Source organism: Perissodus microlepis, chromosome 17 (genome assembly GCF_051167445.1).
Source record: "Perissodus microlepis isolate ML-2025 ecotype Zambia chromosome 17, ASM5116744v1, whole genome shotgun sequence".
Classification (NCBI taxonomy): domain Eukaryota; kingdom Metazoa; phylum Chordata; class Actinopteri; order Cichliformes; family Cichlidae; genus Perissodus; species Perissodus microlepis.
Window position 1 is genome coordinate 32,208,037 of NC_140477.1, and position 243,793 is coordinate 32,451,829.

The 243,793-nt window shown below is 40.8% G+C and overlaps 5 protein-coding genes across 5 annotated transcripts; all 5 read left to right on the top strand.

Moving 5' to 3' along the window:
- Window positions 1-40,911: 40,911 nt before the first annotated feature.
- Window positions 40,912-42,930, top strand: foxd3 (forkhead box D3). The gene has a single exon (XM_084911161.1). It carries the CDS (start codon window positions 41,302-41,304, stop codon window positions 42,493-42,495), a length of 1,194 nt encoding a protein of 397 aa, XP_084767287.1. The 5' UTR covers window positions 40,912-41,301; the 3' UTR covers window positions 42,496-42,930.
- Window positions 42,931-48,730: 5,800 nt separating this feature from the next.
- On the top strand, window positions 48,731-66,551 carry alg6 (ALG6 alpha-1,3-glucosyltransferase). The gene is made up of 14 exons (XM_084910548.1): window positions 48,731-48,920; window positions 49,158-49,242; window positions 49,534-49,623; window positions 49,848-49,936; window positions 50,151-50,233; window positions 50,621-50,685; window positions 52,331-52,516; window positions 54,660-54,795; window positions 57,948-58,033; window positions 59,425-59,509; window positions 59,701-59,771; window positions 60,863-60,931; window positions 62,752-62,944; window positions 65,582-66,551. Exons 1-14 carry the CDS (start codon window positions 48,839-48,841, stop codon window positions 65,777-65,779), a joined length of 1,518 nt encoding a protein of 505 aa, XP_084766674.1. The 5' UTR covers window positions 48,731-48,838; the 3' UTR covers window positions 65,780-66,551.
- Window positions 66,552-79,092: 12,541 nt separating this feature from the next.
- efcab7 (EF-hand calcium binding domain 7) lies at window positions 79,093-90,536 on the top strand. Its single transcript, XM_084910183.1, has 13 exons — window positions 79,093-79,459; window positions 80,771-80,982; window positions 81,364-81,450; window positions 81,902-82,085; window positions 83,647-83,768; window positions 85,968-86,109; window positions 87,721-87,830; window positions 88,032-88,195; window positions 88,422-88,555; window positions 88,667-88,815; window positions 88,942-89,151; window positions 89,527-89,634; window positions 89,785-90,536. Exons 1-13 carry the CDS (start codon window positions 79,330-79,332, stop codon window positions 89,863-89,865), a joined length of 1,833 nt encoding a protein of 610 aa, XP_084766309.1. The 5' UTR covers window positions 79,093-79,329; the 3' UTR covers window positions 89,866-90,536.
- Window positions 90,537-93,427: 2,891 nt separating this feature from the next.
- pgm1 (phosphoglucomutase 1) lies at window positions 93,428-102,628 on the top strand. Its single transcript, XM_084910184.1, has 11 exons — window positions 93,428-93,797; window positions 96,442-96,604; window positions 96,724-96,867; window positions 97,081-97,206; window positions 97,395-97,585; window positions 98,411-98,565; window positions 98,665-98,780; window positions 98,874-99,009; window positions 99,329-99,512; window positions 99,865-99,999; window positions 101,874-102,628. Exons 1-11 carry the CDS (start codon window positions 93,552-93,554, stop codon window positions 101,961-101,963), a joined length of 1,686 nt encoding a protein of 561 aa, XP_084766310.1. The 5' UTR covers window positions 93,428-93,551; the 3' UTR covers window positions 101,964-102,628.
- Window positions 102,629-111,889: 9,261 nt separating this feature from the next.
- On the top strand, window positions 111,890-243,280 carry ror1 (receptor tyrosine kinase-like orphan receptor 1). The gene is made up of 12 exons (XM_084909877.1): window positions 111,890-112,318; window positions 202,311-202,373; window positions 208,681-208,971; window positions 209,224-209,263; window positions 232,623-232,750; window positions 233,892-234,209; window positions 234,291-234,536; window positions 234,641-234,843; window positions 238,072-238,251; window positions 238,921-239,148; window positions 239,352-239,716; window positions 239,915-243,280. The coding sequence occupies exons 1-12, from the start codon at window positions 112,213-112,215 to the stop codon at window positions 240,615-240,617; spliced, it is 2,871 nt and encodes a 956-aa protein (XP_084766003.1). The 5' UTR covers window positions 111,890-112,212; the 3' UTR covers window positions 240,618-243,280.
- Window positions 243,281-243,793: the final 513 nt, after the last annotated feature.

The window sequence follows — 243,793 nt, forward strand, 5'->3', positions numbered from 1 at the left end:
GAACTCCCCCGCTTTGCTTTCAAATATTCTGCGATAGGTTCCCGCGGTCATGTTTAGATCACTTCCGGGCGATGCTGTGCCATAAGAGAAGGATGAATGGTGATCATTCAGTCCCGAATAATTATACTTGGACCTGCAAGTTGGGGAACACATAACCCTCAGAGGGCAACATGACAAACATGTTTTTCGGGGTCTGGTGACAAAGAGCGTGTTTTGATGTGACTGAGCATATTCCCTGAATTGAGTCATGCGACAGGGTTATCGCCATGGTGCGTGGGCATTCAGTCGCACTGTTTGTCCATCTCTGCGCTTTCCTTTTAACTGTCTGACTAATGGATTTATATGTGTGTGCCTGTGCGTGAGCGTGTATATGTATGTGTGGGTGTTAATACTGGCATGCATATGCTCATTTGTGACAATATAGAGTCTGTGTGTGTTTGTGTGTTTGTGTGTGTGTCACCGCAGCCTGGGGAGAGGAATGGACCAGCAGACGAACACTCACACAGTGGCAGACCACTCTGAAGTCATCTTTTCCAACAACAAGCAGACCACTGGTCATTAGCACACACACGCAGCATCTGTGCAAATGTGAGTTCTCATGAAGGTCCATTGAGTAGCCCTGCTAAACACAATTAATTCATCCAGAACAGCCAGCAGGACCAAACAATCTGTTCTTTTGGCCAATATAACCCAGAATCCCTGTAAGTCATATACAAAATAAATCTGCATCGTTCAAATCATGTTGATGCACGCTTTTCAAAAGAAAATTCTTGTATTTGCCAACCTGGGCATAATGGTTTAATCAAAGGAATTTACTGTGGAGGATGTATTCTGTGTAGGGATGCTGTCAATGTAAAGACTGATAGAAGATTTCCCTGTGAAATCCATGTAAGTGCATCATAGTCATCACAATCAAAACTGGACTTTTGTATCATTACCAGACAGATTTACAGTATGATGGAGTTACTGTAATTTTTGCCATAACCACAGTCTTTAAAGGTTTAGCTAACATGCTTGTTTGTAGAAGCAGCTGTCCAAAAATTGTGTTCGTGATGCCACATCGTCTTCAAAAAGCACAAATTCCTTCTTCAGATCAGTTTTGCAGGTCTTGAACATTTAGGAGGAAAGACATCAACAATGATCTTAAAGAAGAAATTGTTTCTGGTAAGGGCATTTCCACACACTGTGCTTCATTCTACAGTGAGAACAATTATTCACAAATGGAAAACATTCAACACAGATGCCAATCTTCCCAGAAGTGGATGCCCCAGGAAATTTACCCCAATGTCAGCACAAACAATGCTCAGAGAAACTTAAAAAAAAATTAAATCTCTCTAAAAAAACATGGGAGCATGGCTTAGATTTGCAGTGCTGCATCTGAACAAACTTAGGGAAAACCAAACAAAGCATATCGGCACCTCACGCCACCCTGAGAGTTGATGCTGTGGGCTTGTTTGGGCTGTTGGACCTGGGCACCTTGCAGATATTGAGTTGACCATGAGCTCCTCTGTATACCAAAGTTTTTTTTAGATCCAAATGTGTCTGTCTGACAGCTAAAGCTCGGTCAAAATTGAACCACGCAAAAGGACAAAGATTCCAAGCAACAGCAGCAAATCTACAACAGAATGTCTTAAAAAGGCAAGAATCAAAGTGTTGCAGTGGCTCAGTCGTTGTCTTGACCTCAAACTGATTGAAATGCTGTGGTGGGAGCTTAAGAGAGCAGTAAACGAATGCCTGCAAACCTCAATGAAGTGAAGCAACATTGTAAAGAAAAGTGGGCCAAAATTCCTCCACAACAATGCAAGAGACTTATAAAGCCATACAGAAAATGATTACCTCGAGTTAGTGCTGCTGAAAATGGTTTACGACTATTGAATTGTGGGGTGCACATTTCATACAGTGCTACTCCATTTTTTTTATCTTACTTTTTGTTAAATAAATAAAAAGTGACATGGTGTAATATAGAATTTGCAGTTTATGTGAAGTTGTAGTTACCTGATTTTAAGACCTGTTGAGCATCAGATTATGTACGTAAAACCTTAGAACTGAAAATTGTGTACTAGACTGAATGCCCTCTTACAGTAAATGAGCACAGGTTGAAAGGAAATTTGCAGCTCTAAACTAACACATAAATTTAAAAACCACCTCCAGCAGCCCTCGCACACATTTTCATCCTGCTGTGTTTATGCACACACACACACACACACACACACACACACACATGCAGCCACACTCTGTGCATGTACGTTGCACATGCACAGCTTGGCCCATTAGCTGTGACGTGTGACGTTTCGACAGGGCAAATGAAGCTCAACAATTGATGTCAGAGCCTTACAAATTAAACAAATGGAGGACCGCCATGGTGTATTAGGCACCCCAAACCCCCTGATGAACACAGCCCAGGCACACGCCAGCAGGACAACATTGTGTCCCTCTCCTCCTCTCCCCTAAACAAGGCTCTGAAAATGAGGGGGACAATGCCATGTGTGATGCACACACACACACACACACACAAATACATGCTGTGGTCAGTCAATGAAGAAAATGAAACTAACCATGCAATGATTGCCAATTAAGTCTTTGACAAGCAAATAAACAGCACCGATTCTCTGGATCAATGTGATTGATATGTCATTCAGTTGTTGATGCGGCATCTCGCTGTACTGTATGTATACAGACTGTGAAAGCACAGCAGGTCAAAGGATGGATGTCAGTGAGTGAGCACTGCTGCCAGTAGAAGGGCTCAGCAGCATTGCTCATATCGATGAAAAACTTGAGTTTTTATTATTTTTAAACTAATCCTAACTATTGCAAAGATATTTAGAGGCAAACAAAGTACGATTGAAATATGATTCATCAATGTAGGGATATTCATGAGTGCCAATTTTTGCTTGGGAAAATAATGTTATCTTCACGCTGCCAGCAGTTGGCGTTTGGGTGTGGATGAAATGAGATTGGACAATTTGCCTAACTAGCCAGAATGAATGTTTTGGCCGGTGCACCGAAACCACAGAAAAGTTATTTTGGGTCAAATGTTCAGGCATCGCCAAGCTGGAAGAAAACATATACAGCCCTGAATGCAATGTAGTGTGTTTAATGATAAAAATAGATGTAATAAAAGTTATAATACCTGCTCAATACATCTAAACTGAGTATTATTATATAAGTCATATTTACTGTTATATACAGTAATTATGGATGAGGACTCGGCGTTATGTTTTGAGTGCATTTACCCATTGATCCACACATTCACACAGGACTTTCTAATGCTATTTTTTCTTATCACACAAGCACACACACACACACACACACTTATGCACCAATGGACACAGTTAATGGGGTTCATTAAGTTGCCCAAAGACAACTAGAAATGCAAACTAAAGGACCTCGGGACTGAACCACCAATGTAGAGGACCAGGACCATTGTGAAAAAAAACCCCAAAAACAAATCAGGGCAGATTCTACATGTTAACTGCTGCTTCCAAGGTTATCAATGAGTTTTAAAGCAGACACACATAAGAAGACCTTAAAGTGCTCAGAAAAATTTGATTTGAACATCTACAAACCCATGACAGCTTAGAAACCCCTGTCTGCTCAACGGGAGTACATAAGCATGTAATGTGATTGAAGCATCTAATAAGATGGGTGGTGGAGGTGGGCGGGTGGAGGGGTGTATGCATTTTGTGTACCAACTTTTAGAAAAACACTATTCTTTAATTCAGTGATGTTTTTAGTTCTCTAAGAAGAAATCCAAAAAGGTCCAGATGTATGTCTGTATGAGCACATCTTACACTCACACGAGTGTATACGCCACATCATATAGATACACATCGCGCTTCGACTTGTTTGTATCTCACACAAGTGTGTGCGCATGTGTTTGTATCTGAGTCCGAGCATTTGTTAATCCATATGCAAACACCTTGTCCATCGACAGACCTTCTGAGGGGTGAAACATCCCGGGAATGGGGGAAAAGAGCAGGGATGAGTCACGATTAGGAACTCTACGATTCACAGCACCTGCACACACTACATGCCACACCCAATCACATCAAATCAAACTCAATTGGACGCACACACACGCACACAAAAGAATAAGGGTGTACAAAAAAGTGCAATAAGGACCTCTAGACACACCGCTAAAAAAAAGAAATCCTTACAACACACACACCTAAAAAGAATACAGAGTGGATACTGAAACACACATGCGCACGCCGCACGAACACCCTCGCTTGCAAACACAATAACACATGTACACAGGTGTGGCAGGTCCATTTTGTTTTCACTAACCCCCATACCCTTTGCACAATCCCCGGCAAATAGGACTGATGTTACGGGGCAGATATAGGTGTACAGTTTCTTGTTTGGCTTTGTAAAAACATGGTGTAATGGCAGTGAGAAATTGTGTTGGGAATAAATGCATCACTTCTGTTTGGGAGGGATGCCTCATCATAAGCCATAAGCCTGTATATGTGTTTGTGTGTGTGTCTGTGCATGTGTGTGTGTCTGTGTGTGTGTGCAGAGGAAGAGAGGAGAGAGATGGAATATCTAAAAGGGGTTAAGTGCCAGGGTTACCCATCCAAGGAGCATTAAATGAAGGCTCTCACTTTGATGGACACCGGCACCGGGATCCCTGATGTCCCAAAATATTAGGTTTCTCTTCTAATAATGTTGGAAATATTGCCTACTGTCATGATTAATCTAGCTGGCTGCTGGGCCTGATTGCAGGTGACGCGGTCACAGCACAGTGCCTGTGTTAGTTTCCACACACCGTCAGCTTCGCTCCACACAGAGCTGCAGCCAGAAGCGGGGCTGATAGCAGCCATCGCAGCTGCCGCTAATGTAATGTGACAGCGGAGAAGGAAACCTTTATTTTAATTCAAACAACAAAAGCCAAACAGCCAAACTTATCTGCGTTCCTAACATTTTGCCTTCAACACAATGAGTCCTTTTTCCACCAAAGTCTTTTTTTTTTGCTCTTTTGATTTTCTGCCCCTTCATTGGGTGAGGTAAATCTTGTGTAAGCCAGTTGTTGCTGAGAAAGAGACGAGAGAGAGAAAGAGACGGGGGGGAAGGAGCATTTAGAGAAAAGTGGAGGTATTTGCAGATGTGGAGGAAGGCACAACAACATTTGTCAAATCAAAGGCTTGAATTATTGCACATAGTCGGGTCAGTTTCACATGCCACTTAGAGGTTCCATTGTCCTGATGCTGAACAAGACCCCCTTTATGTGACAGGCTTGAAAAACAACGTTAGCCCTCCTTCTAATCAAATCTGCAGGGCCCAACAGGCCAGCAGGCCCTGCCACTTGGAATTCTTTGCATTGGCCATGGTCAGGATGTGCCGTTTGGCCCCAACAATGGCAACATTGATTTTAGCGCCATGAGAATTTTGGTTGAGCTGTAAAAACTGGGACCGGGGGGGAAACACCGATCTCTGCCATTCCCAGGAGGGTGTGTGTGTGTGCGGAGCTGCGGGGGGAAGGTGAGTCACTCGTAGGCTCCAGGGCTCTGACCCACTGGACCTCTGGCCTAATTCAATCAGCCCAGCATCATTAGACCACCATTATCAGACATTATCTCTGAGGCTAAGCAGGATAGCCGACTTGGGGGGAAAAAAACGAGCAATACACACACTTCTTTTACTCACTTTGCTTCCTTTTGCACGCCCACGTGCTACAATCAGAGGCTCATCGTTTTGTCGCAGCCAGGCAACATTTTGAGAAAGTGCAAAATGATGTTTGGGAGGAAACTGATGTTACAGTGATGTCTTGTTGCTATGGGGCTGGAGCTGAGGTCACAGCATAAAGGCATGACCTTCCTGTTTGGCTGCGTAGTAACTTACTGTGATGATACAAATTATCTCCAAATTTTGATCCACTCAATTTAGCTGCCACTTGGTGGGCAGGGGGTCAAACTGAGCTCTTTCTTTGCAGGGCATCTTTTGAAGTGTCCACAGACTATTGTGAGACTTAGGCATCAAGGGGAGGGAATGGGTAGGGAGGAAAGCCTTTGAACAATGGGCCTCCCTTAGTAAAGCTTCCAGATCTTGGTGGCTCACTTCAAAAGAGCCCCTGGTGTCAATGCCTGTGTTGTGACTGAAGCTGAACATGCTGTTTCCCCTGGATATAAATGTTTTATTAGAGGATACACCTCCTCAGGCTCAACACATCACTGTCGGAGGTAGGAGGAACAAGGGGACACTGTGTGCCCCAGAGAGCAGCATTAAACATAATGGTCTTTGCATCCCTGCACACAGCCAAGAAAATGTTATTTATTAAATACTATAATATGTTTTGGTTTTTTTACACCTGTTCATCTGGACTGTGATTCTACCACATGAGCAGGGAACTTGTTTTTCTAACAAATATCTTGCAGGGTTAATTGAAGGGAGATGCAAAATGCAGGCTTAATGTCAAAATAACTCTATTAATACAAAATGCTAAAAGTCAAATCTGCTAGTAATAAGAGCGTGCCTAAAATTGATCACTTGCTTCATGCTGACGCTGATGATTACGCTGCATTGCAATGCCAGACAAACAACAAAATTTGCTAAACATATACATAATTCATCAACAATCAGTCTTGTCTCCCCCATGCCGACTCCTGCTATATCCCAGAGAAGATAGATGTGGGAGCGAAGCCCTTTGAGCTCCAGATGGTACATTCCCAACAATAAGGTTTGGGCTTCCACTGGAAAATGATCCTTTTCCTGCGTGTGCGAAACGCTAATGTGTCATCGTCAGACGGTAATGAGGTGACGGCCGCGGATGAAAGTCTCAATGAAATGCATTTCTGAGAGTCTGCCGCCGGTGTTTCTTTATCTTGGTTTGGATTAAAAGCAATATTTTGCCTTTGCTGTCGTGTGAATTGTGTGACAAACCGCGTGATTGTTAAAGATTTTTCTCAAGACTTTGACAAAGTGGGATGAAGAAATAAGGAGTGGAACAGAAGCAAAATGGGCACATACTCAATTACATAAATGTAATAAATGTAGTATACGTGATCACTGAATACAGGGTGATATTGGCTCAAATATAATGTTTTTTTCTGTACCAATTGTTGGGGGAAATGAGAAGGGAGAAGAATGCAAAGCATTTGATCCCATTACAAAAGTTGTCCTGTCTGTGTACTGCGTTATTGTTCGTTGACCTCAGTGTCCTTCTTGCCCAAGCTTTGATAATCTCAATCATAACGTTGCTTGGCTCCGTTACGCATCTGTTTTTCCATTTATCAAATTATATCACATGATGATAGAGCCACTCCAAAAAAATCTCACAAAACAGTGCATCTATAGCCAGTAACAGTGACTTACAGCAGCTTTTACCCTTCTTCACCAAGAACTGTTTGGAAATTTCAAATTTTGCTCTATGTTCAGAGGGCCGTTTTTGACCCCTATTATGCATTCCAGACTGAACGTCAAAGAGCGAAGACGAGATTTAATTTGTTGACTATTGCCACCAATCTCCTTTAAACGGCTTTTAATTGATAACGGCAAGGGAGAGTGGTGAACTTTAAATAGACATTCTAATTATCGGCTTTAAGAAGCAGGGGCTTTTTGGGAAATGTTATGGCATTTGGAATGGGATTAATGGGCGAGCAAGGCGCTGGCCACCCCGCAGCTAAATGACATTAAAGAGAGAGATGAGTGGTGCCGCTGAAGGGAGCAAACCCACTAGTCACAGGAGCCAGGGCGCCCACTGCCTTGGGCACACACACCGTGGGGTAACGTGGAGGGGAGAAGGAGGAGGAGGAGGAGGAAGAGGGAGGGGAGTAGGGGGGTATCACATTATCTAGTTCTCAAGATTTCACCCCACACGGATACAGACACCGAGACAGTTAGGACCATCCTTCACTAATGCAATATTCCTATGCAGATGAAGAGAGATCATTTGTGAAAGGTGCATGACAGTAAATTAGCATGAATACAAAAGGTAGCTTATTTCTCTCTCTCTCTCTCTCTATATATATATATATATATAGAGAGAGAGAGAGAGAGAGAGAGAGAATTACAACTGATGGTTTTACCAGAAAGTGTGAATTTATTATGATTTTTGCCTGAGAGTCTGTGTACTGCAGAGCTGTTGCTAACTAAAGACCAGAGCTGGTTCCAGGTGATTCATGTTTGCCAGTTTGGTCAGAAGAGCTGATGGTGCGAATCTGAAAATGCAACAGGCTACACGGCTGCTTTAGGCAGGGGAATTGTGGAGCTGGGTGAGGTAGCAAGTAAAAGAGGTGGTAGTGATGAGTGGCACAGGGAAACAAGGAGTTAAATCAGAAGTAGAGAAGCCACAGCTAGTCCAAAGTCCATCATTTCATGAATTCTTCCATCCACGCTGACAGTCTCATGTTACGTATACTTAATACAGTGTTGTGCTACAGCAGTCGCTGCGCTTAATGATAAAACTGAAAAATCTTTAAACTATAGAATTTCATAAAGCTGTAATTCAGAGCTGCTGGCACTGTTTTTACATTTTGACTTCATGTTATCTGAGCTCTTAAAATGTTTTGCGGATGAAATGGCACAATGCTCTTTTGAATCACCTGTTTTAAAATTGTATTTTGACATATTGTTAAACGGCAAAACAAATAAAAGCAAAGGCTTCCAGACAAAGGGGTTATTATGAGCAATCTAAGTAAATCAGTGCAGCTGAAATAAAGTGGTACCTAACCAGTCAGACTCAATAATGTCTTAATACTTGCCTTAAAGAATGTAATAGGCCTAACTAATTCAGCCTTAGTAGAGCTTAGTGGTCTTGCTGGGTATTCCAGACAAAGATCTCAGTCCCCTGTGGTTTCAAACTGAACGCCCAGGGTTTGCAAAGGCCAGGAGCTGACCAGCAGCCCTGATGGATCAGCTGACACTGAGATGGGGCCTCAGGGTTGAAAATGCATCATGTTGGTGGGATTGACACTAAGCTCAGATAAGACTCAGTTAAGATGGACTCATACTCACTGTGTTTTATTCAGCGCACAGTACTATGAAGGGCAACATGCAGACACATATTATAAATGCGTAAAGAACAAGGCCTGGTGGTCCAGACTGTTCACCTGGTTGTCTCAAACATGCATATGTAGGAAGCCAACTGGAGTGGGTATGTGGGCATATGATGCCCAACAAGACTAATTCACGCCTGTATTAATATGTATTTCCTTTCAGTTCCCCTTGTGTCTTGAACTGTTACTTTACTTAAAAAAATAACATTTAAATTAGCCAGAAATAGATTTCTTTAAATTAAAAATGCCATTACATTTTAACAAGGTATCGAAAAAAAAAGAAAGGGTATCGACTAAATATATGTTTCTGTATATACTGTTTAGTGTTTCAGGCTTACTTTGCCATGTGCGCTAATGCCCTTCAAGGCCATCATGGATGCTGGCTTTTGATTGGTAAACTGATAAAAAGCCAAATGGTCTTTCTCCTCTTTACCCCCAAAAGACAGTTTTCCTTCCCACCTCACAAACAACTTTGCGCCCAGAGCAGTCGGTGGTGTGTCTAGATGTTGTTTATATGTCTTTTTCTTTGCATGGAGCTTTAACTTGTATTCGTGAATCCATCGATTATACTTATTCACCCACTTCCTGGGTGTGTGTCTGAGTTCATGCAAGGATTTTCATGCAGAATCACATCTGTTTTTAATACAGTGTTGCCTGAGGGCCTGAAGATCATGGCTATTTAATATTATTTTTTAGCCTCATCCTTTTGCAAAGAGACTTCTGTAGATTCACTAATCCTTTAATGATATTATGGGCTGCAGCTGAAATCCCCAGATTCTTTGCAATTTTGCACTGAGAAACGTTACATTCTTAAATTGTTTGTCTGCGCACACGGTCTTTCATAAAGAGGTAAGCCCCTCCACATCTTTACTCTGTGAAAGTCTCAGCCTCTCTCAGCTTATATTTTTACATGTTATCATTTTACTAAGATAATTATGTGTGATGCGTACCACCAGGTAATGTAAGCATTAAACAAACTTTACATTTTTTGTTAAACATCTCGATTTATTTAATATAACATTTTGTTGATGTCAAATTTAAAAGCGCTCATGATGAAAAACAATAACATTTATTAGTTTCAACAGTTAATATGTTCCCTATCCCTAATGATTTGCAAATAACTGCAATCGTTTTAGTTAAAATTTGACACAAAGTTTTTAGGCGTTTTTTGAGTTTTAAAAAATTATATATATTAGGAACCAGTACCAGATGTCATAGCATTTTTTACCTAAGGTTAAACCTTCAAAACAGAGGGTATAATGCTCCAAACACTGTGGTGCAATAAAAGTAACAAACTTAATCCATAATGCCATCTTTAAAGTTTTAAATTGGAATTAATTCCATGCTTGATGACAGCATGTGAGTTCCAACTCTGGATCTGAAAATCATTTCTATACAAAAGCACATTAAAAGGAGTGAACCACAGACTAATCTTTTCTGAAACATAGCCAGCAGGGGTAATTTCTTGAAGGCCTGATCTGTGTGAAGGTCCAGACTTGGCCTGTGGATCTCACTTTGGCTGGCCCCGGGCTAGAGGATGAGAACCTGGGGAGAGTTGAGATGAGGCTGTCACACTTCCTATAGATCAGTCATTATCACTAATCCAGTCACAGCGCTGGGATCAGCACCAGGCCCATTCATCTAGAACCGTCATTAAAGAGCTAAATGAGAGCTGCCTTTGCTAATGAGGTAATGAGAATTTCTATGTGTGTGTGTGTGTGTGTGTGTGTGAGAGAGAGAGAGAGAGACGGTGAAAGAGCGAAAAAGGCACTAAGACCAAAGGTCTTAACAGATTAAAAATCTGTACAAAATAATAATAATAGTAATAATGAGCTGATTTAGAAGAAAAGACTTTACTGAGTCATCCTGGCGTGTGTGCGAATCAATTTGCAGCTCTCCCATCAGAGGGCTCTTATCCTTCACCCACCTCACCCACAGTTCTGTTTACTCTCTCTCGCCACAAGTAAACAAAAGCCAGAGTTGTACTTGTTCGCAATAGCTCTTTAATTTGACACAGCCTCGGATGCATGTATGCAGCTGTTTTCTTCTGTTAATTGCAATACCACCAGGGTAAACATTATTGTCCTATGAGTTATATTCCAGCCCAAAACAAAGCCTTGCATAAGCTGTGTGAAGTGGGGATGCCGTGCTTTGCTGTGTGACACAAATCAATTATTTATGCCTATGAAGCTCCAAAATATTTATCTTGCCTCACGGTATACAAGGCTGAGGCCTCTGAAAACAAATAGACGTTTATATCAAAGGCACACGGGTGTAAACAGCCGAGTGGAAAGACAATGTACGACCACCCGAGGGAGGCGGTGACGCTCGGCGAGAGAAGTTCGGGAAAAGCCTGTCGCTAACTGACAAATGCACATCAAACAAACGGCACATTAACAAAGTTCCTATAGGCTCGTAAAAAAAATGTTTTTAGCACTGACATTAAACATAGATGATGGTTAAATGTTGATATTACATGGGAGATCCTACTATTGTGGTCAGGTTATAATTACGCAAGACAAAAACACATAAAGTGGAAGCGTAAACAAGCTATGATCACCCAGTACAGGACTGGGGTGGTCTGAAACACACATGGTTACATTAATACAAATGATAGATGAGAAATGTCTCAAGCCCATATGGATCAACTATGTAAACAGTAATAATTCTTTGTAAATATTCAGTTATGGAAAACACACACAAATCAAACTGTTTGCAAGCTGCAAAATAGATTCGAAATACATCTGGGGAAAAAATTTGAGAGTGGAAATATTTTTTTCTCTTTGCCTGATTGCGTGATTCAGGTGAAGCAGACAAACCGTGTGGCTAAAAAGGGGTGAAAAGACCATTTGCTGCATGGGAGATACATTTAAAGCTCCCCAGTCATGCCATATCGCTGCCTTCACACGCAGTCTTTTGAGCTGTAAATGAACACTATCTTAAGAAGATGGAATTGCAAAGTTTCAGTTGTGAATTAACCTGTTAGCACCAGGGGTTAAAGTGGTAAGAAAGGATCTGGAACTGCCTTCGGCACCTTTAGTTAATCATTGAATCTGATATGCATAATGCTGTCGAGGGAGTTAATTTTTCTGTGTGCAGTGGTTCGGTGTTGCTTCCAGCTGGCAACATCAAGATACTTGCTTAGGAAGTACTGGCATCCCAGAGCACACTTACATCCTCAGCAAATCCGTTTTCCACCCTGAGCAAATCCTTTTTCCTTCTCATCACTGTGATGTGTTCATCGTGCAGATGTCAATAAAGTTGTGGTCTCTGTACTTAAGCATCTAGGTACTCCTACTAAAGAGGACCAAGCATAAATAGAGCAATTTTTAATACAGCTTTTCAAACATCTCAACAAATATTAGAAGAACAGAAAGGAAGAGATGAGATGAGATGAGATGAGATGAGGTGAGATGAGAGATTATTTCAAAAGTGAGGACTAGTCAGAAAGTCACATGTGGTAAACAGTAAGTTATAATCTTATATAAAAATGTCCCAGTTTCTAACTGATATAGATTCTATACAGTTTCTGAAGTTATATGTCTTTTTTCATGATGTGAAATGTCTTGCAAATTAAATTTAATTATACTAATCTTTTATTATTGAAAGGCTGTATGAAAATACTACATAGTTTAGTGCCGTTTAGCAGAGGTTAGTTTGCAGCTTTTGGGTGAAGTTTACGATAATGTACTGTGCTGTGCTGGAAAAAGCTGTGGTGTTCATTGTCAATGTAAGGTTACAACAAGTGTAGCAGACATCAATTTAAGATGCTGATTAGATTCACTTGACAAATCTTTTATACTAGACTTACAGCATTTTAGCATCTGCTTATATCTTGCTAAATTCAGTTAGCTAAATCAGAAAGCAGTGACTCTCAGAGTAGCAGCACATTCCAGCTGATTACAGTCTGTACACAAAGAAAAAAAACTCCTGCCATGCACAATGAAAATTATTGTGACTTATTTCTAAGTGATTATTTTCCCAACGCAGCATCACTATACCCCATCTTGGGCTTTCCCCACCTGGTAAATCCCACCAGTTACCACCAAGTGCTCCTTCCACAACTTTAACTGAAAGTAACTGGCGTAAAGTCACAAGTTCAATAAAAGTTATGGACAAACAATAGAAATATAGCCAAAGGGAATAGAAAATGGTAAAACAGAGAAGTAACAATCATTTATCATAATAATAAATTGAAGTGGCTGAACTATCTATTTAAAGCGGTGAATAAAGGGTTGAAATAGCAATAAAATAGTATAAATGGTTCAGATTAATATTATAATTACAGGTAAATGCCAATCTGAGAAGTTCAGGTCTGGCTTAAAACAAATACAAGTGAACACAGGTGAACACGACAGGTGGGGTTGATGAAGGGAGTTCATAAATCCCCCTGACGTCCTTGTATGAGAAAGACTGGAAACCACTGCTGCTTGCTGCCAGTATTTAAAAGTATAAAATATAAAATACAGCTTTTTAATGATTATCATAGATATCATTAGACATTTTCACGGTACATAAAATCATTTCACTGCTTTTACTGCAGCATTGCTACACCTCCTCATCTAGCGCAACAGTACATGAAAACAAACTATATATAGTTTGCAACTATATGCATATATATATATATATATATATAGAGAGAGAGAGAGAGAGAGAGAGAGAGAGTCATGCTAAAAAGCCAGTCACAGTAAAAATACGTCATCTGACGCACACTTTCATATTAAACATGTGTATCCTTTGATTTTTTCAACACAACATCAGCTGTGTTCTTAACACCCTCTGCTTCACGTCCTCCATGCTAATGTGCAAACTTTACACACACACACAAGGTACTCTCCAAGTCTCTGAAGGACTTAATATGTCACACAGGACTCTCCTGGGAACACAAACATGGACTTAAGCTGTTGAAGTAAGTGGTTTAGGACAAAAGGAGAGTAAACAGAAAGCAGAAGAAGCATACTGAAGGTCTACTGATAGCGACTTTCTCTAGTTTGTCCCATACTGGGATCAAGAAATTGTGCAGTCACCTTGTTAAAGTCCTTGCAATAAAAAATCCTTACAAAATTATTTACAGGTCCAAAATAATTTGGAGTCTGGGGTAAAAAACAAACAAACAAAAGAACAGTATGTATCCTTTAACTGTTTAGGTTTTTACTACAAGAGCATTTAATCACGATGACCAACGTGCACCAAAGCTCCTTCACCTGCCTTCTGTCGTCTCATATGAGGCTAAATAGGAAGGGAACGTGACCTAGTGGCTCATCACCATGCTAAGTGTTTACAAATTGTTCTGGGTCTACTTGTGGGGGGCTGCAGGGAGGTAGCAAGCGCTCAGAATGGGCTGCCATGCAAAGGCTGTTGATCTCTGCATGACACGCCAACCTTATGGTGTTGCACATGGCCGTCCATTAATAAACAAATGAGGGGCTCACTCTGGAGGTCAGAGGAGCTCAGCTGGCCCATTTGCCACAGATCTCTCTCGGCTCACTGGGATCCAGAATGGCCACCCGCCGTGTCTGCCTGTCAGACGGCTGCTAACCTTGTCTTTGGTGACGGGCAGGAGGGCAGGAGAGGGGAAGGAGGGGGCGCGTTAGGGTGGAGACACACAAAAAGGTGGTGGTTGGGGGGGGATGAGTTGCCACTGCCCCTCCCTTCAGCTGATTAGTGTGAGTGACAAAGTGGTGCAGAGAGTCCACTTGGGCCTTCATAATAAATCTATCAGGGAGTAATAGAATTCCATCAATCCTTGCTCCTCAGTCTTTCTGCCCTCCCTCCTGCTCCCCAACCCTTAGAGGGGGGTCACCATGTCTGTGTGGCTGCGGTGAGAGTGTGAGGAGGGAGGGAAGGGGGCTACAATCCTCTGGGATTGTACAACTGTTATTATTCAATTACGCTCCCTTTTCTTCTCAGTTAAAAGACCATGATATCATTATCACTTAATGAATATATATAATTGGATCTTGGCCGCCGCTTCCCTCTGGTCTGATGAATACTACTCACTATTCATTCAGCCCCTGCGTATCCTCCTCAACTCTGCCTCCATTACAGCAGTCTGTGGAGCTGTAGCTGATGATGGTGATCATCATCATCATCATGCTGTCAACAGTGGGAAATTGAAATTATCTGTGTGTTCTTTGAATGTTTGAATGATTAAATGAAAAGTATATTTAAAAAATAATAATAATAATTTGGGGGTTTCTGGACAAGTTGTGTTTTTTTCATTGTTTCGGTCAATGTGGAAATATAGGTCAGATGTGAAAATGACATCGCAAGTGATCTGGTAAAACTGAGAAACGGAGTAGATAGACTTTTTTTCCCACTCTGAGTATTCCCAAATGAATTTTAACTTAATGAACAAGGATTTCATTGCTGAAGCGATACCTGTGCTCAACATGCAATTATTGCAATTTCCATGTTTTGTTTAATAACCCTGTGACAATTTCCTATGCAATCGTTTGCAGAAACTCATTAAGTCCACAGAAAGTATCTGGATTTCATCTTCACGATGGCTGCACATGAGGAAAATGTTTGGGAAAAATTCCTGCAACATTAACACAGTATAGATGGAGGGTGGGGGCATTTCTGCAAACACTACACCTTCAAGGATCCCTTCTATTTAAATGTGAGTCCTTGTTGGCGTGAGTGTGGAAAACTCCCAGGGGACATTAAGGGAAGAGGCGAAAAACCTTGATAGCCACAGTCATGACAGTCATGGTCATCAATACCCTCTCAATCTGCCGGGAAACAGTGAAAGAAAGGGGGGTAAAGATGGTGATGAGAAACACTAAAAACATTGATTTAGCATTTGTCCACTTCATTTAAAGTGAGACAAGGGGGCGACAAGGACCAGAGGGGTCTTTGAAGAGGCGAGATCAGGGAGTGTTTAGCCTCCTCCCATTCAGATGTCACCCTCTTGTTGGAAACCAAAAGCAACCGTCCCTCCCCTCCACATTGTTGAGGGTAAATGTGGCATAGCAGGGGCTGAGCATGTCTGTATAAATCAGACATGGAGATTGTGTGAGGCGATGGGAGCGTGTGCATGTGTGTGTGCACTATGAGGAGGCCGGCACATTCATGGATGCGTACACCGTCATTAATCCTGCTTAAAGAAGACAGTGTTGGCAGAGTGGCAGCACCCCAATCCAGCTGCTCCCCCCGCAGAGACACATCAGACACCCTATATGACCCCCACCCGAGCACGCTCCCTCCCTTCCTGCTAGTCACCCGCTCATTCAACCCACCTCCTCACCCCTCCGTAACCATCAGTTCAGCCTTCTCCACCTTTGCTCGCAGGCTTAATTTTCCATCACTCCCCTCCGCCACCGCCCGCCACCCCCTCGCACCACCCAAAACCCAAAACCCCACTCTCACTCACTCACCCATCCTTGCCATACATCACTCCAAATTAAATTTACATTAGGCCCTCCTCTATCAAAGAAGCCAAAAGAGAAGCAGAGAGGGAATGAGATCGAGGGGCTGACATCATTACCCGGCAGCAGAGCACATGACCGTCATCTATTAAACCCTTTTATACACATGTCTCAGGATTTTACCAAAGTTCATGCATACCTAAGTGCAAGTTTACGTTAAAAATTAAACGCTCTTTTAGGAGGACAAAGGAGTTTCTGAACTGTTGACTTTGAGAGGGGCTTTATAACCTCTAACCATGGATGTCTAGCATTGCTATAGACAGCCCCTTCCCTTCTTCTCTTCGCTCACTTTTTTCTTCTTCCTATGGCTGCTGCTGCTTTTTCCTCCAGCGGTTAGGCGGCAGTGAGTTGACTGTCCGTATATTAGCAAGATTTTTTATCCTGACGTAAAATAACAGCTCATGGCTACCATGATGCAGTCTTCAGTCACCCTCTGGTGTGTCCTGTTTCTCTTTCATATGATAGGTTTTTGTTCCATTCTTTGAGGATGTTTTCTCATCCAGTGTGTTTAAAAACCCTCTGAATTGTTATGAGAATGCACAGACATTTGGTCATACAAGTAAACTATCAAAAGACAGTGTCTATTGCAGAAACCTTGCCTGGACTTTAACAGCCTTTTTAGTTGTGCGGAATTTCTCAGCATATAACTGAAGGTCCATGGAGATTGTTTTATTGTAAAAAAGAAAAAAGAAAGAAAGAAAAAGAAAAGAAAAAGTCCATACCTGGAAGGTCTTTTTTCTGAACTTTTGAGGCAGGGTATATTTATAGGTATGTCAGGTATGCTAGCTAGCTAGCTAGCTGTGCCTCCTTGTTTTGCTATTAAATTTCAATTATTCAATTAAACTTTATTTATATAGCAACAATTCACAACAACAGTTACAATTTATACTGTAAGGCAAAGACACTACAGTATTACAGAAAATCCTAACAATCAAGTGACTGCATATAGTAATAATTTAGCTGTTGCTTTTTAAAACAAGTGAATGCCCCCTTTTGCCAAACATTTGTCTGCCTTTAGTCTTGGAAATGTAGGGCTAAAGTAACCTTCAGTTCTCTGGAAAGCTTTAAGACATTTGTTTTGTTGTGTATGAATATGGCTAATGTGCTGCAACATAGCAACAACGGTTTCTATCATCATGTCAAAAATTGACTACACAAAACTGCAAAATGACATATCTTTGCAATTTTAGAGCTAAAACCAAAGTTCTCACACAATAAATACAAGAAGCCACCCTACAAGAAGATCTTTGGGTGCATGGTCGTATTAAACATGTGTAATTCATTACGATGCTGCATAACAACATGAGTAGTTTTTCATTACCTCGCGATGTGGCCCTGTCACATGTTCGTGTGCTGCTTTGTATGAGGTGTATAATGTAATTTCCCGTTGTCTATCATGTCATGTCCTATTGTGTCAGACTGGGTTGCACTTTGTCGCGCAGCATTATACTACAGCATGTCGTGTTGTGCTCTCTCGTCTCAGTCTATATCGGTGATGTATTAGGACAGAGTGTTACCTCCCCTCACCGTTGGGGATATATTTGCATTGGAGCGTCTGAAAGCAGCTGGAGTGAACCAGCTCAGTAAAGGCACCTGAGTGCTGAGCGCTTACTCTTTAATTGCTTCATTATCGTCTGTGCTAATCCCTCTCCAATTTCGACACTCTCATTTTCCACACTAATTTGTCCCGGTCCCTCTCCAGCTCTCTGCTCTCACAGTCCGCAGCGCTATGGCACCTATTTGCTTTCCAAGGCAATGATAACAATTAATGCAGCAGTTGGCGGCGCTTGTTTCATATAAACCTGTTTTAGCCGACTGAACAAGAGGTTGCTGATAAACAGACTCTGGAGCCAAGGCGCAGAGCTTCACAGCACCATTTGTTTCTCTAATTATGCTTTAATTACAACTGTGTATGCTAATACACTAAACATTTGCATAGAACATTCACACAACTTTCTGCTTTCTGTTCGGGAGCGAGCGAGCGCTGCAGAAGCAAGGAGAGAGCAAAAGTAGCGGCGCTTATTGAAAGAGGCCCGCACTGTGTTAAATTACGTATGGGAATTGTTTGGAATAAAAAACAGTGCCACAGTTCTCCCTGACAAACTGTTTATCTTATATTGTTAGGTAACAGCAAACAAAGTCGGACTGATTACAAAATTAGGTGTCAATTTATTCCTTAAGCGGAAAACACTGTATTGCATTTTGCAGTAATAAAAACAATTTTAAAACGCTCTTGACAAATGTGTGTGATGATGTTTTCACAAATTATTCTCCCTGCATTAAAACATTTCTGCAGCGGGATGACACTAGTCTGCCTCGTGAAAAACAAACAAACACATAATTGCAATTTCCTGGATGGTGTCACGTTTTAAAGCCGTAATTAACCCTTTAGTGTCGCTCTGCAACATCCAGTTAAAGTCTGCTTGGCAGAAATAGCTGCTATTAGTCAGATGTTCTCTGCTGCCTTTATTTGTTCACAATTAATATGCAGAGGAAAAAACAGGAAACATACAAATATGACAGTTTAAGTCATATAGTGCAGAGAGCCTATATTTATGCCCTAAAACTTTAATTGCAAAATAGTATCATAATAGTAAAGTAACAGCTACAGACCAACGTCTTACTTTGTTGATCTGTAGGAACTTTCCAGGTGACCATTTCCAGTTATTGTTTCCAAAAGTATTGTTCTACAAGCAGACACAGAATGGAGAGGTGATAGAGTTTCTGAGAATGATGTTTCTGGTCATTCTGTTAGATGCTTTTTGTCAGACTCAGTATAAAAGGTGTTTGAATCGAACAATGGTGTGCAGTCTGGGAGCAGATATAAACTCTGAATTTGACAGTAGCAACTCATCTGAATTAAGGAGTTGGCTAACAAGGTATATTTCTTTATTGAGACAGTTTTGGACAAAAAAGTGACTTATTTTTATATTTGTTATCATTGCTATATAAAATTTATAGGGTGATAGATTGTGTTTGTAGAAATGTTACTTAGCTTAATAATATCTGTTTGTGAAAAAGAGAATGGAAAAGATAGATAAACTTGTAAAGTTAGATAAACTGAAGTTACATCGTATTAAAGCGAAAAGGTAAAGAAATGAAGAGGTATAGCATCCCAAACAGAACCTGTTTTTTAGGAGATTTTGAACATATTTAATTTTAAAGGGGATATTAAGTTTTTCTTGCTAGTATTGGGCGACAATGGGGGAAAAAGTTTAGTGTAGACTTGGTATTTTTAACATGGTGTTAATGTCATGAGAGGCTCCAGGGAGTAGTTGTTAACCCATTCAACTTACATTTTAAAGATTCCCAGTTCACAAGAACTGGGAGTCGCAAGCCCGGATAACGGAAGGGTCACCTCAGGAGGAGCATCCGGCTTAAAACCTTTTAAAACCTTAAAATCAAAATGTGGATCTATCCGCTGAGGCGACCCTTTAGGAAAAAAGGGAGCAGCTGAAAGTTAATGTCCTAAAAGGAAATAATTCAATCCAAACCGTGATACTTTCCTGAACCCATAACAGAGAAACTTGAAGAATATACCACAAAGAAGGTGCCTAAAACTAACGAGAGACTAAAAACAAAAGGACAAAAACAATCTGGGTAGCCACCATCCTACATCTGTAATGCTTTGGTAATGAATGTAGTCAAACTTTAATCATTTCGGTTCACTGAAAATAATGTTAAAAGTGTCCGTTGGCTCCAGTTTTCATGAGACATAAATCTCTTCAGATGTCCGAATTTTCAGATGGCCATTCTTTCTAAACTATTGATCCAGTTTTGATGAAATCAGGTTTGTACTGGAATTGAATCAAATATGAAATACAGTTGTCAAAATTCAGATCTTACTATCCCTATTTGACCTTCTGACCTCCACCACGACCTTTGTGGTTAGTAGTAGGAAATCTATACTGCTGCTAAAATGACATGTTTATTAAAGAATATTAAAATATCCCACAATTAATATTTCTCCTTTTCTTTCAAAATATGCAATTGAAAGTACCATGGATTTATACTTGCGAAATGCATGACCTTTGCGTGTCCTCTAATGTTGCCCTACATTGTTAAATAATTAAATAGCTTTGGTTGTGGAGAAATCCAAAGACAAACATGTTGCCCAGCCATGAAACAACATATCAACAAGCAATTCTTTAATGTCTCAGATTAAGTTTTCTCTATGTAGAATGTTTTTTAGGAGCTCTGGCGATGTCACACAATTCTCAGCGGGTAGAATTTGTTTCATCAGTGTTGAATTAGCACCAAATGTTAAATCCATCAGCTGATGATGTCCGCAGGATATGGCTGAAAGATCCAGAAGACTCGCTAAATGAACCTTAAAGAGAGATTATTTTATCAACCAGTATTCTATTCTATTCTATTGCTCTGACTGTATCACTGCTACTCTCTGCTCGAGCCAGGCATTCAGCTAAACACGGAACTTAACTACATCATCATTAACATACAAATGACCTGCAGTTATCCTGTTATTAGGCCCCCCAAATGCCACCAAATGCTAAGAAACCCCCATTTACAGATAAGTAACCCAGCCAGCCCTGTTAAGTAATTCCTTGCCATGCCATTTTGGCTAAAATCGAGGCATTTAATTGGTCGTTAAGAGGTATGCTTCCCACTGTTAAGGTTAGTGGTAGAGGGGAGGATAATGATAGTAGTAGATGATTGAAAAAGTAGACTACACACTGAGAAGAAACACACAAATTCAGTGGCTGTATAGCAGTAAATACAACACATATCCCATTCACGGTACAGTCGTCGTTCACTATAGGATGATCTCATAGTCAGCAACTGACTCAGTCCACCATCAACAACACAGTCAAGTGACTGTTTCTGTCACTATTTCTCAGAAGAACATACCAGGCTTTATATACAGCTCACACCTTCTGGGAAATTTGAGATGATTTCATTCCCATTCATCTTCAATATTTTCCGTTGTTAACAAGAACGGTAAATATTATATACCACATTTTCATTATTTTAGCTATAACTATAAAATGTTTTGATTCATGACAGACGTTATCAGTCATTTGGATTGACTGACCAAATAATCACATCCAGGTCCATTTATTAGCTGTTCTGCAGTTTTCATTCATGCATTTCACACAATTCTCCCAAACTGATTGTGGTTTTTCCAACATTCATGTTCATATTTCGGGTGCCCAAAGACTTTTTCTGTATTTGCTTAAATTTTGGATTCATTTTTACTTTCTTTACTTTTGAAAGAGCTGTTCAGAAAAACCATATTATTGAATTTGCAGGGTTACTTTTTATGCCATGCTTAGTGTAAGAATTAAGAATGTTTTGTATTTGTTTGTTTGTAATTTCCTGTTTTAATTTGATAGTGTTTACCTCCTGTCTGTGTACCTGTGTCTCCTCCCCCTCCTGTTTCTGATCCCCAACTAAAGTAAATCCGGTCCTGTCCTCCTCTTCTTCTTTGTCAGTTTGTCTGTGATAGCTCCCTGCTTTGCTGCCTCATTTTGGGTTCATGTTGGCATTTGGGGACACACTTCTTGAACTTCCCATGACAGAAAGATCATGTATTGTGGTTAATACCTGCAGATCATCTACTTGCTTGTGGGGTGAGTAGTTTCCATTACATATTTACAATTAACAACAGCATTTTAATTGGTGCAGAACATTTTAAGGATTTAATAATGTAAAACTGTTACCTGCAATACCACAGCAGTTATCGTCAAGGTGTTTTGTTTCTCAGGTTTAAAGTCTGTGTACTTTCAATAAATGTGAAATTATGAGTCTTATATCAGGACAGCACTCAAAATAGGCTAAAACACAAAAAAATCTTCACATGGACCCTAAAAAGTATGTCTGAATTTTTTTTCTTTTCTTCGTAGCACACAACAGTCAGATCGATATATGTTTGCTGACCTAACCTCTCTGCCTGTCCAAGCAGGAAATCTAAAAGCTATGAAGCAGCTCATCTGGACCGAAGTGTAACCTCTGACCTTGAGTGCGGCAAAGGCATCTTCACTCCACAGTGCCCAGAGCTCCAGAGCAGTAAACACTAACTGGAAGTTGTTGCACTTGTCACAAGGTTGCTGGGAGCTGACGCCTACTGCTTTTCTCTGTTGTTCTTTGCCTTTTGCAGTGGTAGAGTGCAAACACAGTGTGTATGCTGCCGGAGGCTGGAACTTGCAGGTAATTTAGGAATTTCAGGAGATTTTTTTCTTTCCTTTTTTTTTTTTTGACAAATTATAAAGAAGCAGACTTTCAGCTTAATTGCTGAAGTGTTAGCTTTGTAGCTTGAAGTATATCAGACTTGTTGTGGATGTGCAACAGCAGTCAAACACTGGATATTCAACAAATCAAATAAGGATAAATTAGGCAGATCATTCATGCATAGGTCACTCACTTGGAATCAGAATACTTTATTAATCCCTAAGGAAACTATGTAATTCATGCACTCATGAATAAAGCAAGTAGTATAGAAATAGACTTGGTCAGACATACATTAAGGGAATCTGAACCTAATCAAGGGGAATAATGTCATCAGCCTAAAATGAAACTGTAAATATTTCCTCTGGAGTGTAACGCCGTAGGAGTACAGCAAGCGTTTAAGCAGGTCTTTTATTTTGGCTTCATCTCTCAGTTCTGTCATCAAAATTGAGATAGCGATACTGAGGAGGACAAGAGAATCAACAGTGAAAACAGAACAAATAATATTTCCCTCTCACATCATCTATCTGACAGAAGGCAGCAAAAGAAAAAGAAGAAAAGGGAGAGAAAATAGAAGAAATCTCAGTCTGCCCGCCAATCTTTCATTCGCTCTGCTCTCATCCATCCTGGATGCACCTCTTAATTTGGTCCTGCCACAGACTGGGCAACAGAGACCTTCAGCCATTGGAAACAAATGGTCTGGCTGGGGAGGGGCAACAACTCACAGCCAGCACTGCAAAACTACTCAGCTGCTGGGGTTTACTTTGCATTATAGGAGTGGATTTGAAACCTGTTAGTATCCCAGTTTTTAGAAGTCCATCTGCTAATCCATGACTAGGACTACACTAGAAGACTTGCAGGTCAAAAAAAAGATTAGCTCAACACCCAAGTGCGCTTTACGGTCATATTATTGTCAAAGGTTGGCCCAGCCTTACACTGAAATGCTTTAAATCACAGAAATCACTATTATGACTGAGATAAACGTGTAGCTGGTAACTGCCAGTTTCGAAAGATAAATTAAAAGTTGTGACTAGCATATACGCTAAGCTAGCTAGCATTCAAAGACAGGCTACTGAATCAACTTTCCAGTTGACCTGCTGAGTCTTATGTAGGTACCTGATGCCAATAAACTATCTAGTAGAAATAAATGTGCAGGACTGGACTTACCTGCCCAGGGATTGTGGATGAAAATTAGCTAGTAGCAAAATCTGATGCAATGCATTAAGATTAAGAAAGCAATTAATTCAAAATCTCATCAGAAGATGATAAAGATTTCCAACACCTGCAGATGTATAACTGCGTCATGGCCACACAAACATACAGGCAAGGCCATCAAATACATTCTTTAAGTTAGGAGTAAAAGTCTTCTCATGTTAAATTTTGTAGGATATATGTGTATGCACCCTATCTCCCCCCTTAACATTTGCCCAATCTGAATGAAACTCTTGATTTTTATATTAATCTTCCCTCTGCGAATGAGACATTACATTCTCCATTACCATTTGTTTCATGTGTCATATTCAACGTAACTTAACAGTATATGAGGCAGAAGTCAGTGCTAAATACCCCGGTCACCAGTACCAGACACCTCAAATTAGTGGAATTATGAAAATGAAATTATTTAACAGATAAAGTAGGATAGACACTATAAACTGACCACTGAGAGAAACTGTGAAACATTCATGCGTTCACATGACCCAGACAAATTTATAAACATAACTTTACATGTCTTAAAGCAAGCCCTAAGAAAACATCTAAAAGATGTTCATGTGTAGAACATCTTTTAGACTTCTGTGACCAAATACTGAGTTTTCCCTTAGTGACATATGACCTCGGGTTGGAGCAGCAACAGAAATCTTTGAATGGCAGCTTTAACTGTCAAATAAAGTTCAAGTAAATCATTCAAATTTATGATTAATATGAAATGAGGTTTTAATGTGGCAAACCTCACATATTTTGGCAGATGACACAGGCTGACAGACAAAAAGAAGAGAGGAGAAAGGCTTCAGTCAAGTCTTTTTACAGTAACTTCAGTGTATTGTAGTGAAGAGCAGAGTAGCCACATGGTGACATTTGTGACTCTCTCGATGTCAACCTAATTTTACTGTGAAACCAGAAGCCCCGTGTCATCCTCATGTGAGAGTTGAGTAAGAGGCCTAGAATACACTGGGGAGATGATACCGCACACACACAACGCACGCATGCACATATGCACACATGCAAAAAGGAAAATGAAAAAAAAAACACTGAAATTTGTGCGTGTAAATGGAACGATAACTACATGATGTGTACAAACACACACAGTGACAGGTATTCATAAATGTATAATAGTGGTGTGGATGATGGCATACACCTGACAGACACAAGCAGAGGCTGAACTTAGTGGCTCTGAGGGATCATGGGGCAGATGCCAACTGAATGGACCGTGTTGGTGTGACTAGTGGGAGGACATATGAGTCCCCAGTGGATACTACAAGAGAACAGGGCATTGACACAAGGTGGCAGATAGCTACTGGTCACTAGCGCCAGCTCTGTTCTTTAGAAGTGTTGCTCAAATAAGATATCACTCTCAGTATTTTTTAAGGGACTATAGAAGCCAGATCTGTCTAAATAAGTAAATAAATCTGGGTTAATTCCTAGATGGTTAAACATGCAACTATTTTGTTGGTAATACCTGAAATGAGTAAAGAAAATCAACAGCCTATTTATGCAAGATAATTCATAATTTTATCGGGGGGGGTGGGGGTATACTGGCTGGGTCTGATTATTGGGGGGGTCATAACCACCCTAACCCCCCTGGAAATTATGCCCTAGATAGAAGCCGACAGAAATGTACAACATGTGCTTCATTGGTCCTCTGTTTAAAAATCTATACAACTAGTTGCCTGTAAAATGTGGCACACACTACAAAAAAACCCACTCGCTGGCCACTTTATTTGGTACACTATGCTAATACTGGCTCGGTCCGTTTGCCTTGAGAACTGGTTTAATTCTTCGTGGCTCAAATTCAACAAAGTGCTGGAAACATTCCTCAGAGATTTTAGTTCATATTGACTTGATGGCATATGACAGACATGCCGGCTACACACCGACAATAAGAATCTACCGTTCCACCACATCCCAAAGCTGCTCTATTGGATTGAACTCTGGTGACTATTGAGATCAGGTCATTTGAGTACAGCGAACTCATTGACATGTTCAAACAATTATTGTGAGATGATTTGAGTTTTGAGGCACAGTGTACCGATAAAAATATAGCCATGATTAACAGCAATATTCAGGTAGCTGTGGTTTTTAAATGATACTCAGTTGGCACTAAGGGACCCACGCTGTGCCAATAAAATATCTTCCCCACCATTACACCACCAGCAGCAGTAGCCTAAACCAGGTACAATGAACCTATGCTTGCCTGTTATTTACACCACACTCCAAATGTCGCAGCAGAAGTTGAGACTCATCGGGAACAGGCAATGATTTCCCGATCTTCCGCTATCCGGTTTTGGTGAGCCACAGGTATGAACTGTAGCCTCTGTTTCCTGTTCTCTGCTGCTAATGAACATCTTCTTTAAGGTTAAACACGTGCATTCAGAGATGTTTCGTTGCATATCTTGGTGGTTGGTTTGATCTACTGTTACCTTCCTGTTAGCATGAAGCATAATTTTCATTCTCCTTTGATATCAGGCATCAACAAAGAACTTTCGTTCAGAAAGTCTAAAGTTTTTACCTGAACACTCAAATGAAAGCTACAGATGTGGTTGCCATATTGGCGTGTAAGATTGTGAGTGCATGTAGACCGTGTATGCTCCTTGGTTCCTGTCAGACGTCCACACAGCCGGTTTATCAACACTTGCTAGTTTAACCAGGAATTAGACATACACTCTGCTAATTTCACAATGTGTGTAACACACACTATTAATTAGCAGTTTGTGTTAGGGTAGGTTTCTTATCTCTTTACTGGTAAATTTAGCAGCTGGTCTGTAAATTTTGGTCTGGAAAAGACTTCTTTAGATTTAATTTAACTTAAAATGCTTTGGTCAAAAAATAGTCTGTCAACACAGCACAGAGAAATAAAGCTGGCCTCTGAAACTGTAGGGTTTTTGTAGCCTGTAACAGCTCTTATTTGATTTCTCTAAGTTTAGCCTCAGCCAGTGTAATTGCATTTCCTTTACTTCTTGGACAGTTATAAATAAATTGGGTCTTAAATTTATTAATGCATTATTGTAACATGCTACTGATCTACAAACACAACAGGTTGCCCATCATTTGAGATGATAATGATCCGCCACAGCAGCTCACCTCTCAGATGTTATGCTGCTAAGATAATTAGATTGTACCGGAGTTGTGCTTTGACTGCAGCAGTAGCATATAGAGGAATTCCTGTCAGATGACTTGAGTTTCCGACAAACACAATTTAAGGTAACTGGAAGCGTCTTTGAAATAAATTCAGATGTTTACAGAGCAATTCATCTGCTAAATTGAGGGAATCTTGGGACAATAACAAAGGGTCATGTAAGTGTAAGCACACTGGGTTCGCTGTGAGCAGCACAGCGAAGGTTTTTGATTTAGCCTGGTGATGTTTTATACCACTATTTTCATTTGGACAGATAAATTAACAACATTGAAGTCTTGCACTTTTACTGGTTGTCTGAGGAATTTGAGGTGTTATCTGTGCACCATCTACATCAATTTATTTTAGAAACTTAGCGATTAGGCAAGATTTACGCCAACACTTGATGAGTACATGCAAATGTGTGTCTATACACTGTAAGAACTGGATATTTGACCTCTAAATTGCCAACTGAACTAACAAAGTGCACCCTGTAGTACAATAATGGTACTCCAAGTTCTGCAAAGCTCTGATTTGTCAGACACACATACATGTTGTCAAAAATGTGTGGAACAACTTGCAATGTTGACTATTGTTGTTCATATTTGCACAATTCTCCATTGGCCTACGCATAGCACCATTGCTGTTGAGGGATGACTTCTTAGTTGAATTCCCATAAACCTTCTCCTTGTGTAGCCAAAGGGTTACTCCAACAGACACAAATTTAGGATCGTGAATCTGGCTTTAGCCAAACACATGTTTGTGTTCCACTCCACATATACAATAGTGTTTTTCCTGCTGGCAACAACCGCCCCTTACCTGACAGCCTGTAGGTTGTACAGTATGATAGCGATGACATGCAAATAAAAGTCAGTATGGAAAAGTAAATAATCAAAAATGATGTTACACTTAAGAGATCCTGTCATATTTTATATCATATTTTTATATTACCAGTGTGAAGAAAAATTGGTTTTAGAGTTTTAGAGATCTTGATTTTTTGTTTTTTGTTTTTTGGTATATTGGTTTGTTTATTTTTGCAGTACCGTGTGGATCCAATGGAGCATATAGGCAGCAAAGCTCAGTGCCAATGCTATATCTACCTGTGGTAATACTTATACACAGACACAAGTTGCTAGGACAGTTGTGTGTGTAATTTTTCATGACTCACACCAACACGGTCCATGCATTATATGCTTTGTGGATTACTATTTTAGTGATCCAGTATCGAAGTTAAAACTTCCTTTATTATTTAGATCTAAGGAAAGTCTGTATGTTCCATCTATCATGAGTGAGTTTCTACATGGAGGATCTAAGAGGAGGGGACAAAGACAATAATATGGAGAACAGTAAGAGGTTTAAATGAGCCTGCTACGATTTTTCAGAAAGTGAAAATAAAAGTACTACACAAAGTGATATGGGAAGGAATTACACTGATGAGTGTTGGGTGATGTTTCCAGCAGATCTCGCCTTTCCTGTGCGCCATGTCACATTCTACTCTGAAGATTGCCAGTTAATTACCATCCAAGAAAACCTCAATGAGAAAACAACAAAAACAGCCAGCCAGCATAACCGGTGATCCCAACTACTAATCAGTCTACTTAGGCAGAGAATAAAGGTCTGTCCCAGAAAGACGCTTTAACAAAGTTTGAGTCTGTTCCTGATTAACCGTGAGATGGGAAGCTGGTTTGCTCCACCCCCACCCCCAGTTGAGTTAAGCATGTGCAATGGGCTCCAGCTCCAAAATTCACCAGTGTAACCAAAAAGTAAAGATCAGAACCTCAGTTTTAAGTCTGTCTGACGATTTGCAGCCTTTGTTTTGTTTTTTAATAGTTTTAAACTATATTTTGTCTGATTTAACATTCTTAAAGTTGTTTCAGCTGCACCACAATCACTCTTACTTGGTTACAACATTGATGAGAATCTTCTAAATCTTCACTCTTGTGTGTTTTATTTAAACAGTGATCACTACAGTAATACACAGTTGTGTTCAGAAGTTTACCTAACCTCAATATGGGCAAGAATATCATGGTAATTTGGTGAGTTTAATTATTTCTTTGAACTCTTCTTTTCTCAGGGTGGAATGATTGTACAGAATACATCTTTAATGACAGAAATAGAATATATGGTATTTAGAGTATATAATATATACATTTTCAATCCTTAGAACACTGTATCAGCATCAGCTGCCAAGCATGGAGGTGGTAGCATTATGCTCTGCAGCAGTTTTGCTACCAGTGGTACTGGTACTTTACGAAGTAGATCTAATAATAAAGAAGGAGGACTACCTCCAAATTCTTTGAGTTAACAGGTTGTGGAAGAGATAAAGCAGGCTGACATCAAGTTTCTGCAGTGATCTTTCCTGACCGCAACCCCATTGAAAACTTGTGGAGCCGATCCCTGCCAGGAAACCAACCAATTTTGATGAATTCTACAAGTTCTGTAAAGAAGCGTGGACAAATAGCCAGCCAGAATTATGCCAGGAGATTTTTTGTTTATGGCTAACAAAAACATCTGGTTGATTTTTTTAATTTGCTAAGGAACATTCACAGAAAAGAACCCAAAAATGAGATTACCAGTCATCTGAATTGGCCCCAATATAATAACGCAGTCACTCAGATCACCTGCAGAACACCCACTGAGTTTATACTACATCAGATTAATGTCTCTCAAGATAGGCATTAAAAGCTGCACATACACAGAGATTAATGGTTGATCCAGAATTGAACCATTGTTGGTTTCTGTGCACGGAAAATTCTGCTTTTTTTCTCTTTTAAACAGAGTAATACAGAGTAATGTCCCATAAGACCACAAAATCATAAAACTGAAATTCATACATATCAGGCTCTTAGACCCATATCTTATCACCATCACAAGTTTGTTTGCTTTCTGTGTTTTTACCGAGACAGGCTTTCCATTTTGTGCTTGATAACATTGCGTTTTTCATGACTAATAAATCTATACTCGTGATTATGTTAACGATAAGCAGTCCAAAATAAATCATTAATGTGGTCATAAAGTATTAAGCCAATACTTGCTGTGCTGCTCTGGAGATGACGCTACAAATATGGAATCTGCAACTTCTCAACACAAATGAGAAAGAAAAGGCGGGATACGTTCATGTATGGTTCCAAAACAGAGTGGATAATTTATCCACAGTGCAACTGGTCGCGTTGAATCAGATTTCCTTCTCTTTATTATTCATTGTGAATTGTTAGCTGTGCATAGAGAGCTCTCTTAGCGTCTTTCTTTTTCTATTCAGTTGACATTCCTGATGGGGGGAAAATCCAGAATTCATAATGAAGTTCAAAACATTACATATGCAAGGAGAAATTTTGGATCGCTTGCAGCTACAGCTTTGCAGTGTTCCCGTTGCATGGATCTGCACCAACCGCTCTAATGCCAAAAGAGCATGAAACAGAAATGACATATGCTGCAAAACTTGAAATGTATGTAGCTTCCTCAATATTATCCTTGACTGGCTCGCTTTGTTTCAAATGTGTGTCCAAACCATGTACACAGATAGATGACCCAGCAAAGGAATTCCTGCAGCAGCTCAATGAAATGGCTTATGCAGGGCAAATTTAATATGTGGTTTTGCCCAGACAATACAGGGGTTTGAGCAGCTCTGCCATGCCCTGGAGCTGGGTGATGAAGAAGAGCAACACAGAGGAGAATGGGGCCTTTGTGAGAAAGTTTGAAAGCCCCTCGCAGGATGCAGCAAAACCTGACCCAAGACGACAAGTCCCTGTAGGGGAAATAAAATGGGTAATCATTACATAAGTGCCACAAACTGTTAATATCTAGGGAACAAAAGAAGCGCAAACTAAAGTGCGACTGGTAGAATGTACATACGCTCGAGCTCTGAGTGACTCGGGTCACTTTCTTAGCAAAGGGATTCTTATATGAGGGTGCGGAACACATATATGTGTTTGGGATTTTACATATATATCATCATCATTATTTAATGTCCATGATATTATCTTTTACAGCTGAATAGAGAAATGAAGGTCATTTGTCATTTCTGCTGTAGCAGCACAATGAAGTCTGCTGCAGAGATTCCATCTGGGTGAAATAAAACAAAGAGATGTTTCATGATCTTCCATCTAATCAAACATCTGGGATGGAGAAGCAATTTTTTTTAAGCACAAAGCATCCTCTTTGGAGCCCATAATTTCAAGTAACTTTGCAAAACACTGTTTTAGCAATGTTTCAGTATGCACGCTGCAGAATCATTTAGTCCTGGTGGTTAAGTTTCAAGTCCAGCTGGGGACCGCTCATTCCTCTCGGTCCCCAGTCCTAACTGACATGCTTGCTCTCCAATAAACATAAAAGGACACTGCTGGATCCCTAAAAATCTGTTTAATATTTCATTTATATTTCTCGTGTTTCTGTGGGGCTTCAACTCAATGTTTGTTACCCATAATGCATCACTAAACCATCTTAGGAAGTGACTGCTCAAACTGAATGCCTACACTGAATAACCAGACCATTTTCTGATCGCATTTTAGCACATTATACTCATTTGTAAACATTTAATAACATTCAAAGAAGGCGTAAGGCGCTTTCAAATGACATTAGCCACACTAACAGGAGTCATCTGACTGGAATGCCTCTAATTTCTAGTATAGACTGTTTTCATGCAGAATTCTAACATGATAATTGGATTTTCTGTTCTGAGTTGCTTTCTCAAGTCCAGTCACATGGCCCCATTAGCCATTTAGCTTCTCCTTTGGTTCTTGAGTTGTAACATTGCAGGCCAAGAAGAAGCCAGCCAAATCACTATTAACTGCAGATCTTTGATGATTCTGTAACATGTTTAAATGACCTGGTTGATCTGATTTTCCAAAAGTTCCTGAACCAGAAACGGCTTGAGGGGGAATAAAGAATAGTGAGATGCCTAGATTATTAACAAGCAGATTAAGAGGTACAAAAGCTTCACTCGGCTGTTTTTTTCTCTTTTTGAAGCAACTTAAGGGTGAGCTCTATGGACTTGTTACACAGCTTATCACATCCATTAAGTTAGTGGGTAGAGTACAGTTTACACCAAGGCACACATCCTGTGCATAAACTCACAACTGCTCTTATTACCTGTTCTAGCCAACAGATGGCATGAAACTGTGCCCTCAACAGGACGATGGTATGTGCACAGAGTAACAAGCATAAAGTTGTTTTCTTCAGAGGCTGCCATTGCATATGGTCCCAACTGAATAAAATGACTATGTAAAGTCATATTTAGAGCAAAAGCTGCCTCTCAAAGAGAATAATATAATGTGCTGAATCTTAGGTCCTTCTTCACTGTTTTTTAAATCATCCTTTCAATTTCAAAAGCGTACAGATTTTGGTTTCACATGACACAAAAACATCAAATCTCAGCATTATGCACAAATTGCACAAACACTCAAACACATGATTTTGAAGCTACGTACATCATTTATCATTATGGTAATACTACCAATACTACACAAGTACTGATCAAAAGCTTTAAAATCTTGAATCTGGACTCTCAATGTGTCAATAAGAAATGACCCACATTTCCTGAACGTTGTCGGAATTTTTCACATTTTCTGTTACATTCTGTCACTTTTTATATTGGCTCAAGAACAAAACTGTGTCCATTGATCTTTTTAAGTAAACAACTGTAGCTGCCCAGCAACACTCAATCATCCCCAATGCTTCCAGATATTAACATTGCAACTTTATCATCATGCCCTAGCTCATTCGTTGAGATTTGCAACACTGGTATTCTATTTGTTCAGTGCATTAGAAAACTCCACCAAAACACCAAAAATGCATTTTTCAGAACCATCAGGAGGATGAATCACGAGTCCTGCACGTACACTTGATCTCGACTACATAAAAGAACTATGCAAGGTTATCACTTAATACATGTTAACACCTTTTTACAAGGAAAATCTACTCTAACTGCTGCCTGCAGCTGTGTTCTACTCTCAAAGTGTGTGCAGTTCGCCAACATTGAGTTGACCAAGTGACCAGAAAAATGATATTCAGTGTGAGCCTGCTGCCAGGTGTCATTACATTTCCCCCCTATCCAGCAGAGAAAAGCACCCACACACGCAGACATCTGTTTCTAAGATACCCTCCCAAGCTCATAGCAGTGTCCTTTTTGCCTTATTTTGTGATCATATTGAGAAGCTGTGGTGTGTGCGTGTAAAAATTGAACCGCTATCAATCTTTGAGTGTACTCATGCAACAAAGCCTGACTGGACCTAGACATTTCCTCAGAAACTTGTTATTTTCCAAAAGCCAACCAACAAACACAAGTCTCACATTTGGCCTAATGCATTCAGAAGTATAAAAAAGGCTGTATTTGACTACATCAGGACACAACAACTCACAATTGTGCATGCAGAGGCCTGATGGTACATGTTGACACGAATTCATATGCAAAGGGCGCATGGATTTTATTTTAAAATCCCATAACACTGAGCATTGTGAAACATATTCCAAACAGCCGCCTCCATCACTTTTCATGCCAGCTTGGAGTCACTCTGACATCCAAGCAACAACCCCCCCCCCCCCCCACCCCTCCTGCTGCTTCCTGTGACAACAGTATCTGCTTATGATCTCGCTGGTGGACAAGCACACAGTCCTCAAGGCTGCCTCAGTGTGTGGCGGTGGGTGAAATCTCCCCTTTTGTGCAGCAGAGTGTTGGACCAGGCCGGTTGTCCTCTTAGTCAAATCAAAGGCGCTTCCTCCGGCACTGTGGCAGAGCCCACTGCCTCTGGAGCTACTCATTATTACATGCGAGGGGGGACTTGTGATCTTTTTAATTATTCTGCACTTCATTTCTATCCCACCATTCAAAACGCAACATGAGAATTGATTGCCTCAAAGATCCATCTTTATAATCTCCCTCAGGCCCATAAATTATCCAACTTTTGGGCAGGGTGGACGAGCCATGCAGGCACAAGCAGATCCCTTTCAGAGCTAGGCGGAGGCACATCGCTGCAGTGTGTTGGGGGGAGCCAAACTGAATGGGGCTGCTCTTTTGCTCGCTGAAAAACGACAGGGAGAAAAAAAAGTACACTTGTTATCTTGTGAACCCTCAAACATGTAAGATAGGAATCTCTTGAATGTCAGCGACAGAAATGGAATTAACAAGAGATCTTTTTATTGTCACAGAAGGTCATTAGGCTGCCAATCGGGGTAATTATGGAAATGATCTCCCCAGCTCTTTGGAATGTTTTCCTGCTTCCATAAGGACTTGAAAGTGTTCAATCAGCCTCTCTCGTGGGAAAGTTCAGCCATAACTGCAAGTGTACCAGCAAAATCAAATTAAGCAAAGAGATTTCATTAGTATTTATAGCCCCGAGGCATTTGTAAAAGTATGGAGCTGCAGAGTAATGTGGGACTGTGGCGAAGAGAATTATTGCTTAATGACAAAGGCCATACCTAGAAGACATACACATGGATAATGAATAGGAGGCATTGATTACATCTTTGAAGAGGATTCTGGAGGGATTGTAAAATATTGATGCTTACTTTGGACTCCCTGCATGGATGCAAGGGAGATAACTTTGTCGTTAACCCCGCTATGCTGTTTGCTTTATTATCTGCAGACGTTTAATCTTCTACCTAAAAGCAAATATTGTAATGCAACACTGTTGCAATAATTTTAGATGGTTTTATCTTGTGTTTTATATAAAGGTTTTGTGTATTTTTACTGCTATAGTTCTGTTGCTGCATTTAGTGTGAAAGAGAACTGAAGCATAGCTTAAAGGCTGCAACATCTACTCAGGCACTCTTTAGGTGTTCATGACCAGTTTAAATGTATTTAAATGGATACTGGGAGGGGGGTAAAAATAGGTTTGCTTAAACTAAGTAAGTTTATGTTTTCTTTGTGTGTGAAATGCACTTCGCCATCTGGGGTAAAAATGAAATGAAGTCAGATAGCAATGTGCGATCAGGTGGAACACCTGATTTGAATCACTGGGTCTATTCAGTCCACTTAACCTCAGAGTAATTGACAATTTAAAGGTGCAGTCCTTAATTTCAACGGACAGAACCAGGACTTTGATTAGGATGTGTGATATGCACTTCCCCGCAGGAATAACAGGCAAGGACATTTTTTTAAATAAAGCAAATAGGGGAAACCATACATTAAATGTAAAATATTATGTTTGGAGATTAAAGGAATAATATTAGGCCTGCAAGAGAGCAAGCACGTTATAGACAAGTGATACTAATGTGATCTTAGACCTTTTATAGATCATTTTTAAACATCTTTGTAAGTCACACCACACATACGTTTTAAACACAAACACACATTTCGGTCAATCATACAATGAAAACACCATTCCTCTCCAACCGAAAGCTTTTGTCTCATTATCTCATTTTTTTCTCCCACAATAATTGGGTTCGTGAAGAGGTAAAGTGTCTCTGTGAAGAACTTGACAGATTATGTGAAGGTGTATTATTATGTGTAGGGCAGGCGGGATGTAGGAGGTAATTTACTGTGATGTTACATTTATTTATATATATGCATCAATAGGCAGGAGGATATTGAGTTCAGGGGTCGAGCTGAATGAGAGTTCTCTTTCATGCTTATGGGGAAAAGGTGCTTTGCATGCAAACATTAATACTGGCGCGTGAAGATTTTCATTGTGAAATCAAAGAAATGAGAGATAAGGGTTTTTTTTATTGTTCTGCATTTCAAGAATTTATGCAATGACAAATGACCTCAAATCAAGTGTACTCCTGAAAACAAAGGGCCAATACAATCAATATCCAGTGAAACGTTTATTAAATGCACTGATTTCCTCACTTTTTATTCTGAAACTTACACACTGGTTAAAAACGTGGAGATGAGTCTGTGAGCGCTATATTTATAGGTATTTGTGAGATGCTTTCTTTATCATTTGACATCTTTGGCTGTGACTATTAGCACATCGTTTACTGTTCTTTCAGTGATTCAGTTCAAAGACGAGGTGCGCGTGTTTTGGCACCGCGCTAAATGCCCGCAATTGGGCCAATTTGCACTGTTTACGGCTTGAATCGCTGCGCTCTCGCAACACACTGATATTCCGATTCAGTCCTTAATCTGAATGACAATGAACCTACAAATAGGGTGACACCGCGCGTATTTAACAAGCACACAATGGCATGGTAATCCGGCTGCATTTAACTGAAGGTGTCACTTTCCCACCAGCACCTGCGAGTTTCCACGCAACCAGCCTACTCCTGGGGGCTTCTCACTCACGGGCAGCCGTAGGGGTGGGACAGGGGCGAAGGCCGGCGTGTTTACGAATTAAAATATTTGATATTAGATTGTAATACAAATGTATGTAAAAACAAATGAAAAAATGTGGCTTGTGTACATTAAAGGACGTGAAAATGATCAGTCAATATTAATCCAAAGCGACAATAAAGTAACGTGTGCTTCTTTGTAACCAGACACATCTCTTACGGGAATAAAATCTTCTGATTTTTTTTCCACGTTTCCGATTTTTCATATATTACGTTCTCTTATTTTATTGTTGTTTCTCATGTTTGCTTGATTTATTTCAAATTATCTTTTACGTCACAACACGAAAATCATCAGGCTAGAAAAAAAGGTATTCGACTTATTCTAGTGACAGACCGCTGTTTAAGCTGTGCATGAGTTTATTTCTGCTCTCCGCTTGACCCAGATATCGCCCCAGTGTCCACTAAGAGTGCAATCCCCCCAATTTTTTTTTTTCAAAGAATGAAAGAAATTAGTTGAATTTTTTTTTCTTTTCCTACCTGAAACACAAGCAGCTGATCTGGGGGGAAACTATTAAAGGGAAGATGGAAAACAGTGGCTGTAAGAAGAAGACCTAAACTTGAGACTGGGAAATCAATAGAAAGGCGTGGGGTGTGTCCCCTTAAACGTGATATTATCGCTCAATCGATCCCCATTAAAAATATAAAACCGCATTAGCATCCAAAAACGGCCCGTGAATGAACTGTAAATGGTAAAGTGAGTAAAGGCACGACGTTTCATGGATCACCTGCTGCAACTGCGCAGCCTGACCTGTTGAAATGTGTCTTTATACAGACGCGTCAAACAGATGGGACGTCCAACAAAACACAAACACACACACAGTGAGAGAGAGACAGCATACACGCTCGGATCTTTGGCTTCCATTCTAGGTCCTTTTTTCTTGCTTTTGACGTGACATGTGAGAGATTTGGCTGCGGCCGATCCAGCAGGAGGGAGGGTTAAAAAATGAGCTCCATCATATTGTTTGACAGAAACTCGCAGGTTGATAGAGTGGATTCTGAGAAGGGCTGAAAATGGTGATTTCCAAAAGAGAAGAGGAAGAAACGAACACAAAAAAGAGGAGGGGAGGTGAAAAGCTGTCATACCTGCCTTCTGGATTTTACGAGTAAAATGTGAAAAAAAAAATCCAGTTCTGGGGAAGAAGAATGTGTAAAGTTTTGTTGTGATATTCTAATATTGAGCTATTTCGTTTTTTATTTAATGTGACAATCCAAAGATCTGACTGACTGCTGTGAAATAATTAACATAATGGTCGCAATAAGAATGTATCAGTTTATCGTCACATTGGGGGTCGCATGCTGCCCCTAGAGATGCACTCTGTCACCTGATCAGTGAGCTGCCTTTAAAGATCTGGTTTTGCGGTAAATCCGTGCAAGAACGTGAATTATTTAGCCCGCTTCAATGTAAAGTTGCATTTTTGAGCATTAATATTGTCATGTTTGCATCATGCACAACTTTTCTTTTCTCTTCCATTCTTCCAAAGACTCCCTCAAGACATGCAAATGAATAATTATATAAAATAATATTTTACAAATGTATAGATGTCTTGAGCATATTTTGCAGGGAAATAAAGATCCTGGTTTCACCAGTGCGCACGCGAGGTTTTACGCCAAAGTTACTTTTGAGAGTTTTACAGGAAAAGCTGTTACAAAGCTGTTTGTACTCCGAATGTTTTTGTGTGCCAACTGGGATGTTATTAGGACAGCACTTCCAAAAAACCTCCAGTAGTTTTCTACTCTAAAAAGCCCTGACGCCTGTGTCAGGAAATGATCGAAAATTAAAAATATAATACGGCCATACTTTTAAATATTTATATTAATACATTTATATAAACATATAATTTGTATATATTTATACAACTTACAAATACTTTGTATACCAGAAAATTACAACTATTTTAAAATAATTCACCCCTTCATTATTATTATTAGTAGTAGTAGTAGTATTAGTATTATCACAAAATAAGCATGCTGTCCAATCTGGTAGACTAAATAAAAATAAATTATAAGTCACATATCTTCACCTTTTTTTTCCCCTCGCCAACAAATTTTGATAATAAGCGTCTCCTGTCACCTTTATTCATTCAGACAAAATCAGCTCTGTAGCAGTCTGAGGCGTTAGCCTCGCCAGAGTGTCTCTGAGCAACGCACTCCTCCAACCTCCCAGCTTCTGCAGGTGACCTCTGAACCCAGGGACAGACGCACGAGGACGGGGCAGAAAGCAGGAATCGCGGGAGCATAATGCCTTATTATGATGACAATTATTTGTTCGGTGACCTTGCTGGTACAGCGTGCACTCATCACATGTGCTGGCTCTTTCCTCTCCATCACCTGTGCTGCCTCAACCGCCGCCGCTTCTGCCTCTGCTGCTCCACCGCCATCTCCTCTTCCCACCTCCACCCAGCCACCCCCACACTCCTGCTTGCACTCGTTGGTTTCATGCAGGAACGAGATGGCTTATTACACTAAAAGGTTTTGTCGCGCTAAGCCGTGCATGCGTGCTTAAAACGTACTTTTCATTAACAAACTGCGGAGGTATAAAAGCGGATTTATGAGGCTTCAAAAGATCACAGGAAGGACGGGTTTGAAACCCCCTCTCGGTGCTTTTGCAGTCAGGTTATATCAGCAGTTACGCCGCCTTTCACACAACACTGCAACTCCGGGATTTTCTTTTATTATTTTTAATGAAGGCTTGCTGCACCTGCCTTTCCTAAACGAGGGGGGTTAGGACAGCTGTTCTGCGATCATCTGATTCTTTAAAGTAAAACAAAAATATAAGAAAACTGTAAAAATAAATAAATAAATAAACTCAAACATCTGCTATACCCACGTGTCTCTTATTTTGCTCCTGTAAAAGATTTCTTCCGTAAGAAGACAAAGAAAAGGAGGATTCTTGATTGGGCCCAACATGAGTTATTCTGCTGTTAAACGCCCGAATGTAAAGAAAGAAAGAAAAGAACGAACTTTGATGGAGAAAGTTTTCCTTTTAAAAAGAAAAAAAATATATTGAAAAAAATCTGTCAATTAAAACGCAACTATATATATTTTAAAAAAATGTTTTATATCTGACAAATCCACAAAGCAAATAAGCGATTCCTTAAATACACTCTCGCCGCGCGGATGAACAGGATGAAAGTTGACGCGAGCCTCTGGATTCACCTCCTAAGTAGCCCCGGTATTGACGGACCTCCAGATCGCGCGGGTCATCGAGAGATTAACGCGGAGCCAGTCCGATCGGAATCCACGATTCCGTCCTTTTGACCCGAACACACACGCATTATTAATGATGGTGTTTTGATTTAATCCCACTTTTAGTTTCGCCAGCTCAGGTGCCGGTGAAGAGGCGCTGTGAACTGCAGAAGGCACTTAAGGGATCAAATTTACTCCCCAAATTATACAAATTAAGTACAATAATAATAATAATAATAATAATAACAATAATTCAGTGTTGTATCGTTAATTTTATTTGAATAAAGCCCCGACATTAAGTACCTGGCTCGTGCTGATTTTTAGGTATTTCCTCCTGAGAGGTTCCAGAAACCGGGTGACGTTCAAGGCGCCTATGTCAAGCTCGAAAATGTCTAAATTGCTGTTTTTATTTTAACACACATACGTTAAGATAAGCCGCTTTGACAAACGGCCTAAATACAGCAGCTCGTGCTTTCCTATCAGTCCTCCCAGATTTTCGCACGCGACGCAGGAAGCCTTGTGTAAAGGACCTGACGTGCCCCCTCTGTCAGAGCTCAGCCTGCACCGCTCACCTTCACGCTTTTGTGAATAAACGTTCTCTTTGCACTCACCCGCTGTCCGCATTTCCTACTTTTTTTTTTCAAATGCAAAAACTCGGGGTGACTCGGACACTGGTGTGTGTGTGTGTGTGGGGGGGGGGGGGGGGGGGGGCGTTAGCACCTCTTCCAAACTCTGAAGGAAATTCTGCATTCGTCCCATTCATCGTCGCTGCTGCCGCTTCTTCAATATTCTTCCCACCTCGGCTAAATCCTGCGGGAATAAATAGACTGGAATTCATGCTTTGCATTCGCTGCTTGGATTTACGCGACCGGGCTTTAAAGCTGGGAGCACCGAGGCATGCAATTCCAGCACCGAATGAACAGAGCAAGCAAAAATATCAATAATAAAAAACATGTCTAACGCATCCTTTCGAGGAGAGTTACATGCACGGACTCTACGCTAAAATAAAGTGTGGGGATTAAAAATAAACTACGCATGCACAATTAAACAGTTTCTATAAATATATAGAAGTCAAGACATTCATGAACTTGAAGGAAGATTCCGTTAACTTAGCTGTTGTCGTTTTCATTCTGCAGTTGTCAGCAGAGTTCGCGTTAGCAAAGTTAAAGCTTTGGTTTGTTTTTTAACGCGGTCACATTATTGCGCGTCAGATCTTTCAATCACGCGAGCCAATTTTCTCCCCCTCCTCCTCTTCCTCCTCCCTCTGCCACCGTTAAATGGTCTATGACGGACGAACACAAAAATAAGCGGAAAGCAGCACTGCTGATGTCCCATTGTTGACAAATCCATGAAACAACTCCAGTTTGCATGGTTTAACAGAGAGGAGAGGAGAGGTGGGTGGAGGGAGGAGAGGAGAGTGGAGAGAGGACAGGGGGGCGTCTGTCGTCACCAAACCACGTGTCCAGCGCTGATAGTATATCTTATAGTGGGGAAGGAAAGTAATCTATCAGACAGTCTTGTTAAAAGCCCCGGCCTTTTTAAGAGCAGCATGTGTCATCTCGGCTCGGTTCTCCAAATATCGCTCGTCCAGGAAATCTAAGCACCGAGAAGGGACGTCGGAGCGCAAAAGTCGCGCTGTCTGCAAAACAACTTCGAGGCGAGACGCGCTGCTCCGCGGGCCTGCTCACTGACCGAGTGGAGAAATATTTGTAGAAGTTTGAAGTTCCTTGTCGGCTGGACTGGCAGGCGTCCGGTTCGATCACATTTAGATTTTTGGGGAGGGGAAAGCATCCGATCTGTTGACAACCAGCAGCGCGAGCGCACTGATCGCGCGGCTGCTCTGTCTTTTTCGGCTGCAGTGAGACTTTTTTAATAAAAAAAATAAAATAAAACGGTGTCAGTAAGACGTGAGATGACCCTGTCTGGAGGCAGCGAACGAGCCAGCGACATGTCCGGCCAAACTGTGCTCACAGCCGAGGACGTGGATATTGACGTAGTGGGCGAGGGAGATGAGGAGGGCATGGAGAGGGTGGACAGCGACTGCGACAGCCCAGGAGACGGCATCTTGCACGACCTCCGGGGAGAAACGGGAGACGAGGAGGTGGAAGACGAGATCGAGGTGGAGAAAGAGGAGATGAGGTCCGGGGTAGGGAGTCCGTGCTGCGAGAGCGCCGGGGAGGCAGAATCGGGCACCGGAAAAGGAGAGGGTCAAGACCAGAGCGCAGCGCCAGGTGCGATCCAGAAGCCCAAGAGTAGCCTGGTAAAGCCGCCTTACTCCTACATCGCACTTATCACCATGGCTATCCTGCAAAGCCCGCAGAAAAAGCTCACCCTCAGCGGGATCTGCGAGTTCATCAGCAACCGCTTCCCTTATTACCGTGAGAAGTTCCCGGCGTGGCAAAACTCCATCCGTCACAACTTGTCTCTCAACGACTGCTTCATAAAAATCCCCCGGGAACCTGGTAACCCCGGCAAGGGCAACTACTGGACCATGGACCCCGCTTCAGAGGACATGTTCGACAACGGCAGCTTCCTCAGGAGGAGGAAAAGGTTCAAGAGAGTTCAGCCAGATGTGCTCAGGGACCAGACTGCTCTCATGATGCAAAGTTTCGGGGCGTACAGTCTTGGAGGGCCCTACGGGAGACACTACGGTATCCACCCGGCGGCGTATTCCCATCCGGCTGCTTTGCAGTACCCGTACATCCCCCCTGTAGGTCCCATGCTGCCCCCGGGCGTCCCTCTCCTGCCCTCGGCGGAGCTAAACAGAAAAGCGTTCAACTCTCAGCTCAGCCCGAGCCTTCAGCTTCAACTCAGTAGTCTCAGCACGGCGTCTATGATCAAATCAGAGCCTTCAAACAGACCTTCATTCAGTATAGAAAATATAATCGGTGTGTCCAGTGCCTCCTCTTCCTCGCCGGGCGCAGCTCAGGCTTTCCTGCGGCCTCCTGTGACCGTTCAGTCGGCCCTGCTGAGCGCGCAGTCCCTCTCTCTGACCCGGACCTCAGCCGCTATCGCGCCCATCCTCAGTGTACCTTCAAATATTATTTCTGGACACGTTTTACCCTCAGCGACGGCGGCGGCAGTGTCCAAATGGCCTTCACAATGACTTCAAACCGAAGAGAAAGCAAACTCTTATTTTTATATAGAGACATTATTACTGGGAAGTGTGAAAAGCACAAATTTATAGGCAGCACTGGACTGTAAAGCCATGTAAAGACTGTTGAAAAACAGAGAACAAAAAACGAAAAAGAAGATTTTTTCTGTACAGGTAATATTTGTAAATATTTGTATAAAAAAAGACAAATGATTTTGCCAGTTTGACTTTTACCTGTTCCTTTCTCCCCTTTGTTCCTGTTTGAGATCTGTGGTAATTATTTTACGTTTTTTTTCTCCTTTCTTTTTGTAACAGAAGCTCAACTGGACAGTTACTTTGGCTTCTTTTTCATACAAGACACAAAACCTCTGGAAAAAAAGAGACTGTTTATAATAATAATTTAAAAAAAATACAAATATATGTAATTCTATGTAGCTATATTGTGTTGTAAACTGAATTTATTTGTAAATAAATCTAAGAAAGAATTAAAAATCAATTTTCATTATTAACATTCTTAACATTTTTGACACGTGATTTGAGAAAAAAATCGCATTATTTTCAGGGAACATTTTTCACGGTAAAAAAAAATAGTAAATTTAATTTGAATAACTTTACAGTTTGTGTAAAGCATACATTATTAATATTCCTACATAAAAAAATCGAAGCTATCTTATTTTGTTGTCTGTTTTCAGGCTTAAAAATATCGAATATATAAAATATTATTAATAATAATAATAATATATAACATATATGTTTTTAACATTACTTTCAATTTTTCATTTTATCAGCATAATTCAAAGTATTTCATTATTTAGAAATTGAAATAGAAAAAAAATGAGTTATACTTTACACTTTACTTTACACTTCCTAAGGATTAGAATTTAGATTAGGATTAGATTTTTTTTTTTTTACTGCTGTTGCGATTGACGTGGTAGCGTTTAAAAACATATTTAAAGTTACAATTTAACAATAGTATGCTAATAAGAATAACTAAAAATACTGACAAAGGTGTATGAATAATATGTAATCGTAAATTTTAAAATAAAAATAAAAAAACGTGTAAAAGCTTTGAGATTAGCTTGCTATAGAGTAAATTCAATCCTGAAAATTTGCGCGTATAGCCTACCTTATATTTATGCTTTTTGCAGGAAGGCATAAATCTAATTTGTATCATATTTCAGATGATGGGATGTGGCATAAAGAGGTGAATATTGAGCATAAATCAGTGTAGCCCTTTATTAAAGTATTTACCCTGGAATTTCCTGACAATGCTCCCTGACAGGAGGTTACAGTTTAGACCACAGGTTCACCATCACATCACACGCTGTATGCTTTTGCGCGATATTCTGCGGCTTGGCTCCTATAAAGGTAACAATTTCGCAGTTGTGTCTGGCTAATCACTTTTACACAAACAGCAAGTGGTGTGCGTGTGTGCATATGAAAGCGAGAGTGTGAATGTGTAAATGTGTGTGTGTGTGTGAGAGAGAGAGAGAGAGAGAGAGAGAGAGAGAGAAAGAGGGTGAGCGCGAGGGGTTTTAGGGGCTATATTTATCTGATCCCCATGGGAAAGAGAAAGAGGCCTCTCTCTCCGCTCCAATTCACTTTCAGACACCGAAGAAGGTGCTGATGATGCAAAAGTCTTCTCCAATGTCACCGTGACATTTCTACTTACTAAATTCATTATTATTCAGACTATTGATATTCTTCAAATTACCTACAGCAGTGACTGTGATGTTATTATTTTAAAGACCAGTCTTTGATTATTTGTCTACTGAAACATAAAAATAATATATAAATTAAAATGTGAGACATTGTCTGCATTGCACTGCCCGTAATAGATTTCTGATCATTTCTACCATTTTTTTCCCTTGCCATTCGATCATACGATTATAAAATGACAAGGCATTAAATATAGCAGGCTCTAAAATGAAGTGATGGCTAAAGAGTATAGTTAGACAAAGGTGAGTGAAATTCTGGGGGATGCACAAATACTCAGAGAAAGCATCAAATTCTAAATACCAAAAAGACTCAAACTTGCACTTGTTGAACCTCTTTATTTAAACCTCTAATTTATTTCTTGTGTGAGGTGTGTACATGGCTACGAGCGGGGATTCAGACTCCACAAAGCAACATTAAACCAGCCTCGCGTGTCTGTCTTATAGGATGCGAGCATCTATAATTACACTTGCAGTGTTGCAGTGTGAAGCCCCGGTGTGAGATCTTGCAACAGGAGCGATGTTGCAGGCTGACAACACCTTGAGGCCGTGACATCCATGCCGCTAGGGGGCGTCAACATACACCTGCGGCTCTTAATTAGGGTGATCATAAATAAAATAAATATTTGTGAAAACCTGAAATAATACATTTCCCACCTAATTTTCTTTCTTCTTTGCACACACACTTCCTGCTGAACAAATTTATCCGAGTAATCTAACTGCAAATGTGATTTTAGATCATAAGTGATGTTTTACCATTATATTGTTTTAAGTTTGTAGTAACATTGTAGCAGAGTATCTGCAAGTGTTTTTTTTTTTCCTTTAAGCTAAAATTGGTAACATTAATTGTGTTCATATTTAAGATACAACACAGAAAGGAAACACCGAAAGCAAAGCTTTTGTTAAGGACAGAGCACTAAATTCCTGAACCGAAGCTGCAGTGCTGAAAATACAGGCATGAACAAGATTTTAACATGGGCTAAAACAGCTGCTTTAGCAGCACGGGCCTACTTAAAGGGTAAGCTAGTGCAATAATAACAATAACAGAGTTAATGAATATTATTACTACTATTATTACTATTATTAAAATTATGCTACGTTAGCTTAAAGTTATTTCTTACTTGTTGTTTCATCAAAACCAAGCGCAGTTTCGTGTAATTATGGCGCAAATTATGGCGCACAATTTGCTGAACGAACGAAGACGCTCATTTATAGACGCTCGCGCGCCCGCCCGCACGGGCGCACACGATAATGAGCCATGCAGCTGCACGTGCTTGTGCACAGGTGGAGAAAAGCCTGGGTTGTAGTTCCCACAGCTCCACCAGACAGGCTATATTAGTCTCCAAGCACAATCTGTAAATACAGTTCGCTCTCTCTCTTTCTCTCCCCCCCCCCTCTCTCTTTGTGATTTCTGACTTGTTTTACCTCCATATAACCTCCTGAGCGGAAAGAGTTTATGTAACGGGGTTTTTTTTTGTATTTTTGTTTTGTTTTTTAGTGCTGATTGTGCTTGTGGCTATGATAGGTAACAAATCTTTTTTAGTATATTATCAATGCATAAATGTGTCCAGTCAGCATTCGTGATATAAAAAGAGGTCACAGCTCTTTTTGAACCTAAAATTAGATTATTGGGAAAAACAAAAACAAAACATAACACACAAAACCTGCAAGTTTCCAACTTTAAAGTGGAAATATTCCAGGGATTCAGTGTCAAACATAGTCATTCCCTACTTTATTCTAACTGTGTGTATTTTTATTTTTACTTGGATCTCTTTTGTGTTAGACATACGTTTGTGCTGTCCTGTGTGAAGAAAAAAAATGTAAAAGGTGGTGGTGGGGGGAATCTGAAGAGCTATACACAGAAAACTGAAAGGGAGAAATTATCACTGCCCGTTGAAGTTGCTACAACTCTTAAGTTCAAAGTGCGTGAGGTAGATTAAGAAGGAATATTTTATAGAGAAATCGAATTAATATCCAACATAATGCACTTTATTTTTCACAGTACAACCTTTAAAACCAAAAACTTACAATGACTGATGTTACACTATGCTGCTTAGTATGCGTGATCAATATTAGCTGCTAGAGCAGTGTATAGTAATCTGTAACTCTGTATGAGTTTTAGCTTTCAGGTTTGGGACTCAAGCCCATGCACAAACTGTGGCCTGCTAATGTAAAACAAAAACATCCTGTAGCAGGTTGGGAAATGACATCACTGCAAACAATGATGCATGAAAAATATCTCAATTTGTCCATTCACTGAAACCCAAATAAACAGTTGCACAGGAATATATAATAGTGATTTGTCCACTTGCAGTGAGGCTTAGTAGAGCTCATGAGCACATTTAAATCCTCCTTTCTGTCCCATCGAAAGGCAAAAATGGCTGTTGAACTTCATTTGCATTTAGCTTTTATCTGTCTTGTCCAAGTACACAAATTTAGTGTTTACGAGTGTAATGATGCTGCAATCTCAGAAGCCAAAATTCCACATTTTGCAGGTCCGTATGAGGGTGGATAGTGTGTCTTTAACAAACCAGAGAAGTCTCTGATCCATGCAGAACATTAAACATCTGGGTGATGATATTGTTCAAAGTAAGCTGTTAAAGTGCAAACCATGACCTTTGTTTCAGAGAGTGAATGCCAAGTATAACTGAAAGACTGAACCAGAGTGACACAACACCCCTCTGGACGTAGGCTTTCAAAGCCTAGCACAGAAATGAAATGCTATTAAGTGCACACAAATAGTGCAGGATTTTTCCAAATGACAATTAATTATGCACTCAAGAATGAATCTGAAAAGGTGCAGGACTTCTTTATCATCACAATTCCCAAATAAGACATAATAGGAGAAATCTCTATGAAGTTCTGGATTTATTGATCCGGCTTGACTTGCTGTAGCAAACATGACTGTTGACATGATAGACTTTAGTGACATTGGGAAGCAAGGCCTAGGCCTTTAATAATAACTAGGTCATCCTGCACCACAAGCTATAGCCTTCTCCTGGGCGGAGATTACAGACAGTAAATGTAGGTACAGCAGTTGCTGAATATTTAAAAAGGCATAGAGATGAAGCAATAAATGACAAAGTAAAGCTGGCGTGGCTGGGCATTAATAACTAATGGGTACCAGTGAGTTATAGGCTGCTGCTGTTGTAATGAAAGTGTCATTGCAAATCAGCAGTTGTCCGAGGTTATTATTATTTATGCATAATTGATGCCAGAACCACAAGGAACATGTCTCATCCAACAAACCCTAACACCTTGAGAACAAAGATGATGGTGTCAACAAAAGAAAAGGTCACAAAGAGAAAAACGCCCTCTGGCTTGGATTTAGCCTACAGTGTACAGGGAAGACAAGGAAAGGATGTGATACCCATATCTACATCTGTGTACAGAAGATTAACACAAACTAATACACTAGTTAGACTGCCGCCCCTCTGCTGCTGATTATATAGTGGATTTTTCTCTGTCACTTTGATATAAATTTTGTGAAATCAGCTGTTCCTGAGCTATTTGCAAAGACTTAGAATTAAGCATTTGTTATGACAGCAACAATTTCCAGTTTGGCATGGATGCTTGCTTCTTTAATGTCCAGACTTATTGATTCCATGTGCATCCATTTTATCTGCCAATTTGTTTGTTCTGCTTCCACGTACCTCCAAATTTGCAGAAAACAACTAAAATATATTATAAACTGTATAGTATTATAATGTTTTTACTTCCTTGGATATAATTTGAGATTTCAAAAATGTTTCATAGTCATATTTATATTGATAAGAAATTTTAAAATGTTTTTCATTATAAATGTAATCATGTTATGTGGATATTGTAGACTATTGGAATTGACAAATTCATATTCCTCATTATCATTGTTATTCCTGAAATGAAAAGAAACGGGAAAACACATAGAAAAGAGATGATTACCAGATCATTACCAGGCCTCTGGAGAACTTCAAGACATGTTTAGCAATTTGAATCAGCTGTATTGGATAATGGACACATCTAAAACCCGCAGGACACCAGCACTGGAAGCCTGGAGTTGCCTACCCCTGGTCTGGACTATGCAGTCAGCCCCCTCCCACCCCCCCAAACCCATGTTATTAAGCAATCTTAGGAATGTTAATTTATTACCAGGTGGCCTCTAACCTCGAAATTCAGCATCAGCTGCAAAAAAAATGCGAAAATACGGAAGAAATAAACCTTTAATAATGCATAATACCCATCATAAATCTTATTTCAACCAGAGATGCCTTCACGGTGCCTGGGAAATTTAGATTACATTATTCGACTTGTAATTTCTAACAAGTGAGCACAAACTGTGAGAGTAATATACCAAAAAACTTCGTGTCACATGTTAAAAAAGGTCTTGGATGATCTGCAACTGGATTATTAAAACGCGTTTGATTACTGCAACAACTGAACGAATGATCGACAAAAGTGAAGATGTCAATTATTTCCATAGTATTCATGAACGCATCATAACTGTCGGTCGCAACGTCAGAAATCCAGCGACCAATGAGTAGTTGAAACGAAGACTTGGTGAGTGACGTATACAGGAAGCGAAACAGATTTCAAAAGTGTTTCAATGTACCGATTTTTATTGTTTATTTCTTCCACAAATCCTCATTTTACCGAGTAAAGCTATGCAGACGTGGAGTCTCGTATCAATTTGCGTGTTGCTTGCCATTATTGCGAGATGGGGAGTTTCGCTAAATTCATATTCAGGTAGGAAAATTGTGGAGGTCGGCGTTTAAACACTACTTTTCCTTGGTACAGTGCTGTTTATTCTAGTCAAAACAATGCTTTCAAATTGTTTTAACCGTATCAGAGTGACTCTTTCGGTAGTTAGCGTCCACTCAGTGATTTAAAAACGTGTTAGCGCGGGTGTGTTGTGTGGTGGCCATTCGTTCATGATGCAAGCTTCATAGTATTCACACTGACGGCTCAATGATTTTCCACCAGGGGCGGGGAAACCTCCCATGTTCGGCGATTATGAAGCTCAGAGGCACTGGCAAGAAGTGACCTACAACCTCCCCATTCAGGAATGGTCAGTCTAGCACCTCCCGGTGTTTATTCACAGGACCTGTTTCTAGTAACTGGGTCTTATTACAGGTCATGGATTTGAGAAATGTACTGTGACACTCAAGACGCACATTACTGACATGTGCTGTTCCTGCTCTTGTGTCCAGCTTACTACAAGTTTGAGATGGATTGATGTGCGAAATATTAAATACGGATAACATCAACAACAGTTTTTCCTATATACAGTACACGCTACATTGCTTATGTAGTATGAAACAGTTTTGTTGATGAAACTATGTGACCTCTGTTCCCCCAGGTACTTCAATACTACAAACAATGACTTGAACTACTGGGGTCTTGACTATCCTCCCCTCACTGCTTACCACAGCTGGATCTGTGCTTATATGTAAGCCATTTGGATTATTTAAAAAGGATCTTTCACATAATATTTGAATGTTAATTTAGGAGAGAGACAGAACAAGAGTGAGCATACCATGGGAGAAATGTTAAGGTATAGTGATGTAATAACACAGCTGCCCACTTTTAGGAACTAATAAAGTTAAGTATTTGTACATTTTCTGTGAGGAAAAAGAAAAAAAAATCTAAATATATGCTTTGTTGTTTCTGCAGAGCCAAAACAATAAACCCTGAATGGGTGGAACTCCACAAGTCCAGAGGTTATGAAAGTACACAGCACAAGCTATTCATGAGAACTACAGGTACTGTAACTATGAGAGGCGGAAGAAAAAGAAAAGCATTCATAATCCATGTCTACTTCATATTTACAGCAATGTTTGTGGTTATACCTGCTTAGATATTATGCCCAAATCACTGTAATCATTCACATCATTGTATACTCATGGACCTTTTCTGTTACTTTGTATAACGTAAATTTGAGATCATGCGGTCTGTATTTTTTTCTTTTTGTTTCAGTGTTAGTTGCAGATTTGTTGATATACATCCCTGCAGTGGTTTTATACTGTTTATACCTGACTGATGGATCCTCTAAGAAAAAGGTCAGAGACGAGCTGAGCATGAAATGATTAGTTTTCAGTTAAAGACCCAGACCAGCCCATTTTCTCTCAGTCTGGGAACCCACCCTTATTAAAACAGATTACAGCACTAGACCTCCAAATTGGGAAATTATGGCGTCATTATTGTAAGTTAATCTGGTTATATGATGTTATTACATTTCCAAGAAGTTATTACAGTTCAGCTGGTCTTCATACATTTACAGTGCAGTCAATTTGAAGGGATCATTTCTAATGTTTTGACGGTGTCTTATATTATCAAACAGTGAAAGAGGAATAGTAGTTAAACAAGCTTCTCACAGGATTTGATTTTAAAAGGTTGTGTTTTTACTGCTGCGTTGAATTAAAATGTCTGCCCTTTTCCCTTTTTAGGTTTCCGTTATGTTCTGCTTTCTACTGTACCCAGGATTAATTCTCATTGACTACGGACATTTCCAGTATCCTTTATGCACACGTGCATTCCTATTATAAATTGTATTCTTGTATATTATATGTATCATTAAGGTTGTTCTGAATGTAATCAAATTGAATGTAATATGAAATAATGACCTACAAAGGTATCACACTTGAAAACTCCAATCATAATAAAGTGTAGTGAGTTATATTTAAATGCACTGCTCAAAACAATTAAAGGAACACTAAAACAGATCAAATCTCAAATGGGAAAAAATCATGCTGGATATCTATAACTGATATGGACTGGGTCATGTGTTAGGAGTGAAATTTGTGCTCCTTGCACAAAGGAGCAGACACTGGCCCTGCTGGTCGGTTAAGGACCTACGGTGCTGTCCAGCTCTCCTAGAGTAACTGCCTGTCTCCTGGAATCTCCTCCATGCTCTTGAGACTGTGCTGGGAGACAACAAACCTTATGGCATATTGATGTGCTGTCCTGCAGGACTTGGACTACTTGTGCAACCTCTGTAGGGTCCAGGTATCACCTCAGGCTGTGAGTAGTGATACTGTCCCTAGGCACATACAAAACTAGGGGGGAAAAATAATCTCAGTGACCTGTAAAACCTTTCCTGTTTTGGGGGTTGTCTCATTGTTGCCCCTCTAGTGCAGCGGTCCCCAACCTTTTTTGCGCCACGGACCGGTTTATGCCCGACATTATTTTCACGGACCGGCCTTTAAGGTGTCGCGGATAAATACAACAAAATAAAACTAGTACTGGTACCGAAAAAAAGAAGATTTATTCATAACACACGTGAAAAGACCCAGGAAAACCGAGTAAACGATAAAAACGATGACAAAATAACGCTGAAAACCGATAAAAACCCTGAAAACTATACATTTCACACCTGAGCCTCAACTCTTGCGGCCCGGTACCAAGCGACTCACGGACCGGTACCGGTCCGAGGCCCGGGGGTTGGGGACCGCTGCTCTAGTGCACCTGTTGTTAATTTCATTAACACTAAAGCAGCTGAATTAACAACCCCTCTTCTACTTAACTGACCAGATCAATATCCCAGAAGTTTAACTGATTTGATGCTGTACTCTGATTAAAAAGTGTTTCTTTCATTTTTTAGCACTGTATATATTTGCAGCATCTTTTGAGTTTAGTTCACTGAGAAACAGAGATGTAAGAATTTAAAATATTTTAACAACATAAAAATATACATCTATTTTACTGACTTACGTAACACAACTTAAAAAAAAAAAAAAAGACAAAAAAAACACAGCTTGTCCCATGGGGCAGATTTAGCACCACAGCATATCTATGGAAACGCTTAACAGCTGATCCTAGGATGGATGTGGAATTTCTGCATTCTTTACTATTCCGATTTCCTACATACAGTAGGTTCAACAGGATTAAAAACATTTGTTGTTCTGTCTTATAACAATAGATTTACAAAAACAGTTTGAAGAGATGAAGAGCGCACCAGCTAACCAGGCTGTTATTATTGTTATTCAGCCACCGCTAAATACAACAATGAAAAGCTGACGATGTGCACACTATGCAGCAGAACTGACCTTAGGATCAGCAGCTATTTTCTGGATCGCTTGTTATACATCTGCAACATTAAGTTGTTTAGCTCCAGAAAACTTGCCCTTCCAGACCAAAATTAACCTTAACAGTATCAGGTACAACGGAGTGAGCCTGGGTTTTGCCCTGTGGGGGATTCTGGCTTTGGGTCTGGGCTGGGATGTGTTGGGCTCCATGGCTTTCTCTCTGGCTCTCAACTACAAACAGATGGAGCTGTACCATGCTTTGCCTTTCTTCTGTTACCTTCTGGGAAAGTGCATCAAAACGGGCCTGATGGGCCGAGGGTGAGTCTTATTATTTCCTTCCATAATGAAGATGATTGTTTTTTGCATTGACGCATATTGCAGATGTTCATCTCCAACCTCACCCACAGTTTTAGCACTGATTAGATAATAGTATGATTCTTAGTATGATTCAAGGGTCCACTTGGGGTCCATTTTTCTTGGCCTTCAGACAATAATTCTGATTGCTACAGTGCCAGACAGGACAGGCAAAAAAAAAAAAAAAAAGATAATAGTATGATTCAAATACTGTAAGCTAAAATGATGAGAATGGTTACTTAACAAATCCCAGTGTTGTGCATTAAAGCAATTTCCAATATTTTTTAGGTGTTTTCTATGTGTAATACATTTCCTTATGTTGGTAAACAGCCTGTTATCAACAGGATTTTCTGAAAGGGTTACATATAAAATAAAGAAATGTCCTGTTTTGTACGGGTATACTTGACTTTTAATTTTTGTACCTGCATTATAATCAGTCCAGTCTTTTTGGGCCACTTAAAATGTCTCGGTAGAGCTGTGATGTTATTTTTGTTGCAGTATCTGCTGCCCTCTTGGCCAGATCTCTCTTAAAAAATATTTAAGGGTGAAACTGATTTTAGCTTCTATCTTGTAACGAGACTGTTCTTTCTGGCTCAAAATGGCTTGATATCATTAATAAGTGATATGTTTGACAGATCACAGCCCAACAAGTTATTTACAGCAGTTATGGGGAATTGTTTTATGTCAAATATCGTAAATTACTTTTTGGAAGACAATCAATGTTAAGCACAACACTGGTAAGCATTTTAGCATGCTGGTGGTAACATAAAGTTCACATAAAGTGCTACTATGTGGAAGAAAAGCAACAGCATTTAAAAACAAACAAACAAAAAAAACCAATATTGTTTACTGGGATTGTATTTACGGTGCTTAACAATCTTTTTAGATGTAAGGTTTATGTCATAGCTGCCCAAAATTAACAGTATTGGTAATTACCAAAACATTTTTTTTCTGTAGAACATGTGCAAGCCCTTTAAACGAAATTATATTTTAAATGCTATATTATGCTATAATTAGTGTTTTTATCCATGATTTTTTTTAATTTACTGTTTAACAAAAAAGCAGAAAAAGCACATTATTGTTTTTTTGATTAATATGCCAAATTACACTTACTCATTGACATTACTCACGAGAAAGATAAGTTTAAATTTTTGAATGTTACACTTGATTAATTTCTAAATTCTTAGAGAAGTTCAATGTGCCGGCTCAAATTTGGGTATAAAAACCTGTATGTAGTTTGTTGTTTTCCTAATAAGTAACAATATATTTCTTTTAGTTTTAAACAGGTGATTTAATAAATTTGTTGAGCACTGTACTTTTGTTCATTAAACTTAAAAAGCAATCAAATAAGGTAACACGGAAGACTCTTTGGCTTTCCATTTTACAGATGGATCACGTTTATATATATGTGTGCATACTTGCCTTTCCCCCACACGCTGCGATCAGTGATGCCCTTCACTAGAGCCAAACGCAAAATGTCTCAGGAGGACTTATAGTGATGACTGTGAAATCCTGAATTTTCAAGTCTACATTTGTTGCTTGTACTCTGTGATCACTGTGCACATATGTTTCAACAGAATGCCCACACTAGATATGTAATGTCAGTGTATAAGATAGCAGTGTCCTCAGGAGTGTCACAGAATGACTGAGGTAATCAGATTGGATGCTGTTACTAGTGTGTCCAGTGTCTGTTTATCTAGTAACAATGTACCAAGGGCATTTAGTAGCAAATGGAGAGCTGGATTAGAAGGCCCGGGGGGAAGATATGTCCAGATGACACTCTGGCCATGCCCAAACTCCTCAGCTATGCCTGTGTGTGCAACTTAACCAGCAGCTTCACAGTTACAGCTGACAAGATATCCTGACCTACACTGAACACTTTCAGCTGATGCATGGCTTTCACTGCATTCCTCAACACAAGGGTCAAAGCCCAAATTTAGGACTTGCACACAGTATGTGTGAACTGTTTTCACAGACAATTTTAAAGTAAATACTAAAGCATCTGGGGGAAAGTGATTATAGGAAGTGTATTAGTAATTGCTTGTTTTCATTAGTTCATTATTTATGACATATGTTTATTTACTCTCCTGGTTATCTTTTCATGTAGGCTTTTCTTGCTGGTGAGGGTTGGTGTAACAGTGTTGGCGACTTTTGCCCTCTGCTGGTTGCCCTTCCTGGCTGAACCCAGCCAGGCCATGCAGGTGGTCAGGAGGATTTTTCCCGTGGCTCGGGGTCTGTTTGAGGTAACGTGTAGTTCCTTAAATCAAAGATTTTCCAAAAAACCACATCTGACAAGCATAATATTAAAAAGAAAACATGTATGCTTTTGTCATAACAACATCTGCATTCTATTTACACTATACCTGCTTCTCTTAAGCAGTGTTATTAGAAATCATAGCATACATTTTCATTGCTATGCAGATGATACCTGACTTTATCTATCCAAGCCAGAACTCACACATTAATTCGTTAAACTGCAGGAACATCTTAAATCCATAAAGATTTCTGTTTATAAATTCAGATAAAACTGAGGTTATTTTACTAAAAATCTTAGAGACTTGGTTTCTAACTAGTGTGGACGGTATTACCTTGGTCTGAAATAACACTATGAGGAGCTGTTGGAGCTGTTTTTCACCAGGATATGTCCTTCAATGTGCATACTAAAAAATATTTAGGACTGCTTTCTTGCATTTTTGCAAAAATATCTCTAAAATTCGAAACATCCTGTCACAGAGTGATGCTGAAAACCTAGTTTATGCATTTATTATTGGTTGGTTCTAAAAAAAAAATCCCTTTAACATTTATCTAAAATAGTATTATTGTAGGGAGGTTACTGTTGTTGTGATTTTGCACTATATAAATAATATAGAGCTGAAACTAATACTAGCCGTGTTAATCTTGAATTGAGTTTTTTAACTGAAAATGGGAAGACAGCAATTATTTTAATCAAGTATAATACAATTCCAAGTACAACCAGTGACATGTAATAAAAAGGGATGTATTTTGACTTTAAAAATTTCCATTGTGGGTTAAGCCAGCGTGGATGCAGATATGTTTCTGTTTTATCAAAGCAAATTACTGTGATCAATATCAGCAACTTCACATCTTATGATCACTGGTAAACGACTTCTCTTTGTTTCCTATTAAAGGATTTACTGGTCAGATGTTTTGTTTATCCCTGCTTGAGTGCGAAGAAGTGACATTTTTTCTAAGAAACCTAATTTCATGGTGTTCTACTGTTTCGAGCATTAAGCTGTTGCCAATGTTAGAAACAACACACACGGCACTACTCCGCTATTGCACTGGTTCCATACTCACAGCATGGCGAAATACCCTTCCATCCACTAGCGCTTAGCCGCTTGGAAACAGATACCCTGCAGGATCAAAGAAAACAGTGGAATAAAACTGTGAAAGGTCAGGAGATCAGTTTCACTCTATCTCCGGGAGGTGTTGGGGTTTGGGGTGTACAGTAGGAGGATAGAGATAAATCTCACTAATTTATGACCAGGTTGTTTTCGCCACCTCGTAGCACAGCCATGTTCCAGCCATACGAACCAAGGAGTCTGGTGGACGCAACACTTGAAGGCATATCAGAGCACGTCGGACAGCTGCTTTCACCTACTGACTACATCTTCGGAAAACAGACACATAAGCGTATGTTTGACTGTTTTGCAAGAACAAATGTACATGTTTGATATACCGTGGTCACCCACTTATAGCCTGGTCACTGGAATATGATATTAATTAAAAAAGTAAAGTGATGATGGCGAACAGGAATACTTGAAACACCTCCGCAGTCACAGTGATGAAAGCGGCTGAGTTGAAGTAACTGCGTGCGTGTGACTGACAGCTCGGAGGCCAAGCTTTGCGGCTCTCGTTTCTGAAACCCTGTAACCCCCTCTTGTCCCGGTTCCCGAGGTGGAACCCACCATAAGGTGTCACGGATGTGAGAAGTAATTGAAAATTCTGCCGGGGGAGCGGCTGGCATCGAGCACCGCGGCAGTATTTGTTCAACGAAATGGTTCAAACATAATACACAGGGTGTGAGAGACACTATGCTCGCCTGTGACGACAGCACGAAGGGGGCTGCTGGGGGCAAGTTGTCCTGAACTAATTGGGAAATTGTGCACGTAAGCAGACGCCTCGGACAAGGGGACGGGGCGAGAAGGGGCGGTGGGGAAGAAGAGGGCTGGTGACTGGTGGTCCCGGTGGCTTCTGTGAGGGAGCAGTTGTAAGTTTACCCACTGAGCTGCATTCTGGCGTCTCACATTGCTGCCTGCACACAAAAATGGCACCAAATGCTTCTCCCTGTGAAATTCCATGCTAGTTTATAGGTGAAGGGGGCTGCACCGCTCTCGCTCAGCCCACCCTGACATTCATGTGTTGCCTGCTGCACTGCTGTAACAGTTATTTGGAGCAATGAGCCAGAAAGGAAGGACAGAGGGATTGGGCTGAGAAAACACAGCACTGGACGGCCCTGTGCTGCTGACTACGTTGCCATTAAGATCGGCACAGCTGTGCAGCCAGCAGCTGTAGAACAGAAGAGAGGGAAGAGGCCAGAAATAGATTTTCTAGATAGAATCACACAGTGAAAACATCCACAGCCTCTGTGATGTGTGATATCATGGCGCACACTGGTGGCTTTGGCCTCGATATCCCTGCACAACTGCTTAAGCACTTAAATCAGCTGAAGCACACACAATGAGCTCCTCATCTGATATCAGCTTTAAACCACAAGTACTTTTCAGCTGGTATTAAAGAGGAAGCTTCACACATACCGTGTACTGTATCGTATATATAATTTCAGTCATCTTAGAAATGAGGCACATTATTAACAATACAAAAGTGACACTAATATGAGAAATTGTACGACTTTTGATTGATAATGATAATAGTAAATAATATAAATGTTTATATGCTTATTTTTTCCATAACTTCCTCTGGATTCAGCCTTCCAACAATGAGAATTTGCTACTTCTTTTTTGTTTCATATATATATATATATATTACATTTGATAGCCGTATTTTGGATTATAGTTTAAAAACATCCATTCATGCTCGAAATTATGTCTTCACTTTACCAATGCCTGACATTTATCAGCAAAGCAACAAATCAAAAAGATAACAGCTATTGTCAGAAAATAGAATTCAAAGAAAGTTATTGGCTTAATATATCGACTTCATCAAACTTGATCCCAAAACCCCAAGGTTACAAATAAGCCCCATGCTTTTCCTGACAGGAGAGAAAATGTATGATGGAGGGTTATGAATAAATGTCATCCCACAGAGGAATTTTGTTACAGTTTCTGAGAAGGATTAATTTCTTAGAACAATTAATTCTTTGTGTTTCCTGCCATTTTTTATTTGACCAAGGTGTGTGTGTGTGTGTGTACAGGACAAAGTGGCCAACACATGGTGCAGCCTGAACACCCTGATAAAGATCAGATCCATTTTGTCAGGTGACTCTCAGCTCTACCTCAGGTGATCCCTCTATCTGTTTAACAAGTTTCACTTTATGTTTTCTTTTCTCTGTTGTACTGTGCTATACACCCCCCCCCCCCCCCCCACACACACACACACACACAGTTCCTCTCTCTCTCTCTCCCTTTGTTTTATTTTTTTCCTCACTCCTTTCATTTCCTGAAAAAAACAAGCTTAAAGACAGTGATCCAGTGGTTGGAAATAAGGTCATCACTTACATCTCATGAGGAACTTTTGAACATAAAGTCATTGATCTCTTTGAAAATGTGGTGACAACATTTTAAAACACCCGAGAAATATTGAAAAGAAAAATGTCCGACTCAATCGATGTGACGGCGAGGTTTTATTTTTTGTTTGTTTTAGCATAATTATGGATCTTGTGTGCAAATGTAATTCTAATGTAGGTATGAAAGAGAAGCTGATTCTCCGCATACATTAGAAGTTATCTTGACCAAAAGTTGGGGTCCTGTGCAGCCACGCTTAGAAAAACCTTTTGCAACAGTTGCGTCGTGGTGGAGCCTGCTTAAATAACCCAGCACGCTAAATTTAGGAGTCCTGCGTTCGCAGCATGGACACGTTTCTGCCAGACTGCTAAGTCTGGGGATCAAGTTAGACTTCTTTTACTGTCGTGCATTTGAAACAAATGAAAAACAGTGCTGTCTTTATGGCGCACAGGGTGGATTGCTAAATGCTCTGCTGTGGGTGTACAGCGTACATAAAATGAATCAGCTGTGTAAAGTCCTACAGCTCCATCCAGACAGCAAATGCCCTACACATAACACACGAGTAGCACACTTGCTTTCATACACAATAAATATCCACTTACAGGTCTGCCATTACTCTTGTGTATATTGTACATGTACACTTCTTTCTGTCTTCTATGATTTGTAGTTTAGTTAGTTGACACCTCAAACTAACTCGCAGCCTGACCTTTCAGCACATTTATACACACTGACTCCAACACGTTTTTTTCTCACGCTTCTACCCCCAGAAGGTGACAATTGAGGGTTACTGCCTGGTAACCCTCAGCAGGGGCCATTATTTTGGTCCATTACGGCACTGCACACAACTTGGTTACAGATCAGAGGGCTGTCTAAAAAGAACTGTGGCATGAACTGAGAGTTAAATGCTGATATTCATACAGTGCCAATTAATGAAAACAAATCGTGCTGTTTTTATGTATTTTGTTGCCTTGGTAAAATAATGTATTAGGAAAGTTTTCATGAAAAACTTTTCCATGCATCCACGTCCACTCAGTTCATAAGACTTGCATACAAACCTTGAAATGTCATGCAAATGCAATTGAGAATAACATTGCCTACATAGCACAGGTGATACTGTTTTGTTTTTTCCTTCAGTAACTTCATCTTCCATCTTCATTTGTTTTTCAGTCTTGCCTGCACTCTCCTGGCGGTTCTACCTTCCTGTATCAGGCTATTAACAAAACCAACCTTCTGGCACTTTAAACTGGCTTTGGTGAGTGTTTTTGGCATTCAGCATTTTTAAGCCAGTGAGATTTATCATACACAAGTATCATATTTAATTTAACAAACCCAGTTTCTTTTTTGAGAAGACGATCTCGAATATGTTCCTCTTCCTTCCCTTTGTAATAAAAAGTGTAATATTAAATATAGCAGTTTTACTGATAGCCCCAATGTCACTTTAAGGTCAATTCATCCCTGGCGTTCTTCCTCTTCTCCTTTCAAGTCCATGAGAAGTCCATCCTTTTGGCTGCCTTGTAAGTACAAAGAAGATAATTGTAACTTCTTGAGGTTTGTCTCATTGGGTGACAAATGTAAATGGTACTTTCTCTGTCTTGTAGCGATATCTGAAATATTCATGAGTATAGATTTAATTTCTACTCACAAAGGAGCCATTCGCCTTGTCAAATCTCAGATTATGTCGTACAGAATTCTAATGGTTTCAAATCATGTTCGCTTTGTAAAAATGACGTCATCCTCCTGCTGTACCCCCAGATTTCTTTTTAAGTACCGAGAAGTTATTCACCTCTGTCATCACAGATAGGAACCCTGCTTCCACTGCCATGATTTGTGCTGTGTCAGAGCTGGGTCATATTTAACAGGGTGAAAGCAGCACTAAAAGAAGTGAGATGTGTGTGTGTGTGTGTGTGTGTGTGTGTGCTTCATTATCATTTACCTCCATATGTAGAAAGCTGTAGGTGGGGTGAAAAGCCTGGGATAGATTTGACAGCGAGGGATTTGGTTCCTAGATCTGGGCTCATCTATTAATCTAGATTAGGGTAGATTGTTGCTTTATTAACTATTGAGTTATATCTCCCACCTGTCCTCCTGAATCAATCAGTAATACATGTCCAGGGATTAGGAAAGAATGGTAGGCGGCAGCTCGGGGTGTTGTTTGCGCAGGATCAATTATTGGGCTGTAACAGGATCACCGAAGAGCACTGACTGTAATTATGGGATCGGGGACTGATGGAAAGTGCCCCCCTTTGAGCAGAGTGTACAACTTGCACTGAAGCGAGCTAGCAAGTTCAATTAGCAACAGGCTTAAACGCATATGAACACAGATGCACGCGCATGTGACGCATGCGGTCATAAATGTATCATTGCAACTTCTTGGCAAAACATTGGCAGTTCTTCAAATGAAAATAGATAACTTAGCTAAAGTGTAAAAGATGTATTCTCGAATGAAATAATGTGGTACAGCAAAGACTGACTGACTTGTAAATACTTGTAAGTGGATGTTTGATCAGCTCAGTAGCTTTAATATTCTTTTCACTCTAGTCTTGTCTAATCGCAAAAGTCACGGCAGTCTATTTAATATTGAGTACATCTGAATTTCTTTTTCTAGGCCTGCCTGTCTCCTGCTGAATGACCTCCCCTTGATGGCCCTTTGGTTCCTACAGGCCTCAACATTCAGGTAAGAAGGAAAGTCTTTTGAAATCACTGACAACACACAAAGGTTGGAAGATTAACAAATAAAAACAGGCTATCTGTTGTTAGATTTGTTTCTAAATCTTATTTACTGCAACTTGGATAATAGAATAATAGAGTTATGCAATTATGTTATAATTGCTTTAAAATGTCCCGTTTGATTTGCTTGCGTATAAATCTGGTGTCCCGCTGTTGGGTGCTGTGTCTCGTCATTTCTTTTACTTTGTTTTCTATCTCTTATTTAATGACAAACATAAAAAAAATCAACCTGAAAAGTTAAATGGTGTGCTGTGTGGGTTGGAGCTAAGCACCATGAATGGAAAACACAAGTAGTGCTGCAAATGCTCCATCTAACTTTCACCAGCTGTTGTTAAATTCTTCCGGCAGCACTAATTGTTGTGCGTGTGGTTTAGTATAAGGATATCTGGGGATTACACTGCATAGTCTGCATGTCTGCTGTCTAAGTGTGTGTTGTGTAGGGACAGGAGGTCATTCTGTAGCTGCTCCCCTGTACAGTCTGCCTTGGACTTTCACATTATCTGCATCCTCTCCAGACTAATTTAAAAAAGAAAAAAAATACATCTTTTGTTAGCAGAATTGGCTGAATGGATGGTCAAGCATGACCACTTTACGGCCACTGAATGCAGCCAGTCAGTGTAAATGGAGGAAGTGTTAAACATTTATCTACTGAATAGAAGTTTTTTTGTTTGAGTCCAAATCTGAATAAGTAGTTTTTTGTCTGGGGAAAGGTTTTTTATAAGCTGGGGCGTTGTGTGATTCACTGTGAGTCAACTGTTGTTCTTGCCCATGCTCCTCTACTAAACTAAGATAAGCTCCTCGTGAATTACAGAGCCATCTCTCCCTGGGAGATACATGCACATACAGGCCTGCAGGATAAAAACTGTTTGGCTTACTGCTGCACTTAACAAACTTTGCACTCAACTTAATGATGTTGATGGGTATGAAACTCTATCGTGCTCTCCATCAGCTGTAGGATCAAACTTGATTTATTTCCAACAATCATTTAAAAATCTGATGTTGTCCCTTTTCATTTCAGTTCAGTTTAATTTAATTTAATTTAAATGCATTTTATTTCTATAGCACCAACTTTACGAGAACAGTTGCTTTGTATTGTAAGGTCACCATAATACAGAGAAAACCCCAAGACTCAGATGAACGCTACGAGCAAGCGCTTGGTGACTGTGGGAAGGAAAAGCTCCCTTTTAACAGGAAGAAACCTCCAGCAGAACCAGGCTCAGGGAGGGCCAAGCATCTGCCACGACTGGTTCGGGGTGAGAGGAGGAAGACGGGACAAAAGACACACTGTACCAATGTGTATAAATGTCCAGCTGTACCTTGCATGTAAAGGCGATAGCTTTAATATCTTCATGATACAAGAATCATATGTGATTCTTGCTTTTGGGGCTATATTACATTGATCTAAGCAAAGACATCAGTGTGAGTTCATGCCCATCCTCAGAACTTTTCTGTCTTTATACAGGTGCAAATATTTTTGTTTGTAGAGATACAAAGATGCCAAGAATGAAAAAGAATGTGAGACTGGGGGGTGCTTTTGGTGCTCTTCACTTTGTATTCGTGTATTGGAGCAGGACCATCGAGAGACATGATGCTCATTTTGGTCTGAACTACACACCTGTGAATTTTCATAACTATATTTTGCTATTGCTATGTGTGCAGTAGTTCCTGCTGCAGTAGTTGAAACTGATTCTGCTATGACAACACACAGACAGGCTTAAAATGTAATAAAATCTGCTATGCTTGTCCTTTTCCTGTCTCTGTGTGCAGCATGCTTCCTTTGTTCCTGAAGGACGGCCTGCTGGTGCCCTACATTGTGACCTCTTTGGGCTTCCTCTTCTTCAGCATTTATTTACTGTCTGCACTGGATCACTGTTCAGAGGATAAACTGAGACTGGGAGCTTACAACAAGCTGTTTTATTGGGTACCGAAGATGGACCTGGCCTTTATAGTGAGATGGAAGGTCAGTATTGAAGTGCTGTTATAATAATTTACATTATAGTTCCAAATATTCACTGATTTGTTTGTTTGCACATCAAAAGAAACCATGCATATATGAAATCTTGTAACTGTTTCACATTTACTCAAGAACTGTACTTGAGTACACTTAGGGGTTCTTCCAGTGTAAGGCCTTATTTAGATGGCCCCTGTAGGGAATCTTTGTAAAGCCTGCGAAGCAGTCTACAATGTAACTGACATCGTTGCCAGCATTTATGTTTGTGCAATGTGACGTGTTAATTAGCATGTGAGCGTGTCCAGTCCATTTGTTTCTACCAGCCAATAGAAAGAAATGAACTGCTGGAGCTTTTTCCCCTCCTGGGTCTCGACTTTTTGTTATGGCCATTTTTTTTGATAGGTAGACATATTTTTCTTTCAGGTTTTTCCATTTCTTTCTACATTCCCTCACATCTATGGCGACAGTCCTTATTCCTTATATTGAGACAATGATTGTTATGCTTTCGCTAATTTTTTTTAAAAACTGCGTATGCGAAAAACAGGTCAATCAAAATAGTTGCCTGTTCCATCGACGTGACGTGTAGTTACATTTCCATATCAGGTGCATGTCAGGTTACACTGAGGGTTTCAGAGCGGTTTGCAGTAATGTAGCTACAGTGCAGGTTTCTCACTGAAGCATAAATCCCAATAAGATTCTTCAACCTTCTAGTTCACTACATATTTCACACTCACACATTTCAGTTATAGTTACAAATTGCTTGAATGCACTTATTTCATTAAAATATGATTCACTGTTACCAGTTGCACTAAATAGTAGTGTGAAGAATTAAAATCCAGACATTAAATCAAAGTTAGTAAATGACAGTTTGTTAAGTCAAACAGCATTGATTTTGGCTGTGTGTGGTGCTGTCCCACAGATGGGGTTAACGTTTATAATTATGGCTGCTGTTTTAGTTTGTTGTTAATAAAGGTTATTAAAGGTCATTCAGATTAAATTAGACTTTGACCCAAATACAGACTTCGCACAAGTAGAAAAAGCAGGTAAAACTCCAGCACGACCCTAATATGAACTATTTTTCATTAGCTGGATTTAACGCTTTATCTTTTAAGTGTGGTCTCGTTCATGTTGTGTGCTTGCTTATAATAAGGGCTCGGCTTTGCAGTTGGCAAACAAAGACAAAGACATGTTTTCTCTGTTACATAGTGGGTGGAGGATGTACAGATGATACATTTGTAGTAAGAAGAGTGCTGATATCAGGGTCCCAGTGGCACTAGACCTAAATTGCAACTGTGTGAGAAGACATGCCCGACTGTATAAATAAATATCATGTGCTGGTGTAAGCTGTGTAAGCTGTCCAGGGATGAACGCTGCTGCCAACCAAAGAATTATTTATCGCTTATTTAAGTTTCCATAGCGTCTGAAGTGGCTTCTCTGCCGACCCCTTAGCGACAGGGGCACTGGTGGGGTGTCAGAGATTAGGAGAAGGTGTCTTTTTATAGCACGTGTCATTAACACAGGTTTGCCTAGATATATTTATTTACACAAGCAGCATAAATAGCGAGCCCCAATGATGGGGATAAGGTTTCATGGGTTTTGGGCGGCTGGGCGGTTGGCAGGCCCGAGGTGCTTCCTGCACCTCACAGACTGATCTTTGGGTCATAAACCGCAAGCAGATAGATGAATGATGTGACGCTCACTATCACATCTGTTTGCAAATCTGTAACGAGATAAAAAGCAGTGACCGTACCTTGAAGAAAAAAAATCGAATTTGCTGTAATATGATATTGCAGGCCTCGTTTCTTTATAGCACCTCTCAAGTGACTAATTTGATGTCTGTCACTTAGTTATAAATATTCAATGTCATATGAGCTCTATTTTAAATTAAATTACTAGTTTGATGTTATGTGCATAGTTAGTGTTAAGGGTCAACAGTTTGTTTATAGCCCGGGGTAATCAGTTTTTACAAGTTTCTAAATGAAAAAATTAATTTAACAACTATTAAATTTATTTTAAGAGTTCTTGGCATAAAAGATTTTGACTAAAGGCTGTTATTTTGATGAATACAGTTGTAAAAGATATTTGTGTCACAGCGATATATTTTTAAGCCAAGCTCCACAAATGTTTTCCAAACATTTTGATCAGTTCTTAAATTTTTGCTTATCTGCCACGGAGATCCCATCTTTGACCAAAGGCACAAAGTTACGCTTGTTTCCTCACATAAGTGTGTTTTGTCCTGTTTCCCTTCCCCGGCCCCCCAACTGGTCCCAACACATGGCTGCCCCTGCTTGGTTCTGCTGGAGGTTTCTTCCTGTTAAAAGGGAGTTTTTCCTTCCCACTGTCTCCAAATGCTTGCTCACAGAGACTCATCTTTTACTCTAATATTGTAGGGTCTTACAATATAAAGGACCTTGAAAGAGGTTTTCAGTGTAAATGAAGGCACTGGCTAAGTAACTAACTTAGTAGGTGAACTTGTTTTGTTAGACTAGCATGAGATGCTTCCTTTTATGTTGTAAAGCAGTACGTAATCCACAGTTTTTTCTGAGCCTCTGTGCTGTTTATTATGATATCAGCATTTTGCATGGTCTTGTAACTCCCAGTCTCATTTCAATGAGCCAACAATCACACTGCCTTTATCTCTTACAGTTCTACATCAGCATTGCAGCCATGGTTGGCCTGAGCATTGCGGCCGCAGTTCTGATCGCTCCGCCCCATCTGCCCGACTTGTTCCCAGTCTTAGTATCTACTACAGCTTTCCTGCATTTTTTGGGAACTTTTATACATTTCAACGTGGTTCAGTTCAGTGAGCCTCCCAGCAGAAAGAGCCAGAAGAAGAGCAACTAAGTCACACCACAGGTGAAGGTGTTGATCTGATTTTACACCAGTGAAGTCAACCTTACCCACTGAGGTATATCTGCTTTTAAAGTGCATGAGGCCTTTTACCCATGCCTTTGTGTACAAAATACAAAATAACACAAGTGCTTATTAAAGAGTTGGATAAATGGCATTTCAGAAGAATTGAGACATGAAATGAAAGGAAATTGTGGTATTTTTCAATGTGGACCAATGAATTTAGTGCAATTCAAAGACAAATCTTCCTTGTTGTCAAGGTCACGAAATGTAATTTGGCTAAAAATGATGTAGGTTCATGTGAAACTAACCTACCTTGTTGAATTATTTGCTCAGACTACTCATAAATTACAAAAAAATACACAATTCTTGGCTAACCTGGCATTGTATGGCCTAACTGACTTATAGGCCTGTATGCCTTGGCCACAGGAGGTAGGCACAATAAACACATGTTGTAATGTTTCCTTTTCATGGGGACCAGAAGTGTTGGTCTAATTTTATGGCAACTATTGACACCAAAGTTTGTGGTCATGTGTAATCATATTATGAACAGTTTCTGTTATTTTATCCACATTATGTCCTTGAGGTGGTGGTAAAGATGCACCTGATGTGCTGCACTCAGGCCTGCCAATGCTGATATCCACCCATTCATGTGAACTTTTTATTGAAGTTCATCGAACTGTTTTTTCACTGTACATTTTTGCCTAACATTAAAGCTGTTTTGTACAAATGTAGTTTTTGCGAAAATAAATCAAATTTACCAGCATCCTAAAAATGAACATCCGCTTTATTGCCACATTGTTCAATGACTTGATTCAAAGCAGCTTCGTATAAACTGTCTACATTAAGCATGTTGCGTGCTAAATCACCCCTAAAGGTCTGGCAGAGAGAGAACCAATTATTGGACAGAAATTATATCTTTCTGAGCCTTTACTCAACATCATTAAATATTCATTACGAGCCCTTGATACTACAAGTGTCCTGCACAAAAGACCCGTACATTTAAAACAAAACCAGTGACGGGAGAGGCCTTAAAATAAGGATGATGGAAGGTGACATATCTGAACATAATGCTATAAAGTTGAAATACCACAGAAAAAGGTACAAGCAATTTCTACATCCAATCTCTCTGCCAGTTAATGACGGGCATAAAAAAATCCATTACAACTATAAATGTTATCAGGTCAGCCAGGGTTGCCTGTGCATCTGAGGCTCCGGGCTGGCGGCCAATAAAGGGCTGCAGGGACAAATAGGAGCCCAAGATCTGAGTTAATAGTTACTACAATGGGGCGTGAACACAAGGGGCCAATTAGTGGTGGTGTGAAAGGTGTTGGCTTGCTCTTTTTTATAACATTTGCTTATTTTTTTTAATTATTTAAAAAAAAAAATCATTCTTCTTTCCCCCAAAGCCCAAAAAATAAGAAACAAAGAAACAAATATTCAAACAATCACAATAACAGCAAGACAAAGAAAACCAAATAAAAGCTTGGCACAAAAAAATTATTCTGGTATTGATGGAGTCTGGCATAGTAGATATGAAGAATATTGGATAAGTAAGTTAATATTATTGTAACAGATCAACAGAATTGTAAGTAAGATAAAACTGTAAAATACATTTCAAGAAAACGGCTCATTCAGAACCGTTTCAGTTTCATTTATTAAGATGAATTGAGTTTAATCAAATACAGCGACTGGATCTGCAGATCAACTTCATTTTGTTGTGATAACTCTGATACTTCATTTAAATGATTAGCTCATTCACCAAGAAAAAAGCTAAACCTAAAATTCTTGCTTCTCTGTGGAAAAAAAGACAACACTAAAACCACCTGCTGAATATTGTCCACCTCATGCTTAAAGAGCTCTAGCCCGGAAAGTCTCCACAAATTGTCTTTGGGTGTCCTGTGGTTACCCAGATATTTTAATTAAAGTTGTGAAGCGTTGCCTTCTTGGGTTGCACTTTCTTTTACAGATCATCCCGTAGATGCTTACTTGGACTGTGATAAAGGGGAAGCGGAGGCCAAAGCAACACTCTGAGCTTCTTTGATATGTTCCTCAGACGATTCCTTTACAGATTTTGCAGTGTAACGAGCTGAGAGGGCCCACTGTCATACATGCCAGGACCTAAAATGTCCCAGCTCGATATTGCAGTCTTACCCAGGTAGATGACACATACAGAGCTGTCCACATGCTGTAAAATGAAATACATCTTCTCACATTGTTTCATGGCCCAGTTCAGCAGTACTGACCGCTGCATGCCGAGAACACCACACAGTACTTTCTGTTTTGGAGATCCAGCCATCTATCATTCGCAGATTTGCTCTTGTAAACACACTGCACTATGGGTAATCGTATTCCCAGTAACAAGCGGTAATAATGAAATATAACTCTCACTGCATCAACCGGCTGTCTTGTGCGACTCTTGCAACTCCTTTGAGACAGATTTAGTTTGCGCTTGTAAAGTCACGCACAAATATCGCATTCGACAATTTCAGACTGTGATACGGGATTTAAGTTCAGGTTCTCCCAGCGTTTCAAAAAGTTCAAATACACAGTAGCAAGTATTTTCAAGCCACAGTAAAAAATAAGGTCTCTATCATCATCATGTTATTGAATACGCATCCAGAATACTCTTTACCCTTTTACTGTGGCTTTGACTTTTAGTGTGGCATGCAATAGATGTCAAGCTTTGTGTTGTGAAATTTAAAAAAAATATCTCCCTTTAGATCTAACATCAATTTTTTAACCTTGTCAAAAGAGGAGCTCACAGTTTCAAGTGCCCCACCTTCAGTGAGAAATAGTACAGGTATGAGATTGTTTGTAATGTGTCAGGACTGGTGGGGGGGGGGTATTCAAAGCACCACAGATCCTTCTACCAATCTCCAAAGGGGCCTGTATGAAAACATTAGTTTTGTTTATGGGCGTGCTGGCTTTGTCCTTCACGTGGCCTCTATGGGTGATAAAGTGAGAGTTACACGATCCACCTTAGGCAGAAATAGGAAATGTTGCTGCGAGCACCAGCTGTTGCTTAGGTCGGCTCGGGCAGCGAGAGGCCTCGGCCTTCCCAGGCACTGCCAAATAAAGAGACTACTGTGCTGTGTAAGACAGTTTGCCCTCCTCCACCCTCTACCCCCCCTCACCACATTTACTTTTCAAAGGTGTTAAACTGCGCAGGTGTGGAGGATTGCATACATAGTTTTACCCATAAAGGGGATGAGGGTTGCCATCTGAAGAACATTATTTGCACAGCGTTGCAGCATTGTGGTTTATGGAGGATCAACATTTGTCAGCTGCCAGACAGAGGCTCCGGAGGAGAGACGGGGTGGGGGTTTGGGGGGGTGGTGGTGGTCTAACATGTCAAAGGATTCGCTCCTACCGTTCCAGACACTCTCCCACAAATGAATGACGGCTTCCAAGACATCTCAGCCACACAACTGACAGCGCAGATTCCACATTCATCTCCTGCCTTATCTCCGTGGGATCATACGCACAAGAGGTGAAGAGCAATTCCATTAGCTGTCAACAGCCGAGATGCCTCGCTAACAAAAACCTGGGGAGTATGGGAGAGGAAAACATGATTGTAACCCCTCTGGCACTCAGTGATATTGCACACAATGTAACAGTTGCTGTCAAAACTGAATGTTCACAAAGAAGAGAGTTTACCAGGTGGTGTGTTTTGCATTCCCAATGCTATCGGTTAACAAACCAAGATGTACACATGGCCGTGGTTCTGTCAGTTTTTACATTACATCCAAAATTAGAGTTGAAGGGGGATTAGTGTATGCTGGGACATAGCTGATTTCCTAAAAATGTAGGAGCAATCTCTCATCTTGTCATAAAACTGAAAGGAGAAGTGATTAAATCTGAAATCAAACATTTACAGACGGGTAAAAGTTTACAATTAGATACCAATTTTTCAGTAATCTGAGCTGTAACTGAGGCTATAGCACTGGTGTGAAGATCTGAAAGAGCAAACACAAAAATAACCTCAAGGAAACCATAACTGGAAGTCGCTAATTGATGGTAACTCACCATCCCCTGAGCATTATACTCATCTATGATGATGAAAAGGACCGCTTCCTCGGCCTTTATATATTTCACAGAAGCATGGAAGTGTATTTTTGCTTCTTGCTTCCTGAGATAAAATGGCAATGGCACTTACTAAATCAGGAATCGCATCGGATAAAATTGCATACTCTGCAATCCAAGGTGTCGATCGAAGACCACCGGCTTCGGTTGGGCCAAAACAGTCTAATATACAACTCTCCCTCTTTGATTGCAAGCATGTGTTCAATCAGAAAGCATAAAACTCCTGGTGGGTAGGTGGCATCTGTCCATGAGCTGACTGATGTGCCACAGCTTGGGAGCCGCTGGGCCAGCGGCCCACGACCTGCGACACAGCCCCCATCGCTTTTATGACATCTTAAGGAATCTTCTTTTTAATACAGCCCATTACTGCCGACATACAAATCTTCCCCCACCCCCCACCCGGTGTGGCCCCATCTACGGTCTGATCAATTTTTACACTGCTGAGCTGCACCCTTTCCCCCTCATTTTGTCATCTCAAAATTCATATTATATAGGACTTCCTTATAGGAAAAAGAGCAATAAAAATACGTCACCACACCGAAGATGTGCACAAGTCAGTACCTGACTGTTACTGAAAATCTTGGGAGAAAATAAAATTTGTTTCTGCAGTAAGCAGAACTGTTTAAATGTTATTTATTTTTATGTGGCTAAGAAAATATATTGTGAAGTGCAGCATTGATTTAGAACATAACCGTGTCTCGATACGGGTTGGAGGGGCTGAATTTATGAATCCTTTGCACAACTCCTTTAATTGAATTTTCCAAATCTCTCACCACACACAAATAATCAATACCTACTGCAGAGGGAAACTTGCCTCAGAATTATTAGGGCCTTTCTTTTTCAATTTTGTAGTCATCAGCACATACAGGCGCTGCGGGTATTTGTAATGCCGCGACTGGGCCCAGAGGATTTATGCCCGCCTCAAGCCTGATTGCTTACCGAATGTGACTTCTTTAGAATGCTTACTGAAACTTTTGTTAACCTTAAAGGACAGTCGTAAGCGCTTCTTAGTGCTGTACTTTTTGTGTGAGGAACAAAGTAGTTTATCACTGCAGTCAGGCAGGAAATGACAAAAGGGCCAAAAGAAAGAAACAAGTAGCCAAAGGAAGGGAAGAAACAAAGGTTTAAATATAGGTGGTGGAGGTGCTACGGGCTTGAGCTGGGAACAAGGTAAGTGTGCATGGGTGCAGAGTCTAACCATGAAAAAAGGGCTGGTTTTAATGTGTTTGCTATGCCATGCAATACTCTGACATGCAGACATTATACAAAGCTACTAACAGGCAGTTGTAAAAGTAGGAATATGTAACTTTTAAGAAATAGATAAGAAAAGTCCATGCATATCTTTACTACTTTTACTAAGTCAGACCTCACTGTGTTCCTGACCTTACCAAGATAGCTGCAGGCTTTCTGACTCTCCTTTGCTTGTGTTTTGTGTACCATTATCCCATAACTCTTATAGCTACAGTGCCTATACTTTAGCAAAATTAGCAAAGTTTAGCTTAAAACAGTCAATTTTTTCCAACAACAAGTGTTGCAACAAATGCACCAAGACGACATCTTTTCTTTCTAATAATATAGTAGCTTTCTCCAGTTTTCTGAAATTGTGAAACACTGAAACAACAAACTGTTAACTGGCAAAGGAAAAAAAGTGAGCTTTCAAAAAGGCAAAGACAAGAACCAAAGTAAAACCTCCACCAAGGCAGCTCACTCTCTGGACTGTATTAACTGGATAGTATATAGTCATTTTGTGTCCTTTGTCCCTGTGTACTTTTATTACACAAACATTCTGTAAAAGCAGATAATGAATAATAAGTAATGATTTGTAAATAACTCACCATGAGTATCTTAAGCTTATTATATAACATTATACTGACTAGGCAGCTCATTCTCTTTCTCTTGACGGCACTTTCTTTAAAGATAAAACGCAGTTTTGGGTCGACTTGAAAGAAAATCAGATATGAAATGTAAATGTCAGAGGTCAAATGTGATCACGTGTGGCGAAAGTTTTAAAGACAAAGAAGATTTTATTAAAGTTTGACCTGATTTCACCTCAAAGAAGAGGTCAGAGGTCCAAAGTAAAGTGATATTTAGACTCCCCATGTATCATTCCCTATATGCCTATATGTTTTCAATACAAACAACAGCAGTTAAAACAGAGTTTTGAATTGCTCTTATAATTCAATAGATTTTTGCCCATTTTTGAATAATAAATCATTGAGCTGACCTTGAAGACTTTAATGAATTTAAGCCAAAATTAATGGATTGCTAACATGACCCCACTCTACACCCCTGCAAAGTTTAATCAGATTTCATTCAAAACTTTTTGAGCTTTCATCTTTACAGACTTGAATAAAGCACGTACAATGAATGAACTAATGATCGTTCACTTAAGTCAAATTATTTTCCAGTGATGATAGTGCAGTCCAATTTAAAATCTGTATCTGGATACAATAGGTACTGAGTCTGTTAGTGGAAAACAGTCTATTACAACTGTCCCTGAACCAGTATTTACTCCACATGCCGACTACGTGCTAATAAATACTTACATAATAATGCACAACAGGGCAAATAAAAATGTATAGGCTAGATAATCCTACATAATAATCCTACATCTGCTAAGCACTCAGCCTTTTACAGTGTGTGTGGGACGCTTTGCACCTTTGTATTCAGCACAGGAGCCAATAGGATGTAAATGTCATATCAGTGTATCTGAACAAACATTTTACACCAGAGCTGAATCATGCTCGAGATACCGTCAGCATCATCTGTCTGGATTTCATGCTCCCAGCAGATGTAGACGAAGCTTTTTAGTATCTTTGAATAACAGTTTGTTTGCTTAAAAATGTGTGTCTCAGTGCACATAGAGGGCCAATTCTCTCCCACAGCTATCTGCCTTGACATTGTGAAGTCTGTTGTTGTAAGGAGGTTTATGCAAAGCTGATAAATTTCACGGCACCACCATGTGACAAAAAATGTGACATTCCTGAGGTGTGGATCCACAATGTATCATGTATGTTCAGCTCGCTCACTGGAACTAATTAAAATAATTTCTAACAACCTTATCGGAAAACAAGCTCGCTTCCTGACAATGCCTGCTATTCATTTTCCACAAATGCTCATTGTGCGATTGAATCACAAGAATTGCTCTGCTGCAGGCACAATATGTGCCTAAAATAATCTAATTAATTCTTTCCCTCGGAAAGCTGCTTATTGACTCGTTTGTGTAACCATAACAAAATGTTGTTTTTCTCCAAAGGTCACAGAGCACACAATTGTCTGAGCATCTCAAACAAGGATCAATTGATGCTGTTAATGTTGAACAGCAAAGAAGATCCAGGGGGAGCAAATAAAATAGTGAAGTACCCAGTATGGGCATGACCTTGGGAATCAAACAGCCTTGTGACTATGTTTGTTTTCCTTATCATTGCAAAGTCAACCAAACAATTGGAGCAAAAATGTTTTCTTTGAGTCATTTAAAGACCAAAAGATACAATCAAAACAATCTGAATGGAGTCATTTGGCCAAAGCAGTCACTAGAAAATATAACAGTAAAGTACTTCAGTTATACTTTGATCAGTTGTTCTGACAAAGTATGTAACCTGCACAGAGCTTTTTGGGTCAGGAAGAACCAAGAAAGTATTAAATATACAAGTTGTCAAACAGTTCAAACTAAATGTTGCCTCTAAGAAAATAAGTGTTGCTTTCTATATTTATCTTTGAACATGTGGCAGATTTAATCTCCAGTAAATCTTGTGATATTATTTAACCTTTAGCCTTGATTGCCACGTGGCCATAAAGCCTTTTTGATAATTAGCGTTACAAAACTCCAGTGATATACAGTAATTGATGGCATAAAAGCCTAATTGCACACGAATGCTAAGCAGTAAAAAGCTTTTTGATCTAATACAGAGTGTTCCATTTAATTATTGTTGCACTACGTAAATGGGAATAAAATGTCATGAGTATGACTCCAAACACAGGACGTAAAATCTTTACTCTTATTTTATGCAGCTTCTGGCTCAAATATATTATAGATATAAACCAAGTATTTCAAGCTATTTCACATTAAGTTGGGTCAGTGACTTTCTGAAAACAAAACTCTTTGTGTCCTTACTCGACTTTCTATATTTCTCTTGAGTAAAGCCTTCAAGTGAGCATTGTTCATTGCTGCCCTCTGCTGACTAATTAAAACACAGAAAACAAACAAACAACACAAACACAGATAGCAGATAAAGGAGGAAAAGCCCCCACTGGAAGTGAATGAGCAAAGAAATACCGCGCGGCCCACGCAAGCGGCGATTCTGAAAGGAAAAGCCATGTCAGGAGTGAAATTCAGTATGTAATAAAAAGCATCATCTCTCAATCTGAAGATGTGATGGAAGCTGAGCCATTTCCGCCTGTTCTAAAGATTTAGGACCAAAGAAAAAGTCTCTCTCACGAATATTTCCTCCAGCTCTTTGCTGGTTCTGATGAATGCGTCCACTGATTTTTCTGGTTTAGACTGCATGGAGTCCTGCAAAAGAGAGAGAGACAACAAAGTCTTTATATCAATCCTTCTACTGTGTATACATCTATCATACAGTATACTGACTAGGCTAGGATTATTCAGCACTATGGTACACTGCAACAGAACAATAGATAGCACTTATAGAAAACTTGCGAAAATTATATCTTTCAATTTGTTGATTGTCTATGAGCTAAAAAATTGTCTGTAACTGTAAACAGTTGATCATCTTAAAATCCTGCTGTAAATCAGCCGTTGATTTAATCTTTATTTGGCTATTTAAATTCACTTTATTGTGATTTACTGTACTGTTTTATTGGCTTAGAAGTGTAACTGGCTTTATCTGGCAATGTGGGTTTGATTTCCCCAAATGATATTAAATTTGCTTGGAAATTTATAATAAGTTAAGTAACCGGTGACCCCCCCAACCCCATGTGACATAATCAAGTGAGTGTTATGAATGTACTGTAAACTGAGCTCGTGTAACACATTAGTGACAGCAATATAAAATTAAAAACTAATGCTTGTCTTGATGGATGGGCCCAATACCAAATGTCTGCCTTGGCAAAGGAAATGGCCCTTGTGTTAAGTGACTCTTATACAACTATTTTTAGTGCTATGTAAATCACCGATAATTTGGCCAGTGATGGATCTCCGTCATTCTGTGCCTCCTGTCATTAAATTCTGATATGTCATTATGACCATCAGGCAACTGTGACAACTGAAATATAGCAACTCATAAAACCGAGTTCTCTGTAGCTTTGTACAGACTTTAGTACTTAATGTGAAAGCAGTGAAAAAAATCATAATTTGCAGCCTACAATTTTTATTGACTGATTAATAAAAAAAAAATCTTAAAAAATATGGCAAAAGCTGTGAATTAGGTAGTCACTTTTCCAACTTTTTCCAAGATAAACTAACTCTACACTTGCCGTATAAGTAAGCCCCACAAACTTAATAACACAATCTTGATTGCACTGACATGCGCAATATAGTCCAATAAATGCTGCCCACATAGAGATTACTAAATGATTGTTTATGCAGAACAAAGTCACAAATATACAGATATATCTTGTACGTGCAGGCAGTGATTCCAATCATTCTACACCCAGATTATACACTTCAGTCCAAAACAGACCTTCTAAGAGCGCTCTGTCTTTGTGTTAAAAAAGGAGACATATATTGGTGCTATCTTTGATACAATCGGAGGAACCCCTACATTTGTCTGGACAGAATTAACAAAATGTGGGCTAATGGGCTGATAAGAATTTTGCACGCATACTTCATGCTTAAAGTGTCTCTGCAGAGACACCTGTGAGTACTGTTGGTGTCTCTGCAGAGCAATGCGTGGACCATTGTCAACACATCGGCTTAAGAACTTGCAGTCCCAGTCAAGGATGGCAGGTTTTGTACAATGAAAGAAGCTGGAATCTATTTCTCTCTTTCTCAGGAAAGAATTGTTCATTATAATTTGGTCCATAAGTTTAAAAAAACCCCTGTATTAATCAATATGTGATTGAAGTGCAGACTTTCAGCTTTAATTTACGGGTTTAACAAAACTTTTGCAGAAACTGTTTACAGACATTTTTATACATAGTTCACAATTGTTAGAAGCTCAATCATGACTGGACAAAGTAACATAATTTAAAAAATAAAGATTGTTTTGACTGCCTGACATCTGGAACCCATGAACTTCACCAAATGCTGTTTCCTGCTTTGATATTCTCTCCTTGCCTTTACTGGAGCCAACGTCAGTTACTTCTTGTTTGTGGGTCTCTCTGAATTCAGTCTTGTATTTAATAACTGAAAAGCACACTCTGTTGGGTTGAGATCAGGTGACAGTCTTGGCCGCTTTTGGAATACCCCATTTCTTTGCCTTGAGAGCTCTTGGGTTGCTCATGCTTTGGGTCATTATCCATTTTCACTGTGAAGCGCTGTCTGATCAGTTTCACAGCATTTAGCAGAATCTGAACAGAGCATACAGTCCTGTATACTTCATCCTGGTATCAGCAGTCACACCAGAGGTAAACATACTGATGATGTTCTGTCATTCAATGATGTGGTATGCATCAGATCATGAACTCTCTTTTCTACCCTCCGTGTCTCCATTCACAAAGGTGTCTTTTGCCTCCTTGATAGTATTTATGAGTTGGTTAAATGTTGTGAAGTTGATTTTCTTAACCATGGAAATAATTCTGTCATCCACTTTAGTTGTCTACTGTGCTCTTTCAGGCTTTTTGGTGTTGTGTCACAGTTTGTCATAACATTCATTCCTTTCAAGAATGCACCAGATTGTGGATTTGGCCACTCCTGAAGTTTTTCCTTTTTCTCTAATAGGTTTATTTTGTTTTTGCAGTTTAATGATGAGCTTCCTCATTGGCATCTCTTTGAACATCATATTTAAATTGAATGTGAAAAGCTATCTGTATTTGAAATCAGCTACAGATATTATACATGCCCGATTTGTCATAAAATAACAAGAAAACGGATCTCACTTGGCCATGAATCTGCTTGTCTGCTTGAAACTCCAAAACTGATCACACAGTGCTTCACAGTGCAAATGGGTAATGACAAAAATCATACTGCGAAAGCATCCCAAGAATTTCTCAAGGCAATTAAATAAGATATTGAATATATATTGATTATTTTTAAATTCTCATCTCGCCCCTGTGGGAGGTCTATCCTTCGAGCTCGTTTCCTCTACCGGAGGCCTGTGTTATGAAACGGCTGTGTGCAGACACTCGGAGACAAAAGGTGAACTTAAATACAGCTTTAATGCTGAACTCAAAAAAGTACCAAAACTGAGACTCCACGGTAAACTTACGCAGACAAAACACACAGCAAGATAAGGGTAGATCACAACACTGACAAACTGAAACACAGGGCTTAAATACATAGAGGGGGCAATCAGGGAATGGGCAACAAGAAGGAAACACAGCTGGGGCAAATCAGGCCTAACGAAACAGGGGAAGCAAAACCAGATACATTAACATAAGACATGCACCTCCAAAGTAAAACAGGAAACATAACACAGACAGAACTCTAACAAAGAAACCAAAGACTAGAAATGATAAATAATATAATAAACTCAAAACTCTGGGTCAACGACCCAGGCATCCTAACAGCCTGGGAGCTTGAGGGTCCTGCGCAGTATCTTAGCTGTTCCTAGGACTACGGTCTTCTGGACAGAGATCTCAGATGTTTTTCCTGGGATCCGCTGGAGCTACTTGCCTAGCTTGGGAGTCACTGCACCTAGCGCCCAGATTACCACTGGGACCACCCACTGTTACCATCATTCTCCACATCTTCTCAAGCTTGTCTCTTAGCCCCTGGTACTTCTCCAACTTTTCTTGTTCCTCCTTCCTGATGTTGCTGTCATTCGGTAAAGCCATGTCTATCACTACAGCCATTTTCCTCTGCTTGTCCACCACCACTATGTCCGGTCCATCACCATTTTGTCCTCCTGTATCTGGAAGTCCCACAGGATCTTAGCTCGGTGATTCTCGACCACCCTAGAGCGCATCTCCCATTATGACCTCGGGACTTCTGGTCCATATTCGGCACAGATGTGTCTGTATACGGTGCCAGCCACTTGATTATAGCGTTCCATGTTTTCCCCTGCCTCCTAGCATCTTGCACCCTGCTGTTATGTGCTGGATTGTCTCAGGGGCATCTTTACACAGTCTGCACCTGGGGTCTTTCCTGGAGTGGTAGACCCCTGTCTCTATGGATCTTGCATTTAAAGCTTGTTTCTATCCTGTCTTTCAGTCCAGCCACTAGTAGGATGGCAGGATTTGTGCATGTCAACAACCTCTATCTGCCAGAGGTACATACTGTGCAGGGGCCTGTCCTTCCATTTTGGCTCCTCTTTCTTGGGTTTTTGCTGCCTGAAGTATTCACCGAGCCAATAGAGCAACTTTTCAATTGTACATTCTAAATTGTCAGTTTATGAAAATGAATGCAGAGACACCCACCGAAAAGCAGCAAATGAAGAACGCTCTCTGGTGATGTCTAAACTTCAGGCACTCACTGAGAGGAAAGGATTTTCATTTAAGTATTAAAAGAATACTTATATTTAAAATTATGATTGTTTGTCAACTTATTTGACCTCTGAGAATGGGGGACTGTAGCTGTGAATACATTATCAGCAGACCTTTAAGAACTTCTATATATGTGAAAAGGTCTTGTGAAAAATGTGAATATAAATTACAAGTATATTTAAAACCTCTAAACTATCTTTGTTTTTTTAAAACTTGTTGCAACTTAAGTTAACTATAATGCAGCAAAAAACTATTGGTGTAGTTCATGTAGGGCTGCATTGCCCACAGTTACTTAAACAGGTGATACTAATGACTTTAATGAGTGTTCACAGCCTGAATTGTTGTTATGTACATATTCTTTGATGGAAAAAATCATAAATGAACGACCTAAAGTAATAAAGAGCTACCAAATTTTCACGGATCTTTTTTTTTGTCTTTTTAAGTTTAAAGCCTTCAGGAACAGCTTACTATGCGATCGCATTTGTAGTTTTTATGTTTTGCTATATACGAACTTCCTAAAATACATTTTCTTAAAAACAAAGACTCAAACAACGTTTTAAATGCGATGTTTTTTATTATACATATTGTTTTTAATCACCTCGGCAGGTCAAGCACCGCTTCACGTCCGTTTTAAAAGCAACCGGAACGTTTAACTTGTGTTTCTTCCGTGTCCGTTTTCATGCGTACCGTTGGATTTTTTTGTTTACATAGCAACAGCCTAGATGTACCAGTATGATGTGTGACGATAAGTGTCATTGTTTCATTGTAATCTTATTCAATACACTGCATTTAGCTGGTTAAACATGACGGTCACAGCTTGATAATGAGGTAAAAGCTGCCATATCCGGCTACCGTTTTTTTCTAAGCTGGCGAGACTTAGCTAAGGGTAAGCAGGTCGATCTGTTCTTCGAAAGATGTCTTTTCCGGAGTCACCCCGTCCTTCTGAAGAGGATGAGACTTTCTACATGCAGTGCAGAGCCGCGTACCTGGCTGTGTTCAGATCTAGTTTGACAAATATCACTTCGAAACAGCACTTATGCCGTGGTAAGCGAAGACAACTCACTGATTGTTAGCTAGCAACAAATAAACCTTTGTAAGCAGTTCATTGTGATTGTGATGTGTAGTAAGTAACAAGTATTTATCGCTGAGTTTCACTATAATGGGCCACTTTTCTCTGTGTTCTATACTTATACTATGAACAGAAATGATTGAAAGTAGAAAATGGGAATTTCCCCCAAACTCTGAGACCAGGGTGACCAGATCCCAACAACCTAAATGTGGGACAAACATTAACAATGACGGGAGGTTTTTCATCTCTAATTTAAAGATAAAAATACAGGATTGGAGTTTGCCATGTAAAGGCCAATTGTGTTTGAAGTTCTCTTAAGTAAAAGTTAAAATTTGCTCTTATAGCCTCATTCGACAGTCTTTGTATACACTCTAATATTTTATTAGGGAAGCATCTATAAACTGGCACACTTATTTCTTTAGACAAATTTTAGCAATTATATCCATTCTCTTCTGTCGCGGGGGGTGGGGGGGCTGAAGCCTATCCCAGCTGTCTTAGGGCAAGAGGCAGGGTACTGCATGTCTTTGGACTGTGGGAGGAAGTTGGAGTAACCGGAGAGATCCCATGCAAACAACAGGAGATCATGCAAATGCCACACAGAAAGACCCTGGCCTAATGGTGGAATTGAATTCAGGTGCTATCCACTGTGCCACTGTGCTGCCCAGTTTTTAGCAATAATTACCAATTATGACACACATATTCTCTGTGACTTCACACCATATTTCTCCCTCTGTTCAAACTGAAAATTCAACCAAAGCTGTGATTTTTTTTTTTGATTTTTTTTTTTTATGTTTTTATTTTTGGTGAATTGAAACTTGTAACTCTTTGATGAGTATGGCATTATACTGGCTAACCTTCTGACTATAAAAAAAACAACCCTTCCATTCATGTGCATTTGGTAAAATCCAGTATGGAGAAAAGTGCATGTCCTGTAGAACCAGTTAAAATATGAGACAGGGGGTCAGGGAACAGAAATGCTGTGGCATTTCCACTTAAAGAAGGACATCTGCTCATCCTATTTGGAGGGATGGCCAAATTTGAAAAGAAACTTCACCTTAAGTGTTGAATTTAATTATAATTTCTATTGAAGTTGAGTCGGCATCAAATTTTTTGAGGTAAAAGGTTGCATATCTCACTGTAAAATACTGTCGGTTCTATTCATCTGAACGATTTCCTTGGATGGGGGGGCTTTTTTTTTTTCATAAATAAATAAATGAAAAAAATAAATGAGTTTTTCATTTATTTATTTATTTATGTAAACATTTGTTTCCTATTCCTCCATTCAGTTCTTCAACAGGCTGGTAGAAATCCATCCAGTGCCACTCTTAATAAATACTGGACTGCTACAACATCTAAGCTGAACTTTGATGACTTTTATGAGATTCTCAAGCACGAGGAGAAAACTGAGGAGAGTGAGCTGATGAGAGTTTTTAAAAAGATGGATGTGAACGGTGACGGCTACATCACACACAGTGAACTGGAGAAGGCCTTAATCACTGTGAGTAGCCTAACACTTTGGATTAGATTTTCATCAAGTGGTTATACTTTAGTTATATAAAGTGAATATGGTATGGTATATGGTTATATAAGTTTGTTATAGATGTCATTTTTGAGCTAACTGGCCACTTCATTAGGTACAACTCCCAAAAGGTTGATTCTGTTCATCTGGAAGTAGCGTTTTCAGTGGGAGAAATGTTTCGTCACTCATCCAAGTGACTTCTAGAGACTGAACAGAATCAACCTTTTGGGATTTACTTACCTGGGTGGTTGAGGATGCATCAAGACATTAGGTACAACTGTTCAGCTACTCGTTACCTCAAATATCTTACTAGCAAATCACATGGCAAACGAACTGAAGCATATTTGCTTGCTCTTCTAGAGAGGAGAGAAAATGACAAAAGAGGAGGTGAATGCTATCTTCTCACTGGCTGACATCAACAAGGATGGCAAACTGCACTACGCAGAAGTAAGTGTAGACATATGAAATTACTTTTGCTGATTTTTATGTAATTATACTTTATAAACAGCTTATCTTAAAAGCCCTTGTCCCTGTTTCCTGTATCACATATTGTGCACACATACTGTACAGTGCAGTCGTGCAGCCTTAACGAAACATTGAAGTTATCAGGTCTATACTGAATTTTCAGTCTTCCATCATTATTCTTATTGCTTGCTTATACTGGACTTTTGTTATGGATACGCTATATCTTAATATGCCATTTACTCAGAACATTAATGAGTAACACAAAATTCAAATTCTTCCTCATATTTGTTCCACATTCGTGTTTATTTAATACGTCTTCTACTCATTCTTAACATTGCCTAACACCAGACTGTAAACATTCATGCCGCTGCTTGTTGCTTCAAAGTATCGCTCATGCATCATCCTCTTACTCTTGCTTTCCTGCTGCTGTCAGTTCTGCAGATTGTTTGCGTCTACAGTAGAGCAGTGTCAAACAGCTGCTTTGGAGAGACTTGAGGCTGATGCCAAGCTGAAGAGACTGAACTTTGGCAGTCAATCATACAGCCCGCCAAAGAGCTCCGTGTCATCAGCATCATCAGCAACTCAGCGGGTGGACTCGGACACGACACCAAAGAAAGGTGCAGGATTCGACCTTCTAGCGAGAGCTAAAAGAAAAAAGGGATATCAAAATTTTGGTTAAAAAAACAACATCAACTATACAACAGTTTTGTGCAAAATCTTCATATATTTGGATGCACACCCATACACACAGATTTCCCATTTGCTCTGTTACTGATCGATTTTTCACTCACTTCATGACAAATCACCTCATTAAGACAGTCCATACATCATAATAGCCACACAATTAGGGTGGCCTGTTTGGAGGGAGGAGACTGTAAAGTGTTTTGATTTGAGTAATCATTTCTGCCATTAAGAGATTGACATTGGCTCTGTCAACTCTGAGGAAAACTCCAGGCGTTCAATCACTTTTGAAATCCTACGTGATTTTTTTTTTTCTTTTCTTTTTTTCGAAGTTGGTAATTTCCAACTTGCTAAACTACTATTTCTTACAAACATGAGAAATGTGTGCTTCTCCAGCCACTTTTTTTTTTTATTAAGTGGATGTTAAATGCTCACTTTTTCACTTTAGAAGCACTGTGTCGAAAAGAACCGGGGTCCAGGATGAGCGAGCCAAGGACAGGCTCACAGTGGGAAGATAGATGGGGTTGATTTAAGTGGTCAGTCCATGTTCATGTTATTGATTTGGAGGATTCCACCACTTCTCACTGGGGAGATGATGAGGGATTAGAGAGGAGGCCCGGTCCACCACTGCTGCAAAAACAAATGAGCTTCCAGATAGTAGTCGGGATTATCACATTATTGCGCCTCTCCCATGTATTGATTTATACGCGTTACATTTTAACAAGGCTCTGACACAAGATGCTACGTGATCGCACATGTTGAATGGGTTATTCTTCCAGCTCGAAAACAATTTGGACTGCTCATTTGGTCTTAGATTTGTCAGTAGAAACCAGAACTGCCCCAAGATATACATTTTAATCATATCAGACATGGGTCATTTTGACATATTTTTTTTCTCTTTACCAAGAACTGCTGAGAGATGATTATCTGTTCACTCTGCTGAAGAAAAAACTACCCCAACATTCAATGTGCGCTCACATGGAAGCTTTTGTTGGGGGGTTACGTTTTAGTGCATCTGTAGACCGCCTAGAATAGTCCCAGCAAAATAGATCTGTGACAAACTCCATGACAGTGGGTCTGTTTATTTCTTTGCTACGGTAATTTGCTCATAAGTCCGTCTCATTCCTTCGCATCTCGATTTCCCAGACTTCGAAACAATCAGACCACTCATTAGCAAATTGACATTTTCGAGCTTCAATTAGTCTTCGAGGAAAAAAAAAAGTTGCGAGAGAAATAGATTTGAAAAGGAGCCGTTACACCACTTGTGCTTTCAAATGGGTCTGTAATTAATTCAACTGAGCTTGAACTCAAGACCACACTTTGCCAGAAGCCAAATGCAAGGTAGCCGTGTTCGCATGAACTTGGAAATAGATTTTGGATAAGAATTAGGGAAGGCACAGGCTGGCTTAATTTATTTGTCAGTAAAAGATGCTGTTTGTGTGTGTGTGTGTTTGTCCATGAGAATTTTCACGTGTCTGGCCTGTGTGTGTGTTGCAGACAACCGCTCATCCTCCCGGCCTTCTTCAGCTCGCAGCAGACGTTCGTCTCTGTCAAGCTCAATCACGATGACATCCAGCAGCACTAAAGCCAACAAATTCCCAGAGCCTTCAGGTTTACAGGTAACCCCCTTCAGTCGTTTTGACTTCATAGCTACATCTAATGAATAACTTCATTATTGGTTAACCTGTCAGTTTTTCCCAGAGCCTCTCAGTCTATTACACTGGCTTGTACACTTGGAACCAGAGAAGAGCGTACATTTGTGTTTAATTTAACCAAATGAAATAATTAAGTGATAATGAAAGTCATCATCAATCCGTTTGTGCTTTAAATAAGAGTCCATCCATTGATATCACTGTTTTAAAACCACATTCATATCTTAAATGAAATCATCACTGTTCAAGGATCACTCCTGAGATTTTTTTGGTAACATTTTTACCAGCATTTGATTAGAGAAAACTTAATTTAATGAGAAAATGAACAATATCTAGAGATTATTTAGAGTTTTTGCATTGCTGTTAAGTTTGAATCACAGACCAAACTGGAAATCTTAAGTACGTGGGGCCCTTGTGCGAGGGCCCCCATTATAAGAAGCTCTACAGCGTTGCCTGGTGTCATGCAGTATTTTTGATGGGCAAATTTAGCCCAGGGCAGACAGATATACACTGTATTGATCTCACACTCTTTGTTTTCACTCTTTCTGGCTTAACCTCAGCTGGTTTGCTTTACAGCAAAAGGGGCGGTGGGGGTGGGGAGTAAATATATAAATAAAACTAACAACCCCCTGCTCCATCTCTCAGGTGCGAGCACGGTGTTGAGATTGGAAAGGGCCAGACAACCTCGAGGTAAAAGAATGGTTGTCCAGAGATTACCTCTGAGGGGAAGTTCTGCTCGCCATATTGGCTTTTATATTGCCACAGGCTGATGACTGGGAGGTGGTGGGTGGAGGGTAGGATGTGTTTTTGTAACTGTGTGAATGTGTGTGTGGATGTGTGTGAGGGGGATGCAAATATGTCTTCATGAATAGAAACCCAGCCAGTAAGGATTATTCTTACTTATTCTGAGTGTTTGTGTTTATGTACAGGTTACAAGTGTAACAAAATGAGAAGGCTGCAGTTTAAATGCTCGTGTGTGTATGTGTGTGTGGTTGTGTTTGTGGCTGGTTCGGTGTCCTGTGACCCTGTGTGAAACAGTAAATCAGACCTGTGGCCGGAGCAGGTGACAGCGCCTGTATTAGTCTGCAGGCTGACCCTCTCTCTATGGGGGCATTAATTCTGATGTCTTTAAGCAGTGGATGGGAGCCTGTGGCATTTCCCCTCATTTAATATTGTCTGGACAAACCTCTGAAGTGTTATGGTTTGATCTTTTATGCCTCTCAGGCCAAGATAAATACTTTGAGAAAATGGCTTTTCTCTAAAGGAGTGACATGCTCCGTCTTTATGGTACTTTCTTTGTTTAACTTGGTGATTTATTTGTCCACTAAAAGGATATATAGCCTATTCCAGATGCGGTTGGCCCTCAATGCCCTCTTACCGTGTGTCCACACCAACTGTGTTTTCATTTAATGTGCCTCCAGTGAGTGGAATGAAAACTTCCTCGCGCTGATGTTCCTATTCAATTTCAAATTATGACCTCATTTCGGTTGTGCTGCCAGAAATAAGAACAACAGGATTTCAAAAGGAGAGAAATATTAGGATTCATAAATTTTGCCAAAGTAGCCTCTTGATAGTTTTGAATGACCGCTGGCCCAAGATTGAAAAGTCTGTATTTATCAAAGTTAAATGGACTCCAATTTGCCATATCAAGTCCTAGAGGAAGATTTAGTTGAGGCTGCGGCAGAAAGGCAGTGGGACTCTGCTGCCCTCCTCTGGATCAGCGCGTGTATAACGTGTGTTTTCATGCTGCCGAGCTGACATTAGCTGGGTAATAATGGATATGCCCCCATGAAGATTGGAGTGGTAATTATCTCAATGGCACTTTCTGTTAATCAAGCGAGCTGCTTAACTGTTATGACTGACTGCTTTATTCACTTTGTCCCTATCACAAGATCAGTCCTCCTGTTAAACAGGAGCTGCACATTAGTTTTGGTTTCTGCTGAATGAATGTGTTTTGTTGTCAAACAGGAAAACTGTGTACAGATTGTGTTGAGATCTAAGATGGGGTCACACATAGTAAAACTTAATAGCATACAAGTAACTAAGGAAAACTGTACACATAGTATTTATGCAACTGTAACAACTGTTATTCCTCACTGTTTCCTCAATATTATATTAATGTGTATGGATGCTGAGTCAGAACAGGAATATTTTCCATTTTTCTAGGGTTGGAATCACAGTTTTATGAAAGGCTGCTTCTTTTTGGAAGACGACGGGAGTATCGGCGCTTTGCAGTACCAGCTCCACATCCCCCACACGACAACCGTCTACCTAACCAGCCAACCACTCGGCCTCAGCCACAGACCTGGTTGGTACTTAAACTGCAGATACAGAGGAAATGTATCTTTTTAGAGAAAATATTGGCTCATTTTGAATTAGATCTCAAAAAGCTGGAGCAGGGATCTGTTTACCGCTGTGTAGCATCACCTCTTCTTTTAACAACAGTCTGTAAACATGCGGGAACTGAGCAGAGCAGCTGCTGGACTTTTAGGAGAGGATGTCGTCCCATCTTCTCTGATTTAGGATTCTAGCTGTGCAACAGTCCTGAGTCTTTTTGTAGAAATATTTTTTTCTTTCATGATGCCCCAAATGTTTTCACTTGGTGAAAAGTCTGGACTGCAGACAGGCCAGTTCCGCACCCGGGTTCTTCTACTGTGAAGCCGTGCTGTTGTAATAGAAGCAGTTTGTGGACATTGAATGCTGATCTTAATCTCTAATCTTAATCTCTAATTCTCTTAATCTTTTGATGATATTATGAAAGACAGATTATGAGATATTCAAAACCATTTCAATTTTATGTTGAGGAACATTATCCTGAAATTCATCCACTATTTGTAGACGTGAACTTCTGCCCATCTTTTCTTCTGAGAAACTCTTAAGATGCTCTTTTTATACCCAGTCATATTACTGGCCTGTTGTCAGTTAACATAATTAGTTGTTCCTCCAACTTAGGACCGGTTACTTCTCTAGCCTTTTGTTCCCCTGTCACAACGTTTTTGAGACATGCAGCTGCCGTCAAATTCAAAATGAGCTGATATTTTTCTTAAAATGGTCCATTTTGTCACTTTAAACATTTCTACAGTGAATAAAATATAGGTTTATGGGATTTACTAATCATTGCATTCTGTTTTCATTTAGAATTTGCATAGTGTCCCGTCTCTTTTCTTTTGAGTTGGGGTTGTGTATATTACTATAAGAAAGGGACAGGGCCATATTTAATCTCTCACTGGAATACCCCGATGGTACTTTGGAGTAATGCAGGGGATAACGACATAATGTCATGTTTTGTAGTTCATCTGAGGTTGTATTTACCTCATTTTTTAGACCTGCTGGTGAGGTTATTTTTATTATCCCGATATATAAAAACTTAGGACTGAAAGAGGTTGTACTTTATTTTTCAGACGACTTTAACTGGGTGAAGAAACATTTCAAAGGGGGTGTACATTATTGAACAGTGTTTGAGAACCACTGTTTGAGCTGAGTGGTTTTAGATGTTCCCTGTGATGCTGTAACATAAAGTATTTTAGAATAGAAATCACAAAGAAGATTTACTTTCCTTTTGCTGTTTAACAATCTGTTACATCGTGGAGCATCAGGTCAGACTGAATTTCAGCTCAGTGGAAGATCATTTATTAGGAAGGCGCACATCAGTTTATTTGTTTTGGCTCAATCAGTAGACTGACTGGATTAATGTGGGCTGCAAAAAGTCTTCGAGGAATGTAAAATCTCATCGGTCCTTTTTCATTTTGTACAATCAGAAAAAAACGTTGAAAATCTTGGGTAAGTTGATCTTCTTTGAACCCTCCCTTATTGCTTGTAGGGTAAAAATCTGTGCTGAATTAAATAGTCTGTAGAGCTAAAATGTTAAAGTCCTGTGTAAAATCTTTATGCATTCATGTGGTTTTGCTCTAATTTTCAGACAAGTCCTCAGCATGGATGACAGTGGACACAGCACTTTTTGTCATGTCAGCTGGTGAAACTAAAGAAGACACAAATTTAGTGTGTTTCACTGAGTCAAAAGACAAAGAAGTAAGTTTGGCTGTCTTAACAGGTCAGTATTATTAAATCAGTCCCATTGGGACTTGATTGATATAAAAGCCAGACCCAGATCCACTGTGGTCATAAAAGCTGGAATCATTTTGGAAGCTGAAATGTGATAATATTGTATGCCAGGATATTTTCGGTGTTGTTTGTTTACTGTGCAACCTCTTTTTTTTTCAATCTCTGTAGAAGTATATTTGGAAAGGGGAACTGAATGCTGGGACATACCACCTGCTTCCCTTCACCAGTGGCTGCAGGTTAAAGAAAAGGAGCAGAAAGAGCCCTTCTAGTAAACCCGTGGAGTTGGTCTACAGGACTGACACAGAAGAACTAGACCTGACCAGGGAGTTCAGGTGAGGCTGCCTCAGTTTTACAGTGTTTGACTGGTGAGAATTTCAGTGTTTACTAATCTATAAAATGTTTATAAAGCTCAGTGGATCCACACCGGGATAAAAGTGTGCCGTGCTTTGCTACCTCTGTTCTTCTCACAGGACCTGATGAGTGAGGACATCTGAAAAAGTTGAAGTTGGCTGCCTGCAGTCCTGCTGATATTTCTGTGTTGCTCTGTTTCTGCCACAGGGAGGTGCTGTCTGACATTTTTGAGATTATAGACCTTGACGGCAATGGTTTGCTAAGCCTGGAGGAGTACAATTTATTTGAGCTCAGGACCAGCGGAGAGAAGTGTGACAAGGATGCCTGGGCCGTCTGCAAAGGTAAAAATTATGAAATTAATCTGAAATTAATTGGAGGAGAAGGCGCTATTACAGTATTATATTGATATTACGGTGATATTAAAGCTGTCTTCTACCTCCTTGTGGGAACAGAAAACTTTGATATGAGAAAGAACCAGCTGACACGACAGGGATTCATGGAGCTGAACCTGATGGAGGCCACTGAGAAAGATGGGGACCCTGCAGACATGTGGGTCACACTGGAAGCTATGGGTTACAACCGTATGCTGGAGCTAGTAGAGGTGGGTTTGCATATATGGTTTTAGTTAGAATACATAAACATACATCCTTGGCATACATGCAATAGCCTGATATCAGGCACACATCATGACTACTTACTACATAACCCCTCCCTCCCGCTCCACCAGGCCTGTCCATTCCAGATAGACGTATACTGTGAAAGCACTCAGCCATCCATCCAGCCCCTCAGCATGGATTCAGGGCCCAAGCTTCTGAACCAGGCGCTCCAGAAGTCCATCACAGCTAGAACAGGGGCCAAAGCACTGAGGGGACACGACAATGTGTTCATCTACACCTACAAAGGGGAGCACAGGATTTCCTCCCTCATTACCAACAAGGTAGAGTACAAAATTTGTGTAGGAGGAATCATAAGAAAGTCACAGATAATCCCTTAAATAAAAATGGTGTTCGTTTAGAGCATCGACGTGATTGATACTTGTATTTGCCAAACATCTGCAGTGGATAGCACTACCCAAACCTTACTGTCTTAATACAGTCAACTGCTATAGAGACGCACTATTCATTTGTAATTGTTATGCAGCAGCAGTGTCCATTCTCATAGCAACGAGAGCGACTCTAAAAGAATGATCCAGTGAAGCAAAGCAGCTACTTTATAAGAGTGCACCTGGTTATCATGAGAATGTTTAGCTTTTTTTTTTTTTTAGTTCTATTCTGTGTAATAATCAGTTGCACACTGACTGCTTTGATTGCAGACAAACCAGAGAGTGACTGTGCATGTGAACAACGAGCAGAGCAGGAACTGCTGCAGTAGCAGAGGCATGACAGTGTTTGCTGTAGAAGTGCCAGCCAGGACTAAAATGGTAAGTAGGCATGGTAACAATGCTGCTTTGCTAATATTATAATGAATTTATAATCATTATTATTTTCTTAGAAGAAAAAATACACTTTAATATTTAAGTTATTCACTCCATGTAAAAAGCATGATGCAGGATATTGATGATTTCCTTTAGGTGTGCCAACATGTTCTACCCATCAATGAAAAACAGGACTGGATCTACAGCTGTGTGGAGACCATACTACCCGGAATGTAAAGTCCAGCCTGAATGGACAGCTCTTTATATTCTGGCTAAAATGTATTCGTCAAGGTTTTAAATGTGGGCACTAAAGAGCGATTTGTTCTATATCCACTGGCATTATATCATGAATGTGAATTATCATAAGTTGTTCTAGCTCTGCTTTAATGATTATGTGTATTTTTTTTACTGTGAGAAATGGATGAGCGCCTAATCATTTCAGCTGCCTGACTTGTTGCCTGGCCTGTAATATTGAATTTGTAGGTAGTCGATGAGTTTTGTGTAACATCTGGTTATAATGGAGACGGTTAACAATTTTCCTGCTGTTTTTAAGTTGTTTTCTTTTTCCTTCTGTTGTTTTATTATTATTGTTATTATCATTATTATTATCTCTCTCTGTTGAATTTGTCTTTGTTACTTTGTTATTACTGTGATACATGGAATCAAGGATTGAAGATTAAGGGTTTAATTTCTAACATTTAGAAAATCATGTCATTATTATCATGTCACAATAGAGTGTTATGTCATTATTAAGGGTAAGACAACACTTATGTTCGTTTTTTGTTTTTTTATCACTCTTGTCATGTAACGGTGGATTTTACTTATGTTAATATTGCTGAATGTCATTACCATCTTGTTTCGACAGAACAGATAAGAAAATTAAAGGAAAAGAACAAAAGTCCTTCTGATCACATAAATGTGTTTGAAAATTAGTAATACTAATTATTTGAAAAAAATTTCTTACAGCAATATTGAAAATTCCTGTCAAGGATTCATTAAATGTGACATTAGAGAATTATCAGCAAGTTTTCCATAAACACAGGAATGTCATTCTGGCTCCAACATTGTCTCCTGGAATTAGAGACACTTGTAAGTACATGTTTAGCTGATTGTGGCCATCACTGAAGTCATTAATTTTGTTACATATTCTTGCAGTTCAAGAATATTTATAAAGAATCAGAATGATTTTAGGCACAGATAACAGTTCAGATAACAGTTGTGAAAAGCAGATTTTCAATTCCAATTGTGAAGAAGACAAAAACTGATCCTAGCATGCACTTAGAAGTTGTTCACACTGAACTGCAGCAGTTTAAATGCTGTGGATGTTTGTTGAATGTAACCAAGAATTGTGCCTAAACTTTCATTCAAGCTTTGCAGACTATACAACCGTGCAGCTATTCATCCATACTCTTTACAGGGTATGGAGGGGTTGGGGATTTGGGGGTTGGCAGTGAAATCCATTCCTTTGCATTGCACTCGGGTCTAAGCTTTATTTGCCCTTGGCCTTTCTAGTCGAGTAGAGTGTTGACCTTCTATTTATATCTCTCAGGCCATTATTTGACCTTTGACTTTCTCTACTGAAACAGTAGAGCCAGCTCACTAAATGTCACATGACATGTGAGATGTATTTAATGTTTCAGGCCCCTGTCTGCTCTTCTTTTCCCAACATAGGGGTTTGGTGTCATTCAGCTGCTTGTAGTTGGACAGTGGCTTTGCCAAACGACTTCTCCGTTATGTGTGTTTTACAAGAGATTTAGTTTCTTTTTTGTATGTGTTGCTAGTTACAATTATGGAAATCCTTCACTTGCATGCAATCTGTGTGATTCGTGGGTTGCAAACTCTTTAGCAATTGTTTTTGTAACAGTCTGATTAACATCATTAATTCTTTTTCCTCACATACTTTTGTTCATCCCTTGATACACTTCCAGAAAGATTTCTTGTGAAGAACAGATCCCTGTTCTTTAAAACCAGGAACCCACTCACACATTGATATTTACTGCTAATCCCAGGAGTTCATATTTCTTGTAATACTGGTTTGTTTTTCTCAATGAAATTAATTGGGTTCAGATTTGTGTTCTAATGTTATAGTCTGAAACTTTTTTTCCTGCAACTGTTAATATGCATATTATAAATGTATATAGTAGTGTACAAAAGTGTTACCGCTCTTTTTTTATATATAGCTTTAGTCAATGCTGTTCATGTCAGTTAACACTGACGTGAACAGTTTAAGTATAAGAAGGTACCTAACTCAAGAGCCCAGTGTTGACCCAGTGTTGTGTTTGCACATAACAGACAACACAGCAAAAAACTAGCAGCTTGTTGGAAAAACCCAATTTGTTCCATTTTTGTTTTGTTGTTTGTTTTGTTGAAGAAATGTCAGTCCTGAAAAAACAGACTACAGCAGATGAACAGTATCTGAAAGTCATATTTTTAAGAAATGGGGAAAAAAAATCCAGACACGGCACCAGAGAAATGATCAACCTTCAGTTGATCCATCTACTGTTCACTGAAGCCTCATCAGATATGGTCTCAGTAATCAATGGAAATGGGGAGAAAAGGCTGAGGTATGCCAAATTACACAAGAAAAGGACTGAAAATCAGTGGCAACAGGTCTGACTGAGCAATTAATCCAAATCTGAGAATTGTAGTTCAAATCATCATCAGTATTTACAGAAAAGATCAGGAGAGAGGTGCAACAGTGAGCCCACAGCCATATGCAAAACATATGGAGCCTCTGTTTTTGTAGTCTGATCCCAAACACAATTCAGTGAAAGCATACCTAGATAGAAGAAGGCACAATGGAATACTATCAGTCATGGATTGGCCTCCACATAGACTGGACCTTAACATTATTGTAGCAGTGCTGTATTTATGTTTAAGTTTGCACATGTTTCTATAAATTGTTGCACCTATTTTCCATTTCTCAGCACAATATGAAGAAATAAGGGGCAGTTTAAAGATTTTGCACAGTACTTCTGTACTTACATAAGGACAACCTTCTGTTTTGACAGATCTGATGGTAAACTTTGTTCTACTTATGTTGATCAAACACTGTGAAGCAAAAGGCAAACAGCAATGGGTCGAAACTGGCTATGTCGCAAGCGTTACCCTGCAAATAAACCGATACATCTTTTTCTATGAGTATTGCAGGTGTAACTTCGTTCTCACACAATAGAAACTGCTTGTTTCATACAGTGGATGAACTGTAGGGGAGATTTGTATTCTCACTCAGTGTTTAAATTTGACCACTTTAAACCACCAAAAATGATCACTTTATGAATAAAGAGTCTACCATAATTCTGTATTCAATAATGTTATGAAAATGTATGTATAACACTATTTAGATCTTTTAAAAAATGCAAATATTATTGTTTTTGGTGTTAGTGGCTAATAGATCTCAGACACTTAGGGGATGGATGAGATTTCAGTAAATCAGACCATTGATCAAAAAGCTGGGTGTGCGACTTTTAAAAATATAGTGCAAATAAAACAACACAAATAACATATTTTTGTATTATTTAATATCCAACATGAGCTCCTGAGTTGTGATTAGAGCGTTTCATCAGTAACTTTATCTTAATGTTGGTGGGGGGCGTATCCCTACGGTTTCTAGAATTTTGCCTACAGCCCTGTGGACATTTTCCCACATATTGCAGTTATATAAATCCATTTTTAAGCAATATCCAAGAATGGCTGAAAAGCTGTATGAATTTTGACTTTTCTACCTTTCTGTTTGCGCTGGTGTTGAGAGTGAAGAACGCTTCCTTGATCCCTCCTTTCTCTTTAAACCGGGAGGGCGGGTGTTTGAAGGGGGGAGTTGCCCGGTGTGTAAGTGTGGCTGCTCCGGCACTGCAGTCGCCTGCTTGTCGGACCGGACTGCGGATTACACGGGGGTGACCATTGGTGCTCGCTGGGGGTCAAAAATGGTGAAAATTACGACAGTGAAGACCAAGCCGTACACGGACCAGAAGCCCGGGACTAGCGGTCTGAGGAAGAGGGTGACAGTGTTTCAGCAGAACCAGCACTATGCGGAAAACTTCATCCAGAGCATTATCTCTGTCATCGAGCCTGCCGAGCGCCAGACGGCCACTCTGGTGGTGGGAGGGGATGGCAGGTTTTTCATGAAAGACGCTATTCAGCTGATCGTCCAGATTTCAGCTGCCAACGGGGTCAGTAGCAGAACGACATGTTGTTCACCTTTGCTGTCCTTGCTGTATGTGTGTGTGTAGCTCACTGAGTCGGTTCCTATAGAATAGCTTGTAAGCTAGCAGGCTCACATCAAGCTAGCTGTCAAGTATATCAGATGTATTCCTAAATAACTAGTCTGTTGACTAGTTTGACATTATTTGGTTAGTTTAAAAAAATAAAAGTTTGCTACCTAGAAAGCTAGAGTAACTTAAGTAGCTTAATGCTAACCGAGAGAACGACCAAATGCTCAAAATATTTACTGTCAGGTCATGTATTATTAACTTGCTAGCATAAATATACGTATTTAAACATGGGTTACGTTCTGCATATTAAAATGTTGCGAGAGGTGCTGTTCAGTTCTATATTAAATGGGTTCGTGTAAAGTTATGCAATGCTTTAAAGTCAATGACTACAGTTGGGGTGGCTAATCAGCCATACGTGCTCTTCCAAGCTCTCCTAACCAGCGCTGAATCCTTGAATGACATTCCTGCCTGTATCTGCGCCTTGATATTGGCCCCAGTTCATTCAAACTGTGTTTATGGAAAACTACTTGACTGTTCCATAAGGTGCAAAGCAGTCAGTGAACCTTTGGCACGTATTTCCATCCCCCCTCTGGATTTCCATGCGCTGTCTCCGGTAGCCTGCTTGACCGTGGTGATCTTTTGGATAAAGTGCACGAAGGAGGTCGCTTGCATGTCAGACCCTTACCTCTGACATTTACACTCTGACTCGGCGTTTTTCAATCATTGGATATTTTTTTAGGCTCTTGGTCCGTCTTGCCCAACTCTCTAAAAAGGAACAAAACGGGTTTAGATGTTGGGAAAGAAGGCACGATAAGCCAACATTGTGGTGTTTCATTGAATGGGTGGTTACTGGCTGCCTCCACTCTGATGTTACTCAAACGATTTTAGGCCATCGGGGGGCGTGGTCTGCAGCCGGTCACGTTGCTCTGCATATGTCTTGTGCATAAATGAGAAATGCACAGTGAGAATGCATCAACATAATGTTATCAAACCCTATTACCTTCTTATTTATTTGCAAGGTAACCTCATCACTCTCTGAGAGGACATATTCATTGTAGTCTAGCCTCGATCTGTGACCTTCCTTCTCATTAGATGGCCTCTGTCCTTCTTGTAGCTAATGCAAAGAAGCATTGCTAAATGGAGGGTTCCTCTAATGAAAGTAGGTGTAAGTTGCACAAAGATGGCAAATCTTGGTGGGCATTTGTAATTTTGGGTCTATATTAGGAAATCTGGGTGAAATTGTATCATAAGTTACAGAGAGATGCACTACTGCCCGTGTGATTGCACAAAGCAAACCATTGTGTGGTTAAATAGACCATGATAATGCCATGATTTCAAAACTATAAAAGGAGTCAAAATATAACCTATTCTGCAGCACTTGTAAAGCACTGGGCAGCAGGGCCAGCTTAGGTCATAATATAGCTGGCTATAAACAAATGTGATTTGTATGGTGGCCCTGAGAGGTCAAATGCACTGCAGCTTATAAACACAATACAAATCTAAAAAAAATGCTGCAAAAATACACAAAACACAATAGAAGTTGAATAAAAAAATGACGGAGGTGACAGAAAACCGAAACATGTGAAGGAATGTACCGAGATGAACTTAAAAGAAGTTGAGGATTCATCTATGTTGTGCTTTGGAAAAAAGACTCGAGCTAATGTCTTTCAATCGCATGATTCATTTAATACTGCATATATGTTTTCTGTTAGGTGTTTAGAGCAACTTGTCATGCACATTATTGTCTCCTCTTAATCACTCCTGTGGTGTTTTGTGAACTTTTGCAGTGTTTTTTCCTATTTGCTGATATTTTCTTAAGTTGCAGTGTGTTTGACCTCTCAGGGCCACTGTAGATTTGTACTTACTGGATTCAAAACATATATAAATGCACACATATCTCTCACTTTGAGGGTCTTACAGGGACAAACTTTTACAGCCAGCTGAAAGAAGCAAATAGAACTCGTCAGCTCATCTTGCAGTTTTGTCAAACCTGAGTTTCATTATAGGGTAGACTCATCACTCATTAATAAACTGGTACACGGCTCGGGATTTCAGATTTGAATACCCTTAGTGTGTTAGAGGACCTAATATTGGCTGTAAGAGCCAGTCTGGTGCTACTCACAGCTGCTGTTCAGCTGATCTAACCACTTGGTATTGGGCAATACTATTGTAAAAAGTTTAATAACATAGTCAGGGGCGAGCACATGCAAGCTCTTGCATGTAAACAACATTTATAATGAAATATAAAATGCACAGCTACCCAGTATAATGGTGCAAAGATGGGTGAAATAAGTTCAAGCTGTCATCCAGCAGCAGTGTTTTGGGTTAGCTCCAATAATGATTTGCAAAATCTGACATATTTAAAAAAAAAAGAAAAAAAAAAACAACAACAAAAACAAAACTGGAATAATTCAGGATGGATGTTGGAGGAAGGTGTGGATAACCTTCTCAAGGTTAGTCAATGGAAAAGGTGTTTAATTTAGTCTTTTGCATGGAGCATCAGTACCATTATTACTTCTACATTATGGTTGGAGGTGTGAACAAACACACACTTTTGCCTGTGTCCATTAATTTGCGCGTGTGCATCTGTTCCTGCCTGCAGATAAATCACCTAGTGATTGGTCACAATGGCATCATGTCCACCCCAGCAGTCTCCTGTGTGATCCGCAAGAGGAAAGCAGTGGGTGGCATCATCCTCACAGCGAGTCACAACCCCGGAGGCCCCAATGGAGACTTTGGCATCAAGTACAACATTTCCAGCGGAGGTGAGACAAGTGCACAGACCCACTGTTTCTCTAATCACTATAGTCCAAGTCATAGTTTGCTCAATGTTCCATATTTGGGCATTGCCTGGTTTCTAACCAGTGTTTAACTTTGTCCGTAGGACCTGCTCCAGAGGGCATCACAAATAAAATATTTGAGATCAGCAAAAGCCTGCAGGAGTATCACATCTGCCCAGACCTCAAAGTGGATTTGTCTAAGATTGGCAAGCAGACCTTTGAAGTGGACTCTTTCAAGCCCTTCACAGGTAACAGACCCACGGATGCAGAATCCTATCTTTAACTGAAAGATGAAAAATTAGTTAAATTAATACCAACGTCTTGAACTCTCTTCTCTTTGTAAACACATGTTCTAGTCTATTCAAATCTTGAATACATGTTGCTTTGTAATTTAATGTACTGCTGTGATTTGTACCAGGACTTGTGTGCCAACTTTGCTTTTCCCTCTTGATTTATCTCAGTGGAGATTGTGGACTCAGTTGATGACTATGCAGAGATGCTAAGGGGGATCTTTGACTTTGCTGCATTGAAGGAGCTTCTTTCAGGAGCCAATCACATTAATGTCAGACTGGATGCCATGCACGGAGGTAGGGATGAGCATGTATTAAATCGGTCATTCAAACAGTGGATGCTAGTTCCTAAATTGAATAAATTACCAACAGGCAACACAAACGGAAATAATCTTTGTGCATCACAGTGTAAAGGAAAGTTTGTTCCGTTAGTGACCATGGCAGCATGCGATGTCCTTTATTAATGGCGCTCTTACTCCCTCTAGTGGTTGGTCCTTATGTGAAGAAGATAGTGTGCGAAGAGCTGGGTTCTCCAGCAAACTCTGCAGTCAATTGTGTCCCCCAGGAAGACTTTGGTGGTCACCACCCTGACCCCAACTTGACCTATGCTGCTGATCTGGTCAAAACCATGAAAGGTGGAGAATATGACTTTGGAGCTGCATTTGATGGTGATGGTGTAAGTTCTTCAGCATTCCCCTAATAAAGGATCATTTAACAGCTGTATTGGCAAGAGCTGGGCGGCAGAGTTATGAAGTCTGGACCTGGATATCAATCTGTGATATTAAATCACTCAAAATGTATTTAATCTAATAAGTTTTCATTCAAAGTTTATATTTTCTTTGTTACATGAGAGTCGATCAAAATTTTAGGCCTACTTCCCAGAGTGAGATTGAATTGAACTCATTTAAACTTTGGAACAGCACTTAATGTGGAATGTTTTTAGTTAGCCGTTTTCCTCAGCCTTCCTCCTGACAGCTATCGTGTTTCATGAAAGGAACAGACCAAATGCTTAACAGAAAGAAATCACAAGACATATTTGGTCAACTTGTCTTCAAAATTATCAATATAATCTAAGAAATGTTTTACAAAAATTATATACTTTGGGATTTGAACGGTTTTAAAAGCTTTTTTTCAGGAAGTACTGACACTAAACCTATCTGCTGCCGATTACCAAATCGGAATCAGCATACTTTATTAATCCCTAGGGAAATTATGTGGGTTACAGTTACTCCAGTACAGTAACATTAACAAAAACAGACTAGACTATTTAACAGTACAATATGTTAAGATATAAGGAATAGCACAATATATACAAATCACCAAATAATAAATATCCAGGGTGTGATTATTAAAAAAAATATCAAGAAAATTGACAGCTACATTAGAAAAAGGGTAAGAAAAGGGTGTGTGCAAAAAGAATGTAACTATTGCAGTGTTTACAGTGTAAATGAATAAAGTAATATCACAGCTCAGGATTGCCATCTTTTTGTCCCCTCTTCAGGATCGCAACATGGTGCTGGGTAAACATGGCTTCTTTGTGAACCCCTCGGACTCTGTGGCTGTCATTGCTGCCAACATCAAAAGCATCCCGTACTTCCAGAAGACCGGCGTCAAAGGACTGGCCCGTAGCATGCCTACCAGTGGAGCCTTGGACAAGTAAAAACCAAAACAGTTTTTATATTTTTGGGTAAATTGGAAAAAGTGCAAATCAAGAATCTTTTTTTTTCCTTATATGATGTAATCTGTGTGTTTCAGTGTGGCTAAAACGCTGCAGATGGACCTGTATGAGACTCCAACTGGCTGGAAGTTCTTTGGGAATTTGATGGATGCTGGTAAACTCTCTCTGTGTGGAGAGGAGAGCTTTGGCACTGGTGAGACTCGGTCATCACATTTTTCTTTTTTTAGCTGTGACACCAGTAAGAATTGCCCCTCACCCAATCACATCTCTCTATGCTAATAAACAGGCTCGGATCATATCCGTGAGAAGGACGGCTTGTGGGCGGTGCTTGCGTGGCTGTCAATCTTAGCCACCAGGAAACAGAGCGTGGAGGAGATAATGAAAGATCACTGGCAGAAGTTTGGCAGGAACTTTTTCACCAGGTCAGAGGAGATGCCTGCATTACGATTTATGAAATGAGAGTTTAAATCCTAAAAGTTGAGGGTTTTTAAACACCATTGACAGTGTTAAGAATTTTTAAACACCACTGTCAAAACATTTAAAAGAAACTTTACTTGAGACTATGCAGGAATGGCGCCTTTCAGTGGCAAATTGGAGAAATGCAGCACAAGTGGAGTGCAACAGTTATAATTAAACTTTCTTTACTTTTGTCTCTTCAGATTAAAAATGTGTCATTATCGAAAGCAGTTGAAAATGAGTTCCTATGTATATTTTTAAATCTTGGTCTAACTTCACTTCCAGGTACGACTATGAGGAAGTTGACTCAGATGCTGCCAATAAGATGATGAAGGATCTGGAGGCGGCAATGTTCGATCCGTCCTTTAAAGGAAAGAAGTTCTCATCGGGCGATAAGACCTACGAGGTGGCCATCGCTGACAATTTTGCCTATACAGACCCTGTCGATGGGAGTGTTTCCAAAAACCAGGTGAGCAGCCTGCAAGACAGACCCCATTAATATTTTCAGTCCACAATTTACACAATATCCTGCAACAGTGCTCTGCTTGCCTCATGTTTTAGAGTTGTTGTTGTTGTTTTTTTTCCACTTCAGATGCTACTAAGAGTCTGTATCCAATTTAAAACAGAGATTCCGTATTAAAATCAGACCTGCTAATGATGCGTTTCAAAAGCTGGCAAAATACCTGATGAGGTCATACCCCTGTGCATACACACATGGAATAACTCCCACCTCGTACATTATATAACCACATGTTACTGCTCAGTCGATATTTGAATTTGTCACCATCTCTTACATCTTTGTTTCTCTTTCGCTCTCCCAGGGCCTCCGAATCATCTTCTCCGACGGTTCGAGGGTCATTTTCCGTCTCAGCGGTACAGGCAGTGCTGGAGCAACCATCAGGCTCTACATAGACAGCTACGAGAAGGATGCGCAGAAAATTTACCAGGATCCACAGGTGAGGACAGAGAGGAGTAATCCCAGCTGGTTGGATCCAGGGAGGAAAAAGATTAGACAATGAAGTCATCAGATAGGAAAATAAACAGTTACAAAGTTTTTTTTTTTTCTTTTTTCACGAATCTTTTTTTTTTTTTTGCGTGCGTGTGAATAATCGTTTAGGAGGGAGGGGAAAAAAGAAAGATATTTATAAAGGTTGTCACCCCATTATCCATCTACATCACAGCAGTTTAATATTCACATGGGCTTCTCAACCTTTTGGGTTGCCTGGAATGATCAGTAATGTGTATGATGGCCAGCTAGCACTGGGTGGAGCCCTCAAAAAACAAAAACAAAAAAAAAAACACAGTTTGAGAGATTTTATTCAACATGGGAGATGAGATGATGGAGATGTTTGGCCAAGTTTTGACTTATGGCACCTTATCTGGACTGGTAAGAAAAAATGAAGAGTGCAAGTTCCAACTAGACACACTTCATAAAATAATTTTGAATGGTGCAGACAGGGAGGTGATGTAGTACAAGAAAGAAAAAAGCTCTGCTCCAGCTCTTTATCCTTTTCAGCACTTGGACACTGAATGAACAGATAAGCAGAAACATACTGCTTCAGAATCAGAGCTTGACAGATAAATGGCCAGCAGGTTAATGGTTCAGTTGGCTGACTTTGGGTGGGTTTGATTTACACACCCATGGGGTGACCTCCTTTCTGTGTGGATTTAGACAAGAAAAGAAAGTACCTCACACAAAACTGTGATACAAAAAGCGCTTATTTTATGAATCTGCTGCGTCGTGTTTTGTCACAGTTAATCGTGTTCGATGTTGGTCATGTTTTATAGATTCTTCTAATTTAATCGTTCTTAAAAAATAGTAGATGTAAGAATATAGAGTTGAGCCCATAGGTTGTTGGGCAAGGCCACACTTTTTGTAGTTTTGCCTCTGTAGACCACCGAAGTGGATTTGACATCTATCAGTCATCACTCTGTGATAGAAGTGCAGATTTCCAACTCACAAATAACTATATTGACAAGCAGTTTGATGGCCAGGTGAGGCCTGTTAAGAAGTTGGTAATCATAATAATTGAGAGACACCTTAATGAATGGAAATGCAGGTTTACAAGTAGCTGCAAACCACTGGTGGTTGTTGCTTTTAAATTAGATTTGGATTGAGGACCATGAAGGTCAGAAAGTCTGCACAGTTTGGGGGGAAAAAGTGGAGAGATGAAATCAAGATGAACTTTTACAATGATGGGAAGAGAAAAGTAAGGAGAAACGACTCATAATTCCGATGTTGTGGCTGCCATTGGAACTGGATTACTAGTGCTTATTGATGATGTGACTGCTGATAGAAGTAGCAGGATGACTGTAGTCTCTGCTCAGATTCATTTAAAAGCTGCAAACAGACAGAGCTTTGCAGTGCAAATGGATAACCGCCCAAAGCGTACTGCAAAAGCAACACAAGTTTCTCAAAGCAAAGAAACGTGATATTCTTCAATAGCCAAGTCAGTCACCTGATCACAAGACCGTGGTTTCCAGTTGCTGAATAAAAGTAAATGTCTATCAGATTATCTCAGGGGGGAAACTCAGAATTTGAAGATGTCTGAGGTATTAAAAACAATATTTAAATGTAAAATTAAAGTAATTTGTCCAGCTTCTTAAAAAGGGGCTTAGCAAATTTTGGACCAAAGTAGTTTTATTTTGGCAGCTCTTCAGTTGGGCCTTGCTAGTTGAGGTTTCTGCTCATAGCTCTGATACTGGCGGCGTTAACGGCAGCTTAGCAATACAGAACCAGAAGAAGCTGCTTTGTACTGAAGGACTTCTATAAACTGAATGACCTGAACAGGAAGTCCGACGTTCACTGTTCTTTATGTATCTCGTCTAGGCGATCCTGGCTCCTCTGGTAGACATCGCCCTCAAGCTCTCCCAGCTCCACGAGAGGACTGGACGCACCGGCCCGACTGTGATCACATGATTCCGTTGCCACACTGCCTCCGCTCATGCTCAGCAACAGGATACTGACACTTTGTCTGGGGTGACGCTGCCCTTGAATGCTGTCTTGGCTTCAGTTCCTGGCTCTTTTTAAAGAAATAGAGCTGGACAATAACATGCAGGGTGAATACATGAGCAGCTCTTAATTTTTGCTTAAAGTCATCCATTTCCTTTCTCTAGTGCTAGTACCCAGTGAGCTTTAATGGTGTTTTCTTTGAAATGTTGGTGAACATCTGCCTGAGGGTTCTGATCTCGTCCTGTAAGCTTAAAATGACATAAATGCATTAGCTTATGTTCTGACGTTATGAAGAAAAGATTGGACTTTAGAAACAAGTTTGCTTCAGTAACATGCTCTGTGTTCATTTCAAGAAAAAATGTGCTTAATGTAATGTCAGGAATAATAATGTTGTTGTCCTGCTCTGTTCCTAAACTGTATATCATAAAACTGAAAAAGTGCCAAACTGACCATAGTTGAGCAGTTAGGGGAAACCTCACCCCTTTCCCTCCACTCCCCACCCCCATACTGACCTGGTGCCTTCTCCTCCTCCTGATCTCCAAAACCACCACATTAGCCTAATGGGATACACCAAACCACAGTTACTGTTAAACCAACACGTCCATCAGTGAATAAAAGAACCTTACATAAAAGGGCTGTAGTCCTGTTTCTTTGTTCCGTTTTTAAAAAAAATGTTTGTCTGATAAATTCTTGTCATTCATTTGTCTGTCATATTCTCACAAATATGGAGCGGCACTGTACCTTTTCTTCTTGAAAACAGCAGGTATTTAGAGAAGTGGTAACTGCACAGAAACAGATTAAGAAAACAAAGCATTCAAAAGGCAAATGTGAAAGTGTCTGTGCGTGTGTGTAGGGTTGTTTAGTGATTGCTTTTTGTTCAGTTTGAAAGTTATTCTATGTAAACGCTGAGATCTTTTCCAGCAGAGCGCGAGCCAAACTGTAGGACGAGCCTGAAGTGCTTCCAAGACGACGATGCCTCTCCAAAGACATTCCTGAGGAAAGCGAAGTATAAACTGATGCGTTCTCTCCCTCCCTCGCAAGTCTTCTTGTTTTAGCAATGGGCTCTGTAATCCTGCCAATTAGTTATAGTGTCAGGAAGTTAAAGGATCCAAAACTATGTAACGGCAAATGGAATTTTTTATTTTTATTTTTAGGGGGGGTGTAGATCAGGAGAAGTTAGGTAGTGTATTAGTGGGAACTTTGTCCTCTTTACATGATACACATTTGAAGTTGGTGGCATTCCTCTTCACTCTAAACACAAACAGCTCTACCTGTTTGCACAAATGCCTCCAAAGCCTATAGCAAGTAATTAAAGTTCCTGAGCTGGACTTAACTGTCCAATCAAGTTGTATTTTCTCACGGCTGTCTAAAGAGTTTCTTGTTTGATGACATTATGTTACAACTGACTGTTAATACGCATTTCCTGTGATTTTCTTTTTCTTTCTTTTTTTTAAATGTTATTTTATTTTTTAAGGCTTTAAAACATTTCACGTGGCGCTGTTTTCTATTAAGAGCCATTTCTGAATAAATGTTTCAAATCTTTCATCTCTTGTTTACGTTAAGATTGCAGATAGGGGGTTTTAAGGCTGATTGCTAGTCTTCAAAGGTACGTTTGGGACGTATAACTGCCCTAAACAGTTCCTCTCCATCCCCTTAGGAGTCGCAGTAACTGGGTGGAAACGTTTTCATGCTGCATTGTTCAGACCCTGTCAGGCTGACATAGCGCAAAGCATAATGTGTTCCCCTTGTTTGGCTCATAATGGCTTACAGGCTCTATTTGGATTGGTTGTCATTACATCAGGTAATCGCAATAAGGCTTACATTAAGCTGACCTGGTCCAAAGCTATTAGATATCCAAATGGCTTTCTCTGGAGCTGGCATGGTGCCGTGTGGGGTTTTTTTTTTTTAAGAGCAGCCTGTTCATTGCTTTCATACAAGAAGAGGGCGATGTGGCAGACAAAGACACTATTCTCAAAGGCTTTTTGCTCTCTAGTCATGTTAATATAAAGTATTTGACGTAAAGTAAAAAATAGTTTTAGTAACACTTAAATACATGAGATCCTTTTACTCAGTCATCTGTATCACAATTCAAGGACTGACCTTCATTTTCTAGGTAGTTTGAGAATGCTGAAGGTTAGTATGCTGAATGTAATCAGATTCTGAGGTAGTTTTGACTGTTATGTGCAAAAATGAGCAGCTCTTCTGCTGCACTCTGTGTAATGCATACAGGGCATGGTGATGCTTCGGTTAGCACTATCACCTCACAACAAGAAGATCATGGGTTTGAATCCTCAGGGTGACTGGGACCATTCTGTGTGGAGTTTGCATCTTCACCTTGTACCTACGTGGGCTCTCTCCTCCTAAAGATGAAGCATTTGTTGGAGATCTGATTGTGAAATCTGCCTTTTGTTTTAAATTGTCTCTTTTTTGTTACCACCCTGTAACAAAAAACACATTTCTTCCTATTTTTTTTGTTGAGTCTTCAAAAAATGCCAAAGATAACACAGACATTACAGTAGATGAATAGTATCTGAAAGTAATGTCTTTAAAAATCAGGGGAGAACATCCAGCAAAAGTCTGATGGGACCTGAGAGAGGCATCTGACCCTTCAGTTGATCAATTTATTAAAGCATCATCAGAACTGGTCTCAGTGGAAGGGTGGCTGTCATATATACAATTATCCCAGTCCCCAAGAAATGGACTGGTTCTTATATGGCGCTTTTCTACGCTATCTGAGCACTCAAAGCGCTTTATACAACTAATCCATTCACCCTATCACACCCATTCACACAAGCACTTTTTTTTCTAAACTGTTAGTGCCTATCTAACATTCATACACATTCACACTCTGATGGATGCATCGGAGATCAACATGGGGTTAGTATCTTGCCCAAGGATATTTGGCATGCAGACTGGGATCGAACTACCAACCTTCCGGTTAGTAGCTGACCTGCTCTGCCACCTGTAGCTACAGCTACAGCTCAAACCCTCTATCACTGGGTTAAAAGACCACAGGCCTGTTGCCCGGATGTCTCTAGTCATGAAATCTTTTGAGAGATTGGTTGTGACCTAGATGCAGGACATCACATGTCCCCTGCTGGACCCCCTGCAATTTACCTGCCGGTCCAACGGTTCGGTGGATGATGTCAACATAGTGTTGCACTACATCCTGCAACACCATGACTGCCCTGGCACAAATGCTAGAATTCTGTTTATAGACTTCACTTCAGCTCTTAACACCATCATCCCTCAAGTCTTCCACTCCTAGCCTCCATCTGTCTGTGGATCACAAACTTACTGACAGACAGGAAGCAGATGACGTGACGGTTATCAAACTCATCAAGGATGGCGATGAGTCTGCATACAAACATGGGGTTGAACAGCTGGTCCTGTAGTGCAATCGGAACAACCTAGAGCTCAATACGCTCAACACTGTAGAGATGACAATGGATTTCAGGAGGAACCTTCCTCCATCCAGAAGTGGTCACCCAATATAGACACAATCGTCAAAAAGGCCCAGCAGAGGACGTTCAACCTGCCTCAGGAGATCTTCAACAATCCAGCCTGTTCTCTGCTCATCCATCACTGTATGGTTCAGATCAGCCACAAAACAGGACAAGAACAGACGACCATGAACAGTGAGGTCTGGAGAAAAAATTCACTGGTGCCGACTTCCCCTCATTTCAGGATTTGTATAAATACAGAATACAGAAACAAGCAGGCAACATCAGTGCAAGACCCATCACACCCCGTTCCAAGTCCTCCCCTCTGGTAGCCACTGCAGAGCACTGTACAGCACAGCAAGCAGATATCTGTACAGTGTTTTTCCACAGGTAGTCACTCTGATGGACACTAATCACACTCACACAGCGTCTGTACCTAAAATATCCACCATCAAAGTGTACTGTATATACTGTTTTGTTTTATCTTATCCATCCATCCAGCTCAGTTCCTTGTGTATGTGTAGACATACTTGGTCAATAAAGCTGATTGTCGTTATTATATTTTAAGTCTGCTGATGCTTTATCTAAAAATTTAATACCCATTACACTGAATACAACAACTGAAGAAATGTAAAATTTCAAGACATTTTCAACACCAATCCTTCCATGTCTGTGTCTGTGTACAAGTTACTGTATGGCTCATTGCATATGAACTGCATTTGCATTCTGTGTGCTCTGTTTATATGCATTTTAAGGTGGATTTGTGTGCACTCTCTGTACCTGCATTGTGCATCTTGCTTTTGTTTTCATTTGGTACAAAGAGCAGATGAATGTTACTTCTCATAAAAACACCTCCTTCCATGGCTGCTGTGGAGCATCTCTCATGTGCTGGCCTTCTTTTTAATTACTCACTGTACAGCAATAAGCCAAAAAACAAAAACAAAAAATCAGCACAAACCCCCCAGCTCAGAATAGGCGTGGTTCAAGAGACCTTTGAAGGTATTCTGTGGTCTCAGGATCCAAGACCACAGAAACAGATGACCCAGTTTTGAACCACATCTGCCCGTTATAGGCCCTTTAAGCAATGAGCAGAGGTTAGGATGGGCACTTTGATCTGTCTTTTGCTCATGCTGTTCCATTGGTTCCACAGTCCCAATGAAAAGTCTTTGCTCTACTTATATAATGTAAATGACACTATATTGTATATTATATGTTTTTAATCTAAAGACTGGAAACACATAGAGTGTGTTTTTATTTGATGTTTGAGCTCAGTGTGTGATTTTAAAAATGTCTTAGACACCCTAAAAAAATGGCATTGATGGATGTAGAGGCACCGCATGAGTCATCGCCATCTTTACACTCTCAACTTTCCGGGTGTGGAGCTGAAGTGTACAGGATGATGTGTGAGGCTATAAAAACTGGGACAAGATGAGTTCTGACCACACAGTTTTACCAAACATTGCACGGAGCCTGGATTTGGTCCAGTTAGAATCCCTTCCAACTCTTCCTCTAGCTCTGCAGGCAATAAGTCAACAAATACTCCAGGAGACACCACACTTATGCGGCCCATTGTCCTGTGGAGTGTATGTTTGATGAAGGGGCTATGGGGGAACCGTGTCAGAATTTAAGATGAAAGAAACGTGGGTGCTGAGGCTTTACCACAAATCAACAAGCTTAAATTTACCGTTGCAGACGAGACAAAAAAAAAGTCATTCTCGCATCGCTCCATTTATTCCCACTCCATACACAAATACAAACAAAACAAAGAAGATGTACACAACAATCAACTGCAGCCCTTTACTGGCCTGCTCACTGAAACTTCACATGATTTAGGACCTTGTAGAGACAGGAAAAGGACAATAAAGCGTTGCCTTGGCACCGTTGCATACACTGACCTATTTCCTTGAGTTTCTCTTGTAGGAAATTTGATATCTTTGCAGTTCCTAATTGTATATCACAAAGGTGCTGCCTGCTCACAGTGAAGAACTGACAGAGGGAAAGAGGCCCCTGCAGTTCTGCATGATGCATGCTGTTGTATCAGCTCAGATTTTAGTGTGTTCCTTAAGAAGTTACATTTTGTTTTGGGGGGGTTGGTGGGGTGAACACAGACGACGCAGTGAGGCCAGACAGTCTGTCAGCTGTTTAAAGATGTCTAAACTGTGGTGAAAACTGTCCTCAGTTATCCGCCGCTCAAAGAATGCACAAAGTGCTAACACATTTTCAGCGTTATTGCAAGGAACGTCAAGTAAAAGTGCATGCTGTTAGTGTTATTAGGATATAAAGAAAGAGAGAACATAGTGAGAAGATGTAGGAAGGCCATTTTTAAGGCCTATCATTATCGCCATCATCAACTTTCATGCTCTTTTATTGACTGAGACATCATCGCCTGGTTTTTAACAAAGAGCCTCCCTGTCCGACTGCTGTGGCCACAGCAGAAAGCCCAAGGGATCTGCTCTTCAAAGAGCCCTTTAGAACCCCGTTCCACTCCGACATGAAAGGTAGAGGATTTCAGCATGCATGGTTGCAATTTTAATAATCTTGTCCTGCTTTGGTCAAAATGAAGTCGACAGACATCAGGCAAAAAGAAAAACAGGCCAATATCAGATGTAAACTCACTACTTGGTCAGTGCAATAGTGAGGTCTTCCCCCCTCCAAAGCCTCCTCCACCCTGCCGAGTCTCCCTATTGTGGAGAAAACCTAAACACTCATCCGGCTGCTTAAACTGAAAATCTCAAAAGGTGCTTTGCAGAGGGGGAAACGGGGTTTACAGATGGTGCACGTCACCTCACACTTTTCTGCAGACTGCAATCAGTCATGCCCAATTTCTTCTGGTTTGACAGTTATTTAGGGTTATTTAGTTTGAATTTGCTGTCCGTGTGATATCGCTGGAGAACAAAAGACCTTTGTTGCTTATGTGAAATCATGCAGATGCAATAAAGGTCTTGGGTCCCCAAGACACTCCACCAGAAGTTCTCAAAGTGGCAACCTGACATATTTCAGTGTCCGAAATTCACCACTCCTCCACCATAAATTTACTTAAGCAGAAGTATATCTGTAAAAGAAAATTCCCTCTTGCCAGCTTTAAACTCGGGTATGAAAGACTTCTTACATGTAACGTGTTAAAGTGCAGCTGAACACTCATTTGTCATGAATTGCCATATTTATTTACATGAACTGACCGCAGCCCTGGTTTCGATCAGAGGATCAGGCAGCTGTTTCTGTCGGCTGCTTTATATCTCTCAACCATCGTAATCAATGTATTCCTAATTTCCTCAGCTACTCCAGTAGTTGCAGACCAAGGACACTGCAAAAGTGTGCTGATATACAATCCACAGCATTAAAGAAATTTAACACAGAACAGTCTTGAGAGAGCTTAAAGTTTCTGGATTTGCTTGTTTGTGAGTATTTGATGGTTTTAACTGAAACTTCATTTAATCTGTCATTTCAAGAGAGACTTGAGAACAATAACAATTACAAGAATGCAGCTAGCAGATGGAAATAACATAAATAAACAATACAGAAATGAATAAAAACAGTTGCAGGAATCATAAAGCGTGCAACAATGATGCTTTGAGAACACCAAGGGGTGTAATTCATTTTAGGACAGCTTACAATTCATCCCATTTCAAGTTTAAGGTAACTGAAAACAGTTTTTCCAATGTCAGGGGATATCTCAGGAAAACATGAAGACTGGTTTTGTAGTTGGAAAAAGACAGCAATCTTTCAATGCGAGACAAGAATCTTGTTTATTTAAAGGTGTTCAGTATAAGTCAGTCAAATGAAATCCCCAGGTACTTGTAAGGATCAGCAATTAAAGTTTTGGCTACAGAGTGAACAGAGTCACACAGTGGAGAATAATGTGTCTAAAGGGCACTTGTCATACTAACTGCCAGCTCCATGTTTTTAATTGTCAGGTTCTGCTGGAGTATCTTTGTGTGCTTAACAATTCCAAACAATCCTTATTTGTCACACTGGGCCTCTGTGCAGACACTCAGTTCGCCCACTGACTGAAACAGACCTTTTTAGCTCCATTTCACCTATCTTTAAATTTGACTGACTGCCTCTTGTAGACAGAAGGTTTGAAAAGCATGTGGGTGGGGCTTCTGTTCCCACAACCAGTGCTGTGAGCCTGAGATGGCCACATTAGGGATATCTACCTGAAGATGAGCATTTAGGGAAGTCTGAACCCCTGAGAGCTTTTGGCTCATATGGGTTACTTTGCACATATGATGAGATTATTATTGAAACTTTGTTCATGTTTAATGTGATCCATCTATTACTATAACAGATTAAATAATAATAATAATAAACGCAGACCAAGTCAGCTTTAAGGACTTTAGTTCATTTTCTTGTGTCTGTTTCTGTTTATTTGTGTGTTTTCTATGTTGCAGTGCGCTGACTTCTTAGGGCCACTGTACAGACCACTGAATGCACCAGGGTTTACGGTGGGTTAGAAGAGTGTTATCCCTGTACTCTGGGATGACTTTGAGTCCATATGGGTTTAAGAAAGGGAAAGAGGATCATGAGACAGGCATGACATGTTCTGGACTCTTGGGGCTGACAAAGAGCAGGGATAACTGTGCAGGGTAAAGTACTGCTGCTTGCGAGCAACCCACTTCATGTTCGTCTCTCGAGTCTGGCAAATAATTCAGTGTCGAGCATTATTTATGCACACTGTTCCTTTATTCTGTAACAGCTAAATCAAAACATACCTCAGAGAGGATGATGTTTCCCTCTAATGAGCAGAGGTGGGTCGCTGCACTGGAGAACCAGAGATACTAAATTGCTACCATTCTTTTTCCTGCTCCCCAAAATGGCTTTCAAAATCCTCCGTGTACACACACACACACACACACCTGCAGAGACAATGCATGTGTCAGAATCCAGAAGTCAGCAGAGTGAAATTAAACAGGCAACACGTTCTCACTCCCAAAGCGTAGAGGAGAAGTGAATTTGGTCAGTCGTATTGTAAAGTTCTGAATAGTTATACTGAGGTGTGTGTGTGTGTGTGTGTGTGTGTGTGTGTGTGTGTGTGTGTGTGTGTGTGTGTGTGTGTGTGTGTGCAGCCAGGCACAAGAGAACATTGTCTTTTCTTTCTTTTTGTAACTTCATCTGTTTTATACACTTAATGCATGTAAAATGAGTTAAACATTTGCATATGTTGTTTTTTAGTACGTTACATTATTCATCTAATTAAAAATATTAAAGAAAAACTATACTGAACAGCACCAGATGGATCATTATCAGTTAATACAGAGAGATCAGTTAAGCTCCATTTGCAGTTTCTTAAATCACATTAATTTGATCTTCTATAGAGTTAGCTCACAGGAAACAGGAAGTGGTGTTCGTTTAAAAAAAAAAAGACTTCAAAAAGTGTGAAGGTTCTACACTTTGTTGGAAAACCTAACCGTTCCCTTAAACATCATTAGTGCAATAAAGCACAATCATAAGGGTAACTTCAGTTCACACTCCTTGAATTTCTTATAAGTGTATTTAGCGTGTATTTTTTTCATTAGAGAATATTTTCCTTCTTGTAACCACTGGACCTTATAAATCATGTGTACCAGTGACAGCTCGAACAAAAAGGCTGTTTAGTGCCTCTCAGCCTGCAGGGAACTGAGAAGCTTTCTTTGGTTATTTAATTACCTCCACCAAGGAAATTATGGGATTGGTTTGGTTTGGTTGCACTAAAAAAAAAGGGATTTGCATGAACATTTTTTACCAAAGGTGCAGCCAATCTGAATCTGGATCCAGGAACTTTTGAAAGGACTCTTCACCATGGTGAAATTGGGTACAAAGATGCACAGATCTCGCAGTATCTTTACAATCACATGTCAGATTAAAAAGGAAAAAAACAACTGGTAGACTTTGATTTGATGTTCTCAAGAAAATATGACTTCTGGATCCAGGGAATCTGTTTACACGTGGCTTAGAGGGAATGCTGTCTTTTAATTGTTGATATATATTTTTTTTATTAATTGCTATACTTTATTTATCTGGAAAAGCCCCAAATTGTACATAACAAATATAAAATGGGTCAATATATAAAACTATGCAATCAATATGCAAATTTTTAAAAAAAGAACAACAAATACGTTCGTTTTTTAACTTTATAGGATGCACTTTATAGTTAGATATAAACAGCTGTACATATAAATTCAGTTGTCGTGAATTTTACGGCAGAGATTTGAATCACTGATCTCTTCTATTAAGCGTCTCAGTGATTGAAGTAAAGCAGGAAGCACAAATGCGGGGTCTCCATCTAAAAACTGAATACTCCTCAAATATTTCACTCACAGATGAAAAAAAAACACACGAGGGAGACTCTGACCGCCCTCCGGACAGTTCCTGTAGTGCACGCACGATGGCGACACTTGGCTAATCAGAGCCATGTGGCTTCTGTGGGCACAACTTCTCCAGATGAAGTTTGCTGGAAGGATTGCGCTCAGTCGGAGAGGGAGAGAGAGAGACAGACTGAGAGGAGGCAAAGCGGAGCTGGGCTCGAGCGAAGAGGAAAGGCACAGAAGCCCGGACAGACGGAGACAGCTTTCTTCAAGAAGCACCAGTTTGTTTTCATCCTAGGGAGAGTTTTGATGGGCTTTGAAAAAACTGCTGAAACGACCTAGAACTGATCAAAACGCCGAGCTTAGAGTGGTTATTATTATTATTGTTGGGGTTATATTACTTTTTTTTGTAGGGGGACGGACTCGAAATTGATTATTGTGTGTGGTGGATGTGAAAAGCGTGGAAAAGTTTAACACACAACCGAAGGAATGTATCTAAACCGGGCAGCGGCGAACCAGCGACTCTGGAGATGTCCACCATGCGCGCTCTGGATCGCCCTGCTCCTCCAAAGTGTCCTGGACCTGAGCGCGTCTGGTGAGTCTCCCAAAACTTTTTTTCCTTAGCCCTCACTTCTAAAATCATCCATTTTCCTACTCTCCTCTCCTCACATTCAACTTTCTAATCTGTCAGCCTTGACGAAAAACTCCTGCAAGGGCTTCCAACATGTTCCCAACGCGCTCCGCTGGCGTTGCGCTTCTTTTATTTTAACGTGCTGTAAAGACGGTTCAAGCCATCCATCCCCATGTTTACATTTTGCTTGTATAGTTTAGGCCGACTTTTTGTCTGTGGCTCCTGAAATCATCTGTTAAGTGACCCCATACTGCCGGCCATCGTTCAGCCTCTCTTCTCATGCAAATGATCTTTGGTTTTTTAGATTATCGTCCCATTGTCACTCTCAAGGCTCGGCACGGGGAAATACTCCACTCCAGTGGCGGACAATAGGGGGGCTCTTAACGAGTCAGCTGGATGCCCATTGTGCCCACTCTAACCACGCCCCTCAAAAATCTGAGAGTTAAAGATAAGGAATGTGTGAAGGCTTATTTAAAAGGCAAACAACCACTGCATGTAGTGTTAGGTTTGGTTGATGGCGGGAGGGGTTATCGCTGATTAAGGCAGTAAGATGGGGATGCATGCATGGGCTCCAGAAGCCTGTGGCCTCTTGGAAACAGGATTCGGTTTATGTATACGTGTATCCTGCAACACAGACATTTAAATAACTCTTTATTATAGTTTATTTGTGTGTCCAGACTCTCTCACTGCTGTTTGCACTGCACAGAGCCATCTGTGCCTTAAAGTTAAAGATGACCTGATAGCAAATGCGAGTGGCCTGTGGCTGATTCACATAAGTGTGATTGAACTGAGTTTGAATTGAGTTTGAATTGTTTACGAAGCTGCTCCTGGAAGGCATTTTCCTCCTTTGTCCTGGCTTTTAAGTGTTTATAGTGTATGAAACAATCCTCCCCATCCAGACCAGTGGTGATGAATTGTCTCCGGAAAGTTTTTCGGGGTTTGCTTGGATTATCCCCGTCCTCCATAAATGCCTTTTCAACTGTTATTTACAGTGAAGGTGTGCAGCATTTCCTGTATTGGGTGTCAAGCATTTCACCAAAGCCTGTCTTTTTTCTCTCTCTCTCTTTCCTCTCTGTATCCTCCGTCCTCTCTTTTTTTTGCTCTGAGGCAGAGAGGAATGTTAATTCACATTACTTAAGTGGATGAGTTAGCTATAACTTATTCCTCAAATGGAGTTTAATGGTTGAATATGAAGTGGAGAGGAGCCAAACCCCCTGGTCCTTTAGGTACTTCATATCTGGAAAGAGACAAGTGGAAATGACTGTGTTTCCCACCCACCCACATACGATCCAGAGGGGAAAATACTCTGAAAATTAAGTTTCAAATACTGATACTGTTTTCCATGAAGAAAACTCCCATGGCACCCTCTTCAACTAATATCATCTATAAACAAAAAAAGCTTCAGAATCCTTTTCTCCCAGAGATAATCGGCAGCTGCTGCTTCCAGTGACTTTCATTCTGATTTTCTCTCTCCATTTAAATGAATGTCACTTTATGATGAAACTTACTGGTGTGCTGCACATTAATGACACTCATTTACAAGCTTTTTTTTATCCCTTAATCACAGCAGCTCCAGGATATGTTTGTGGACAATGCTGTCTTTTTCGGCAGAGTCAGAGAGGAACAACAGTGCGGTTTCACTGTAATCAAATGTTAAGACAATAATTCCGGACGGACAAAGTGATCAGGGGCTGTACTGTGGTTGCAACTGAGCAAACGGGACAAAGAGGAATCTTTAAAGTGTGGTCGTTGTTGTCTTTATTTGCGCCGTCTGGTGCGCTGGGCAGGCTGTGTGCTTCCATTGAAGAGGTCGGAGGTCACAAGTCTGTCACTGTAGTTTAAATGCGAGCATTTCCAGGAAAGGTCAGGCGTTTCCCCGGCCGCAGGGAAGGATTTTGTCTTATATGGTGGACATGCAAAAGGGTGTGCAAATTAGCGGTTAAAAATCTGTGCACCCTTTCAGAAAACATTTTAAACCTAAGGAAATACTTTCTTCATTTGCAGGATTAGAAAATGTCAGTTAATGTACACCATTGGCTGATTGTAGGAAATTTGATGATTTTCCCCTTGCATTCCCTCTACTTGCCAAAAGCAGTTTAGGCATCACTATCAGCCCTCAGGGTGCTAAAACCAACAGATCGTGAGATTTTATTCTTATAGGCACTGCTTCACTTGTAAATCACAAATGTTACTGCCATGCATTTGTGCAGAGTGGGGGACAAAAAAAAAGCCCACCTAAAGTTTAACAGGGCTTTTTATTTTTTGTCCAAACATGATTTTATTTAATTTTTTTATTTATTTTTGCTGTGCCAGGGCTTTTTTTTGTTTGAATCACCTGAGTTTGAACCCGGGTGGAACCGCGTGGAAATCAGATTTCAGCTAAAAGCAGCCATGCTAAAAAGTCCCACCTTTTTATTTAAACATCGAGATAAGCACTGCATGTTCATCTGTCAGCTCAGTGATAATCTTATGATAAATTCCTAAAACCGAATGGACAAAAAATGTTTTAAATCCATGTAAACTGTGTAAATGTTCCTGAATGTGGGACATTCACCTCTGGGCATGAAAAGGTCCAGTGCAGGGCAGGGACTATGGGAAATGTGTTTAGAATTGCATTTAGCCGTTTAATAACACTTGGGAAGGCTATAAATCATGCCGGGTGGAACTGACGCGGTACAGTTTTCAGCGGGACACACTGTTGACAATAAAGGCACTTCACCCCTGGAAAATCCAATTGGTCTTACAGGCTGAGTGTGTAGGAGCTTGTCCTGGTGCGTCTGCCACTGACATGCCTATCTGGACTGTTTTATGTCTCCTGGTGTTTTCTTAGACTCTTATTTGGGGGAACAGACCACATGAAGTGAAAAAGAAAGCTTGGAATTTGTGTTTTCGTTTCTTTTATGAGGACTTGTTAAAAATTTTACATATCAGCCACTCCTTCTGCTGATTTTTATTTTGTATTTTTTAAGCTGCGCAGTGCATGTGATGGCTACTTGCTGCTGTTTCTCACAGAGTGCCTATTTCAAATTATTCAGCGTTTTATCCAGATGCTCTGGGAAATGTTTGGCTCGGTCTCGAGTGGTACATCTCTTTAAGATCGATGACCCGGCTGCGTCTAAAACTCCACTCCTCCGCTCTTGACATTGCACATTACACTAAGTCAGGCATCAACTGCTGAGCATCTCTAAAAGCTTTTGGCAGACGCAAAAGAATGTGGCAGGAAGCGTGTGTGTGAAAGAGATGTATGTCTTTTTTTTTTAAACACACACACACGCATCTACATATTTTGAGACAGCTTGACTCAGTTCTGAGTGTGCGAAACTGGGAGAAAAAGCATAGACGTTAATTTAATCAGCACACGGCTGTAAATCATAAGCTCAAACTCTGTTTTATGTCACTGATTTAAAGCACCGGTGTGTAAACTATGTCGTGCACTGGCAATTACCTACTTCCCACTCATTATTAGGCACATGTGTTTGCCGAGGCTCGGCGTGCCTCAGTGCTGCCACGGGGCAAACTGTTTTGGAGAATATTGTGTGATAATTGTTTAAATGATGTAGAGCCAGCAGGTAATTTGCTTCCAAATGATAATAAAAAGGTTCAAGATATCAAATGACTCTTTGAGTGCAACTTTTTTGGTTGTTTTTTCCCCCTAATAAGACCCACAATTGCAGTATTCACATAATAGGGGATTCAGAAAAACTTTCCTTATGTTGCTTGGCTGGAATGTCCTGATAATATGCCGTCAGTAGTTGGGTTGTCAAAGGAATTTTTTAAAAAGGAGAGCCAGATTTGAGTTTCCTTTCTTTTGTATATCTGCTCCGCCAAGTGAGGCAAAAGCCTTTTTTTTGTGAGCGACGAGAAGTGTAAATTTCCTGCATTTGCACAATACTGGCAGAGACCAAAAAAAAAGAGAGAAAGAAAAATGCTCCCATTTCCACAAATCGGACTCAGTGGAGCGGGGTGGTGTTTTAGTGGCAAGGTTTTCCTTGGAGAGGCAGCGTTTAATCAAAGGCTAAAAGCGCTGCACTCAGATCCTCTTTGGAGACGTTTGATAAAGTTTCTGCCACTACAAACTGTAGCCAAGCGTGAAAACCTTTTTCCTGCAATTTACTGTCTGCACAGGAGGTCAGCCTGTTAGAAAGGAAAAAACCTCTACAGGGTTCAGGGAACTGCGGTCTGGATTAAGAAAAAAGGAGAAACAACATCGGTTCAGGCTTTGGTGCTGCAGTTGAGGAGCCAGTGTGTAGATGGCACTTGAATGATTTTAGCAGAGTGAGAGTCTAGACTGAGCGGGGAAATAAGCTGCATTAGGATGGCGTTCTCCAGAGCAGAGCATTAATTGGCCATATTTTCCCGCTCCCGCCGACTGACCTGTACCGTATACGTCCAACCGCAAATGAACCTGCTTTCTATACCTTCCATTTGATACTTTCTGTGTTGATGTCTTTTGGCTGCTGCCTGGAAGACAAATTACTCCTGCCACATTAAAAAAAGAAAAGAAAAAAAGCTCTGTGCTGTATTTTATACACACAACACAATGAGTCCTTTGCTGCAGTTGTAAGGTAGGCTTTAAGAGAGAGACCGTGCTGATGACAAAGTGACACTTTAATGAGTCTAATGGAATAAGCCACACATACTGCATATCAATTTTCCATACGGACTTGGCACGGTTTCGCGTTGCGGACCGCGGGGAAAGGGTGCTGCTTTAAAGAGCTCTAAATGTCACTGAAGCCCCGCTCCTTGTTCGAGTTTTATCAAATTACTGCTTTGCAAGTGTCCTTCACAGCCCGTGCTTAATATGTGGAGATCATGCTACATTTCATTTAATAAGGGGTTCGGATGAAACATGGCTTTTTAAACTCTCCTGTATGTGCCAGAGTAAATCTTTTTAAGCCCTGTTTGCCTAGCATTAAGGACTTCAGAAACTCCTACTGGAAGCAGACGGGCAGATCTCAGTTCAGCCACAATTAAATCTTTGTACAACACCACGCTCCCACCAAGGGGATGAAATACCCCCAATTTAATGGGCGTCACTGCCAAAAAAAATCAATATTTGTTTTCCGTGAAAGATATGTTCACTTTATGGATTATTAAGAGAGATGGCACTGTCATATTTGTGTGCAAAACTAGAAATATGCGTGTCCTTTCTTCACAGCTGTTTAAGTGTAGGGTTTGGCATTCTCTTTTAATCTGCTATTTTGTTTCCGCATTCAATTAGTAATATGTTAGTCCATAACACTTGAGTCTGAGATAAGCTTTCTATGGCTAAAGCTTCAAAATCCAAAGAATACAAAGATCTAAAAGAGAGAAATGCAGAAAGTCATCAGAGTTGTGATGCTTTAACTACACAATTTGCAGCATTTTGCACTAAATCAACTCATCATCTGGTCACAGCAGCTGGACTGAAGGCCTCAGACCCACATCTGTGGTAGCTGCATACTTCCACTTGGGGGCAGTGTCAAAAATATGTGGAACAACTGATTATGGGTGACACAGTTGTCCATATTTGTGTCGATGTGGGTCCTTTAACATTTAACTTGTGTCTCAGAGAAGACAGATGCCACATACGCAGACTTTTTCACTGATTTCTCCTCGGTGGTTCTACGACCTTTGTTTGTTTTGTTTTTTTCATTCTTCCTCTTCGTGGTGGACACAACTTGGATAATTCCCTTTCCTGTTTAGGCCTACTTGTTGAGCGCTTGACTTACGCACAGCATAATGTCTGTTTAGCTGCTTGGAGGACTGCACACAAGCCTCTGTGTAGGTTGATTACCGTGATCTTTTTCTCTCTGTGTGTTAGGGTTAACCAGCCTGAGGAGGAGTGTTCACTTTGATAGGTGACACTGGAGGAATGGTCAAAAGCATTAAACAAGTACACAGTGTTCGTGGTTGCAGATGATCTGCATTCTTTAGAAAAGCCGTGCCTATCATTGCATGTTTTCATGGGGACACACAGACGTTTTTTCCCCGCATGATGAGAATCAGAAAATAGTCAACCCCTCTGCTACCCTTCAAAACCATCAGCATGACATCAAAACTCATTGGCACTGTTCCTATCTGGCTGGCAATCACATGCTAATGCTGGCATTCTTTCCCTTTTAATTTTCTTTTCTGTACTTTCTCACTTTCCTGGCTGCGTCCTCTCTCTCTCAAACACACACTGTCTCTTTTGCCCCCTCTCCTTCTCTTCAGTTTCTGAGTGGCTCCTCAACTTTTTCTCCTTTCTATGCCTGGCTGACTGACATGCTGCTCTTGGCTGAGCTGCTTGTGTTTACTCAACAATAACTGAGAGCAGGGTGGCTCCACAGCAGTTCCTACGCTCTTCGGGGAAACAAAGATAACGACTCGTGCAGGCTTTCTGGCAGGATTGTTTGCCAGTACGCGGCTTCTCATACTAGAGCTGAGATGGAGCGGCATCTTGTGCTGTCAGCTGACGCAAAAACACTTCATTCTTTCATTTGATTCATTGCAGCCATGGCGAGATCATGAGAGGGATCTTTAGCCAGATTTAACGCAACTCTTGATGCGTCTTTGAGGCTCTGTGAGTAATCTTTTCAGAACGCAGTGGTTACACGGCAAAAAAAGCACTGGACCATCAGCTCCACAGTGGCATTTGTATAAACTTATCACTCCGCAGTTATTAATAGAACCGTATCACATGCGTTTTTCTCACAATTTCCAAAATCATTCCCAGCAGATCCTTCGCTCAAATCTTTATTTTTCTTACTTTTTCTCTCTCTCTGATTTTTTTTCATGCCTCTGGAGCAAAGCTGTAGCACACGCTGAAAGTGCTCGGCATATAGACTTCAGCCTGCTTGCAAAATACTTAAACCAGACACGTTTGGGCTTCAGGAAATTTGATTTTAGGGGGCATCGTATGATTTGTGTTAGGCTTGAATAAACTGTGCGCTTCCTTGTTGAATGTGTGCGTGTCTGTTTAGGCTCTCGTGCAGCCACTCAGGAGGTTTTTATGTTTGTATAAGATGCAGAGAGAAGTGTTTTCCTGTGTCTTTGGCCTGTCATTGCTTTGTGATTACATTTAGTGGCCACAGAAACTGTAATCCTGTCGTTGCCAGAAGCTGAGGCATTTTTCCTTTTTGGGGATTTTAGTGTAAAGCTGCCAGTTTAACAAGTCGATTTGGCCACTAAGCAGGTTTAGGGATCTGCTAAAACAACACTAAGCTCCTTTCGCTTTATTTATGTGTTGTGTTTGCTATTGGGGAATAAAAATGCTCCAATCAGCAGGCTTTGAGCTCTCAAACTGACTGAAAGAGAAACACATTTCTGCCATACTGGCTTCTCTTTATTGGCTCCCTGTTAATTGCAGAATTTATTTCAAAAGCCTTCTCCTTACAAACAAGGTCTTGACTCAGCCCCATCGTATCTTAAAGACCTCTCACACATCACCTCCCTGAGCCTTTTTCTGTTTGAGGTTTATTCCTGTTAAAAGGGAGTTTTTCCTTCCCACTGTCGCCAAATGCTTGCTCATAGTAAGCTTCTAGTATTGCAGGGTCTTAACCATACAATGTCAAGTTCCTTGAAGCAATTATTGTTGAGATTTGGAACTATACAAATAAAACTAAATTGAATTGAACTTACTTTGCCACTATTTCCATCTTATTTCACTTCATCACAACATCTGCTGATTTAGTCAATGGATTTAAGTAATAAATGACAATAAAAAAACAATAAAAACTAAATAAACAAACAGAAACCACATCATCTGCATATCTGACAAATTATTTTCAAAATCGCAGATTAAGCTCACCCACTTTTTCCCATCAAAGGATCTGGTTTGCTGTGGGTCGTGGCTGTGCATTGTGCATTCATAAGCAGAGTCTATATTCTATGGATATATTGGTATTACAATGTAACTCAAGTAATGCAATAAATATAAAAACAATACAGTACAGAAGGAAAGGAAAGTCAGTCATTTAGAAACATCGTCAGCACCTGGTTGGTTCAGCAGAGGATCGACTCTGAGCGCTGTGGGCAGCACATCTGGCAGAGTGTGTGAAACACATTGGCAGAAAGTGCCAAAATATCAGCATTTGAATTTTTTACACCCAAAACATCCATCTGGCTCTAGTGTGAAGACTTTTGGTCCATACATATATTAAAGAAATACAATCCAACTTAACTAAACAAGTAGGGGGTAATATTACTAAATCCAGCGTGTTTTCTCCTACAGTGCAGCGTAGTCACCTTCAGCAAATGTCTTTGTATTAGCATTAGTGGAGACATGGCCTTAGTGTGTTTGTTTAACCAAAGCCTCGTCACCTTGTTCTCCGTGCAGGCGCCCTGTTTAACCAGCAGCCAGTGTTTACCCAGCCACTTGATTCACACAAAAAGACTCGAGAGAGGCTGCGCCTTGAAGTGGCAGCACAGTCCCGTTGTCCGACTGATCTCGCACATTTTTTTCCATTAGGCTGACAAACGGCGCCAAGTCAGCATTTTGTGGTAAAAACAGGTCTGTTTGCATGTGCGGCCTGTGAATTGTGACACCAGATTTCAGGGGCAAAATTTAGATGCAAGCACGCAACTATAAATCTAACAGTGACTTAGCATGAATAGAGAGGAAAAAAGGCACAAATGACCATAAGAAATTTGACTTAAATGGAAATCCCCTTTCTATCCATTCTAATCCTGTGTCGACCGCATTCACCGAGGAATCTGGAGTTAAAGGTCTCATTTGGATGTGAGTCTGAAATGCAGTCACTGCAGTTAAATGCCCATCTACCAAACCACTGCTGCCCAGGCATCTGGCTGATTTAGCACCACCAGGAAACTGCTGTCCCTGTGCGGTCAAGTCTTCTGTCATCGATCGGATTTGGTGAAAGAGGAAAAATGTTCGACGATGCAGATTTTAAAAAAATTCTCACTTTAAGATTCTAATTTTCCACTTTGTCTTTTGCTCAAGAAACATGGTGGTAGCATGATTTTAGCAGATTATGGCATGCTTAACTCTTAAGAGTTTGGGCAAGCCTTCAAAGATCCCTTTATTGTGGTCAGGAATAGCTGTTACCATACTCATATTCCTTTTGGCTTGATGGCCTCACTATAAGGCAACTTTTTTTCCCTCCAAGGTGAAAAGTTATTGATTCCTTTGTTGCCTAACTATCCAGAGTGTGTCTCTGTTTTGTAGCAAATGAGTGAAAATAACAGCAGGACCGAAGGTTATGTGCTTCTGACTGTCCGGATGCATTAACCAGAGCTTAGAATGATGGAGGCAGTCCTGTGTTTGAAGTCTGAGCGGCCGGTGGGTTTGGTGGTCAGATCTGCAGGAATGCTTATGAAAGAAAATCCGGTACAGTCATGGAGCAGGAATCTCTTTGTTTTAAAAGTGACAAAATGTATGTTATCTCCTCCACTTCTCTTCCTCAACTCGTGTTTGTATCGAACCTGGCATAAGCTGGAGAGGGATCTCGTCAGCTGGCTCGCTCCTGACCAGGAATTCATATTCATTTATCCTGTGGGACGCCGAATACTTTTCTTTTTTTCCCCCATCCGCCTTTGAGGTGAATAAAAAATGATGGGGAGTGTTGAGGGGAAAATTGAGTTTACCCATTAAAGCTGCCCTCCTGTTTTTCATATTTCTGCTTTGAACGGTTGTTTTACTTCCCGGTAGATGTTTATCAAAGCTGACGCCGACTTGGAAGCAACCCCACTTTAAGGTTATGTGCTGGTACGGCTGTGTCCCGCATGCCAGCAGTCTTCTCACACCTAGCTCTGCTCTCTTTTCCTGTCTCTCTATACATCTGTCTCCGTCTTCCCTCTAAGTCTCTAACCCCTGCTTGTCTTCAGAGAGCATTGATTTCAGCAGGGCAGGAAATGAAACTACATTGCCCTGTGACTCCCAGCAGGAGAGAAGGGACCTGGGGAGGGAAAGAGGAAGAGGTTCATGAAGCAAAAGGAGTCCAAAACTAGTGGAGGTTTTTTCTCTCTGCAGAAAGGGATTAAAAGATTTAAAGCACGAGGAGGTGAGTGAGGATCGGGATGGAACTGTCTCGGCACGGAGAAATCTGAGCAGGCTACGAATGTTATTGAGACGGGAAAATATTTTCCTAGAGGTGTTTGACTGACAGCAGGCTTAAATTAACTCCCAGCTAAGTCCTATCAGTCAAGAATCTGAATGATCCGACTCGTTAAACTGAAACAAACAGCCTCCGAGCAGCAATGTCGGAAGGGGTAGGGGCCTTCGTAGAAAGAGAAGCAGAGGCCTTCGCGATCTTTGAAAACTCCTGACCTTCATCCCTCCACCAGAAGTCAGTGATCTTCTCCACAAGAGGGGCCTATATAAGAGGCTTAGGCCCTTGTGATCCCACTGCCTGTTTGTCTAACCTCTGCGTGGCTGCCTCAGCAGCACTAAGCTTTGCCCGCAAAGAGCTCATTACCTCTCAGCCCTCTATCTCAACTTCATTGAGCCACTGTAGCAGTTGGAACACAGGTTTAAGTGCTCCTGATTATGAACGTCGTTAAACCCTTTACACTAAAATATGATGTGATCTCATGCCATGTCAGCACTTGTGTCTTAAAAAAAACAAAAAACAAAAAGCCAACCAAGGATTAAATTTGGAATTGTTGAGCAACGCATGGAGGCGGCATTATTTCCTAACAGAGCAAAAAACAGATTCCCAACATTTCACCGTCCCGCAGCAAGCTCTAATGGCACATAAAACCTGTCATGTCGTTGCAACCATAATTGGAGCAAAGAAGAGATGGCACAGCGTCAGCATCTTTCCAGACGTTTACCCACGGCCCCCGGTGCGCTTAAATAGAATATTTATTGGCCTTTTCGTTGAAATGTACAGCCGTTTATACCGTGCATGCATTGTGTAATGATGTTTTGCAACGAGGCTCTCGGCCCGTCGCTGTAGATGTATGCAGACCTCTATAGTTAAACAGGGGAAAGATATATTGAGACATCTCTGCTGTGGACATTGGAGCTTATTATTTCTGACGTGCCCGGCTGGCGTGCTGATCTTAAACGGGCCGGCGCTGATAATTTGGATCGAGACAGATCGCCGCAGCGGTGATTCACGACTGTTTGAGTGGGAGTTTTAAACAGTAATGGATTTGGTTTAGAAGTTTCCCCTCCTGGTACTGTTCAACAGTTTGGACAACTCATGGCAGGGACTTGTGATGGAGTTTGGCAGAGCAACGTCTTGTCTAAACTGTCCTTCTCCTCCTTCAGTTTTCTCCTGCTCTTTGTCAGCATCTTAATGCCCCCAGCCCCCCCGATACTTATTAAGATTTCCAAAGCAGACAGTTTGCTGTGAAAACTGTCTAAGATATAGTTATTTCAGATCTGGAATGTGTTCTGCTCTCCTCACTTTTTATTTTCATTTCTTTTCAATCCTCTGTGTCCTCTGTCAGACGGCAGTGACCCACTGCCCCCACCCTCCTCCTCACTGCCCTCGCTTTGCACTCCCTGGGATTTGTTAGTCCATTTACCCTTTAATTCAAACCTGATTTAACTCCAGCCAGCTGGCTAGCTTAACCCCCCCCCCCACCAACACTCATGATGGCCCTGAGCAGGAGTGGACATTGTGTTTTTGTCTCGATATGTGTTCTTGCGTGCATGGAGAGCACACGGCCCCTCCAAACATTGAATTTCCAGGCAACTGAGCGCCCCTTTATGATTGCTGCAAACAGCCGACACTCTTCCACTCATTTTGGTCATAAAAAACAGCGTTCCACTGACGGCCAAATGACGTCTGTGTGATCGCGCTTCCGCGAGTCGTGACAAACAGAAGATTTAGTGCCTCAGAGTCCTTACTGTTGCTCACAAGTGCAAAAGGCCGATGTCCCTGCACTTGATAAATGGGCTCTTTGATTTCTGTTTGATACTTTTGCTGAACTGCATTAGGCTGAAACATGTTAGACACATCAAAACGAGATAAGCAGAGTGCACTTGGACGAGTTGAAGGGTAGGACTATGGTGAGGTGATATATTTAGAAATGACCTCTGTGCTTGCTGTAGACCTGCGAGTTTATTTAAGGAAGCTGTAATTTTCCTGCCAGCTTCCCTTCCATGTTTAATTGGGACAAATAGCTCATTGCTAATGAATTTACTGTAAGCTTGTAAACGTGTTTCGGAAGTCCTAGGACTCTGGTTGATTGTCAAATACCATCACTCAGTGTGCAAAAAAATGTCTCCAGAAATTTGCAGAGAAGACTCCTCCCTTTAAATGCGACAGTTAGTCATTCAGATTTTTTTTAAAAGACTTTCCTGGCTCAAGTCTTATAAAACTAGAAGAAAAACAGTAGTTAAAGAGTTTCTAAGACAATAGACGAAAGGTGTTTTACTGCCGGCAGATAGCAGCCCGCGTGTTTTTTACCCTGTGCTTGCACAGTAATGCAGCCTTTGCGTGATTGGTGGTATGCCTTTGCAAACGTGCACACCCCCTGTCCCAGTGTTGGTGGTCTTGGAAAGCCACCAAGATCACCCGGCTGCTCTGTAATGTGAAAGCAATTAGCAGCCAGCGGTTTTACACAGTGCCGATATGCGTGGAATAACAAAAGGGGAATGTAGGTCACCACTGAGCCACAGGTACTCAGTGTGGACCCGTGAGTAGGCACGTCAAACTACAGTGGCCTGTTGGTCAGTAACAATTAGGAACTGCTTGGTGAGTTAAGAGGTCACGTATGTAAATAAATCAATAGGTGTTATACTTCAGTGCACGTGCATGAGGATGCATGACGACGGATTCTCGTAGGAATTCATAGTGAGAATTCGTGCCGTCAGTGGGTTTATAACGAGTTAAAAGCCAGATTTCTTCAGCTCCCTGCAGACCCCTTTGATGTCTTCACCCTCGGTTTCCTTCATCTGACATTTCTTTTAATGAGACGGAGATTCTCGCGATAGAGATCTGCCGCTAACTTTAGTTAGAAATACAGTAAATCTGTGCCACACACATTTACTTTGGGTTAGACTGAGGCCTGTTTCTCTGTCAGATTTTCCCTTTTTTTTGGTGTGTGTGTGTGTGTAACTGCATGTCTCTATGGTGTGTGCGAGCAGGGTGCATGCCCTCTGTCACATCTGGCAGCTTGTGGTTTTTTTCATGAACTGCTAAATGAGGAGAAAAATACTCCCAGCTGCCCTCAGGAAAGCTCACCTGGTGTTGGTGTCCTTGTTTACTCTCTCACACTTTGTTTTTCCCACCGCTCCATGCAAAACATGCACGTAGATATGGATACATTATTAAAAGCGCTTTGAGTAGTTTGCCTTCTTTTCCTCTCTTTCTTTTACAGAAACTATCTGAATATGCCTTCTCTTTTTGTGTGTGTTTTTGTGTGTGTGGGGGGGTTCTAGCCCACTTCAAGGGGGTTGGAGATTGGGTTGGGGTACAAGCATGAAATCTTGTGCACAATTTGGCCAGAAACATGAATATGCTTTTTACATAAGATATTCTGTACATGGCGTCCCAGCATAACCCGAGTAATAAGATTAAGACGAGAACAGTTTGACTGGGTTACATGCGTAGTGGGAGCGACCACAGCACATCACATGGTAAAGTCATTTTCACTGCAGCCTCCGCAGGGAGAGGAGGCCAGGAGAAGCATCCACCCCTCCCGCCCTTTACCTCAAACACCACCACTCCACCACCCCCACACCCCAGCCGGCATACTTCGGCTATCAGAAGGGAGCGGAGCTGGGAGATATCAGCCTTGAGAGCTAAAAAGCAGCTTTTGTCTCGAGCGACCCACCGAAGACCTCTGCCTGCCCGCTCTATCAGCAAATCATAAACTATACCTCGCAACTAGAAACACAGGCGAGCACGTGAAGGGAGGGGGAAAAAAATCGGCAAGATCAAAGACCTGAAATGAAAAGTAGAAATACTTACTCTAGCTTTAGCTGTCATATAAATCTGCACACATTTTACATTGTGGATTAATGGTGCATTGACTGACGAGACGAGTGATTACAGTAACGGATGTAGCAGCTATGCACATGTGTGGTACACGCTGGGGAAGAAAGCTGTTAGCACCGCTCACATTAGCCACACAGTTAGTTGCTCTAAATATCCATTTCCTTTTAACTGAATGATAATAAGTAGCACCCAGACATGCTTAGACTTCACTTCCTCCATAGATCTTTTTGGACACTGCTTGTAGCCACAAAAACATCAGTCTTCAGAGCTTCTTCTTCAGCGGCCAAGAAATGACACTTTCTTGCTAGCTACGTTATTTTCACCTAGCTTAGCTGTCTCTTTGACCACTAGAGAAGTGCCATCACCTCAATGGAGCATCTTGGTATAAGTTTAATTGAAAGTGGAACTTCTTAAATTCACAGTGCGTACTCTTCCTGACTGTCATACTCATTCTTTGTTCTTTTTTTTTTTGGGGGGGGTTAATTGTATTTGATCTGTCCACTTGTTTTCATCATCTCACTGCTCTTTTTTTTCTATTTACCACAACTGTCGTGTTTTCCCTTCACCCCTCTTTCTCTTACCCAGGCAGGGAGCTCAGTTGTTCTAAGCACAGTGTCTATCAAAGCGAGGCTCACAGCTGAGATTTAGTGGGATTACTGCCTTTCACTCTTAACCCGTCATTTCAGAATTTTCAGGTTTCACACTAGTTAGACTTTGGGTAAACAAGGACACAAAGTTGCAGCAGACAAATTACAGCTACACCAAGAGGTAGACAGGATTTGGACAACAGTGTAATCCCACGAGCTCCTTGTATATACAGCGCATAAACCGACATCTTGCTTACAGTATGCAATTCTTATTTACAGTCATCGCATTTAATATTTCAGATTTAAAGGATTTATTCGCACTGTTTGCAAAAAGCTGCGCAAAGAGCTGCTCTCGACTTTGATTTAAATGTCACAGCTGTTACCGAAAGGCTTCTGCAAGTGTTCTGCTTTAAATATGTTTTTGAGCCGCCTGGTTGGAGTTTGAAGTCAATTATAGTAGCAGCCATGCCCTTCAAGTGTACCCATGAACAGCACTTGCAAGCCCTCGGAGAGCTCTTCATTAAGTGACCCTGAACCCTGATGCTTCAGTACAGTCGGAGAAATGAAAAGGGGAAGGATCTGTAAAGTAACTCATGCAAATCAGTACACTTCCTCAAAAATCAGACTCAGCCTAGTCCCAAAGGTGCCGCCGGACCTCCAAGAATGCAGTCAGACCTGCCGTCAGACTAGGTTTCCATTAAAAATAAACAGCCCGCTTTTTTGTTTTGTTTTTTTAAATTCCAGTCAATTTTCAATTCTCATGATCTCTGTTGGACACAGAAATTTCCATTTGACTTATCGTATAGTTGTTTTTGATATGTTATATTCTTTAGATGTACTAAAATTTTTGAAAAATGCCATATTGTGTTGCTCTTTGAGTGAGCTGACCACGTTTATCTGCTGTATTTTCATGTGAAAATGTCTTGATCTGACTTGACTTAGCATCTCTATTTCCAACATTTATTTACGGCTCTCCCGGCACCCACTAAATCTTGTCTGCACAGCTGCGATTTTTGTCTGCGTGTGTTTAATGTGAGGTTCACAGGACATTAAAAAGCTGCTGGACCGTCAGGCAGGCAGTGACGCATTCAAACAGCAAAGCATCTTCTTGTTTCTGAATAAAGCACCTTTGGGATACCTACTGTATAACACACTCTTTAAGCTTAGTGACCCCTGCAGCTCATGTCATGTCTGCCTTGTGTGTTATTGGAGTAAAGATGATGTGTCCAGGCTAGGTCAGCAAGCTAAAAACAAAAAACAAACAAGACAATTATTGGTAATCATTTAAAACCTGGATTGTTTTATCTGTTGTTGACCATAACCTTCACTGATGCCCACCAGATTAGGGACGGATGGCTGTTGAGAGGTGGTTAATTGAAGAGCTAAAGAGAGGAAAGGACCGAGTGAATGAAGGAGGGACACTGGGCAAACAAGAGAGTGAAAGAGAGAAGGGCAGATCTTTTATGAGGCATGGAAAACGGGGTGAAAGGAGGAGAGAGGGGGAGTTGATGCCTGTGGTGGGTCTGAATAGAAGGACCCCGTGTTCTCTTTAATGTTAAATGAATAACTCCTGACCTGACACAGGCTTTTAATTGGTGTAACCACCAGTTGGGATGGAGTGCCGGGTTGGTTGCATCGTGGGAAAGTGAGAAAATGCGCACATTCTGTCGTGGTGGTGTAAAGTGCTCTTGAACGTGTGTTTATAGTATGGTGTTGAAATTTTAGCCGCTTTAGATGTTTAGCCCATCATAATTCAAGTAAGGCCAGTGTAATTAAAAGTATATATACTTCTTAATGGTGATCGGGGTAGAATAAATGATTGCAATTGTTAAGGTCTTAGTACAGAGAGTCTGAAATCTGAATTGGTATGCTCCAATGTACACTCACTGGACACTTCAATAGGTACGTAGTACTAGTGCTGGATTCAATGACCTTTGACCTTCTGTGCCCTATTGCTCCGTGGCATAGATTCAGAAAGTTACTGGAAACTTTCCTGAGAGATTTTGGAACGAGACTGCATGATGCTATTATTGACGTGATAGCATCATGCAGTTACTGCAGAGGTGTCGACCATCATGTACCTAGAGGTGCTTCACTGGATTGACTGTGGAGGCAATGTGGGTTCAGCGAACTCAGTGTTATATTCAGCAGAAAATCGAGACTCCAATCTTCTGTTGGCATTTAGTGTGGTCAAGATAGGATGTGTTTTGTGTTCAGAGAGGCTCTTCTGCGTATTTTGTTTGCAACAAGTGGTTATTTGAGTTGCTTTCCAGTAAGCTTGAAACGATGTGGCCATTCTCCTCTGACCTCTGCCATCATCAAGGTATTTTCACCCAGAGAACTGCCCCTCACTCGATATTTTCTCCTTTTTGGAGAATCCTCTGTAAACCCTAGAGATGGTTGCGTGGGAGAATGTCAGCAGATCAGCAGTTTATGAAATATTTAGACAGCCCTTTAATTACCATAGCCATATTATATTATTTTGGTGAGTGTATGTGATGTGTTGGTTGTCTGTTTGTTTGTTTGTACGGACATACTGCAAATCAATTTCCCGTTAGGGACAATAAAGTTACCATTGACCATTGACCATTGATGCCACACTCAAAGTCACTTGAATCACCTCTCTTCCCAGTTCTGATGCTCTGTTTGAACTTCACCAGATCGACTTGACCAAGTCAACATTGGGCAATTAGATATTTGCTTAAGGAGCAATTGAACAGGTGTACCTAACACAGTTTCCAATGAGTGTAGAATATATAAGAATATAATTCCCTACTTCGCAACCAACATAGCATCAATTGAAATCAAATGGTTTAAGCCCTGATTCTGCTAATCAGCTCCTCAGGAAAAGGCCCTCACACTTTTTTTCCACAGCTAATTTATTGTAAATGCAAAGGTTGCATACAATCAGTCTGTGCTAAATGAAGCGCCACTGGGATAAAAGCACACAGACTTGTGAACCAGAAGAACGAGCATAAAGCTAGAAAAATACATGTGAAAGTAACAGACTTCCTTTCACTGTACAACAGTATATTCAAGTCACTGTTAATATCAATACTGCTTTCTAGAGCTTTAAGAAATCTCTGCTTACTAGCTGAATGCATGGCTGGCTAAGTCCCCCTGCCTTGCTGTGAGGGACCTCCCATGTTTGGGAAAAGAAGGAGCCTTTGGCCTGTGAGCCCGTAGGATGCCCTGCGCATGAAAGACGGGGAAGAAGGGGGTGCCCGGGTAGGTGGAAAGGAGATGGCTGAAAGAGGCAGCTCAAGCAGAAAGAGAGGGAAAGGGGTTAAGTGGAGGCAGGTGTTCAGTGACAAACCTTACAACCCCCACCTCTTCTTTCTTTTGCCCCAGCTCACTCCTCCAACAGTGGTCCACTGAGAGTTCAGAAAACTAGCCCAAGAACAGACACTTGTTAGTCACTTCCCTCTCTCTCTCTCTCTTTTACCTTCTTTTGTTTGCCCTTATCCAACCACCTTATCCTTCTGATCTAATCTTTTCCACCAAATTGCACCCTTCTCCTTTTATCCCATGTTTCTTTCCGTGCTCCCCTGTGTGCTTTTTGCCCATTGCTCCAGGACCACCTGGCTCTGTGGTTTGAAATCGCATAAAACTCCTGTTTCTTTAAGGAGATAGACAGCTTTCCCACTGCTCCGCACTGCCCAACCCAGCTGGTAAATTAATTTAGATTGGATCATGCTCTTTCTCATCATGTTCCAGAAGTTATTAAAATCCAGCTCAGGATTTGAGCAGAATAGTACACAAATCCCGTTTTGATTGCTGGAAAAACAGGGAGTACATGATTGATGTCATTTTGTAATTTTGTTAAATGGAATTAAATCAGTCTGCGATTATACATTTTTCCCATTTTGAGTGTAATGCAGTCAGCATCCCAGTGGCTTTCAGGTTTTTTGGCATGGCGCTATCACAGTTTCTTGGATTGGTTGTGCCATTTCCTTGGAGTGCTTCATGATTAAGGTGACCCGTTTTCTGGTTTTTCCGAGAGTGGCCTCGCTTCACCTGTCACACACAATACTTCGGACTTCAGTGACTGGATTTAGAGGAAACGGTGTATGAATGATGTGTGTTGCTTTCAAAGGGGTTGGCAAAAGGTTTTACGTTTACTCAAATCAGATAATACCTCTGCCATTACCTGCTGGAAACCTAAATTATGCATAATTCTATCATGTGGAATTCAGTATTATAATAATTTATTCCCCTACTCATAAGATCTTAAAAGCTTGTGTGGAGGTTTCTAACAACAAAGTACTGTACTAAGGTGACATATAAAGTCAGCACAGACGATCCAGGAGGGAGTTTTAATAGCAGAAGCCACCCATTTGACCCCTTTAAAGCATGACTCACAGTGCCTCCATTGTGTGAATATTGTGCAGGCGTATTTAGTGGAACTGGAACGCCTAGAAGTTGTGTGCATCTTTTTGTTCATGTTAAAACATAATGTGTGTGTCTGTCAGTGCAGACAGAAGGATGATGTTTTATTCTTTAATAAACGGTTGGCTCTTATCCCACGCTGAGTGATTCTTATTGTTGTGGCCTTGAGCAAATTCAGACAGCAGTCAGTTTCGGTAAAACATCTGGAAGAAAAAACCTGCTGCTGCTTTTTTTTTTCCTCTTTGGTCTGAATGTGTGAATCAGTACGATCATCATCCACGCACATCCATGCACACACTCTCACACTTCACCTCCCACAATGAATGACTTTGACATTTCTGGATCTCGTTCTCTCACTTTCTCTTATAACCTCCATGCCATGATGGTACACATTCATTTTACTTCACCCTGGTTTTGCTGGAGGATTCTTCCTGTTAACGGGTAGTTTTTCCTTCCCACTGTCGCCAAGTGCTTGCTCACATGGGGTCATCTGATTGTTGCGCTTCTTCCTATATTATTGCAATGTAGTTTAAAGCATTGAGGTGACTTTTGTTGTGATTTGGAGCTGTATAAATTAAAATGAATTGAATCTTACGAGACATCAACTGATGTTTCTGTTCAGATGCTTTTCAGTCCAATGCTTTTCCTTTAAGAATGTGCTCAAGCAACAACCACTTAGAGAAACACATGTCAAGTGAATGAGTGGTTTCTTAATGATCCAGGCCTTTCAGAGGCTCCAGTGCCCTCCACAAGTGAGCACTACTGATAGAGGCAAATGGATAAGAGGCAGCCTCAGAATAGAAGCGACCACAACAATTCACTGTTCTTTTTTTAAGTCTTTAATCAGTACCAGTGTAGAGTTTCCCATAGTCAGCAAGGTCTGTCTGCTGCAAGCGTGTGCTGTTGTTGTGTTAATGTGCTGACGCTGTAAAGCTATATCTGATAAGTGGTTCAAAGCCGTGATTACCAGCTGATTTAATATTGATTACTCTATTACCATGTGATAATTATCTGAGAGATATAGAGCTTCCTGTCATGCTGTGAAGTTTTGCAGGTCTTTCTTTCTATCTCTGTTTCTCACACACACACACACACACACACAGTCAAGACAAAATGTCTATCTACTCTAACACAAATCAGACTGCGATAACAAGGTCGCCACTTTATGGCTGCCGCATTACCTTAACTGGTGTCCATTTACGATAAAGAGCCAGACCTTATCGGTACGTTATCACCCACAGGAAGAGAGGCAATGCCAGACGGCAGCAGAGAGAGAGGAAAGGGCAGGCTGCAAATTCCTGTACACATTACAAGCAGCTACCTCGGATTCAGTTAGACATTTCATTGTTTGATCATCACTCATCACTAATAAAGGCCCAAGTTATCCAAAAAGTTTGAATTGACTTTGGCTTGAGACCCCTATATTTGCCCAGAGCCCAGGGTGTATGTTGGACTGCACAACCAAAGTAAAATATCTAATCACTGTTTAGCATTAAAGTTTATTAAAATAAGACTTTTTTATTACATTGTTAGGCTTTTACTTGTGTGTGGCAAAATTCCCATGTTTAAAACCGAAATAGTGATGCGATGAGTCGTAATTCATATTTCTTTTCTTTATTTTTTGTGATTGGAAACAAAATATATGCCTAAGAAAGAATAATGGCTTGTTGACAGTAACGAGAGACAAAGGAGACATAGACACCAGGAGTGAGTTTTCATTCAACAAACAGACGTCATGTATTTACTATCATAAGCCTGATGAGGGTTGTTTTTAAGAGGTTTTTGGCCTGACTGGTGTATCTTTTGTGCATGTCTTTGTGATCCTGAATGCGATGCACTTGTGCAAATGTGTAACTTCAAGCGTGTGAACATGCTTGTGTAAGTAATGGTGTTTTTATTTTTGTACATTTGTGTCAATTTGACCCCGTGGTCTCGTGGGCCGGCTGCTAAGCCATACAATAATAATAGTCAAAAGGATCTGGGAGCTAAGGGAAGCAAGCGAGAGAGAGAGGGGGAGTCGCGAGGAAACGTGAGGATGAACGCTCGTACCCGAGATGATTCAGATATAGAGTCTGAAGGGAGAGAAAGCTGAGCAGGAGGGCAGGAGGTTACTGGATTGCTCCAGTCTGTTCCAGAAATGACTTTTCCATGACTCCAGGTATGTGATCCCGGCTGAGCCCAGGGATATCCTCTGTTTATGCTCAGGCAAAGACCCGTAGATTTGGCGTCCTGGTATTCACCTGATTAAAATGACCTTTTTGTGTAAACTAAGCTAGCGGCTTGAGAGCAGTGCTCACACACACACACGGGACCTTTTGGGACCTGGACATCGTATGAAAAATCCCATCTGTGTAATTAACAAACACACTGAGGGCACTGTGTTCTCACTGATTCACTCATTATAGAAATTAAAAGGGAAGACATGAGCATTGCTAATAAAACTAGAGAGCTAACTAACAATAAAACTATTTTTGTATGTATACTAACAGTGCACCAGGCTTATCTTTATCAGCAGTATAGAGGTTTGTGTGTTTTCCAGAGCATGTAATCACAGGTTTCCTGTTGTCTTCACAGGATGTTTATCTTTCTATCTTTTCTCATCGTGACCATCTTTATGCAAACTGGTTTTTTGTTACTCTGTCCCATTCTCGACTTAAGATTTGGCACAAACATTAGGAGAGACTCAAGGATGAATGGGTTTTGGGGGCCACATAGACAAAGTTACTGTGATCTCACTTCTGTGCCATTTTGTGAATGTAATACTATGTGTGCCTAGATGGAATTCTGCCACAAATTCAAGGATGAACTCATTCAAATTGAGTCTAAGGGCTCAGTTACACAGGCCAAGGGACTGGTCAGCAACCGGTTCGTATTGGTTGAAGTCTTGTCAGACTTGGTGTAGATGCTTGCAAACTACTGGCTGAGTGGTAGAAAAAGTGTGACACAAACCAGAGATGGGGACGGTTTGCCTTCAAAGTAAAAGCACTGAAGATAACACATTGCAAAAGGTTCAGCTTTTACTTGAAAAGCAAACGTTCCAGTTGGTGTCGCACTTGTCACCATTTCACTACTGGTCAGAGAGTAGTTGGCGGTTGTTTGCAGACAAGTTGCCATCTTTCAATTTATGGGCAACCACAGCAATATTATAATAAAAAAAATACACATTTTCAGGTTTGAAAAGGCATGTCATTCAAACTGCAGCTTGCCTCGCTGGCATTCAACCACGAGGCAGTAACTCTAGTTTCCTTTCTCCTGCTGTCCTTGTCTGTTTTATGTGTTAAGGTCAAGTATCTTGCATGCACTGATTTCAACCTGGATCAGAATATAAAACCAAAACCCAACATGTGCTTTTCAGGTTTGTGTGTGAGTATCTTATGGTTGGTAAATCATTGCTGACAGCTGTCATATTGTTATAATGCAGCTTCTTCCTTGAAAGCAGCCGGTTCTTAAACCCCTGGTCTCCCCATATTCCCTGCGCAGCAATAAATCCTGCCTCATCTGAACCTTGCTAGTTGTGTCTAGGTAGCATCTGCTGGTTGCTTGACACCTGTATCTCTACAGGCAATATACAGGTATAAAAGGTTTGTGTGCTAAGGTCAAGCAGCTTAGATGCACTGACCTTAACACTGGCAAATCATTAATACTCATTTTTTATTTATTTTTTATTTTACTTTTAAAACTAGTTGACAGATTTGCGCATAGCATGAATCTTTTTGTGATCAATTGAACTGTGTACAACAACCAGCAAATAGAATGAAAGTGAAGAAAAGCTGGGTTACAGTGGTCTAACCATTCAAAAAATCTGGAAAATATCACCGTATTATGCATGTAGAAAACCAGATACCCCTGAAATAAAGTTTTCTTGGGTCTCAGCTCTCAGCCTCGGACTTACAAAGACCTCAAATATTACACAGTTTGGCTAGCTTAGACAGCCTCTTTGCCAAGGTGAAAAGGAAAACATTTGATGGCTTCATTGCAGCCAAAATGCAGAAAGGTCTAAATCTACGATGAAAATAATGGGAAGTAAAATGATATCTTCTGGCAGCTCACTGAGCAGGGTATGTTTTTTAGAGGCCATCAGTGTTTATTTCCTAGGTCAGATAAGATTGTCAGCAGGGAATGTTGTTGGACTATGAAACCAGCTTTTATTGCGTATTAATATTGTTGCATGCAGATGCTGTAGTTTTATTAAAAACCACAGAGCTCCTCTGGTTGGTGGCTATCGAAGATAGCAGTGGGTTGAAACTTTGCAAAAGAAGCACCACGTTACCTACGTTTTGATTCTCAAACACAGAAATTGGAGTAATAGGATTAACACATGTCTGCAACAATATGCTGACCTTTCCTGGAGGGGCACAGCAGTGCAGAGCACAGCTATGCCCTGTTTCTGACTGCGTATCCGTTATCTCAACCCCTCCCGCCCCCACCCCCATACAAAACCTCACACCAGGTAGTCGACGAGTGCATAACTGACCCCAGATCAAAGTCACTGCAAGGCCACCCCCAACCTCGAGTCAGAAGTGAAGAGGAGTGCAACACTGTAGGCACGACCCTGTCTAAATGTTAGTGTACAGTATATTTTTGTTTGTAGACCTATCCAACACTTTGACCTGTGGTTCCTTACGGAATCACTTTGCCGTTTAATACTTGTATTACATTGATGTAAAACTGGTTGCCATTTTCAGAGGGGGGAGAAAAAAAGTGAAAGCTGTTGCCAGTATATTGGTTTTCTTGGTAAGGCGCAGGGCTGCAGAGGACACTGGGAGGAGTGGGAATGTCAAGACAAAGGCTGCTAGTGGGGAAGGAATGCCGGTGTCCTGCTGAGCTAATCCTAGCTCGAAGAAAGAAGAAAATGTGGAAAGCGAGGGAGAGAGAGAGGGAGGAGATGAAAAGATGGCAAAGGAAGGTCCCAGGGTTTTTCTTTGGGAGGCAGAAATGGAAAAGGATCGCTTGAGAAAAGAGAGAAAAAAATCCTCTTCCCATTCACCAGTTTCATTCTAACTTTCACCTGCTTTCTCTCCATTGCTCCGGGGTGTTCTCTTTACCGCTGGTGGTCCAACTGGTCTCTGTTCAGTTATCGAGGCATTTGGAGTTAATGAGACAGCTGTACTATTTTAGAGGTGAAGTCCTTTAGATCAGCTCTGCTCAGTCTGCATGGCCCAGCACTCACTGGTCCTTTTAGTCCCGAGGGGAGTGAGTAATGCCACTCTCACCCTCAAGGGCCATTTATATAGAAACAAACGCCTACCTTGGCCTGCTTTTGTTTATGGCCACTTGGATGATTTTTAGATTAGATCAGACCTCTTTAGTCATTAAATCAATAAAGGCTCCCTGTGCGTATTTAGTGAAGTGTGCTCAGAATTCCACATACTGTCCAGATCTCAGAGGCATTTACACGAAATGTCTGTCCTTCTCTGGAAATCTTTGCCCATTTTTCTTGCATGTGGGCACAGAAAGATTTTCTGAACTCATTTGTAGTAAGTTATACTTCTGACACAGTAAAGGCGCACAAGCAAGTTATGTTTTCAATCTGAGCATGAGAAGAGACAGTCTGAGCCTTTTGATTTAAAGCAGATCTTCAAAGCCTCTGTATGAATGTTGGCAAAGACTGCAGCATCAGATTGACCTCCTAGATAGGAACCAGACCACGAGAGCTTAGGGAACATGGACTAAGACTTAAAATGGCCTAGAAAAATCAATGGCATGCCAACACTGGGACAAAGATGCTGGTGGTAAGTCTGATTGGACGTTAGAAGACGTGCCATTTAGTTTGCATTTCAGCCTTGCATATGTCTAAAACCAGTACAATCTTACAGAAACCATGAATGATGACGACGTCATGACACATATGCCCAGTCCACTTCTTAGGAGAAGCCAACGTGCTGCCTCGGTGGCTGAATACAAACCATTTCCTGTCCTACTTCCTGCACCAGGCCTCCTGGTTTTGTCCTGTCTAGTCCAAGCTTGAAGCAATTACAAGCGGCTCAGGGGAAATCACCTCCCTTTACTATGTGCTCTGCTCATTTTTCACAAAGCCGCCAACTCCTTTAAAGTGTTGACAGAAACATTAAACACAAAAGGCTCAGACAAGTAGTTTTGGGACAAAGGTGCGTTCATATCAGCGAAAAAACAAAACAAAATCAAGAAAAGTCTTCAAAAGGTAAAAATGGGGAAAAGTTCTGTTTGGGATGAGGTAACATCTGTAAGACATATAGGCATGGCCTAAAGGGGAGATGTGTCAATGCCACCAACAATAATCCATTAATGATAACATGGTGTGTATGGCACATTCCCGTGGAAGAGCATTTTACAATTTAACATTTATTCCCCCCCCCCATTTAGCTCCCACTTTTGACTGCAAGACGAGATGTTTAAAAGGGGAAACTGAGAGGGGAAAGTAGAGAGATGTGATTCATGGACAATTCAGTGTTTGTTGTGGTGACTGGTCCAGACGGGATTTCCACAGCGACTGCAAACTAAAGACAGGATTTTTATGAGCCTCACCACTTTTCACTCCTCACAGCCCATCTCACACAGAACAGAGGTCAGCATTTCCATGTCCCTGCTGCCTCTGCTTTACTTCTTCCTCTTTTGTATGCACCTTTTTTGATTTCTCCCACTCTTATTAGTTCCAGGCTTCTGTTTTGGCTAACATGTCTGTACCCAAATCCAGAACATCAGATTCCTGTCCCCACTTTAGTCCTGATGCTTGTTTGGGATAATGTACTTTTATTGCTTGCAGCTACTAAAAATAATAGAGAGAGAGAGAGAGAGTTTGAAGAACCTTTGAGGGTGCCTTGGCCACGGCTCTAGATATAGTTTTTTGGGTTTTTTTTAAAATCAGTGAATTCTTTGGAGGAATTTGTTGTTAGTTTGGGAAAGGTTGGTGGGACATGGATTTCATTATACTTCCCCGCGTGAGCAGTCGTCCTCCACGAGAGAGGGCATTGTTCTGCTCTCTGCCCCCGGCTCAGAGCTCCTGCATGGGCAGACTTGTTAGAAAGACAGCCTCCTGTAGAGACGGCTGGACGAGGGTTATCAAAGGACAAAGAAGCCTTTTGGTGTGCTGACAGGCGGGCAGGTCGGACGCTGTGGTGTGTGCACGAGTGTGTGCGTGCATGTGTGTGTAATGTCTGGGTTTGTGCTCTGGCAAACTAGCCCTTCTCCTTTGTGGTTTAAAAGGTTTTTTTCACAGTAGTTGGGTGAGTTTGTGTATGAGACTGTTGATGGACAGTGGGCTGATTGGCACATTGGGGGGGGGTGTTAGAATTGCTGCATGTGTCCAAGCGTCATAGTGGAGCACAAGTCAGATCCATGGTGTGATCAAGGTGACTGTAGGAAATGTTAAAGCAGACTTCTTTTTCCTCACTGGCAACCAGAATAAATTGTAAGAAAAACAAATCTAATCCAGTGTGTTGAAATGTTTACTGTAAGCTTTTACAGTCATCTAACTATTTCCTTTTTCCAGAGAGAACAAAAGGCCAGCTGCAGCTGTTGAATGTTATTGAATGTTAGTCTATTATGAAAAAACAAAGAAAAGATGATTATGATACAAAGAGAATCCGTTTTTTCTTGGACTAGTGCACTCAGTATGAGACTGTCTGGGAGTGTGATGATAGCTTGGTTATCTACCAAGGAATTATTACAAATCATTACAAATTCTTGACAAGGAATCATTGTCCTCATATATTTCCACATTCTAAAAAGACACTCAACATTAATTAGTCCAAAGACTAGTTCCAATCGGAGCCCATTGTTTTGCAGTTCTGTGTTCAGTAGGCCTGAAACTGCAGATTTAAGTCACATTACAAGAACTGAGCTGACATTTAGTAGTTTGTTTTTAATCAGTGGGTGTGCTTTTTGTGCCCTGTGGGCAGTTGTTGCCAGGCTTTTATGGGGAATTAAATGAAATTGCGTTACAGGTGCAAATTTTTGTGACCGTTAATTTTCCGGATGCATATGGCGTGTGCAAATGGACAGTGTAACATGGCATTTGCAGGGAGATGATGAAATTAAGATAACAAATATGAAAATCAAAAGATCTGAGATTTATAATACGGCTTTTAAAAAACATGCAGATGTTAATAATCACCGTATATGTGACGATGTTTGTGCAACGTTTTGAAAAGATTGAACCACCCATTAAGGAGGAGATAGGGTACTTAGAGACTTATATACATACAAATTTTACAATCATTATAGGCAGAAGATTATATTAAGTGAAATGTCTCTTCTGCACAATGATGGCTGTGACTATTGATCCTCAAGCAGTGGGAAAAGTTATTTTTATTGCATCAACTGAAGTTTTCCTCCATCATATCTTGTAGTTGGAATATGAAATGCTTTTCCATGATGCAAAACTTGCCTGTGAACTTTCCATGCTTTCCATTTTAAATGTACACCGACTGTCAGAAAGGCTGGCACTTGTACTAAATATTTGGATGAAAGAGTATGTGGCAGTAATGGGATTATATATGATAATCACGGGTCAAGCCCATGACGTGAATGGCACACTATGTGCCGTAATCTACAAAGCCTTCATTTGCCCCAGTGCTGTTTTATTAAACCATCTGTGCTTCCAGCAGTTGCAGCCTTCAATTCTGCATGCTGGGGCGCTTTGATGGATTTGGTATGTTATTGGAGGTGACACGGGGTGTTTTACACCTCTACCTCTCCCGCCACTGCATATATATGTTTGCGTGAGTGCTTATATATTTGTGTATATAAGGCCATGAGTTCTCGCTGCTATATTTAATGCTTGGTGCTGTGAAATGGAGCGAGGGGATGGTTTCTGTTTGCAAAGATCCAGCAGAAGTTTGTTGCCTTTCATTAAATAAATCTTACTTTTCTTATTACATATCTCTAATCCATCCTAATGTGCCACATTTTTAACATATAAAGCAGTTTCCAATAGCAGCTTGGGGCTGCTGAGTTGTTTTTGCATCTGGTTAAAGGACTAATCGAAACTCCACTTATGCTAATTAAGAAATATAAATAATACAATCCGACAGTGTACAAGAAAACATCCACAGTACAATAAGAAAACACAAGACAACAAATAAATATGAAAGCACACAGCATTAAAAGCATTAAATAGACATCACTTGAAATGAGTCTTGAATACGTTGAAGGTAGTGCGTACTCTTATTATAGCTGGGAATATTATTCCAAATCTCGCTCCTTTTAACCAATAACACTGTTATTTTTCGTTGTTTAGCTCTAATTTCAATTAATTGCGGTGCTAAGATGTGGATGGGCTGTGTAGCTGCTGCCCGGCTCCCTTAGAAAGTATTTTTTTAGTAGTGGTATGAAAAAAAAACAAACTCAAAGCCAGCCACGAGTGTATTTGGAGGTTGCGGGCTTGGTTTAGAGTGCCGCATGTTTGCAGATGTTTAGTTCGAGGGTGAACGCCTGTCATGACGTGTGCTGAACTTAAAGTGGAGGTCCATGCACTGCATGTTTTTTTTTCTAGCACTGAGAAAATAATAAACTGAATCCACAAAGGTGCGCGTTTAAAGTTCCAAACACATGCGTGCAAGGAACGTCCGCAACATGTAAAGAACAAGCAGGTTTGTCTTTTTCTTTGAACAGCAAAGAAAAAACAGTTTGATGGCTGCATCATATGATTTTTCTCGAGGGCCAACTGGTTTAGAGAAGTTTTGTTTTTCTCAAAGTAATTGGAGGGAGGAAAAGGACCACCCATAGTCTAGTCATACACTCTGTCTATCGTAGCCACTCATAAGGGGGCATGCAAAGGATTTTCTCTTCTGGCACTAATGTACACACACACCTCCACTGTGGCATTAATTTAGGCAAGCATTCATGCCCTGAAAAGGCAGGCAGTGTATCCTGTGTATGCGGAAACACATGCAGCGTGTCTTTTCACACGTACACGACACGTTAAACCCAAATATGCTCACATATACAATATTATATAAGCACTTTGTTCCATGTTTGTCAACCATTCGACTGTTGATTCCTAGCGACTGCTTGGCTTACCCACTGTTGGCAGAGCAAGCACCAAGTACACGGTGCTGCAGCATGACCCTACATGCATGCATGCGGTTTCCAGTGCATATTAACCACTGAGCATTCAGCCATCACCAAAATTTCACTTGAATCTCACAAAAACACAGAGGGTGTTTTGTTTCAGGGTGTGCTGTGATGTCGTAATTATTTCACTGCTAGAAAAAAAAGAAGAAAAAAGAAAATGTTCTAATATCACAAAGCACTGCTGCCAAATCAGGATTACCATTTTAGTCTCTTTGGATTTTGAATGGAGCTGTGCAGCTAAGTTTTTCCATCATTGATTAATCCACCCAGTATTTTCTCTATCATTTAATCGTGTGTGGCCTTTTCCCCCCATGTTCATTATAATTTAGTTGAGCTGGTTACTTTTTTGTATTTCAACACTCACCAAATAAAATAGATTTAACCCGCTAAGGCAGGGGTGCATACATTTCTTCGGCTAGTGAGCTACTTTTAACATGACTCTGCCTACATTAAAAAATGCTAATTATTCATATACACTGATTATACTTTATATATAGAATATATGTTGAAGTATACTGCATAACTGTCACATAATCGGCTCACGCACCTTTTGTGATCTACCCATCATCACCCTGGTGCACTTTTAACTTAATTCAAACAAAGCTTCAGGTCACATAAGTGACATACCTTAACTAATTTTAAATAAATTTTGCACTTTCGTAGAATTACTTCATAAAAATGTGGAAAATTGACCGCCTTGTGCAGCGTACAAGATATATAAAAGGTTTTAATTAATTTTACTGCCATCCTGGCTTCCAGCTGCTCCCCAGTTGCCCTGTATCTCCAGTGGAAGAATGGAAAGGGCTTGTAGCGTTATTATCTCCCTTACACACATGAGCAAACATTTATTTGACCTCACTGTTAGTATCACAAAAACCCCAAATTAGCCACAATTAGGTTCCTGTGGAAGGAAAAGGAAAAAAAAATCACCAGAGGGAAGAGAGAAGAGCAGTGAAATTCAGCTTCTTCTGTCCGTACAGCTTTTGCACCACATCTGTAAACTGAGGTGCTTTGTACGTCTCCTATTCATCCATCAACGATGTCCTTCCTTCACTCGAATTTTCAGTTCTGCTTTGTTCTTTCTGTCTCCTCCTGTTTCCACGGTTATACTTATTAAAGATTTGTGTTTTAAGCAGTCAAGCGGAGCTGTCATATCATCGCACTGATGGGCACACAAACACGATACAGTAACATGTGGACTGCACATGAAGTCACAATACTTTATCATGTTTCCTCTTGCTTCCAAATAATCCCTCCTTCGGTCGGCCCTATCAACCAGTTGCCCTCCTCTTGATCCTCGTTCTAGGGCCCTTTGAGGGTGTTTTTCCAAACAGGCGTTATTGACGTTGAAGCCCTAATCAAATGCAGGCATCTTTGGCTAACTTAAACCATGAGGGAAGGGATGGGGCGGGGGAGAAAAAGACTGGGGGGTTTGGCTTTGACATTAAAAGGAATAAAAAGATTTTCAACACAAGCTGGTCAAGTGTATTCCAAATACATCGCTGTTTCCAATTGGAGAGGCGTCATGTTCGTGTTTCAGAAGGAAGTTATTCCCTCCATCAAGCTGAACATTTGTTGAGACCTGTGGGAGAGAACTGTCAAACTATCCCAGCGAAAAAGGGAAACAAAGGATTTTTCACATTACAGAAAACTGTTAATTTGCAGATGTTTCACACATGGCTAAATGAATTGCTCTTTTTCTCTCTCTCCCCTCTCTTTTTGTAATCAAAAGAAATAATTCACGTTGACAGCATGCGGTGACTTCAGTCCGTAGACTAAAGTTCGTTGTTCTTTTCTCCGTGGTTTTACTATTTTGGGAACTTCTTCAAAGTAGTGGAATAAGTCCATTTTAAACACCATTCAACATGTTGTATCAGCCTCATTAATCCTAATCTAGTATATAGTTGTGCTTTCTTTTGTTGTTTTTTTAAAGGTCGGATCCATTCCCTCAAATATTTTGATGATTTGTTTTCTGTATCGGTGATGATTTTATCGTACAGGGTGCTACAGGAACTTACAGAACTGTGCTTTGCATTTTTTATAAAAGTATGACAGAGAAAAAGAATTATTGTACTCATAAATATACATAGTGTGTATTTTGTCTTTAGAAAAGAGTGTTACTCATACTGTTACTCCTCTTAAGACTTTCAAGTGGTTAAGAGTGGATGCCAATTGATGAATATTGCAAAAGTAATTATGGCTTGCCCACTGACGTGTATGTGGAGGGCCATTTAAGGACAGGTCAAGTCAGGTTTTATTGGGACTTTGGAAGAACGTGTGACTGTGTTACTCTCAGCAATGCATACATGACATGTACCAGCATGTACCTGCATGTAGCTGATTACCAACCAAAGTTTCACTTTCTGCAATATATGTTTGGCATTATTCCCCATGAACACCCAGGAAGAAAATGGGCAACATTATTTCATGATATGCGCTTTAACATTGAAGGGTTAGAGCACATAACATATAACACATAATAAAGCTTGGGCCTTTCAGAATAAGAGCACAGTATTCCTGCCTTCTACACACATTACGTAAAGAAAAACAAAACAGTAGAGAATGTTTAACCCCAACTAAAACATAGCCTGCATTCAGTATTTTTCATAAACACTGCGTCATGTAATGTGTTACTAGCCTTCCTACTGTTCTGGCGTCAGAAAATGTGATAGTGGGTGTTGTGGCCTGAGGATTGACATTATGAAGAAACCCAGTCCTGTGACATTTTTTTTCTTAAAGTAGGCGACGCACCAATCTGCAGATTCAGTCTGAGCTCTCTCTGTTTCGCTACGCATGGTCTCAGTTTATTGACATTTCTGTGCATGCCTCTCAGAGCGCAGTGTACTGCAAACACACTCTGCTGTTTTTCTTGGACTCTGGAATCTGGGACCTGCAGAGTGTCATTCCGGCCATGGCAAGAGACCAGGTGCATTGTGTCCCTGAGTATTGTTTGGGAGAGAGGTTGAGAGAGTATGCATTTGTCCGTGTGATTTCCCAGATACCCGGTCCTATCTCAGTTAGAAAGCATATCGGGGTCTCCCACTGGTGATACTTTCACTTGCTTGTCGGCCAGAGTGCTGTAGAAAAATAAGACCGGCATTAATTTATCACTGTAGCATTCTGTTTCATTTCACTCACAGCTTAGTCATGGAGACACCCTCATGCTCACATGGGGCCTACATGCTGTGCAGGGCCGAAGGTTCTGCAAGGCATTAGTCAGAGAAAAGTGTGTTTTTTGTTGTGTTTCATCAGATTTAGTGTGATGGAGAGTAACAGATTTGACACAGGAATGTGATAGAGATTAAAACATGGATTTGACCTCGGCATGCCCTCAAGCATCTTTTCCCCCTTAAACGTTAACCTTTGCAGGGGAAAGCAGCCTCGCTCACATAAAACTACACATGACCACTTTCACAAGCCACTTCAAAATTGCTCACATTCTCCAGGGATTTGATGTTATGATTTGTGCTACATACAAGCAGTAGTTTTAAAATAATGTGTGTGTTTCCTTTCCCATCCCATTGTTTTTGGTTACACCCCCCCCAACATTTAGATTATCATTGCAAGGGTTTGTAATGCGAACGAATGTATGTTTTAGAAACCACACGTACACAAATTCCACATGGATACATTCACAAGCTGTGATTTGAAAGAAGAAGAAAAAAAACAACCCCTGTCCAAAAATGCATGTTCACTTTTCAGACTTTGGTAAGGAAAGTAATGAGTAATGTGAGTTTGTTGTTTCTCTGCAGCGAGCTAAATGACAGGGTGGCAGCACAGGATGACAGCGGCCCATTTGATGGATGGGTTGTTAATGAGAGGAGTGCAGGATGCTGGGAAACAAACCTCTAATGCTATCCTCACATGAGAGAACAGAACTTTTGGAAATCTCCTCTGCCTGTGGGAACTACAGCTCGAAACAACGGCACAATTCAAATTTCGTAAAGGACACAGAGCATTACAAGCCAAGAAACAGGAAAACAGACTTCAGTTGACTGCATTGTGCAATCTACTGAATTCTAGTGGTGAAAATGTTCACACTTTACCTTTAAGATACAATTTTTTATTTATTTATTTATTTTTTCCTATATCAAGTTAGTCAAACCGAGCAGTAAAATACAAATGCTAACCCTGGGTTGTGAATGGTTTTATCTTTGTTCAATGTTCTCTTTATTGTCTCTGAAATAGCAAGCAAATGGAGGTGATTTACATCACTGATTGACCCTCAACATTTAACCTTTTATGGCTCAGTCACAGTAGCGTAAAAACAGGATGGCAGCCTATTTGCAAACAAGAAAAAATCCGTCATTGCTTGGTGATTGCAGTGATTTTTTTTTTTTTCGCCAGTTAGGACAATTTATCTGCAATCCAGGTCTTTCAATAGTGGACTTGCCAACTACTTGTATTCTGGTTATATTCCTATATAAAACTAGACGTTTCACCTCTCATCCGAGAAGCTTCTTCAGTTCTAAGGTCAAATGGTGGGGAGTCCCAGATTTAAACCTAGTGGGAGTGTCCCCCCACAGAGGGACAAAAGGACCCCCTGATGATTCTCTAATCGCCTGAGCCAAGGTGTGAAACTGGGTGTGGGTCCAAGGTGAAACGTCTTCAAGCAACTTAAAGAAGTCCAGACGCTTTTCTTTGCAAGCTCCTTTGACTACGATGACCTGGATGACTGAGAACCTTCACAGACAACAGTTCTTCTAGTTTATTTTTCATCATAAAGACAAAGAAATTCTAAATAAATCTGGACATGTTAGTCTAATATGTTTTTAAATAAAGCCTCAAAAGTGGACCTCTTTGTCTTTATAAGCTCCCCTTCAACCCTTCACAAATGCAGGATTGTATTAAATGTTGTTGTTTGAAACTATGAGCTAGGGAGCCACATTTGGCCACAGGCCTACCTGTTTCGGGTCCCTTTCCTCCCATGACGCTTTCAGAAATATGCTTTCATGGTTCTGGATCGGAGGCAAGAGACTAAGTGTCTCGTCTTGGTCTTGAACTGAAAAAAAATTTAATAGCCCTCATATTACAGGATAAAAACTGCTTTAGCATGGTGAGAACCTGGCAGGAACTCAACACCACTAATCATATTTCGATAGAAGTGCTTATTCACTCTATTATGTTTAAGAACTCTAACTTCTTAAGTTCTGTATTGAAAGATTTATCAGTAAAATAAATTGCTGTGTGTGAAGTTTAGTAATAGATTCATAGAGTTTATTTGTACTGCCTTTTTCTTTTAATATTAAAAAAATCAATAAATAATTGGTTCAAGAAAAAAACCTTGTGAGTCATATTGTGTCAGTGATCTTATAATTGTGCAGATACCAGTTTGTCAGCACAGGCCATCTATCCACTATTGCTGGAGTTAAAAGCTACTGTTACCCTGTCTATCCTTGCATGTCTCTTACTGAATGCAACCACGGGGCCCCCTTGGGTGCTCTTACAGTCCACTAATTCACCCCTCCTCTCACTTTTCCAGTTCCTCAATAAATAGTTCGAAAAAGACCATTGGCAAAGGTTTCTGGACCGAGCTGCTCTCGCTGTGTAATATAAAATCGTAAAACGTAGAGCTGTGATAAGTTTTGCCCTTTTTGCAGTGGAAAAAAATACAGTCCTAAGATCCAGTTTCAATGCTCTTAATCTGTTCCATATCTGTTTTTATGGTATTTGCTCAACGTGGCACAAAACAGCACATATGTTGAACACAGAGTAAAGGAGGGGAAAGGCTGTCGGAGGTCGGGACAGTCGGCTGTATGTTTTCATGGTGTTTGCGGCGGTAGCGTTGACAGGGGTGTCATCTGTCCTCCCGCCCTTCGGAGGCCTCCTCGCTGTTGGATACAGATGTCCTCGTTGTCCAACAGAAGCCCCATAAGAAGCTCTTAACCGCTGTCTGTCAGCGAGAATGTCCATTAAAAACAAATCCAAATTGTTAGTGTGCCACAGAAATGGCCCGTGTTGATTAGGGTTGGGCACTTGATCGATCATTTTCTGGAAGGACTTCATGGAAGGAGGCTGTAGCGAAAGATCAATCAGTAATTTAGAACGTAGTTGATTAATTTAAGTGCAAATTTAAAACACATTTAAAGTTAAACCTGTTTCATACTTCTTTTGAACCACGGGACATCAGGCATTCCTTTGATTACAAGTGGCATCTTACCTGCCATGTGACATGTCCAGTGATAGATTATTAAGGGAACAGGACAGACACACATTGACAGACAGCTAAAGTAGGAGCACGGCAAAAGGAGGATATTTGTTTTCTCATTTTGTGGCCTGGACCTTGTATTTGCATTCCTCTACGCTCCAAAAAGTGTTCATTCATGCTTGCTGTCCCTCTCTGTGCTGCAATGTTACCTTCCTACACCGCTACCTTCCTTTAAGCCCCACAACACCTAAACCGCCAGGCCCAAAGGCAATTGGCTTTTTAAGTTATCCGCTTGTATTCCACAGGATTAGATTATGAGAATTTCCTGTCTTAAATCACTGGAGACACATGAATTTTTGAGTGTTTTCTTTTTTATATGCCAAGGTATAAAGAAACAGACTCTGGACAGGGTTGATATTCAAAATGCTCTACAATAACCAATGATTCATCTTTCACATTTCTTTTCTTACACCAACTTCGCTGACCAACATCTCTTTCCCTCCTTCTTCCCAGCTGATGGTGTACATAACAGCTGTCATTAATGACTCTAAATCGGGCAGTGGGTTGGTCCTTCTCTACAACTGCCTGTTGGCAGGGAGAGTGACAGTAAGAGTATCTAGTTAGCATGTCAGCCTTAAAGTGCTGAAAACAGGATGGCTTAAAAATTGGGTCCTAAACAAATGTCAAACTGCTTAGAACAAATACAAATAAGCTGAAGACAGTCGCATGTATATCAACATCGACAGCACTTGTGGGTTTGTGGGATTGGTGAAAAGACTATAAAGTGAATATGTAAGTGTTTGTGTGTGTGTGTGTGTGTGTGTGTGTGTGTGTGTGTGTGTGTGTGCACGCGTGCATGTGTGTGTGTGTGTGAGAGAGAGAGCCCAGGCCTGCATGCTGACTTGCATCATGTGTGACCCACATTCCTCGATGGTTGGCTCATTCACACTCTCGGCCATTTAGCAGAGCTAGGCTCGGTGCAGATGCAATACTTCAGCACTTTATGATTAGTCAGACTGACATCTGAGGAGCTGTATATTAAAACGCCAATATATGTGTCAGTGCTTATAGGCGACTTTTCATAGCCATTGGGTTCTGGGTGAAGCTTGAATCTAAATGCTTTTCCTTTGCCAAATTCATCACAAACTAGGGCGTCAATCTAGCACAGTATCGCAATATTTCACTCTCAGACAGATTGTAAATAACTGCTGTCTAATTTATCAGTGCAGACAGATTGCCAAAATGTTGCCATCAATGTGAATGATTCTTTGTTAATGAGCACAATTGGATTGGTTATATTCATGTATAATGTTAAATCTCATTTTGCAGCAAAACAATAACTGAAGTGAGGTAACTTTATCTTTTGGATAAAACATATTTGACAAAGTTTAATGTTGCTTTTATCACGGTTACTTTTACTGAAATACTCAATAATCTCAATCTCAATAATATCGCATCCTGATAATATCATATTGTGGGTTGTTTGAGCTCTTAGACGTCTTATAGCATGTCAAACATTTTTATGAAACAGGAAGTTGGATGGCGAGGTTCAAAACTGACTGAAATTCAGTAACATTCGGGACGTGCTCTATTTTACTTTGACATTTTTTACTTTTACTTTCTTTTCTGTTGTGTTCAGACCTCAGTGGTTCAGACAGAGAGGCCCTGCCAGGTCACAGGCCAGTGGTGCTCAGGGACTAATGAGCTTTTCAGTCACCCCTGCCAGAGACAGTACAGCAGTCAATTAGAGTTCTCAACGAGCCAACCTGAGCTGCTGTTGCTGGCGCATTAGAGAGCTTCATACATACACAGCTGCACACATGGAACATTCCACAAGCAGGTGGCAAAGAGAAAGACTGTGCGCTGAACACGCCATGCCTCGGTCAAGACCAGCTGGCGAAGGTTGGGGAGTTGCTGCGTGGGAGTATTGGGCCTCAGTGTTAAGTGGGAAGTGAGCGTACATGGTCACAGTATCTTGTCCCTCTAAGACCCTTCCTCAGCTGCTACAGTGTGCTTTAAGCTTTACGTTCATGTCTCTCTGAAAGTTTGCCTGCACATGTCTTAGTAGCAGTTTTTAAACCCCACTGTGTGAATGTATGACATGATGAAATAAGGACACTACCTGTGTCCTGTGTGAGCTTGCATGGGTAGGTTTTTTGTTGTCTTTAGGGGGCTCCAGTATTTTCATACTGCCTGTGTAATCCCAGACCCTACTTGTGGTTTGTCAGGGGGTAAAAATAACCAGTAGCAATACATCAGTCGGTAAGCTTCTGTTCAGGCTTAGCTTAGAATGCAATGAGTTGACTAATGTATTTTACAGTGAAACTGCAAGCAATAAAAAAATGAGTGTGAGAGTGCAGAGTGGCAGTATCGCTGTGTTTTTCCTCTTATTTTCCACTTTGATTTAACACTGAATCTAAATCAGCATGTATCTATTGTAGTATAGTACAGCCATCGAGTGTTGTAGCCTTTTTCCGCTACTGGTATTTTTTAAAACGTATCTAAAATTAGTTCATCTAAAGCTTTATGTTGTCACTTTTCAGTCATTTCAGGTGTGCCCAGAACTGCCTAAAGGAGCAACTAGTGCTATTTTTTAAAGACCCCAAAATATGTGAAGAAAAGGCTTTAAATTTCAATCTGTCACTTGTCAATTTGATGATGTGACCACCCTGTGTTTTAGGGTTTGTATAAGGGCTTACGATGCAATTTAACTCTACTGTTCAAAACTGTTTTCCTTTTTTTTAACTGAACTAGGAGGTTTTCTTTTTGACTGTAAAAATGTCTTTACTGAAAGGACAGCTCCACACTTTTTTTTATCTTTGAAACATGAGCTCCTAAAGGCGGATACGGTGAATCATAAATGTTTATTAATGATGTGGGATCTCTTTATATTGGCTGCGTGGTGTAATGGAATGTAAAACAGAGATGAGCCAGCAAAGAAAAAAAAAAATACAATGGCGAGCTGCTCAGGTGAATGATTTAACCATATACAGTAAATTGTTCTCGAAAAAGTACACCCGAGCCTTTTGCTGTTAGCCAAGAACTACCGATGACAGTCAGACAAGCTCGAGTCAGCCACTGTACCCCTCCTTTGGCATCTCTTTACCTGCTTATCTTGATATGATGTCAAATCACCATTCATCAACATAAAGTTGAGACAGCGCTTGGCTGAACACAGCCCACACATCATCTGGAAGGCGGAGGGAATGGGATGGATTATGGGTAATCAAAGCAGGCCTCAAGACAGAGACCGAAGATGTGCAGGGAAGGAATGCAGGAGGGAGGGAGGGAGGGATGAAAGGGGGGGAAAGAGCTGTCAAGGATAATAGAGTAGCAGCATTTATCAGTCTGTGGATCTACATATGGGATGGAAGGACAGAGAACGAGAGAGAGGGAGGACAGGACAGAGAGATGGATACAGGGAAAGAGGGATGGCATCTAATATGATGGGTGAGTGAGCATTGCAACACACAGGTCAGGGTTCAGCACACTGAGCTGTTTCTCAGTTTTAACAAGCCAACGAAAACTTTGCTGCATCTCCCTGAGATTTATATATAACGTGGTAGAAGTGTGAATACTCCAGCAGAGGATGCTTGTCATTATTCACCTGCGGATTATTTATTTATGTAATTAATCATCAAGTCCATAAAGCTTGGCCTTTTTACAGAAGCATTTTTTCTGGGAGTGTTTTTACAAGTGAAAAAATGTATAACTTCAGCAGTGAGTTAATCCTGAGCTAATGTTAGAACAACCAGAGCATCAGATTCTCACATTTGAAACCTAGAGGCTACAGATGCTCTGCTGTTTTGCTAGGACATTGAAATCATTCATCCATTTTCAGCTGAATTTGTCCATAAATTTTAATTTGATCAGCTAATCAAATGATAAATGTTTTAAGCTTTAGACTAGTTGATTACACATAGATTCATTTATCTGGTGTGCTCTTTAAAAAAAAGTCAATCACAATTCCCAGAGGAACAATAGTAGTGTTTTCACAGATGCTTGATAGTATTCTGTCCAGCTTACTTTGTAATTTGCAAAGAGAGAGAAAATTGGCGTCTGAACTGCTAAACTGCAACTTTTTGCATTCAGTATTCATTGAAGAGACTTTTTTAAAGGAGAAAAAAAATCTGCATGGAAACGGTAAATCTAAATGGCTATAAAGGAAACACTAATATGGCTTCTGGCATCGCAAAACAGAAGTAATGAGTGTAGAAGAATACAGCTTTGGAGCAGAAGGATGAGATGATGATAGATTTGGTGGTTTGAGAAAAGCGAGACAGACGCACTGAGAGACGCTGCAGGAATGTGCGTGAATGAGTGGACGAGCGGAGAAGGGAGTGAGGGATGCTGAGAGTGTCGGGGGGTGTTTTCCCAGACCTCTCTGTGTCCCCTCTGCACGACCCCGTTTTATGGCTCTTTTACAGCCTTTTGCATACTGCAGCCGTCCAGATTCTCTTCTCCAGGGCTCTGCTCACTTCGTCAACCCCATGCTCCAAGGCTCAAACAGGCTCACCTGGCCTCTAACACTGCCCCCCCCCCCCCCCCCCCCCTCCACACACACACACACACACACACACACACACACACACACACACACACACACAAAACCACTCACCCATCTTTCCTGATTTCCCACTAATTCACTCCAGATCAAATATGTGATCCTTTCCCCATTTCTTCATTATTTTAAGGAAGCATCTGCAACACTCTTTTTCACACAGTCATTTATCAGAACTCGGTCCATTAACAAAGAGCAGGTGTGTCTTACATTCTGTGAACGAATATGGATGGATTACTTAATTTATACTGTTGTAATTAAAGACATGTCATCGTTAACCTCTTTTGTGCAGTCAAATTTTTGTCTTCATCCATTATTCCGGACATTTTTGGCTCGCTGTGATACAGCGGTGCAAAGCCGCCGAGTACATTTATCCAAGAACTGTACGTTATTAAGAAATGTAAGATAGCTGGGCTTGGACATTTGTGTTTGGGCTACAGCCTATCCTTACTCTGACATGTTTGAGAGAGATCATCTTGCATAAATACAGCCATAGACTGTACATAAAAGATGACCATCGCAATGTCCATTGATTTGTGGACCACCATTCTAAAATCTCACATTTTAAAATCTGCTGTCACAAGCAATCTGACTAAAAAACCAAGGATGCTGGAAGTTTAAACAGTAGCACAGTGTCAGTTACAAAGTAGCCTTGCCCTAAAGGATACTGTTTAAGACTACACAGGGCCATAATTTACCAAAAGAGCATCTCTTATTGAAGTAAGAGATCAAATGAAGCTCTGTTCTTATAGGCTTATATGCAATCTGTATTTTTGTCTCTGTGATTTTCTTTTCATTCTTTTTGTTGCTCATACCAAGGCTGCTGGCTTGTAGCTGGCTTTCAGCTCTGTATAGCTTTAGCCGCTTTCTCTTTTGTTAGTTTTTTCAAACTGAGCATGTTAACCTGGGTGGGTGATTTTAAAGTCTCTGTTAGGTCTGTTGTTACAAATGTTTCCCCTGTGTGTTACTTTGGTCTTCTTCACTTATTCTGAAGAACTTGCTAACAGCCACAGCCACCCAACATTAGCATTAGGCTGTGAATATGCGTGCAACTGCTTGCCTGCACTGGTGTTTTTGCATGTTACTCATGCATAAAATGGACCATCTTCACTGGCAAGCCTGATTAGCTGGTCTGGGTCAAGAAGAGTTGAATTGGCGAATTCCAGCCCCTGGTCAGTCGATCGATGTAGAAACAATAAATCTGACAAGGGTTGATTTCCATATATTAGTATTTCTACTTCACTCATAGGGATATGCCTTTTAGAATACAGATATTTTGGGTGTGTTTTGAGGCTGTGCTTCGGTAACCAGTGTGAAGCATTTAGCTTTTTCCACCTTCCTTTTGAGTCTTTTCTGTGTTTTCCCACCTTACCTTTGCACTGGAAATAATTTATGACATTTCCTTTACTGAAAGCTCCTCATCTCACAGTTGAACCTGGATCTGGAACAGTTGATGAACATAGCTCTCAGAGTTTTCCTTTAAATGCCTTAAGATTCGTACATTGATAAATCTATGTGCTCAAAGCCTAATTTGATCCAGCACAGACCAATGGACCGTGCAGCCCACTACACGGTGCATGTGTACGTGGGCGTACATGTCAAAATCCACTTTTATTTATCCCTGCCATTTTTCAGACTGAACAGAGAATTCCCAGTGCGCCATTTTAAGTTATAGTCTGCTCGTTTTGGCCTCATGAAGTCTGCTATGGCCACCGATCCAGTCACACTCAGGGGAGGATTGCCAAAGAGCGGGAACCTAGCTATTGGCCGAATTGTACGCATTTCAATTCATGTAAAGTTTAAAACAAGGTCCAGGTACAGGCTGGTTGTTCTCCGGCAGTAACCTTTGAGCACTGTACAGTAGAATGGAAACAAAACTTTTCCTCACAAGCCCGTAAGTTCTCCCAAGTGACCTTCATTGTACAGTAACACCCGAAGCCAGACGCTGCTCTGCTCTCACATTTAATAAGGTGCAAAGTAGTAGGGAGAGGTTTCTGGAAAATAGTAAATTATGCTAACAAGGGGACTTCATCCTGTTATCCTGCCTTAAATCACTGTAGGCTGTGTAAATACACCCTTAGTCCTGCTCTGGGAGTGCAATTCCACCTCCACAAACAACAAACTCTGGGAACAAACCAACAAATAAATACACCTCAGTGGGGAGATAATTCATCACAAACCAGGGAGGGGGAGTCCTGTAGCTCAGGACTTTCTGAGCTACATGGTGTATAGGACTACATGTGGTTTAGAGCATTTCTTACATATTGGACATGTAAAGTAAGTACAGACACGCATCTATGTGCACTTAAACACATGCACGTGTGCAGCCTTTGCTCCAACACAGGATATAAGTATAATGTTACCAAACACATTCAAGTTTTAATACTTCCAGGGGTGCCACATGCATACATGCACGAACACACACACAGCGAGTGAAGTACATTTAGGATGGTGGGAATAGTGCACATGGGAAGTAAATGAATCAGTAAATAGGAGAAGGGGTGATGTACAAGGATGGCAGTGTTCGGGGTTTAGGCCGACTTAATTTATCAGTTTTCAACAATTGTACTCTTTAGAAGTCTAAAGTAGGTTCATGGCCCTCCGTGTCCTGTCATGTTAATTATGTTACTTTCTGTATTTAGACCATGTCTCTTTCTGACACACTCAGACTCTAATCCTCTCTGTCTCATGCCCCCACCCTCTCTCATTCTTTATCTCATCCTTTTCTCTTGCTCAGTCTTCTCTAACCGGTGAACTGTCGCTGACCTCCACGCTCATGTCAGTGATTGATGTTGCTCTCCTGTACAGCTCCTCATCCCATTCAGAAAAAAAAATCCTGATCTTAATGGAGATGCAGTTTTCTCCACACCTGCTGAGAGATACATGAGGGAAAAGAATACCCCGAGTACACAGTTACCATTACTTATCATTATTTGTTCTATAGATGATTCCAAATCATTTTTGGATTCAGTTTGCCTGAATTTACATTTCCCAATCCTTCACTTGCCCTGGTCTTTGTCTATACTCTTTGTCTTTTCCTTGACCATTGTTGATGTTAAAGAATACCAGACCACCTGTTGGCTAGACTTCAAACACGGAGACAGAGGCTGCCAATAGGTAGACACGCATGCACACACTTAAAAACAAACATATGGTATGGAGACTTTTCCCATGATCCTGTTACCCGAGAACCTGAAGTCCAGCATCTGTCTCCACAGTCATTTATTCTTTCTTTTAATGTCCATGTATAAAAAGTGTATTTATGTATGGATTAATCTATTAATCTGTCCTTTTATTCAAAGGCTGTTGGTATGTCATTCATGCACATGCAATGACTGTATTAACGACACTACTAGATCTTCAATTAATAGGGTTTCTTTTCAATCGCTTACACACACACACACACACACACACACACACCGTAAAAAAGCAGGTGACAATAGTTAACTAGCAAAATTAATTAGTTTGCACGCCAATAGCATTCAATTGTTAACTTAAGTGTAGGAGGAGTTGGAAAAATGGAAATTTCCCAAGCATCCACAGGTACCTGTCACCTGCTGAAACACTCTGGCCCTGAGAAGATCTGGAGCTTTCACATGAGGGACGAGATGCCCCAGGGCCTGAAAAACAGAATTCTTTCACATTTTGTCTCGATGACCCCGGCTAACCTGCTCTAAGCGCTCCCTCCGGCAAGCCAGTTGCATCTTTCACCCACCAAGGCTGCATGTCACAGTCAGCAAAGAATCTATGAATAAGGACTGCCTGTGTGTGTGTGTGTGTGTGTGTGTGTGTGCGTGTGTGCGTGCGTGCGTGCGTGTGAATGGGGACTTTTTGTTTTGTGGGATTGACATATCCCGAGGACAGAGATAGACAAAATAGACTTTGGCACTACTTGATAAATTGTGGGAAACGGAAAGATCAAGGGATAGACAAAATTAAACTCTTGGTTCTTGTGCCAGGGTTAAGGGAAGTTACTTCTAACTTACTTACTAATTAATTGGTAAAAGTTTAGTGTCAAGTGAAACTAATTACATAAATATACCCTTTTTCCTAATTGCGTCACCACATTGCACTTCAGCGTGCTGTTTTCCACATTTGTGCAAACTTTTGGGAAGAAAAGCAGGTGGATGGAAACACTTTCACTGTTGTGTTATTGTTAGAAGACAAGAGACCATTCAGAATAAATAGTGATATAATAAACTGGATACTGATGAGCACTTGGAATCTGAACTGGTCTCACCATTTCGTCTGTCAAAGGTTGAAAAGGTGCAGTTATAACTGTCTCGAAGATTCATTGGAATATAATAGCCTTGTCCATCCTGCCACGACATCCTCAGATGTCCAGAATTCACTTAATAAGCTGATGGCCACAAGTGATTTAAACTATTTGTGCAGCTGCACAACTTGAAGGTGACCCAGAAGGTTTTACAGGAAGAGCAAATGGCTTTTACAGCGTAATGGAAAGACAGCAAGAAGGCGAACAAGGACATTTTTGCTCTCAGAGGTGGATACGTGGCTTGCCAAATTATGAACGTGCACGCACGCAGAGTATCGACATGCAGTAGGCACACGGTGACATATGGACCCTACTGACAGTGTGGAATTGTGTGCGTACCGCCACGTAACCTCCACCGCCATCCCTCACTCCTTCCATCTTTCAGCATCTGTCACCGCCAGAGGATTATACAGAGGGATGCCTTACACTGCTGTTGTAAAAAAGAAAAGAAAAGAAAAGAAAAAAAGTAGCCTGGAAAAGCTTTATTTTAAGCAAAAGCCGCACAATTGATCTCCCTTTGTCTTTCACCTTATTTTTGCTGCTTCATTCTTTCCTGTTTGGTTTTCTCTCTGTTATTGTAGGTCTTTACCTTACAATATAAAGCGCTTTGAGGCTGTGATTTAGCATTATACAAAAAAATTACAATTTTTCTGTTTCTCCACACGTTTCCCTGTCCCTGCTTCCTATAATTCTCCATAGGTAGTGGAGAATTATTAAATTTAAATGGTTTACTTGCACTGTGTTGGTATTACCAATGTGTGTGTTTTAGTGATAATATTAAGGCTTTTTTTTGGGCCAGTTCTACTTTTTAAATGTTTGTATTTTAGGCCAGTAAGCCCATCATGCAGGCTGCACTCAGTACATTGCAACTAAATTAGTTAATAAAGAGACAACATGCAACGTGCCAATCGATGACCTGTTTGTTCATTGACTTTCTCTCTCTCTCTAAGATCTCTGACATGTGTTCCTCTCCCGGGGCGCCTGCATAGCTTCTAGTTTCTCATGTTTGGTTTTTAGTGCTGCGACGTTGTCTTCACCTCCCACTCACTGAATTCGGCCTATTTAAAAACCTTAAGGGAAGATTTATATATCGCTTGTGTAATCTGTAAAAGTTGTCTCGGAGCAGTAAATCAAAGGTTCTCCTGTGCGTTAGTAAGAAATCATATCCGACCCCGAGGTGCCATCCCACAGGCGGAACAGACAAGTCTCTGCGTATATCCCTCTCTGGCTTTCACACACAGCTTTCTCCTATGTGTTCCTCACAAATTTCACTTTTCCCTATTGCTCGTGTAATTGTTCATCTATAAAATGCGCACACTAGCCAATATACATGACATTTATCAGCCTTTCTGTGTTTAATATTTGTAAGTGTGGCACCTTTAGAGTTGATGTAGCAGTTGGACAAAAAGCAAAGTACGGCACTTCTCACTTCTAGACATCTCACCTCAACACACACACACAGGAATGCAAGGCAGGGAAGAAGAGCTCTACGTGTGTGATTGAAGTTGTCCTGCTGCTCTGGGCTGTGATATGAGGGGCAGATAACGGCCCTGCTAGATGAAAGCTTTGAAATGTCTTTATCTCCTGTGCTTGTACTTAGTCTACAAGTCTTTGTTCCTATTTTCCTCTCCAGCAGTGTGCTGAAAATTGTTGTCGTGACTCTCATGTGAATAAATGGCGTGGTGTTATGTCTTTTCTGTCATGCTTTGACCTCTCGATGATAGCACTTTAGTGATTTTTTTTGGTTATTGCTAGTCAGTGTTGCAGTTATGGCATTATATAAGCTTTCCATTTAAGACTGACAATCAAACATAAAGAAGCAGTAAGTAAGAGGTTTCACCATCTACTATAAAGTAGCTTAAGCTTAAGTACAAGTTTGCTGTCCACAAGGTCTTTAAAGGAAACGTTTGACCTCTGCTTTAAAGCCCTGACCTGGACTAAAGCAGCCAGACATGTGAGAGAAGTTCTGTCACGGCTGGTGGCCCTGCACTTATATGGAAGCTCCCCCATTAATGTTTAGAAACCTACTAAAACCCTTTCAACCGACTTCATTCACAACTTGACTGACTCTTCTCTCATCTTCATTCAGCCCCCTGGCTGCATGCTCTCTTGCTTTTCCTCACCACCAAACATGTTGGCCTGAGAGAGGGAGAGAGAGATCCGGTGACGATTATCCTTTAATTAATTGGACAGAGTTTCTTCATTCAAGTTCTCAGAGGGCTTGTTTTTCTGCCTCCTTACAACCAGATGCTTGCTGAGCAGAGCCAGCTGCACAGAAAAGAACTCATTTCCTCATCTGCTTTGTCCAGCCAAATGATGCTGTAAGTGGCCCATGCTTGAACTTGTTACACGCTTTAATAGATCCTAACGTTCAGTCTGTATTCTTTTAAGAACTTTAGGATAAAATAAATCCGCTTGGCATCTTTCTTGGCCTTAAGACAACAATTCTGATGGCTAAAGATCCAAACGGGACACAAAAAAAAAAAAAAAAAAAAAAAAAAAAAGAACTTTAGGATGACCCAACCTAGTAATGTAATTGTGATGATACAGTATTTTGGCACGAATCAGGGCTTGTCCGCAATTTCTGATTCTGATTAAAAAAAGGTCTGCTGAATGGATTTGCGACACGGGTACAGTGCTGTAGGTCTTGATAGCCAAATAATGAAGTATGTTTTTATTGTGACTCAGTGTAGTGCAGTTTTCATATGTTATAAGTAATAATTAGACAATAATATAAAACAATAACTAGTGAATTGTGGCACTGACCATACACACTCATGCCACATTTGTGCACAAACCCACTGACAGTAGCTTGCTCAGCATGCTGAGATGAAAGGCCTGACCTCTGTGGCTGTGTTCAAACCTCTGCTTATCTGCTTCCTTATAATCCCTCCAGACGTACCTCGGAGGTATTCAGGCTCTAAAGTCTTGGACTGGTTGAGGTAAAGAAGCAAAGGCTGGAGAGTAAGCATGTGTGTTAATCTTCGTAGCCATCTTTGCTCACAATGAACCTTAAGATAAAGCGTTGTCTCGCCACATCTGTCCTAGGGAAATGCTTTAATGACCCCCTACGGGAGTAGGGAGGATCGGGAGTATGGATAGAAGTGTTGACCTGTTTTCTATAACTTAAAAATGAAAGATAGTATTCAGAAAAGCTTGTGTCTTAAACATTTACACTGAGAAAAAGAGAACTCTGGAAGGAAAATGTAAGAGAGCAACTGTGTATCTGTTTCATGCCTCTAAGAAAGAGGAATTATGTTTTTAGGATTCCCACCCGGTTCTTGTAAACTGAGCACAGGGATTTCTTCAAATATACCACAAAGTCTCACATTTCATATGTTTATGAACAGAAACAAATACTCCAACCTGACTGCCCAGTATACAGCCACAGGTTGCTAGTTCTAGATTAATTTACCAAGGAAAAACAAATTGCTGTCTACTTCCTCTTTCTTTACCTCCCTTCTTTTTATTATATTGACCTATCACACACTCCCTCACATCGGCCCCGTTTCTCTACATGTGAAAATTGTCTTTCGCTTTCCAAACTCCAGACAGATTTTTCACCTAAACTGAGATTTGCTATGCGCTCCCTTGTGCTTCCACTACAATATCATTCATTCTTGCTTCAGTTGGATGGAGAAGGGAAATGGAAGAAAAGGATGAGAGGGAGAGGCAGGGCACCCTGTCTTTCTAGCCAAAGCAAATAACGTGGTTCAGGTGTGCTTAGATTTGGCCCTTGAACCATGTTGCATGATAACCTCAGTCCTCCGTTTGGTTTTTGAGTTGTAGCTTAGATCCATCAACATCCTTTCCAGCAAGAATGTAAAGCTGCTGCTCCTTTTCTTCTCTCGGTAATGTACATTCTTCCTTGACGTAAGTAAAAGATATGCCACGGGCTTTTAGTTATGTATGTTTTGATGTAGGAGTTGCAGTTTTTTTGATGTGTGATTCTTGGATCAAAGCAACATCTCAACTCATTTTGAAGAGTTTTTGGTGAAAGGATTACATGAATATTCATCCAGAATAATAGATCCTTGCTGTCAGGACTTGGAGAAGAGAAGTGGATGAGCATAATGCATGCTCTCCAAACTTGTTATGCTGTAAAAGGAGTGTTTGGGAGCCAAGAGAAGTCCTGAAATAGGACTGAAACTAACACATATGTGCAGTAAATGTTCACAGACACAACTCCTCTTCATGCCACAAACATCAGTATTCAGCCTAACAGGCTGATATCATTATTGTTTTCAACAGATGAAAGGACCTGTGGTTTCTGTACTCATTCTCTTCTTGCTTGACCTTTAATATTATTGTGCATTATCAGTCAAAAGAGTAAGACAGTAATGTAGTGTGTAGGGAACCAAATAGCTCTTTGGGAATAAGCACCTACAAACACCACCCGCTCTGTCCTTGCCCATCTGTCCGAGGTTGACCTATTAGGAGTGACCTTTCGACTGCCTGGATGCACGGATGCAGTCGGCTGTTTTATTAGAAGGTATCAATGTCAGAATCTCATGCAAACAGCCTCACAAGCAGCTATCAAATGTCCACTTTGATGAAGACTTTGGACCCGGTTATGTGCTTTCTCCTTCAGCCTGCTCCAGCTTGCCTTTGTTATGAAGGGCTGTTACCATTCTGCATTCAATAGGCCCCTTTGTCTTGCATGAATGTGTGCATTAGTGTGTTTTATAGAATGAAACATTGTCATTTGCACTACAGTATGCTTGTGACCCAGGAAATAGAAAATCACTTTGGTGGCTGTCTTAAGGATAATGCATAATGCATGGAGGCCACAGTGAGACGCTTCTCACAGTCCTAACTTGCCACATATGGATGCTTATATGGGACACCATGGCATTACCTTTAAACCTGCCTTGTACTGCTAAGTGTCAGTTTTCAATGTGCATCAATTATATTATATTCTGAGCTATACTGTGATATTTTCCCAAACCTAACCAGTCATTAACCTTACTAGCAACCTCTAAATGTTGGCTTTATCACCATAAAAAAGTTTATCAGTGTAAAAAGATATCTTGTGCATGTAGTCCATCTCACAGAAGGAAAGCATGTAAAAGCATATAAGGCATAAACAGAGTTTGTACAATTCTAATGAGCTTGAAAGTCAATATTTGGTACGGTCACATTTATTCGTCAACAAAACCTGAACTCTGAACTTTGTTTCACTCTTTGTCAAGATGATCCCACACTGCCTCAGTAATGTTGAGGTTCAGGCTCCGAGGAGGCCATGGTGTTTTTTCTAACCAGGTATGCTTTTACTGGATTGGGAGTGTGTTAAGGGCCATTGCAAAGCTGAATAATAAGGATGGTACAATACTACAGATAATTCAACTAAATTTTCAATTCAATTCAATTTTATTTATATAGCGCCAAATCACAACAGCAGTCGCTTCAAGGTGCCTTATAATGTAAGGTAGACCCTACAATAAAACATACAGAGAAAACCCCAACAATCATATGATCAAGCACTTTGGCGACAGTGGGAAAGAAAAAAACTTCCTTTTAATAGGAAGAAACCTCCGGCAGAACCAGGCTCAGGGAGGGGCGGCCATCTCCCACGACCGGTTGGGTGAGAGGAGGATGAGAGAAAGAAGATAAAACTGCACCAATCAAATGATCCATTATTAGCAAGTACTTGGTGACAGTGTGAAGGAAGAAACTTCAGGGAGATGAAGCCATCTGCGTGACCTGAGCTTACCTGATCTCAGTACGTGCCATCTGGAAAGAACAAAAAGATCCAGACACAATTGTCTTATAACCTGCCATTTAGACAGAGTCTGCTAGTCTGAAATCACTGTGACTGGGGTTGGTTAGTGGTTTAGCTTTATTGTCTGTTTTTGTGGGCTCCCGTCTTTGTCACAACATAACAGACTGTTACTAGTGGAAAATAAATAATTAGTAACACCAAGTGTAACGACTGTAATAAATATCTGTCTGGACCCTAATAAGGGTAGTATTGGCATAGATATGGTGGTGTTGGCAGTTGCAGTTATGTAGAAGTATCTAAATGGTTCCTCCATCTGTGTTTAATATAAACTGGAGACACACCAGTAACAGACAATGAAGAAGAGGCTAAAGAACAGATTGTTTGGACGGGGTGAGTGGACAGACTGGGGTTCTTGGAATCTGATGATCCATTAGGTGGACCATCAGCTTAATGCGATTAGTTAAGATGACATCACAAAAACTGCATTCAGCAACATCAGTCTCCAGTCGTGCCGTCACCAGCCTGTGTGTGTGTGTGCTGGTAAAGAAGGCCCATTGTTTTGTTTCATTATGAATTACCCCTCCACCTCCCAGATGTGAAACACCATCTTGTTTTTGTACATTCTTCTTGTGTATAGAAGAAACCGAAACCCCAGATCGACAATTAATAACAAGCTTGCATTGCCAAGAAAAAGATGGAAGGGGGGGATAAACAGACAGATAATGCAAGGAGTGTGCGATTCATCTTATATTTGCACCGTGTATGTGTGCTCAGGGCGGCAGCAGGCAGGGTGAAAATGACAGAGGCTTTATTTGAAGGCAGCTGAATGCTTGAGCTATTAGTCGAGTGAAGGCCGTAAAAGAAGGAATTTTTTGCGCTGTGCAGTTGGATCCCAGCCTGGGAAGTTTTCATCAGGCTGGGAGGTGTAATGACAATGACGGGGTTCCCCCCAAGGGAAAACAGAGAGGAGGAGTGATGGGGAAGATGTGAAGAGGAGCAGAATAATGGCTCCGTGTGTAGAGAGAGGTTGGACATACTTAAGCAACAGCCTGTCAGATCTGGTTTGAGTTTATGCAGAAGAAGAATAGTTTATGGGATGAGAGAAGAGGATCACCTAAACTTTCTTACAACAGGATGCCAAAAAAACAAAACAAAACAACAAGTGAAAAAAAAGACCCACTAAGACAGTTTTAGATGGGAAGGAATCAGGTGATACTTCCTTTGCAACACTTACCAAAGTAGCAGCAGGAAGTGGTAAGAGGAAGCAGCAGGATGGCATAGTAACAGTTTCACTGGCCCCTGGCTCAGAGGCTCACTGACCAAACAAAGGATGCTAGAAGTATCTAGATATTGCTGGATGAAGTCTTTTCTTTTTATTTGCTTTTTTATTGGTTGTCTTTGGTTTTATCATACGCAAATCAAATAAAAAAGCTCAGTTTTCACAAGCTGACCAACATTTTTGGTGCCTTGTGTCATACTCGTTGCATCTCCCCGTACTACTCTCAGGAGGTTCAGAGCAAAAGCAACACGGGGAGGTAATGGAGATCCAAAGTTATCTCGTGTAGAAGAGATAATTATCTTGTAAATCATGCCTGACCTGCCTGAATACATTGTTAAGAAAAACTGTATTTTGGATGTTGGACCGGAGCCTGGTGAAAGCGCAATGCTGCCAACTCCATAAAACATCACTTTGAACCTGTTTTAATGGTTAATACCGATGGTAGATGCACATTGATCTGGGCCAAAAGTTGTTTGCAAAAAGAAACTAGGATGATAAATATAAATTTATGCAAAAACAACTCCAAAAGCATACAGAAATATGCAGAGTATACTCCTAGAATAGCAGACGGAGGGTAGAACTTAGCCAAATTAGCCACATGCCAACCAGAAGAACTGCCTGAGGGAGGAGTAAAGGGAAAGAGCGAGAGGGAGAAAGCGTGCAGAGGGCGGAGGTAAAGTGAACTTTCCAGCTGTTACCATATCATGTTTGACATCAGTCTCTTGTCCTCCACCCACCAAAGGGCCCTCGGATCAACACACACCACCAACAGACACACACGCTTAGATTTATTAGCTCTGAATAACCTCAAGGCTTCTTTTCTTAAAGGGGCTCTTGTCTCTCACACTCACACACACACACACACACACACACACACACACACACACACACACACACACACACACACACACACACACACACAAAGGGTAGTCTCACACTTGTAGCTATCCAAAAACACTGCTGTTAGATTTTGCTGTTATTCTCTTAAGTATTTACACTCCACATCCATCAAGAAATATTACCCCTTCCTTAATCTCATCATTGGAGCATGAAATTATGGGTTAGGCAAGAAAAAGAACTCCTGAGTCAGCATTTAAAAAAAAAATGAATAGCACCATAACAAAGGGCACAATTTTCTAGTAGCACACACACACCTGAGTTCATCAAGTAATAATGCCAACTCCTTAAATACCACACAGCTCGCCACAGGTGTTGTCTCTCATTGCTCACACGCAGCTGCAAGCATCAGCACACTCAGCTCCCAGATGCCTGCTTATTGGAGAAGCGTGTCCTGTTCGTAGATAACAGCAGATTTTCTTTTCTTCATTGTGCCCTTTCATTTGTAGTGCTTCAGGTTGTCAGAGCACTGTCGCCCTTTTTTTTCTTTTACCAACACGACACACACTTTTTATGCTGGCGCTGCCATCGGATCCTTCTTGCTCAAGAACGGGCCTGCCCGCACCCGTGATCTCATCGCAGCGAGAGCCGGGGGTCGTGTGCTGCAGAGAGAACGCCAGTGCCTGGGGGCCTCGCTCCAGTCCCCCCCTGCCTGTCTGCTAACTCACTTCCCCAGCTCTGCCACGGTAGCTTGTAAAAGTCACAGTGAGTGCTGAAATAAAAAAGATGCACGCTGTTTTTATGAGCTTTCTTGAACTTTTTTCCTCTCTCTCGTTGGTCCCCCTCTTGCTGCACTCTCTCCTTACTTTGCTCCTGCTGTGCTAGTGAAAGCACTTTGTGACACACTCTGTAGTTTTGGTTGGATTAATCATTATAACCCTCTGTTCTTCTTTTACCCTCTCCTCTCTCTCATCCCTCAACTCCTCCATTATCTCCCCACACCCACCCCCTGATATGCTTTACAGTTTAGGGGGAACCCCCTCCCATCGCCTCCGTTCTCTGATCCTATTTTCAATGGTCCATTAAGCCAAGATGATTCACTCAGCCTGGACTAAAAGTGATCGTGTCACAAGCTCCTTGAAATGATGTGAAAAGCTCCCATCAAAGCGTTACACCAAGTTTGATTTTACCCCAGAGGATGAGAGAGATAGAGACAGCCTATGTGTTGGATCAGCAAGAAAAATAGAGTCATAAATACGGACATACAATCGCCATCAGATGACACTTACTGTCAACCCCTCTTCCTAAATCATCACAGGAATGACCAGCCGCTCTCAGTTATTCTTGCCTATTATTTTCACTTACTCCTGGGCACAGCAGATCTGAAGGTCTCCGGGGATAATGACAATATTAGTAACATGCTTAAACCCTGCAATCGGATCTGGCTTCATGTTGCCCGGCTCTGCCAGACTATATGTATGAGCTGATGAGTGGAGAGCGATGCCAAATCTGGTACCCAGCAGCGTGAAGGAGAGAGGTGTTTATGCCTCTGCTCTTTATAACTCTTGCACTTGAATGACACATTTTCAATCATTACTACCTTTCAGCAAGGGCTCAAGTGTGAAGTAGCCTTTCATGCAGTGGCATTCAAATTAATATGTATTCTATGTGCATTGCAGTCTAACTCCAGTAGGTGCCTCAGATGCCTGGTTTCACTTAATGCTCTCTCAATGGTAATTTCACAGTTTGTGCAGTGTTATGAAACTGAATTAGCAGGTTATCCAAACAGTATGATTCGGTTTGACATGAAGTCTGTCATGTACAACACTCACATGCCAAGAGCATCTTCTTTATACTAGTGCAGAACCCGTTCAAAGAGAGATTAACCCTGATTATTTTTATACGGCTACAATTTACAACTGTACTCTAAATGCTTCACATTTGCCGGTGAATGCTAGCAATCATAACGTTGCTGTTTTGATAAGAGGAACGCTGTAAGGATCTAGTGTGTGTGTGTGTGTGTGTGTGTGTGTATGTGTGTGTGAGAGAGAGAGAGAGAGAGAGAGAGACAAGAGCCCCTTTAAGAAAGTGTGTGTGTGTGTGTGTGTGTGTGTGTGTGTGTGTGTGTGTGTGTGTGTGTGTGTGTGTGTGTGTGTGTGTGTGATTATGCTTAGCTGTAGCTGTGCAGAATGGGCAGGTTGTAGATTGCAGCTTTCTGCAACTGTCAATGCTCATTAAATTACAAAAAAGCCCAAAAAGTTACAAAAAATACAAAACAATTACAAAAGCCATCCATCCATCTTCTGCTTATCCAAGCCAAGAGATATGTTTCATACATATCCTGGGTGGATCCTCATACTTGCAGGATCCACCAGACCATCCCAACTGCCCGATGAGTACCATCTCTATTCTGACCCCTTGAATGACTGCACTCTGCACCTTGTCTCTAAGGTAGAGAACGGGCACTCTTCGGCAGGTCAGACAGCCAACCACCCTTCCGAGGTAGGGTCACTTCCGTGGCATGTAGCCAGGATCTCACAAATAGTAACTAAATAATTATAATTCTATATCTGTATGGTCTTGTCTGGCTATTTTTGTGAGCATTTTAAGTCATCCAGATGCTGGATTTTAGATTTCACTCTCATTATTTTTCACGCCCTTGAAGGGTCTTTTTGAGGGTTAAGACTTATTTGACTTATTATAAGTTTTAATTTGGTCCAAGTTACTGTTGGGGCTTGGGACTTCATAGTGACGGTTAAAGTAAAGGCTCAGGAATGCATCAGTGCTTGGATGTACTTTTGAATTGCTACTTACTTCTGTAGCTAAGCTGGTATTCCGAAAGCAGGAATAGTTCCATGCTTTGCTTTTCTTAAGAGCACCATGTCAATTGCAGTATGCTTGCTGGTACTTAATCTGTTGAGAATTTAACTTTATTTTCAGCATTTTGGTCGAGTTACTGCTAAAACTGTCACACAGAAAAGTGATTGGGATTATTTCTGCAGGTAGTGGAAGCCAGGCTGTTGTCAGCCTGTAAAAATTTAGGAGCCTGCTCTTTATGGGACTCGCACTGAGAGCTGGGACTGTCCTTGTTGGAAGCAGCCGTCAGGGCTTGGTGCTGTCACACCTCTCTGTGTAAGGGGGGAGAAATGGAAAAATGAGAAAGCTGGTGTGCCCCAAAGCTTGGAAAAGCTTCGTGATATTTATGCACACATTCTCTGTATTTAAAGTAAAGAAAGAAGTATATGATGCAGTAAATCATAAAGGCAGACACTTACACACAAACAAAGACAAATGTGTATGAATTTTAATACTCCTGCCAGCAACACCAGGAAATATCCCGGGCCTCTTCAAGAGGTAGCAGGAGGGTTGAAAGCTCCTTTGAGCTGCATTAACAGCCCATAGTGTGCTCTACAGTTCCAGACTCTGAAAGAGTGTGCACTATTTTAATGACCCAACTACCTGCATTTGCCTGCCACAAATCTATATTATCTAACATACAGGGAGCTGAAGCATTTTCTTTAGGACCATATAACATCTGGCACTGGCAGAGATACATAAATGGTGAGATCAGTGCTCAGCTTTCAAGTGTTACTGTTAACATAAACACTGAAAAAGATATAACACCCCAACCCCATCCCCAAATTTTTCCCAAACATCTTTTACTTCTAAATTTCTGTTGACCTTTGACCCCAGCTTTTTACTTATGTAACAAAATAAAGCGTCATTAAATGCACATCAGTCCAGAGGATTCAGAGACCCATAATTCACATTCATTGTCAGCACAAACTGTATGAAGATGTGCGTTTATTATTTTCTCCGTAGGACAAATTTGGATGGATGTTTTGTTTTGGAAGCGAGCAATTTAGCAAATGCGATATGGAACAATGCAGTGGGAACAACGAGGCCTTGTGGTCAAGCACACCAAAGTGAATAAATAGAGCTGTGGACTAGAGTACAGAGGATCCACAGGGCAGAGGTGAAGGATGACTGCTTTCTAATAACACTGGCTAAACTCCACGACAGGTTTGCTTTATTCATCATGCCATCATTTTGCATTTGATGACTTTTAATTGCGCGAGTCCGGCATTGTTAGTGTTATGGCTGGTGTTCTCAGCACTGGCGGGTTGCCTGGTTTGGCCCCTTAGTGGGTATGATGGGAATCTGAGGTGGCCAGCATTACAGGAATAGCTTTTATTCCCCTACAGGTTTAAAGACAGTAGACCCAAATAAACACAAGGCTTAGGAATGCCAGGACAAACATGAGGAACACAATGCCTATTCAGTGATTCTCATGAAAATTCCTTATCATAAGAAACGGGGATGTCAGACTTTCCTATTGGGGTCAAAGCGAGCTGTTTGGCTGCCTTGTACTTCTCTTGGCTGGGAAACCTCTACTTTTGTTTCAGCTGGGCATTAAATGCATAGACGGGGTAATTTTTATTCGCTTTTAAATGTTGGAAAGACGTTCTGCAGTTTCAGTCGTATGTAATGAGTCTTATTAATCTGTGCTGGTGATAAATTTTACTGCCATTAAGCCATCTTTCAGGGGTAAGAAAAATGAGCAGCAAGGCTTTAATTATTTCAGAAAGTCCCCCCCCCCCCCTCCCCCCAACACCAGTGTTAAATTAAGAGCAGGGGGAAAAGCCAGGCACTCTTTCTAAGTTTAATTTTGGCCTGTATTTCTGAGCATAAACATTTAGTTTAAAATGAAATAAAAGCTGAAGTATCAGCTGAATCACAAGAGAATTGTCTTTCAAGATGCTGGATTAGTGTTAGCCGCACTGCCAAAAGAACAACACAGAAGTGGATTTGGCAGCAGAGATAGCCATCAAAGATAATGAAAAGTAATAAAGTGTGCGTGTGTGTGTTCGTTTGTGTGTGTGTGTGTGTGTGTGTGTGTGTGTGTGTGTGTGTGTGTGTGTGTGTGTGTGCAGTGGAAAGCTCGGGCTGAATGTCTCGGATATTGTGTGTGTACATGTGTGGAGAAGATGAAAATCATTTTCAGGGCCTTGGCCAATGTGTTTGGTTTTTCACCCACCCACTTCCACCATGCGGGGGGCATAACCTTGGCTCCTTGATTGCCTATCATGAGTTATAGTTTTGCATTTGTAGAATTTGAATTGAGGTGATGAACTGAGGTTGCTCGAGTGTCGAGTGAAATGTTCAGTTTAATGAAAAAATAAGAATAACAAAAATGAAACAGAGCAGATTTCTCATACATGGGTTGGTGTGCTGAGATGGGAGGAAGCGCAGCAGACACGCACATAAAATGTGAAATGAAGCATGAAAGGTGAGCTCAGTAAATTCAACATGGTAGCATGCCACCTGTGCAACAAGGTCATTTATGAAATTTCCTTGCTACTAAATATTTCACACTCAACTGTTGGGTATTAAAACAAAGTGAAAGCAATTGGGAATGACAGCAACTTAACCACGAAGTGGTAGGTCACATAAAATCACAGATTGGGGTCAGCAGATACTGAAGCGCATAGTACATGAGGTCGCCAACTTTCTGCAGAGTCAATCTTTACAGAACTCCAAAATTAATATGGCCTTCAGATTAGCTCAAGAACACTGCAAAGAAAGCTTCATTGAATGGGTTTCAATGGCTCAAGAGCTGCATCCAAGCATATATCACCAACCATGATGCAAAGCAGTGGATGCAATGGTGCAAAGCACTTATTTTCAGTGCCCCTTAGTTCCAACATGACTGTGCATCAGTCCACAAAGCAACGTCCATAAAGACATGGATGAGCAAGTTTGGTGTGGAAGAACTTGACTGGCCTGCACAGAGTCCTGACCTCAACCTGACTGAACACCTTTGGGTTGAATTAGAGTGGTAACTAGAGTGAGCCAGGCCTTCTTGTCCAACTTCAGCATGTGACCTCACAAATGTACTTTTGGAAGAATGGCCAAAAATCGCATAAGCACACTCACAGCCTTTCCAGAGAGTTGAAGTTGTCATAGCTGTAAAGGATGGGCCAACACCATATTAAATCCTACGGATTAAGAACAGGCTGTCACTCAAATTCATACGCACTAGAAAGCAGACAAGTAAATACTTTTGCCGATATAGTCTATATAATATTCTCAGTCATATTCAACTCATTCCAACATCAGTGGCCTTTAACTGCAGTATTATAAACTCATTTACACTACAGTAGCGCATACTTTTACTCACTCATTTAGGGTTTTAAAATATCCATTTCATACACACTGCTTTCAGCACTGCTCATAGCTGGAAGCAGTTGTTTCCTGTTTGCAAGTTCACATTAAATCTGAGCCATAGTTTGCTTGTTGTTAGCTGACTGAGTCAACTCAACTGTCGGGTCTGAAAAGACATCTGAACTAATGTGGACCCATCTTCAACTGCAGTTAAAAATAACACAAAAGAAACAGCGCAATCCTTCTGAGACGTTTCTCATGAAAGGAATCCACTTTGTCACTGCAAAGATCTTAAAAAAAGAAGAAAGAAAGAAATTTGGCTTCGGATTAAAACGTTTTAAGTAAACGTGTTGAAAGACAGCAAACTACCATGAGATAAAAATGGCCCACAAGCACAACAAGATAATGTGTTTTTAAATATGTGATGAAATGAAGTTTAAAGTTTGAAATATGATGCTAATTTTTGTGACAGTGCCTCAGCTTTGCCGTTCAGTTTATACTTTTTTGCACCATTACCGTTAGGAGAGAGGAGTTATTTATACATATGAAGCAGCAGTTGTATGTGGTGGACAGAAAAAGCGCTCATGTGGGGAAATGGATTTATTGCTTGCTGTGTTTAACCCCTGCACAGGGACTGTTGTCAGATTGATTGCAAATGAGTAAAGGAAGGGCATGAGGAAGGATTGGGTTTCACAATCCTGTAACATACTCAAGCTGAATGTATTATTTTTTTTAAAAGCTGAATTATAAGGACAGAGTGAGAATATGATAGGTTGGGCAAGATGCAGCATGTGGAGGGGGTTTCATAGACATATAGAGTAGTCTCTATAGAGTATCTCTCAAGCTTCTGATCAGAGGTCTTTTCCAATCCAAGAAACAGAATCAATGCCAATCTCGCCTCTTGTTTTCCTCACTTTCTTATTGTTATCCCTTATTGTCTCTTTGCACAATCCTTTCCTTGTTTGGTCCTTCTGTTCTTGCTGTGCGCCTGCTCTGCTTGTCTTCTCAGTCCTCCACAACTGTTGGAAAGCTTCAAAGACAAGCGAGGGCATCAAAGGCTTTGGCCCCGAGTGGCCGCCTCCACTCATCCCAGCGCTTCCCTTCTTTTTCTGTCTTTTAGCCTCCGCTGTTCCAGCTTTGTTGTTCCTCCCCTCATGTGCAAGTGATTAAACAACAGGACCAAAAGAAAACATGAGCTTTGTTTTCCAGGCAGCGGGCACGCTCAGAATTCTAGTGGATTTATAGCAGTGAGGATTCCTCAGATCCCAACTGGCTAACTGTTACCCTCGAGAGCTTTCTTTGGTACCTGCTAACACCATCCACGTCTATGCTTTTTGTTCACTTTTCTGCTTTTCCACACTATCCACTCTTTTTTTAATACTCTTCCTTTTCCTCCTCTCTGGTTTTTTTTTTTTCATTTTCCCCCCCAGTCATCATCAACCCTATTTTCCTCTCCTCTCTTCTAGACAGAGAAGATGACACAAAGGTCTATTCATAGCCTGAGTGACTGCTCATTTTCTCATTCCTGCCTAGCCTTGTCTCACTGTCACTCCAGTTCTAATGAAAGGTCAGCCAGTCACGGACGGTACAGTCGCTTCTATTGTAACTTTACGGGCAACAGCTCTATCGCCTGCTATGCCATCTGCTCTGCAAGCAAAAACAGATCATCAGATCTTAATATCTAGCGGCTTGTCCTTGCGGTGACTTCCAGTACAGCTGGACGTCATAAAGGTTACGGTGGGGGCCCGCCATCTAAATGAAGAACGAGGTGAATACTTTTATTGCACATATGCTCAATATTACTGCTGTGGTGCAAGAATTAGCCTGGCTTTGATCTTTCAATGAGAAATTTAGATCTAAAAATTTCCACAAGCCTTTCTCATTAATATGAGCGTGAGTGCAGCTGATATAGCATGCTTACAAAGAGCTTTACTAAAAATATTGGTCATTGATTCATATCTTTAAAAAATCAGAGAATAGTTATATTGGTAGATATTAAACATGATTTTTTTTTTTTCAAATAAGTTTCGTTGTCGTATTGTGTGGTGTCTTTTTTTTTCTTTGGATTTCTTATCATTTACACAGTGACAAATACACTGATATTGAGGTGGTTGTAGCTCAGGAGGTAGAGCACTATTTAGAAGGTTGGTGGTGCAATGCTTGACTGCTCTAGTTTGCGTGCCAAGGAATACTTGGGCAAGATACTGATCGCCAAGTTGCACACCGATGCGTTCATGTGAGTGTGAATGTGAGTGAGCATTAGACAGAAAGCCTGTTTGTATGAATGGCTGAATAAGGGATGTTAAAGCACTGAGTGCTCACATAGAGTAGAAAAGCACTATGTAAGAGCCATTTACCACATATGTTTGGAAATAGCTTATTAGCCCCGATTATTTATCAGAAATGTTCTGTTTCAGGACATGATACGGAGCCAGCTCATTTCAGAACACAGAGCACAGCTGAGACTGAATTAGTCAAATACTAAAGCACTAGTTTTTGAGATTTTACTGTTAGCAGTACCTCTATGGATTCTGCTCGCATTTAGGCTCTTAGTTCCCTTATTGATTTCCAATCTGGGTGGATTGAGAAGTCCACAGATTCATACTAAGTACTTGGGTCTGGCGGGAGTTCAGCTTACACCAGGCATGCCGCTGGGCTTGTAGTACACTGGCCGAAAGTCTATTGAAGAAACAGAGTTGAGAAAAAAACACTTTGATGTGGCTCAGATATGCAGAAGCTCCACTGCTGTGATGTTGATGTCATTGTTGTGCATTTTCAAACACAAATATACATGGCAGGGTTGATAAACACATGCAATAAGCTTGGATTCATAGGATTTAAAGGATTGTACAATCTGGAAGCCGTTCTTTACTCCTTCTGTGCTCCTGTCAAAGTATTGGACACGACTCAAACAGATTACGTCACCAGATAGAAACAGAAAGGATCGCTTAAGCTGAGGAGGCTCTCAGTCGATCTGAGGCTATGCAGTAGATTATCCAGTAGATGTATCATTTCACTGGATAACTGAATGCACAAAGCTTTGAAGACATTCAGCTCAATCATTCATAAATGAGTCTGGACCAAAAGTGGTGTGCCAAACTGCTTCCCTGTGTCATCGCTATGTAGCTTAAAAAGCACAGCATGTCAGTTTTACAGTTAACAATTTCATTAAATATTGTTGAAAAAGAGAAGTGTGACATTTTTAAGATTGTTTTTTTTTGTAAATGAGACAAATCTGAGGTGGTTTTCATCAGGCAACTGTGATGTATGTATGTGTGTGGGGGGGGCACCACATGCGCAGACGCTCCCACTTAGCCAGCCCCAGGCATGTGCTGCAGAGTGCCAGCCAGAACAGAAATTTCTACCAAAAACAATCAAAGTAAGTGGAGTGTGGATCATAGAGTCAGTCTGGCATGCTTGTGTGCTGACTGGAGAGTAATGAAAGAATTTAAAAGGCTCGAGCTTAAATCACGTTTCAGTCAAACAAAAGGAAGACAATTTTGGAGAAAGCTTAGCCTGCAAGTGATTTAAAATCAGGGGCCTAACAATACAGTGCGGTATTTGTTCGAATACATGCGTCGGTGCTCGTAGACATGCACGGGGTAAGCAGTAAAATGCAAGCGGAGGCTGAATCAGTCATATGAGAGAAATTTGTATGATCGAGCGTGTGTGTGGTTCTGTCTTTGCATGTGCTCGTTTCACTTGCAACATGTGGTTTCTTAGATTGGGTCGGGCAACTGTCTGTATGCGCGCATGTGTGAATGCGCTCATGCACAAATAAACACACACACACATGCCGCCTTGCAACGAACTGTGCAAAATTGCAGCTGGTGATATGTGACAAGAAAACTGTTTTCAGATTTCAGTTTAATTCTGTTCAGACTCTTCCCTTCACATGTGGTAATAATACAGTTTATTCCCGCTCCTATATTGTATGCAAATGACACGCTGAATGGAAAAGTTTTTCCAAATCTTTTGTTATTGCGTCTATGTTCATGTTAATCCATATACACTGTGTCAGGATGGTAACGTAGCATATAAAGCTCAGCTGTACCCAAAAGCAGAGTGTAAAAGTGCTAAAACAGCTGTTTTGTTTTTTTACTGGACTTTTTCTTTGTCCAGTACAAATGCTACAAACTTGCTCCCATGTTAGCTTATAATGGCCTCATTTAGTTGAAGAACAGGCAGTTTAAAAAAAAAAAAAAGCCTGATGCTTTGCAGAACACCATCTTCACTTCACTCTGGGCTCACTCTGCTGAGGTGATGGTGAAGGATGGTCACCTGAGAGCTGGTGTTTGTTCACCATAAAGGCCATTTCAAAACGACAAGCGTCCGTGTCCTCCAGCTGGAGCCTCTATTAAGTTTGCAGGTGCAGATGTGGAGGCAGTGGGATGCACATAAGCACACATCTTTAAAATAATTATTTTTTAGCAGAATGGTGTATTTAAAATATGCTTGCTGGGGTTCAAATCACTACAACATTGCCTAAACTGCTATTGAAGACAACTGAAGAAGCTTACCTTTCAGCATACTGCCCACAACTTCAGGAAACACCAAGCTACCAAAATTTACTTCCCTATTGTGGAAGACTTATGGAGGTCTTTTGCATGTGTTCAGGCACTTCATCTATATCAAGACCAGTCCATAAAAGGTGATGACATTTGCACGTTAAAAAACAGGACTTCAGATTTTTGTGCAGAAAAAAAAAATTGGGACTTTTTCTTTTTGTCTCTGGGAACTCCACTTTTTAGGAAACACTTGAGCTGAATATTGTAGCCTGTTTTGATTGAAGGATAAGGAATCATTAGTCATTTCTCCACCAGTTAAATCTCTAACATCTGCAAGCTGTGCATTACCTTAAATGGTGCAATACAGTATGAGAATTTCCTCCTTCAAGGTTTCTGTGCCTCTTCCTTTGCCCAAACACCTGGCTGTCACGTTGTCTGAGGAAAATGACTCTACTGTATGATCTCTTTACAGCATGAAAAACACTTACCGAGAAAGAAACGCACCCGTGCCTTTTTGGAGTCTGGTGATTGTCAGCAGTGGCTGCTCAGTTCAAAGGCTTCATGCCTATATAATAATAGGCAGACGAACGGAGCTGACAGAGCCCATCCACCAGATGTGAAGCATGACACACTCCAGTGTCTGTGCTGTCTGTCTGCAGCCTGCAGCTATACAATACACTACATGTATATACACTCAGACACAAGGCTGCACTTCATCATGGGGAGCTTAAATTGTATTTAACCAGCCAAGCAATTATGAACTAATTTTTATTTATAATAGTGGCCTAGTAAAGACAGCATTAAAACTTTATTGCTTTCACGTCTTCTCTCTTTTTTTTTCCTGCTTTAACTACCCATCCAAGCACATCTCAGCCTGCATTCAGTTTATCCCCTAAATGGTTCTCTTCAATCCCACACATCAGTTTTACGCCTTTCATAAAACAGCTTAGTAACTAGTGAAATCATTCTGACAGCGTAGGACTGTGTGCGTCATTGTGCTCTACACTGTATCATCAAAGACTTGGAGAGCGCTGGGAAAAATTCCTTCATCTCTGTCCGAAACTGATGATAAACTGTTTTGTAGTCTTAAAAGCTAGCTATGCATTTGCTTTGATCCAGACTATTTTTGTGCCTACATTTGTCACCGCAGATCACAAATGAGTGGACACTTGGTATTTCTTTTCTCATTTCTCAGACTCTGTTGCTCCTTGCTGTTGGAAGAGGAGGGAGGATTGTTTATGTTAGTGTGAACCAGACCTGAGCCCATCATGGCTCTATTTCTTTAAAAAGGACCCTGGACACTGTGTAATGTATATACAAGAGAGACAATGAGGACAGTATATTGGCTGCTTGGTAACACTTTATAATACAACCTCTGACTACGGATGTAAATCTTCTGTAATATTTTATTTTAGTTGAAATTTCATGTAATTAATTGAAAAATAAAAATCCCCATTAAAATCTCCCATAATATGGAGTGGATCAATTCAACTTACTTTCATTACATGTTCATTTAGTACACAATAGAGGTTGTATTATTCAATTTTACCAATATATATGTGATAAGGACTGTTCCCTTTCATCAAGTTACAAGAAAAAAAAAGAAATTTGCACATTTGCATCACTGTTCAAACATAATTCTCAAAAAGAGTGTAGAGGAAAGGATTGTTGCCTTTCTTGTAAAATACCTGGAAGTTGGGGAATGTTAAGCCACGCCATAATATGGCACATGCCCAAAGTGAACTATGTAAGTTGGGGTAATGTTGTTTCTGTTTCCACAAAATTTGCAAGAAAATTACACAACACTTAAAATTATTTACAATATACTTTGTGTTTTATTTTTTGCAAAATACCCAGAATTAATAACTACTTAAAATTACCTGTACTAGCGTACATATGTTTAGTTATTTCTATGCAAATATAATTAAATTGTTATTTCTAATACTTTGGAATTCCATTTTATTACAGGGGTATTACGCCCTTAGTCACGGACCGAGTTCTTGTGGGACATCCTTGAAAAAAATGAGATCCTTTAAAAGGGAATAAATTCAGAAAGTGCAGGAGTGTTTCTCCTGAAAAGTGTGGAAAAGTGAGAAACAAAAGCAAAAAAGCAAAAAGACAGATAATACTGAAATTTAATGAGATGTTTTTGTCCGTTAAATGAAGCACCACAATAACATCGGGGCCAGCGATTTTACTCGAAACATGTTCCATATGCTCTCAATGTCTCTGCATTTTTTTCCTTCTTTTACCCTTTCTGTCTCTTTTGATTTCCCATCTTACTCTTCTCAGCCCTTCCTGCCCACTTGTTGTTTTATTGAGGAATTCTCCACCAAGGAGAGCATTTGATCTCATTGCTACTTTGACCTACGAATGGATGGAGGGAGGGTAGGGAGGGATGAAAGGTTTAAGGCTGCATGTGTCCCCAATTACACCGCGGAGATGGCAGGGTAATTCACTGCTCCACTTGGCGACTGGTGGACGGAAAAGAGACGCGTAATCAAGGCCAGAATACACCAACCTGCTGCCAATTCTAACACACGGACACTGCACATGCAAGAACTTTCTCAGGCGCACATGAGTGTGCAGATGACAAGAGCCGTCACACAGTTCCTCTATATATTGCACATATTTTCTTCTTGCCTCTTCAGTAGTATCGCAAAAGTCAATAAATACTCCAAATGGTGTGGATAAGTGTGAGGTGGAGACTTCCATCTTTGTTACTCTGCCTTTAAAGGGTAACCTTTTACTTTAATCCATCAACCTTCAATTCAAACGCAATGTTCTACTACGTTTCATAAATAAGTAAAATCAGATCTTTCCTCTCTGCTTTAGTTGGATAACTACTGAATCTGTATGAAAGGGCTACAAATAAATAGCAGTCTCATATAATAGCACAGTTGATTAAGCTGATTACTGTCCTCTCCAAGAAGTTGCAGGGAAATGTAGAGCAGACATATGAGACTATGGAAAGATTGAGTAAAAGCACCATCTTTCCAAAGTCCATTAATTTTACTTGAGTGCCCATTTTTATTAAGTTGTTATAAGTAGATCACCAACTTTAGCATCTCTTGCTTCTTTATTTAATGGTGCATTCCTGTTGAACTTAATTAGCTACTTAACTATATTCTCTCATGTCAACACAGCAGTGATAACCAATAGGAACCCACATCCTTTTACACATTGAGGAAAGTTCCTGTTGCTGTTATTTTCTGGAATTATCTTCAAATGCTATAATTTCCTAACTTTTCTAATGAGAACAGTACATGATAGAATGAAAACTGTCCGGTGCTGTTGATGGCATGAGGCAAACTTTCTTGTCATTTCTTTAAGTCGTCTTTAGGAATAGTTCTCCAGGCTTCTTGAAGGACATTTAAAGCTCTTCTTTGGATGTTGGCTGCCTTTTCATTCTCTGTCAAGATCATCCCACGCTGCTTCAGTAGTATAATTTCTGATAGATAATGCATAATGCATTGGGAGTGTGTTTGGGATCATTATCATGCTGAAAAATGAAGTTGTTGCCACTTGGAAGCTTAACAGATGGTACTGCAAATCTGATTATATAGAAATGCGCATCTGATGGACTTCTGTAATCATAACTCCTTCAGCTTTGACTCAAATTGAGCCATAAACCATTTGATTTTCACTCTCCTGTCCTCTGTACATTTTGACATTGATTTAAACCAAGAATTCCAACTCTGGATTCATCACTCTATCAGCCCTGTTGCCTCTGATTTTTATTCCAGTTCTTGTATAATTTGGCATACCTCAGCCTTTTCTCTGTTTCCTGTCATTAAATGGCTTCTTGACAACCATCCTTCCACTAAGACCATTCCTGATGAGGCTTCAGTGAAGAGTAGATGGACCTAAAGGTCAGATACATCTCTAATTTAGGTTAGGGATTGCTTAGGCTTAAACCTTTCGTGTTTGCTAAAGTATATATTTAGGGCTAAATCAGGTGACCCTGAATCCTCCCTTAGTTATGCTGCAATGGGCGTAGACTGCTGGGGAATTCCCATGATGCACTGAGTGTTTCTTCTTCAGCCACCTTTTTCACTCACTATTTGTTAATAGACATCTCTGCATTGAATTATACCTGTCATTAATCTTCCACAGCATCTCTTTCATCCTGTCTTCCTTGTCTGACCCCAACCGGTCGCAGCAGATGGCCGCCCCTCCCTGAGCCTGGTTCTGCTGGAGGTTTCTTCCTGTTAAAAGGGAGTTTTTTCTTCCCACTTCCACCAAAGTGCCTGCTCATAGGGGGTCATATGATTGTTGGGGTTTCTCTGTATGTATTATTGTAGGTTCTACCTTACAATATAAAGCGCCTTGAGGCGCCTGTTGTTGTGATGTATAATTGAAAATTGAAATTGAATCCAGTCAAATCTTTGCTGGATTATTTTTCTTTTCACCTTGTTGGTGTAAAAATACTAGCTTCTGCATTTTAAAATGCATTATCTTTGACATTTTTTGATAGATTCGGCTGAAGACATGGGAACAAATTATGTGCCATCATATTGTGTTCCAGATGTTTTTGTGCCCATGTACTTAAACACACAGAGACACAACCACACAAAAATGATTAGTTTCCATTCATGTCCCTGAACAAAAAGCAAAAGAATACATTTGTTGACAGTTTTAGGAACTGCGATGAGTCTGTGTTGGAAATAAGGTACATAGCAATCAGCTCGTATGAGGTGCCGTAAGGGACATTATTACTGAAACGCTCTCACACACACTACTGAAATTTTAGCTCTCACACACACAACTGAAACGCTCTCACGTACACTACTGAAATGCTCTCACACACACTACTGAAATTTTAGCTCTCACACACACAACTGAAACGCTCTCACGCACACTACTGAAACGCTCTCACACACACTACTGAAATTTTAGCTCTCACACACACAACTGAAACGCTCTCACGCACACTACTGAAACGCTCTCACACACACTACTGAAATTTTAGCTCTCACACACACAACTGAAACGCTCTCACGCACACTACTGAAACGCTCTCACGCACACTACTGAAACGCTCTCACACACACTACTGAAATTTTAGCTCTCACACACACAACTGAAACGCTCTCACACACACTACTGAAATTTTAGCTCTCACACACACAACTGAAACGCTCTCACACACACAACTGAAACGCTCTCACGCACACTACTGAAACGCTCTCACACACACAACTGAAACGCTCTCACACACACAACTGAAACGCTCTCACACACACAACTGAAACGCTCTCACGCACACTACTGAAACGCTCTCACACACACTACTGAAATTTTAGCTCTCACACACACTACTGAAACGCTCTCACGCACACTACTGAAATTTTAGCTCTCACACACACTACTGAAATTTTAGCTCTCACACACACTACTGAAACGCTCTCACACACACTACTGAAATTTTAGCTCTCACACACACAACTGAAACGCTCTCACGCACACTACTGAAACGCTCTCACACACACTACTGAAATTTTAGCTCTCAGACACACAACTGAAACGCTCTCACACACACAACTGAAACGCTCTCACGCACACTACTGAAACGCTCTCACGCACACTACTGAAACGCTCTCACACACACTACTGAAATTTTAGCTCTCACACACACAACTGAAACGCTCTCACACACACTACTGAAATGCTCTCACACACACTACTGAAATTTTAGCTCTCACACACACAACTGAAACGCTCTCACACACACAACTGAAACGCTCTCACGCACACTACTGAAACGCTCTCACACACACAACTGAAACGCTCTCACACACACAACTGAAACGCTCTCACACACACAACTGAAACGCTCTCACGCACACTACTGAAACGCTCTCACACACACTACTGAAATTTTAGCTCTCACACACACTACTGAAACGCTCTCACACACACTACTGAAATTTTAGCTCTCACACACACTACTGAAACGCTCTCACGCACACTACTGAAACGCTCTCACACACACAACTGAAACGCTCTCACACACACAACTGAAACGCTCTCACGCACACTACTGAAACGCTCTCACACACACTACTGAAATTTTAGCTCTCACACACACTACTGAAACGCTCTCACGCACACTACTGAAACGCTCTCACACACACAACTGAAACGCTCTCACACACACTACTGAAACGCTCTCACACACACTACTGAAACGCTCTCACACACACACTACTGAAATTTTAGCTCTCACACACACAACTGAAACGCTCTCACGCACACTACTGAAACGCTCTCACACACACTACTGAAATTTTAGCTCTCACACACACTACTGAAACGCTCTCACACACACTACTGAAATTTTAGCTCTCACACACACAACTGAAACGCTCTCACACACACTACTGAAACGCTCTCACACACACTACTGAAATTTTAGCTCTCACACACACTACTGAAACACTCTCACACACACTACTGAAATTTTAGCTCTCACACACACTACTGAAACGCTCTCACGCACACTACTGAAACGCTCTCACACACACAACTGAAACGCTCTCACACACACTACTGAAACGCTCTCACACACACTACTGAAACGCTCTCACACACACACTACTGAAATTTTAGCTCTCACACACACAACTGAAACGCTCTCACGCACACTACTGAAACGCTCTCACGCACACTACTGAAACGCTCTCACACACACTACTGAAATTTTAGCTCTCACACACACTACTGAAACGCTCTCACACACACTACTGAAACGCTCTCACACACACTACTGAAATTTTAGCTCTCACACACACAACTGAAACGCTCTCACACACTCCACTGAAACCAGAGGCATTTCCGCTGAACAGGAAGTTGTTTCCTGACAAGGAAACTGATGGAAAAAGTGGTATATTTCAAAACACTACAAGGATGTCTACTCAGCAACCTGCTAGTATAGCAGTCCCCAACCTTTTTTGCGCCACGTAAACGATATAAAAATAAAAAAACGATAAATACCATGAAAACCATAAATTTCAAACTCAAGCCTCAACTCTTGCGACCCGGTACCAAACGACTCACAGACCGGTACTGGTCCAGGACCTGGGGGTTGGGGACGGCTGATCCTTGTTTAATAAAATAGTATACAGGATTAGACTTTATTTTGAAATGTGATTTTGCGGTAAATAAAATCCCCATAAAGATATCAAACTTTCCAAAACAGACTTTGCATTTTTGGGAAAATGAGATTTACCCACAACCTCTCCCCATAATTCAACCTTATGGAATAATAGGGTAATAACACTTAATCAAAAATCAATTTTCGAGAGTGACTGGTTTGAACAAAAAGATTATATTCATAACAGATTTGTTGGATGATAATGGTGTCATTCTAAGTTACACAGACTTTTCAGAAAAATATTGTCTAAACTGTTCTCAAAGTGAATATAACAAATTTTTGTGAACTGGTCCCACTGCCTCTGCTTCATTTGATTAAAATTTTTATGATATACAATAATTTCTCATCAGTGCTCCCAAATTTATTGCTAGGGCAATGTCAGCTGTTTGATAAAAATGCAATAAGAAATTTGTTAGTAGTTTCTTCAAAGACAAAATATTTCATAGTTACAACAGAATGGTTACATTGCATGGTTCTAATTTAGTTATTTCATATACACTGGATAAAGCATACTAAAAATTTATGAAATAGCCTATTCTACCTAAAGTTAAAGAAACACACTTTAAACAAAATTAATCCTGTGGCAGAATTTCTAAAAAAAAAAAAAGAGAGATTTGGCTTTGAGGTGGATCAGTGTTCTTTTTGTACTGATGAAAATGAAACCCTAGAACATCTTTTTTTTCCTATGCCCTATCACACAATGTATTTGGTGCAACTTAAAAAATTGGATTTCCCTAAATATTAATGATGTGCCAGTATTTGAATTACATCATAATTTTTTTTATATGGATCATCTAGCATTGGGTGTCCCAGACATTATTAACATCATCATACTTTTGAGTAAATATCATATCCATTGTGCTAAATGGAGGAACGCTAAGCCTTCTCTCCCTGGTTTTATTGATGATTTTAAGATATTTTTTTCTTTGCTAAAAAAGACAAAAAGCACATATGCCAAAAAAATAACCAGGATAATGCCCGTCTCCTGCTATTCTAAATTTTGACTTATGCTGAGGCTAATATATTGTTAAGTAATGCAGCTGTCTCACTAAGGTCCAGAATCGATTTGTTCCACGATTCGATTGAATTCGATTTGATTCAATTCAATTCGATTTGATTCTGGGAAATTTTGACAGTCAGAAATATTATAATTCAGATCAGTACATTTACATATTTTTGTATCTAAAAAAAGGAAGCTGACACACGCAAGACTTTATCAAAGGTATAAGCGTCACAGCAGATGCCTTTGTGTAAAAGTAGCTGAAGATAAAACACAGAAAAACATGAAGGTGATTTTTCCTGGCCTGGGATTTTATAAAAAATATTCTGCAGTACATCAAAAACGAAACAAAACCATTAATCAACATATGAACGTTACCTCTGACGTTCCAGCGGTTTTATTAGAGACACGGCTAAGCGTTTTGCATTTTGCATAATTTTAAAAAGTTTAAATTTGTTCAGTATTGAACGGCAGAAATTAGGTTTTCTTTTCGGAAGTATGTAAAATGAAAAAAAAAAAACATCGGCCGACAGCGCTGTAAACAACGGTAGACTTGTGCGTAACAAGCAAGCGAATAATGCAGAAAACAGATTTTTAGACGGGAAACTGTTCTTGAAGTACGGAGAAAGAGAGAAAGAGAGAGAGAGAGCTGTACATGAAGTGTGATTTTATTGTGGTGGAAGCAAAACAGTAAACGTCAGAGGGAATTCATGACGATGTTTATGTGAAGCTCAGTTTGGATCTTCTTTTGCTGCTGGTTCGGTCAATATTGTTTGGAGAGAGATAAAACTAACAGCTTTAGAATCGGCGCAAAAACGGCGTGAAAACAAAGCCGTACCCTCGACAGATCAGAATCAGCTAGCTGTCGGCTTTCAGCCCCGACCGTTTCCGTGCCGTCGGGGGAGAAAGGCGACATCTCACTGATTCTGATCCGCGGGTCCGCGCTGTGTGTTTACGTCTTTGTGCAGAATCCGTGTACCTGCTCTCATTTACTGTCTTAGCTGTTTGGTGGTTGTTGAAATTTTGTGAGGTTTCACCTGAGATTCTGGCATTTCGGGCAAAATAAATTTATATTAAAAAAATCGATTCAGGATTTTAATGAATCGATTTCACGTTATCCAAGCTAGAATCGATTTTAATCGATTATAAAAACCCACCCCTAACTAGCAGGTTGCTGAGTAGACATCTGTGTAGTGGTTTGTTTGAAATCTACCACTTTTTCCTTCAGTTTCCTTGTCAAGAATTAACTTCCTGTTCAACTGAAATGCCTTCCTGTTTAACTGAAACGCCTTCCTGTTCAACTGAAACGCCTTCCTGTTCAACTGAAATGCCTTCCTGTTCAACTGAAACGCCTTCCTGTTCAACTGAAATGCCTTCCTGTTCAACTGAAATGCCTTCCTGTTCAACTGGAACGCCTTCCTGTTCAACTGAAATGCCTTCCTGTTCAACTGGAACGCCTTCCTGTTCAACTGAAACGCCTTCCTGTTTAACTGAAATGCCTTGGTTTTTCAGTAGTGTGTGTGAGAGCGTTTCAGTAGTGTGTGTGAGAGCATTTCAGTAGTGTGTGTGAGAGCATTTCAGTAGTGTGTGTGAGAGCGTTTCAGTAGTGTGTGTGAGAGCTAAAATTTCAGTAGTGTGTGTGAGAGCTAAAATTTCAGTAGTGTGTGTGAGAGCATTTCAGTAGTGTGTGTGAGAGCATTTCAGTAGTGTGTGTGAGAGCGTTTCAGTTGTGTGTGTGAGAGCTAAAATTTCAGTAGTGTGTGTGAGAGCGTTTCAGTAGTGTGTGTGAGAGCGTTTCAGTTGTGTGTGTGAGAGCTAAAATTTCAGTAGTGTGTGTGAGAGCGTTTCAGTAGTGTGCGTGAGAGCGTTTCAGTTGTGTGTGTGAGAGCTAAAATTTCAGTAGTGTGTGTGAGAGCGTTTCAGTAGTGTGTGTGAGAGCGTTTCAGTAGTGTGTGTGAGAGCGTTTCAGTAGTGTGCGTGAGAGCGTTTCAGTTGTGTGTGTGAGAGCTAAAATTTCAGTAGTGTGTGTGAGAGCATTTCAGTTGTGTGTGTGAGAGCTAAAATTTCAGTAGTGTGTGTGAGAGCGTTTCAGTAGTGTGTGTGAGAGCGTTTCAGTTGTGTGCGTGAGAGCTAAAATTTCAGTAGTGTGCGTGAGAGCGTTTCAGTTGTGTGCGTGAGAGCTAAAATTTCAGTAGTGTGTGTGAGAGCGTTTCAGTAGTGTGCGTGAGAGCGTTTCAGTAGTGTGTGTGAGAGCGTTTCAGTTGTGTGTGTGAGAGCTAAAATTTCAGTAGTGTGTGTGAGAGCATTTCAGTTGTGTGTGTGAGAGCTAAAATTTCAGTAGTGTGTGTGAGAGCGTTTCAGTTGTGTGTGTGAGAGCTAAAATTTCAGTAGTGTGCGTGAGAGCGTTTCAGTAGTGTGCGTGAGAGCTAAAATTTCAGTAGTGTGTGTGAGAGCGTTTCAGTAGTGTGTGTGAGAGCGTTTCAGTAATAATGTCCCTTACGGCACCTCATAAGCTCGGCCCATTTCTCAGATGAAGAAGAATTTAGTCTTTGGAGCCTGGGAGATCTGAACAGGAAATGGTGTAATACAAAAGACATCTTTATGCCTGTAGTTAGGGCTGCCACGATTACGTCGACTATCAAAATCGTCGACGATTGATTTAATAGTCGACGCGTCGTTTGAAGCTTTGTAAGATCACAAAAGATGCAGGAATAAGTAGTAGGATTTAAGAGTGTAATAACGGACTGAAAAAGAAGATGGCAGCACTGCATGTACAAGGATGCCAGCTGCCGTTAAACCACGAAGAAGAAGAAGCTGTGTCCCAGAATTCATAGCGCAGCCCAGCTCAGGTTACAACAATGGCGGCAGCTAGTTAGTTTTAATATTACTCTTATTATTCTTTCTGGGTCACAAAATAAACGTTTAACATATTTTTAGGCGAGAATGTAGCTGTGTAAACCTCAAATATCTGCTCAGTTTATCAAGACACCACATATTTTCAAAAGCGCTCCGACGTTTTCGGTGACGTCTGTTACCCACTAGCTCGATAGCTAGCCGGGGGCACGGCTCACCAGAGCCCGTGAGAACACCGGACTCCCGGCAAATAGTTTTCAAACCCACCGCCGTCTTTCTCAGGTTAAATATATATAAGTCACTTAGATAACTTAAAAATGTTATTGTTTGGCTTTTTTTTAGTATTTTATTTGTTCCTGAGTAAATCGGTTTGGCTGAGATTAAAGTTATAGTTTTTACACAGCTGAATAAACGTCAAGCAGACAACTGATTATCAGAAGTGTGAGATGCTCGAGAATATACTCCGGTGTCCCGTTATATTTTAGATAGCAAGGAGTTTATTAAACTTCACCGAAACAATCTGCAAATTTCATTAAAATTTAATAAACTATCATCTTGTCTTTATTTTTAGTTAGCACATACCATAAACACTTAAAGCTGTAAGCTAATGATAGTTATATAAGAGCAGATGCTGCTGGTGCAATAAGCTGTACGCTGTACGTCCAATGGATGCATGATCTGATTAGTCGACTAATCGCAAAAGTAATCGGTGACTAGTCGACTATCAAAATAATCGTTTGTGGCAGCCCTACCTGTAGTGCTCCTTAAACACCTTTTTCCCCAGTGCCGCCATCTCCCTATACTCCTTGCCATCGTCTGGGGTGGAGGTGGATCACTTATGAAGTGTGTTTGTTTGAGAAACAGTTTATGGGAGGTGGGGTGAGACTGTCTTTGGAGAAGCAAACTGGGATGCTTTACGAGATGTGCTTAGTCAGCCCCCGCACCAGTCATTTAGTGGAACGAGATGGAAGTTATGACAAGCTTTGGAAATGTCGGAGTTAATGCTCATCTTTGTCTCTTGTGGCAGATTTTGTGTGTCTTTCTTTGGCACTTTAGCTTCTCTTCTGATTTTATTTAAGAAAAAAATGTAGGTGGTAGGTATGGGAATGGATTTGGAAAGCCTGGATTTTATTTAAACCCTGTGTTTCATCCACAAGGATTACTTGAGTGGAAGTGTTTTTTTAGTCAGTGCACAGTTGCATCCAATAAAAATACTACATCAAGATTCCACCCAGCATCAGTTGCTGTTTTTCAGTTGTGTCTTCGAGGCCCCGTGCATTATCCATTATCATTGCATAAATTGTACTTTTCCATGCTGCATTTGGCACCGTCTACCCCACAACTGTCTCTGCTATGTTACCTTATAAAGGCTCTCCTTCTTTTTCCTCCGATTGCTACTTGCTTTTGAAAAATCTTCCGGGATACGTTTCCAATTCCATGAGGTTTCCACATTGTCAGCTTTACCTTATATCATCTTTACAGTTTTCGTCACTTACATCTGCTTGAAATTTCTGCTTTGTTCTTCTTCTTCACATTTTGTTGCCCCCCTTCCCCACCCCCACCGGATCTGAGCAAATCCGGAGCAGGTGTCTTCACCTCTCTGTCTGACATCAGAAATGAGACAAAAGGGAATCAAAAAACAGGGTCTCTCTTTCTCTAACACATAGTGTATGATCACATAAACACACACTTTGTCCATCTGGTTTTTTGTACGTGTGTGCATAATGGTAGATTTCATCCATTTTGACAAATCCTCCCCGTTAAAGCCCCCTACCTAAATCCTCTCTTTTAAAATGTCTTTTATTATTTATTTATTTTTCTCTTTTACATGTTTGGTAATTTACTTTCATGTCACAGTTGTGAAAATTATAATCAAATACTATTTTTTAGCTGAAATTGGATTCTAGTGATACCTTATGAAGGTTTGGAAAAAGGACCAACTGACAGATCCATAGTCTGATCCTCTGGCCCATAGATTTCCTTTAAAAACATGGAAATACACTGGGGAGGTGTTTTCTAATATTTGTGTGTGTTGGGATTTTGCTTTGGAAAAATTTTTTTTTAGCCCATCTGGCCAAATGACCAATGATCTTAAGCCTCATGGAGACAGTCAATCTGTCCATAATTCATAAGATTCGCTACTTCTCCAGGAGTATTGGTTAGATTTTAGTAAAACTTGCCTACAGTAATTACATAATGGGTCTTTATCTCGACTGTGCTCAAGTTCAGGGCCACATTTGTATTTTTATGGACAATAATCTGAGCAGGACGAACTACTATGTCATTGACATTCTGGTTTTATTTCAATCCCAGCTTTTAGTTTCCTGTATTTGCAATGATAAGGATTATTTATTTACTCTAATTTAAGAAAATGTTAAGAACTTTTGATGATCCAATTTTTTTTCTCTATTTTTATATAATAAGTTTTGCATGAAAGTTATGGAAAACCACAAAATACAAGCATTCCTTGACCGGTTGGCAACTGGTTGCTGGTGGTTGCTGGCAGTCACTATGTGAAAATAAGCCAGAAACTTTTACAGGATTGCATCAATTTGGGGCATGCCAGTGCAATGATAAGATAAGATAAGATAAGATTTATTTATTAGTACCACAAAGCATCCTGGGGCAACTGTTGCTGTGATTTGGCATGCCATAAATTGAATTGAATAGACTGAATTGAATATTATAAGTGTCCACTTACCATGGTAGGACAGTCGAGGCTTGTTGTTTTACATCTTAGATGTATGTGTAATCTGTTTTTTATGTTATGGTTTGCAGTTTAGTCCCCCAGCTCAAAATTATTTTACCACAGTAGCGGAGCGTTTGTCTCTCCGGCATGCTTTCAGTTCTTTCTTTTTTCAGATCTTTCCCCATCTCCTTTTCACCACTCATCTTTTTATGCTGTCCCTTTTTTCTCCTTTCCGTCCTCCTGTCTTCCTCATTAGCTGGCTACCTTTTCATCTAAACAAGTGGAAGAATGCTGGTGTTTATTTTTGTAACCTACAACAAGCAGAGAGTTCCTATAGAGGATCTGCATGATTGACAGAGAAGCGTGCTGGAAACGCTCAGAGGTTCTCTGTTTGCCTCAGACTCTCAGTGTTGGCTGCCAAAAGTCGGTCTTTAATATAGGGCTGGAAAACCAAGAAATAAGAATAACACTGGACATTTTCACTGGAATGAATATTTCTTGCGCGCTTGATGTTTTTCCTCACACTTTCATCTCTTGCCGTGCTGGTCTCTGCCGCCTCTTTGCCACTATTTGTTGTTTTCATTTTCCCTCCTTTCCTTGTCATACTTTGTTTCTGGCTTGCAGTCAGGTTTTTTGCGGCAGAGTATCTCCTCGAGCGTCAGTTACTGGGAGCTGACTCAGTTATAAGTTGATGGAGACAAGTCTCACACCCAGTTTCCCACAGGCATCCAAGAATTACTAAGCACAGTTTATCTGTGGAGTCAGAAGCAGGCACGCAGTGGCCTGTGTATCAAACAGTCCATATTCAGCACAGTAGTGTTAAAAAGAAAATTCACAGGCCACAGGTAGATGACTAGAGTACAGAAATGAAGCCTAGCATGATATTTAACATTATGGGGCATATGCAACCATAAAGAAATCATTCTACGTAATATAATCAGACAGGTTTTTTTCAGCCCCTTTCAGATGTGGGATCTGTAACACTGCATGCCTCATAATTTGCTACAGTGACAGTATTCTGGCATTCACGTGGGCCAGTTTTAATTTTAAGTACCTCACCTTTCATTCATACCCACAGCAGTGACAGTAGAAGCCAAGTAATATTTCCATATGCACAACACTGAAAATCAATACATACATACAAGCATGACAACAAACAGCGTAATTTGGGTAGTTTTAAGTTGCGTTGAATATGCAGGTATGGCAATGTATTCGTACACACTTGACTCACCATAAAATAAAAATCAATTCCAGTTTTGTTCTGCTAATACATTTTTTGTAACTTAACTGAAGATGTATGGCCCTTTTTGTTTTGGAGATGCTTGCAGATGGAACTGATGCAGCATGTTTGTAATAATAGGTGTAAACTGCAGGAAAAGGGAAAAGTAAAAACAGCTTGAATAAACCAAAACTTCAGCTTTCATCTTTAATCTGATGTGCCCTCGCTGAATTGATATATCAGCACGTGCTGGAGATGTTTTGCTTGTGCCGGTGTGTCTGTCTGCCCTTGCAGCAGATAGACATGCGGAGTCACAGACTGTCATTCAAAAGCGGAAATTGTAATCTTGTACTTGCCTGTCCACACGACTGCTGCAAGCAGGATTGCTGTCTGGCTGTGCTTAAAAAGAAGATAAATGGCCGTCTTTAGGTTTATGAAGACGTTTTGCCTCTCGTTCAAGTGAGTCAACGACCCTCACAACCACGTGTAAACTAGGGGTTAAATATTTGGGATGCTCTGCTAGTTATTTCAGAACTGAAAAGGCCTCTTGGATGAGAGGTGTTGCGACTTTTACAAAAAGTGACAGAGCTTTCAGATTCTGGAAAGGGAAAGCATGCCTGAAAGAATCCGGTTTGTAAAATTGGTGGTTTCCTTTTAAAAAGCACATACAATGATGTGAGTAGTTGGTATTTTTATTTTTGTAATTGATGAAAATACAAACTGAGAAATTCACTATTCGGGTCTCAGAGTTTTTGAAATGATGACTAAAACACGAGTGAGGAGGTACAGACAGACATAAAGAACAGTTTTTTGGAATGGCGCCCGGCCCAACTGTTGTCACATGATGTCTAAATCTGAGTCACGTTTGAAATCTGACGGCATCATCCTGTTCTTCCCAGATTCCATCTGCGCTGGCCTCTCCTTTCAAATTTGTCATTCTGAAGGAATTTAAGACTGCTGTCAGTGAGCTCATGGAGTGTGTGTGTGTGTTTGCCTGGCTTCACCTGAGCACTCATACAAATCACCCCCAGCCCCCCACCCATTTGTAGAGGCTGGCATGTAAAATGGCATGGCTATTATTCACACCATTCAGACTGTTGGCGCACATGATACACTTTTAGCAGAAAAGTCACGTTCAAAAGCCAAGTGAGACGTCTGTATTCATGTCCTGCATGCAGACAGCCCGACTGGCTTTGGCTTTAGGTCTTAAATCTTAGATTCCGCTCATGACCCTTGACAGACGCTTCAAAAATGGATATAAAACATACATGAGCATTTGTGCTTTATGTCCGTCCATTTATGTTTCATATCTGTATTTCGGTGCTCTTTCTGCACAGCGTGTGATGTCTCTGTTCACATTCCGCGAAGAGATGAGCAGACAGATTACGTCAGGGTCGCAGCGCTCTGTCTATCTGCTTGAAGGCAATCACTTTTTCCAGAAAGCTGAGCTCTTGTGCACACACTTGTGTCAGCTCTGCCAGGTGAAAACAGATGAGCCTCACAGTAGGTGGTAACATGCTCATGCACATTCCTCGCTAGTCTGCTTACATCGCTGGTAACAGGAGCTTGGGGGAGCCTCGCCCAAAATGGACTAACCGGGCCTTAAAGATCAGCATGGTTTCCGTTACAGGGACAGCAGGGGCTCTCGCGTCGGCCTGTTTAATCCGTGGGGAAGGACCTCTGCAGAACCACCAGCACAGCACGACGCTACTTAAAAGGTTTCTTTTATGACAAAACAGTAGAATATAAAAGATGCTTTGCGCAGCTGGCCTTGCAATTGAGATGGAGACCTTTCTGTGTCAAGTTTACATGTTGCGGGTTTTTCCTCGACCTTTTTGAGTTGCCTATCCTATTTCAAAGACTGGCAGCAGTAGTCTGATGTGTTGGGTCACAATTCTGAACACTTTAAGAGATTAGTACTTTTTTGATGTTGCTCTGTGTCAAATATGTACATTGATTGCAGAATTACCACATAAAAAGTATATTACTGTCAAAAAAACATAATTCCAATAATGTACTTAGTCACAACTGCTAGTTATGGCGAAAATGCACGTTTGCAAGCTGCCACCATAGTATTTTGCAGTAATATCCTGCCCTTAATATTACTGCAAAATACTATCAGTATACATTATATGGTCTTCTTGCACTTGGTTGTTTTGCTTTTTTTATTCTTGGAGGGAAGCTGCATGCAGTGCAGTCTGCTTAACTTTTGTGGGGTTAGACAGAGGAGTCCTGAAGAACTTAATCATGTTGGATCGCTGGTTTAGATTCCTGTTTTGCTTTTCACCTGCAGAGAGTTCAAAGTTCAGTTTCTCCAGCAGGTTCAAAAGAGCATCTGTCTTAAGAATGTTGCATCACAGTTTACTCAGCTTCATCCACAAGCTTTTTTCTATCAAATGACAACTGTTGATGTGAGCTTCACACTGCCAGATCATTTTTTGCAGAACTGACATCTTGAGCACTTTTACTTGTTCATATGTGTAACCTTCAGCTTCTTTACGGTGTGCTTGAAATTGGTCATAAGTGAGACATACCAATCTATCACAGGGTCAACACACAGAGAGACAAACTATGATTCACACTCATGTTCACATGTAAGACCAGTGTTGAATCATCATTTAACCTCAAATACAGGTTTTGGGTAGAGCTGGGCGATAGAACGATAACGATATGTATTGTGAAATAACTTTTTCTCGATAGAAAAATGAAACTATTGCGATAGACCTCATCTCTCTCTCTCTTCCTCTCTTATAAAAAAATGAATAGCCAATACAAATTAAGCAGCACAGAGCCGAACCTACCACAGCCGCAGCGTCACGTCACGTAACTTGTTACGTACAGCTCAAGTGCCAAGCCGCACATGTGTATTTGTTTGGGAAGCAGCCAGCCGAAGTGCGGCCGGGTAATGGAGGAAATGAGTGTGCCAACTAGAGAGCTTGGGTGACCAGGTTACCGAAGAGAACACAGATGACGGTTGCAATGCCGGAGAGATTGTCGAAAGGAAAGGCCAGAGAAGTTCCGTAGTGTGGAAGTATTTCGGCTATTTGAAGTCTGACAAAAAACAGAGTAACGCGCACTGTAAATTGTGCCGAAAGCATGTTCCCACAAAGTCTGGAAATACAACAAACCTTTTTTATCACCTGAAGCAGTGCCACCCACTAGAGCACGCTCAATCTCTGACTGAAAGCGCTAATTCGTCGTCGAAAACAACCAGGGGAATCCCTGCGAAGCAGCAACAGTCAATTGAGTCAGCTTTCTCCAGCGTCTTACCATATGACAAAAAAAGCTAAGAGACATAGCAACATAACGAATGCCATAGCTTACTGTCTTGCTAAAGACATGCTACCAATAAACACGGTCGACAATGAAGGAAATGGATCCTCGTTACCAACTCCTTGGACATAAACATTTCTCTCAGACAGCGCTTCCAAAGCAATATTAAATAAGTTAGTCAATTTTGTCTCTTCTTCTGTAAAGATTTATTTTTAGAATTAATATTTTGTTTCTAAGTGGAACTGACAATTTAGTAGTCTGTTTTGTTTGTTCTATTTTGAAACTTAAATGCTTTAGCGGCTACCTTTTGTGTAGTTTGTAATATTTGCCTTTATTTTGCCTAAACTGAAGCCTCATTTTCAGTACATCTACCCTATTGAACTTATTATGGGAAATAAATATTTAAATCAAAACAAGCTGCTGATTATTTCACATTTTACTTGTGAGCAACGGCACATTTAAATCTTACAAATATAGTTATTTGGCTTATATCGTGATATATATCGTTATCGCCTGAAATGAAAAAAGCATATCGTGATATGAAAAAATCTTATATCGCCCAGCTCTAGTTTTGGGGCATGCAGAGTCCACACAGAAAGGCCTCAGCCAGAATCTTTTAGCTTCTAGGAGGCAGTGCACTACTATGCTGCCTGCAAATTTGATGTTTTTTAATAACATACAAATCAAAGCTGGTGACTGTTATGTGTGCGCAACAAATACATCTTGGCCCTGGAGAAGTGATCACATTACTCTCACTTGAAATAAGTGAAGTAAATTGTGCATGACCTCAGAAATTATTTATAATTCACCCAAATAAACGAAGAAATTAACCTTTACCCAAAATTTATTATGAATGTCCTCTCAGCCAAAGCAGTAATTCCACTTTTAGTATTCTTAACTTGAATTAAACCATTTTCCCTGTTTAGCACTTTGTCTTTTCTTTTTTTGGTGTTTTTTTTTTTTTTTTTTTGATGGGAAGCAATGTGCCTTTTTTTCTCCACAATTTTTTACATGTTGGAGCAAATGTCTGCTGCAACATGAGCCCTTCCTGTTGTTGCCTATTGTTCTGATCCAAAAAGGCCTCTGTCATGCTGCCTCCTGTCATCTACCTCCTCAAAACCTCCCTTCCCAAGCCTAGCTTGCTTTTCCTCTCTCTTGTGTGTCTCACCCCTGTCTTTGCTCATATAAGGTTACAGCGCAGTACTTTCAAATGCAATGCAGGTGTGTGTGTGTGTGTGTGTGTGTGAGAGAGAGAGAGAGAGAGAGAGAGTAAGTAGTTCCTGTGCTCTCGGCCCCATAATGTCTTCAGTAAATGCTTCCTAAACAGGCCTGCTTTTATATCTTTGTACGCTTTAGTCGAGCTTGGGAACAAACACCTGCACACAAGCACCCAGGTGCAGCTATACAAGCGCGCGCACACACACACACACGCACACACACACACACACCCACACACACACACACACACGTTCACACACACACTCCCTCCCCATCTCTTTCTAATGGAATCAGCTTCACCTTATTTTAGGATTATTATGATTTTGGTCATACCGTTACTTCCATTTGTAATAAAAATTCTAAAATGACTTTACCAACATCATTTATTCCAGCTTTTATAAACTTTACATTGCATATAAATGTCTGCAAATTCAAATCTGCATGAAGGATTACTTTACTCTTCTCTTACATGAGTAGAGGACAAGTTCAACACAATGCAGACCACATAAGCCCCTGGATGTTTTGAACAGTGTTGTGTACTTTGAGTACAAACCTGCTGTAAGTAACTGAAGGCTTAACCTGAAACGTGTCCACTCGAGTTACCATTACCCACTACTTGTTTGTGTTGCCTTTTTCTTTCTTTGCTCAGGTTACCAGATTCTTAGATGTCAACAGTTTTTCACTGTGGTTTCTAAACTCTCCAGCCAACATAAACCCTCACTCTGCTCAGTGGGACAGAAGCCCACTTCTTAAAAAGTCGATTTTACGAGCGGCTCTTTTACTGAGGTTTTTTTTTTTTTTTGAGGGTTCTCCTTTTTTATTTCCTCTCTTTCTGTCGTTTCTCTGCACTCACATTTTCCAAATCATCTTCACTCAATTTATCCGTAATTGCCTTGTAGTCCCTCACTTTTCCTCTCTCCCTCACTTCTCACCACTCTTTTTCTTCACTGCCTGTTGCCATTTAGTGATTGTAACTTTTCATTCATTTTCCAGTCTGAGAGTATGAGGCTAATAATTCATTAAGGATTACTGGATTATTAACTGTTTTATTCAAACTTTACATTGTCTAAAACTTCACATTTTTGAAGAGTAGATGACATAAAAATTTCACAGCTACTTCCTTCATGTAAGTATGCAGGGGATGAGTTGAGTGGTTTTTAGGGAAAATTAGAGCATTTAAAGGAGACGTGCTCAGTACTAGCTTTGTGCTTGTTTGTTTTTTCCTGGACTCTAAGAGAGAAACTTTGCACAATTCAGAATTCAACTAATCTAAAACCCCAATTCCGTGTTAAATACAGATAAAAACAAATCCCAGTCATCTGCCCATATTTTAGAACATAGAAAACATATCAAACTAATCTCTCAATTCCAAATGATTCCAAATGATTCCATCCAAATGATCTTTAGGTCAGAGATCACCGTATTTCTGCATCATCTTACTATAAAGATACAGTTTTTATAGATGATGGTGAACCTTTCCCATCTTTAATTCTGAGAAACTCTCTATGAAGCTCTTTTTATACCCAAGCATGTTACCGATCTGTTTCTAGTTAACCTCCACTTTTTTTGTTTCAGTATAACTTACATTTCCAGCCTTCTGTTGCCCCCATCCTAATTTTCTTAGAGACGGTTATTTATATTTTTCACGAAATACTAAAATGTCTCATTTTCAACAATTCACATATATGTTTAGTATGAATAAAACACGGGTTTGTGAGATTTGCATTGCATTGCATCATTGCATTGTGCTTTTTTGTAACTGGGGTTACATTACACGTTGATTCAGTATCTGAGACTAGCTGCTTTCCTTCCTTCTTTTTGTTGCCTCTTAAACAGGAGGCTTGACCAGCAGGTTGGTGGGGCTTCTGTTTCCACAGCTGTAGCGGTGTGTTCAAGAAGACCACATTAAGGACATCCTCTCTCTTTGACATCACAGAGACAGAACAGGAATAGAAACTTGCTGAATGGAAACAGAGACTTGATGAAGACAAATTGTAGAAAGAAATAATTATAATTCCTCATCTGTAGCTTTCATCTCTTAAAGGCAGAAATATTTCATAGTTGCACTGTGAAAATGGTTGGTTTCCCATTCTTCCAGTTAACCCCTGAGTTAGGTCAGTTTTCCAGCTAATAGGGATGGAAGGGGGCCTTGGGAGAGGCCCTAATAACAGAGTGGGAGAGCTCATACATCAGTCTCACTCACCACACCAACCACCCTGGCTCCAAACACAGCCCCCCAGACCATATAACAGCATATTAGTTGCCACGCATAACTGCTCAAATTGAACATTTCTGATTTGGTTAAGCTTTACCCTGTGAGGAACCTAGTGTCTCATTTTCTTCTTAGCTCTCTGTTAACTCCTTCCTTTTCCTTATTCCCAAGCCTTCGAGCTTAAAGATTTGCACTAATTGCCATACACTGCTGCGACAGTAAAGTCACACCAATTTCGGAGAGCTTTATGGGGGTTAAGCTCGTGTCCCTGCCTGATTTTTATCATCATACGCCCAAATACAGCTGGACGGGGATCAGAGGCTGCTCTCATGGAATTTTCTGTGTGGAGATTTGATGTCTGGACTTCTCAGAGGCACCTTCACGTTAACCATTTACTGCATATTTTGCTACTAGGAGTGGCACTCAGCTGCAAATGAAAGAGGACGTTCCAAAGCTTTAATGTGAATAAAGTATGACAAAGCAGCCAAGAAGGGAACATGATACTCTTATAAAGATTGTCACGTATCCAGAATTTTGATGGGCGTTCACTGCCATACCAGAATTGAATTTTTAAAAGTGTCACTTCTGACATGCTATGGAAAATATGTTCACAGTTTTATTTTTCCAAGTGAAGTCAAATTGCTTGCTTTCGACAGTACTTAGAGGTAAAAATGTTTTTAACAGTTGTGATAATCATCACTATAATAAAAACCAATGGGAAGATATGGAAATCTGGAAAATCTGGAAAAGTAACTTGTGACTTTTGAAATGGAAATTATTTGAAACTGCAGAAGCACAGCTTAAAGTTAGCTGCACTCTTGTAGTACAAAACTTCCTGATCTTATCCCTATTTCAGATGCCTAAATGTGAATGGTAAAAATATTATCAAAATGTGACCTTTATCCTGTCGAGGTGTCTCTTCTGTGTTGTGCCATGCATTTTTGGAGTGGCTGAGCCACTTCATAAATGCAACGGCTTCACACAAAACCTCTGCTGATAATGACCAATAGCCTTTTTCACGTCTTGGCTCAGTTTAAAGAGGCACATGATCAATACTAGGTCAATTTCCCACTTAAGGGACAACTCCAACTGAGCCTTAAATACCTTGGACTCTCCACCAAGCTTCTCAGACGAGAGGTGAGGTATTTTTGAGTAACTTAAAGAAGTCCAGTTGCTTTTGTTTCCAAGCTCCTTAGATCACTTTGATAGGTACACATTGCTGTGTCTGGGTTGAACCTGTTTTTGACTTTGAAAATTCTTCAAGGCATAGATTCAATCTGCTGCTGGAAACATTTCTCAAGATTTTGGTTCATATTTACATGATAGCGTCACACATTTGCTGCAGATTTGCGTGGTGCATATCTATGATATGAATCTCTGTTGGACTGAAATCTGATGACTGTAGAGGCCATTTGAGTACATCAAACTCACTGTCACGTTCAAGAAAGCAGTTTGAGATGATTTGAGCGTTGTGAAACAGCATTTTGTTCTACTAGAAGCAGCAATCAGAAACTGGGAAGATGAGCTTTAACTCTTGATAGAAGGCAGGATAGGATAGGATATTCCAAATTCTCATCATACCATCCGAATTTTGTAGCAGAAATCAAGACTCATTAGACCGGACAACATTTTTCCGATCTTCTGTTATCCAGTTATGCTGAATCCATGTGAACTGTAGCCTCAGTTTCTTGTTCTTGGCTGATAACAGGAGCACCTGGCTGTACTCCAGCTGCTTCCGTCTGCGTCAAAGTTTGACGCGGGCACTCAGATAGATTCGTCTAAATACCTTGTTTTTTACAAGTTACTGTTGCTTTCCTATCTGCGCCAACCAGTCTGGCCATTCTCCTGACCACTGGCATCAACAAAGCATTTCCGCCCAGAGAACTGCTGCTCACTGGATATTTTCTCTTTTTCTGACCATTCTCTGTAAATCCTAGAAATGGTTCTGTGGAAAAATCCCAATAGATCAGCAATTTCAAAAATAGTCAGATCAGCCTGTCTGGCACCAACGACCATGCTGCATTCAAAGTCATTTAAATCAGCGGTCCCCAACCTTTTTTGCGCCACGGACCGGTTTATGCCTGACAATATTTTCACGGACCGGCCTTTAAGGTGTCGCGGATAAAAACAACAAAATAAAACTAGTACCGGTACCGAAAAAAAGAAAATTTATTCATAACACACGTGAAAAGACCAAGGAAAACCGAGTAAACGATAACAAAATAACGCTGAAAACTGATAAAAACCCTGAAAACTATACATTTCACACCTGAGCCTCAACTCTCGCGGCCCGGTACCAAACGACTCACGGACCGGTACCGGTCCGAGGCCCGGGGGTTGGGGACCGCTGATTTAAATCACCTTTCTTCCCCATTCTGATGCTCGGTTTGAACTTCAGCAGGTTGTCTTGGGCATGTGTACATGCCTAAATGTGGGTGGAGTTTTCTGTCATGTGATTGGCTGATTATATATTTGTGCTAACACAGGTACCTTTACCTGATATATATGTTCATGTGATATTTCCTGATGCAAAAAATAGGCTGGGTTTGTTGAAACTCCTTATCTCTGTTTCCCTTCTCATCACTATTTTCTGATCTGCCACCTCAGTAATTTAAAATGTTGGCAACTCTGAGACAATGTTACTGGAAACAGCCTGTTCATGGTTGAAAGACTTGACTGGTACACATATGTGCACGATTTCTTCCTCCCTATATTATAATGCAAGCAATGCTTTTGTTCTTCTTTGGTTATTCATATTGACAGACAGGGATTCAGTACAGAGGTACATATGGGTCTTGCAGTCAGTATCCAAATCATGATTCAATCAATGGCCAGAACCACAGCTGATGAAACCTGGGATCTATTTTTAGGTCCTTTTTAACAAACAGGTCTAATACAACAGCTCCCCTCCACTGCTGAGAAACATTAGAAAGCTAATCTCAAAATTGCTCTGCATTTTCTCCTAGATATTTCAGATGATTGTCTTAATGAAAGAGAACAGATGTGTTCTCTTTAAAGGGCGCACAATGTGGGGAAAAAATGAAACACAGGAAGTAAGTAGACCTTAGACATAACAGCAAAATCGCTGTGCACAAGTGTTTGTTTTTGAACAAAATTATAAACTTCAAATCTTTCTGGAATGATAACATTTTTTTTCTCAGAAGTACACAGTTGTGCCTCGTTTTTCTTCGTCCTCCTCCCCCTTCCCTCACTATATTCCCACGACCATCCACTTCTATTGAACTCTCACCTGGCTGCCCTTGGCTAGCTTTGTGTTGGTGAAGCTAGTGAGCTGCGACGTCCACTCTCCTCTGTCCTTTGTAAAGCACAGAGCTCCAGACTTCTTAGTCTAACAGTAGAGAACACAGAGTAAATTTAGACTCACCGTGGGGCCGGGACATGCCATAAGACACTGTTAGTAGCCTCCTTGAAGAAACCAGCAAGTCATTCTAACTCCAAAAGTGCAGAATAGCTTGTGGAATCAGGTAGCATTACAGAAGAACTACTAATTTAGTGAAGAGACACATTTTGATTCTATGTCTGCCCTCTGGGTTTGCTACATATCTCTAACAGTCATGAACATAACACCCATAACTGTGAGCCTGTTGTTGTGAGCCTGTTGTTGTGAGCCTGTTGCCAAGCTTCCAGACTCCTCACTAACAGGTGCTGAGGCCCAAAGCGCTGCTCATTAACACAGTTCATTTCACAAGCACCACCACATAGTCGTTACCATCCTGACACATTATCACCCAATTAGCGTGACCCTGTGTCACCAGGCTCCTGGTGCTGTTTGTCTGCAGACTTTCTCTCCTCGACTGTCACCCTGCATGCCACGCACTGTCAGTTTTCAAGTTGTTAATTCAAAAATATTTATGACATGTGTTTAGGAATTCTGTATTTTTTGTGTGTATGTGTGAAACAAATGCACCATGTGTATAGTTAAGTTTGCAGCCAATTCTCAGCTGTGTCCATGCACATGCTTGCATTTTCACCATAAACATTTTCACAGACTCACACACTGTTGTAGCCGGCTAGAACTGTGGGATGTTGTATGTGAACTGAAAGTTTGTCAGCGGTCTGGTGCCCTGAGAATCAGTGAAGGTAAAACAGCTTAGAGTTTTTTGCCAGTCCTTCATTTTTGGCTGTTTAATTTGTTAGGAATCACCTATGACCTGCAGCACTGCACTCTGAAGCCGATTTTCTGTCTCTTCTCCCCAGTAATGAAAAGCAGAGAGCAGCTCTGTCTTCAGCTGGTAATAAGAGCGCATTAGGTCCACATGGCTTGTTGATAGGCTCCCTGTTGTACACCCAAACCTTTGATCTGCACTAGCAAATGTACAGCGTTATCACCACTGTTATTTTACATTTAAGAAGCAGTGTGTTTGTGTCTGTACACAGTATTTTATATAGAAAAGTTTCTCCAGAATTGTGGTTAAGCATTGTTTGAATGTAGGTCCATGCCACTGGCTCAGAAAGTTTGAGTCTGTGACCCTCTTTTTACTTTGTCACAACCATATGGATTACATTTGGATATAGCTTTCAGGTGTAAAGAATGCAGCTGTAAAGCTGATTGTTTTTGTTTTTTTAAACTAGCTGTTGTAAACACAAGTCAAGTTGCCTTGATGTTTTGCAGGAACATGACAATAATAGTGACAATGTAGGGTCAAGTGAATAAGGCCCAGCCACACAGGCCTAGAGACTCGTCCATGACCATCTGCTGACCAACAGTCGTGTGTTCCCCGACTATTGGTGAGTGGTTGCTGGAGGTTGATGACAGTCTCTGGGAAATCTATTGATAAAGCCCCAGTGACATATGCCTAGAGAATGGTCAGTCATCCAGTGGCAACCACAGGCTGATAGAGAAAAAAGTGCAACCCCCAACCGGCTGGCAAAAACATCTTTCTAATTGCTTTGGTCACTAGGAAATTGTGGTTTGTATGAAACATGATAACTTGGGCCCAAGCACTCGCCAACTACTCTCTAAAAAGGAGGGAAATTGTAAAAAGTGTGGCACAAACTGGAAACTGAGAGACTCGCTTTCAAAATAAAAGTTTTTTTGAAACATGTTGGCTGCAGTGCTGAAGCCCAGTTTTCACTCTAAAAGAAGGCATGTGCCATTTCTGATTTGGGTAGATGTCCTCTACTTCCACTTTGTGATCTACTTTTTGAGTATCGCTACATACAGCAAAACAGTAGTGTTTGCAGGCAAATCAGCCTCTTCCACACTATTTGCTAGCAACCAAAGCAAGCTTAAGGAAGTTTTTAGTGTAGCACCCTCTTTGTGACCAATATCACCTAGCAACAGTCAGGAACCTCCAATAAGGACTCACCCACCAGTTGGGGAATACAAACATTTTTCTTGCAACCAGTGGTTTTATCAGTGGAGTAGGTGGACTCCAGTGAGTCAACAGTTGTCTACCCTTCTCTCATCATGTCTTGTTTCAAAGCACCAGGATTGTGAGAGTCTTCATTTTAAGTGTGAGGCCTCAAGTGGGTACTTGGCTATGTTGACTTTTTATAAAAACCCTGTAGTTTCAATTCAAATTTACTTAATTCATGTCCATTTGTTACATGTTGTATACAGTTAATTATGTTGTGCAGATGTCTGATACTGAAAACTTTCCAATCATTTGGAACCTTTCACTGAGTTTCCTCGCTAGTTGCTGCTTTTTGCAAACATTTGCAAACATTTGCAGTTTGTTGAGTCTCCGACCATAAATAAATTGTCTATGTCATAAATACTAAAAACACACAAAAGCATCAGATACAACCCATGTTAATGCTAACTGGTAGTTAGCATTAACATCATCATCATTTTGCTAGTGGAAAAAAAATATGCAAGACATCAATTCTTCAACCTTTTAAAGCATTTAATGTTTAAGCATTTAAAAATAAAAGTTTTGCTTTTCTACTTTTCATTTCCTGTCTTCACAGGATCTGAGTTCCCCCAAGATCCCAGTATGCAAGCTGCCACTTTGTGGAACACCTCTAGCGATGGTAAATGCACACCACACACACACACACACACACACACACACACACACACACACACACACACACACACACCACAGATAACCCATGCATGACGTTCTTAACAAAGCTCACTCTGGCAAAACTATGAGCACATCTGTTAGAGACAACATGATGATGACATGTTCATAGTTCAAATTAACACACGCAGTGTTGAACTGTAACCCCACATGTGCTGTTGAAATTACTTTAAATGAAGTGTTAAAAATTACACATCCTCCACATGGTTGACTTCAGCAACCCAGGAACCCACTGTAGTGTAAGGCACTAGAGCAGATAATTGACAGAACAAATTGCACATTGATCTACTCAACATATGGAAATACAGCTACAGGACCATTGTATTTCTTTACATCTACATCTACTCTTTCTTAAGTGGAAAATACCAGTGTAGTCTCCAAGGTGCTGCTGCTTTTAGTACATCTTCTTACACTTTGCATTTTGACCTCATGTTTTTACCAACATTTGTGGGCTCTGGACATGCACTTGAGTACTTCTGAGGTCTTAGGTTTTCATCACAATGAGCCCAGTCCTAACCCTAACCCTGACCCTCAACAATTAGAATATGTTTTTTTTTCTCCTTTATATTAAATTGTTCCACAAAGTCTTGGCAATCTGGGAACAAAGAGAACAATCAGCCCAAATGACATGCATCAAATCTATTCATTTTTTTTGTGGAAAAAATGCTGGTGTTTGTTTTTCTCCAAAATATAGGGATGGAGTTAAGGACAACATATGACTTAATTTCTCTTTGCACAGCATCCATTTTATTCTTTGTTGCGTCTTTAGCTTCAAGCATATATGGAGCCCTGGGTGGGCTTGTTTGTTAGAGCTGGCCAAAACACTTGGCTTCACAGAGGAACAGCACAGTAACTCTTGTGGTTCTGCACTGCATAATCAGTGTACTCCACAGTCCTCTCATGTTTGATTTGCACAGTTTTCATTTCATAAACGCAGATTACTGACATTATATAAACAGAGTTGGACTCTGATTCCCTCACTTGTCTCTGATTTTTCTTCCTAAGCAATCGTCTTAAGCATGGAACTGAGCTTCACCAGAATGTCTTCCTTCCTTGGTTACTTAGATTTTTTTTTTCCAAATAAACATTATTCCTTTATTTCCATTTCCATTATTCTGATTCCTGTACTGCTGATATGAAGAACATTTTAAAATAAAAGGTCTCCTCGTAACTCCCAGAAAATTTGCTATCACAAGCTCGCTTGTTTGAGCATGGTAATAAAAAATCGATTGCTGACCAACACACAGGCCAGATAACTGTGAGTAACCTGCGGGGAACACTAGGCCACTAGGAAGAAAAAATGTATATTCCACAAATGGTTGCTGAAGGTTTGTTGGAGGTTGCCTACTGTTGTTAGGGGAAGTCGGTCACAAGGAAGGGGCTGCATCAAAAACCTCCACATGATTGCTTTAGCTGCTTGTAGATAGATTCATGGATTCATGTGTTCAATGCTTTTGCAAGAGAACAAACTTATCAGTAAGTATGATGTATGTGGGATGCGATACGTTTCTGGGTACTTTCTCAACGTCGTTGCCCATATGTATCCGTTAAATTGCACCCCCTCTCCACAGTTTATCTTTGGCTAAAAGAGCAAACATCTGCCTCTCACAAAGAAACACTGACTGGAAAATGCTCAACTTAAAGTTTGTATTTAACTCGAACCTTAGTTTGGCTCTCTCATTTCATCTGGTTTGCTTAATTCATCTCTTGAAACTCCAACTCTCCCACAGCTTCGTTCCCACAGAAAATTCTGTGTACACAAAAGCAGACACACACCAGTTTCTGGACAAGACTGAGCAGTTTAGTGAAGATAATGATTATGTTGACTAATCAAGGATTTTTCAAAAACAGTCATAAATATAATGAGATCCACACAAATCATCCAGAGAGCTTTAGTTTTCCACATCATCAAATATAAAAACCTATAAACGTAAAGTATATGTGTTTGTCATTTAGTGCTCAGCCCTCCTGTGCTTACATCTGTTTCTTATCTGATGGATGGAGGGTGATTGCACCCCTTGTTTTGTCTGCAGGCGGGGATGGTTTTGATTGACCAAACAGGCACAATTCAGGTAGCGTGGCTCTATCAGTATGCATCAGTAGCAGGAAGTTATCGTGCTGAAAGAGGCTCATTACTGGGCTGAAATCAGGGGTGATGATAGTTTACTGAACTCATTTCCCTCCAGGCTTTCTTTCATTATTGCTCTCTGTTTCTTTGTTTCATTTTGTACCCATTTTTTTTCTTTACTTACTTCCTTTCCTCTGTTGCTTTGCTGGATAGCGACCCAGCTTTAATTAACTTCACCTTTACCCACAGCTGGAAGCTGGAAGCACTATAGTGCAAGGCCCTCAGTGTATCTGTTGAATATGTTTAGTTAGCTTTGCAGCCACTCGTGTTTCTGAACCTGCGTTTTGTTGACAGGAGCCCCGACGGTCACACCCTTACTGTATGTATGTTCACTGAAACCATATAGAATACAATGTCGTGAAAAGGTATTGAGTAATGTGTGCAGTTTTCGAGCACGTATAGTTTGTCTCCTTGGCGGTTGTGTGGGTGTGCGGGTGTTTACATATATGTGCCTGCATGTGAGCGTTTGATTGTGCAAAAACTACTGCAAGGAAAATGCAGGCTGATGACAGGACACCATTTAGCTCCCCTGCCACATTAAAGGGACAGTCCGCAGAAAGGGTTTGAGTTTCAGCATCCTCCTTGTGCCAAATACCACAACACTCACCACGGGACAATTACATACAGAGTGGCTTTGTTACACAGGCATTGGCAGGACATCTTTCTCCTCCTTCTCTTTTTTCCTCTTGACCTCTCTACTTTTGTCTTCTCCTCTTGTCTCTTTTTCTTTTTTCGCTCTTCGTTCTGCTCCCCGCTGCTTTATTATGAGTTATTATAACGGCTAATGAAGTGTGCAGGCACGCCGCTCCAAAGAGCATTTTTATTTTCCATCAACTCAACTAATGAAAATTCATGGAAGCAGTTGTACAATAGAGACCAGCCCCTTGTCAATGGAAAAGCAGTAATACGACGTAGTCCACTCACTAAAACAGGGTTGCCAAGCATAAGGCCCGGGTGCCAGAATCGGCTCACCAAAGACTCCGATCGGGCCCAATGGATACCTTTGGACATTCTGAAGGAGGGCATAAATTTTGGACTTTTAACTGTGTTTTTATACATTTGAAGGTATTTCCTCTCCAAGGGCATTCATACAACAACTAAGTAATAAAGTTATAGATAAAAAATTAAATGACAGAAAAGTTCCAATTTCAATTTAAAATTAAAATGGAAAAATATTGGGCATTTTCTTTGAATCAACAGTAAAGCTGAGCAGTGAGCTACCAGAATATTTTCTAGCTGTTAAAATTATACTTCTTTGTCTCATATTAAGATATCTGAGGTGTTGAGCTTGAGTGGCCCGGCCCACTTGAGATCTAAGTGGGTTGTATGAGACCTGGGATTTGACATCCCTGAAGTACCAGATTACTGACATTCCAACATTCAGTACAGACAGAAATCATAAAAATTGCAGTAAAATGTAAACTACGGACAGAAACAGAGCCCGAAGCAAATCAAGTATCAGGAAATAGGCACATTATGCCAATAGCGTAGTTATTACTCCTTAAACTTAAAAGCTGTCTAACTGCTTTAATGAATGCTTTCAGACTCATAATTACTTTTGAGAAACAAATCAGCAACAAATTCCGGAGCGTTTTCTTCTCTTTAACTGATTTCTGGACTTCCAGTGCATTTTGACTGACCGGCAGTGATAGATTGCACCACACTTGAGGTCAGAGCACATTTTTACCTTTTGCAGCCGTGAGAGGGTTAATGCGACAAATTGAGTATACACAGCGCTCCACAGTGAAGTTAAATAAGAAAATATCATTGCCTAATGCGCGTGAAACTGGACTTAACAGACACGGAACGTAATCTCGCCACCGATCTCGGTATGTTTATGGTCGTCTCATGACTTTTAGAAACAGTAACGTAATCGGATTGGACAAATTCAATTTAAAAGTAAAACAAAACACAAAGTAGCAAAACGGCTGAATAAACAAGTTATGAAAACCAACAAGTGGAACGTGGAGACGGCTTCACTCGGGGAATATTTTCTGTTTGTGTGTGTCGTTGTCATAGATAAATATGAAACAGGTTCACAGCTTTCGGCAAAGCCCTGTGACACATACATTGCGTCTACGTGATGTCATGCTAAAGCATTTCCAGTTTTTATGTGTGGAAATGAAGTGCACACATCAGCGGTGGAGTGGAGGAGTAAATAAAAAGGAAAATTGGATGAAGGTTTACAGTCATTGTTCCGGCTGACTTTAAAAGCATCGACCTCCTGAAGGGTTTGATCTCGCTGCTGTAATGTTGAGATACAGGACTGTGTAGAGCACATGGAGAAAAGAGGTCATATTAAGGTTGGTGAAAAATGGGGAGAGGAGACGGTGGTGGGGTGGTACTTGTTAGTACCACAGTGCTGTGTTAAGCCCTCAGTCTGTATGGAAGAAGCTGTGAGTGTGTATTCTACAACCTGCCAAGCACATGCACTGAGATAGAGGCCATGTGCTCAGGTTTTTACACCATACACTCAAAGAACATAAAGTACACACACGTTCCATTTTTTCCGATGACTTCTCTCTTCTTTTACAAAAGCCTTAAACAAAGACTGCCCACGATGAAGCTCAATATGTAGGTGGACACCTTTTGCTTGATTGCAGTTTTTCGTCTTACATTGTACACGTTTTACTAAGTTACATTACACATTCTTCTGCCTGACTGCCCCTCCAACTTTTGTACAGACACTGCATGAATCATTCCACCAACCACAACATGGGATGCTCACAGTGAAAGAAAGCTGGCCCGCACTCCAACCCAAGTAAAGTTTATTCAAACAAGGCTGTAATATGAATGAGCACTGTTTTATGCAGTTCTTCTATCATCAGCATGTTCACCTCCATAGATGTCGATGTTGATACGGTTAATTTTCTGACCGCTCTCTAACATTTTTCTGTTAACATTCCTTGGAAAACCTTGAAGTTAATCTTGCATGGAATACAGTAGTAAAAATCTGAGTGCTGGTGTACTCGCACAAGTAAGTGTGCGCCTCTATTTATACCCATCAACCTCTCTATTCACACACATTCATTTTTCATTTGAGATTCTTCTGTATGTGCTTTTCCTCATTTGTTTGTCTTGGCCAGTTTGTGTAACCAGGAGCATTTCTGCATACCTAACACAGGTTTTGGGGTTGAGAGAACTTTCCAGAGGTTTTTCATGACATTAAGACCAATGTTTTTCCTGCACATTAAACTCTTAGGTGGCCCTCCAGATAGTTTTTTTTTTACTGACCAGCTTAAGGGGAAAAATACGGTTCTGGAGGGAATCACGATTTAGTTCATTTTTGTATTGCAGTGTGTTCTAATAGCATTACCCTTCATGCATTGGTTTCGATGGCGAGGCACTTTTTGCTTGCTGTAATCATTCCTCTCATTCATAATAGTAATCAAGAGCTGTTTGTTTTGACTGTTTGAAAACAGGCACGAAACACTGGGAACCAGTCATTTTAAATTTGATTCTTCTTTTTTTCGAAGACCGCAACGCAGGTGATATTGCCTCATGAGCTCATACACATAAATCTGAGGGGGAAACCCTCTGGCATCATACAGCCATGATGAAAAGAGAAATTAGGTGTCACAACAGTGGCAACCACAAAATAACTTGTGAAACCAGGCTCTGAATATGTGTGTCTGAAAACACAGAGTTTGTTTTACCGCATTTCTTTTTCACACAGCAGTATGTTTTATTTAATATCTGGCTCTGAGGTAGTACAGTAAGTGTTGTTTGATTTATGTCATCGTTCTTGGGCTGTGTAGTACAATTTTCTTGATTTTCTTCATTCATGGTCTTGTTCGTACATACATATATACATATGTATATGTGTATGCGTGTGTGTGTGTGTGCATGTGTATCAGGTATAATAAATTGGCTTTGGCTACAACAGGGCAAAAAATCAAAAACCTGCACTTTGCAGTTGTTTTTACTGCACTACAAACATCTTTAAGTACATTTAAAAAGAACAAAGAAAACTAAATTAATACTTTGAAAATACATACATTTCATAATCTGTAAAGAATGCATGCAAAGGGCATTTTTCTTCTAGTCACCTCCACATGATCACCATCTGTCTCTTCTTTCTCTCTCTCGTATTCTTTTCTTTTATCCTACCTACACTGCCTACCAGGACCTCACTTCATCCGCCTCGACGCTCCCATGAACAACATAACCACCTCCGTGGGCCAGACGGCCGAACTTTTGTGTCGTGTCTCCGGAAACCCACCACCCACTGTGCGCTGGCTTAAGAACGATGCTCCTGTGGTACAGGAGCCACGGCGGGTCTCCTACAGGTCCACGCTGTTTGGATCACGCCTCCGCATCCGCAGCCTGGACACTACTGACACGGGATACTTCCAGTGTGTGGCCACCAACATCCAGGGCTCTGTTTCCACCACGGGCGTGCTGTTTGTCAAGTTCGGTGAGAAGACTTTGTTACCAGTAGCATCTAAGCATCTGTGCATCTCAAACTGATAAAACAGCCAAACTTTTAAAAACTTACTGCCGTCCATTTCCCCCCACCTATTTCTATTTCTTTTCCTAGAGATCTGGCTCCTCATAGCAGCACTCATCTCAGCTGATTCTTCTTGTAGCTGGCAGCTTGCACAGAGAAAAATCTGGAAACAATATTGTTTATCCTGTAGTAAAAAAATCCCCTTGTCTTCTTTTCCAGATCCAGATCCGCTCCCTACGTCTCTGCCAAAAGAGCCCACGTAAGTCGCTTTTCCTCTAACCATTTTTCTCTCTGTCAGTCTATTCATTACCACAATACAAGGGACAGCTTCAGATAAGTTCGTTTGTGAGCAGATCCCACACACAAATTGCAGATTATGAGAGAATTGCATTTTACATATTACTGGAGCTTTAAAACTAAAGAAAGACCTGCTCGTGCATGGGTCACAAGCACCTCATCGGTTTAGGTTAGTAAAACATGCAACTTGCAGGTCTTATGAACCAAAGAGATAATATACACTGTAATTTTGTTTAATATTTACTCTGATAATTATTTTAACTAAAGACACATATTAGAGTATGGAGCATTCCTACTTTATACTGAAGTCTGCACATGCAGTTTTCAAAGTGGAAAACACAGTGATGATTTGTGTGTCCAGCTACAGCAATTCAATGCTGGTTTGCAAAGAGCTACCCTAAGACGTCCTATAAAGCATATTCATTGAGTAATCACTCACTTTATAACAAGGCCTGGTCTGTAATTTTCCATTTTATTGGTACAGGTCTCATGGGGAACTAAATGAATATTTAATATGAGCCTTTAAAGCTCAGATCTCTCTTGTTCTAGAAAGCTTTTCTACCCAACTGTAGACACGCACATGGTCCATATTTGAATATTTCAGTCCACGGTTTGGAATGTGGACTGTTGGGCCGTCACACACACACACACACACACACACACACACACACACACATGCGCGCACAGTTTGGGGCCCAAAGCAGACACTGACGCACACAGTGCTTTGTCTCTATATAGCATCTAATACACTGATGCTCATATTGGAGAAATTGGGTTACTTTACTTACACACACAACAACTTTAATCAGCAAACAGGGTTTGGTTCATAATGTTAACAAATGCGAAACCTGTGCCATTCATTCAGTTTTAGAGGAAAGCGAATAAAAATGATCCAGATCCATAACAGAATGCCCACAGTGCATCACTCCACCAGTTTCATGAAATTGGACCTGCTGTTTTTTTGTGTTGACAGACAAAATGCATTGAAAGCATTGATCTGATTTCTAGTCTATAATTAACTTAGAAAGATGACGTTTGACAACCTCCCCCCTCAGTATATACATCAATAACAATGGTGTTTGACAACTATAAGAATAGTTTCCAAAGGTAGCTGCATACCTCTCCGGAACGGTTCGCAGCCGAGTGTGAAGCAGCGGGAATGAGGATCAGCACCTCCAAATCTGAGGCCATGGTTCTCAGCCGGAAAAGGGTGGAGTGCCCACTACGGGTCGGGGATGAGTTCCTGCCCCAAGTGGAGGAGTTCAAGTATCTCGGGGTCTTGTTCGCGAGTGATGGGAGAAGGGAGCCGGAGATCGACAGACAGATTGGGGCTGCAGCTGCAGTAATGCAGACGCTGCACCGGTCCGTCGTGGTGAAGAGGAAGCTGAGTGTAAAAGCGAAGCTCTCAATTTACCAGTCGATCTACGTCCCTACCCTCACCTATGGCCACGAGCTGTGGGTAGTGACCGAAAAAACGAGATTGCGGATACAAGCGGCAGAAATGAGCTTCCTCCGAAGGGTGGCTGGCCTCTCCCTTAGAGATAGGGTGAGAAGTTCGGCCATCCGGGAGGGGCTCAGAGTAGAGCTGCTGCTGCTCCACATCGAAAGGAGCCAGCTGAGGTGGTTCGGGCATCTGACAAGGATGCCTCCTGGGCGCCTCCTGGGTGAGGTGTTCCGGGCATGTCCCACCGGGAGGAGGCCCCGGGGCAGACCCAGGAGACGCTGGAGAGATTATATCTCTCGGCTGGCCTGGGAACGCCTTGGTGTTCCCCCGGATAAGCTGGAGGAGGTGGCTGGGGAGAGGGAGGTCTGGGCCTCTCTGCTTAGGCTGCTGCCCCCGCGACCCGGCCCGGATAGAGCGGATGAAGATGGATGGATGGTAGCTGCATAATCAGAGCCCACCTTCACTAACTTCTGATTACAGTCATTCTGCCCTGTAAGTGGGCCTTAAAATTTGACAGAGTTCAGAAAAGAGCAGATCCAGGAGTATAAAGCGTGAATGAATTCTGTCTTCTGGTGACCTTAGTCGATTACTTAAACTCTCCCTTAAATAATGCTGTCAAAGAAGACCTGCATATTTTGTAAGTGGTTTTTGTTAAATGATACTTTAAAGTCACCTAATTCGATACCAGCAGCAAAAGCACCCACAATGCCAATCCTCTAATATGAACATGCAAATAAAATTAAAGGAGGCCTTAAGTGGCAAATAAAAACCAAGTTCTACAAAATTCTTTTAGACAGCATCAAAATACGTTCCATAAAACATTTTCATGTTCTTGGCACTCTAACGCTGCCCAAATCAAAATTTTCTTTGTGTCTGGCATGCTTCCTTCATTTTGTTTTAACGTCTCCCCGGTTATTGGATAAAACCTCTATGAAGTTTTTTTCAGTTCGTTTGATTCTTGCAGGATCAAAAGAGACGAAGCTGGATGATTTTCCCCAATGACATTATGGCGAGGCTCGCTGCCATGTTCCATGCGGCGTCCTGTGAATCAAAACTGCTGGCACAAAACGCATGTCAGACACTTAGTATATCCAGTCACACGCTGGCATGAGCGCGGCCTCATGCACGGCCTCGTGCACACGCGCCCCGCTCCCTCTTAAAACATCTGTTTCGGCAGTTTCTTTTTGTTTACATGTTTTTTTGATGTCTTCCTGTGCAGCCAAATTACAGCTTTCACAGATGATGCAGTTGGTTCACAAAAGAATCACAATGCACTTTCTCAAGGGAAACATCAATAAAAAGAAGAAATTTCAAAGAGACTTTTGGCTTTGCAGTACGGTCGTGTTGGAAATAAACTGAAATGGAAAATTGAATGAGATTTCAAGTAGGAGGAAGTGATTTTAGCCTCCTGCTGCTACATACTGACATTCACTCACCAGCCACTTCCTTAGATACACCTTACTAGAGTTTGATCGGATTCTCTTTTGCTTTCAGAACTGCTTTAATTCTTGATGAGCAAAGTATGGTCGATTATACGATGCTATCACGTCAATATGGACAAAAATGTCTGAGGAATGTTTCCATGGCTTTCCTAAAACTATGCTATGAGGGGGAAACTAAGGCAGGCTGAGATATTTAAACAATACTTAATTGGTGGTAAGGTACCAATTTGTGCCAAGAAAAACCAGAACACCACCAGCAGTTTGAACCATTAGACCATGCAGTCTGAGCGTTGTAGTTAGAAATTGCGACTCATCAGACCTTCGAACATTTTTCCAATCTCCTGTCGTCCCATTTTGGTGAGTTGTGGTCTTAGCTGACAGCAGTGGCACCTTTTGTGGTCTTCTGCTGCTGTAACCCTTCAAGGTTTGTGTTGTGTAATCAGAGATGCTCTTCTGCAGCTTGGGTATATCTTGGGTATAACAGGTGTTTCGTTTAAATAGTTCTTTTTATTTTTTAAAACCTACTTTTATTCCTTGTTGTCGGTTGATTGTCACCTTATAGTCACAAAGTAAGTATCTTTTCTTATTTGTGTTACTTCTCCCTTCCCATTAGCTCATTCTCCACTGCCCTCTAACACCAATAAGGCATTTTCTTTTTTTCTGTGTCATTTTCAGACCGTTCTCTGTAAACCCTAGAGATGGTTGCGTGCAAAAACACCAGCTGATCAACTCTTTCAATCATGCCACGTTCAAGTCACCGTTCTTCCCCTTTTGGATGCTTGGTTTGAAACTAGCACTTGAACAAGTGTATGTTATTATAACTGGGACATTGCCAAACATTCCAGTTGTCACACAAAACCACAATTTTCAAGCATTCTAGTTAAAATACATCCATATGCTATCTATAAAAGATTTATTTTCATTGTCAAAGTATCATTTTAAACCATGAGGTTTCTGCTCTTGCATCATAGTCACGCATCATTTTATGGTAATGTTTGTTAACATTTATAAACTGCTTTCAAAGGCTTTATACTAGTGATAAAAGTTGGCGCAAAGAAAACTTTGATCCAGCAGAACACAGTGATCAGCCTGAGCCTTGAAAAGCTCATCGAGATAGCCCTTCAACAAACTAGACACATTGTACGCCATGGGTGTGGAAGAAATTACCTTCTCCTCACCTTGTTTTCTTTTCTGTCGACTTTTAAAGGAAAGGGTTGCAGTCAAGCGGAAGCAGCGCGAGCTCGAGTCATTACAGTCATTACAGCCTTCATTTAAATAGACAGGTGCCTCCTTTGACAACAGTGGAGGTGCGGTGGCGGCGGGCTGCTGCTCATCATTAGTGTCACGGCCAGCTTATTAGCTGTAAAGTTAGGGTGGCAGCCATCAAGAAGACAAGTTCACCTAATGATGACACTTGGTGACCTTTGGCCACTTACCTCATACCACAGCTGTTCAACAATCAAAACATCTGCTCCTTTAGAGTTTTCTGAAAGACATCTGGTTTAGAAGCTTGTCAGTTTGTGTGAATTGTATTCATTTACCCTGCACTGTTTTTTTTTTCTTTCACCTCCTGCTCCCAAGAAGCTGAAAGTGACAGCGGTGTTGTAGGGAAGAATTATCCGCAAGTATTGCTCATAAATTTTGGGGAAAATTTCTCGCCACCCACCTTGTTGAACCTGAACGCAAACTTCAGGTCCTCTGTGCTGCCTTTGCTTCAGCCTGGGCTGAGATTTCCATCCCCTCTGAGCCGAACGAAAAAGTATACACTCTGTGGTGTGCAAAGGATTACAGTGTGTGTCCCGAGGGTTTGGTTTTTAGTGCGGAGAGCCTCGAGGTTTCAGCTCACAATCCAAGCAGTTTGTGTTGAATGGAGCTGCCTGAGACCAGAGGAAGGAAGTGCAGTAAAGCAGGTCTGAAATTAGGGGGGGGGAAGACACGTAGATGATTGAGAGAGGGAAAGAGACATCTTAAAGTTTAAAGCATGGCATTTTGGAATGTTAAAGGTTTGGTGAAATGAAGATATTTCAGGGCTTCTGTCTTTCCAGATGCCAACAGCTAAAAATGAGCAGCACCAATAGATGGTCAGTAATTAAATATGGATATGTGGCTATGCGTGGCATGTCTGTTTACTTATTCTTTCTGTTTCTGTTGTTCCAGGTATTGAACAGTGGAAACCTGAAAATTGTTTTAATTTTCAGGTTACAGCCAAAACATTATACCAGTATTGCAACCCTCTTAATCGCAAATTTTGTCATTTTAGGATACTTTTGCTAAGAGTTGGATGAGATGAGTTATGTGTACATGATGTGAAGGACCCACGGCACACTGCTTTGCAGCCACTCCGGTTATGCAGCTTTACAGCCGCCTCTCTCCAGTGTAGTACACACAGCTCTCCTGTCAGGTCCCGGCATCCCACTCAAATAGGGAAGGCATAATTATACGATGAAAATCAGCTGTGTCGGTCAGCCTTCCCCTGACACCACCCCTCCCCTACAGCTGAGCCACATACCACACCCCACCACAGTGTATATGTACATTTTTAATATTAACTTACTGTAAATTAGTGTTCATTGGTAGTGCCTGTAATGTTATTTTGTCTTATGTGTTTATGTATGTTGCACGAATCAGTTGTGTTTTCATACACCAGCGAAGCAAGCAAGCGCCGCTGCTCTAAATTTTAGAAATTAGATGTAAAACGTCGACGTAGCTTGCGGCCAATGCAGCCAGTGCAGGTGGCCAGCAGGGGGCGACTCCTGTGGTTGCAACAGACAAGTGTGGGCCTAACTTGTCCGAGTGCAGATCAGAAATCCTTTGCTATTGTCCAACAATAAAATTGCAACACAACAATACGAACTGTATTTTTAATTGTTTTATAGTGATAAGCTGAAAGTGTTATTTTTGAGGCTTCCTATGTCCGTGTTTCCAGCCTTTGATCGAAGCCATTTCACTTGTACAAACATTGTAGCTTTATATGTACAGCCATGCATGGTGTATTTTCCTCTAATATCTGAAAATATGCCTTCAGGTCCACCTGTCATCTGCCCAAGTTAAGCTTCAACGCCTAATTGCTGTGAGTTACTTTTGACTCGCATCAAATCTAAAGCGCTGATTCAGTCCACAGTCCACTATTATATCAGCAGTTACCATAATTAAGAAGCAGATTACTGTGTCAGGGCTCCTGCTTGACATTCTCCTCCATCTTCTCTCCACCTTGGAGATGTTTTCACAGAGCCTGCACAAACACAGGGAGAGGGGGGAAAAGTCTCGCCTGCCAAAATTAGAGCGCCCCAACTTTATTCATTCCCTTTTTTTCTGCCTATGCACAGCGAGTGGGGTGAAGGGAGTGAAAGACAAATACTGTTAGCAGAGTAGGAGGATGATGGCACCATTAACATTTGGGAGTTGCATGTTTTTCTTTGATGCTGGAGTCCGGTCGGGGTCGGGGGCGCTCAGGTATGATTAGCCGCGTGAGCCGGCGTGAGATTCAGATGTAAGCTCACATCAGAGGCAGTTAAATACTTCCAACAAAAGCTAGCATCTAAAGTCCCCACGCTGCGATAAAGCAGCCTAAAACAGTGGAAGATGCAGTTATTTACTCTCTTTTTCTGTCTGCATTCGAACAAGACTCACATTAGGCTGAACCTGATCTTTAAATGCTTTTTTAACTTGAATTATAATGTTAAAACACTAAAGGGAGGCAGTGAATGCATGACTTGGAAGTTTGCATCATTCATATGGTTAAAGCAGCTGTAAAATATAAAACCTGAAAGATTTTTGTGTTGGTGCCAAACCCACAGAGGTATCACCCAACTCTACATTTCCTTTTAGTTCTGCAGAGCTTTGACCCAAAACCCACAATACAGTTTCTGCATGGAAGTGAAAGGCACACAGGTGTGATTAACAACTAGCAGACCAGATATTTTTCCTCAATACTGGTGGAGACCAAAAGCAGAGCCATAATAATATTGATCATGCGTTTACTAGATGACAAGAAACACAACTAACGTAAGTTAAATGCCGGCTGTGTTTTGTGTCTGCTGGGATGTGTTTTCCATCTTCCTACAGATTGGTTATTTCCTAGTTCCTTTTCAGATTTTCAGAAACAGCAGCTTATATATGTTTCCCCCCCTCAAAATAAAGATGTTGACTTACTGGATATACACATTTTTAATCTGACAGAAGCAATAAACACACTTTACGCAACACAGCCGCCGATCCCCGAGTCTCTGTCTGTGTTTATAATACAGGGGTTTTCTCGCTGTTTGAAAAGATTAATAACACCGCACCCCAGCTGTCGAGGCTGTTTAAATTTCGCAAAACTTTCCCCCGCTGCTTTTCTCTCGGCGCTGGTAAAAAAAAAATAAAAAAGTTAAGAAACTCACAAAAATGGCTGTTTTCTTTTTTTCTTATTTCCTCCTTTCCCTCTCTTGTGCCTCCTTTCTCCTCAGTCCACTCTGTGCCGAAGAATAAAAGAGAGGCAGGTTTAACAGAGAACAGATTCTCTCAGCTCTGTTTTCTCTGGCTCCTTTTTTTTTATTTGGTCAGAGCTCTAACCTTTCTGCTCATTGCTTACACTTAATCTTCCTTTCACTCGCTTCGACGTATCCCCCTTTTTAGGAAGTGAACGGTTGAATGCGCTCGATGAAGGACGCGCTGTGCTGGTTTACTCATCATTAGTGTCCATCAAGAGCTGAAAGTCTTTATTGTATCAAAATTTCTGTTGTAGTGAGTGTGTATATGTGTGTGTGTGTGTGTGTGTAATATCTTTATTTACTTTTTGTAAACTTGCGATTAATTTGCCGGTCAATCTCTCGTTTACATGTAACTTGATGACTTGAGGTGATTGCTCCAATCAGGTGTGTTTAACTGTAATATAGTGTAAACGCACATTCAGTCTTAACTTTTCCTGTATGTGTGTGTGTGTATGTGTGTATATACATATGTCTTCTGCATCTCAGTGTGCATGTGGCTGTGTGGCAAGAAACGAACCAACACACTGTATAAGGCTCTGTAATTAGCCAGCTGTCAACACACTAGATTAAATCGACCTTGGAGCTGAGGAGACAACGGCCCGGAGGCGTGCTCTGCCTTTTAGCCTGCTGGCAATCCTGTTGTACACTCAAAGCATCAAAGGGTTAAAAAAAAAATAAAAAAAATCCAGGAGCAATTTGACTTTGTATAGACGGGACCGTGGCGTGTGTGTGTCCCGCCCTGCACGGTGCCGGGGCTGATTGACAAATTAGTTTGAGGAAGTCGTTTTCATAACGTGTAATGACTTGAAGATGCCACACAAAGTTGACGCTGTAGCTTGACGAGGCTCGTGCGCCTGCAGTAATCAAAACAGACTGATTGAGACCCTGAAAAGTCTTTTCTTCCTCATGTAGAGCAGCTGTTATGAAAGGTTTGTGCTTGCAATATCTGTGTAATTGGCACCGATTTATTAATACGGCTTGTAATTGCACACTTGATGTACGGCACTGCCTTCTAGGTGTGTTCTGCAAGCAGGGGGGAGGATAAAGCGATGCCGTCGAGGGTTTTTTAATCTGGCAACGATCAGCAAAGCATGCAAAATTAAACCACAATTAAGCTTTTAAATTGAATAATTATTTAGGGAATCTATTACAGATTTTCAGCTCAAGGCTGTATCTTGTATTTCCCTCTCAAGATCTTCCAGCTCTTAGGCAACAAGAGACCGCAGTCACATAGTTTAATCAGTATAGGGCCGTTTCTGTAGGGTGTTATCTTCTCAGTAAGCATTTCTTTTGAGTTTAGGCTCACCTATTGTCTTTGTGGTTACTAGCTTCTTTTTTTTTTTACACTGACTGCAGTATTTTATGTGATGCATTCACATTTTATCTGCTGCCTTCCAGTGAAACTCTGGGTAATTAAATTTTTCCACATATGGCAAGTTTCCTTAAAACTCTCTCTTGTTATTGCACAGCTACTAAGGTGCCTTACAATGAGTAGACCAGCCTGATGAATGTGAATCTGCACCAGCTGGTTAACATAGCTTAGCATCAAAACTGAGAACAGGGAATGAGCCAGCCTGCTGCTGTCCAAAGTAAACAAAATTGTTTAGTCCATTGAAAACACTGAAATGCATCAACTGCCTTCAGGACTCCCAGAAAGCATCACACATAACCTCCTGCAACCCTACAATCTGGGTTTTGTTTTTTTAAAATCACTTTAGCTGTTTTACAGATAACACAATCAACATATAAAGTGTGAATCTGTGGTGTTGGACAAAGCCAGGGTAGCTGCTTCCTTTATTTATGTCATTATGCTAGCAACCCCTGGCGATAGAGTCGCATTCAGCATACAAACGTTATTTCTTAACTTCAGGAAGAAGGTGAACATGCTGTTTGGCTAACCGGTTGCCTTATTTGATATTAACAAAACCCCAAATGCATGCTAACTCTGAAACGAGGTGCAAAAAAGTGTCCTGTTAGTTCAGAGAGATATGCAGGCCCGCCATTTCAAAACCTCTCCTCCACTCGCCCATTAAACCCCCCAGCCCGCAGCATAGTGCATGTGCTGTTTTTGGTCAGAATAGACTCTTACTGAGACTGTGAACTTGTGTGCTGTATTGAGAAACCCTGGATTTTGGTTTCACTTCTTCGCACCTCGGTGCCAGTGTCAACACGGCTGCGGTTCTCTGATGCTGGCCAGGACTGATTATGATTTGCTCTACACCACAAGCATCGCACCCATTCAAACTGAGGGGATGACAGGCCCTCTCAATTTTTGGATGCATTTCTTCTCGACCACATGCTGATTTTCTTCAGCGCTTCAGACTAACACATGGGGCTCTTCTCTCTGTTTTAATTTTAGGAGTAGGGGGAACACATCTGTCACACTGAAAGTCTTTTTTCTTGCCATTCGGACTTGCACGCAAATGGCTCTGTGAGTTTTCTCAACCTGCTTGCAGTTTAATTGGGGTAAGAGCAGTAGCTGGTGGACAGTCCTCATATTGCTTATGTTTATCTGCCAAACGTGGAACATGAAGCGGGGAAACTTTCTTGGTGAAATTTATAAAAAGGTATTCTGTCCATGTTTGGGTCATTCTATGAAAGCCAATCAAATCCTCCAGCCTGACCCCATTAAAATAAGCTGGTGTGTGTAGGAGGGTGCGTGTGTGTGTTTGTACACAGTGAATTTAGTTTAGTTTAATTTTTTCCGAGTTACAGGCCTTCAAGGAGTAGCTTAAACTTTTAAGCTCATCTAAAAAAATTGTGTCCTTTTATCCAGCATTTGTGCTCCCATGCTTTATAAATACAGATGGTTGTGTTAATTTTTCAAGGCCACAAACACATTTTAGGTTTCTTAAAAAAACACCAACACCAAAATCCCAAATTTGTTCAGAACTGCTTTTATTTCTCACAAACTTTGACCATTAAAGTCATGAACTCTATCATTCAGTTTAGTGTCTATGACATAGAGCAGGGGTGTAAAACAGGGCACGGGGATCCCTAACAGAGAATAACTGTAGCAAACACTGGTCCAGATAATGGTTATATGTGTTTTCTGATAATTCACTGGTGAAATTTTCAAAAAAGGGCATTATAGTTAAAGGTTCAATGGTCACTTCACCAGGTGAAAAAGCAAGTTATAGCATATTAAAGGTCTCCTTTTTACCTGCATTTGCATATCAGACTCAGCTTCTAGTCTAGTTGTCAAAACATAATCAGTAGGCGCTCTGATGCTTCGTGTTCAAATATGAGTGTGTTTACTGTTCCACTTTGAAAAACAAAGGTTGTTCTGCAGGGACATTTTGAACCTCTGTACTTTGCATAGATTGGGGCCTTTTTCCCCACAAGTAGGCGTGCAAAAATGCACACTCACAAACCGAGTCAAAGAAGTGCCCACAGAGTTACTCTTACAAAGCCTATCTCTCTCACGTGTTTAGTTAAGTCCTCGGCGGGGCTTAATTGCCGTCTTGTTTGGGATTCTTTTTAGCGTGGTGCTGATTGATTGGGGATCAGGGCCCTAATATGGCTCATCGGGGACGGGCCCTTTTGACATGCCCTGGTCCCAGAGCACCAGCGGCTGTTTGAAATCAGAGATCCCACCACAGCCTCCCTCCCACAAGCCCCACCTAAATGCTGCCCAACACACACGGGGGGGGGAGGGGGGGGGCATAAATTGTAGACGGCCTTAGCCATTAAAGCAATTTACATTATTAGGCATTAGACGCGACACACGTCTGTCTTTACACACATTATGAGTTTTCATACACCACTCTTTATTAACGGAGCTTTCGCACACATGCTTGGACAAGGCCCACTTCCTGTTTCCTGTTTCCCAGGTTTCCTTGTGTATGTGTGTTGGTGATCCCGTTGGCAGGTCTGGTCAAGGTCAGATCTGGTAAAGTCTGTGTTTTAAGGTGTGTGTGTGTGTGTGTGTGTGTGTGTGTGTGTGTGTGTGTGTGTGTGTGTGTGTGAGAGAGAGCGAGAGAGAGAGAGATTTTGTGAATCACAGTTTCTCCCTGAGGGTTAGAAGGTCTACACAGGGTATTTGGGTTTTCCCTGAACTCTGCCCTAAACCTCCCATGAACACACACACACATATACACTTTTGCACAGGAAAAAAAGGGAACTGTATGCAGAGAAAGTGCTCTTTCTTTGCCCTTGGTGGTGTGTGAGAGAAACAAATGGGCACAGTGTATGTTGTGTCTATTTCGAGGTTATATAGAGGCTTTTGTTAGCAGTTTAGATCGCTGTCCTCCCAGCGAAAGCCAGATGGCATGCAGCACTTAATGTGATCAATGCAGTTTGTGCTGAGAGTGTTATTATCTTCCATCAGTTCAGGTCAGTTTTTCAATCAGTTTAGCATTTATTAGTCCTGGCGCCCACCAAATTGCATCCATGTGACCAAAGGGCATTCGGGGTTTTGATAAAGTCTCCTTTTCTGGATTTTCTTGAAAAGCTAGATGAACGCAACCTCACTGGACCAATTCTACAGTTTTATTAGTGTCAGTGTGAGGCAGAGAGCCCAGATTACATATGTTTTTCTGTTTTGATCAGATTCATTCACTTCTGTGAAATGATGTCAAACTCATCTTAGGTGGGCCAGGATAGGGTGAGGTCAAGTATGAGCAAATTTGGGCTGCTGGAGCCCGGTGACAAAACTGATTAAATTATGTTTCTTTTTCCAGCCTGTGTTCAGCTCTGTTTTTGTAAAGGCTGTAAGAGATATATTGTATGCCTAGAGTTTACACTGCTCCTGCACTTTAGCAATTTTAAAGTGGACTTTATAAAATTCTGCTGACCCAGTCTTAGCATGAAAACTCTTAGTCTGTGTGGTGCAAAATGACACACAGACACCCATGTTCATAACTGAGTCTTATGAGTCACAAATGAATTTGCCAAAAGCATTACAACTGGGATCGTATACCTTTTTGATTTCACCCTTCCCCATTGCCATTGCTTTGTCTGACCACTGATAATGCTTTCTGTAGCACTTTGACACTTTCACATCATCGTCAGTCCAAAAAAATAAAAATAAACAAAGCCTCCAAAAGTTAATCCACTCAATACATTTATTTTAAGTGTGTTAAGTGATTTTTGTTATATACACTATGTAGTAATATGTGGAAAAGCAGAGATATATCAGGATATCCATTTTTTTATAAAATGTTAGAATCTAAAAAAAAGTTGCATTTGTTAATCAGAAAATCTTGAGGACTCGACCGTCTCAATAAGAGCTAAAGTGAAAGTCTTTGCTATTAGGAGATCATTTTGACTTCATGTCTCTTGGTATAAACACAGAACTCAAAGAATTCCTATTTTAAATTGATGGGGAAATCCCCCAAACAGCAAGGAGGGTTGTTTTTGCAGCCAAGCCAGCAAACACTTTAAACAGTTTTCATCTGATTTGACCTGTGATTCCATACATGCCATTTCCATGTCTAAGTAAACAATCAAATGAAAGTTAATTTAGCTAATGCTTCAGAATAACTCCCCAAATATGTGCCTAGTGGTGTTTTGCGATGGCTTGCTTCTAGAGGGACTTTGACTTTGTTATAATGCAGCTTCGGCTGATAAGCAGTTCGTGTGAGTCGGCGAGGTTTGTGCATGCACAGAAACCTTTTGGTTTGTTGAAATACTATAATGTTTCCTCCATCACAAAAAGGTTCTGTGAACATACACAAAGTTGCACATACGTACACATATATCAAGCACATTGTAAATATATACGACAGCTGTGAGAGGGTTTGCCTGGCGCTTTCACCAAATGAATAGTTGTGTTTGTTTCTACGAGTGCAGGAGCCTTAACTTATCTTATTATTGGAAGGTTGGATCTTGAAGACAAGTCATATCCCTTAAAATACCTTCAGCAAAACCATTTTTGAGTATGCCTGTAAGTTCTTATGTCCGTGTCAAGATTTGTGCTTTACACCGGTTGTCACACAGCAGGTGAATATTGTACTATTATAGCTGCCAGTGATTTCTGGAGCATTCCAATAAATATTTTCTGTTGTACTCGCATTCCTTAAGCTTGGTTGTGTGCTTCAGTTTCATCAACATATTACTACTTGCCTGTAGTTCCCAGGAACTCCAGACAAAATGCCTGGATACTCTGAATGTGAAATGTGTCGAGAAACAGCAATACGCCTGATGTGTATAGCAAAGGAAAGGGGTTTCCACCCGATCACATTGGGTAATAATTGTTCATTCATCCTAAAAAGGAATTTATAGAGTGAACCAAGATATATTTTCAGTGACTGGGATCAAAATCCAGTATTTTGCATATTGATTTCTGACACTTTTTACTGTTGTTTCCTTTTAACTGCTCTTACTGCAAACTTTAGCACGGAGGATCTGGTCTTCATTGTTAATCAAACATGCTACACCTTTGTTCACTCTATCACCTGCTACAAGGACAAAGAGCCAAATTCAACACCGCACCCGGACTGAATATATCCAGCAGTATATTAAAAAGAGGCTGTAAAAGAAAAGAAAGAAAAAATCTACATGTATTTTATGACATCTGTTATCAACATGCAGTTAAAGAGTATCCCTTTTCTCAAATTTTTTTTCAAATCTTTCTAACCCCCAGAACAGTGTTTAAAGTCACAGGCTCAGTTATAGCTCCCTGACATTTTCATTTCGCTAGTGCAGCCCAAGAGCCATGTGATATGTTTTTGAATGTCTTTTTGAAAGGGTTAATGATGTTAGGGTTTGTTTGTTTTTTTTTAAATTGCAGTAGATATAATTTTGAGTTTCACTTTCCTTTTCACCTGAAATCTTTCTACCTTTCTAAAGTGCTTTGCACTTTTGGCAAATCACTTTGTAAACTGCTTTTAAAGGTGCTATATAAATAAAGTGTATTATCATTTGTAATGCTTTTTTTTCCGTGGGAATTGCAGAAAATGTATCCAGTGGACAAAGGTATACAGAACATACTGTCAGCAGTTCATTAGAAGCTTTGTTTAGTTACAGGAATGTCGTTGAAGGTGGATGTCCTTAAACTGAACATAAGTCTTTTTGTGTGTTTTCTCTGTCATACAGTCCCCAGTGTGTTTAAAGACGGATTATTTATGAGCTTCACAACAGTGTTACCTTTCTCCGTGTCTTTTGTGATTCTTACTCGCTCTCATCAAGGATTATTTCAGTTTCCTCAGGAAGCCGTGCTTGTGTTCAAACATGCACATTCTTGTTCCTTAAGCACTGTCAGTAGCCAGTTAGCCAAAACATGTGTCCTCCTGTCTTTTTTAAGTGTCTGTCTCTGTGTGTTCAGATTGGGATCTGTGATCTAGGCTATAAGCTGTTGTAAATCATGCACAAAAGTGTGTGTGTGTATATATCTGTGTGTCGGGGGGCGGGTAGAAGCAGGTTTGCTCCTGGCAGCCTTGTTTCACTCTTCTTTATTTTCTGCTTTCCTTACTTCTCTCGTCATTATTGTTTCCACACGGATGTTTGCCGGCAGCCTGGAGTCAATTCAAGGAATGCTATTAAGAAAAAAGATAAAGTCAGGAATTTATTTGCAACAGAGATATGGAAAACAAGAATAAATTTTGTAATACTTCTCCGGGGGGAGAAGACCTCTTACGAAAATAAATTACGAACTGATGTATTTGTTATACTCAACTGACAGTTTGGAATTCAGAGCCCTAATTTTTTGTTACATGGAAGTCAAACATTATAAGGCTGTTTTTCCCATTTTGCTGGTCCTTCCTGCTTAAACGACTTTAGATGTTCTGAAAATTATCAACATTTCTATTTTTCAGATATCAAAGCTGCCAGGTTCTTTGTATTTCGTATTTTATTAATCTTTGACCCTCCTTTTAATGTTCTTCATCACACTTTTTTCTTTCCTTTCCTTTGCTTTGGGTTATAGTTTTTGCTAAGGTGTTCAAGTGGCTATTCAAGTGAAAACCCTCCAGCCCTCTCCTCCTCAGGCAGCAAATTCGACTCTGTGACCCCTGAGCTCTGTTTGTTTGTATGTATGCGTCTGCCGAAAAACCACTGGGTTTATGTCAGGCTTAAGCAGACATATTGCCTCCTATACTCCTAACTGACAGACAGATTGACACCTTCACTGCCCAAACCCTCCACCCTCCAGGACCTCTGAGTCCCTTCTGCCCTCTGGGAAAGTGATGTCACCAGGTCAGGAGTTTTGTGAGGAGTGATGGGATTGATGTCGGTTCCTTTCCTGCATGTTGAACTCTTGTATTAAAGTTTTCTGGGTCTTATAGCAGAGCGCAGTGCAACACCAGCATCTATATCTGGGAGTCATTTTTGCGTTATTATAGATAAGATAAATATCTAAGTTGCATTCAGTGAAGTGTTTACAAAAATAATTTTCTAGGTTTTATCTCAATTCAAGAGTTATTCAAACAGACAGTTTAATGAAAGCTTTAGCTTTTATTTTTCAAAGTCACTAATCACCGCACTGGCTTTTCAGTAAAAATCAGTTGAAGTATGTGCAAGAATTCTATATTTGGCATTAGCAGAGAAACAAAGACTGCGATTGTAGACTATGTTCAGACCAAGTGATAAGCAATGAGACTGAAAAATGAAGCCAGAGTAAAAATATTCAAAGGGTCAAAGCCACTGAGTAAGTAACTTTGTTTAGGAATAATTCTCTATTTTGTTGTCTTATTTCATTGTTTTATATAAACAACACTCATCTTCCATATTTATTGACACAAAGTTGCTCTTGTAAAAGAGGAAATTTTTTCAAAGTGAAGTGGTTCACAGTTTTCCAAAATGTCTGGTTTTGATTCTTTGGCACCTGGTCTCTTCAGAAGTGTAGCCTTTTCTGCTGGTCAGTGGAGCACAGATGCTACACCTTAAATATGACTCATTAGGAGAGAAATTCTAATGTCTAAACCCTGGTTACAGTCGCAGTGAGATAAATATCTAGAGAGAGAGATTTTTTTATATGTTAGCACATAATTAGCTGGTGTCTGTTTCCACTGCATCATCCTGTTTAACCTAGCTAGCATTAGCTCACAGCTTATATGGTCACTCCAGTGTTTGGTTACTTGTCTCTTAAAAGGCCATAGAGGCTCCAAAACAGTAGTCCACAAACCAAACCAGTGACACATCCATGTTTTATACACTTTTCCTTAGACCCACTGTCTGTGTGCTTAAAAGTGCAGCCTCCCCATTTATTTAAATGATACCAGACTGAGTGGGTAGCCAGGCAGGCAGTAAAATAACAGCTGGATCATCTGTAAACGGCAGACACTGAATTCCCCATTTGTACTGTTTACCCCGTTACTGTTTATATTAATACTGTGATACAAAACCACAGAAGAAGAAACCTTCTTCCTCCTAGTATTATAAAGCTTCATTCATGGTTTTGGCACCCAATAAACCCTCATACTGATGGCTATATTAATCAAGCTTAGCATTCAGGCAGTTTCGACCATACTACCAAAGTTTTGCTATGCTGGATGGAAAAAAACTGTGATTTTGATTTTGTTTCCTTATTTTTTTCCCTTTTTTTAAAAAATGCACACCAGCTCAAATTAATCCCTCATGTTTGTTCTTACATCCTTCTTCTCTTAGCGCTCTGTTAGTTTCCTTCTCTCTGACAGAAGCCTCTATTGTTGCAGTCAGCGAGCAGCAGTAACATGATGACCAAGAGGGCCTTCTTTCTCCATTGTATCCTGATGCAGTGCCTCAGTTTGCCCTCACTTGCTGTTCATTCCCAGTGTGGTCACGGGCCACTGGCAGCCACAGATCCCAGTCAGCCTCAGCCTCTGGTGGCCATTTTGGCTCCCTGTCAGTAAGAGATCATTACACAGCTCTACTGTGATAATGAAATCACGAGTGCACACCAATGGAGAGAGCCCAACATGTGAATCGCCAGCTTGCAGCCGTTGCTGACGAATGTGTGTATATTCCACCTGCTGCACAGACAAATTGAAAAACGGAGACTTAGAGCTCTCTCTCCAGATGCACAAGTGCTGTCTGATTCGTTGTTGGGCATCTTTAATCTGTTGCAAACATACATAGCGTCTAACACATACATAAATTTGCAAACAGTTGTATTCAAGTGATACAATACAACGCATGAGCTTTACTGGGCATATCCAACCAGTCACCTTCTTTTCTGACTCTCAAAAATTTGTTATGTACTTTTTAAAACTTGGCTTTAGATGATTTGCACATCATTGCACTTTGGCTTCTTTTACATTTTACACAATAACATGACAATTATGAATTTATGCAATGTAAAATGTATAATGGGTTGGTAACAAAAAGGTACATTATCAACTAAATTTGCAGGTTTAGAGCAGCAAAAAGTTATTGGTCATGTTAGACCTCCTGATTCTGTCAAAGCATTTATTATTCCTGTCAAACCAGGATGAGAGTGATTAAATAAAAACTAGTTTAGGGGCATCCCTAATCAGGATACAACAGCTGTGACCTCATGTTGCTAGCAGCTCATCTCCTCTTCACTCAGCACCCGGAGCAGCTAATGGAAACAAAACCCTAAAATCTAAAGTGTCATCAGGATTCCCCTCCCCCTTCTCATCATCCTCAAATCCTTTCCTTTCCATAGCATGCTCCAACAAAGAGCATTGAGATTCTCATCCCTTTAACCCCACAACTCAGCACAAACCCATCATCACAGACTTCTTATGGGGAAACACTCGAGCTTATATCCTCAAGGCTTAAAGGTTTCTTTCATTATCAGAACCCTACACCAAAGTTTAATCCTCAGATGAGACTAGGACGAGGCCGCTTGTCATATTCTGGAGTAAAGAAAGTGTGTGCTAATTTGTGTCACAGCCTTTTTGAGCTGTGTTCATGTTCTGTGTTCATTGGTCGGACAGTTATCTTCACTGCCATGTGTCCCACTAATGAATAAAAATCATCACGGAAAAGTTAAAGCAGATAAGAGTGAAGACGAGTCATCACATTGGAAAGTGGAACTGGGAGAGTTTGCGGGGTCTGTGGAAATACTGAGAACTTTGGACGTTTAAAAAATCCAGCTGTTTTGCCAGATTGAACAACTTATTAGAGATATTCAGAGTTGACTCAACATTTTTTAACATTCTTCCTTAACTGAAAACTCTCCCTTTCCTGATAATTCTATGTTTGTGTTAAACCACAGCCCTTAAATCCCGGAACGTGTCTGTGTCATTGTACTGATGTTCTGACACAGTATTAGTCAAGAGATCAGAGAGAAGACATCAAAACGAGCCCACTCCATCCTATCATCAGTTTGTGGTTTATATGTTTCATTGTCCAAGCACGTGTGTTTCTGCCTATGAAAAACTGAAAATGTACAGTGCAAAGGTTTTGAGCCGCTCCTAATTTCTTTAGAATTTGCTTCTAGGAGCCAGACTTTCTTGTGATGTTTATTAAAGTGGTCTTGAGCAACGATTCTCGGTGCTTTTTCACAGTTGTTTGGACATTGGCTGCTTTTTCACAGTGTAGTCCGTGCACCTGACCAGTTCAAGCAACTGACTGCTGACCTATGGCTTGTTCAAGCATAAAAAGGCACCTTACTCAAATGATGAATCAGTGTTGTGTCAAAACATAATCGAAAACTTCGCAAGGTACCAATTTGAAATTGCAACTTTGGGCTAGCAGCCTGTAGCAATTGTTCCCATTTATTTAGTTGAAGCAACATCAAACAAAAAGCTTAAATGGCCTTCAAGGAAAACTATTCCTGAAGACTACTTAAAGAAATTATAAGAAAGATGCCAAAGGGAATTCAGGCAGTGATGAAAAATAAAGGTGGCCAAATACCAAATATTGAGTCTCACACTACAATTGTACAAACTCTGTTTTTGCTTTCTATACTTTATTTCCATGTAGGTTTGCACATGTTTTAATATATCCCTGCACCTATTTCCAATTTTGCTAGCAAAACATAAAGAAATTTGAAGTGGCTCAAGACAAATAAATATGTCCATGTTCTTTTCCTTAGTGTTTGTACAGTCATACTTTCTGATCATATGAGGATACAATCGTAATTTTAGTTTACAGAATGACTCCAGAGCTGCTGTTTGAGTCTGAGGGATGGTTTACCACATTGGTTCAAATTAAAACATCTCAACACCTATTAGATGGATTACCATGCAATAATATGCAGATGTTGGATTATGTATTTGACAATCTCCTAGCACCACCGTGTGGATTTACATTTGGGATTTCGAGTGAGACGTCCTGAAAACATAAAGCAGTGTTAGCTTGTTTTTTATAACAGGGCCAAAATAGTCAGTATGGATAGGATCAGTCTTGTTCTCTTATTGGATGCTTTCAAATTTATATAAAACTCACCTCCCACTTTATTAGGTACACTTGCTCAACTGGTCATTAACAAATAACTAATCAGCTAATGACATGACAGTAACCCTTTAGCCATGCAGACATGGTCAAGATGAGCTGCAGAAATTCAAACCAAGCATCGGAATGGAAAAGAAAGCTGAACGAAGACTTGTGGCATGGTTGTTGGTGCTAGATGTGCTGAAACTGCTGATATACTGGGATTTTGACACACAACACTGTCAGATCTCAGTCCAATTTGGCATGCGGTGGAAGGGGAGAAAAATCTGCACCAACTGCTTCATGCTCTCACGGCAGTATGGATAAAATCTCAGGGGATTTTTTCAGCACCTTGCTGAATCTGTGCCACCAAGAATTAAAGCTGTTTTGAAAGGACGGTTATAATGGGGTCCAACCAGGTAATAACAACATGTACGTAGGTGTTTTTGTACTTCCATTCTTCAACAACCATCCACCTATCCAACGTCCTCCATTTGTCCAATTCAGGGTCGCTTCATGTAGCTCACATGAGCTAGATGTTCCATTTATATCCATCTCCCTATTTATTTATTTAGAGCGTGAAAAAAGTAAATAAGTATTTGAATCACATATGAATCGCATGAGTTGAACTCTATATCTTTTCTACACACCTATTGTGCAAATGTATTTACCACACAGGTGTGGTAAATACTAGTCTCTATTTAATACTGTGGATGTTAACCTGGGTGTTGGGTGGAAAAAGACCATGGCTGCTCAGCAAGCTCTTACCCTGAATAAATAATGAGGTCGGAAAAAATGTAACTGGACAATGCATCAGTGTCTTCAGCACCTTGTTTAGGCTCTGTGGTGAGGCTCGTCTTTCTGTTTATATCTGGATTATAGATCGAGTCTGGAACGGAGAAGGCTCCCTTTGTAATTAACTGTTATAAAACATTATACAGAGGGCCCGTGGCGTTAGTGTGTAAAATCAAAGGCCTGAACAGTTATTCACTGTTTACACAAATAGCAACCGCGCTTAGCTTTCCCCTGCTCGGGATAGCTTACACTGACACACACAAACACATGAGAAAATAAATGGACACGAAAACACAGAGAGAGGTTTTCGGAAAACCTCAGATGTCTCACAGTGATTAGGTTTTCGTAGATGTGTCTATCGCTCTTCGAACATGCTGTTATCCATTCCTTCCCTACCAGATGAGATGCTTTAATCATCTTCTTAGACATGGTCTTGGAAGCTACGTTGATTTGGAAACCAGTGAAAGAAGCTAAAATACAGGAAGTCCAGTGAGGGCGACTTGGGATTCGAGCTGAGCCACTTTGGTTTAGGGCGTTCTGACTTGCAGTAGTTATAATTTGCCCGCGGGGATCTGGCTGCACTGCGGTGGATCGTCTCCTCTCCCTTGTCATTTGCTTGTCTGTGTGTGGCTTCATGCTAGTGTGGATGTTTGTGTCCACCGTTCTCTGTGACGCACAACCAAACTAACCTCTGGGTTGCCTGGACACACTCCAGCCCTCGCTCTTTATCCCGTTTGTGTATGTTTTCTCATGCCAGAGCTACCTTTTTTTATGTTCCGCTTCATTACGTTCAAAAATGGCAGGAACCTAACCAATTGTAAGTCTCTCAAATTATTCAATTATTACTGCTTACAATTACCAGACACTCCCTGTATTGCTTTCACCTAAACACAGGCAGCTCTTCCCCAAAAGGGTGAAAAACATCCAAAGGAGTATCAGTTTGTGCATTTGCGGCTTGTTGAAGGGGTGCTAAGCCCTCTGCAGGCCCACCGCAACATGAAGTCATTATTACTGCATATTTTAGTAGGAAATTACATATTCCAGGGATAAAATCTGTTTAAACCTGCATTAAGTTGTAAAGTTACCCTATCTCTGAGGAATCGGCAGTATGCAGACCGCTGCCCTGGTAGTCGTGTGTGTGTGTGTGTGTGTGTGTGTGTGTGTGTGTGTGTGTGTGTGTGTGTGTGTGTGTGTGTGTGTGTGTGTGTGTGTCCATGTCTGGAAAGCCCATTTAAGATCTGCACAGACAGGGAAAGGGGGTTAACTGACCTTGGCCCTTCAGTCACTTAACACTCCACAGAGAGAGGTAACCTACTGACCTCACACTCACACCAAACCAGGATGGGGGAATGTGTGTGTGATTTTTACAGCTTGTGGAGTAAAATTAGTGCTTTTCGCACTTTGTACCATCTCTTGTAAACCATCCAACTCTCATTAGCAAAAGTGACGTTTCTGTAAAGCTGTAATAAAAGAATGATGTGCAAAAGAAGTAGAGAAGCAGTTAAATTCTCACTAGGCTGCTACACAATAGTGTTTTTTAAACCCCCATATGTGGTGGCCCTGAAAGGTCAAACAGACTGCAAGTTAAGGAAACACTAAGTAAATAGAAAAAGCGTAGAAAACACAACGGAAGTTGAATAAAACACAGAAGTAGAAAAAACAAAATCCAGAAATGTTTCTGGGGACACAATAATCTGATGGACCAGCCACAGAACGGACAGAAATCAAAAAATACAGAGGCGTCATTAAAAGCAGTTGAGGATTCATCAGTGTTATGTGTTATATTGTTGTTTTAATTGCACGCTTCATATAATACTGTAGGTAGTTTGCTATTGGCCATCTACTGTTGGCTTGTCATTTGTGCAAACTCTTCCGTCACATTATTGTCTCCCCAAAAACATTTGTGTGTTGTTTTGTGATTATTAGCAACTTTTTTCTATTTCTATTGGGGTTTTTATTCACTTTTATTTTGTGTGCTTTTTCAGCATTTTTCTATCCGATCGACCTCTCGGGGCCACCTTACCTATCAGAGTCGAAATCTTTGACTATTGGTGTTATTGTTCAGCCAATCACAGCTGAGGCCTGTGTCTTAGCTGTGATTGGCTGCACTTTAAGTTAAATATATTAAAAATGTCATAGTCTAGCTGCTTCTGTTCGCCATTACTCAGGCAGCAGGTCTGCACCATGAGGATATACTTCATATATGCAGTGGCATCGTGGACTCGCCTATACCACATATTGCGGTTGTGCCTGGTCTTAACGTCCCATATGGTATGACTTAAAGCGCATGACAAAGTGATCTCACACTGAGCGAGTGGTCTGCCGGTGAGCGTGGGCTTTGTGTGTGTGTGTGTGTGTGTGTGTGTGTGCGTGTGTGTGTTAGTGTCCATGTGTGTATGGAGAAAGAATAAAAAAGCACAGAGAGTGAGACAGAAAGGGGAGAGGATGGTGATGACTGTGTTAAGCGGGATAAGAATCGTTACATTAACGAGGAAATTAAAAGAAATGCCCCAAAAGAAGCTCACTGAGTGGAGTTGCATAGCTGTAAAAACAAGGTTGCTCTCTTTCTCCTTTCATATGTTTTAAATTGTGGCTCAGAGTGACGACTCTCTGACGCAACACGAATAAAGTCCGACGTGAGATATTAATTATTAAAGCAGTTTACTGTGAATAAGGACATTTATGTGTATTAGATATCTGCCTTTGAGTTTGCCTGATCTGTAGCCAAGCAAAGGCAGCAAGGAGCAGCCTTTCCCTCCACAGAAGTGGAACTAGTTGGTCTTGTGGGATATGCTAATGTAGACTGACCTCTAGTGGTTTTCCTGTGAAAGAGTCGATGCAATTGATTCATGTTGTTCAGACGAACTTTAAAAGCACCCTCTCTTTCTCGCCTCTCTGACCTCTCAGCAACGGGTTTCCTGAAGATGGATTCTGCCAGCCGTACAGAGGCATAGCCTGCGCCCGCTTTATTGGCAACCGCAGCATTTTTGTCGACTCGCTGCAGATGCAGGGGGAGATTGAGACCCAGATCACAGGTGAGTTTGAGCGGGCCAAACCTCCTTCGAGCCAACACAAATCTAATTAATGTTTTGAGAATAGATTAAATTTACTTCTACATCCATCATAAATACATATTCATTCATGAGAAACGTTTGATTAGTTAGTGTGTACAGGCTTAACTTGATGAAGATGATTCCATGTTACTAAATATTTAGTTCCTGCAGATTCAAGAAAGAAAACTGAACACAATTAATGACCAAAGGGCATACAGTACTGTGCAAAAGTCTTGAGCCAAAAGTCATTTGTTTATGCTTTGTTTGAAAAATTGGAATAAGTGCCGCTTCTTCTTCTGTCCTTGCTCTTGATGGCAGATGGCACCTGCATTTTTGGTAGATTCAATTAAATGGGAGCAAATTATGTCTTTTAGAGACATAATTTGCTGCTAAAAATAAAAAAGATGTAGTAATTCAATAAAAACTTTGTGTAAATTCAGATTTTTCAGAAGGTAATCATAATTAATATGCTCCAGGAAGGAAGCAGAACGTCACTTAGAGAGTTCAAAGGGAGTTCACCACTCAGTATGAATCACATGTGGCCGACACACTGTTTCCAGTGTTGTTACACGTCTGTGTCTCAGCGTGTGTGCTTTTTGTTTTATGCGTATGCGTGCGTTTGTCCTCAGAGGTCATTATTGATTATATCCGTGCAACAGTTCAGGGAATGACGCAGGCCATGAATCCAAAGCCTGATCTGAAACATCAAGGACGAGTGATAGTTGAGATTTATGGCGCCACAGAGTCGTAACAGGCCAACAGTAGGACTGTAAATCATATCAGAGTCCAGATTCAGCATCTTGAATTTAATGTCACACTTACTGATCTTTATGTTCCTTTTTACTCAAGCAACATGTGCTGGAGAAACATTTGGATGGTTGTCAGGTTCACTTGGCCGCTTTTTATTCGCGTCTCCTCTTCATCGTAGTCGCCGTAGTGATAATGACAGCCGCAGCAATGCACATGTTTGCAATAAGTGAACAGCATCGCTGTGCGCGAGTCGTGCATTTAAAGTATGAAATTCTCTGTTTTTATTCAGTCTCCTAATTCTACGTTATTTAGCAACTTTCAAGCAACTGAAATTGAATCCTTTTTTCTTCTTTATTTCCTCTCTCGTTCCCAGCGGCCTTCACCATGATCGGGACGTCCAACCATTTGTCTGACCGCTGCTCGCAGTTCGCCATCCCTTCCCTCTGCCACTTTGCCTTCCCAACGTGCGACCGCAGCTCGGGGTCCGACAAACCCCGTGACCTCTGTAAGGACGAATGCGAGATCCTGGAGAACGACTTGTGTAAAACAGAGTACATCATCGCCCGCTCCAACCCGATAATACTGAAGAGACTGAAACTGCCAAACTGCGATGACCTGGCTGCTTCCGACAGCCCCGAGGCCGCCAACTGTCTGAGGATCGGGATCCCTATGACAGAGCCTATTAACAAGAGTGAGACATGTTCATGTGGCAATTGTAATGATTTACTGTGTTGACGCTGCTAAAACATCATTGTCTGTCATATTCCACCAGATCACAAATGTTATAACAACAGTGGGGTAGACTACAGAGGGACGGTAAGCATAACCAAGTCAGGGCGTCAGTGTCAGCCGTGGAACTCCCAGTATCCTCACAGCCACAACTACCAGGCTGTACGCTACCCGGAGCTTAACGGAGGACACTCGTACTGCCGCAACCCAGGGAACAAACACGAGGCCCCCTGGTGCTTCACACTAGATGAGGGGGTCAGAATGGAGCTCTGCGACATACCCCTCTGTGGTGAGACGCTAGTTTTAAATCGTAGTTTGCGATGTTGCCTTTGTGACACATGTGTGACGTGTGAAATGACATGATTCCCCTCTCTCGATGTTCCATCTGTGTAGACCATAAGGAGTCTGGCATTGAGATCCTGTACATCCTGGTTCCCAGCGTGGTAATCCCCTTAGCCATCGCGTTGCTCTTCTTCTTCATCTGCGTGTGCCGCAACAACCAGAAGTCCTCCAGGCCTCCCGTGACGCGCCAACCCAAACCTGTCCGCGGCCAGAACGTTGAGATGTCCATGCTCGCGACTGCATACAAGCCTAAGGTAGGGAGCGTTACAGTCACAGCAGATGGCACTCAGGGTGGGGAATAAATGACGGAGGGCCTTCCTGGTAATCCTGCAGATTACCGTTTATTTCTGCAGATATAGAACACTTTTTACATGTAATATCAACGCAAAAATTAAACACTGTAACCTTCACGATTTTGAAGTGGACACTAAGTGCATCATCACGCTGTTGTGTGATGACTGTAAAGAGGCCGTCGTTTGGCATGCAAACAGACTGCAGAAGGAGTCAAAACACTGGCACAGCCTTCTGTGTGTCATTAGGGATATGTCACGGCATGCCGGGGTTACTGGCTTGAGTGTGTGTGGAAACGACCTGTCTCAGACAAAGCATCAGATCTGTCATCAGAGCTCAGCAGGTTCAGGAATGTTCAACTGCAGCCCACCACCTCCCTCCTGTTTATCTCTCACTGTCTCTTTTTCCACACCCTTCCCTTACACTTCTCCTTATCCTTGGTCCTCTCACTTAATCCATCTTTTTTTCCATTGCTATGCTTCTGTCCATCCTAATACCACTGGAGCTTTTTTCTTTTTTGTAATGTATATCATGGTCTCCCAGTAAAACACACAGCTCACATCAGCATGAGTATCATGTTGCTTTCAAGGTTGCACACTCTGTCATATCATGTAAGCGCATCTTTTTTTCCACATAATTGTGGTGGTTGAGGGCGGAGGTTTGGGGTTTATCTAGACAGCATGTATTGCTGGGCACACTTGAGCTGATGCTCAAGGTAAGGCGTATAGTATTACAGCGAAGAGCTGCGGAGAGAATCGTAGATGTCACAGAAGCGTCAGAATCCATTAATATCTTTGCTTTATTTTGTTTCTGAGGGTTTTTTGGGAGGGGGACTGGAATAAATGTTTCACTGACCTAAAAAGGGAGTCTCTCCTTGCTGTTTACATGAAGACCTTGTGTCTGCAAAGAGTTACGTTTACAGGAGAGTGACAGCCATGCAGTCATGGAATTATACAGTTGATTTTAAATGGTCTTTGTTGCCAACTTGGTTCTGAAATATAGCAGACTGCATAACCATCAGCTGAAAGATTACCAAAGCCCCGCCCTCATGCGTCCATTCAGCCTTGTAGCTAAATTTTACAGATCTACAAGAAAATTTTAATAAAAGGGAGCGGCTGTGTGATTTCTGTCTTTTAAAAACGTTTTATATGGGTTAAATATTCCGACTTTTAGACGTTTTACTAAGTCAAATGTCTTTCTTTCCTGTTTTCATTATCTGCAGCTTTGTCTTGGATTAAGCTGCTACCTAACAGGCTTTGCTTGCAGGGGGTCACCCAAGGGTTACTGCCTATGACAGTCCATTTAGACACACACATAGAAATCTGTGGTGGTGTGAGGAGGATCTGAGGGTTTGGGTGTGGGGAGGAAAGACAGGGGGGAAAAAAACCCATAACTAAAAACATCTGTGTCTCACATCATGCACAACACACACACTCACCACCCCCCTCAGAGCTCGTACAGACAGTGTGCATGTGTGAGTGTGTGAGTGCATGTGTCCTCACAGAGGAATTTCATTATTCATCTCAAAGTTCCTGGAATCTGGAAATCTCTGCCAACCTTTCTGCACCTTTTATCTCTTCCCAAGCATAGACATGAGTGGCAGTTTGGCACCATCGACTTTATATAAAAAATATTCAGTCCCCAACATCCCCACCGTCATCTGTTGGTGCTGTTCTAATGAGATGGTCGGTATGATTATCAACCGTGGTCGTTCTCTGGTTGCAAAGAAGACTAATCTTAATGATCAAAAAAAAAAAAAAGAAGACACACACAGAAACCTGACATCACAGATTTGCCTGAAGAAAAAATCAGGGGAAAGATACACATTGTAATAAGACGTTATGTAAAAAAAAAAAAAAAAAAGTAATAATTCATACTGAGAAATGAAAATACCGTCACAAATTTTGGATAAGAGACTCAAAAAAAGTTATGGCATCATACCTGGGACTTATAGCGCTGACGATGGATGAAAATGTGTTTTTCCCCCATAATCAGGCTTTAATATCTGTGAAGTGTTCAGCTGATTTGCTCCGTTTTAAAGTCTATTATGTGCTTTGCACATGTGAAGCTGTAAACAAAATGTGGGTCCCATCTCCTCTACTGGCCTCCCAAGCTGCTGCTAGAGATCGGACATCCAAATTGGATTAACTTGAGCTGAAGTTTGAAAGTCTGTGCTCACACTTTCAAAAGTGTAGCTCACAGACTTCGCCCCCTAAAAAATTAAGAAATAATCACTCATAAAATATAAAAAATTAATTCTTATAAACTTTCCTTTGAAGAAGGCCATTTTCCCTGGATTTCGGGTTTTGTTTTGACAGATGGTAAGGTGGGGGGGGCATCTGATGAACAATCCTCATTAATTCTTAAACAAGTGATCTGCTTTCCTCTCAACTATTTTACACAGAAATCTGACACTAAATATACTTATTAGGTGACTAATTTCTAACAGATGGCATTTACACAGTGTATCTGCTGTGGTGTTTGTGGGAACCTGCTGAACCGCATTTTCTCCATTTGAATCATTCGTTTTCTTTATCTTAATGAGGAAATTGATTTAATTGACTGCAATTTACTTTAAATGAATTCCAAAACGTGCCTGACCCTCTCCTAACCCCACAGCCCAGCTCATTCCTGTTGGATTTAGATGTGCTGTAACCCAGCATTCCAGTCAGAGCACTCCTCAGTGAGTTCCAAAAGATGAAAAAGCAAAGTCATCCCTCACAGGGAGCGCTACATTGTTTTCTGCTATTGTTGCAGCTGATTCTATGGTTTACTGGCAAGAGAATTAATTGCCTCATCTTCCCAAATTTTGCTTAACCTGTCAGCCAGATGACATTTTTAAGCTGCGACATGTTGCCAGATTTCGCAATTTTCCCACATCGCTTTCCAGAGGCGTGAAGGGGGCGATTAGGGGGCTGATGTAATGGGCCGAGTCTGATTGCGTGAATTATCAGCTCTGACCTATAGTTTTATTTTTCTTCTACAATTCAAACACGGATTTGGTGTTATATTAGGCAGTTCGCCTACATCAGATTGAAAGCAGCGACATCATGTTTTCTTTTCCCTGCAAGGACAGCGGTGATGAAAGGCTGCTGACCCGACAAAGAAAGTAATGATTTCATTTTTGTTTAATGTGTTTTCAACCTGTTGATGTCACCTTACCGTTTTTTTCCTCCTTCTTCTTTCTGTAGAGCAAGGCCAAGGAGCTTCCCTTATCAGCCGTCCGTTTCATGGAGGAGCTCGGAGAATGTACTCTAGGGAAGATCTACAAAGGTCATCTGTATCTGCCGGGCATGGACCAGGCCCAGCTTGTGGCCATAAAGACCCTCAAAGACATTTCCAATGCCCAGCAGTGGGCTGACTTCCAGCAAGTAAGAAATGTTTCTAAATTAAACGTTTTTACAACAGACATAAAAAAAATATATATATACAATAATGAAGCCACATCAGTCGTCTTTGTGTAGAGCTGGAAAATGAAATGTACCACTAAAATATCCTATTGCTAAAAACTACATGTGGCTGCTTTCTTAGAGGAAAGGCGTCTAGGCAAGATTTCAAGCACGGCTTGTTGTATGTCTATAGAAGGTAGACGCGGTGAAAGATTGGAGACGGCTGAACCGCTCAACTGTAGATGAGTTCTCTGGAAATAGCTCCCAAAATAAACTGTAACTTGGTGGAAGGTTGTCCAGATAAATTTAGATGTGACGGAGGATTGAGGCAGTCGGCATGTGTAAGACGTAATCCTCACTTTCCATTTACAGAAAGTGAGGCAGACCTGAACTGTGCCCACGTTTTAAAGTGGTACTGCCATCGACTCAGTTTCAAAAGTGATCAATGAGCCGTTGTGAAACCAGCTTGGGTGATCTTCTTATAATCACCTGTCAAAGCCACACAGTTTCAGACTCAGTTTCTCCATTAAACTCCCACATCTTTTGTAAATATCCACTTTTCCAGTAAATGTTGAAATCAACCTGCCAGCCACCTTTTTTTGTTTGTTTGTTTCTTTGAAATTCACCATTATTTATCCAACTTCATCAAAGGAGGCCGCAGTGCTGACCGAGCTTCAGCACCCCAACTTGGTGTGCCTGGTGGGTGTGGTTACCCAGGAGCAGCCGGTCTGCATGCTGTTTGAGTTTCTGCCCCAAGGTGACCTCCATGAGTTCCTCATCATGCGTTCGCCACACTCAGACGTCGGCTGTAGCAGCGATGAGGACGGCACGGTGAAATCCAGCCTGGATCATGGAGATTTTCTGCATATGGCCATACAGGTAGGATCTAAAAACATCCTCGTAGTTGGCTACAAGCGTAGTGGAAGAAGTACTGTTGTGCCTTCCATTTAAACACGAACCATTTACACGAAATGTTGATGTACGGATCTCAATCGTTCATGTAGAAGCTTTGAATTAAAATCAGTGTTTTAATGTCTACCTTTCACTGCTCCTTCAAACGTCTTCTAAATATTGTGAACCAGGTGGCTGCTGGGATGGAGTACTTGGCCAGCCACTTCTACGTTCACAAGGACCTCGCAGCTCGGAACATTTTGGTAGGCGAGCAGCTCCACGTCAAGATTTCTGACCTGGGTCTCTCCAGAGAGATCTACTCCTCAGACTACTACTGCCTCCAGCCTAAAATTGTGCTGCCCATCCGCTGGATGCCCCCTGAGGCCATCGCTTCGGGAAAGTTCACCACAGACTCGGACATCTGGTCATTTGGAGTTGTGCTGTGGGAGGTCTTCAGCTACGGGCTACAGCCCTACTATGGTTTCTCGAACCAGGAAGTGATGGAGATGGTGAGAAAGAGGCAGCTGCTGCCCTGCCCCGAAGACTGCCCACCAAGGTATGTTGCAATTACCGGTGCAATATGAGGAGTATACAAGAAGATAGTGCATCCAGCTAATGGTGAAACCCAAGTGTGCAAGTGTCTTTATTGGACTCTGGTATTAGGGTTAGTTTAGTGTATTCAATTCAAATAGAGTTTTAGAAGCAGTCTGATTGTTGCTGTTTGTGGTAATGAAATAACTCTGTTGGCTTTTAGGTTTTATGGTCTGATGACTGAGTGCTGGCAGGAAGGACCAGCACGTCGGCCGCGCTTCAAGGATATTCACGCCCGTCTGCGAGCTTGGGAGGGGTTGTCGTCCCACGCCAGCTCCAGCACGCCCTCTGGAGGAGGAGGCAACGCTACCACTCAGACCACCTCGCTCAGCGCCAGCCCCGTCAGCAACCTTAGCAACCCACGCTATGCTGCCGCTGCTGCCGCCGCCGCGGGGTACCTCTACCCAGCCCAGGCTATTCCCGCGCCGGGACAGATGGGTGCAGTTCCAGCATGGACGCCCATGGCCGTGACCCAAACCCACCAGCGCTTTATCCCAGTCAACGGATACCCAATCCCGCCAGGATATGCAGCATTCCCAGCTCACTTTGCACCCCCAGCTCCGCCTACTAGGGTAATCCAGCACCACCTGCCCCCTCCCAAAAGCCGCTCCCCCAGCAGCGCTAGCGGCTCCACCAGCACGGGTCACATCAGCGGCGTGCCGTCCACTACGGGCTCCAACCATGACGCCAACACGCCGCTGCTGTCCCACTGCATCATGCCGGGGAGCGGCGGAGGGTCAGCTCAGGTGTACGGACAAATCTCCCAGAAGGGGATGGTGGACCACGTGTCTCAGACATCAGCACTGCTTACCCCTGACTCTGATGTGCTGATGTACAACGACTCAGTCATCACTGCAGACCTGTAAATATTCAACCTCTTTGAGCTTAGATCCCAGATATGAGACGTTTAGCGCTTCAGCCAGTGGTGCAGCGTCACAGTTCTTCTCTGGTCATACCGAGACCCAACAGAGATGGAGCGTGCCACACATCTGGGTATCCAAGAAACACTAAGCAGGCTATATAAGCAGCTGTCTGACTCTGTCATGCCTTACTGTTTACAGGAGGCGTACTTACTATCATGGTTTGAAAATGTTATTTTAACCTCTGTGTAAATACAGTACATAGGTCCTGAATGAATGAATGAAATACAAAGATATATGTATTCAAATGAACTTTTTATTAAGTAAAACACTTTAAAGGTGAAAACATTCTTCCCGTGGCCTTATTCAACGGTTTGTGTTCCAATCAGACAAAAAAAAAAACTAAACAATTCCCACTCGATGGACTTTTTTCCTATAGGATGTCAGGCAGACATGGATATTCATGTGATGACTTTCAGGTGCCTTTTTTTCTATACTAGTTCATTAGCTTGCTTGTCAACACAAAAAATCAAATATCCAAGGGAGCGCGAATTGAAACGGCGAGTAACCTCCAATAAATGATGCCTCCTTGGCTCTCATAAACTAATCAGTAACATTTATGTTAGCATGCATAATACCCATGCTGCCAACAGCTATGAAAGTACTAATGCAGGTGCTAAGAAGTCCCTTTGAGAATGACAGCGGAATGTGTGTTTTGTTTTTGTTTGTTTGTTTTTTTTATTTTCCAACTTCATCACACTATCTGAGACGTCTGCAACAAGAGCACCGGACACAGTGAAGCTGGAAGTTTATCTGATCGGCCTCCCTTTAAGTATCATTTCTTTCAACATCTTCCCCCCCAGTTTTGTTTCTCCGGGAGACATCGCATCTAACTTCAGAGCTGGCAAGAGGGCCCCCTGCAGATGAACAAAAGACATCACAAAGCACTCGCTTCCTTCCACAGCTAACCCACACCGTTCTCAGGGCAAACACTTCATTCGCCGCATAATTGATTGGATACAGTCTTTTATGTTTTTTCCGAAAGTTTTTACGGATTTCATTTTGGAGATGGGAAAAAAAAAAGTCAAAATTTAATTTGGATACCTCGTCCTGTTCTGTTCCCTTCTTTGTATTTATACGTCTGTATTGTGCAAAAAGAAAAAAAAAAAGCAAAAAGCAAAAGAAGCAAAACATGGAAGAATAATAAAAGTAAAAGGGTTCAAATGCATAATGCTTATAGTAGTTAGGTGCTTATGAGATTTCAGCCATGTACATAGACAGAAGAATGTTGCATCTAAATAAGGATACTGCAAATTAGGTGTGCTGCGATATTATTGCAACTTCTTTTTAACACACCAAGTGGCGACTGTATTAACATGTACAGGATTCTGACAAGTAGCTCAGCACGTGCAGCTTTTAACAGAAAAAGTACAACCTGAAAAAAAATTCTGACCGTTTAGTCTGTTTCCCAGTGAAGGATGATGAAGTGTGTTTGGTGAGTCTCAGTTTCGTAGCCGCACAAACTATGCCTCAGCCATCCATGATGGTTTATGAGAGGCCAAATATGAAGCTTCTTTCATTCCCTCAAAACAAAAGTCAGAAAACCAGCAGTAATGTGTCAAGTCAACAATCTATGGGTGACATCGTGCGAATGTTCCTGAGTGCATGTTTTAACTACAGCAATAACACATCCGGGTTGTTTTTACTGAGGACATGCAGAGAATAAAGTGCATTTCTGAGTTGTAAAGTAAGTGGACACATGTGAAATGTAGCAACAAGAAAAAAGTAGCTGCAAAAATGGCATCAAAATCAAATTCAGTTGTCTTTATAAATCCTACTGCTCTTTAGTTTTCCTCAGCATTCAAGTGAGTAGAGTCAGTAGTGAAGCTGGTTGGCTGTTATTAGCAACGTGAAGGGTGTGCTCTTGTTTCCATGCTATTTGAAATCATTTGAGAGTGTATTTTTCAAATGCCTTTCCTCTCTGTGTGTTTTTGTGATTCTATTTTTCTAAAGCAGAGTGAGCTACCTAAGCATCTTTACCCATGAGCCCCAGCAATGTAAATGATGTACGAATACTAACATAGACTGTATATATAAGCTGGACTTTGCTTCCAGATTTAAAAAAGCAAGGCCAACGCAGTCTGCACTGATGGCCAACAGGGGGCGACTCCTCCAGTCCAGTCCACTTCTCACTTGATTTTTGACATCAGTGAAGTCTTATTTAATACAGGACGTTTCTCATTTTGTTAAGGATGCTGTCACTGACAGCAAAATTGCTAATAAGGCAGAGAAAAGTATAAGGCATGGCTACCGTATGAGTGTACAGAGTCTAATAGAATAAAATAATAAAAGTGAAAATGCTCAAGTGAAGGTTTCAACCAATGGGTGCCGTCATTGTGGCTACAGTCATCTTTTTTTATGTAGTCTATGTACTAATATAGCAGTGCACAAACCACTTGTACACAAGACTGTGAATCTTAATCAAGTTTAGGTATTTTTGTATTTGGCAAAAATTCATTATAGTGCCTTTTTTTGTCTTTTATTGGTAAGAAGAAACAAAAGTATATGTATATTTCAATTCCAGTGTACCCATAACAGGTTTACATGCATATTGATCAAGAGAGGCCTTGGCTTTGTATTTTGTCTGAATATTTTTGCACAGATGTTTTGTATTGCAAAATCATTTATTAAATAATGTTTGGTAAATCCCGCTGCTTCTGTTCTATGATCGATGCGTTTTAAGAATACAGATTTGTAATAGCAATGTGAATCCACTGGGGGCCACCAAATCACCATTTCTGAGAACAGTTTTGAATGTCTTTGCCTTGTAATTGCAGTGACCACTGTTGGCCAAGTGGTGGGGTCCTTTAGCTGTTTGATTACTGTAGTCACAACTGGAAACAGTTGGAAATAATAGTCAAAGATGAAAAAATGGCTCCTGTGTAGCCTTTCCGGGTGTGTGTTTGTCTGCTTCACTTCATTTCTTTCAGGCTCAAATTCAGATCTTTCACCTTGAATTGGGAAAAAAAAAAATAAGTGAACCAGAGTGACTGTCATCCAGCATATGAGTGTCATAACAGATGTAATGTTCTACATATACAGACATACAGATTGTGTCTGCCAGTAAAGTCATACGAGCATGGAGGACATTCCAGGAGAAAAGAGGCTACTCTATGAGAACT

Bases quoted from the DNA above. Each gene is read 5' to 3' on its own strand.
- pgm1 (XM_084910184.1), top strand. From the start codon at position 93,552: ATGGTGAAAATTACGACAGTGAAGACCAAGCCGTACACGGACCAGAAG. The intron at 96,605-96,723 runs GTGAGACAAGTG...CTTTGTCCGTAG, and splicing joins GTACAACATTTCCAGCGGAG to GACCTGCTCCAGAGGGCATC. The intron at 98,781-98,873 runs GTGAGACTCGGT...GCTAATAAACAG, and splicing joins AGAGGAGAGCTTTGGCACTG to GCTCGGATCATATCCGTGAG.
- foxd3 (XM_084911161.1), top strand. From the start codon at position 41,302: ATGACCCTGTCTGGAGGCAGCGAACGAGCCAGCGACATGTCCGGCCAA.
- efcab7 (XM_084910183.1), top strand. From the start codon at position 79,330: ATGTCTTTTCCGGAGTCACCCCGTCCTTCTGAAGAGGATGAGACTTTC. The intron at 88,196-88,421 runs GTGAGGCTGCCT...TTTCTGCCACAG, and splicing joins GACCTGACCAGGGAGTTCAG to GGAGGTGCTGTCTGACATTT. The intron at 89,152-89,526 runs GTAGAGTACAAA...CTTTGATTGCAG, and splicing joins CCTCCCTCATTACCAACAAG to ACAAACCAGAGAGTGACTGT.
- alg6 (XM_084910548.1), top strand. From the start codon at position 48,839: ATGCAGACGTGGAGTCTCGTATCAATTTGCGTGTTGCTTGCCATTATT. The intron at 48,921-49,157 runs GTAGGAAAATTG...ATTTTCCACCAG, and splicing joins TTCGCTAAATTCATATTCAG to GGGCGGGGAAACCTCCCATG. The intron at 50,686-52,330 runs GTATCCTTTATG...TAACAGTATCAG, and splicing joins ATTGACTACGGACATTTCCA to GTACAACGGAGTGAGCCTGG.
- ror1 (XM_084909877.1), top strand. From the start codon at position 112,213: ATGTATCTAAACCGGGCAGCGGCGAACCAGCGACTCTGGAGATGTCCA. The intron at 232,751-233,891 runs GTGAGTTTGAGC...TCTCGTTCCCAG, and splicing joins GATTGAGACCCAGATCACAG to CGGCCTTCACCATGATCGGG. The intron at 239,717-239,914 runs GTATGTTGCAAT...GTTGGCTTTTAG, and splicing joins CCCGAAGACTGCCCACCAAG to GTTTTATGGTCTGATGACTG.